This window comes from Callithrix jacchus, chromosome 1, assembly GCF_049354715.1.
Source record: "Callithrix jacchus isolate 240 chromosome 1, calJac240_pri, whole genome shotgun sequence".
In the NCBI taxonomy this organism is placed as follows: domain Eukaryota; kingdom Metazoa; phylum Chordata; class Mammalia; order Primates; family Cebidae; genus Callithrix; species Callithrix jacchus.
The window spans coordinates 66,764,589-67,040,732 of record NC_133502.1 but is presented as its reverse complement, the minus strand read 5'-3'; the positions used below and the strand labels follow the sequence as shown (position 1 = coordinate 67,040,732).

The 276,144-nt window shown below is 37.6% G+C and overlaps 2 protein-coding genes, 1 long non-coding RNA gene, 1 other non-coding gene and 1 pseudogene across 10 annotated transcripts; 3 read left to right on the top strand and 2 right to left on the bottom strand.

Moving 5' to 3' along the window:
• The first annotated feature begins 43,061 nt into the window (after positions 1–43,061).
• On the top strand, positions 43,062–255,192 carry FNDC3A (fibronectin type III domain containing 3A). Of its 6 annotated transcripts, none has more exons than XM_078357623.1 (27): positions 43,062–43,323; positions 78,864–79,001; positions 138,827–138,902; positions 174,478–174,591; positions 178,802–178,878; positions 189,811–190,048; positions 193,542–193,811; positions 195,815–195,873; positions 203,917–204,074; positions 213,064–213,123; positions 214,494–214,632; positions 217,914–217,967; positions 220,299–220,423; positions 221,532–221,706; positions 224,666–224,752; positions 232,163–232,301; positions 233,312–233,380; positions 234,270–234,388; positions 236,396–236,501; positions 236,589–236,764; positions 242,839–242,952; positions 243,690–243,839; positions 243,946–244,229; positions 244,341–244,553; positions 247,408–247,574; positions 248,739–248,866; positions 252,662–255,192. In XM_078357623.1, exons 2-27 carry the CDS (start codon positions 78,903–78,905, stop codon positions 252,974–252,976), a joined length of 3,711 nt encoding a protein of 1,236 aa, XP_078213749.1. In that variant the 5' UTR covers positions 43,062–43,323; positions 78,864–78,902; the 3' UTR covers positions 252,977–255,192. The 6 variants fall into 6 exon arrangements, with proteins under 6 accessions (XP_078213749.1, XP_035153782.1, XP_035153785.1 ...); XM_035297901.3 differs by lacking the exons at positions 43,062–43,323; positions 174,478–174,591 and adding exons at positions 98,045–98,105; positions 109,081–109,139 and having other exon boundaries at positions 78,862–79,001; XM_035297898.3 differs by lacking the exons at positions 43,062–43,323; positions 174,478–174,591 and adding exons at positions 98,042–98,105; positions 109,081–109,139 and having other exon boundaries at positions 78,862–79,001.
• On the top strand, positions 61,595–61,700 carry LOC118148237 (U6 spliceosomal RNA). The gene has a single exon (XR_004735005.1). It is a non-coding gene; the product is annotated as a U6 spliceosomal RNA (small nuclear RNA).
• Positions 121,080–121,950, bottom strand: LOC144580837 (cell cycle checkpoint protein RAD17 pseudogene; annotated as a pseudogene).
• LOC118153483 (uncharacterized) lies at positions 174,434–183,450 on the bottom strand. Of its 2 annotated transcripts, none has more exons than XR_004742697.3 (3): positions 183,255–183,450; positions 176,890–176,969; positions 174,434–174,571 (listed from the first exon to the last, which is right to left on the bottom strand). It is a non-coding gene; the product is annotated as an uncharacterized LOC118153483 (long non-coding RNA). The 2 variants fall into 2 exon arrangements; XR_004742698.3 differs by having other exon boundaries at positions 183,276–183,450.
• Positions 255,193–263,624: 8,432 nt separating the features above from the next.
• MLNR (motilin receptor) lies at positions 263,625–265,946 on the top strand. Its single transcript, XM_035297888.3, has 2 exons — positions 263,625–264,673; positions 265,462–265,946. The coding sequence occupies exons 1-2, from the start codon at positions 263,773–263,775 to the stop codon at positions 265,797–265,799; spliced, it is 1,239 nt and encodes a 412-aa protein (XP_035153779.3). The 5' UTR covers positions 263,625–263,772; the 3' UTR covers positions 265,800–265,946.
• The last annotated feature ends 10,198 nt before the right edge of the window (positions 265,947–276,144 follow it).

Genomic DNA, 276,144 nt, shown 5'->3' with positions numbered 1-276,144 from the left:
TTGGCCATTATTAATACCCATTTTTTTTTTTCAGAATAAAGCAATATTTTCGTTCACCCTCCCTCTTTCTCTTCCTCTTTCTTCCTCTCCTTTACTCATTTTTTTCTTTCCTTCTCTCAAAAAAAGAAAATTGAAGAAAAGAGTCAAAGAGGGGTCCGTGTGATTGTTCCATGGCTCCAAACCCACCCTTCCATTCTCTGCATTGCAGTGCTGATGCCGGGACCCCGCAAACAACATTTTTGCTTTTCCAGCTGCCTCTCTGTCAGATTTTGCCGTAAGATTTTGCACTCGAAGGAGATTGCAAGGCTGAAGATGAAGAAGGGGCTTGCACTTTCTATTCGCTTCTTCCTTGCTTCTTGTTTACTTCCTGTTCCTGTGAGCGTCACTCTAGCACCTTGGCAGCATAGGTCCCTTCTTTTAGCAACAGTTGAACCCAGTTTGCAATTCTTCCAAAATTTGTGGAGCCATCCTCATTATAGCCCCTCAGAGACACTAGTCTTAGTGCCCCTCCTCAGAGGTGTGCTCAACCACACAGAGCTTCTCCTTCAAGTTCAGAGACATCATCATGAGTCAAGCTATGGCCCCATCTCAAAGGACTGAATTCCAGCTCTGGGGGTAAGGGGGCAGGGGGGCTTTTCCTCCAAATTTATGTTTTAATTTGTTTTAATTCCAGCTTCTTCCCTTTGATGCCCTGGCCATAGGGATAGTAGCTGTTGCTGCAATTGGTGCCTTCATGATCGATCGTTTCTTTGTTGTCTCTTCAGTTACCTAATTAGCAATTTAAGACATGGTTAATAATTCTTTCTGTTAAATTCTATCTGTTAAAATAACTGGTGCGACTTCCATTTCCTGAGTGGACACCAACTATATGTGAATTTGTCCCAGGAATAGTTCCAAGAACAAAAAACATTTAAAACTGTGATTTGGAGATTGGTTTTGTTATGTCCTTGGGCTTGAATGCTATGGTAAACTCCCTAACAATGGAGCATGGGGACTAGTGATCCATACACTGGCATTACAATTCATCAAATTACACCTGTGGTTGGTTATAATGACTTTCTTAATGAATTAAGTACTTTGGGGGAAACAAGGGTTGCTTCCCTCAGTTGTTTTTATTTTCATTGTTTAGTTTTCTTTTATTATTTTGGCTTGTCCTATAATCATTGCAGCCAGCTGTCTTTAAAGAAACATCTGTGGTTTACCATTATTATTATTTTTTATTTTTCCATAAGTTATTGGGGCATGGGTCGTATTTGGTTACATGAGTAAGTTCTTTAGTGGTGATTTGTAAGATTTTGGTGCACCCATCAGCCAAGCAGTATACACTGCACCATTTGTAGTCTTTTATCTCTCACCTCCCTTCCCACAAGCCTCCAAAGTCCATTGTATCATTCCTATGCCTTTGTGTCCTCATAGCTTAGCTCTCACATATCAGTGAGAACATATGATGTTTGGTTTTCCATTCCTGAGTTACTTCACTTAGAATAAGTCTCAAATCTCATCCAGATCACTGCAAATTAATTAATTCCTTTTTATGGCTGAGTAGTTTTCCATTGTATAAATATATCAGCTTTTATCCACTCATTGATTGATAGGCATTTGGGTTGGTTCTACGATTTTGCTGCTATAAACATGCATGTGCAAGTATCTTTTTCGTGCAATGACTTCTTTTCCTCTGGGTAATTATCCAGTAGTGAGGAATCTCCACACTATTTTCCATAATGGTTTTACTAGTTTAGATTTCTTCCACCAGCAGTGTAAGTGGTCCCTGTTCATGACATCCATGCCAATATCTACTGATTTTTGATTTTTTTATTATGGCCATTCTTGCAGGAGTAAGGTGGTATTGCATTGTGGTTTTGATTTGCATTTCCCCGATCACTAGTGATGTTGAGCATTTTTTCATATGTTTGTTGACCATCTGTATATCTTCATTGGAGAATTGTCTATGTCCTTAGCCCACTTTTAGATGGGATTTCTGTTTTTTCTTACTGATTCATTTAAGTTCATTGTAGATTCTGGATTTTAGTCCTTTATCTGATGTATAGATTGTGAAGATTTTCTCCTACTCTATGGGTTATCTGTTTACTGTGCTGACTGTTCCTTTTGTGGTTCAAAACTTATTTAGTTTAATTAAGTCCTGACTATTTAAACTTTGTTTTTATTGCATTTGCTTTTGGGATCTTGGTTATGAAATCCTTGCCTAAGCCAATGTCTCGAAGGGTTTTTCCAATGTTATCTTCCAGAATTTTCATAGTTTCAGGTCTTAGATTTAAGTCCTTAATCCATCTTGCGTTAATTTTTTTATTCTTCTACAGCACCATTTGTTGAAAAGGGTGTCCTTTCTCCACTTTATGTTTTTGTTTGCTTTGTTGAAGATCAGTTGGCTGTAAGTATTTGGATTTATTTCTGGGTTCTCTATTCTGTTCCATTGGCCTATGTGCCTATTTTTATATCAGTACCATGCTGATTTGGTGACTATGGCCTTATAGCACAGTTTGAAATCAGGTAGTGTGATACCTCCAGATTTGTTCTTTTTTCTTAGTCTCTCTTCGGCTATGCAGGCTCTTTTCTGGCTTCATACGAATTTTAGAATTTTTTAATTCTGTGAAGAATGTTGGTGATATTTTGACGGGGATTGCATTGAATTTGTAGACTGTTTTTGGAGGTATAGTCATTTTCACAATATTGATTCTACCCATCCATAAGTATGGGATGTGTTTCCATTTGTTTGTGTTGTCTATGATTTCTTTCAGCAGTGTTTTGTAGTTTTCCTTGTAGAGGTCTTTTGCTTCCTTGGTTAGGTATATTCCTAAGTTTTTTTTTTGTTTTTTTGTTTTTGCAGCTATTGTAAAAGGGGTTGAATTCTTGATTTGATTTTTCCACTTGGTTGCTGTTGCTGTATAGAAGAACTATTGATTTGTGTACATTAATCTTGTATCCGGAAACTGCTGGATTCTGTTATTAGTTCTAGGATCTTTCTGGAGAAGTCTTTAGGGTTTTCAAGGAAAACAATCATATCATCAGCAAACAGTGACAGTTTGACTTCCTCTTTACCGATTTGGATGCCCTTTATTTCTTTCTCTTGTCTGATTGCTCTGGCTAGGACTTCCTGTACTATGTTGAAGAGGAGTGGTAAGAGTAGGCATCCTTGTCTTGTTCCAGTTCTCAGAGGCTTCCCTTAACTGTTAATGAAATAATGTTAATTACAAGGACTGTGGCATTGATTAGATTCTTCTGAGTGTACTGGACACTCATAGAATGAAAATTACAAGCTCAGAGCTTTACATGCTGAGCTTAAGCAACAGATTTCAAAGAATTTCTATCATAGCCCTAAGATAATCTCGTATTTCTTACAGCCACAGGACAAATATTGTTGAAAGCCAAACTCAAAATTTAACTGTACAGGCTGCAGAAATACAACATAAATTGAATTCACCTCTCTCTAAGTCTATCAGGTAAATTGGGCCAGTGATTGGATAGGAGTGAGTCTCGAAACTTAGAATAGGAACATCTGCTTGGGTTCAGAAGACCTTGAGAATTTTACACCTTTCCTGCCACCCCTGTCATCATTCTGATATTCTCTTGCCAATGGGAGGAGCTTGCATTCTGCATGTCTAATTAGCCTACATGTTCCTTGCTTAACTACCCTGTAATAATCTCCTCTGAGCCAGTGCCTTATAAGGGGACATTCATTGTCCTGAAGAGTTACCTTAACACTCCTTGTTGCCACCAGGTTCATAATGAAGATCAGATATTATCATGCTTAAAGGGGTAAAGGAAATAGTCTGACCTGAGAGATTTGCTTTTTTTTTTTTTTGAGACAGGATCTCACTCTGTCACCCAGGCTGGAGTACAGTAGCACAGTCATGGCTCACCACAGCCTCAACCTCTTGGGGTCAGGTAATTCTCTGACCTCAGCCTCCTGAGTAGCTGGGACTATTGGCGCCTGCCACCACGCCCAGCTAATATTTGTATTTTTTGTAGGGACAGGGTTTTACCATGTTACCCAGGCTAATCTTGAATTTCTGGGCTCAAGTAATTTGCCCAACTCAGCCTCCCAAAATGCTAGGATTACAGTTGTGACCCACTGTGCCCAGCGAAGACTTGCTAACTGTATTAACATAAACCTGGAGCAAACATGTGAGGATGCAAACTAAAAAATGGAAGATAAGCTCCATGAAATTTCTGATCTAGAACATGCCATCGTCTGAGGAGAAAAACAAGTTGTTGTATCTTTTACCACCTAAACTAAAAATGTGGCATAATACTGGATGTGCCTTTTTTTCAGATTTTTAGAAGGAACTATTTCTCACTTTACAGTGTGCTACTTCAATTCATTTATGAAATACATGTAAGTCTGTCTGCTCTGAGTGGAGAGCAGAGGAGAAAAAGCTCTAAAGCAGATCTGAACTGGCGTGCAAATTGCTCTTCCAGTGGGTTTTGTCACCCAGCATTTACAGCATTGTCTTATATTTCCCCTGCCTGTAGAGTAGTATTCCACTGTACAGGCAGGGGAAATATAAGACAATGAAGTTACAGGCCAATTTTATTCAAGAGCCTGGATGCAGAAATTATAAACAAAATTGAGCAAACTGAACTCAGTATGTGTAAAATGCTACATGTAAGTTCCATGAAGGTAGTGATTTCTAAGCTTATTATTACTGTATCCCAACACCTTAAACACTGCCTGAAACATCATAGGCATCCAATAGTATTATTTGAATGACTGAATGACCAAATTCGATATATCCAGGAATTCAAGGGGGGTTTAACAATAGTAAATCTAAAAATTATTTCACCACCTTAATTGATTAAAGAATACACATATGTATTCTTTATTAATACATTAATAGATGCAGTAAAAGCATTTGACAAAATCCATTACCCATTCACTTAAAAAAATCTTCTTAGCAAACTAGAAAGCAATTCAAAAACAGAAATGACCTACAATGACAAAGAATAAAATATTTAGGAATAAATCTAACAAAAATGTATAAGAATTTTAAGGAGAAAATTGTAACTTATTATTGAAAATAATACAAAAGACCTAAGTAAAGGAAGAAGTAGCTTCTCAAGCACAATCTTAAGACTAAATATGTTGAAGTTTTTCTTCTTCTTCTTCTTCTCCAGCATATATTTTCACCCTGGAGGTCTGCTGACATTCCCATAAACTTGGAGAGGTACAAATGATCCAGTTTTGTAAAAGTGCATTAGCATCTGTAAACAACATTTTACAAGTCCTTACTGCTCTAACCAAGTCTTTGGTAGCCCCTTAAGGAATGTATATTATGCTCTTGCCATAGGAACAGAGATTCTGGGGCCTATGTGGCTTTTGTAATGAGACATATTGGAGGAGCAATTAATATGCATGATGTCCCTTCTCTTTCTTTCTTTGTCCCCTTTGAAGGTAAAAAGATCTCTGAAACAAACAAACAAAACAAAAAAAAAAGTTGGGGGAGGTAATTATTTAAGTAATGATAGTATTAATAAGTTAGAAATTCAATCTGACCCATAAGTACCATACATACTACCTTAATAATAATTGCCAACATTTATTGAGCTCTTACCGTGGGACAGATCTTGTGCTAAGCACTTTACATGTATTATCTCATTGAGTCTTTACAATAACCCTGTAAGTAACAGAGAGTAGAAACGGAGATAGTGAAAGAACTAGTTAATTTGAACAACACAAGGGTTAGGGAAAAATAAAATAAATAAAAATTTAAAAAAGAAAGAGCTAGTTAACTCAAAGTCACACAACTAATGTATTAGTCTCTGAGGGCTATCTTACCACAACCTTGGGAGCTTAAAACAAACAAACAAAAATTTTATTCTCTCACAGTCTTGAAGGTTACAAATCCAGAATCAAAATATTGGCAGATTTGGTTTTCTCTGGAGGGTCTGAGGGTCTGAAGGCCAATCAGCTCCATACCTCTCTTCTAGCTTCTGGCGGCTGCCTGCAGCCCTTGGCTTTTCTTGGCTCGAGGGTATGTAAATCCAGCCTCTGCCTCCACATTCACATGGCTTTGTTCTATGTCTCTGTCTGGCCCTTTTTCGGTCATTTGTACTTGGATTTAGGACCCACCCTAATACAGGATGGTCTTATCTCAAGAGACTGACCTTAGTTACATCTAGAAACACTTATTCCTGATAAGATCACACATTCTGAGGTGTCAGGTGGACATTATCTTTTGGGTGCCACAATTTAACCCACTATAGCTGGTGAGTAGTAGGATCAGGGAAACAAACACATCTGTTTGACTTCCAGATCTCTATCTCATCCATTATTCTAGACTTCTCTTTTTACCAAATCTCATGAATAGTAAATACTCAATAAAAGATTAATGGCTGAATGAGAATTAAAGAGTAAATACAATATTTGGACAATCTCTTGGATTGTGTTATACTGGAATTTATTTTATAGTCACTTCTCAAAACTACTTCTGAGTAATCACACTGTGTATAGTTACTATTCCTTCTACAAAGATGTCACTAACTTGCCACTTCCTCCTTGTCATTATCCTCTTTGATCCCTCACAATCTGTTGTTTTAGCAGCAGAAATCAAAGGCAAATTACAAATTCACTCAGGAAAGAATTAGAGAGAGAGAGCCCCACTAATGATGTGAAATCAGTTAGTACCAGGCTCACTCTCCTTGATCAAAAGGCAAAATTAGCAGTCACAGGCCTCTCTCAGTGTCTCTGTTCTTAAATCTTTAGTAAATCTTAACTGCAATGCTAATCTGCCTCTCATGTTTTCTGAGAACTCTACTTGTAGAATTCCTAGAACAAGAAGATAGCAGGGTCATGAGCTGTTTTTAGTTTTTATGGTTTTTCTTCTTTCTTTTTTTTTTTTTTTTGTCATTTAACATGATTTGAGCTCCAGGATGTTTCTGAGGTGACTAGTCTTTCAAGTCTGTGTCCCAGAAATATAAGGGTATGGAAAAAGAAGGAGAAGGAAAAAACGAGTTTTCCATCTCAAGTATTTTCTTAATTGAAAAATATGGTGATATGAATGGTGAATAAAATATTTGAGATAAGACTTTCAGTAAATGCTATCGGCTCTTTCTTTTAAAAATTATTTCTAAAATCAATGATGAGAGACTTATATACAAAACCATTAATCATGTGAGAATACTTTAGTTTCTATACCTTGATGATGAACAGTGTATTTTCATAGTCAAAAAAGTAAGACCATTTAAAAGTAAATTCAGTGACTATATATTACTGGTAAACTATATAATTGTAAAATGCCAAATACGATCATATTCTTAAATAATGACAACGGAAAAGGATTTTTTCATATATATTGCATGGAATTAAATTCTTAAAAATTGTCTGATTACTCTATTCACTCCCACAAAAGCAGGGCTAGGGAAGGAAGTGGAGGGCAGAGTTAGGTGTGCGTTGATTGGTTTTATCTATTATGTCAAACTTTCCAGAAACCTTTCTATTTCTGATTTTCTCACTGGAAAGTAAATAGTGATATCTAACTTACTGAATGAGAATTAAAGAATAAATACAACATTTGAAAGTCTTTTTACTGGGATTTATTTTATAATCACTCTTTTTTTTTTTTCTTCTTGAGACAGGGTCTTACTCTGTCACCCAGGCTGGAGTGCAGTGGTGTGATCTTGGCTCACTGCAGCTTCAACATCCAGGGCTCAGGTGATCTTCCCACCTCAGCCTCCCAAGTAGCAAGGACTACATACACAAGCCACCATGTCTAGCTAATTTTTAAAAAATATTTTTTGTAGAGATAGGTTTTCACTATGTTTCCCAGGCTGGTCTTGAACTCCTGGACTCAAGCAATCTTCCTGCCTTGCTTCCTAAATGCTAAGATTATAGGTGTTTGCCACTGTGTCCAGCCCATCACTTCTCAGAAGACTACTTCTGAGTAATCACACCGTGTATAGCTACTATTCCTTCTACAAAGATGTCACTAACTTGCCACTTCATGTCTGAAGATGTCAAGACCTACAGGGAAGTCAAGGCCTGTATGATTTTTAGCACTGTGTTCACATTTTTGGATTAGAAAATAAGGTCATTGGCCAGGTGCGGTGGCTCATGCCTGTAATCCCAGTACTTTGGGAAGCTGAGGCGGGTGGATCATAAGGTCAGGAGATGGAGACCATCCTGGCTAACATGGTGAAACCCTGTCTCTACTAAAAATACAAAAAATTAGCTCAGTACGGTGGCACATACTTGTAGTCCCAGCTACTCAGGAGGCTGAGCCAGGAGAATTGCTTGAACCCAGGAGGCTGAGGTTGCAGTGAGCCAAGATCGCACCACTGCATCCTAGCCTGGGCGACAGAGTAAAACTCAACTCAAAAAAAAAAAAAAAGAAAGAAAGAAAGGGAAGAAGGTCATAAATTTCACAATCTCACCACCCCAGAACACAGAAAATTTGCTATCCAGTAATGCTGACACTTTGTGCATTGTGAGCAAGCCCTGGTTCTTATTTAGCCTGAGACCTTCACTTTTCCTCTTCTGGCTCTAATTGCCTTTGAATGGCCTGAATCCTGGGATTGGGCTTCAGTTTAAGTTACCCTAGTTCCAGCTTCCTGTTCATCCTCATCACAAAGTACCATGCATGGTTTTAGGATGGCTGATGTCCAAAGTCACTCAAATTTCAGCTTATCCTACTTCATCTCTCTATAGCTTTTGATAATGATAGATGTACATTGCTACTTTGATTTCTAGTCTTCCAAGTCTGTGTCCCGGAAGTATAAGAGTATTGAAAAAGAAGGGAGAAATCTACACTCTAATTTTCTCCCAACCTCTTTGTCTACGCATTCTCCTTCATTGAATTCTCTTCCCTAGAAAACTCCTTTAGTGCTGATATTCTTCTGGATTCTGTCAGGAGCCCCTGGCTTTCTCAGGCTCCTGTCACAAGCAATCTCATCCAATCCAAAGGCTTAAATCAGGCATTGGTAAAGGATAGCCCCCTGGCCAAATCTGATCCACTCACTGCCTGTTTTTGTAAAGTTTTATTGAAACACAGCTACACTCATTTAGTTACATATTGTCTACAGCTGTTTCTACTACTCATCCACAGTAGAGTTGAGTAGTTAGACAGACCATATGGTCTGCAAAGCCTAGACTACTTACTATCTGGCCCATTATAGAAAACATTTGTTGACCCTTGGCTTAAACAATCACTTCTACATAGATGATTTCAACTTCAATAATTGCACCTAGCTGGATGGGAGACTGGGCAGAAACGAAGGGTAAGATCAAGGTGAAAAATCAATTAGCAGGCAATGAGTTCAGTCCTTGACCTAAAAATCAAGGCTGAGATTGAGCAGCAAGTGCCTATAGCAGGATGCCCCTGGAATTCACTTGGAAGATTCCCAGGTTTCCTTTTGGCCCTGAATGATGAATAATAGTTAACACTAAAGAAAAGAATATAGGTGGGGAAACAATTTTAACAGGAATGCAAGGTAGGAAGAGTAATGCTTGACTTTGGGAATGTTTCCATTGTGGTACCAATGGGACAGCCAATTTATGTCCGGAAAAGAGTCATAGTACAAAGCTGAAACTCAAGAGGAAGGTAAGGATAGAATTTGGGAATCATCACTGTTCCTGTGTTAGCTGAGTCCTAGACTAGGAATGAGAGATCAACCAGTAAGCATGTGTAAAGTATATTTTAGCAACTCCAGGTAAAAGAGGGCAGGGTAAATTAATATCTTCCTGGATGTAACACTAACTCACTAATTTCATAAATATGATACTGCTTAAGAGAAGAGATAAGGTAATCTGCAGAAAAAAACAAGAAAACTGTGCCCTAAGAGCTCAGTGCTGGGGAACAAATGCTAAAAATCTTCTTTGCTGCAGTAGCGGCTGTTGCTTTAGCCAATCAATCTTGTAACTTTAAATGGTTTGATAGAAAGATAAGTAATTCTTTGGTGAATTTAACACATGTGGACCACCAGTTTGATAAGTCTCAACGTTCATTCTCAATAACAAATTCTTTTATCCAAATTACCTGAATAACCATTCTTATCCTCACTACATTTTTTTCACTAAATAATTGTATTTTGGCAAATATTGTTCAATTAAGATGTATTGTTTACATTTATATGTAATTGGTTTATTAAATAAACTAATTTTGGAATAATTTTAGATTTACAGTAAAATTGCAAAGATAGTACAGAGAGTGTCTGCATATCCCTCAGTTTGCACTAATGTTAACAACTTACATTACAGTAGTACATTTGTCAAAATTTAGAAATCAACACTGATGCATTACTATTAACTAACACTCCAGATTTTATTTAGATTTTATCAGGTTTTCCACTAATGACCATTTTCTATTTCAGGATGCCCACCCAAGATACCACCATGCATTTAGTCAGAGTGTCCTTAGTCTCCTCAGTTTCTCAGTCTTTCCTTATTTTTCATAACCTTAATAGTTTTGAAGAGTACTGGTGGGATATTTTGTAGAATATACTTCAATTTAAATTTATATTTTCTCACTCATTATTAAATTGGGATTATGGGTCTTGGGGAAGAACACCACATGGGTCCCTTTTCATCACTTTATATCAAAGGATACACAATATCCATTAAGGAGGGAATTCTTTAGAGGGAATTCTTTAAAGAAGATTTGTGTCTTCTTTTCCTTGTATTTGTTAATTCCATCATTTATCTATATCACTATGGGTCAATATATATTTGTTTTCTGTTTTGAGTTGCAATCTATTACTAGGCTATTTCCTTTGCTGTTCTAATTATTATAGGTTTGACCATTGGTAGTTCTTTCAGTTGCACCGTGTGTGTGTGTGTGTGTGTGTGTGTGTGTGTGTGTGTCTGTGTGTGTGTATTAGAAACATGACAGATGGAAAAACACCTTAATTGAAGTCTAAAATAGAGGATACTAAGCTCTGATTTCAGCTCTGTCAAGAATCCACTCCAGGTTGGAAATGGGGAGTTCAATTATCCCTCCCTCTTTTGAAAACAAGTATACTTTTATATGGCTACTTTTCATGAAAATAATGGTCATAATCACTGCATGAAAAAACATTAGTGCAAACTAAGGGATGTTTTCTTGCTTTCTGGAAAGAAAGCACACACACACACACACACACACACACACACACACACAGAACATGCCTCAAGCATTTCTTACATTTTCTCCCAGGAATTACCCACTTTTTTGCTGTTTAAAATAAAGAAAATGTTAAATGTATAGTTATCATATGACCCAGCAATTCCATTCTCAAAAGAATTGAAAACATACTTCTACACAAAAATTTGTATATGAATGTTCACAGAGGCATGATTATAATAGCCAGAAGTGGAAACAATCCAAATACCCATCAACTACCAAATAAACAAAATGTGGTATACTTATATAATGGAATATTATTTTACCATAAAAAGGAATGAAACACAATACATACCACAACATGTACAAACCTTGAAAACATTATGCTAAGTGAAAGAAGTCTATCATAAAGGTCACATATTGTCTAAATCCATTTATATTAAAAGTCCAGAATAGGCAAATCCATAGATACAGAAAGTAGATTAGTAACTTCTAGGAACTAGGAGAAGGAAAGAGGGAGTGACTGCTAATAGGTACAGAATTTCTTTTGGGGTGATACAAATATTATAAAATTAGATATTAGCACAATTTTGTAAATATAGCACTGCATTGCATACTTTACAAAATGTGAATTATATCTCAATAAAGCTGTTATTTAAAAAAATAATAAAGTATGTTATGTAATTATTCTTTGGATGTCTAAAGGTCTTCATCAATATAGAAATGTTTTGGTTGGGTGCAGTGGCCTTGTCTGTAATCCCAACACTTTGGGAGCCTGAGGTGGATGGGTCACCTGAGGTCAGGAGTTCTAGACCAGCCTGGCCAACATGATGAAACCCCATCTCTACTAAAAATACAAAAATTAGCTGGGCATGATGGTTCATAATGTAATCCCAGTACTCAGGAGGCTGAAGCAGGAGAGTCACTTGAACCTGGGAGGCAGAGATTGCAGTGAGCTGAGATCATGCCACCTTACTCCAGCCTGGGCAACAGAGCAAGACTCCATTTCAAAAAAAAAAAAAAATATATATATATATATACACACACACACACATATGTATATATGTATATATATATATGTACACACACACACATATATATGTATATACATATATATGTTTTTATGGCTGAGCATAGTGGTTCATGCCTGTTATCTCAGAGCTTTGGGAGGCTAGGGCAGCAGGATTGCTTGAGGCCAGGATTTCAAGACCAGCCTAGGCAACAAAGCAAGACCCTATCTCTACAAAAACAAAAAACTAGCTAGGTGTAGTGGTACACAATTGTAGTCCCTGCCAATTGTGACTTAGGAGGCTAAGGCAGGAGACTCACTTGATTCCCAGAAATCTGAGGCTGTAGTGAGCTATGATCTTACCACTGCACTCCAGCCTGGGTGAGAGAGCAACACCCTGTCTCTAAAAAAAATTTTGAAGTTAAAAATGTTTTTGTACTTTCAAGTAGATAAATCATTAAAATATTGAATGAACATGGCAATAATATGGCTGCAATTAATTGAGCATCCACCATATACCAAGCTGTACCACATGAAATTGCTGGTATTTGAACATCTTTAATGTTCAAAATGGCAATTTCATACAGCTTAATCTAACTCAAGATTAAGCGCTTGAATGTATATAATTTAAAACAAAAGAAATGTCCCACCAGCTAGTAGCCAGGCCCAAGAAGATTGAATTGCTTAAGGTTACACAGTGAGTATCTGGTAGAAATGGAATTCAAATCCAAATCTGCCTACTGTAAAGGCTGAGCTCATTCTGTTTGTCCACATGGGTTCCCATAGTAAATGAGGCTCTTGAATTTCTCATGCAGCAATTATGACCATTATTTTCACTGAAAGTATCTATATACAAGTATACTTCCATTCAAAAAGGGAAGGGAGAATTGGACCACCCATTTCCAACCTGAAGTGGATTCTTGGCAGATCAGAGGTTAGTGTCCTCTATTTTAGACTTCAATCAAGATGTTTCTCTGTCTCTTGCGTTGCTAATAGTCCTGTCATCTCTAGGTAGGCGGGACTTCCCATTTATAAATCCTTGCCTGTTTTCCATGACAAGAGAATGAAAGAGGGAGCCCAGGAAGTTTAAAACAGAAACAAACAATCAATGATGCACAAGTTAGCTAAGACTGTTAACTTTGAAATAACAAACTGCTTTTAATCTTACTTGATTTGTTTCTAATTTTATCTCAGGGTTCCTCTACCCTAATCCAGTCTCTCCAAAAATTCTCAGAGTTGGATGTATAAGTGAAAATATTTTAATAACTAGAATTTTTTCTCCTCTGTTCCTTCCCAGTTTCCTCTCTTATTTGATGCTTTCTTATCAATTCTATCCCTGTTTCCTCCAATTTTCTACTTTAAGAGTTAGCACAAGCCTCTTGCTAGTGTTAGTTGCATTAAATGTCACATGAATGCAATGAAAAAATACTACATTCAGACCATATCACCAAATATACATTTATGAGTTGGGGTTTTACTTATTGGGTTTTGCTGAGGTTTTGTTTTGTTTTTACATTTTTTTCAGGGGGAAGAAGGCATGGTCTTACAATGTACAGAGTAAGGACATGTGTGTTTGGGAAAAGGTAGAAAGGAAATTACAGCTTCCTCACCCAGCCCCCACATTTCAACATTTACCCTGTTTTATTCTTCTCTTCAGAACCTGATATCATCTGACATATTTACTTATTTCTTTATTTTCTCTCTCCCCACATTCAAAGGAAAACTTCATGAGGTCAGGATTGTTTGTTCCCTGATGTATCCCCAGTGTTTAGAACACAGCTCGTTCTATAGGAGCCTCTCAATACTTACTCATGTTTGTCAAATAAATGAATGAATGAATAACAATGAAATAAAATAAACAATTATAGGCCATTTTCCTCCAAATTTTTTATTTAAAGTTATTACAATATTGTACTTAACTGCAAACAAAAATCAAAGAAAACAATGCTCCTGATTCCCCCTGAAAATGCTTAATTTGAATGTTGATAACCTTTGTGAGTGTAGCTGACTGGTCTGAAACATGAGAGGAGGGCAGAGATTAAATGATTTCCCTAGGGCAGAGGAGCCGCTATGGGGGCCCCTGGGCAGGATGACTGGTAAAGGGGAGGCCAGAGAAAAAGAAGCTCACTTGCCAAGAGCATGGGATAAATTCTCTTGCTTTTTTTTTTCCCACCTCTCTCTTTTCCTTTGAAGCATAGCTGATTTCTTTGTCTTCAAAGTAATTGTTATAGTCAGAAAAGACATTAATTAAGGACATACTCTGTTTTAAACAGTATGAGTAGATTGCAACCCTGTTTGAAGAAACCTGTGGCCTTTGGCTAGGGGAAGAAGTGATTCTGAATGGCTGAGAAAGTCAGGCCACATGTTCAGAGCCAATTAGATTCACTGAATGTCCAAAATTTAGCAATCTCTAATTAAATAATGCACTTTCCCCCCAATAAACAGCCTCACTGTCAGTTAAAGACAAGCTCCTCACTGTTGTGAGAAATTTTTTTAGTAACTATAATCTGTCATTCACCAAAATGACATCTTAAAAAGTCAATTTCAAGAATCACCTTGGCTGTCACTCAATCTCATAAATCTTTCCAAATCCCTTTAGAGCCAGCCTTAGAGCACAGCCTCACACAATCTAGGATATGTCAGCTACACCTGTTGCCTATAAAATGCAGTTTATTACAACAAACACAATTATAAACCTATATGGCCCAATGCTGCTTTTATGGCAGAAAAGCAAGCACCCCTGACTCTTGTATTTGATTGCTAATGGTTGTCTTGAACAATGCACAACGTTTAATAATTCCCAATTTGGCCACTCTTGATTCTGGATTCTGGTGCTTTTATGAATTATGGCTTCCCTAAGATAAACCATATTACCCATGAAATGATTAAAAACTAAACAAAGCTATGATAACATGATCTCTTTAGAAAGACTTGCATTTTTCTCAAATAAGAACACAGGAGCTCACTGACACAAGTTTCCTGACCAGATTACAAATCTACTCATTATTTCTTGATTTCATAAATCTACCCCTTTTCATTTCAAGTGAATGAATTATATTCATCTCATCTTAAATGCTATGGAGATTTGCACTGCACAGTTACATTGCTGCCATGCTTCTCCCCAGATAGTCACAACGATTTACATTTGTATAACTCCCCACAGTTTGTAAATTCCTTGCACATAAATTTTTAAACTTTAATCCATGATGGAATACCGATAAGCTAGTTATTATTAGTCCCAGTTTTAAGGATGAAAAAATTGAGGTACAGAAGACTTTCTTTTACCCATTTTTGCTTCAGAAAGTGATGAGCTTTTGCCAGTAGCTTCATCCCTGTCAAGTTTCTGACCAAGGTAGACAGTATACATGCATTAGGAACCCCAGGTACACAGTGTACATGCATTAGGGCCTGGGAGTTTGTCTTGCTGCAGACTTGAATTGTTTAGCCCTGGCATTCCGATGCCCTTTGATCTGCTGCTCTTCCTTAACCTCTGCCTCAGCCCTGTCCCAATAACTGGTTTATGTCTTAGTTCTCCCTCTGTCATGGGAGCTGTAGTGACAGCCCAGTTCTGCTTATCTTGGCTTAAGACCTGACAACACACACAGGCCAGGCCAGCTTTATCTCTGTAGGAGCTAAGCCCAGTACTCAAAGTGCTAGCTGGAAACTTGCTCCCTAACCCACAAAATCCCCTTACAATTATGACATGATGAGGCTGACAGTCACCTGCCCAGAGCAAGGCATTCTCTAGAGAATCCTACCAAAGTGCTCCAGATACCATATTAGACCTGGTCCAGATGAAACCTATGGAAAGAGGCCAAACACGTAAATATCTCTCAGAGAGCAAGCTCCTCCTGTACAATGCAGAAGAAGTTGATCTTGTTTTAAAAGTTGATTATCAGCCGGGCGCGGTGGCTTACGCCTATAATCCCAGCACTTTGGGAGACCAAGGCGTGTGGATCACGAGGTCAAGAGATCGAGACCATCCTGCTCAACATGGTGAAACCCCGTCTCTACTAAAAATACAAAAATTAGCTGGGCATGGTGGTGCACGCCTGTAGTCCCAGCTACTCAGGAGGCTGAGGCAGGAGAATTATTTGAACCCAGGAGGCGGAGGTTGTGGTGAGCCGAGATCGCACCATTGCACTCCAGCCTGGGTAACAAGAGGGAAATTGTCTCAAAAAAAAAAAAGAGTTGATTATCAGAATGCAAACTTGCTCTCACTCATTTGATAGGAAAAGAAAAAGCAAGTAAATAACAGAACACCATGTTCTTGAGAGATCACTACCTCTTATTGGGATCCTTCAGACATATATATATATATATATATGTTTTTTTAGAGAAAAGGCCCCGCTCTGTTGCTCAGGCAGGAGTGCAGTGGCACAATCACAGCACACTACAGCCTCAAACTCCTGGCCTCAAGCAATCCTCCCACATCAGCCTAAGGACATGTTGGGATTACAAGAGTGAGGCACCACACCCAGCCAGACATAAATATAGAGAAGAAAAAACTTCCCCGTATCAGTTAGGATTCAGTTCAACTGTGAAATTAGAACACTCAAATTAACAGTGGCCAAAACACAAAATATGTTATTCTGTTAAAAGTTCAGAATTGGTCTTACAGCGCAGGTATGAAATCCCATAAGCAACCTAAACTCTAGTTCCTGGAATCAGAACTTTTGCATGTGCTATTAACTAGACTTCAGTTATTTTTAACATCAACTTTACTGAAGGAAGCATTCATCTATTCACCTACCAACAACTAAATCCAGGTGTAGAAAAGATAATAAGAAGGTGTGAGATAAAATATTATCTGATGATTTCTTTTTAAAAAGTTTAAATTTTGCCTGTAATCCTAGCACTTTCGGAGGCCAAGGCAGGCAGATCACCTGAGGTCAAGAGTTCAAGGTGAGGCTGACCAACATGGAGAAACCCCGTCTTTACTAATAATACAAAATTAGCTAAGCATGGTAGCACATGCCTGTAATCCCAGCTACTTGGGAGACGGAGAATTGCTTGAACCTGAGAGGTAGAGGTTGCAGTGACCCGAGATCGCATCATTGCACTCCAGCTTGGGCAACAAGAGCAAAACTCTGTCTCAAAAAAAAAAAAAAGTCTAAATTTATTCTACCATTTTCAGCATTTCAGAAGCATTTCAGGATATATTATGTTTGAACTTCTCTTTAGTTTTCATTTATTTCTCCTTCTTTACCAGCTTCTCCCCTCTGCCTGTCTGAGTCTACCTATTGCTGAGAAAGAAACTTGTGGTTGTCATAAAAAGTGATGGAAGTGATGCAAAGGTCAGATGGAGAAAAAAATTCAAGTCATGGAAAAGGGGATTCTGTCTACCCAAGCCGGTGTAGCTGTCCCTATGAGGGAGATTGATGCAGTCCTTGTCGGTATATGAAATGACAGGAAAGAGCCAGGCACGGTGGCTTACACCTGTAATCCCAGCACTTTGGGAGGCCGAGGCAGGTGGATTGCCTGAACTCAGGAGTTCGAGACCAGTCTAGGCTACAAGGTGAAACTCCATCTCTACTAAAATACAAAAAATTAGCCAGGTGTGGTGGCACGCGCCTGTAATCCCAGCTACTCAGGAGGCTGAGGCAGTAGAATCATTTGAACCTGGGAGGCAGAGGTTGCAGTGAGCTGAGACTGCACCACTGCACTCCAACCCGGGTGACAAAGGGAGACTCTATCTCCAAAAAAATTTTTTTCAAAAGAAAAGACAGGAAAGTACACCAGGGCAAAGCATTACATCAGGAATTTGGGGCTCTGTTTCTACTTTAAGTGGCAAAAAAGGCATTCTAAGAATATACAGTATGACGGAGGACTGTGTGGGAATAAAAAATATTAGAAAATCTATAATACCTAGCCTTCTGAGCATAGAAAAAATTAGCTTATTCCACCAAACTTTGCTTTTCCCATTAAAAATTTTGGATGGAGATGTTTTGAAATACTTGCCTATCTTATCAATCCCAAATAAAACATTCACTGCAGTCATAACAATTTTTACCTCAGATCCATTTTGAAATGTTTGCTGATGGTGCAAATGTTCCCTCTTGGAACTGTGCTTGCTTTTAAAACAATGCCAAATGAAACTATTTTCTGTGCATATAGAACATTTTATTTTGAAAATACTTGCTGATGTATGCAGAGCCTGTGCAATGTAAAGAAACATATTTAATCAAACATCCCTGGGAGAACAGCTTAGTACCATTAGCCTCATTATACAGATAAGAACACTGAGATCTAAACAGGTTAACTAGAAGTTGCAGACTACTTCCTAAAAACAGACTGCTCTAAAAATATGTGTACAGAAGGAAAAAATATAATCTCTTGTAGGAAAGAGACTAGGGAGAATAGCCCAGAGGCGAGGAGAATTTATATTTTTGTTTTGAAAGCTTTCATGGCTCATGTCAAAGAATACATTGTCCTCCTGAGCCATGTGCAATTTTCTCATCCAATATTTTGGGGAATTATACTACTTCTTCTCCAGAAGTCAAGCAAATTAGATGTATACCCATGGCTTTCCTCTGTGGAGTACAAAGCGCCAAGAAAATTCTGGTCATGTTATTGTTGTCAATACTGTGCATAATCAGCACATTTCTGATGATGCCATATCTCATACAAACCTAATAAATAAATTTCAGGAATGTATCAACTCTGGTTTCGTCATGCAGCAAACATCTATCGAATGATAATTCTGGGTCAGTCAATGTGCTAAGCCTGGAGGTATAATAATAAATAAGATAGTCTCTACCTTCCAATAGTTTAGTATGTAGAAGAGAAAAACAAAGTGCAACCAAATAATTAAAAGATAAAATGATTAATTAAATTAGAAACACATGCAAAGTACCTTGGTAGCACAGAGAAGATTGCAATGTGCTCTGCCTGGAGAAAACAGCCGAATCATTAGATAATGTAAAATCTGAGCAACGTCTTTAAAAAAAACAAGGTGAAATGCATTCCACACAGATAGAGTCATACATCTAAGGGCAGAGAAGTACAAAGAGGATATTACGTGTCCTGGTACATCGAGTACAGATGGGAAATAAAAATGAAAAGACAGAATGAGATGAGCTTATGAAGGGCTACATTCTATCACTAATGAGGAATCAAGGAAGGATCTAAAACAGAGAAGGGACACAGTCACATTTGTGCTTTGAAAAGGCAACTCTGCATAGAGAGTGGGCCAAATGGGGAGGCACCGGAGACAAATGGAACCAGTTAGGAAATTCTGAATCTGTGTAGTCGTCCACAAGAGAGATGGCAAAGACCCGAACCACTGCAATGACAATGAGAGTAGAAACGAGCCAACAGATTTCAAGAGGTGTTTGGGTGGTGGACTCTATAAGAGTTGAAGACCAATACTGGGGGAGGTGACTTGGGTACTACACATGCTATTGTTATCTAAGTTAGAATTATGGGAGAAAGGTCAGGTTTGAGAGAAGATAATGTCTTGGTATTTTACATGTATACGATTTTCTGAGTAAATAGAGTACAGGACATATAACTGATTCTTTTACTGATTGTCTTACAATACCTTACAATTATCATCTTGAGATGAAGAGCTTTCCAATTCCATCAGTAATTTGTAAGTTTATGAGTTCAGTGGTGCTTTTTTTGAGGTTTTCTTTTGCTTGCCTTATGAAAGAGAGGCTTCCCTCTTTATCCTCAAACATCAGCCTTGCAGACTTATTACTTCGTTTTATAAACGCTGCTGGAAGTCAGGGTAGCAAAATGGCACGTAAAATGAGAATTGAAAGAGGCAACTCATGACACACCTTACCATCTTTGTGTTCCCCAGCTTCTTGTATAGGATAGGTATGTACACAGTGCTCATGTTTAATAAGTGAATAAGGTTTAAATCTTATTATAATCTGCAAAGGTGATAATAAGATGTAGCAGGTCATTGTTGATAGTCCTGGTTCTGACCATTAGAAACAGTAGCACAGATTTGGAGATATTATAATTCAGAATATATCTTCAAAAAGAAAGGTCTTGACACACTAACCTTGTGAATAACATTGGCCATGAAAGGGTTTAACCATAGATGTCCCTGGGTACCCACAGTCATGTTTAATAATCTGTCCCAGAAGTTAATGTGGCACCCTTGTTTCTCCCTAATTTTCAATACAGACTCCACTCGAGAAATTATTCCATCTATAAGCACAATTACAGCAGCTGGCCAGAGCAATTAGATTAAAGACAGAAAATGTAGAAAGCCACACAAAGAAGGAAACTATTTCTGGGTAACAACTAATAAATAGTGGAAAGCATTTTATAGATCATACATAAGGAAACCAACTTCTTTTATTTATCGTTGAAATGACTTACTTAAACTCTGAACAATCAGACAAGCAAAAGTTGAGAATTTTGATAAATAATAAGAGTTAAGTTCCAGGATAGAGCCATCTTAATTGCTCATTTGATTAAAAATTTAAAATTAAGTGGCATACATACTGAAGACTTCTGTCACTCAGAACCATTCAAAGCCTGCTCTAATTAATGCACCATCAATACCGACCTACCTGCGTGCTCCAATTATCTTCACAGTTATAATCTCATATGTAAGAATACAAACGCAGTCTCTCCTTTCTTCAAAAATTTCCAAATTTTCAAATTTGGAAATTCTCTGTTCCCTCAAAAATTCAAACCACTCAGTTTGTAAGTCATTCTGTCAAAATCGTAGATCAGCTTCCTTCCCAAACTGCAGACCTGGGCTTCTCAATTCATGATTTTGTTCAAGGAGCAAAAGCATTCAGGTACAATTAGACATTCACTGGTTACTGTCATATTATTTACCTTGTTGTGAAATATGTGAAGAATAGCACAAATTGTATTCCTTTTTGTTGACTTTACTTTGAATAAGCTTGAGAACAAAGGCTGGTTAGGGACAATGAAACATCGACACAATTCATTATTGATCCCCATTTTAATACTACCAGTCAAATTCAAAGTCCCCTCTCAGTTCAGATGAACGTATCCAATTTCTATTTCAGTTATTTGGATGTGTGGCCTCTACTTTCTCTTCTCTCTTATGTTGTAAGACAAAATTATCCTCCACTACTACTAATATTTTTGTTTTGTTTTATTTTATTCTACTTGTTTACATATTTATTTTACTTATATGTTCCAGTATCTATCTTCAGAGAAAAAAGTCTTCATATAAGTCTTTGAAACTAAAATTATCTTTAAAATGTCTTCCAAAAGATAATTGGCTCATATTTTCTAATTCCAAACAAAACATTAATCCATTTAGTAACTTGAATTATATTGTGAGTTCATCAGAAAGCCATTTTGTCTTAAAAAAATATATTCCATGGAAGCGTTATTGAGGTTTTTCTTGGCCAAAATATTTCAGTAATGTTTGATGTGGAAAAACTTAGGGAATTCAATCATTCAGCCATATTTGTTCACGGGCTCAACAGGACTCACTCTTTCTTGAGGAAAATCTTTTTCTCTAGAAATTGCTTTTGATATTAAGTCATTGCCATCCCCAGCTCTTTCTGTAACTTTCCTGTTTTTCCTAATTATGGACTGCAACAAATGCATTTCAGGTTAACTGCTGTTTCTAAGTAATTAAGTTCTTTCTACTGTAAATTATTAATAACTTTCAGCATAGATTCCATTTATTGAATGTGGCTTTACATGCGTCATTTTAAAAATAGCTTGTCCCATTTCAAATGAATAATGTCACAACAGACCACCCTAAGGGCTACAGCAAGACCAAAGCAAGGAGGGAGCTTTGGTTCTTTTGGTCTGAGGAACTTAAATGCTTTAACCTTTTAGAAAGAGATCATTATTTGGTTCAATATTACACCCACTCACATTTACATCTGTTTTGGGTAATCATATGCAAAGGATTACACTCACAGGTTTTACTTTATGAATACATGCAGACTGATTTTAATATTTTTAGTTTGATATTTGATTTGGAGGAAGGAGTAACTGCAGAGTGTTCTTAATAAGCATCAATTAAAAAAGAAATTATCTTTCCTGGAAAAATGCAGTGCGGTAAAAGGGGATGGTTATTATCCTCATTTCAAACTATTCCTAGAAATGTTTTACCTGAATATTTTGGTCAGTGGGATTAAGGGGAAGAAAGGAATGTACTGAGACTTTGTCCAAGAGAAATAGGAGCCTGGTTATTTTATCTGGAAATTGAGTCATTTTACTGCCATTTAGGCCCCTAGACACAAAAGTGTTCTGCAGTCTGCATCTTTGTTCTCAGTGACAGGGCAGAACCCTGTGTTCAGCAGAAGGTGAAGGTGCTTCTGTAACTCGGCTCCCCAGAACAAAAAGAAGTCATTTATGGCTCAGATACATAATGCATGTACCTATGCAGTAGATCTCTTCACTCTCACTGAGCTGTAATATGTACTGAAATTACATGAAGCCCATTATCTCTTATAACAAGATAGTTAGATCACCTGCAATTTAGGATCATAAGTGCCATCTCAAAAATATAATTTGGATTCAGTCAACATCAAAATATATCTATGCATTGATTCTTACAAAAAATATTGTGTTAAATTCACATTTTAGAACCTTTGGATCACTAATGCTTTTATCTTTTCTAACTTGGTATTCCTTCCACATAACATTTATTCATTCATTCATTCAACAAGTACTTATTGAACCCCTATTCCCTGCAGAGTTTTACATTAATACTATAAAACATTCAAAAGAAGTATGAGAAAAGGTATATTCCTATATCCTATCAAATATTTGAATGACACGTGACAAAATAAGATTGGGCACCAAAATGAGTGGGAAAAGTTCAAAAGAGAAATGGATCTGTGTGGGCAGTATGATTTAAAGTAGCTTCATTTTAGAGTCATCTTAAAGCAAAAATTGTCAGTTAGTTCCCTGCCACAGCCTCCTTTTCAGCACCCCTGACTCCAGGTACACACTGTCCTGATGTGATCTTTCTCCCATCCCTCCCTGAGTCACATATAAATAAGGCACCAGGGAACCCCACTATGAACTTCTCTTCCCAATTAGGCCTCATAAAGCCTTTTTCTCTCCTTTCCTTTTTCTATAGCTCATCCAATTTTATCTAGACAGCAGAATAACTTCTATCCAGTTTTCTGCTAGGAAACTTATATATTAATTAAAGGTATAAATTTCTGACATATCATATACTTTCAGGACTAATTCGAAAAGACGGTTTGGTGATGATAATACTGAAAACCCCTTAGGCAGGGTGGTGGTAGTAATATTTTTGACCAGAATTTCAATCTATGAATCCACATGTTCTGCCAATACAACAGGCCAGTGCATGATGACAGCCTCTGTCTTAAATTGGCTTCCCTGAAAATGGGAAGAGATGAGGTGTTGACTGGAATAGATGAGGTGTTGATTGCAAAACATTAACATGGAGAATGCTCTCAGAAGATACACCTGTAAGGAAATGAGGAATGCAGCTGGGAGCAGAGGAGCTGACCCTCAAAGCTGTTGGAATTGAGACCTCATCCAATCCTACAAGGAGCTCTGGGGCTGGGATGACCCCCCAAGAGGCCTCTTATTCCCATACCAGCTGGTCATTGACCATAAGCTGCCTTAGAGGGAGTGGTTCTTTGAACAAGGTGGCTCTCTGCGGCAGCGCGTAATTTCCAGTGAGAAACACTGTGGGCTGAGGAATGGCGGAGGCGTTATTTCAAGAGAAGAGAGAATCTGAAAGTGACCAAAGTACAGGTGAGAGATCAGGAGAGCACCTGTTAATATGAAGGTGAACGTTGAACTCTTGAGTTTCTTTTTTGGTTTTTCTTTTTTTTTTGAGATAGAGTCTTGCTCTGTCACCCAGGCTGGAGTACAGTGTCACGATCTCTTCTCATTGCAACCTCTGTCTTCCAGGTTCAAGCAATTCTCCTGCCTCAGCCTTCCAAGTAGTTGGGATTATAGTTGTGCACAACTATGCCCAGCTAATTTTTGTAATTTTAGTAGAGGCAGGATTTCACCATGTTAGCCAGGCTGGTCTTGAACTCCTGACCTCAAATAATCCACCCACCTCAGCCTCTCAAAGTCCTGAGATTACAGGCATAAGCCACCATGCCTGGCTAAAGTTATTTTTAAGACTAGGCTTCCCACACTGACAGAGAGGACATTGATATTATTCTTTTATATTTAGCTTACATTTATATTCTGTGATTAATAAACTAAGTTCAATTACTCAAGATGATTGTCCCAAACCTCTTAATAGGGCTCCTAGCTGATATTAACATCACACAATGAACTCTCTAGATAGCCCAAATGATGTCATCGAAGTTCTGGATCATCCATCTTGAGGGACATAGAAAACATTTAATTCGAGGCTGCTGTGTTATAACTGCAAGAATATCAACATACAATAAGTTAAGGCTTTTAACTTAAATTTCTGCTTTGTCAGCTCTCATGTGCTCAAAAGGAAATCATATTTTGAACTGAAATTCTACTCTTGTAACGAGGCAAGAAGAAGTTTGGTTTTATGAAATCTATACATTTATACAAATGGAGGGAAAATAGCCCTGTGAATAACCATAATTTTGCAAGCCCTTAATTCCTCAAATGATTGAAGATGGAATCTCATACTTTCAATTTGGTACACAGTCTAAATTTTAATTTATCACACCACATTTCTAAATGAGAATATCATGAAGAGAAAGAATTCTTCATTTTAGAACAGGTAATTTAACATGGTGCTGTTTCATTTGAAATATTAGGACCCTATCTTCCAGCAAAAATAACTGGTGTTGCCTTCAAAACACATCCCACTGAGCCAAAAATTATATCCTCTAATTAGCCAGTCTAAATTTATGGTCATTTCAGTTGAGTCTCTAATCTGCTTAGACATACTCTTTTTTGAATCATTGTACTTTTGACAGTTATTTGAAGTTGCTATTTGGGACTTCAATATCATTTTAAAATTTAACTTGAACCCCTCCAAGTATCAGTTATATCAAATCATGAGCTCTTTGGCCAGCTTAAAGCTGGATGACTTTGGAATTGCAACTCAGAAGGTTGAAAAACTATGGGGGATGGCTGGATCCCCATAAGTATCACACGTGTACCAGTCATAAAAATTGACTTCATGCAAAGGGTATGATCATTCAATTAATTTAACTGGCAATTGTATTAAGACTATTGCCTATTCCCCGAAAAAGAATAAAAAACTTCCCAGTAACTAATCTCTAAAGGTATCTTTGATGACTCTTCCAGGAATGATTATTATACTCACACAAATCTACACTACCATATCATAGTTAAAGGACTTGACAAAATGCTCTGTGAGACCCAAACTGAATGCCACATGTCCTGTATTACCCACCTATTTTGGGGGGCAAGTAGAGCTGCTTATGAGAATATTGCTAAACGTCATTAGCAGAAACTGATCCCTCCAAAGTTGTGCATACAAACAGACATTCAGGAAAAACCTGTAATAAACATTTTTACTAGCACTAAAAGGAAAATTAGAGGTTGGGTGTACATCTCTCTCCTACTGTAGATTGGACTGAAATCAAATCGATGGTGGAGGTGGTGGGGGCATGTAGAAAAGATTAGATGGTTTGAAAATAATTTATTCTTCCCAGTTTAACTTGAAATACTAATAAAGACAGGTCCTTTTGTCTTTCCCTTTGAGCTTTTAAAAGGCAGGATATTCATAACAATGCTTAATACTTAAATAACACGCTTCTTCTTCAAAAAGTTTTAAATACAGTAACTACCTATTAGGATCTGTTCCAAGCAGAGCAGGAGAGCCCCTTAACTCAAATCCAATTAAATTGTTGAATGTCACATGTTACAGTACAGTGACAGTGGAAAATAGAGAGAAAATAATTGATCTACAATCACCCTGAACCATGGACAGTGGTGACTAACTGGTTAAAATCTTGAGCCTTTTTATATCCTTTAAGACCTACTATATTTTTCAATAAAATTTAACATTCTTTCCCCCTTATTACAAAACAAACATATGTCCATTGCAAAAAAAAAAAAAAAAACTCAAAAATGAAGACAAAGAAAACATTTACTGAATTACAAATCAACTTTAAAGGTTGTGACGGTGACCTCATAACTTCTACCAGTTCAACCTCATAACTTTTACCAGTTCAACCTCATAACTTTAATCAGTTCTTTGTTTTTAAAGAGTAAAGTGAGTCACAGCGAAATATTGGAAGTTTAAAAGGCAGTTAACTAGAAAAATGCAGGGAATCTATCAAGAAATGAGAACTGGCAAGGGACATTTAAATTATGCAACTTGCTTTTTAAAAAGTCGAAGTCCTCTATTCATAAACAAGGTAATTTGGTTCCAGTTTTAGCAACCTAAATATTTACTAGAATGTGTTAACCATATTTTGCTATTTCCTTCCTCTGAATCTTCCTTGTTCTTTATTCATGTATTTCTTCATTCAGCAGCTATGAGCTGAGAATATGGTGTGTGAACAGCATTCTGCTGCCCCTAAAGAGGTACCAAAAAAAAAAAAAAAAAAAAGCCTGAGAATCCTGCTCCTATTCCCTGGGTTGGATTCATCTAATTTGTAACATTATAAGAAACTAATACTAATATATGAAAGACTCAAATAAGTACTAAGAAAATAAAAGCTGTTAAGGATCTCATATTTCTCTTGTTTCATTTATAAATGTAACATTTCACAACAGATTCCACATCGAGTTAATTTAAGGATTTGTTTTTCATCCTACTTGAGAGCCTTTCTACTCTCTTGAGAAGCTAGTTATAATACCTCGTATTTAATACTTTGTATAATGTAAGTTTTGCCTCTAAGAGAAAGCGTTTAAATGATTAGGTAGGAAAAAAAATTATTAAAGGGCATAATAGGTAAAGATGTTCTAGTTCAGTGACCCCCTTTGAAACAGGGAAGGCATTTTTCCCTCTTGTGTGCCAGTAAGATCCCTCTTTACCTGCAAGGGTCAAATGGATATCACCCTTTCTAGGAACTTTCTAGGTCATGCTGGTTTACAATGAATCTTTTCCATTTTTTAAACCCTATCGCATTTGTACATGTATTGCATATGAGGCATGCATACGAGACCGAAGTTTTAGGCCAGGCATGGTGGCTCATATCTGTAATCCCAGCACTTTCGGAGGCTGAGGCAGAAGGGTCATTTGAGGTCAGGAGTTTGAGACCAGCCTGGCCAATATGGCGAAACCCCATCTCTACTAAAAATACAAAAATTAGCTGGGTGTGGTGGTGTGTGCCTGTGATCCCAGCTACTCAGGAGGCTGAGGCAAGAGAATCTCTTGAACCCAGGAGGTGGAGGTTGCAGTGAATCAGGATCATGTCACTGCACTCCATCCTGGGGGACAGAGTGAGCCACCATCTCAAAAAAAAAAAAAAGTTTTCTTGGTTATCTTTATCTTGCTGTCTGACTATATTTGCCCTCCCAAGCTAGATTATAAATACTTCAAGGGAAGCCTGTATCCCTTACATTTATTTCGTTGAATTTTCCCAAAATGTCTCCCAAGCCACTTTTGTTATGTAATTTCAGGGAGTTCCATTTCCCTAAAACCCAAAGACATTGTAGTGCAGTAACCCTGCTGATCTTCACAGTGATTACTGTACATTTCAGTACATGTTTTCTTTAGAACTTCATTGTCATTGATTCTTTTAATCAGTGTGCCTTTCTTCTTAAACATATTGATAATGTTGTGGCTTTCTGTGTTTAACAGTAGAAAGGTTTTAAGATGGACCCTTGTAAAACAGATGGAACAAGAGAAAGAAACTCTGCCAGGGAGCCCTCAATTTCAGGCAGGCTCTAGACACCAAGCAAGAGAGATACCCTAAATCTCCAGCCTCTAAATCTCTTCTAACGAGGATACCTGGGTAGATAGAACCACTGGACCAAAACAGGAGAATGATGAGAATTCAAGTCTTTTTACCCTAACGACAATCACTTTATTGCATATCATGAAGTTATATGTCAGGATTTAGGTGGGTCATTCATCTGTTCCATGTAGAGTTAACAGAAATCATTTGGTGGCATTCTGCTGGCCAAGAGGCTGGTTTAGAGTGTCTAAGATGGCTTCCACTACTGACTTGTACTTTGGTGGGGATGGCTGAAAGGCTAGACACAGGTATGGTGAACACCTATATGTGGCCTTCACAGCATCGTGGTCCAGTAAGACTCTACCATGGCAACTTAGAGCTCCCAGGGAGTAGTCCAAGAGCTCAAGTGCTTTCTGATGACTTAAAATCTTGTCCTTTGCTTCATCCTTTCAAAGTGTTATTTAATTAAAATAAGATTCTTAGGTAAAATGTTTTACGTTTAATAAGAATATTCTTACTATACTCTACTTTTGTTAAAAAGAAGTATTGTTTTTATTTTTGGTATTGTAAAGATCATGTAATCACGGTCATTTGGAAATGCAAGCAACACACAAAATTAAATGACATAAAGTAAAAATCATCTTAAATCCTACCACAGTTAGTTTATTGGAGGCTATAGTAAATATTGTTTAGGTAGCTGCATATGTGTATAAATATATATATATCTCATATATATACATACACACATACACATATTAATGACTTTTATAAGTGAGATTAATTTATATGTTATTTTATAACAGTTTTTCACTTAACAATATGTCATGGTGCTCTTTTGGTGCCAATCAACATAGATAAACGGCATTCTTTTTAATATTCATATATTACTATGTAATATATAATAATTTAGCTAATCAATCTCCTATTTGCAGATATAAGACACAATTTCTTTTAATGAAATATTTTTGAGCATCAAGTATTTCAGAGAAAACCCAGTAAAAATACAGCCATTCATTTTATTTTATCAAATAAGTTACATGGCTACAGTGTGAGGAGATTTTAAGTAAGTTTAGGGATGGAGAAGCCAGATAGAATAGTCTCTGTTTTAGTCAAATAGGTAACTAAATAATAGGCAGTTCTTTAGTTTGTTTTCTGCTATACTAACATAGGTTAACTAATACCCTAGACATTGATGAGGCAAAATAACTTTCAGTCAAGATTTGCCCTATAGTGCAGAAACCTGATGGAGGGAATGAGAGGAGGAAGAGGAGGAAGATAATTAGGAGGAGAAGGAGGAAGAGGAGAAAAAGAAAGAAAGGAGGGAGGGAGGAAGAAAGAAAGGAAGATCTGTCAGAAACTGAGTGCTAAATTTTTTTTTAATTAAAAAAAAGAAAGGGTAACTTAACTGAATCAGTGTTTCATTTTCATTTAGTTACAAGAAATAGGGAAATAAAAAAGCCAGGGTTGGCCAGCAACTCACAATACAGTCAGGACCCAGGCTTCTTGTATCTTTTCACTCAGTCATCCTATGATCCATATCACCTTGTGGCCCCAATGTGTCTGCTTCACCTCCCAATATTGTGTTCATGTTCCAGATAGGAAGGGGATGGTGAAAAAGAAAAGGACAAAAAATGTGCAAACCAGCTAAATCAGTACTCCTTCTAAGGGGTCTTTTTGGAAGTCCTATTCAATAATTTCTCTTCCCAGTTCACAGCTGGGTAATATGATTGCAATTATTTGCAAGAAAGACTGGGAAATACAGGTTTTTGGTTTGTTTTGCTTTTATGGCTTGTATGTAAGAAGGGAAAAATGTACATCGGGAGGCAACTACCTCTTCCACAATAATTAATGTAGGGTTTCTTATAATATATAAGTGTATGTACATGTATATATTCCCAAGAAACTTGACCTAAGAGAATAAAAGGTAAAATGAGTAACACTCTTATTTGACTAAGTTTGAATCTACAAGAGATTAATTTTAAAATAAGTCTGTGAGAATTCTCAATGAAAAGAGAATTTCTTTATTTTCTTTTTTTGAGACAGTCTCTCTGTTGCCCAGGCTGGAGTGCAGTGGCATGACCTCGGCTCACCGCAACCTCTGCCTCCCTGGTTCAAGTTATTCTTGTGCCTCAGCCTCCCTAGTAGCTGGGATTACAGACATGTACCACCAGGACCAGCTAATTTTTCTTGTATTTTTAGTAAAGACGGGTTTTGACTATATTGGCCAGGCTGGTCTTGAACTCCTGACCTTGTGATCTGCCCACCTCAACCTCCCAGAGTTCTGGGATTACAGGTGTGAGTCACCAAGCCTGGCAAATTTCTTTAATTTCAATTCAAGTTAAGTACCTAAGATGTAGGTGGGAAGAAAACCACAATGGATATAAATAGCCCCAACCTTGAGGATCTCACTATAGTGACATCAACATTCAAACAAATAATTATAATTTCATACAAAAAAAACCTCTATTGCATTGAGAAATGTATAAAGGACTATGGAAAGAGTGGAAGGCTTTGGGAAGGAATAAATGTGGAGGAGTCTACCTGTGTTCTAGGCTTAACAGATAAGGAAAAATGTACCAAGGGAATGAAATAAGAGAAGGACTTTTCAGAGCAATGGAGCAGTAAAATGCAATCTGGTGCTGACTGGTTCCTTTAAAATGTTGTATAAGAGGTACGTGTGTAGCCCAGGTTTCTCAGAGTCTGGTCTGTGAATCATATACACTACGAATTTGATGCTCCACCCCCAGTGATTCCAAATCAATTGAAGCAATAATACCAAACAAACTGTTCAGAATTGGCATGCACACCAAAGTTTGAGAACTCAGGTTTAACCTGGTGAAAAGAGAAAATGGGTCAAAGAGACTGTATCCAGCACTTTGTCAATACCTTCTTTCATTCCTGTCTCGTGCTAGTCTAACGATACTACTACAAATATGTTCTAACTATATTTCTGAGTTATGTCGAATTTTTTTCCCTCAGACATTCCTCTTGAACACTTCCTCACTGGGGTCCTGGTTCTGATCCATGATCATACCCCTTAATTTAATGCTATCTTAAGGAGCTAACTTGGGCAGAACAATACCAAGATGTTGAGGTCCTAGTTCTAGAGTTATAGACTTCTTTTTTTTAGTATGATAAACCCCTTTAGCTATTCTAGCAAAGCCTATGGACTCCACTTCAAAAAATAATGTTTTTATGTGCATAAAATAAAATACATAAAACAAAATAAAACAATTATATTGAAATACAGTCAACTTTTTTAAAAAAGAAGAAATGTGCTTCTTTACTAATTCTCTACATAGCAAGCAAATACATATAAATTATAGGCAAAGAAATATTAATGTGAGGGTTATTGTTGCTTAACTTGAGTAAGAGTATTAAATAACAGTCTTTGACAAAGTAGCAAGTATGCCATATTGAACACGAAGCCACAAGCTGTTTTTTCTTCCAAGTTCATAGGCCTTCTGAAAGCATATGGGTCTCTGCGGACCCCACATTAAGAACCCCAACAAGAAGATCATTTAATAGAGTGGTCTGCAAATGGGGCAGTGCTGTCCCCTGTGGTGCATTTGAGAAATGCAAGGGGGTAATTTTGATAATCAAAATAACTGAGGAGATGCTATTGGCCATTAGAGGCCATGACGTTTATAGTACCTTTCAAATCCATCAGCTCTGAATTTAATCAGTTTAACTAAATTCTTTGATAAAGTATGAGTTGATGGATGAGATAGATATTTCTTATTATGCTGAATCTATCTCAATCATTCTCTTGTTAAAGAGGAAAGAAGTTACTTGAAAGCATAAAATTAACTGGAAGTCCAGTAAAGTGTTTTATATTATTTTCCTGATCAATAAGCATTTCATTCTCTTGAAAATAGACCATTTCTAATACCAGGCATCATTTATAGGTCTTTGTCTGCAACTTTTCAAGTACTGTTCAGTGGAAAATTACTGAAACATTTTTACAGTTCTATTCTAGAAAAATTTTATCTACAATATCCAAATGTCTTTTTTTTGAGATGAAGTCTTGCTCTGTTGCCCAGTGTGGAGTGCAATGGCACGATCTTGTTCACTGGTTCACTGTAACCTCCACTTCCCAGGTTCAAGCAATTCTCCCACTTCAGCCTCCTAAGTAGCTGGGAATACAGGCATGCGCCATTATGCCCAGCTAATTTTTATATTTTTAGTAGAGATGGGGTTTTGCCATGTTGGCCAGGATGGTCTTGAACTCCTAACCTCAGGTGATCCGCCTGCCTCAGCCTCCCAAAGTGCTGGGGTTACAGGAGTGAGCCACCACTCCTGGCTTCAAATGTCATTATTAAGATGAGTACTAGGCAGTCATTCTAAGGATAATTGACTCAAATATTTACTTTGTGTTACCTTTGCATTGTAGAGACAAACTATATGCAAAAAGAGTATAAACAAATCCTGTCTTCCATTACAAAATGTTATAAATACTTAAATATTTTCTCATTCTTAGAGACAAAATGTTTCTTCTTACAAACAAAACGTTTTCTTTCTTATAATTAATTAGGCCCTTATTGGAAAAAAGTTACCGGATTTGCCTTTTCTTCACATCAGATGGGTTACTTTTTTAAATGCCCCTTTCCCAAATAAGTTATTGGATTGGAAAGAAAGGTACTAACTAGTTTGAAATCCTCTGAGATTCAGTGGAGTTAAAGCCCTAGTTACAATAGACAATCTACATTCAAAGCACAGGCGGTCCCCAAGTTGCAAATGGGTTATATTCTAAAAGTTAATTTGAAAGTCTGCTGTTTAGAACTTGTAGAAGCATTCTGCCATGGAAACAAAGTTATAAATGACAGTTGAATTTCTAGACGAGCCCACAAAAGTCTGTCTAACCTCTAATGTGTCTGAATCCAATTGCTTCAAGGAGAGGTTTGTAATAGAACATAATAGTTCACTGACAGGCTGAGTAGTGTCCCATTTTATCAGTGTTTCTCAATTTAGCATTGTTGGTTTGTTGTTTTACTATTTCTTCATTTTATTCCCTAAAGATATATTAGTCAAATAATAATACCTTTCTTTAAAAAGTACTTATTTCATTTCTCATAGGTATGTAAATTATTTTAGGTCTTTGATTTATCTTAAAGCAAGGAATAAATAAATATCCTTTTTTCCCCTGTGATAAAAATCAATTTCCTGGCTGGGCATAGTGACTCACACCTGTAATCCCAGCACTTTGGGAGTCCAAGGTGGGTGGATCGCCTGAGGTCAAGAGTTCGAGACCAGCCTAGCCAACATGGCGAAACCCTGTCTCTACTAAAAATACAAAAATTAGCCTGGCATGGTGGCGTGTGCCTGTAACCCCAGCTACTCAGGAGGCTGAGGAGGAGAGTCGCTTGAACCCAGGAGGCAGAGGTTGCAGTGAGCCGAGATCACGCCACTGCATTCCAGCCTGGGTGACAGAGTGACTCCATTTCAAAAAAAAAATCAATTTTCTTGTAAGATTTTTGTTTGTTTGATGTCTGGGTTTCTTTTCTTTAACTTATACAAAGTTAAAATTCCTTTTCTAATGGCAGTAATCTATAAAGATTTTTTTTCCTGTTTGTTTTGTTTTAATGTGTTGGTTATTTTAAATGCCTTTGATAACAACCGTGGCTTGACAAGTAATAATGAAAAGGGACATTAAACAACAATATCAAATAGCTTTTTCACTTTTGCCATTTTACTCCTCTAACCCTCGATTAAAAATAAGTAGTTCCTAAATATATCATGTGCCATTCAAACTATTTCTCAATCTAGGCCAAACTTCTTTTTCTGCCCTGTATCTACACATCACAAATGTTTGTCCTGGCTCATTTCTTACCCCCAGGCATATGTGGCATTTTCCCACTTTCATACCTTTGTTAGGTATCCTTCCTACAAGAATGCTGTACTCTGGTCATTCTATTTGAAGCCTAATCTTCAAGGTTCACTTTAAATTTCAACTCTTCTGACCTAACATGAAATAATGGAAAGAGTGTGTTAAGAGTTGTTAAAGAAAAAGGGACTGCTGCAATGGGGTCTTGCAGTGGGGGAGAGAGATAGGGCACAATTCCCAGTAAAGTATGGGCAAGTAAGAATTTGGAGCCAAGGAGCAGTGTGGGGGTCAGCAGGTGTGCCTTGACTTTTAAAAACTTTATGGATAACATCAGGGGTAAAAGTGATTCCTGCTCAACTGACCTAACAGGATTCTTGCTGAAGACAGGCCAGAGTGTTTAGATGTCACCGAAGCGATGGTGGAGGATGAGAAACTTGATCAGATATCAACGATAATCAGCTATTGAGAACAGGAATTCTTGCTAAACTCACTTAGCAAGGTTCTTTGCTAAAATAGAATTTTACAAGGAAATGCCCAGATGGGCCTACCAGAAGATGTAGAAGTCTAAGGCTTGGCCAGCAATGAATCTTTGTCAGAGTCATACAGGCCTAGGTATGAATCCCAGCTCTGTCACTTTCTTAGCTGTACATATGTGTATGTAAATTTAACCACTCACAGCAATGTTTCTTGTCTACAGAGTGAGACTAATAGTACTTTGATCACAATGTTGTTTTGAACATTAAATAAAATAAGTTAAAATTTAAAAGCACAATGCCTATCTTTGATCATCTCATAGCAATTGATTGCTTGTCCTTTTGAGCTCTATAGCAAATGTTAGCTGAGCTATTCATGTCAAATGTTCTCTCTCTGAATATATTTTTGCATGAATGTATTTTGTCTCCATGAATAGGTATTTTAAATCTCTGGTTAAAATATATTAATCAAAGTCCTTGCCAGGACTTCAGAAATTAGAAACCATGTCATATGGTGGTTGTTTATGCTGACAAGGAGCCACAACTGACTGGTCCTGGTAGCCTTGAAGAAATGTGGCACTGTTGGTTTTTTTGTTTTTTGAGAAAGAACAATTTTTTTTTTTTTTAATTTTGTGCCCAGGCTGGAGTGCAGTGGCGCCATCTCGGCTCACCACAACCTCTGCCTCATCCTACTGAGTAGCTGGGATTACAGGCGCCCACCAGCACAGCCCAGCTAACTTTTTTACATTTTTAGTAGAGATGGGGTTTCACCATCTTGGCCAGGCTGGTCTTGAACTCCTAACCTCGTGATCCACTTGCTTCTGCCTCTCAAAGTGCCAGGATTACAGGCATGAGCCACCATGCCTGGCTGGCACTGTTTTTTGCCCTACAATTGGAGCATGTTTCAGCACATCTGTAGAACTGGCAGAGCAGAGGAAGAAAAAAACTTATCCTAAGTGAAGAAAGCTATGAAAAGTTTCCTTCAAGATCAATTGCCCAAGGTTAGAGGAAAGGGCTTCATGGAACATGTTATCTATTCCATGAACTCATGCCTGAGTCCTAGAGCAGCAAACAAATTATATAACTAAATGCTTCACTGTGATGTACCCGGGACTTTTGGAGCTGAAGACAATATCAACAGGAGAAGATGCCTGTGAAAAATTGTATCTTGGCACAGGTATTAGTGCCATTAAAATTAGGAGTTGGTGGCTGGGCACAGTGGCTCATGCCTGTAATCCCAGCACTTTTGGGAGGCCGTGGTGGGTGGATCACCAGTGGTCAGGAGTTCGAGACCAGCCTGGCCAACATAGTGAAACCCCATCTCTACTAAAAATACAAAAGTTAGCCGGGCATGGTGGCAGGCACCTGTAATCTCAGCTACTCGGGAGGCTGAGGCAGGAGAATTGCTAGAACCTGGGAGGTGGAGGTTGCAGTGAGCTGAGATCACGCCATTGCACCAGCCAACCACAGCGAGACTCCAACTCAAAAAAAAAAAAAAAAAATCAGAGGTTGGTAGCCTCAGCACAAACAGCACTGCAGTTGGGGAGCTTTGTTGCCTTTGGAAGCAATAAGAGAAAACAATTCAATGAGCCAGAGGAGGAAGATGGTGAATGAATTAGAGGACTGTTTCTTAAAGTGTTCCCTAAAAGCAAAGGAAATAAGGCATAGAATACCAAGCAAATCCCTTGGAGTTCTTAGGATCTTCTGGAAGAAATCTGAATGCGGATGAGGAAAAGTATCAAAACTCTTTGAGAGTTTTACTACAACCGTATTTTTACTCTTAGTCTTCTGTAGGTTGGGAAGATGGGCTGTATTTGAATTTCTTCTTGTGTTTCTTTTGGGGTTTTTTTCCCTTTATTTCTTTATTTTATTTTTTGTTTTTTGGAGACAAGGTCTCTCTATTACCCAGGCTGAAGTGCAGTGGCATGATCTTGGCTCACTGCAACCTCTGCCTCTTGGGTTCAAGTGATTCTTGTGCCTCAGTTTCCTGAGTAGCTGAGATTACAGGCAGGTACTACCACATCCAGATAGTTTTTGCATTTTTAGTAGAGACAGGGTTTCATCATGTTGGCCGGGCTGGTCTCAAACTCCTGGCCTAAAGTGATCCTCTCGCCTTGGCCTCTCAAAGTGCTGGGATTACAGGCATGAACCACCATGCCTGGCAAATTTCTAATGTTTTAAGCTATTAGCTTCTTGATTTGAATCTGAATATTTATTCAGTAAAGTCTTAGTTCATTATTTTTAAAGAGTCTCTATTTTACCTTCTTTTAGTAATCCTAAGTATTATTAGTAATTAATTTTAGCTTTCATTCTTTTTTGGTATAATTCTGGATTTATGTCATATGTACAGTGTAAAGAAAAAATAAAAGCAAAATACAGATGTGCCTTGATTTTTAAAAACTTTATGGATAAAAATTTGAAATCAGTAAAATTTGTATTTTATTTCATTAAAAGCCTTCAACTTATAAGTGATTTTCCTAGTTTTTCCCATTACTTATGTCATTGTCTTTATTTCAGAGATGGCTGTTTCAATTTTACATAATATTTTTAAATAATAAAGGCAATTTGATCTTTACCTGCCGTGAATAGTTTGTTGTTTTGTCTGGTAGCTTTAAAATGTGATTTGCTTTAAATATTTACCTCTGAAATTTGAGGAAGACCTTTCTCAAGTTTGGTGAATTGTAACTGGATTTAGAAATCTGAATTTTCACTTCCTAACTAATTTAAATTTTATTTTTATTTTTTCCAGATTAAAGTCTTATTGTTATCTTGGTAAAGTAGTGCTCTGGTTTTGAAATTTGATTTTTTGAGGGAAAATAAAAGCCAGGAAGTTGGGGAGAGTTTTAAAAATTCCAAGTCATCCTGTGCCTCATTATTCTTATAGATGCCTATCTCCTTCTTCTGTCTTTAAAATTGATTCATATGTCATCTGGTTATGCTGGATAATGATCGTGGTGTGTTCAACCCCAGGGCTATTATCAAAGCATCCTAAAGTGGTAAAAAAAATCAAAGAGCTGTTGACAGTCCAAAAGACAAATATAGAAACTTTATTTTTTCAGCCTAGATAAAATCCTTATAATCTGTCTATTATTGTATAGCCCCTTCAGATCCGGAAGCTATTCAAGAAGTCCTGGCCAGTAATCAGATAAGTATTTTCCCTTTGGAAGTAACTGTCCCCAAGAGCACTGCTTTGAAACCATATTATTGACATTGACAAATTTGGACTATTAGGATTATCATTTTGTGATTAGGGAATTCCTTCGTCTTTCCTAATTGACTTCTCTATAAAGAATACACAATATAAAAGACATGGACCATAGATGTGCAGTTTTCCTGAACACTTGTATCAACCCTAGTTTAACACTATGTTACAGAGGAAAAACAATTCTTATTTGTGAAAGTTGACTCTTGTTTGAGCTGGTTGCTCTAAGATGCTCAAAATATGGCCTATGGACTGCCCTCGTCAGAGTCTCCCGGAGGGCTTATAAAATGCAGATTCTTGAATCCAAATTTTGGGGTGAGAAGGGAGTATGCAGTGGAACCACTATAGCTTAAACAAGTGCCACAGGTGATTTTTATTCATCGCAAAGTTTAAGAACTACTTCTCAAGGACAGTTACTCTTTAGTTTAGGAAAAACCAATGAAACATGTTGGTTCTGAAATAAAGCTAAGGTTCCAAGGCTATTCTGAATAAAATTGAGAAAACAAAGAGTCAAATTGCTTTGAGTAAGAATAAATTAACAAGAATTTGGGAATTGCCCTTGGTGGTTTTAAAGAGAGGTGGCGTTAGGAGTCCCAGAAATTCAGAAAAAATATAGAGAAGGTTCTTGTTAGAGTGAGGGATCACAGCAATATAGTGGTAGGGTGTGGTCTGAAGAAAATGATGATTAGTGAGAAATTCCCTGTGGTGGAAATGGTCAACATTCAATGTGAAGTTGCTTCCTATTCTGTGCCTTGTTTCCTTTGCTTTTAGGGAAGGAGCTGTTCCATCCACAGGAAAGCACAGCGAGGAATGGAGATGGCAACAGGATCAAGAATTCAGAGCAAGCGTGAAGCTCCTTTCCAAGAATCCGTGGAAATGTGGAGGAAGGTTCTGGATTTTCCAAACCTCACCAAATCACAATTAGCCAGGACATCCTAATCATGTAGTTCACATTTATTTATTGAACATCAAGCATATAATAGGCATCTTTATGCATTATGCAATTTAAACCTGCAAAGTAGGTATTTTATCCTTAGTTTATAGATGAGGAACTGAGGCCAGAAATGTTGGATAACAAGCCCAAGATTGATCAATCAGTTAGTTAGTAATAGAGCTGCAACTGAAGCCCAGATCCACCTGACTCCAAAGCTTGTCTCTCCTGCCCCAACTTATACTCCACCCCTTCTTGGAGATTTAAGAAAAAAAAAAAAAGCACTGGCCACTTTAAGTGGCGTACCTCCAGATCAACCACTTCCACCTCCTTCTCCTCTTTCAAACTTGAATCGGCTCCCTAAATAAAGAAAGGAACAACAGCAATAGTGTTCTGTCTGGCTTTGTTCAGAGTTAAGGCCCCCAATATTGTTCAGAGAATTCAATCAGCACACTCCTCCCACCACAATCTGCTGTACCATCTCTCCTCTTTCATCACCAAACTTTTTTCCAAGCTTTCTAAACAGTCTCCACTTGCTGTTTGACTTCTTCATCTTTGTCTTTCTCTTTGACCCTCTGTACTTTGTCAAGAACTGTGAAGGGTCTGATATTTTATCCTCCTTGCAAGCTGATCATTTTACCTGCTGTAGTTTCATGGAAGCTGACAGAAGATGTGGGATTTGGGGGTGAAAGGGGTGTATTACTCATGGCACAGTAAGCAGCACCAGTGTCATGTTTAGTCAGTTCCCTTGCCCCCAGGTCCCACCTGGAGCTACATGGTGTGGTTCAGGTGAGTGATGCACCTGCAGTGGGTTTGCCTCACAGCTGAGTAACTCTAAGCTTAAGAAATCCCCAATCTTTTTATAATAGGCTGCAAGAAAACCTGCTTGACCCTTCCAAAGACATTAACTTTACTATATTGGATGGTAAACAAATGTGCCCCTGCTCTGGGTGGGGTGAGGGACACTATGTATATTTACCAAGGCTGTTTACCAAAAAAAAAGAAAAAAAATCCTTGAATATATGGTCTAAAACAATTACAAAACAAAACAAAAGGCGTTAGTGCCTCTGCTCACAAGACATACAGAAATACTAGAGTCCCACAGAGAATTGTCTCCCAACACATTTGTGCTTTTCTTCCCAGTAGTCATACAGAAGATCGGTCTCTTGAAAATGATTAGTAATCTAATTTCATGACCCAACAACCTTCTAGAATCCTGGAAAATAAACTCATAGAACAATAATCATTCAAGAAATATGTATTTGGTAGCTCCTATGTGCCAGGCACTGTGCAGGCCCAAATAGACATGGTCTTTGTCCTAATGTGGGGAGCCACAGACATTAACCTAGTAGTTACACATACCAAAATGTAGTTACAAGCTGCAGTAAGTCCTAAGAAGGGAGGGTACATGGTGGTAAGAGAGCTGACATAATAAGGGATCTTGATTGTATCTGGGAGGTCAGAAATGTTTTTTCAAGGATGTCCCTTTCAAGCTGAGAGCTGAAGGATGAGTAAGAGATAGGATAGCTAAAGGAGAGAATGACACGTGCATAGAGCCTTTGGCTGTTGGGATCACAGCATTTTTGAGAAACTGAAAGAAGACCAGGAAGTCTGCCCAGGAAACAAGGTGAAAATGAGACTGGAAAAGGCAGGTAAGGCCACACCTTGCATGGTTTTGTAGGCCACCTTAAGAACTCTAGACTTATCCTAGAGCAAGGAGAAACGGTTTAAGAAGTTTTTTGGAGAAGCGACATAGTCTTATTTGCTTTTAGAAAAGATCATTTTTGCTGCAAAATGGAGACTGACTGGAGGAGCCCACACTGTATACAGTGAGACCAAATTAGATTTGTGGTGATTGGAAAGAAGTGGATCAATTAGATTTTAGAAATAAAATTGCCAGGAGTTAGTGCTGCAACAAGTATGGAGAATGGAAGAATGGAGGTGAGGGAGACATTAGGGATGACTGACTACTAGATGTTTGATTTGAATAACTTGGGGGATAAAGGATAAGGAAAACAGGAGTTCATGAACTCAGTTGGAATAAACTTTGCAACTTTAAGATACTAAGTGACCATGTCAGTGAAGCACTTGGAATTTGGAGGAAGAGTCAACTTTGGATTAGTGGATCAGATTTGGAATTTAGAGGAAAGGTCTGGGCTAGAGGCATATATGTGGAGATCACTGGCATATAGATGATAACTAAAGCCATTGGTGTGGGTGATGTTGCTTAGGCTGAGAGATCATAATGAAAACAGAAAAGAACCTAAAACTGAATTTTAAATTCCTTTTATATTTAATAATTAGGGAGAAGAGCAGGAATCTACAAAGGAATCAGAGAAGCAGTGCCCAGGAAAGTAAGGAAGAAAACCAAGAAAATGCAGTGCCAAAGGAAGAAGAAACATTTTAGACAGAATAGTGGTCTAAGTGTTGAGTATTGTTGACAGCCCAAGAAAGATGAGGACTGAAAATGGCTCTTATTTTATTAATTTAAAAAAAAAAAATGAAGCATTGAGAAGAGAACTTGTTCTAAGCCAATATAAATTCTTGACCCTCTTCTCTGTGTTCCCAGAGAACTCATACTGGTACATATGCTAGGGTCATTTATGTGTGGGTTTTATTCTCTCCAAAGGGCATAATTCCTCAGTCTTCACTTCACTTCACCTTGCTGCATTGCATATTATTGACTACGATCTCTAGGTCTTCACTAACATTCTTAAATTATGTGTTAGTCTCCTTCAGAAACAGCTGGTCTTCTTCACTCCGCTTTTACATGTAGGCATGTCCCAATATCACTTTTAATATAGTTTTTAAAAGTGCCATTTCTTGGCCTCTCCCTGAACAAAGAAATCAGAATCTTGAGGGAGTAATTGCAGGATTCTGTAATTTCAAAAAGCTCCTGAGTAGGAAGCAGAGTAGGAAAATATGAGGTTAGCGATAAGTTTGGAAACCACTAGCTTAGATTCAGATCAAACATAGCTGGGTAGCAATATGGGGAAGCCACCTCATCCACCCACCTCTTATAAAATCCTCATACTTTGAAATAATATACAGTTATACTTCAATTATTCCCAGATCAACTTGCCAGCTGTCTGGAAGAGGGCCAAATCCAAAAGTTAAGAAAAGGAGGCTGGGCGCAGTGGCTCACGCCTGTAATCCCAGCACTTTGGGAGGCCAAGGTGGGCGGATCACCTGAGATTGGGAGTTTGAGACCAGCCTGACCAACATGGTGAAACCCTATCTCTACTAAAAATACAAAAATTAGTTGGACGTGGTGGCGCATGCCTGTCATCCCAGCTATTTGGGAGGCTGAGGTAGGATAATCACTTGAACCCGGTAGGTGGAGGTTGCCGTGAGCAGAGATCACGCCACTGCACTCCAACCTGGGCGACATATGGAGACTCTGCCTCAAAAAAAAAAAAGAAAAAAGAAAAAAAAAGAAAAGAAAGAAAAGGAAACATCTCTCACAGTAGAAGAACTTCTGATAGTGAAGAGCAATGAAAGTATCTCAAGATGCCACTTGATAGAGAGTCACTGCCCTATTTAGAGCCAGAAGAAAAGAAACCTCTCATTAGACCGATGTGGGTATAAACATCCCATCAATCTTCACCTGGAGCAGCGGAGAAAACCAGCCGAGGAGAAAAGAGTAAAAAATAAACAGTAAAGCAGAAAGAATAAAAGGAAGGCTCAGAGTGGATAGAGGCAGATGAGGAGACGAGGAGCAGTGACAGATTTTAGAAGAGGCGATGAGAACATTCCAAAGAGGTAAAAAGGGAAAGCACCGAAGTACGGATTCTATACATCTCAGCAATCCTTTGGGATTTAAACGTATGGCCAGAGTATTGGTTTGAGGGTCAGTCATCAACAAAGGATTTCATTGACCACTGTATTCTTTAAGAATATAGAGAATAAGCACATTTTAAAGAGATCTCTGTGAAAGTTTGTTTTGTTTTTTAATATAGCTATTTTAAAAGATCCCATAATTAATACACTGAAATAAAGCCCAGACATGCAGCTTGGTTACATCCATCACCATTTCTGAAAGGACAGTTCCTGGGGTAGACTCCCCGGTCCAGGGACTGCCTCCTCCCCAGATCTTCCGGTGGCAACCTTAAGTCAGCGCCCTTAGGCCTTATCGCAGTGCCCCCCATTGCTTGAGGTTCCAGGAAGTCGCTGCTGAGCTCACTTGTAAGTCTTCGCACGGTTGTTAAAATTGAGGTCGTGGTTTTCCACGCGATTTGGCTGGCGAAGAGACTACAAAGCCACCCTTCCACGTTTCAACTAAGTAAAGAGCTAAATATTTTTGCTTGCTATCCAGATCCCGGGTTCTAAGTGTCTGGGATTAGAAACCTCTAAGCCCACTGCGGAGGCTTCCTAGTCCTTGAGGGGAGTGTCTTTTAAAGCACCTGCCAGCCTGAAGTTCGGGTGGTTTCGGAAAGGGGCTGACAGGGTGAGTCTCAGGGGAGCCTTTTGAAATGTGAATTGAGAATTGTGTTAGGGGCTCTAGGAACGTCCCTGAACTCCACTTACTGAGTGTGGCTCCGAGCCTGGCCGCGGCGGATGCTACCACGAGCCAGGCGCAGCCGGGCCTCGGGAGAAAGCTGGAAGCCCGAGAGGGTGTGGGTGCTCTGGGAGCCGAACGCGGCCACTTGGCCGCCACCCGCCGGCGGCTCCGCGGGTACTCGTGTTTCAGTGAGGGAGCCCCGGCGTGGCGGGAGCGACGCGGGAGTTCGGGGTCCTGGCCGGCCAAGGGCGCCGTCAGCGGGGTCCGCGCAGCCGCACTCGGCGCGCCGATTTCGGGCTCCTCCTCTCGACTCCGTAGTAAGCATGGCGGCGGCGGCGTTCGTGGTACCTCGGGTGAAACAGAAAGCGGGAGCTACGCGGAGAGGGAGCGAAGAGCGGGGCTGAGGCGGCGCAGTCACTGCCGGGAAACAACCCCAACAGTCGGCGTGCCGGCGGCCCCGAGAGCTGACTCTGCAGCTGAGGTAGAGAGACAAAACGATCGGGAACCCTAAGAAGAGGCGCCAGAGGTGCCGCCTTCTTCTGCCTCAGAACGGCTTGACTCAGAGGTGAGAGCGCGGGCACTCCCTCCGCGCGAAAGGCTGGGGACGCCGAACAGTCTGAACCCTCTCTCGCCCCGCATCAGGCGCCGCGGAAACCGTTAGGTTGGGACTGAGGGCCCGGGCACCCTCCAGGGCTCGGTCCCGTCGAGGGGCCCGGCCCACTCCCTTATGTGGGCGCGCTATTGGGCACAGGGGCACTGGGGCCGGGGACGAGACCCATCAACTTGTCGGGCACCTGCGGGGGCCGAGCCTCGCCGGGACGCGCTTACGGGGGCGCGGCTGGGGGCGCCATCCAGCCCGAAAGGAGGCGGCATCTAGCACGAGGGAGGCGGCGCGGGTGCGCGGGCGCCACTCCTCCGTCCCCCGCCTCCTCCCGGCGGCGAGCCGCGTAGCTCCAGAGGGCTCGGGGGCGGGTGCGGAATCCTCCCGCTAGGATCGCCCAGCACCCGCCGCGCCTTCGGCTTTGGCCGCCCGGCATCGGCCGAAGTTGAATGCTTTTCTGAAGAGAGTTTCCCCCGCTCATCTTGGGGTTAAAACCTCGAAAACCCGCCCTCTGTGTTTGATCCTGCGTGGCTGCTGCCAGTACCTGGCAATTCCTCTCCCCGGGCGAGTTAACCACCTGTTCAGTCGGGAGGTGGACTCCGGGCTGCAGCCCTCGCCCGGTTTAACAGCCTGGATCTTCGAACTTTTGACACGGCTTTGGAAACGACGTCATGTGTTAGGTAAAGGAAAATGAACAGATAATTTCTTTGTCAAATTGCGAGGAGAAGAGGGGCTGTTTTAATGGATGTGGTCGTTAATTGTTCTTTTATTCAACTGTGAGAGTTACAAGCCTTGGGATATTTTAGAGGGGGGAGTGTGATAGTTTGCTGGCGGTGCTAGGGATTGTGAATTCGAGATTTTTTGTGAGATTTTCGGTAAGTTTCTTTGGACACCTTTGTGTCTGACCATCTATTAAATAAGAACCACAGGCTGATGAGATTTTTTTTTTCTTTTTACAATATAATCCTCGTGTTCTCTATGGGTTTTTAAAACTGAACAACGTATTTTGCTTCTTACTGTGGTCTGTCCTTTTAGTTCTTGAAACCAAAGTGTGTGTGTTTCTGTATTGTAGGAACGAAATAACAGTTGAACTCTTGCTGTATTTTATCACCATGCTGTAACCAGCTCCAGTACTAAACATATGCCACTCAGGAGTTTGAGCCATATGTTAGGCAGAAACGAATTGAGTTTTGTGGTTCTGATCTTGCGTTTGGATAAATGCTTAGTTTTTGTGTATTTACTAACTCTGTAATTCCTGTCATCTTGTATCACCTACAAAAATGTTCAAATGAGTTGAATCCCCTGCCTTTTGGTTATTTTCTTGGTTGAATTAATTTTTCTTAAGTAATGAGATAAGGTGCTCACTGAGACAGATGGTGGGCCTAACAGAAAACAGTGATGAAGGATCTTTACTATATCTTTTGTAAAATATAACCTAAAATGTTGCTTTTAGCTTTGTAGCCCACCGATAGTTCTTGCTGTCCAATAACACCAGTTAGTGGGAAAAAGGGATGATGACAGGAGAAACATCTTGTTAAAAATGTTAATATTAAATCTTATATTTAAATTTTTCAGCACTACCACAATTAATTTTACTATATTGTCTTGTTTTATTTCATAGATCATCTGTTAGTTTCTATGTGTAGGTTAACTGGAAATTTTTTTATTCTAGGCTGGCTATCATTAGCCACCTGTATGCTTCTGAATTAACTCCCCCTTTTTCCCTTTTGTCTGAATCCTCCAAATTATTGAATGCTCAGGAAAAATAAAATCCTGGTTCACACGGGTCTCAGTCAAGCATAGTTATAAGGGTGATTAGTGTCTCCCAAATTAATGATAAGCATTAAAAAAAAAACTGATTCTAGGATTATCTTCTTTTGGTGACATCTGTGTCTTCACTTCTCTCTCTGTGTGAGTAATTGAGACCTGATTTATTTTAACACATATTTAATGATTACTCTTTACTAGTCACATTTCTGCAATATAATAAGCATATTTTATTACTAATGTAAAAATTTCTTCTTCTTCTCTGACCAGCCAGTTATAGCTAACGGCTGAGAGATCCTATAAAACCCCATAAAAAAAAGAGGGAATGCATGATTCATATTCTCTTTTTTTATAGTTTTACTTAGGCAAAGAGCATTTAATTTATTCTTTATCCATTTTTAGTAATATTTACTGTTTAAAACATTTGTATTCTTTTTTAATGTTCATAACATCCAATGTTTGTGCATCTTTCAATTTGCTTTTTTTAAAAAATATACAGTTTAATGAAGTAATCAAAAGGGTTTTTTTTTAAACATTCTTAGTGCATGTTTGAATGAAAATGAATGTAGATCGTGTCTTTGAGAATGGTGTAGGGATATGCACATTATTTCCAATTTTATTGGCCAGATAACTGAGTGATTGGTGAATCTCGTTTTTTGTTTTTAAGCAATGGCTAGCAGACTTCAAATAAATTCACAGTATTGTAATTCCAAAGGTTTAGAATATGGTGCATGTTTATTCCATTGAGCCTTTTACTGCTTCAGTTTATCACATTGCAAAACAAGAAATATGGCCCCCATGTGTATTAATGTCAAGAGCTCCTTGTTAAAGGAAAATTAGTGGCCATTAATATTGAAAGGCAAATTTTGTACTTTTATGTGTATTGTGAGCTTTTATAATTTTCTTAATATTTTGGTCTTATTTCCGAGAATTATTCAGTGGTCTCTTTTTGTATTTTTATTCTCACCTTTCTGTCCTCCCACCATCATGATTTTGCTTGTCTTTAATATATACTTTCAAGTTTGCTGTGTAGCCTGTGGTCTTCCATCAGGTTCCTTTCTGGGTGTCATCTTTGGATGTTTCCAATCACTTATCACCCATTACCAGTCCTTGGGCTATTTTTCCTCCAAGGTTGAGAAACGCACCTGGGAGATGGCATGTGTTTACGGGATGATGCGATGTTATTAAAGTGGGGATACAAACATAGTGTGATGTCTTCCTTCCTTCAAGTAGTTTACAAACTAGTTGGGGGTACTAAACTAATAGTATCATTAGCAAAAAATGTAATGTGGTATTGTTAAGTTGTGTGATACCAACTGGAATTTAAAGGGAAGTGAAGCCAGTGAGCCCTAGAACAATCTTGGAAGGCATCTGGAGGAAGTCAGAGGAAACTAGAATGGATTTAGATAACAAAGGGAAAGGCATTCCAAAAGAGATTCACAGGCAGAGTTGGAAGTAGTAGTAGAATAAGTAGTCGGAGAGCATCCAAACTTAGAAATTGGGAGGAAGAAAGAAAGAAAGTTAGGCCGAGATGTTAGCTTAAAGACCAGGGCATCAGAAGAGGAAAATAGGCAGAACTGGACAAGACAGTGTGTATCATTAGGAACCTATCACTAAAAGAACTATACCTCAGCTTTGCCATATTAATAGCTTAAGCTTTATGTATAATGGATAGCTTATATGAGTTTGTTATATGGCTTAGATCAGGGGTCGCCCAGCTTTCTCTGTAGAGGGCTAGATAATTAAATACTTAGGTCTTGCAGGCCATTTACAGTCTCTGTTGAATGTTCTTTTTTGTTTGTTTTTTATCATCTTTTTAAAATGTAAAATTTTACATTGTTAGCTCAAGAGCCAAACAAAAACAAGCCATCTGTGGACTGGATTTGGCCAGGGGGCCTCATATGTTGACTCCTAGGTATAATTGGCAAAGTAATTGTCCATATAAGCACATACTGTGAAATGTCTTCTATCATCTTGTCTATATGGTGCATTGTAGGACTATTGTATATATATTTTTCCTCACGTTATACTAAAAGAAAATATGCAGAAATAAGTGCTGCTGTAATTGTTTTGGGGCCAGACTTCTAATAAGAGCCTAGAATAGGTCTCAGAATTAGGAAGTGAAAGACGAAAAGACTTTGAGTCAGGCCTTTCTACAGTGAAAATAGCTACACAGTGGCTTGATTTAGAATTTGTATAAGGTTAGGAATATCAACTGCCTGTGCTGGTTTTACATTTTTTAAAACACAGCTGGCAGTTTAAAAACTTTGGGTAGGGTGCTGGTGGTCTGTAAGTGACAATAGGGGAGCAAGCCGTAGGGAACGTTGTTTTTAGAAGTAGCCTAGAATGAGTTAATAAAGGGATAAACAGTTGGACATTCTGCACTATTCCAGGAAAAATCACTGTGTTATGGAACAGTCTAATAATTGATATTCACATTGATGAGCTTGAGCCATCAAAAGATTTTATCATATGCACATTAAGGCATGGAAGAAAGACTTAAAAATCTCTGCAAATATTTCAGTTAAGATTATTTTAAGGTAAGCTATGGTGATTTAAAGGATAAGTATGGGCTATTTTGAAAAGTAATTTACATGAAACATCTCTCTGAAGTTTCTGAATATGTAGATATGTATTTCTAAGGCAGTTCTGTTTCCTTCAGTATACTGTTTCATGTGCCATTACCAGGTGAATAGTGATGCCTCAGACTGTGGCTGCACAAATCAATTAGCTGGGGCTACTCTATTTTTCTGGCATCCAGAGAGCAAAAATACCGCATTAGAGTATTTTTTCATTAAGTAGGCATTAGTAAGTATGTTCCATATATCAGGATTAGTATTTGGTGCTGGAAAAAGTACAGATGTATAAGATGGGAAGCTACCTGGATAGAATCAATTATGTTTCTTTCTTCTTGTTAAAAACATTAAGACCAACCAAACAAAATCATGAAACTTAACTTTTGTACTTTTATTTATGATTAGCGTTTTTCATACTTAGTAAGTACATACATTACCATAATTTTTAAGGCAATATAAACCTTTTGAACTAAGTAACAGCCTTTATTAATTGCTAATTAATATAATTTTTACTTTTTAAATTTTATTTTAAGAAGAAATTCATGCTCTCCCTCTGTGTGTGTGTGTGTGTGTGTGTGTGTTTTGTAAGGGCTTGAAACAGCTACACCATTCCAGCTGTTTCCGTTTGCTCAACAAGAGATAAAGTACCTTGGTTGGTGACTCAAAAGTCTAGTGCTTAGTTCCAACTTAACCACTTATTAGCTATATGATTTTGGGTTAGTTTCTTGCAATCTTGGTTTTCTAATCATTAAAATAGAGAATAATACTTACTCTGTTTTCCTCACAGATATTGTGAGGACACACAGAGGTGTTGGAAACCATAAAAGCATTAAAGTACATATCACAAAAGTGCTTACATTAATACTACTGTATTAGAAGCAATGCAGCCTTTTTTTTTTTAAAAAAAGGGGACCAGAGTTCAAGCTTTATCCTCTGAAGTTCTGTAAACATAGTATGTTTCCAGTAAACATTGAATTTACTCAAAAGTTTTAACATCTTTCTTGGCAAAAGAATGCAAATAAAAACTTTCCATTCTTATTAATCTTTCAGTGCAGTCCATATCCAGTGCCTCTGTCCCTTTTTGCAAGGGAAACTGATCTGTTTCAAAGAACTTCAGCTGTTCTTTCCATAGTGGGGCAAAAATATGCAAAAAGTGCATTCCTTATGGTTTTCTTTTTTTCATGGGGAAGACTATTTCTGTATTTATTGTAATAAGATCCACTTGTTGAGCTCATTGAATTTTAGGCCTATATTTGCTTATTTTTAAAATCCTATACAAACCTACCAGATATGTGGCAGTATTATCATTTTACAGATGAACTATATTTCTGATTGACTTCCATTTCGCTTCCTCCCTCACTTCTTGAGATCTCTTACATGCTAGTTGCTAGAAACATAAAGTATAATGTATACTTTGAAGTAAGCTTTGGTGTAAAAAGTTACCTAAGTTTGGTAAATTAGATTGTGTATGTTAATTAGCCTCTATCAGAAATGTTTGGGAAAAAAGTGTTTTATCTGTTTTCTTTCTTCAGAATCCATATTTTAATATATATTTTAACTTTTTAAAAGTTAAATGATTTCTCTTCACTATCTACTTCCTCAGTGAGGGATTACTTTAATTGGTTTACGTATATTGTCTTCTAAACCTACAGACACATAATTTGGGAGGCAAAAAAAATCTTCCTACTTCTCTAGGGGTTCTACACAGATATTTAAGTACATTTTAAATCACAGTTTAGACTTTTATTAGAAAGTAATGACATGCTTTGCTTCATAAAAGCAAATGTCATATACAACAACTACTTTTGTTGACTCATAACTTGAAGATTAGTCATTTCATTTACTTTAAAATCAGTTCTTAAGATTTGCTTAAATAAAAAGTGAAAACAGTTCATAATTTGTAATTTCCTTATGTTTAAATTTTCTAATTTATTTTTGTTTTCTGAAGACAGATATTCTCCATTATATCTTTGTTCTTATGACTTGATTTTTTTCCATGTAATATTTTCATTTGCAATATATACTTAGAAAGACCATTTTAGCATAATACCTTCATAGTTTATGAAGTACCATTTTGTTTCTTTAGTAACTGTTAGGATCAACTTCTCCTGATGCTTCAAATTGGTAGTCCTTAAATGCCATAGTATGTTAGCAAATTTTTTTAAATTACTTGAACCTTACTAAAACTGGCCTAATGCGTGTGACGGAATAGCCTTTGGGAAAATGTGGGGGCAACTGCCCTTCTAACCATCTTTTAGGCTGCTTCCAGGATATTTAAAAAACATGTATTATTCAAATCATTCTTCAGATTCAGAAATTAAAATCACAGCACAATTCCTGCTGCATTAATTATAATCTCCTTTGTCCGTGAGAGTCCATACTCTGTTGATATCCTATTATTGTGTCATCATTTCCTACCTCTTTACAACTTGTGGTATAGTGTAGAAAACATGTTTCATAATAGGCAGCCATAGGATTGTTTCTTGACTTCTGCTCCTACTGGCTGTATAGAAACATGAGTGTGCAACTTTACCTGTATGAGCCTGGGTTCCTTCATTTTACAGTGTAGTAGTAATAGTAGCTGTCTCTTAATATAGGCTGTACAAGAATTAAAAGATAGATCCTATTTATCATAACAAGTAAGATGCTTGCCATAGGACATTTATATCTAGAACTTTGACAGACATGCCTAAGTCACTCATGCGTTCTGTATATCGTTCATTTATTCATGTGTTGGTCATTTGTTGAACATTTAAAATGTCCTACTTAGAATATGAATGTCACACTCCCTTCCCTTTAGAAATTTACAGAATGGGATAAGAGATAATATGTAAATAAATACCTATTTTAAAATAATTAAAATATCACTTGTGTCTTTCCACTTGTATGAGTCCTTCCTGTCTTTTAGTACTTAACTGCCAAATGTTTCCGTAATACCCGCAGAGTATCTGGATTGTATATATCATACTGTAGTGCATCTATGTTTTTTACTTGTCTGAGTCAGCCATTCAACTATGAACTACTTGGGTTTGACCAGTATTGCTGGAGTCAGCAACTTTTTTAATATAGGAGAAGATAGTAAATTATTTTAGGCATTATGGGCCATATGGACTCAGTTGCTGCTTCTTAAACTGTGCTATAGGAGCACAAAAACAGCCATAGATAGATTATAAACAATGGGCATGACCTTGTTCTTATTGAATTTCATTTATGAAAATAGGCAGCAGACCAAATTTGGCCCACAGGCCTTAGTTTGCTGACCTCCACAATGATGCATGCCTACCCCGTGCTTGACAAATAAAAGGCACCCAGTAAATAGTATGATTAATAGATATTAAACACTTTCTATGTTCTGGGTTCTGTTGCAAAAAACTTTAGATGTATCACTTTACTTAAGCCTTACAGCAACTCTTTGTGGTAGATACTATTATCACCAAATGTCATAGAGTAATAGTAGAAGCACCTTCATTAAAAGACAGGAACAGGACATTGGTCCAAAAGTTTAGGCAATACATTAAGAACAAGAAAAATAATTAACATATAAATAAAGGGGGAAAATGTATCATTATTATTATGTAGAGTTAATGTGACTACTTATAAATACAAATAAATACAAATACAAATAACAAAAAAATACAAGATAACGGAAAATGATTTGAGTTAAAAAATTTTCAGTAAGCTGATTAGCTCTAAGATAAACTTGGAAAATTCATCAGCCTTCTTATATATCAACAATAACCAACTATGAAATATAGCAATAAGAAGTAGCAGCCTAAATTATAAAAACTTAAGATTTTAAAATGTGTAATGGCTATGTGAAGTAAACTATAAAAAAATATGAATGGATGGAGGAATATTCCTGAATGTGTCAACTTAATGCTATAAAAATGTCAGCTTTTACTAAATTATTCTATAAAGTCAACATAGTTATAATAAAAAATTCAACACGATTTAAAAAATGGAATTTGATAAACTGATGGTTCAAGTTTTGAGAAGGGAGCATACACAAGAATGGCTAAGTAAATTTCAAAAAGAAGTATAATAAATGGGAATATCCCCATCAAAGATCAAACATTATAAAATGACAATTAAAATAAGAATTTGGAGTAGGAGCAGGCATCCTAATCAAACAGATAGAATAAATTCAGGAGAAGATTCGTGGATAAAGATTTGTAGGATAAATGAGTGATTAATGGAAGTACTAGTCTATAAAGGGTGTGGGACAATTGATTGTCTAATTGAAGTAAAGATAGGTACCCACTTCATGACACTCTCAAAAACTAAGTTCCAGGTGGACTAAATGTCGATAAATAAAAAATTTTTGAGTAGAGAAGGCCTCTTAAGTGAGACGTCAAACTTAGATGCCATTTAAAAAGGAAGGCAAGCAATTGACTGGGATAAAATATTCCATTTGTAATAGACAAAATTAATATTCAAGGTATACAATATGAAAAAGATAACTGATAGAAAATGGGAAAGAATATAAGCAGGAAATTTATAGAAGTAGAAATATCAGTAACCTGTTGAGTTTCGAATAAATATTATTGAACCGAGTATAAATAGTATCATCTTTATAGGAGATAATTTTAGCAGTATCTGTCCATTTTAAATGTACATTCTCCTGAACCAGAAGTCTTATTTCTATATGTCTGTAATACAGATATACTATCATATGTTCACGGAGAGTATTACATGATTATTCCATGGAGAGCTAGGTGTCGTGGCTCATGCCTATAATGCCAGCACTTTGGGAGTCTGAGGCGGGCAAATCACGAGGTCAGGAGTTCAAGACCAGCCTTGCCCACATGAAACCCATCTCTACTAAAAATACAAAAAATATTAGCAGGGTGTGGTAACAGGCGCCTGTAGTCCCAGCTACTTGGGAGGCTGAGGCAGGAGAATTGCTTGAATCTGGGAGCCAGAGGTTGCAGTGACCTGAGATTGCGCCACCACTCTCCAGTCTGGGTGACAGTGAGACTCTGTCTCAAAAAAAAAAAAAGTATTACATGATTATTCCATCCAGAGGAGAAAATGTATGAAGGAAAATGAAGTAATAAGGTCATCATTAGAACAGTTAAACTATGGTGTGCCGTTACACTACAATATTAGATACTTATGAAAAAGCATGTAATAGATATAGATGTACTTCTCAAGATATTTTACATGAAAGGGCAAGATACAGTATAATACATACACAAAGACATAATTCATACACACACATACACACAAATACAATTACACAAAAGCAGTGTATGTAATTTTGTTTATGTAACATCCAATCCCAGAAAACCTAATGAAAAAAACATGAAATAGATATAGGTGTACTTCTCAAGATATTTTACATGAAAGGGCAAGATACAGTATAATACATATACAAAGACACAATTCATACACACACACACACGCACACAAATACAGTACAGAAAACTAGTATATGTAATTTCGTTTATGCACCCAATACCAGAAAACCTAATATACAGGTAAGTGCAGAGAAGAAGACTGGAAGGGTACACCACAGTCATTAGCTATAGAAATAGAAGTTGGATTAGGGATCAGGAAAGAGTTTAAAATAATGTTTGTATGTATATTTTCAGGTATAAGCAAGTACAGCCTTTGTGATATAACAAACATAAAAACACCTGAGGCTTTGTTATGATTGGTCCTGATTAGGACCATTCCTTCTAGGTAGACAGCTTTGATTTATGTCTGTTTTCCCTGTGTAATTTTTAATAGCACTAGCAGAAGCTTCCCAGTTGGTGTCTGAAGTCATTGGTGTTTTTAGAAATAGCAATTTTGGAATAGTATTATATCTGAAGCTGTGTTAAAGTGGGTGAAAAAAGTGAAAATTGTACTAGTGATTTGTAACCTCTATAACCACAACTCAGATAAGACAAAGTGCTTTTTTTTTTTATTGCATTTTAGGTTTTGGGGTACATGTGAAGAACATGCAAGATAGTTGCATAGGTACACACGTGGCAGTGTGATTTGCTACCTTCCTCCCCTTTACCTATATCTGGCATTTCTCCCTATGCTATCTCTCCCCAACTTCCCACCCCCTACTGTCCCTCCCCTATTCCCCCAACCAACCCCTGTGTGTATGTGTTCTCCCCTCCCTGTGTTCTCATTGTTCAACACCTGCCTATGGGTGAGAACATGCGATATTTTATTTTCTGTTCTTGTGTCAGTTTGCTGAGAATGATGTTCTCCAGGTTCATCCATGTCCCTACAAAGCACATGAACTCATCGGTTTTGATTGCTGCATAATATTCCATGGTGTATATATGCCACATTTTCCCTGTCCAGTCAATCATCGATGGGCATTTGAGTTGATTCCAGATCTTTGCTATTGTAAACAGTGCTGCAGTGAACATTCGTGTGCATGTGTCCTTATAGTAGAATGATTTATAGTCCTTTGGATATATACCCAGTATGGGATTGCTGGGTCAAATGGCATTTCTATTTCTAGGTCTTTGAGGAATCACCACACTGTCTTCCACAATGGTTGAACTAATTTACACTCCCACCAGCAGTGTAAAAGTGTTCGTATTTCTCCACATTCTCTCCAGCATCTGTTGTCTCCAGATTTTTTAATGATTGCCATTCTAATTGGCGTGAGATGGTATCTCAATGTAGTTTTGATTTGCATTTCTCTAAGGACCAGTGATGATGAGCATTTTTTCATGTTTGTTGGCCTCATGTATGTCTTCTTTTGTAAAGTGTCTCTTCATATCCTTTGCCCACTTTTGAGTGGGCTTGTTTTTTTCTTGTAAATCTGTTTGAGTTCTTTGTAAATTCTGGATATCAGCCCTTTGTCAGATGGGTAAACTGCAAAAATTTTTTCCCATTCTGTTGGTTGCCAATTCACTCTAGTAACTGTTTCTTTTGCCGTGCAGAAGCTGTGGAGTTTCATTAGGTCTCATTTGTCTATTTTGGCTTTTGTTGCCAATGCTTTTGGTGTTCTGTTCATGAAGTCCTTGCCTACTCCTATGTCCTGAATGGTTTTGCCTAGATTTTCTTCTAGGGTTTTTATGGTGTTAGGTCTTATGTTTAAGCCTTTAATCCATCTGGAGTTAAGTTTAGTGTAAGGTGTCAGGAAGGGGTCCAGTTTCTGCTTTCTGCACATGGCTAACCAGTTTTCCCAACACCATTTATTAAACAGGGAATCCTTTCCCCATTGCTTGTTTTTGTCAGGTTTATCAAATATTGTATGGTTGTAGATATGTTGTGTTGCCTCCAATGCCTCTGTTCTGTTTTATTGGTCTATATCTCTGTTTTGGTACCAGTACCATGCTGTTTTGATTACTGCAGCCTTGTAGTATAGTTTGAAGTTCGGTAGTGTGATGCCTCCCACTTTGTTCTTTTTGCTTAGAATTGACTTGGCTATGCAGGCTCTCTTTTGGTTCCATATGAAGTTTAAGGTGGTTTTTTCCAGTTCTGTGAAGAAAGTCATTGGTAGCTTGATGGGGATAGCATTGAATCTGTAAATTACTTTTGGGCAGTATGGCCATTTTCACAATATTGATTCTTCCTAACCATGAACATGGAATGTTTCTCCATCTGTTTGTGTCCTCTCTGATTTCGTTGAGCAGCGGTTTGTAGTTCTCCTTGAGGAGGTCCTTTATGTTCCTTGTTAGTTGTATTCCTAGGTATTTTATTCTCTTTGTAGCAATTGTGAATGGCTGTTCATTCTTGATTTGGCTCTCTTTAAGTCTGTTATTGGTATATAGGAATGCTTGTGATTTCTGTACATTGATTTTGTATCCTGAGACTTTGCTGAAGTTGCTTATCAGTTTCAGGAGCTTTTGGGCTGAGACAGTGGGGTCTTCTAGATATGCTGTCTGCAAATAAAGACAGTTTGCGTCCTACTTTCCTATTTGAATACCCTTTATTTCTTTTTCTTGCCTGATTGCTTTGGCTAGAACTTCCAATACTAGATTGAATAGGAGTGGTGAGAGAGGGCATCCTTGTCTAGTGCCAGATTTCAAAGGGAATGCTTCCAGTTTTTGCCCATTCAGTATGATATTGGCTGTTGGTTTGTCGTAAATAGCTTTTATTATTTTGAGATATGTTCTGTCAATACCAAGTTTATTGAGGGTTTTTAGCATAAAGAGCTGTTGAATTTTGTCAAAGACCTTCTCTGCGTCAATTGAGAGAATCGTGGTTTTTGTTTTTGGTTCTGTTTATGTGGTTGATTATGTTTATAGACTTGCATATGTTGTACCAGCCTTGCATCCCTGGGATGAATCCTATTTGATCATGGTGGATAAGCTTTTTGATGTGCTGTTGCAATTGGCTTGCCAGTATTTTATTGAAGATTTTTGCATCTATGTTCATCATGGATATTGGCCTGAAGTTTTCTTTTCTTATTGAGTCTCTGCCGGGTTTTGGTAACAGGATGATGTTGGTCTCATAAAATGATTTGGGAAGGATTCCCGCTTTTTGGATTATTTTGAATAGTTTCAAGAGGAATGGTAACAGTTCCTCTTTGCATGTCTGGTAGAATATGGCTGTGAACCCATCTGGACCTGGGCTTTTTTTGTGTGTAGGCTCTGAATTGCTGCCTCAACTTCAGATCTTGTTATTGGTCTATTCATGGTTTCGACTTCCTCCTGGTTTAGGCTTGGGAGAACTCAAGTGTCCAGTAATTTATCCATTTCTTCCAGGTTTACTAGTTTGTGTGCATAGAGTTGTTTGTAATATTCTCTGATGATGGTTTGAATATCTGTGGAATCTGTGGTGATTTCCCCTTTATCATTTTTTATTGCATCCATTTAGTTATTCTCTCTTTTCTTTTTTATTAATCTGGCTAGTTTTCTATTTTGTTGATCTTTTCGAAAAACCAGCTCCTGGATTTATTGATTTTTTGAAGGGTTTTTCGTGTCTCTATCTCCTTCAGTTCTGCTCTGATCTTAGTTACTTCTTGTCTTCTGCTAGGTTTTAAGTTTTTTTGATCTTGCTCCTCTAGCTCTTTCAGTTTTGATGATAGGGTGTCAATTTTGGATCTCTCCACTCTTCTCATGTGGGCATTTATTGCTATATATTTTCCTCTAGAGACTGCTTTAAATGTGTCCCAGAGATTCTGGTATGTTGTGTCTTCATTCTTGTTGGTTTCGAAGAACTTCTTTATTTCTGCCTTCATTTCATTGTTTATCCAGTCAACGTTCAAGAGCCAGTTGTTCAGTTTCCATGAAGCTGTGCGGTTCTGGGTTGGTTTCTGAATTCTGAGTTCTAACTTGATTGCACTGTGGTCTGAGAGACTGTTTGTTATGATTTCTGTTCTTTTGCATTTGCTGAGGAGTGATTTACTTCCAATTATGTGGTCAAGTTTAGAATAGGTGTGATGTGCTGAGAAGAATGTATATCCTGTGGATTTGGGGTGGAGAGTTCTGTAAATGTCTCTCAGGTTTGCTTGCTCCAGGTCTGAGTTCAAGTCCTGGATATCCTTGTTAATTTTCTGTCTGGTTGATCTGTCTGATATTGACAATGGAGTGTTAAAGTCTCCCAGTATTATTGTGTGGAGTCTAAGTCTCTTTGTAAGTCATTAAGAACTTGCCTTATGTATCTGGGTGCTCCTGTGTTGGGTGCGTATATATTTAGGATTGTTAGCTCTTGTTGTATTGATCCTTTTACTATTATGTAATGTCCTTCTTTGTCTCTTTTAATCTTTGTTGTTTTAAAGTGTATTTTATCAGAGGCGAGAATTGTAACTCATGCTTTTTTTTTTGCTCTCCATTTGCTTGGTAAATCTTCCTCCATCCCTTTATTTTGAGCCTTTGTGTATCCTTGCATGTGAGATGGGTTTCCTGGATACAGCACACCGATGGGTTTTGGCTTTTTATCCAATTTGCCAGTCTGTGTCTTTTGATTGGTGCATTTAGCCCATTTACATTTAGGGTTAATATTGTTATGTGTGAATTTTGATACTGCCATTTTGATGCTAGCTGGCTTTTTTGCCCGTTAGTTGATTCAGATTCTTCATTTTGTTGATGCTCTTTAGCATTTGGTATGTTTTTGGTATGGCTGGTACTGGTTGTTTCTTTCTATGTGTAGTGCCTCTTTCAGGAGCTCTTGTAAAGCAGGCCTGGTGGTGACAGAATCTCTGAGTACTTGCTTGTTCGCCAAGGATTTTATTTTTCCTTCACTTATGAAGCTCAGTTTGGCTGGATATGAAATTCTGGGTTGAAAGTTCTTTTCTTTAGGGATGTTGAATATTGGCCCCCACTCTCTTCTGGCTTGTAGTGTTTCTGCCGAGAGATCTGCTGTGAGTCTGATGGGCTTCCCTTTGTGGGTGACCCGACCTTTTTCTCTGGCTCCCCTTAGCATTTTCTCCTTCATTTCAACCCTGGTGAATCTGATGATTATGTGCCTTGGGGTTGCTCTTGTTGAGGAATATCTTTGTGGTGTTCTCTGTATTTCCTGGACTTGAATATTGGCTTGTTTTGCTAGGTTGGGGAAGTTTTCCTGGGTAATATCCTGAAGAGTATTTTCCAGCTTGGATTCATTCTCTTCGTCATATTCAGGTACACCTATCAAACGTAGATTAGTTCTCTTCACATGGTCCCACATTTCCTAGAGACTTTGTTCATTCCTTTTTGAGCTTTTTTCTCTAACCTTGCCTTCTTGTTTCATTTCATTGAGTTGATCTGCAACCTCTGATATACTTTCTTCTGCTTGGTCAATTTGGCTGTTGAAACTTGGACATGCTTTGCGAAATTCTCGTGTGGTGTTTTTTAACTTCTTTAATTCATTCATATTTCTCTCTAAGTTGTACATTCTTGTTATCATTTCGTCAAATCTTTTTTCAAGGTTCTTAGTTTCTTTGCATTGAGTTAGAACATGTTCTTTTAGCTCACAGAATTTTCTCATTACCCACCTTCTGAAGTCTGATTCTGTCATTTCTTCACACTCATTCTCCATCCATTCTTCCCTTGCTGGTGAGGAGTTGTAATCCCTTGTAGGAGGAGAGGTGTTCTGGTTTCGGGTGTTTTCCTCCTTTTTGCGCTGGTTTCTTCCCATCTTTGTGGATTTATCCACCTGTCGTCTGTATAGTTGCTGATTTTCAGATTGGGTCTCTGAGTGGACGTCCAGATTGTTGATGAAGTTATTTCTGTTTCTTAGTTTTCCTTCTAACAGTCTGGCCCCTCTGCTGTAGGATCATTGAGATCCGCTCCAGGCCCTGCTTGCCTGGGGATCACCTGCAGCAGCGGCAGAACAGTAAGGGTTGCTACCAGTTTCTTCTTCTGCTATCTTTGTCCCAGAATGATGCCCGCCAAATGTCTGTCTGATCAGTCCTTTTTGAGGTGACTCTTTGGAATATTCGGGTGTCAGGGAGCTGCTTGAGGAGACAGTGTGTTCTTTATAAGAGCTCAAGTGCTGAGCTGTGAGCTCCGTTGTTCATTCAGAGCTGCTAGGCAGGTACGTTTAAGTCTGCTGCAGCAGAACTCATAAATCCCCTTTTTTTTCCCCAGGTGCTCTGTCCTGGGGAGTTAGGGCTTTATTTATGAGTATCCATTGTGCTTTTGCTTTTTTTTTTCAGGGCTGCCCTGCCCAGCAGGAGGCAGCCTAGTCACTGTCTGCCTGCAGAGGCTTTGCTGAGCTGGTGTGGGCTCCGCCCTGCTGCCATGTGAGCTTCCCTGGAGTCCTCTTTATATGGGTGTGGTTAGAACTCCCTTGGCAATGGTGGCCCACCTCTGTAATGGGGGACTCTCTCTGTTATGGCAGGTTGCCTCAGCAACAGCGGGCTGCCTCAGCAATGGCGTACTACCTCCGTAGGGGTGGAATGCTTCAGTAATGGTGGACGCTCCTCTCCCACTGAGCAGCACTGTCCTGGGTTCAGCTGTGCTTGCCGTGAAACTCTCAACCCCAAGCATTTCCAATTGCTGTTTTTTTGTTTTGTTTTTGTGAGGGTGGGACCTGCCGAACCTGATCACCTGGCTCCCTGCCTCAGAGCCTTTTTTTAATCAAAGTTGAATGGTTGACTCTCTCCCAGGTGTTCCAGTCACCTGCTGAAAGGGTGCAGGGATCTGTGTGATTTCCCATGTGGTGACCCACGCACCAGCTGAAACAATGGCGCTGCCCGGGAATCTCCTGGCCTGTCTCTCTGTTTCAGTCCCATTTAATCAGATGCCTTCCCAGAGTTCCAGTTGCCAGCTTAAAAGGGCAGCCAGACCAATGAATTTTGTACAGAGAGCCGCCGCGCCAGGGCACCGGCAAATCAGCTGCACTGGCCAAAACAGCCGCGCCTGCCAAAACAGCCGTGCTGGCGACCCATGGGGCTCTTCCACCTGGGAACCTCCTGGTCTGTGGGCAATAAAGATCTGTCTGGAAATGCGGCGTCCACTCACCCTCTGCGCTTTCATTGGGAACTGGAATCCTGAGCTGCTCCTAAATTTAGGCCATCTTGGATTTCTCTCGACAAAGTGCTTTTTGTTTTCAGAGTTTCTGTTATAAAAACCCTTTTCAAGTTATATCGAATATAATTGTTTTCAAGACCCATATGTCTGGATATTTTTTATCCTAACCTTTAATATTAGAACTTAATGTTTTAAGACAGTTAATGATAGAGGTCAAGAGAGAAATCAGAAGCTTGAGAGGAAAATAAAGAGAAGGAAGTTTTTTTTTTTTTTAAAGAAGATGAGGGAAGATGAGTATGTTTACAGGCTTTCTGTTGTGAATTTAGTTGCCAGTGTGTTACTGTGGCCAGAAAAAATACAGAAACTGCAGATTTAGTCTTCAGTCCAAATTCACACTGGTAGATATAACCAAGAATTTGAAGTTCTGCAAGAACAAAGTTAATCTCTAATAAAAAAACTAAAGTTTTAATACTTCTTTAAAAAAACTGTAAAATATTTGGAGGTGAGAATAGGATTGTCCCAGGTGTAGTTGCCTTTTGGCTCTAAAGGGTAGCCTGTGTGCTCCACAGATAGTAGACACCTAAAGCTATATGTGGAACTTAAGAAGATGTTACTTAAAAAGAAAAGGCTGGCTTATGCTGGTAATCCAGCACTTTGGGAGGCTGAGGCAGGCGGATCACCTGAGGTTGGGAGTTAAGACCAGCCTGACCAATATGGAGAAACCCCGTCTCTACTAAAAATACAATATTAGCCAGGCATGGTGGCGGGTGCCTGTAATCCCAGCTACTCAAGAGGCTGAGGTCAGAGAATTGCTTGAACTTGGGAGGCAGAGGTTGCAATGAGCCAAGATCTTGTCATTGCACTCCAGCCTGGGCAACAGGAGGGAAACTGTCTCAAAAAAACAAAAAGAAAGAGAAAAGTTGATCTATGTGCACACTATCAGTCCTTTAATGGATTGGGGTTGGTTTTTCGGAAGCAATTCTTTCTTTTTTCCATAGTTTCCTGACTGGAAGTATCTTCTTGATCAAGATTTCTTTTGAAGTCTATTTTAACAAGCTTTTCATGTTAGTATTAAGGTGTAATTTGTTAGTGGGAGAATGGGAACTGTATCTCCTAAATGCTGAATTAAATTTAAATTTAGTATATCTGACTAAGAGGGGTAAGGACAGTGGCTCTGAATGCTCCCTTCCCTTTTAAATCTTTTTTCACTTAGTGGGGGCATAAAAGAGTGAGGCCCATCCATCCTACCCACACTACCCTTTCCTCCTTTCCAGTGGATGTGGGATTGGAGAAGAATAAGATAAATAAATTATAGTAAATTTGTTGCTAACAGTCTGTGTAAATTATCGATTTCTGTTAGTGTATGAATACTTTCATTAGGTTAAATTGTTGCTATTTTAAAGGTTTTTACCTCAGTGGCAATTTCATATGGTTTGACCTATTACACTACAAAACTATGGCTATAATCTCTGCCCTATATATAAACATGTTATTGAACTTACACGAAAATACACTGTAACATTTAAATAGCATAAATTTGTGCTTGTTTTGGCAACACATATGCTAAAATTGGAATGATGCAGGAAGATTAGCGTGGCCCCTGCACAAAGATGACACGTAAAGTCATGAAGAGTTCCACAATTTTTCAGACTTTAAACCAACAAAGATGAAAAAAGGCAAAGAAGGGCATTACATAATGGTAAAGGGATCAATGCAATAAGAAGAGCTAACTTCATAAAACAAGAGCACCCAGATTCATAAAACAAGTTCTTACAGACCTACAAAGAAACTTAGACTCCCACACAATAGTAGTGGGAGACTTTAACACCCACTGTCAATATTAGATCAACGAGATAGAAAATTAACAAGGATATTAAGGACTTGAACTTAGCTCTGGATCAAGTGGACTTAATAGACATTTACAGAACTCTCCACCCCAAAGCATAAATTCATTAACAGTACATCACTGATGAAATGTACAACATCCAAGCAAAATTGGAATGTTTATGAATACCTTTACAACAGTTAAAGCCAAAAATATTGTTATTGCAGGTATGCATAATTATACACTAAAGGGTTAAACAACCTTCTTCAGAAACTAAGTTGCATATGAGAATGATAAAAACCAGAAAGTAGTAATTTGTAATTTAAAAGCTTGTAGTATGGCTAGGTGCTGTGTGGCTCCCACCTAATAATCCCAGGACTTTGGGCGACTGAGGTGGGAAGATTGCTTGATCTCAGGAATTTGAGACTAGCCTGGGTGACATAGCAAGAACTTGTTTTTACTAGATAATAAGTAAGTAAGCAAGCAAGCCACGCGTGGTGACACATAGCTGTAGTCCCAGCTACTTTGGAGGCTGAGGTGGGAGAATCACTTAAGCCCAGGAGCCTGCAGTGGGCCATGATTGTGCCACTGCACTCCAGTCTAGGTGAGTGAGTAATTTATAACTTAAAGCTGCTGAAAACCCTAAGTGTTCAGCAAAGTACTGATAAACATATACATTTAAAGAAAGTACCCAGGGCTGGGAAAGAGCCAACTAAAAAGATTGTATAGTACAGGATCCAAGCTCACACAGGGCCAGAGGAACCTGTTTCCACCACCTAGTACAGAAAGCCTGATAATTTACAAGGCATTCAGTAGAGTACTCTGGAAGGTTTTATATTAGTAGTGGATAATAGTTACAGATTAAATGCAACTCTCTTCTTGCCTAACCACGTTAAAACCAAGTCCCAAAGGATCAAATTATGTCCTAGTCCCTTAGCCACATTTTAGAACAAATCTTGAGATTTATAGGAATAAAAAAATACTCAATAGCCAAAAAGATAAAATTCACAGTATCTTACAGTCAGTTCAAATTACTGAATCTGCAACGAAGCAAGAAAATACAAACCATATTGAGAAAAATTAGTCACTTCAAATTGCCCTTTAAATGATACTGATGATAATAATAATTAAAACAGTTACGACTGTTGGAGAAACTAACAAAAAGATTGAATATGTTAAGTAGAGATACTGTCTAGATTCAAATTATGTGTCAAAGATATGCTACATGGTATTAATGACATGTTAGACTTTGTCAAAGGAAAGATTAGTGTACATGAAGATAGAGCAATAGAAACTATCCAAAATAATGCACAGAAGAAACAGAAGAGAATTTGGAGAACTGAAAAAGCATTTGAAATAATGGTCATTTTCCAAAGTAGATAAAAACTATAAACCAATAAGCACAATAACCATAAGAAAGATGAATATAACTCTATTAAGACACATCATAATTAAGTCACTTAAAATAAATAATAAAGAGAAATCTTAAAAGTAGCCAAAAAAAAAAAGAACAAAGATAAGGGTGACATCAGATCTCTCATTAGAAACAATGTAAGCTAGAAGACAATGAAGCAATATCTTTAAAACATTTTTATATAAAAACTGTCAACCTAGGACTTTTTACCCAGTCAAACTATCTTTCAGAAGAGAGGCAAAATAAAGATTTCAAATTTACAAAAGCTGAAAGAATTTATCACTTTCAGTCCTGAACTAAAAGATGATAAATAGAGTCCTTCAAGCAGGAGGAAAATTAAACCACATGAAAGCTTGGTCACAAGGAATTCAAAGTACTAGAGATGGTAACTACCTGGGCAAATATATAAGATTTAGAAAAAAATTATTATATAAATATTTTTAAAAGACAAATGACTATTTAACATAAAAATGATAACAGTTGCCACGTTTGGTAGCCTGTAATCCCAGCACTTTGGGAAGCCAAGGCAGGCAGATTGCTTGAGCTCAGGAGTTTGAGACCAGCCTGGGCAACATGGTAAAACCCGGTCTCTCCAAAAAACAAACGAACGAACGAACAAAAATTAGCCAGGCGTGGTGGTGCGTGCTTATAGTCACAGCTGCTTAGGAGGCTGAGTTGGGAGGATCATTTGAACCCAGGAGGCAGAGATTACAGTGAGCTGAGATCACCCCACTGTATTCCAGCCTGGGCAATAGAGACCCTGTCCTCCCCTCCAACCCTCTAAAAAGTGATGGCAATTATTGTGAGGTTTAAAACATGTAAAGGTAAAATATACTATAATAATAGCAAAAATCCCAGAGATATTGCAGATTTATTGTTAAAAGGTTCTGATACATATTCCTAAAATAGTATATCACTTGAAGGTAGACAATAATAGGAAAATACACATATTGTAAACTCTAAAGAAATGACTCAAGTAACAGAGAGTTGTAGCCTGTAAATCAACAAGAGAGAGGAGATGGTATAGTAGGAAATAATTCAAAATGAAGCAGATAAAGAGGAAAAAGGGGACAAAGAACATTTCAAACATATAGCAAGATAGTGATGTAAATCCAGTCATATCAACAATCACATTAACATAAATGGCCTAAACACCACAGTTAAAAGTCAGGGATTGCTGGATTCAATTTTTTAAAATTAAGACCTAAATATATCACATCTACAAGAAATCCAATTTAAGTAAGTTAAAAGAAAGGAAAAAGATAATACCATGCTGACACTATCCAAAATAAAACTGAGATCACCAAGTAAAACCAGAAGTTAGCTTACAGAACAAATAATTATTACCAAGGATAAAGAGGATTATTTTATAATAACAAAGGGATGAATTAAGAGGACATACAATTCTAAATATTTATACATCTAATATAGGAACTTGCCTGGGCACAGTGTCTCATGCCTGTAATATCAGCTCTTTGGAGGCTGAGGGGATGAATCACTTGAGTCCGCGAGTTCAAGACCAGCCTGGGCAATGTGGTGAAACTCTGTCTCTACAAAAAAATAAAAAAGTTAGCTGGATGTGGTGGCACACACCTGTAGTTCCAGCTACTAGGAAGGGTGATGTGGGAGGATTCCTTGAACCTGGGAGGCTGAGACTGCAGTGAGCTATGCTCACACCACTGCACTCAAGCTTAGTGACACAGCAAGACCCTGTCTCAAGAAAAAAAGAAGAGAGTATTTCTTAATGTATGCTAGAACTTTAAAGAAAAATACAGATGCTCTTTAATTCATGATGGAGTTATGTCTCGATAAACCCATAGTAAGTTAATAATATGTCTTGCGAGGCCGAGGCGGGTGGATCACAAGGTCAAGAGATCGAGACCATCCTGGTCAACGTGGTGAAACCCCGTCTCTACTAAAAATACAAAAAATTAGCTGGGCATGGTGGCGCGTGCCTGTAATCCCAGCTACTCCAGAGGCTGAGGCAGGAGAATTGCCTGAACCCAGGAGGCAGAGGTTGCGGTGAGCTGAAATCACGTCATTGCATGCCAGCCTGGGTAACAAGAGCGAAACTCCGTCTCAAAAAAAAAAAAAAAAAAAATATATATATATATATATATATGTCAAAAATGCATTTAATTCACCTAACCTACTGAACATTGTAGCTTAGCCTAGGCTATCTTAAATGTGCTCAGAACATTTACATTATTATCGTATGGTTGATGAACAAAATCATCTAACACAAAGCCTATTTTATAATAAAGTGTTGAATGTCTCATGTAATTTATCGAACTCTACTGAAAGTGGAAAACTGAGTGGTTGTATGGATACTTGATATATGGTTTCTACTGAATGTGTATCTCTTTTGCTTCATAGTAAAGTCCAAAAATTCTAAGTTGAACCATCGTAAGTTGGGGATTGTCTGTACACAAGTGTGTAATTTTAGCAGAGATTTTAGTACCCTTCTCAATAATTAGTAAAACAAGTAGAGAGAATGTAAAGCCTAAAATGTTGAAATTTGTTAAATAAAACGCAGGAGAAAATCTCTCTAACCTTTCATTAGGTGAAGATTTCTTAGGTACAGCATTGAAAGTACCATTCACAAAATGACAAATTTGTAAATTGTGCTTAATCATAATTTAAAACTTCTCTTGGAAAGACATTGGTAAGAGAATATAAAAGCAAGCCACAGGCTGGGAGAAAAATATTTATAAATCACTTTTCTGGTAAAGGACTGTTTCCCAGAATATATAAAGCACGATCAAAATGCAATAATAAGAAAACAGTCTAGTAACTAAATGGGCAAAATAATCCAACAGATATTCAAACAAAAATATACCTGGTTGGCAAATCAGCACATGAAAACAACATCATTAGTCATGGAAATGCAAAGGCTCCAGTTTATAAATGGTTAGTAGGAAAATTTAAGGGATGATGGGTAAGTTCATTATCTTGATTATGGTTATAGTTTCACAAGTGCATTTACATGTCAAAAATTATCAAATTGTACACTTTAAACATGTGCAATTTGATATATGTCAGTTATACCTCAGTAAAGCTATTTCAAAAACCAAGAGTAGTTGACATATTGTATTAGGTTGGTGCAAAAGTAATTGTGGTTTTTGCCATTGCTTTCAATTAAAAGTACCATTTGCACCATTAAAAGTAATGGCAAAAACTGCAGTTACTTTGGCACCAACCAAGTATTTATGATAACTACTTGATGCATGTTTGTTTAATAGCTTTAACTCATTACTCTGGGATTTCCCAAGAGTATTTGACAGTTTCAACTTTTTTTAATCTATAGGAAATAGCAATTTCAATCTGAGAATAGTATATCATACTCTCCTAGTATATTGATTTGACAGTAATATCCAAAAGCAATTAAAAATTCTTCATTAAACTTGATTCTTTTACAAATACTTTTATCCTTAGGTCAGTATTTTTATCTGTTTCTGGTTCAAGGATAAGAATGTATTCACATCTGGGATGAGACCTTCAAGAATGAGGTATATACCTTACATTGTTATCAACTAAATCCTTATTATCAGTTAGTACTTAACGTAAAAATTTGTGTAGTCTTAGATTTGTATGGTCCAGAGACTAGCCACATCAGCCTAACATGGAAACTTATTAGAAATGTGATTTACTGGGCCCCACCACACACCTATTGAATTGAATTCCTGGGTGTGTGGCCCAGGAATCTGTTTTAATAATCCTTGCAGGTGATTCTGATACATACCAGGATTTGAAAGTGGTGGTCTTAAGCAACAATAGGACTTTAGATTTTTAGATACTTATAGTAGTTTCATTTTTAAAAATCTCATATGATAGCAAACTTAAGATTTGTACATTTCTGGTAAAAGGAATTCAACAAAAAGAATTTTTTAATGAAGATTTGTACATTTCATCATCTGTGAACTTTTTTTTAAAGAACTAAAATATTGAGTGCTAGTTGTACGTGCCAGAAGTGTTTAAGGTGAAGTAATACTGATGTCTGCAACTTTGAAGTGCATTAAGAAAAGATCACTAGAGAATTAAATGCAATTAAAACGTGTCAATTTTAGATCCTAGGTGACAAATATATGGGTGTTTACTGTTCAGTTATTTCAGCTTTTCTGTAGATTAAAAAAATTATCATACTATAAAATCCTTCCATTATCCCTTTTTATATTTTTGATCAAGAGTGAAATATGCTCAGAATGTGCTCTTAGACAAAATAACCATAGATGGTAATGAAGTTTTAGTATTTTAACAGCAATTATGAGTAAAAATATAGAAAACTGTGTTTCATTAGATGGATAATACATTTATTCATCTTAGAAATTGGGTAGTTGAGATTTTTCTAATCAAATTAAAATTAGATATTAAAGTGTGATCTTGTTAATGTTCTTGACCTCCATTGATTGTCTCTTCATATACCCAGATGAAAAGATTAATCAGTTATATATGATCTAGTTAAAGTCAGTTTTAAGAACAGATACAAATTACTGATTTTTTTCAGAAATAAAAAAAAGACTAATGTGGTCTTCAGAAATAAAATCACTTCTTTTAAAACATTATTAAAGGCATGACAATCAAATGGATAGTACTTAGATTAAAAGAGATTTTTAAAGACATGACAAATAGTAGTGTGCGCATCTAATATGAATCCTGATTCAAACAAATTTTAATAAAAATTAAGACAGTGCAAAATTTGAATACTGACTACATATTTGATGATTTAAGGATTTATTAAAGTTTGTGTATGATAATGGTTTGTAATTATGTTTTAAAAAGGAGTTCTTTCAGAGATACATATTGAAATATTTGCAAATGAAGTTTTGGAATATCCTAGATGTGTTCACAATACTACGTGACAGGAAGTGGGGAATAGATGAAACTAGACTGATCATGAGTGGAAGCTGGGTGATGACTACATGGGGTTCATTATATACATTATGTTTACATTGGTGTATGTTTAGAATTTTCCACAGTAAAAGGTTTTAAGAAAGATAAAGGTTAATTTAACTCTTACAGTATGATCTGAGCACTAAATCATCACTTATTACAGTTTTCAGGGGAAAATATTTTCCAATTATATCTGACTTCAAAACAAGTAATAATAAGGTCTTAGTATGTTGCCCAGGCGGGTCTCAAACTCCTGGGCTCAAGTGGTCCTCTCCTGCTCCAGCTTCTCAAAGTGCTGGGATTATAGTCATGAGCCACTGGCAAGGATCAAAGGCCTTTATACTTATTTCTTTTTTTAAACTTTCAGATATATCTGAATTCTAAAAAAAATACTGCAAAGCAGCCTATTTCTTAATTGAGGACTGATTTTTTTTTTTTTTTGCGTAACACTCTTAGTTGCAGCCTGTTTTTGTACCAAATCTTACACTGTTTCTTTTCTACTTCCAATATCCAAAGAAATGAAAAAAGTGAGCATGGGGGAGAGAAAGAAAAGGAACTGGATTAAGCATAAATGTTTTGAATTATAAAAAGTTTTTTTAAAATTTAATATCTGTCATTGAAAATGATTTATAGCACTGTCTTCTTCCCATCCTTCCCCCTTCTTACTTTCTCTACCAATAAACATTTCTTTTATAAATGTAGAAGAAAAAACCAAGACTGCCTATTATGACTTCATAAAATTTCACATTAACATATGGAAATTTAAGGTTAAACTGAAATAATGCATATAGTTATATTTTTAAGAGCCATTTTTCAGTAGTACAGTTGATATCAAAGAGGGTAATTCAAAGAATTAGTCTTGGCAAAAATATAAAATAACCTAATATCCTGTTCTTATTGTTAAATATAATCTATGAAATACTTGTTTTAGGTTTCTGATAAGAAATAACAGGATAATTTCACAGAGGGATTCCCATGACTTTCATCTCAGGAAATTTCACCACAAATTATTTCAAATACCTTTTTTTAGTCTAATATAGTCAAGTTTAGAAGATAAAAAAATCCAAGAGTTAAAAATGAAATAGAAATCTAAATTGGAAAAGTACATTTTAGGATATCAGTTCATGAAATAAATTAGTGATTTGGATAATGTCCAAGTTCAAGCAAAATTTATTTAAATTCTTCTGAAAGGGTACTTAGATGGTTGAGAAGCCAAATATGTGTGATTGCTTGTGGCTCTTCAAGACTATTAATTATTTTTTTTTTGAGACGGAGTTTCACTCTTGTTACCCAGTCTGGAGTGCAATGGCGCGATCTCGGCTCACTGCAACCTCTGCCTCCTGGGTTCAGGCAATTCTCCTGTGTCAGCCTCCTGAGTAGCTGGGATTACAGGCATGCGCCACCATGCCCAGCTAATTTTTTTTTTTTATTTTTAGTAGAGACGGGGTTTCACCATGTTGACCAGGATGGTCTCCATCTCTTGACCTTGTGATCCACCTGCCTCGGCCTCCCAAAGTGCTGAGATTACAGGCGTGAGCCACTGTGCCCGGCCAAGACTATTAATTTTTAAATCAAAATTTTGATGGTGGTAAATGCCCATCAATGATAGACTGGACAGGGAAAATGTGGCACATATACGCCATGGAATACCATGCAGCCGTAGAAAACGATGAGTTTGTGTCCTTTGTAGGGACGTGGATGAACCTGGAAACCATCATTCTCAGCAAACTGGCACAAGAACAGAAAATCAAACACCACATGTTCTCACTCATAGGCAGGTGTTGAACAAGGAGAACACATGGACACAGGGAGGGGAGCATCACACACTGGGGTCTGTGGGGGCGAACTAGAAGAGGACAGCTGGGAGTGGGGAGTTGGGGAGGGATAACATGGGGAGAAATGCCACATATAGGTGATGGGGAGGAAGGCAGCAAACTACATTGCCATGTATGTACCTATGCAGCAATCTTGCATGTTCTTCGCATGTACCCCAAAACCTAAAACGCAGTAAAATATATATTTAAAAAATAAAAAAATTGATGGTAGTATAAATCATATCCATATTACCTTGAGAAAGAGAAAATTGGTTACCATAATCTCACCATCTTCTTACAATTGAAAAAAATCGGATTGTTTCATCTGTACTAAATATGTACAGACCTTTTCTTGTCATTCCCTAAACAATACAGTAACACTATTTACATAGCATTTATATTGTATTAGGTATTATAAGTCATGTAGAAGAGATGATTTAAATTATACAGGAGAATGTACAGAGGTTATATGCAAATACTATGCCATTTATATAAGGAGCTTAAAGTTTTATGGATTTTGGCATCTTTGGGGATCCTGGAAACAATCCCCTGTAGAAACCAAGAAACAACTGCATGTGATAGGCTTGTGGCTTCAGATATGGCTCTGGAGACCTATAGTTTGAATAGACACATCAATAAAACCGCATCAAAAGACACTGGATTTCAGCTGGGCAGCAGTGGCTCACACCTGTAATCCCAGCACTTTGGGAGGCCTAGGTGGGTGGATCACTTGAGGCCAGGAGTTCCAGACCAGCCTGGCCAATATGGCAAAACCCCATCTCTACTAAAAATCCAAAAAATTAGCCTGGTGTGGTGGCAGGTGACTATAATTCCATCTACTGAGGAGGCTGAGACAGGAGAATTGCTTGAAGCCAAGGGGCAGAGGTTGCACTGAGCCGAGATCATGCCATTGCACTCCAGCCTGGGCAACAAGAGTGAGACTCTGTCTCAAAAAAAAAAAAAGAAAAAAGACATTGGATTTTCAATCTAAATGTGCAAATTTTTCCTGTCAGTACTTCAGTTATGCTATTGCTGTAATCCAAAATGTAATACTGCTTTGCATTTTCCTTCATGTGTTTTAGACAAAAATAGCTGAAGTTTCAAACCCCAGGCCAAGCTTATTCTCATGAGCTATTTATTTTCTAGGTCTAAGCTATTGTCTTCACATGTATAACAAATCTAGGTAGAATTGAAGGATATGAATAATAAGGAAGAAACTTAGCAGAATACATGTGTAAGGAAACAAGAACAGATTAAGAATTATGGCAGCAACTGAATGAGAAAGCACCTAATAGTGTTATGAACTGAATGTTTGTGTACCCCTCAAAATTCATATGTTGAGCCCTAACCATCAATATGACAGTATTTGGAGGTGGACCCTTTGGAGATAATTTGACTTAGATGAGGTCCTGAGGGTGGGGTCCCCATGATTGGATTAGTGTGCTTGTAAGAAGAATAAGAGACCCAAGCTCGAATGCTCTCTGCCTTATGGATAGGAGGAGAATGTAGCCATCTGAGAGCCAGAAAAAGGGCTCTCATGAAAAAGTCAACCATGTTAGCATGCTGATCTTGGACATCTTGGCCTCCATAACTTAAAAATCATGTCTCTTGTTTAAAGCACCCAGACTATAGTATTTTGCTGTAGTAGCCTAAGTTGAGTAAGACAGTAATTGCTACTGAGAAATGGGGAACTGCATAATGGGTAGAGGCTGGAAAAGTTTTCACGTGCATCCATTAAAAAAAAAAAAGTGCCAAGATTGCTGCAACCAGACTGCCAAGGGCAGTTCCAGTGAGGACTCAGAGAGAAAAGAGGAGAGCTGGAGAGAAAGCCTCCATCTTCAAGGAGGACACATAAAAATAATCATGAACAGAATGTTGTTTGAAACATCGGTGATAGGCCATTTTGATGAGGTCTCAGATGGAAATGGGGAGCATGTTTTGGACGATGGAGAAAAGGCAGTCCTTGTAATAAAGTGGCAAAGAATTTGACTGAATTATGTTTATGTTCCAATGTTTTCTTGAAGACAGAACTTGTGAATTATTAAATTGGGTATTTAGGTAAAGAGATTTCTAAGCCAAGTGCTGAAGGAGCAATTTGATTTATCTTCTCTGCTTATGCAGCTTCAGCATCACTAATTAAAAAATCTGAAGCCTAAAAAGCTCCAAAATCTGAAACAGAATTCTGAGTTTTGACATGATGCCACAAGTGGACAATTCCATAATGTGACGGATTGCAGTTAAAATAGTCAAAACTTTGTTTCATGCACAAAATTATTTAAAATATTATGTAAAATTACCTTCTGAATATATAAGATGTATATAAAACATAAATGAATTTCATGTTTAAACTTGAGTTTCATTCCTAAAATATTGCATTATGAGAAGGCAAATATACCAAAATCTGAAAAAATGTGAAATCTTAAACACTTTTGGTCCCAAGCATTTTGGATAAGGGATACTCAACCTATAGTAAAATGTAAGAAGAGAGAAATGATTTTAAAAAAGAATTATTAAGCAAAAAGTCACCAGAACTTAAAGATTTGGAAAATTCTAAGCATGTCCATATTGTAGAAATGAGAAAGAACATTTGGAAGAGAACATCAAAGGTGTGACTGGCTGACCATTTGCTAAGGAGATTAGTGTGTGTGTGAACCATGGACCTAATCAGCCATCTCAACTGAAGCCAGGAATAGAGACGGATTATATTTGCAGAAAAACTGCCAGCTGAGATGAAAGGAAATAGAGAACACAGGATGGAATGAATGAAGGCTGTGATCCCGCAGAATCATTTCAGAAAAGGGAGGACTCCAAAGGCAATTCAGAGGTCATCAGGGCTGCTCCTTCCACAACAGATCCAAAGTACATGGGCTCAGAAGGCAAGGCTGCTTCCATCTCAGTTTTAAAGGGCAGGACTGCCCTGCAGCAGAGCTTCATGAGAAGGTCCCTATGAGAGCACTGCATGGGCAGGGCCACCAAGCAGAAGGTGTCTGGAAGGCAGGACCATCACCCCAGTGGATATGGAAGGCAAAACATCGCATCAAAGATGGTGATCTCAAGCCTTAAGATCTAACAGCATTTGCCTTGGTAGGTTTCAGACTTGTTTCAGATATGTCACCCCTTTTTTTTCTTCTGATTTCTCCCTTTTGGAGTGTGAATGTCTGTCCTGTGTCTGTTCCACCATTGCCTTTTGCAAACACTTAACATTACTGGTTTCACAGAAGCTGGAGAGGAATTTTGCCTCAGGATGAATCATACCTCTGCCTTCACCCATATCTGATTTAGTTGATATTTAGATGAGACTTAGGACTTTAGAGTTGATACTTCATTGAGTTAAGACTTTGGGAATTGTTGGGATAGAATGCAAAGGACATGAATTTTGGAAAGTCAGAGGAAGAATATTATAGACTGAATATTTGTGTCTCTCCAGAATTCATATGTTGAACCCGTAATCCCCAAAATGATAGTATTAAGAGGTGGAGACTTTAGGAGATAATTGTTGAAAATAGGCTTAGAAGAGATCATTAGGGTGGAGCTCCCATGATATGATTAGTGTTCTTATATAAGAAGAGTAAGAGACATAGAGCTTCCTCTCTTCCTCATGTGAGGCAACAGCAAGAAGATAGCCATCTGAAAAGCCAGGAAGAGGATCCTTACCAAAAACCAAATCTGCCAGCACCTAGATCTTAAACTTCCCAGCTTCCAGAACTGTGACAAATAAATGTCTGTTGTTTCAGTTACACGCTCTGTGTTTCTTTTTTAAATAGCAGACCAAGCTAAGACAGTTTGTAAATGTTTTCTCCCATTCCGTAGATTGCTTCTTTACTCTGTCGATAGTGTCTTCTGATGCACAAAAGTTTCTTAAGTTTGATTAAGTCCCTTTTGTCTCTTTTTGCCTTTGCCATGTGTGTTTTTGCTGTCGTATCCAAGAAGTCATTGCCAAATCCAAAGTCATGAAGCTTTTCCTATGTTTTCTTCTAGAAGTTCTACAGTTTGGTTCTTAACATTTGGATCTTTAATTCATTTTGAGTTAATTTTTGTATATAGTGTAAGATAGTCCAAATTCATTCTTTTGCATGTAGCTATCTAGTTTTTCATACATCATTTGTTGAAGAGACTGTTCTTTCCTCGTTGAATGATATTGGCACCCTTGTTGAATATTTGTTTCTAGGCTCTCTATTTCACTAGTTTGTTGTCTTCCTTTGTGACAGTACCACATGGTTTTGATTCCTGTGGCTTTGTAATATGTTTTGAAATTAGGAATTATGCGTCCTTCAACTTTGTTTTCTTTCAAAATTGTTTTGGCTCTTTGGGGCTCCCTGAGATACTAGAATTTTAGAATGGATTTTTCTTTCCCTGCAAAATAAACTATTGGGATTTTGATAGGGATTGCATTGAATCTGCAGATTGCTTTGGATAGTATGGACATCTTAACAATATGAAATCTTTTACTTCATGAACATAGGGTGTTTCTGAATTTATTTGTGTCTTTAATTTCTTTCAGTGGTGTTTTGTAATTCAGTGAATGGCTTTCACCTCCTTGATTAGGTTTATTTCTAAGTATTTTATTCTTTTGGTTGCTATTGTAAATTGAATTTTTTAGATTTCTTTTTCAAATTGTTCAGTGTTATATATAGAAACAATGGATTTTTATGTGCTGATTTTGTATTCTGCAACTTTGCTGAATTCACTTATTCTAACAATTTTGTGTGTGTGTGTGTGCGTGCACACGCGCGCATGCACTACCTATAAGATTATAGTATCTGTGAACAGAGGTAAATATTATAGGGTTTTCTACATATAAGATTATATTATCTGTGAACAGAGGTAATTTTAATTCTTCCTGTCCAGTTTAGATGCCTTTTCTTTCTTTTTCTTGCTCAGTTGCTCTGGGTAGAACTTCCAGTACCGTGTTGAATAGAAGTAGCAAAAGTGAGCATCCTTACCTTTTCCTGATCTTAAAGGAAGAGTATTCAGTCTTCCACCATCGAGTGTGATCTTTCCTGTAGGTTTTCCTTACATGGTCTTTATCATGTTGAGGTAGATTTCTTCTAGTACTAGTTTATTGAGTGTTTTTTATTATGAAAGGGTGTTGAATTTGTCAAACACTTTTTCTGCATCAATTGAGATGATCATGTGGTAACTTTAACTTTTAAAAATAATTTTTTGAAGGATAATATACATAAAGAAGTGCATACATCAACAGTATACAGCTTAGTGAATAACTGAATGGTAATCATGACATAATAGCCCCCCAGGTCAAGACATAGAACAGTACCATCACCCCAGGAGATGCCTTCATGCTTTGCCCATGTTCTCATTCTTTCTTTCTTTTCAGAGGCAACCACTATCCTGACTTTAACATGATAAATTGGTTTTACCTGTTTTTGAACCTCCTGTAAGCAAAATTATGCAGTGTGTATTCTTCTGTGTGTTTTTCACTTACATTGTGTTTGTAAGATTTATCCATGTTGTTTCCTGTATCACTAGTTCATTAATATTCTTTGCTGTATATAGTCCATTGAATGAAACAACCACAGTTTATTTACAAAGGACATTTATGGCTGTTAAGAAGTAATGGCTTCTATGAGCCTTCTTGTATCTATCAGGAATCTAATAGCTGTATCATAACTAAATAATAGAAGAGGCATATGTTCAACTTTGGTAGATAATGTCAAACTTTTCCTAAGTGATGTTTATGAATTTTCATTTCTGTTCCAAATGAGTTTGCCTCCACAGCCTCATTACCACTTGGTATTGTCAGTCTTTTTCATTTCCTTTTGTTGATCTCTTGCATTTCCACTTTTTTTTTTTTTTTGCAATTGGGTCTTACTCTGTCGCCCAGGTTGGAGTGCAGTGGCGTGATCTCAGCTCACTGCAACCTCAACCTCCAAGGTTCAAGTGATTCTCCTGCCTCAGCCTCACAAGTAGCTGAGATTACAGGTGCCTGCCACCACATTCAGCTAATTTTTATACATTTATTAGAGACAGTTTCGCCACGTTGGCCATGCTGGTCTTGATCTTCTGACCTCAAGTGATCTGGCTGCCTTGGCCCCCCAAAGTGCATGAACCAGTGCACCTGGCCACATTTCTACTTTTGTGAAAAATACATTTAAGTCTCTTGTCATTTTCTACTGTTTTTTTAAAAATCAATTTGTAGGAGGCTGCTATCTATTAAAAATATGTGCTCTTTGTTAGTTGTATATGTTCTAAGTATCTATTTTCAGTTTGTGACTTACCTTTTCATTCTCTTAAAGCTTTTTAAAATAAATTATAGTCCTTAATTCTAATGAAGTTCAGTATATTGGTTTTTTCCTTTATGTTTTAGGAAATATATTTTATATCCCATATAAGAAATCTTTCTCTGTCCCAAGGATATGAAGAGATTCCTCTGCATTATCTTTTAGAACCTTTTCTTTGGTTTAACCTTTTATAGTCAGATCTGCAACCTCTCTGACATTTTAAAACAACATTGTTTAATTTGATGGTAATTAAAATATCAGATTTAGAAAAAAAGTTGCAAAAATAGTACAAAGGTATCCAGGTTTTTTTCACCCAGAGTCTGCAAATGTTTATTTATTTTGCAAGCTTCCACATGCAGCACTGATCCAAACATTAATATTTCACATTATTACTATATATAAATAAATGTTGATATATCAACAGTGATATGCTGGAACTAGACTTGTGTACAAAAGTTTGTTACTAAAATTCAGGAATTTGCAGGTCAATTTCTAAATGATTGGTAGTTTGAAGTGGGCTGTGACAGGGAAGTATTTACTCTGCAGACATTAACACATGCTGTAAGTTATTCTTTTAAAAACACATCAAATACTACATTATAAAAATAAAAATACGTGTATAACTAAGAGGCTATTTGCGGTCACAAGATAAGACTAGAATTTAGAAAGTGAGTAGTAACAAAATTAGAAGTAATTTATTGAAGGAAGAGGCTGACAGTATTCTCTACACAAGGAATGAAAGGAATGTCTGGGTTTCTAAATGCCAGCATTTCAGTTGCAGGGTAAAAGTTTTGAATTTGCAAGCTTAAATAAAACCAACTACTTTGCATATAGTGTGATAGATATGGCCATTGAATAAACCAATTTATAAATGAAACTTTAGTGTATTCTAGTTTTAAAAAGACTACAATTAAAGATAATACCTTAGGCAAATTGACCAATGGGTTATAAATTTTAAAAAGGTAATACCTTAAGTCAAATGGTAATATTGAAATATAGCATATAGTTCTATACCCAATCTCTGATAGCACTAGCATTGGAATTAACTTGAAGATTCGGAAGAAAATCTGTATTTCTGTTTGTAAAGCTACCAGTACATCTCTTGAAACCAAACTGTGGTTGTATCGTCATTGTTACATTTTTAAGTTTAAAGGATAATGGTGGCCTGCAGTTTTAGCTAGACACAGTATATAGAATATTGCAATTAGAATAAAATGACAAAATTTAAATGGCTCAGTGGTGTTTTTAAAAATTTATTAAGAAAATTGAATTACATACAAAATCTCTCTTATTAATCCAAAATTAGTTTCCTAGAAATGATTCTTACACTAACTGTTGTGATATGCAAGTGGGAGAACTAATACATTCACTCTTTCTCCTAATTGTGTATTCCATGGAGCAACATTATTTGACAAGACTTAAAGTACTTAGTGATTTTATTGGACTCTAAGTAATATAGCAATACAGGTTATGCCAGAGTTAGATTTGCATTAGTTTATATATAAACATTATGTTTAAAGAATGTGCATTTTCTGTCTCATTTTTTATTATCATGGTCTTAATTATGAAATCTTCAAGTAGATACCAAACTGAATAATTTTTAAAACCTTATAGTAGTTGTTATATACCTACATGAAAAATCATTTTCAAGCTAAATCAAGTTGTGAGTTTCTGCAAAGATTCAAGACTTTAAAATATATATGAATTTAATCTCTTACAAAAGTTAACCCTCTTTACACTACTGAATTGTAGAATGTTGTAAACATTCCAAAATGTTTATTTTACTTTTCAATATAGATTCGATTAATTTATTATACTCAATTTTCTCATTTTGAAATGTAGTTTGCTGATGTTTTGTTGATTAACATTGTATATGATAGACTAATATTGCTCACATTGTCTATTTTTATTTTTTTGTCTTCTTGTATGTGATACTGTGTCTACAGTTAAAGATTTCTAAATGTATATTTTTTTTCACTGAAATTATTGATTTGTTGTAAAACAGGGTCACTTAGAAAAGAGAAATAAAACCAGAATAAATAAGTAATATAAGAGCTTGAAACTTCACACTTGAAGGTTCTTATCCTAATCCTGAGCAAATTTTTCTGCCATTGTATTTTGTCTGAGGAATCAGTGATTCTAATTATTGTTATTCTTGTGGTTTATAATTATTCTTGTGGAGTTCCTATTGACAGATTGGGTCTTCATAATTACCTTGTCTGCCCATAGAAAAAAATTAGTGACAGTTGCCTCACTCAGCCCTGTATTTTAGTGCCTATCCCAGTGTTTAGATTCAGTAGTGGTGGTTAAATTAAATAAAATATTATATAGAGGTGGAAGGGGTAGAGATAAACAGACATGGAATTTAAATAGAGCCTGCTGATATTTGCTTTAATATATCATGTAAACTGACTACTTTGACAAACAAAATAATTTGAACTGTAAGAAATGTATTTCCTTAACTGGCCTATTGATTGCGAAAAAAATAAGTAGTCAACTGAGTATTCTAGAATTTCTTTTGACAAGAATATCTTTTTAGGTTAAAGAATGAGACATCTTGAATGTACAGTGTTTTACTATATTTTAAGGATGTATGTACGAATGACTATGTATGTTTGTTTTTCAGAGTTGGAGCGTTATTCAGTATATTAATGTCCTATTGATAATGGCAGAACATCCACCACTACTGGATTCAACTCAGATCTTAAGTAGTGATATTTCTCTTTTGTCTGCCCCTATTGTAAGTGCAGATGGAACACAACAGGTAAGAAAACTCAAATGTTTCTTTATGTCTAATACACATATATTTATGCAAAATTTAAAATCACAATAGTGAGTTCCTGTTAATTCATGTTTTAAATTCCCATTCAAAATGTTGTTTCAGTTTTATGAGATGATAAAAATAATGAGACTGTACTTGAAGTCTCTTCTAAAATGTCTTGCTAATTAGTGGTCAAATTTCTTATGTGTATATTTAGTTGCCATTCAAGTTGTTTTTGTTTTCATTTAGACAAATAATGTGCTAGTTCCTGAGTGTTAACTAAGTTTAGACTTGTACCATAATGATTATTATAAATCATTTCAAATCATTACGGAATTATTATTTTTGCCTGTATTATATAATAATAAAACATCGTCTTCTTTTTCTTCCCATTCTCCTCTCCTCACCAGACCCTCCCAAAAGTAAATACACAATTCCTGAAAAGCTGATAGATTGTTTTTCCCCAGCCCAGGGCTTTATTTAAAATGTGGTTACACTGATTCACTATTCCCCCAGTAATCCTAAAAGGGATAGGAATAATAAGCTTTCACAAGTACTTATTATGTGCCAGGCAATATGCTTAATTCTCACAACTATCTTATATGGTATATTTTAACAGTAAGTGAGAAAACAAAGAGTAAGAACATAATAAATGATAATGAGGAGGAGAAGGAACAGTTTAAGTGCCCATTATGTAATAAACATTATGCTAAGAGCTTTATGATCTCATTTAATGCTTTCAGCAATTCCATGAGGCAAGGTACATCGCCTTCATTTTGCAGATGAAGCAAAATGAGTTTCAGAAAGGTTTAAATGACTTGTTCATCATCACACAAAGTTTGTGCTCCTAACCGTTACTTAGACGACCTCCCTGGGAAAAAGAAAGATTTTCTTAACTTTTTAAACTTGGTGTCTATAGTAGGCAATTATGATTTGCTTACAAGATAAAGGGCTACTATTGAAAAATTAGTAGCAATTGGCTTAGGTTCTAAATTTTTCTGCTTTGTGTAAATATGGCAAAAAGTATTGTGTCCTGGTTTTAATTTTTATGCATGCTCTGATCCCAGCAATTTAATTCCACAAACTTACTTTTAATGGTGAGATTGAAGTCTGTTAAGATTTTTTGTTTACAAAAATAATAGGTGTCGCAGGTTTTCATTTACTTATGAAGTTCTTTGAATCTCAGACCAGTCACTGGTTTCAAGGTGCTGATAATCTAATGTATAAAAGAATCTATTAAGCTGTTAATTGCAGTACATTGATATAGTTGCTATAGTTGTATATTCTGTTAAGGGGAAGACACACGCTGAAATAACACCATGATGTCATCCCAGGACTTTATTCTCCTTCCCCTAGAAGGAAATCTGATTAGCAGAATTTTCTTGAAATCTTGAAGGCACCGTGGCTGTCATGTAACAGTAATGGTGTCGATGGCTATAGAGAAAGGATCTGGTAATAGAAGAAACTACTAGCAAGATTTAAAGGAGCAGGTGGAGTTAGGAGGTCTAGGATCAGGTTTTTTTGTGGAGTTAAAAAAAAATCAAACAGATTTCAGGAATTGTAGAGTAAAGCTTTGAATTCTAACTATCAGGTTGCCATGTAGTTCAGTAGGGAGAGAGCTAAACACAAGTGGAAAACACACTGGACTGGCATGATAGATTTGGATTTGATCTTGGTTGCCAAAGACAAGTTATTTAACTTCTCTGAGTATGTTTGCTTCTCTAGAAAATGGAGGTAATAACATCTTAGAGTAGTTGTAGCTATGAGGCTGAAATGAGCCTGAAGGAGCCCAGTAAATGTTTGCTGAATCCTAAGTAAAGCACTCACTAAGTGTTTAAAAGACTGAAGAAACTTTAGATATACCAGTCAGGATTTAAATCAATAGAGATAGTTATAATAAGCAGTGGATCAGAATATGTGGATATAGTTATGAAGGATGCATATGAAATATAAAGAGTGAACCAATAGCTATGGTAGAATGTAAGGGGCTACATACAAAGTAGATAATAATTAGAGGTGAGAGGGCAGTAAGCTTGACAGCAGGCATTTCTTTGTCTCAACACAAGAACTTATTGATATACCAAGTTACAGCTTATCTATGGAGTCGTGGCACAACCTGGTTGATGCCTGTTTAGCCACAGACTAAAAGACTGTTCCTGGCAGATGGAAGTGTCATGCACAAGCATGATGTTAAAAATTCAAGGTGACATTTTTTTGGCCCTTACCTTGACTTTTCTTCAGAATATTATACGATATGAAATGATTTCTCTTCTTCTCTTCTACCTCTTGGTAGTTTTTTCCTGTAGTTGGCTATTAAGATTATCTGTCTCCTCAATATTTTCTGGTTTAATACAGTAAACATATTTCCTACTATATCATATTACACTCAGTGGGTCTTTTGGCTTATGAATTATACCAAAGGGAATCTCTCCTGACATCACTGCTAGTGCTGCCTTTAGGAAGGCTGTAAGAGGCATTTATTATTAATCTTGACAAGAAGCTTATGACCCTTTTTTTGTGGTTATGGAATCTGCCTCCCCTTTTCATTATTATAATAGACTTTATTTTTAGAGAAGTTTTAGGTTTATAAGAAAAAGGACAAAGCTCTCATATACCACCTCTTTTCCACAGTTTCCTCATTAACATCTTATAGTAGTGTGATATATTTGTTACAACTAATGAACCAGTATTGATGCATTATTAAGTAAGGTCCATAGGGACTCTTGGTGTTGTACAAGAGTTCTTCAGGTCTTAACAAATGGGTAATGTCATGTATCATCGTTACAGTATCATACAGAATAGTTTCACTGACCTAAAAATCCCATGCCTCACCTTTTCATTCTTCTTTTACTCCCCACAAATCCTTGGCAATCACTGATCTTTTACTATCTCTCTGTAGTTTTGTGTGTTTTTTAGAATGCAATACAGTATGTAGCCTTTTCAAACTGGCTTCTCCCACTTAGCAGTATGGTCTAAATAATTTCTTTTCACGGTTTAGTTACTCATTTCTTTTTTATTATTGAATAATACTTCATTGTGTAAATGGACCAGTTTGTTTATTCATTCATCTGTTGAAGGAAATCTTGGTCACTTCCAGCTTTAGGCTGTATAAAGCTGCTTTAAACATTCATGTGCAGATTTTTAAATGTACGTAAGTTTTAACTCATGTGGATAAGTACCTAGGAACATGATTGCTGGATTGTGTGGTAGGACTGTGTTTAGCTTTGTAAGAAACTACCAAATTGTCTTCTAAGGTGGCTGTCCCATTGTACATTCTTTATCATATGATTGACTTGAGATATCTTTTCCTGATAGCAGAAGAAAAAAAGCCTTTATGAATGTTTGTGCCCTGTTAAAACCTCCAAATCAGTTTTACAGAACATGAGTTTCAGGTACAAGTGGAATGCTCAGTTCTATTCTCTATTGACACCATCAGAAGAACATTTCAGATGTTTTAGTTTCTTGTGTGGTTCAGCATTTTACTAATTTGTCTTCTCTTAATTTCTGCTTATTTAATTTCCAAAAGGAATGCATTTAAAGTTTTTCTTAAGATCTTTAAAAACTTAGCCTATTGTGCTTCTTTATCAGTATCTTCTCCATTGCATTAATCTTTTAAAATTATTTTTGTAACTTGCCCTCTCTCATTTTTACTCATGTGATTTTAACGTAAGGAAGTAAGTTAAGAGATGGCATAGAGAGGCTAATGCCATTGTAAGAAGATTTTTATTACTGCGGTTTCCCAAAGAAGGCAACATGTCATATCACACAGGCTGGGCCAAAGGAGAAGCATCACATTTTGGTCAGGAGGCAGAAGAAGATGTGAGAAGAAAGCCTGGACCTAATGCTTTGTTGGGGTTTCCACAGGAAAGGCAAGGCAAAATAAATAGTGTTGGATTGGATAGTTTTAATAATTCTAACAGTCTTTGGGCTGTAAGGGTTATCTCTAGTTGCCCAGTACCTGGCCCTGGGATGATGTAGGGTAGGGTAAATATTGCCTTGGTGTGTAAAAGTTAGATAAGGTGGATAGCGCTATAGACTTGGGATTGGACGGTTTGCATATAGGAAGTATGCCCCAGCCAAGCCTTTTGTTATCTGTAAGAATTGGTTATCCATACGAGGAGCCATCTCTCCCTGCAAGTGAGGCCACAGGTGCCAGAACATCAAGAATATAGAAAATAAGAAAATAAGGTTAATATAATTGGCCCCGTGATGAATAGCTGCCAATGGACAAATAAAGAATCTAAGAAAACACAGAACATACCCTCACCTTTTAAAAACTTGTTTTAAATAATGAAGTGTAACATATATTTATAGAAAAGTATATAAAATAAGCATGAAGTATAGCATATGATTGTAAAGCATAAATCTTATAACTACAAGCCAAGCCAAGAGATTTAATTCTGCCAGTACCCTAGAAATTGCTTGTGTGTTTGTTCCATATCACAACACCCTGTCTTCTTCAAGGTTACCAATACCTGACTTGTATGGTAATTGCTTACTGACTTTTCTTTACAGTTTTATCATATATACTTCACTATACAATAATAGTGTAGTTTTGCCAATTCTTGATATTTACATAAACTTTATTCTTTTGTGACTTGCTGATCTTATTCAATATTTTTTTAAAGATTCCTTTTTACTGTTGTTGAAATTTGTTCTTTATATTTTGCTGTGTAAGATTGTATTATATATGAGTATAACTCAATGTATTCATTTATCTGTTCTCTTCTTGGTTTCTGTCTCAGGGGGTTTCTAGTTTGGGATTATTATGAACAATGGTATATTTTTCTTTGATTTATCAAACTGTTAATATATATTCTGGCCACAAATTCTTTGTCAGTCATAAATGTAGTGAATATTCTCTCCTTTTCTCCTGTTCTGATTGTCTTTTCACTCTCTTTGATGTCTTTTTTTTTTTTTTTTAATTTTTTGTTGGATTTTAGGTTTTGGGGTACATGAGCAGAGCATGTAAGACAGTTGCGTAGGAACACACATGGCAGTGTGCTTTTCTTTCCTTCTCCCCTTCACCCACATTTGGCATTTCTCCCCAGGCTATCCCTCCCCACCTCCCCCTCCCACTGGCCCTCCCCTTTTCCCCCCAATAGACCCCAGTGTTTAGTACTCCCCTTTCTGTGTCCATGTGTTCTCATTTTTCATCACCCACCTATGAGTGAGAATATGCGGTGTTTCATTTTCTGTTCTTGTGTCAGTTTGCTGAGGATGACGTTCTCCAGATTCATCAATGTCCCTACAAACGACACAAACTCATCATTTCTGATTGCTGCATAATATTCCATGGTGTATATGTGCCACATTTTTCCAATCCAGTCTATTATCAATGGGCATTTGGGTTGATTCCAGGTCTTTGCTATTGTAAACAGTGCTGCAATGAACATTCGTGTACATGTGTCCTTATAGTAGAACGATTTATAGTCTTTTGGATATATACCCAGTAATGGGATTGCTGGGTCAAATGGAATTTCTATTTCTAAGGCCTTGAGGAATCGCCACACTGTCTTCCACAATGGTTGAACTAATTTACACTCCCACCAACAGTGTAAAAGTGTTCCTTTTTCTCCACATCCTCTCCAGCATCTGTTGTCTCCAGATTTTTTAATGATCGCCATTCTAACTGGCGTGAGATGGTATCTCAATGTGGTTTTGATTTGCATCTCTCTGATGACCAGTGACGATGAGCATTTTTTCATATGATTGTTGACCTCATATATGTCTTCTTTCGTAAAGTGTCTGTTCATATCCTTTGCCCACTTTTGAATGGGCTTGTTTGTTTTTTTCCTATAAATCCGTTTGAGTTCTTTGTAAATTCTGGATATCAGCCCTTTGTCAGATGGGTAAACTGCAAAAATGTTTTCCCATTCTGTTGATTGCCGATCCACTCTAGTGACTGTTTCTTTTGCCGTGCAGAAGCTGTGGAGTTTGATTAGGTCCCATTTGTCTATTTTGGCTTTTGTTGCCAATGCTTTTGGTGTTTTGTTCATGAAGTCCTTGCCTACTCCTATGTCCTGGATAGTTTTGCCTAGATTTCCTTCTAGGGTTTTTATGGTGCCAGGTCTTATGTTTAAGTCTTTAATCCATCTGGAGTTAATTTTAGTGTAAGGTGTCAGGAAGGGGTCCAGTTTCTGCTTTCTGCACATGGCTAGCCAGTTTTCCCAACACCATTTGATAAACATGGAATCCTTTCCCCCTTGCTTGTTTTTGTCGGGTTTATCAAAGATTGTATAGTTGTAGATATGTTGTGTTGCCTCTGGTGCCTCTGTTTTGTTCCATTGGTCTATATCTCTGTTTTGGTACCAGTACCATGCTGTTTTGATTACTGTAGCCTTGTAGTATAGTTTGAAATCCGGTAGTGTGATGCCCCCCGCTGTGTTCTTTTTGCTTAGAATTGACTTGGCTATGCGGGCTCTCTTTTGGTTCCACATGAAGTTCATGGTGGTTTTTTCCAGTTCTGTGAAGAAAGTCAATGGTAGCTTGATGGGGATAGCGTTGATTCTGTAAATTACTTTGGGCAGTATAGCCATTTTCACGAAATTAATTCTTCCTAACCATGAACATGGAATGTTTCTCCATCTGTTTGTGTCCTCTCTGATTTCGTTGAGCAGTGGTTTGTAGTTCTCCTTGAAGAGGTCCCTTACGTTCCTTGTGAGTTGTATTCCAAGGTATTTTATTCTTTTTGTAGCAATTGTGAATGGCAGTTCGTTCTTGATTTGGCTTTCTTTAAGTCTGTTATTGGTGTAGACGAATGCTTGTGATTTTTGCACATTGATTTTATATCCTGAGACTTTGCTGAAGTTGCTTATCAGTTTCAGGAGTTTTCGGGCTGAGGCGATTGGGTCTTCTAGGTATACTATCATGTCGTCTGCAAATAGAGACAATTTGGCTTCCACCTTTCCTATTTGAATACCCTTTATTTCTTTTTCTTGCCTGATTGCTCTGGCTAGAACTTCCAGAACTATATTGAATAGGAGTGGTGAAAGAGGGCGTCCTTGTCTAGTGCCAGATTTCAAAGGGAATGCTTCCAGTTTTTGCCCATTCAGTATGATATTGGCTGTTGGTTTGTCATAAATAGCTTTTATTACTTTGAGATACGTTCCATCGATACCGAGTTTATTGAGGGTTTTTAGCATAAAGGGCTGTTGAATTTTGTCGCTGTACGACTGCTGAGGTCCGCTCCAGACCCTGCTTGTCTGGGGTGCACCTCTAGCAGCTGTGGCACAGTGAGGGATGCTACCCGTTTCTTTTTCTGCTATCTTTGTCCCAGGATGATGCCTGCCAAATGTCAGTCTTTTGGATATAGAGGGGTCAGGGAGCTGCTTGAGGAGACAGTCTGTACTTTTTTGGAGCTCAATTGCTGAGCTGTGAGCTCTGTTGTTCATTCAGGGCTGTTAGGCTGCTATGTTTGATTCTGCTGCAACAGAGCTCATTAACAAAAACCCTTTTTTTCTCAAATGCTCTGTGTTGGGGGGTTTGGGCTTTATTTTTGGATGTCCGATGAGGTGTCCTGCCCAGCTAGAAGGCAGACTAGCCACTGTTTGGCTGCCGAGGCTCCACCCTGCTGTTGTGTGATTCGCCCTGTTCCTGCAGGCTCTGCTGTGGTCTCTGCCACACCCTGCGGCGGAGTCTCTTCGTTGTAGCGTGTTGCCTCAGCAACGGCTGGCTGCGTCAGCAGTGGGCGTGTATCTCAGTAGGGACGGGTTGCCTCGGCAACGGCTGGCTGCCTCAGCAGTGGGCGTGTATCTCAGTTGGGGCGGGTTGCCTCGGTAGTGGTGGACGCCCCTCCCCCACAGAGCATCTCGGACCGTCTGCTCGGGATAGTTTGAAATCGCGGTTTTGTTCGTCCCACTGGGTGTCCCAAACGATCTGTCCCTGCAATCCCCTGGGCTGGCCTACTGTCCAAGTCTCGTTCAGTCTCAAGTCCAGCCCTCTCAAGTCTCAGGTTGCCGGTTCAACAGGGCACCCGGACAAGCGCACCCTGTGGGGATTGCTGGGTAGGGCCGGCCGCCGCCGCCCCGGCTGCCGGCTTCGCCAGGCAGACCTACTGCCTGCCGTCCCGTGTCTTTTTTATACTTGGGAGTTTCCCCGTTCTGTGGGCAACAGAGATCAGTCTGGAAATGCAGCTCCGACTCACCGTTTGCGGATTCAGCGAGAGCTCCAATCCTGGGTTGTTCTCACAGCGCCATCTTGAGTCCTCCGGTGTCTTTTTTTTTTTTTTTTTTTAAGACAGAGTTTGCTCTGTTACCCAAGCTGGAGTGCAGTGGCATAATCTCAGCTCACTGCAACCTCTGCCTCCTAGGTTCAAGCAATTCTCCTGCCTCAGCCTCCAAAATAGCTGTGATTACAGGCATGCATCACCTCGCCAGGCTTTTTTTTTGTGTGTATTTTAGTAGAGACAGGGTTTCACCATGTTGGCCAAGCTGATCTCAAACTCCTTACCTCAAGTGATTTACCTGCCTCAGTCTCCCAAAGTGTTGGGATTACAAGTGTGAGCTACCAGTGGCTGACCTCTTTGGTGTCTTTTGATGAACTGTCTTTAATTTTAATGTGGTCATATTTACCAAATATTTTTTCTAGGGGTAGTGTTGTGTTTCTTCTTTCTCTACAAAAAATTTTAAAATTTAGCTGTGTCTGGTAGTGTATGCCTATAGTCTCAGCTACTCAGGAGGCTGAGGTGGGAGAATCACTTAAGCCCAGGAGGTTGGGACTGCAGCAAGCGATGGTTATGCCACTGTACTTGGCTGGGGTAACAGAGCAAGACCTTGTCTCAAACAAAAAAAATTTAAGTTATTTATGAACAGGACTTCCCTATACTAAGGCAATGAAAATATCTCTAAAAACATATTCTAAAATTATTCTAAAAATCTGTTCTTTTCCTTTGAACATTTTATCCTAAAATCCACTGGAGTAGATTTTTGTAAATTGTATCAAGCATGGGTCCAATTTGACTATTTTAAAAATATATGTGTATACCCAATTATTTCAGCACTGTTTATTTAAAAGACTATTATTTTCCTGTTGCTCCACAATGATACTTTCGTCATGTATCTATGATACATTGTTACAGATGCATTTGTCATACATTTGTCAATGTATCCATGATACATTGTTACAGATACGATCAAATATCTGTCACCATATATTTTAGGGTTGTTTCTGGACTTTTAATTCTTTCATTGATCTGTTTTATTATCCCTGTGCCAAGAATACACCAAGTCTTGGTATCTGCTAAGCAAACCATCCCACCTTATTCTTTGAGAAGGTCTTGGTATTCTTGGGCCTTTATATTTACATATAAATGTTAGAATTAGCTTATAGATAGAGACACACAACACCTGCTGAGATTTTGATTTAGATTGCCTTGAATCTATAGATTGATTTAGGGAAGAACTGACATCTTTACAATATTGAATTTTTCATTTGTTGAAGTTGGTGTATTCATCCATTTATTTAGGTCATAATGAAGTTTCATAATTTTTCCCACAAAGGTCTTGAATATCTTTTGTTATATTTATTCCTGGGCACTTGGGTTTTTATATGTTATTATACATTGTGTGTATAATAGCATATAAAATAGCATTGTGTGTGTATGTGTGTGTGAATCATTTTCTGTTGTGAGTTAGAAATACAGTTTATTTTCGTATATTGCTTCAATATCCAGCAACCTTGCTATACTCTTACTCATTTTGAGACTTGTTCTTAGTCTCAAAGAGAATGTTTTCCGCATATTATTAAACATGATGTTTATTATATATTTTTATAGATAATTTATAAGATCTAAAAGGGTAAGCCAAGTGCAGTGACTGATGCCAGTAATTAAAAGGGTAAGCCAGGTGCAGCGGCTGATGCCAGTGATCCCAGCATTTTGGGAGGCTGGGGCAGATCACTTCAACCCAGGAGGTGGAGACCAGCCTGTGCAACATAACATAGTAAGACCTCGTTTATACTAAAAATAAAATTAGCTGGGTGTGGTAGCACACACACCTGTAGTACCAGCTACTCAGGAGGCTGAGATGGAAGGATCCCTTGAGCCTGGGAGGCTGCAGTAAGCTGTGATTGTGCCGATGGGCTGGCTCCAGTTTGGGCAGTAGAGCGAGACCCTGTTTCGTATTTTCTACATTTCTAATAAGATAATGATATTTTTTTCTTCAAATTTTGATATAATAACTTACATTGATCTTTGAATGTTTAACTGATTGTATATTTCTGGCTATACCTAACTTCATTGTGATATGTTGTTATTTTAATATATTGCTGGATTGGAGTATGCTAATATTTTTTCTAGGATTTTATTTTTAGTCTATGTTCATGAGTGAGATTGTCCTATAATAGGCTTTTCCCTAGTATCCTGAGTTGGTCTCAAAGATGTACTAACTTTATAAACCAAACTGTGGAGGTTGCCCTTTTGTTTCTTATTCTTTGGTTAAATTTGTATCTGTTTAAAATTGTTTCTTCCTTATTTGGTATAACTCATTCAGTAAAATCTTCTGACCCTAAGTTTCCTTAATTGAAGTATAGAAATGAAGAAACAAATCAGATGTATACTCTGAATGCTTTCATCCTAAGTTTGGAAGTACATTTTTATAATACTGAGGTAATCTGTGTAATTTTGTTATATAAGTGGTATGAAAATGATTAAGAAAATTTGAGTTTTTAAATACATTTAATAATAACTATTTAAGCACTTGTGACCAGGCATTTAATGCATTTAAAATAAAATTTATTCATGTAACTAATGCAGATTGAAATGTTTAAGAAGAGTGAAGCCAGGGAAAAAAAAATATAATAGATAAAAAAACCTGAATTAAAGTCATATTACTGATACATAATTTAAGAAATATTAAGGAGGTAAAATTGGCAAACAAGTCGCAAAACAAAACTAAGAGAGAGGATAAAAATTTCTCCAGGCTTGTTTTGAAAATGTGAGTGGATAGCAAGACAATTTACTAAGATAAGTCTTATCGGTCAGAATAGGCAAGATTATTTTATGGTAACAACCTCTTAATCTAAGTAGTTTACCAAAAGGTTTATTGCTCATGCTGCATGTCTGTCACAGATTAGTTGTGGCTGTGTGTCACATCATTTTCACTTGAGACCCAGCCTCTATATAGAATGTTGCTGGTGTCCTGGTTGCTGGTATACATGCTGATCTCCATTCCATTTTATTGACCAACACAAGGCATATGGCCAAACTTGCCATCAGTGTTGGGGGTTTATAAGAGCAGCTGCTGTTTGAGCCCTTACCATGTGCTCGGACACTGAGGCAAGTCATCCATTATTTCATTTAATCATCATAACAGTCCTTAGAAGTAGCTTTAATATTTTCATTGTATAGAAACTAAGAATCAGAAAGTTGTTAATTTGTTCCTAGGTTAAGTAACATACCTTCTGAAGGGCATAAAACAATGATTCAAAACTAAGTCTTTAAAATTTCTAATCATTAATTTTGGTCTTAATCACTATAACAATAGCAAATTAATGGATTAAATTTCAGGAAAAAGAAGTGATTTGAACCAGGCATACAGAAATTATCAGAATAGTAGGGGTAGTAATAATGAGTTTATTCATACCGAGGGAATTTTGATTTGATGTGGGGGGAAAAGTGTTAGTAATTTCTGATATAACTAATAGTGAGTAGGCGTATACTGCCAAAATCAAAGAAGGTTTATATAATACTACACCTTAACTTGAACACACTAGAGCTTTTCAAAGTCCCCCCGCCCCATGAACATCTTATTCGGCAGCCTTTCCTTTCCAAGTTTTTGGTTAGCTTCTTGTTTTCCCAATTGTTATCATCACCACAAGCAACTGTGATGTTAACCAAGTGCCACTGATTGTTTTAGATATGCTCCCCAGGGGGAAAACTATTTGTGATAAGGGAGCTCTGAGTTAGGACAAATCAAGACAAGCCCTGGGACTGGGTGTTTCCAGGGAACTGCCAGATAGGTCAAATATGACAGTTTTGTGGAGGTGAGACTTTTATGGTGTTCCAAACCATTCTTTCCCTTCCAGTGGCTGCTAGTATGCTGGCTTTCACTGCTGCTGTTATTCTGAGACTTGCCTGAGACTTTCCAAACTTCTGTGAAGCTGGAGAGGCAGAGTAGGGAATAGAGCAAATTAAAATGACACAAAGTTCACTGTCCATAACATGATCTAGCTGTTTTCCCTGAAAATACTGTTGCAAGCTTTTGGTTAATTTCTAGAGTCCTGAAAAAAAGTTAGTTTTGACAGTCTGTGCCTGTGTTCTCACCGCTGTTATGGAAGAGTGGATTTTTGGAGGTTAACACTGTGTCATTCTTAATGATATCATCCAAAATGGAGTTTTTTTTTTTTTTTTTATTTTTTTGAGACGGAGTTTCGCTCTTGTTACCCAGGCTGGAGTGCAATGGCGTGATCTAGGCTCACCGCAACCTCCGCCTCCTGGGTTCAGGCAATTCTCCTGCCTCAGCCTCCTGAGTAGCTGGGATTACAGGCATGCGCCACCATGCCCAGCTAGTTTTTGTATTTTTAGTAGAGACGGGGTTTCACCATGTTGACCAGGATGGTCTTGATCTCTTGACCTTATGATCCACCCGCCTCGGCCTCCCAAAGCAAAATGGAGTTTTTATGGAATAAAAATGCACTATGATCAGAGCAAGGCCAATTCTCTATGTAATACAACATTTTTCTAGTGTCATTTTATATTTCTATATTGGCATCTAAGCTTTGGAAAACAGTGTTTATTATTTACCAACAGGTACAATGAAATAATTTCTTCATCATATGACTGTATGTATAGAATAAAACTATGTTAAAAGCCTGCTGGGTGAATAATTGTAAAAAGAAGGTTTTTTTTAAATGTGACTCAGATCCTTACTTCAGAAATTTGCAATGAATAAACCATTTCACAGGTCAATACGTTTCCTTAGTTGAGGGCCCTCATCATTTTTGTTGATACATGTTAAGCTTTCATGCATAGAAGGCTGTTTAGTTGGACCCTTGATAGAGAGTTGTCTCAAAAACATTCAGAACCTTTTGTCCAGAGGAAACTATAGAGACAAACCAAAAAAAGCACTTGTCCCTTTCTACTCTACCTAAAACAAACCTAAAACACAAAGCTCTAAATGTCTGTTTCTGAGATTTGCTTTTACAAATGTTACTTTGGATTAAACTTTATCTCCATGGAAGTTGCATTTGGCTTAAATGGAAATAAGAAGGAAAAACATTCACTAATAACCAGAAACCAAATATAAAAACTTTAAAAAGTGATCACATTTTTAAGTTTCAAAAGTTATAAATTTAATATATGCATTTAAAAATCTGATAGCTTATACGCTAAGCTATATCTTAGCAATGAGATTACTGAGACTGAAATAACGCTTATACTTTTGTGACAATAATTTTGTGCCTCAGAATTCTAATCCAAACCCTCAGTCATAGATGTTATAGCCCAAATTGCTGCTTTGTCTAGCAAATAAATGGTGGTTTGCTAAATTTCATTCTTAGAAGCTTTAGAAAAGCTAAAATTTAAACATTAAACGACTCTCTCTTCTTACAATTAGCTTTTTTCTCTCACATGCCTGCACCATGCCACTTTCTGTAACATTTCATTAGAAAATCAAATACTTTTGAAAAATTCTAGTGCTATTACCCATTAATTTTTCTTTTGTTTTTTTTTTTTTTGAGGCGGAGTTTCGCTCTTGTTACCCAGGCTGGAGTGCAATGGCGCGATCTTGGCTCACTGCAACCTCCGCCTCCTGGGTTCAGGCAATTCTCCTGCCTCAGCCTCCTGAGTAGCTGGAATTACAGGCACGCGCCACCATGCCCAGCTAATTTTTTGTATTTTTAGTAGAGACGGGGTTTCACCATGTTGACCAGGATGGTCTCGATCTCTTGACCTCGTGATCCACCCGCCTCGGCCTCCCAAAGTGCTGGGATTACAGGCTTGAGCCACCGCGCCCGGCCTTCTAACTTTTCTTTAGATATAAAAAGGCTTATGCTCAAAATTCAGATCTGAAAATATGCTTATTTATCACATTTTTATAAGCACATATTTATTAAAATTGATGATAAAGATTCAACTAGGCTGTCCTGGAAAAAAGTTAACTTCAGGTTCTGTCTGTGTTTAAAATATTGCACTGGTTCTTGTTCTAAGAGATGATAAAAAATTAGACCTACAAATTGAATGTAAACATCAAGACAGTCTAAAGGGAAAAAAAGGTTTGTAAAACACCAATCAGGAACAGAGTTACAAAGAAGGGAAACTAGAATTTAGTTTTTATATTTTGCACAAAATAATAATATTATATTCTTATTGAATGATTTGAGACCAAGACCATTTTGGTTGCTTGTTGTTAAACTATATATGTTTCTAAGAAAATTAAAATTGGCATCTGGACGTGGTAGCTCACACCTGTAATCCCCGCACTTTGGGAGGCTGAGGCAGGTAGATCACTTGAGGTTGGAAGTTTGAGAGCAGCCTGACCAACGTGGAGACCCCATTGCTACTAAAAATGCAAAATTAGCTGGGCATGGTGGCACATGCCTATAATCCCAGCTACTCAGGAGGCTGAGATAGGAGAATCACTTGAACCTGGGAGGTGGAGGTTGCTGTGAGCCGAGATCATGCCATTGCACTCCATCCTGGGCAACAAGAGTGAAACTCAGAGTCAAAAAAAAAAATTGGCAAATTATTTTATTTAGTTGAAAAATTATTTCATTTGAAAAGTGGACCATGAAATACTTTCATGTAATTCAAGCTAATATGAAACTGAAATATTTTGTAGCATTTTAATAACTTTTAATATATATTTTTATATATTTAACATGTTTTTAAAACTGTTATGGGCCAGGCATGGTGGCTCAAGCCTGTAATCCCAGCACTTTGGGAGGCCGAGGTCGGTGGATCATGAGGTCAAGAGATCGAGACCATCCTGGTCAACATGGTGAAACCCCGTCTCTACTAAAAATACAAAAAAAATTAGCTGGGCATGGTGGTGCGTGCCTGTAATCCCAGCTACTCGGGAGGCTGAGGCAGAAGAATTGCCTGAACCTAGGAGGCGGAGGTTGCAGTGAGCTGAGATCGCACCATTGCACTCCAGCCTGGGTAACAAGAGCGAAACTCCATCTCAAAAAAAAAAAAAAAAAAAACTGTTATGAAAGAAAATCATCAAACTCTAAAGTAAACATCTTAAAGAAGTGAAACTTAATGGTCCTGGAATTTTGATGGATTCCATGTCTAAAAGCGTTGATGTTCTATTAAACTTCTACATATTCTTCAGTTAAATTTCAAACTCTCTGATTAAGAGACTCAAGAGTTAGTCAGCTCCTGTGCCCCAGAATCCTGTAGCAATTGTTGACTTTTAAGTAATACAGTTTGGGCTAAAGTGAGGTGAAAATAAAGAATGATTTGAAAGTAGCACTGTATAAACATGGAAATGGATTCAACTGAAAAACAAAGATAATATTTCCTACTTTTGCATGTGTTGTTACATTAGATTAATATAAAGCAAGATGATTTTTGTCCAAATTGTAAAGATGTTGAAATAGAAATTGAGTTCTGCTTTTTCAGCTTATAACATTCTCCTTTCATATGAAAATACAAAAGATTATCAAAACCAAAAGTGCGTTTCTTGAAAAGATAAATGAAATTGACTAGCCATTAGCTAGGCTAAGAAGAAAAAGAAATAGATAGATAAAAAGGAGAAATCACCGTGGGTACCACAGAAATACATAGGATTATTAGAGACTACTGTGAACAACTATATGTCAACAAATTTGAAAACCTAGAGGAAATGGATAAATTACTGGACACATTCAACCAACCAAAATTGGAACAAGAAGAAAGAGAAAACCTAAACAACCGAATACCAAGTAATGAGATTGAATTAGTATTAAAATGTCTCCCAAGAAAGAAAAGTCCAGAACCATATGGCCTAACTGCTGAATTCTACTGAACCTTTAAAGAAGAATTAATACCAGTTTCCCTCAAACTATTCCAAAATGTTAAACCAGAGGGAACTCTTCTAACCAATTCTACCAGGCCATCATAACTCTGATATCAAAACAGAACAAGGACACAGCAGAAGCAGAAAACTAAAGACCGACATATCTGATGAACATAGACACAAAAATCTTCAGCAAAATACCATATAGCAAACTGAATACAACAATTAATCAAGAAGATGATACACCATGATAAAATGAGATTTATCACAGGAATGTAGGAATAGTTCAACATACATAATTCAGTAAACATGATGCATCACACTAACGTAATGAAGGACAAAAACCATAAAACCTATCAGTAGATGAAGAAAAAGCATTTGATAAATTCAGCATCCCTTCGTGATTTAAAACCCTCAATAAATTTGTTACAGAAGAAAAGTACCTCAATGCAATAAAGGCCATGTATGACAAACCCACAACTAATATTATACTGAATGGGGAAAAGCTGAAAGCTGTTTTCTCTAGGAACTGAAAAATAACTGGTTTTGATGAGTCCCAAGTTAGCCAACCCACTTATACTGTTGTTTTGTCTTTCAGTGATCATTTTAATTAGTAGTAGTTCATGTTTTTTCCATTTTTCTCTTTGCTTTTAAATGTGATTACAAAAAATATTTTGTTGTCACTACTGATATTTTCTTCAGTGTCTTAAATGGTCTCCTAAATAGCTTTCATGTACTTGCTCCACATAGATAGATAAAGAAATTATGGCTGTGGGACAAATCATAAATCATTAGATTTAAAATTGGTTAGTTTTCAAATAGTGCTTTTTTGGAATTGAAATACAATTCCACTTCATAAGCATTTACCAAGGTAACCACTGTTAGATATAATTTATGTTCCTGAAGATTTGTAATTTAGCATATGAGTGTGCTTGTGCACACTGGTTTATGACTTTATAAATCAATATATGGAAATTTGAACAAAAGTGATTTAGATAGCTTTTCTCATCACTATTGCCTTGGTAATACTTGAATATACTTGAAAAATAGATATTCTAATGCTTTCTTTTTTCAAGATTTCAGCATGGCTTTAAATAATCTATTACATTCTAAAGTAACCCTTTAAAATGTCTGAATAATTTGAGTAATCTGTTACTGAAATAAAATACCTGTTCTTTAGTAAGCATAGTAAGCATCAACTTCAGTGTCTTATATGTGTCTGCAAACATGTTATTGACCACTTAATAGTCTGTATACCTATATAATACAGAAACTGGCATTTACAGCTAAAACATCTGGTAAACTTAACTGATACATTAATAAGGGTCAACTGTTTAAGGAAAGAATTTAACATTAGCCACAAAATTGGCCACAAAGTGCCTGTATATGAAATACTCTATCTTGAGGTGATTAATTGGACTTACCAAAAGTTTGGGGGAAGAAAGGAGATTGGAGTTAGGTTCTAAAGGAGAAAAATGCAAATTAAGACCTTAATGAGGTTGTAGATGTTAAGAAACCTGACAGTATAGTAAGGCTTATGGAGCAATAGGATCCCTCAGACACTGATGGCACAGTCATTTTGAAGAGCAATATAGCAGTATTTAATAAAGCTGAAAAAGTATATACCCCAAATCTAACATAAATACCTCTAAATATTTATCTTCCAAATATCTTATACATATATACAAGGGCACATGTGCAAAACTGTTCTCTGCATCATTTTGTAATAATGATAGAACTAGAAATAATATAAATGTTTACTAGTAGGGAAATGGAGAAGATTTGAGAGGATTTATATAATGGAATACTAGAATACTGTATATATACCAGTATTTTATTGTATGAATCTATACTATGGGTAAATCTCAAAAATACAACATTGAGTAAAATAGCAGATTAGAAAGGGATTTGTAAGATGTGATGTCACTGATATAAATGAATAAAAATAGAAATTTCAAAAATGGCAGTATATACAAATACTGGATGTATACAGCATGCATATGAAAAATAATAAAACAATGATGAGAATGATGCACTCCAAGTTAAGAAAAATGATCTGTAAAATTATTTTTCTTTTTCAAAAGAGCATTTGAGAAAAATTCATCAACAGAATTCTAGTTGATTCTGGAAAGTAATGGATACAATACTGTCTACTTTTCTGTGTGTTTGAACTATTTTATAATAAGAAAATTAAAGACATAAGATTAGGCATTATAGATAGGGTAGTTGCTAAGAAGTTTTGTTTTATTTTGTTTTGTTCTGTTGTTTTTTTAGACAGAACTATGCCAGGGTGCAGTGGTATGATCATGGCTCACTGCAGCCTTAGTCTTCTGGGCTCAAGTGAGCCTCCTGCCTTGCTAGAACTACAGTCATATGCTACCACACTCAGCTAATTCTGTTATTTTTTGTAGAAACAGAGTCTCACTATATTACCCAGGATGGCCTTGAACTCCTGGGGTCAAGTGATCTTCCTGCCTTGATAGAAGGTTTTGAATGTTATATCTAAGTTTTAGATTTGAGGTAGTAAGATATAGGTAGTAAATAAAGTTTCAAAAGTAGATCAATGAAAAGATGAGAAAAACCCTTGAGGACAATTATTTGGTTAACTGTGTAGTTAAATGCAATGGAGTGGGGCGACAACAGAGGAAGGAATGATTGGCTTATATATCCACCTTACCAAGCATAACGTAATGTAGGTCTAGAGGATACTAACTGTGAAATTTAAAATAAAGGGGGAAACCTAATTATGTTTTATTTTCAGAAAAAGAATGAGTATGATGAAATTTTGGAAATTCAAAACTGAAAGCATGTACAGAAAAAAAATAGTCCAATTCACATTTTTACAGATGGACAAACTAAAGTCTCATAGTTAACTAGCTTACACACTGAGTGGCAGATTTGACACTAGACTCAATATCTTCTGATCCCTCAATCTCAGTCACTTTGGAGTAAGAGGACATTGAGTTTAAATTCAAAATTTGAAAACACTTGGTTCTAGGTAAGTAATGATCCAGTTGATACTAATAAAACAGTTCAGAAATGGTAGTACCTGACTGATAGGAGTGGTTAGTGAATGCTTCTCCAACACTGTCTCCTTACATCCAGTAGGAATGCTCACAAGACAGTTGAATAGATACGAAGAAATAAAGAGGACCAGTAAACTAACCAGGTAAATATAAAAGACAGTGTAAATGTATTAAAATTTTTTTCTGTCTGATTTAATTTGCAGGAAGCAATAATTGTGCACTGTTGATTGGCTTATAAGGTATAAAAATGTAATGTTATAGCACAGAGGATGGGAGAGGGAACTGAGGTTTAGAGGAGTGGTGGTTTTTTACATACAATTGAAATTAATTGGATCAACATTATGAGTTAGTTACAATCCCCAGGGCATCTACTAAGAAAAAAAAACTAGAAAGAATGTAGTGAAAGAAACAACAGAAGAATTAAAATAGAACATCAGAATATGTTTAACATAAAAAGGGCAAAAATGGAGGAATTGAGGAACAAAAAAGTTACAGTATCATACAGAAAACAGCAAAGTAGCAAACTGATAAGGTAAATCCTACCTTATGATTAAGTACATTGCATCTAAATGGATCAAACATGACAGTGAAAAGACAGTTTGACAGAATGGATAAAAATTCAGGCTGGGCATGGTGGCTCACACCTGTAATTCCAGCAGTTTGGAAGGCCAAGGCGGGTGGATCACCTGGGGTCTGGAGTTTGAGACCAGCCTAGCTAACATGGTGAAACCTCATCTCTACTAAAAATACAAAAATTAGCCAGGTGTAGTGTCATGAGCCTGTAGTCCCAGCAACTCGGGAGGCTGAGGTGGGAGAATTGTGTGAATCCAGGAGGTGGAGATTGCAGCCAGCCAAGATCACGCCAGTGTACTCCAGTCTGGGTAACAGAGTGAGATTCCATCTTAAAAAAAAATTCATGATGCAACTATGTGCAGTCTGTAAGAGACACTCCTTTTATTTTTTAAGAGACAGGGTCTTGCTCTGTTTTCAGGCTGAAGTACAGTGTTGCCATCATAGCCCTGAGCTCAAGTGATTCTTCTGCCTCAGCCTCCTAAGTTGCTGGGACTCCAGCTGTATCCAACTACACCAAGCTAATTTTTAAAATTTCTTGTAGAAACTGAGTCTCGCTTGTTGCCCAGGCTGGACTCAAACTCCTGACTTCAAGCTGTCCTCCGGCCTCATCTTCCCAAATGCAAGATTACAGAAATGAGCCACATATGCCCAGCCCAGGACACTGTTTAAATCAAAGACATAAATAGGTTGAAATTTAAAAGATAAGAGTAAGACAAATTGTAACCCAAACAGAAATGAAATGACCATACCAATAATTGACTTTAAGTCAGAAAAATGTTACTAGAGACAAAGAAGGGGATGTCTTATAATGATAAAAGGGTCAATCTGCTTCTAACAGTCGAGCCCCCAAATATCTGAAATAAAGATTGATGGAATTGATGGGAGAAATAAACAGTTGAACAATGATAGTTGGAGACATCAATAAGTAGAATATTAACAAGGAAATAGAAGGTATGAAGGACCCTTTAAACCTAATAAATAGCTGTAGAACATTCCACCCAACAACAGCAGCATGTATAATCTTTTCAAATGTACATGGATCATTGTCCATTATAGGTTATATACTAGGTCATAAACCTTAACTTCCCAAATACCACAGATGTGTACCATGGTGCGACGCTAAATTTTTTTTTTTTTTTTTTTTTTTTTTTTAGAGCCAGGTTCTCCCTGTGTTGCCCAGGCTTCAGTAAATTTAAAGAGTTAGAAATAATATGAAGTATTTTCTTCAAACACAATGAAATGAAATTAGAACTCAATAACACAGGGAAATTTAGGAAAATCACAAATATGTGTAAAGAATATATTTTTACAAAGCCAATAGGCCAAAGAATAAATCATTAAGGAAATTAGAAAATACATTGGTATGAATGCAACCAATGATACAACATACTAAAATTTATGGTATACTTCTAAAGTAAGGGTTAAAGGAATATGTATACCCTTAAAACCCTGTGTTTAAAAACAAAGCTCTGAAATCAATTATCTAACCTTTTATTTTAGAAAGCTATAAAAGATCAAACTAAACCTAGAGATAGCAGAAAGAAGAAAATAGTAAAGCTTAGGGTAGAAATAAATGAAATAGAGAACAGAAAAAAATAGAAAATCAAAAATACAAAAAGTTGGCTCTTTAGAAAGATTAGCCAAATTGCCAACCCTTTTAAGCAGACAGATCAAGAAATAAAGTAGTATAGTGGTGAGCATAGCTGCTTTTCAGGAAAAAAAGATTCAAATGACTAAAATCAAAAATGATCAAGAATGAGAGAGTAGACATTACTACAGATCTTACAGAAAAGAGGATCATTAACAAATACTATGAACAGTTGTATTCCAACAAGTAGATAGTCTAAGTAAACTAGAAAGATATCTAGAAAGCATAACCAACCAAAACTGAATCAAAAAAATATATAATATCTGAATAGAGGTATAAGAAATAAAGAGATTAAATTTGTACTAGAAAGAAAAACTCTCCCCAAAGTAAAGCTGAGACCCACATGGCTTTTTTAGTGAATTCCACCAAATGTTTAAGGGAGAATTAACACCAAATCTAAATATAAACCAGACAGAGATGTCATAAGAAAACTACAGACCAATATCCCTTATGAATATAGATATAAAATCCTCAACAAAATACTAGCAAATAAAGTCCATCAATATATAAAATTATATTTTGTCCATCAACTAAGTGGGGTTTATACTAGGAATGTGAAGTTGGTTCAACATACATAAAACAATCGTTGTAATAACCACATGGTCATCTCAGTAGACTCAAAAGAAGCACTTGTCGAAATTCAACACCCTTTCTTAATAAAAACACTCAGTATACAAGCATTAGAAAGTAACTTCCTCAACCTCATAAAAGGCATCTGCAAAAAAACCCACAGTTAGCATTGTATGGAATGGTAAAATACTGTATGCTTTTCCTCTGAGATGAAAAACAAGATACGGGTGTCTTGCTCTCACCACTTGTATTCAACATTGTACTGGACATTCTAGCCAAGGCAAATAAATAACTAAAGGAATTAAAGACCTCCAGGTTGGAAAAGGAATAAAACTCTATTCAAAGAGAATATGATCTTGTAAAAAGAAAATCTTAAAGAATTCATTAAAAAGCTATGGAATTACTAAGTTCAGCAAGGTTGTGGGATTCAATATAGAGCACAATATACTGAATACAATATAGAATATTTTGAACACAATATGTATTCTATGTGAACACAATATATATTCTGTGTACAGTAGGCTTCCTGTTGAACATGACTGTATCCAGTCACCATAGCAAGCAAATCAACAAAGAACTGCAGTAGCAATTGCTTCTAGATAATCCAATACATAGAATATATATCGTGTTCAATAGAGAATAATAAATTGTATTTCTATATACTACCAATGAACAATCTGAAAATGAAATTAAGAAAACTTTTCCATTTATAACAGCATAAAAAAGAATAAAATACCTAGGAATAAGTTTAATGAAGTATGAGATGTATACACTGAAAACCATAAAACTCATTGAAAGAAATTAAGGAGACTTAAACAAGTGGAAAAAACATCTTATGATCATAGATCAGAAGACTTAGTTAAGGTGCAATACTGCCAAGTTATACATATCCAATACATTGCCTACCAAATTCCCAGCTGGAATATCCACATGTAAAAGTATGAAATTGGACCTATACTTCATACCATCTGCAAAGTTAATTCAAAATCAATTAAAAATCCTAAAATAAGAGCTAAATTTTAAGACTGTTAGAATAAAACATACACGTAAATCTCCATGATCTTGAATTATGGAATGATTTCCTAGATAAAAAACTTAAAAAGCACACAAAAGAGAAGAAAAATGACATGTAGTATACTTGATCAAAATTGAATAATTTCATATTACAAATTTTGTGTTACTATCAAGAAACAAAAAAAATCAACAAAATTGTATGTGTTTATATAATTTAAATGTGATTGTTAATAATCCAGAAACAAGTTATTATTGTAAGACTAAGTATTATCAATCTTTCTTTGATAAATGGGTTAAGTTTGTGGAGTCAGTTTTAGAATTAAAGCATTAATAGGGGGGAGGACTTAAGATGGCGCTGTGAGAACAACCCAGGATTGGAGCTCGCGTTGAATCCACAAACGGTGAGTCAGAGCTGCATTTCCAGACTGATCTTTGTTGCCCACAGAACGGGGAAACTCCCAAGTATAAAAAAGACACGGGACGCCAGGAAGTAGGTCTGCCTGGCGAAGCCGGCAGCCGGGGCGGCGGTGGCCGGCCCTACCCAGCAATCCCCACAGGCGCGCTTGTCCGGGTGCCCTGTTGAACCGGCAACCTGAGACTTGAGAGGGCTGGACTTGAGACTGAACGAGACTTGGACAGTAGGCCAGCCCAGGGGATTGCAGGAATAGATTGTTTGGGATACCCAGTGGGACGAACAAAACCGCGATTTCAAACTATCCCGAGCAGACGGTCCGAGACGCTCTGTGGGGGAGGGGCGTCCACCACTATCGAGGCAACCCGCCCCAACTGAGATACACGCCCACTGCTGACGCAGCCAGCCGTGGCCGAGGCAACCTGCCCCAACTGAGATACACGCCCACTGCTGACGCAGCCAGCCGTTGCCGAGGCAACCCGTCCCTACTGAGATATACGCCCACTGCTGACGCAGCCTGCCGTTGCTGAGGCAACACGCTACAACGAAGAGATTCCGCCGCAGGGCGTGGCGGAGACCACAGCAGAGCCTGCAGGAACAGGGCGAATCACACAACAGCAGGGCGGAGCCTTGACAGCCAAACAGTGGCTAGTCTGCCTTCTAGCTGGGCAGGACACCTCATCGGACATCCAAAAATAAAGCCCAAACCCCTCAACACAGAGCATTTGAGAAAAAAAAAAAAGGGTTTTTTAATGAGCTCTGTTGCAGCAGAATCAAACATAGCAGCCTAATAGCCCTGAATGAACAACAGAGCGCACAGCTCAGCAATTAAGCCCCTATAAAGTACAAACTGTCTCCTCAAGCAGCTCCCTGACCCCTCTATATCCAAAAGACTGACATTAGGCAGGCATCATCCTGGGACAAAGATAGCAGAAAAAGAAACTGGTAGCATCCCACGCTGTACCACAGATGCTAGAGGTGCACCCCAGACAAGCAGGGCCTGGAGCGGACCTCAGCAGTCGTACAGCGAAGGAGCTAGACTGGTAGAAGGAAAACCAAGCAAAAGAAATACTTCATCATCAACACTCTGGGTGTCCACTCAGAGACCCAATCGAAAAGTCAGCAACTACGCAGACGACCAGCGGACAAATCCACAAAGATGGGAAGAAACCAGCGCAAAAAGGAGGAAAACACCTGAAACCAGAACACCTCGCCTCCTAGAAAGGACCAAAACTCCTCACCAGCAAGGGAACAAAGCTGGACGGAGAATGACTGTGACGAAATGACGGAATTAGACTTCAGAAGATGGATAATGAGAAACTTTTGTGAGCTAAAAGATCATGTATTAAATCAATGCAAAGAAACTAAGAACCTTGAAAAAAGATTTGAAAAAAGATTCGAGGAAATGATAACAAGAATGGATACCTTAGAGAGGAATATGAATGAATTAAAGGAGCTGAAAAACACAATACGAGAACTTCGTGAAGCAAACACAAGTTTCAATAGCCGAATGGACCAAGCAGAAGAAAGAATATCTGAAGTCGAAGACCAACTCAATGAAATAAAACAAGAAACCAAGATCAGAGAAAAAAGCGCAAAAAGGAATGAACAAAGTCTCCAAGAAATGTGGGACTATGTGAAAAGACCTAACCTACGTTTGATAGGTGTACCAGAAGGGGACGAAGAGAATGAATCCAAGCTGGAAAATACTCTTCAGGACATCATCCAGGAAAATTTCCCCCACCTAGCAAGACAGGCCAACACTCAATTGCAGGAAATACAGAGAACACCACAAAGATATTCCGCAAGAAGAGCAACCGCAAGGCACATAATCGTCAGATTCAACAGGGTTGAAATAAAGGAGAGAATACTAAGGGCAGCCAGAGAGAAAGGTCGGGTCACCCACAAAGGGAAGCCCATCAGACTCACAGCAGATCTCTCGGCAGAAACACTACAAGCCAGAAGAGAGTGGGGGCCAATATTCAACATCCTTAAAGAAAAGAACTTTCAACCCAGAATTTCATATCCAGCCAAACTGAGCTTCAGAAGTGAAGGAAAAATAAAATCCTTTGCGAACAAGCAAGTACTCAGAGATTTTGTCACCACCAGGCCTGCTTTACAAGAGCTCCTAAAAGAGGCACTGCACATAGAAAGGATCAACCAGTACAAGCCATTCCAAAATCACACTGAATGCTAAAGAGCTTCAACATAATGAAGAATCTACAACAACTAACAGGCAAAACAGCCACTTAACATCAAAATGGCAGTATCAAATTCGCACATAACAATATTAACCCTAAATGTAAATGGACTAAATGCACCAATCAAAAGACACAGACTGGCAAATTGGATAAAAATCCAAAACCCATCAGTGTGCTGTATCCAGGAAACCCATCTCACATGCAAGGATACACAAAGGCTCAAAATAAAGGGATGGAGGAAGATTTACCAAGCTAATGGAAAGCAAAAAAAAGCAGGAGTTGCAATTCTCATCTCTGATAAAATAGACTTTAAAGCAACAAAGATCAAAAGAGACAAAGAAGGCCATTACATAATGGTAAAAGGATCGATACAACAAGAAGAGCTAACGATCCTAAACATATATGGACCCAATGCAGGAGCACCCAGATACATAAGGCAAGTTCTTAATGACTTACAAAAGGACTTAGACTTCCACACAATAATAGTGGGAGACTTTAACACTCCACTGTCAATACTAGAAAGATCAACCAGACAGAAAATCAACAGGGATATCCAGGGCTTGAACTCAGACCTGGAGCAAGCAAACCTGATAGACATTTACAGAACTCTCCACCCCAAATCCACAGAATACACATTCTTCTCAGCACCACATCACACCTACTCTAAAATTGACCACATAATTGGAAGTAAAGCACTGCTCAACAAATGCAAAACAACTGAAATCATAACAAACAGCCTCTCAGACCATAGTGCAATCAAGTTAGAACTGAGAATTCAGAAACCCACCCAGAACTGCACAGCTTCATGGAAACTGAACAACTGGCTCTTGAATGTTGACTGGGTAAACAACGAAATGAAGGCAGAAATAAAGAAGTTCTTCGAAACCAATGAGAATGAACACACAACGTGCCAGAACCTCTGGGACACATTTAAAGCAGACTCTAGAGGAAAGTATATAGCAATAAGTGCCCATATGAGGAGAATGGAGAGATCCAAAATTGACACCCTATCGTCAAAATTGAAAGAGCTAGAGGAGCAAGATCAAAAAAACTCAAAACCCAGCAGAAGACAAGAAATAACTAAGATCAGAGCTGAGCTGAAGGAGATTGAGACACGAAAAATCCTTCAAAAAATCAATAAATCCAAGAGCTGGTTTTTTTAACAGATCAACAAAATAGACAGACCACTAGCCAGATTGATTAAAAAGAAAAGAGAGAACAACCAAATAGATGCAATAAAAAATGATAAAGGGGAAATCACCACAGATTCCACAGAAATTCAAACCATCATCAGAGAATATTATGAACAACTCTATGCACATAAACTAGTAAACCTGGAAGAAATGGATAAATTCCTGGACTCCTGTGTCCTCCCAAGCCTAAACCAGGAGGAAGCTGAAACTATGAATAGACCAATAACAAGGTCTGAAGTTGAGGCAGGAATTAAGAGCCTACCACACAAAAAAAGCCCAGGTCCAGACGGGTTCACAGCCGAATTCTACCAGACACACAAGGAGGAGCTGGTACCATTCCTTCTAAAACTATTTCAAACAATCCAAAAAGAGGGAATCCTTCCCAAATCATTTTATGAGACCAACATCATCCTGATACCAAAACTCGGCAGAGACCCAACGAGAAAAGAAAACTTCAGGCCAATATCCATGATGAACATAGATGCAAAAATCTTCAATAAAATATTGGCAAGTCGATTGCAACAGCAAATCAAAAAACTTATTCATCATGATCAAGTAGGATTCATCCCAGGGATGCAAGGCTGGTTCAACATACGCAAGTCTATCAACGTAATTCACCAGATAAACAGAACCAAAAACAAAAACCACATGATTATCTCAATTGACGCAGAGAAGGCATTTGGCAAAATTCAACAGCCTTTTATGCTAAAAACCCTCAATAAACTCGGTATCGATGGAACGTATCTCAAAGTAATAAAAGCTATTTATGACAAACCAACAGCCAATATCATACTGAATGGGCAAAAACTGGAAGCATTCCCTTTAAAATCTGGCACTAGACAAGGATGCCCTCTCTCACCACTCCTATTCAATATAGTACTGGAAGTTCTAGCCAGAGCAATCAGGCAAGAAAAAGAAATAAAGGGTATTCAAATAGGAAAGGTGGAAGCCAAATTGTCTCTATTTGCAGACGACATGATAGTATACCTAGAAGACCCCATCGCCTCAGCCCAAAAACTCCTGAAACTGATAAACAACTTCAGCAAAGTCTCAGGATATAAAATCAATGTGCAAAAATCACAAGCATTCGTCTACACCAATAACAGACTTAAAGAAAGCCAAATCAAGAACGAACTGCCATTCACAATTGCTACAAAAAAAATAAAATACCTTGGAATACAACTCACAAGGAACGTAAGAGACCTCTTCAAGGAGAACTACAAACCACTGCTCAACGAAATCAGAGAGGACACAAACAGATGGAGAAGCATTCCATGTTCATGGTTAGGAAGAATTAATATCGTGAAAATGGCTATACTGCCCAAAGTAATTTACAGAATCAACGCTATCCCCATCAAGCTACCATCGACTTTCTTCACAGAACTGGAAAAAACCACCATGAACTTCATATGGAACCAAAAGAGAGCCCGCATAGCCAAGTCAATTCTAAGCAAAAAGAACACAGCGGGGGGCATCACACTACCGGATTTCAAACTATACTACAAGGCTACAGTAATCAAAACAGCATGGTACTGGTACCAAAACAGAGATATAGACCAATGGAACAAAACAGAGGCACCGGAGGCAACACAACATACATACAACTATACAATCTTTGATAAACCTGACAAAAACAAGCAATGGGGAAAGGATTCCATGTTTAACAAATGGTGTTGGGAAAACTGGCTAGCCATGTGCAGAAAGCAGAAACTGGACCCCTTCCTGACACCTTACACTAAAATTAACTCCAGATGGATTAAAGACTTAAACATAAGATCTGGCACCATAAAAACCCTAGAAGGAAATCTAGGCAAAACTATCCCGGACATAGGAGTAGGCAAGGACTTCATGAACAAAACACCAAGAGCATTGGCAACAAAAGCCAAAATAGACAAATGGGACCTAATGAAACTCCACAGCTTCTGCATGGCAAAAGCAACAGTCACTAGAGCAGATCGGCAACCAACAGAATGGGAACAAATTTTCGCGGTCTACCCATCTGACAAAGGGCTGATATCCAGAATTTACAAAGAACTCAAACAGATTTACAGGAAAAAAACAAACAAGCCCATTCAACAGTGGGCAAAGGATATGAACAGATACTTTACGAAAGAAGACATATATGAGGCCAACAATCATATGAAAAAATGCTCATCGTCACTGGTCATCAGAGAGATGCAAATCAAAACCACATTGAGGTACCATCTCACGCCAGTTAGAATGGCGATCATTAAAAAATCTGGAGACAACAGATGCTGGAGAGGATGTGGAGAAAAAGGAACACTTTTACACTGTTGGTGGGAGTGTAAATTAGTTCAACCATTGTGGAAGACAGTGTGGCGATTCCTCAAGGCCTTAGAAATAGAAATTCCATTTGACCCAGCAATCCCATTACTGGGTATATATCCAAAAGACTTTAAATCGTTCTACTATAAGGACACATGTACACGAATGTTCATTGCAGCACTGTTTACAATAGCAAAGACCTGGAATCAACCCAAATGCCCATTGATAATAGACTGGATTGGAAAAATGTGGCACATATACACCATGGAATATTATGCAGCAATCAGAAATGATGAGTTTGTGTCGTTTGTAGGGACATTGATGAATCTGGAGAACGTCATCCTCAGCAAACTGACACAAGAACAGAAAATGAAACACCGCATATTCTCACTCATAGGTGGGTGATGAAAAATGAGAACACATGGACACAGAAAGGGGAGTACTAAACACTGGGGTCTATTGGGGGGAAAGGGGGAGGGCCAGTGGGAGGGGGAGGTGGGGAGGGATAGCCTGGGGAGAAATGCCAAATATGGGTGAAGGGGAGAAGAAAAGTAAAGCACACTGCCATGAGTGTACCTACGCAACTGTCTTTCATGTTCTGCTCATGTACCCCAAAACCTATAATCCAATAAAAAATTAAAAAAAATAAATAAATAAAGCATTAATAGATTATTTCTGGGTGGATGGTGTTAGTTTTCACACTGATGCTTGTTTCTTTTATATATATATATATAAACTACAAATATACTGACATATTCCAAGATCAGAGCAAAAACAAAATAACTAAAAATATAGCTTTAAAATAAAACATATTTGTAAGCAGTATACTCTTAAATTCTAACTTGTTAACTGACATTGGATTATCTAGAAGCAGATGCTACTGTATTTTTTTGTTGATTTGTTTGCTGTGGTGACTGGATACAGTCATGTACAACAGGAAGCATACTGTACATTGAATAATTTGATAGAAAATGAGGTTTGAGGTAAGTTTTGATGAGTATACTGGTAATCAGTTGTACCTTTAATATCCTGTGTCTACGTATATTTTCACTGGGCCAAGTGTAAAATGACATAAGAAGCCACCAGAATGGAGTTTGTAAAGGGTGACTTGTCAGACTAAGGACAATATGAGGTCAAACTTCCCAGTGAAAATTACCTTAGTATTCAGTGAATTGAAACAAATTGGAACAGATTGCTGGAGCAGAAACTTTAATCTTACAGCAGCTGTTGATACCTGTAGAAGCAGCAGTTGAATGAAAAAAATCAGAATGCAACCAACAGTAAGTAAAGTGGGTTTTAGAAGTGGCTTTACTAGATAAGTAAGTTTATGATTTAATACTTCAATGAAATTTTATAATTTATACTTAAATCGTGTGTATTTATGGGTCAAGGAGGGAGATCATGTTACTGTTTTTTAATATAAGTGCTGTTAGAGATAGGAGCTACAGATTTACCAGTTGTAGGGTGAACTTAAAACTATTAACCTTTTACCGTAGAATAATTGTATTAAATCAATAGTTATAGATTAATTTTTAGAAAATACTGTGATTTAAATGAAAAAAAAATCATAAAAACCACTTTGTAGTTAAAACTATTAGGATACTAATACTTTAAGTATGTAAATTATTTATAAATGAAGTTATTTATAATATCAGTTATAGCTTACATTTACTGCTAAAATAATTATATTTTAGCATATTACCATGAAGTTAAAATTTGTGGAGTCTTTAATATGCTGTGTTTTTTTTTAGTATATTTAGAGTTTTTATAATTTGAATATAGAATTTCAGAGTTTATGAATCTATTAAGAACGATTAGTCCAGCTGCATTCTTTGTGAAATTATAAATGTGGAAATTTTTAGAAGCTGTATTACGAATGAAGCTATTGCAGACTGCTGTAAGACACCTGAAAGAAACATAACTCTTTTACAGACACTAATTATCATTCACCTTTAAAGAATGCTATTTTATTTAATTTGTTAATATGGTTGAAATTACTATTTCATATAGGTACACACACTTGTCATTTGGGTAATTTGTTGCAGAGTTCAAAATAACTATTTGTTATCCATATAACTTTCATCACAAAACTTCGGAAATTTAGAATTACTTTAGTAACTTATTTTGACTTGATCCTATTACGTTGTAAGATACTATCATTGTTTTAATTCTAAATTGCAATATAAAAACTTGTTTTTGCGTATTAATGAGCATAATGAATTGCTTTTGATATAGCAATGCAGTTTATATAAGAACACTTATTCTTCTGTGAAGAGGACTATCAGCATTTCAGATAAAACTTTTACTTTATTAAGATAAGGCAGAACTTTTATTAAAAAGATAAATTTATTTTCAAATGCAGGCAGTTTATACTGGAAGCATTACATGTTAAAGGTGTACATGTTATTGCTCAAATATAAGCTGTGTGAACAGTGAATTCATATTTTAAACTCAAACTTAAGTCCTAAAATGAAAAAAGTAAATGAGTGTGAAAGTGCTTTGTTAGCAATAAATAAAACACTATTTTAAGCTGGTGATACTGTAATTATCCACTTGGGTAATCTTGATACGCTGGACTTATTTTGAGTATCAGTTTTTAAAGAATAGTAAAACGGTTAAAAAACATGCAAATCCAAATGACACCTGAAACTTGGAATTGATGCTGATATTCTAATTACTGTAAAGTCCTTGTATTTTTTTTTTTAATTTTGAGTGGAAAATATTTTAAGTCTAACTTTTTAATAGAACTGGCTTTAGAAAGATAGATTTAATTGTTGACAACTGACACATGTATATATGTTCAATAAGATACGTGGCACACGTGCAGATAATAACACTTCTTAGTAGGATTAGTAAGAATGAAAAACAGATCTACTTATAAGCCATTCTGCAATAAATGACAACAGAAATCTTTAGTTGCATATTTACATACTGTATATGCATTTATGCAGACATTGTCTATAAATGTGTATGTATGGGATAATACCTCATTATAATATTTTAAGAGTCTCCTGTATGTCACGCAGTATGCTGACATACAGAATATACAGAATTTTCCTTTTTAGAAAAGACACTAAAGTTCACAATTAAGTTAAAAGCTGCATACCTATTAAAAGTTATAGAGTAGAATTTGAATATAGAATAGTCTGACTCAAAATTCATTTATCTTTTCTATCAAAATGACTTTGTTACTATTTTCTATAGAAACAATTATGAAGACAAATGAGCCTAAACAGGAAAAAGCTTTCTAATTACTACATATTATATACCCTGTATTCTGCTTAGTATTGTATTGCTGTAACTATCTCCCTTACTGATTCATCCTTGTATCCCCACCTCCTCAAAGAGTGCCTAACATATAGTAGTTGCCCATTCATTGTTTGCTAAATAAATGAATTAAATGGGCGATTGGTTGACTGTTCTCAATTGTTTGTCTATATGCTGGTATCAAGCATATATTCTTACTTAGATTTAGTTATTATTCATCATGGAACTAAAATCCAAATTCAAATTTATTAGTTTGATAATTTTCTTATCTTTTATTTGCAAATCTTAATCTTTGTCTCTGTAGCTGAAATACGTTTTATCAGCCAGTCAGTCTACAGATTGACAAGATCTAGCCAAGTATAGATAAAGCTTAATTCAAAGTTTATGTGATCAAGTTAATTTAATCGCACTTTAATATATAAATAGACATATTTATAAATTGATAGCTTCAAATGAAATAAACTTCCTAGCCTAATTCCTCAGGAAACTCAGATAATTAATTCAGATTTAGACATAGTGAGATGGAGGCACCTGCAGTTTAGCAAGGTGAATAAATTCAGAAAACATTTGAAAATGGAATTTTAAAGCTTGGGGCATCCCAAGATACATTGTCTAATATAGTAGCCATTAACAACATGTGGCTATTTCAACTATTAGAGTTAAATAAAATTACAGATTCAGTTTCTCATCCTTACTAGTCACTTTTCAAATGCTCAATAGCCACATACTACTAGAGGCTATTATATCAGACAGCCCAAATACTTTAGAACATTTCTGTCATCACAGAAAGTGAAGCTGAAGAAAAAGATTTAGGAGTCTTTGGAGATGGACAGTAGTTAATTCAGCAAACATCTATTCAACTTATGTTTTTGTGAATGTACCACTGTAGTCTCTGTAACTATAAAAATAGATTGAGGTCTAAATATACCACTCTAGTCTCTGTAACTGTAAAAATAGATTGAAGTCTTATGAAAGACTTGTGTTATAGTGGAGGTGACATCATGTAAGCAACTAAATACAATTTAGTGCTAAATGTAATAATAGAAGGATGTACAGAGTACTTTGAACCTTAGAATGGGAATAATCTAACTTTGCTTTAGGATGTCAGAATTTTGAAGGATGAGTAAAATTTTCTGAAGAAGAGATTCTATGTTAACAGTCATAGTGGTTGAGAAGCCCTGTTTAGGAAAATATTAGCAGAAATCCAGTCCTAACTAATTGTTATGCTGGAGAATATTAAGTCAGTCACAGACCAGAAAATGAAGGTGAAGCAGTTGACCTTTAGAACACTAGATTGAAAGGAGTAGAACAGATGGATATCTGGAAAGCTAAAGGATCAGTTTGGGAAGATATGAAAAGTAAGGAGCATGCAGATCCTGGACTAGTTCAAGAGAAATCTCATAAACATTGTGTTCCAAGTATATTCTCTTTCATGTGTGTCTACTTGGCTAGGCTAGAGGCAAGTCCTTAAATTGAAAGATCTATATTGATAAAAAAATAATAATACTAAGGGCTACTCATATAGCACTTACAATAACAACTAACATGTGCATAGATAGTGCTTACTATATGCCAGTTACTGTCATATGCATTACTGTAATGTTAACTCATTTAATCATCACAACAACCCCATGAGTGCTGAAGTAATTTGAAGGCCTTCAACCATGGATTGGAGGAATGAATGGTTTGGCTTGGCTAACCATTGCTAAATGTGTGTTATTCCCCACCCCCCACCCCCAGACGGAGTTTCGCTCCTGTTAACCAGGCTGGAGTGCAATGGCGCTTTCTCGGCTCACTGCAACCTCCGCCTCCTGGGTTCAGGCAATTCTCCTGCTTCAGCCTCCTGAGTAGCTGGGATTACAGGCACGCGCCACCATGCCCAGCTAATTTTTTGTATTTTTAGTAGAGACGGGGTTTCACCATGTTGACCAAGATGGTCTCGATCTCTTGACCTCGTGATCCACCCGCCTCGGCCTCCCAAAGTGCTGGGATTACAGGTGTGAGCCACCGTGCCCAGCCAACGTGTGTTATTAACCGTCATTCAAGGATGCAGGTGCAGAGGATTTTCTCCTTTATTATTACTATCAACTACCAGCAAACATAAAGGAGCAGCTGGATAAGGAGGAGGTAAAAGGATTAGGCATTCCAAATGTTTATGTGCTTTCTGTAACTTGGGGATTGTTATGGGCAGAATTGTCATGTTTTCCCCCCACCAACCCAAAACTGATGTAAGTAGTCCTCATAGGATCTTTTAAAAGTTAAAATGAGGTCCTTTGTGAGACGGGAGAGTTCCCTGGTCTGCCCCTTACAGGACATGCAATGGGGTGTGCCTGTCTGTTCAGCCACTGAGAGCTCAAACCCCTTAGGGGAGGAGGGGGAGCACCCAGATGGGCAGGTGCAGGAGCCAGGGCAAGCACGTTGGGCTGTGGTCCCATGGTAATGGGACCTGGGTGGGTGCCTATGACTCCCAAAGCCCAAGTGTGCATGCTTTGGTGTGCTCTTTTAGCTTGGCCGTCCACAGATGGCTTAAGTACCTTCTTGGCACCCAGGTTCTTGTGTGAAGTCCGGGAAGAATGAGGACTTGAAGACTGAATGTGGGGATTTTATTGAGTGGTGGAGGTTGCTCTCAGCAGGATGGATGGGAAGCTGGAAGGGGGACAGAATGGGAAGAGTATCTTTTCCTAGAGTTTGGCCATCCAGCGGCCAATCTCTTCTTTGATTGTCCCCAGCTGAACTCTTGGTGTTCAGGGGCTCCCTCTCTTCTCTCCTTCTCTGCCACACCATTCAGCCTTTTGCCTGCTCATCTACTGGAGGCTGGGGTTTGGGGGTTTGTATGGGTACAGGATAGGGAGTGTGGTGGGTCAAAAGACAACTTTTTGGCCATGAAAACAGAAATCCTGTTCTCACTTAGGGCCACAGGGATTCAGGCTAGAGGGTGGGGCCTTCTCCAGGAAACTGCCCTCTCCTACCTAGTATCTCCCTGTCTCCTGTTCATGTCATTTTCCCCCTGTAAAGAAAGGGTGAGCCCTAATCCAATATGACTGGTTTCCTTATAAGAACAGGAAATTAGGACATAGACACATATAGAAGGAAGACCATGGGAAGACACAGAGAGAAGATGCTATCTACAAATCAAGGAGAAAGACCACAGAAGAAACCAATCTTGCCAACACCTTGATCTGAGACTTTTAGCCTTCAAAATTGGGAGAAAATAAATTTCTGTGGTTCTTTTTTATGGCAACCCTAGCAAATTAATATGGTAGCCAAGATAATTTATTTGTAAATATTGGAAACATGAATATTCTGGGTTGACTTTTTTTTTTTTCCCACTGTATCTACTAAACCCTTTACCAAGTTTCAGAAATAGAGATGTGAGGTCTTCACTTCGTTGTCCTCAGGCCTAACAACGTTTGTGAAGAATGCAAGCCATGTTTGTTTTGGGATGAGGAGAGAAAGTTAACTTTTATCTGTAAAACTGATGATATTTATATATATTTTTCTTTAATTTGTTTTCTGTAATTTGGTTTTATGGATTTTTTGGGGGCAAAAGTATAGGCAAACAAGAAGTTACGGGGAAAATACACTCTTCACCCCCCAGAGAGGGACCTAAATACATATACATATTTTGAAAAAGTCCCAGGATGATTCTAAGACATAATTTCTTCCCTCTGGTGCACATCTTCTCATCTGATAGATTTTGATGGTGCTGTGGGTCAAATGTAAGATTGTTATTTTTCTTATTCTCTTTTATATGTAAGAAACTTAGACTGGCAGAAACTAAGTAAAATTGAATTAGGGGACCAAGAAATGATATATTACCATTGGAATGTAAAAGAATATTTTTCAAAGTTAGATAGTGAGGTATAATTTATACATAGGTGTAATCTTTTGTATAATACCAATCTTTTGAATAATACCAATGATTATCTGTTTGTTTTTTTAAAAATCTGGATTGGACTAAATGATATCTTAGACCTCACTTAGCTCTAACTTTTCCCAAGCTGTATGCTCTGTTTGTTTAGAGGTTTCTATCAGCTTACTGATCTCTGGTATCCATACCCCCTTGTCCTTCCTCACTCCAGAGACATGTTTTTTGAAACTTAGTTTTCTCCCCCAAGTAAGTAATTTTATATATGAACCTCTTAAATCTTACCTATCCTCTTCTGTAACTTCTCCAAGCCATTGTTTCTCTTTTATTAAGAACTGTAGTAAGCATTAAATTTTAGTCATATTTTTTATATTTTTGTAGTCTTCACTAACATATATACTGGGCATATTTATAACTTTAATCAGTGACATTTTTATTATCATACTCTTTCTGTTATTTATTTATTTTTGAGATGGAGTTTCACTCTTTCTGCTGAGGCTGGGGTGTAATGGTTCAATCTCGGCTCACTGTAACCTCCACCTCCTGGGTTCAAGCAATTCTCCTGCCTTAGCCTCATATGTAGCTGGGTGTATGCTACCATGCCTGGCTAATTTTATATTTTTAGTAGAGATGGGGTTTCATCATGTTGGCCAGGCTGCTCTTAAACTTTTGACCTCAGGTGATCTGCCTGCCTCGGCCTCCAAAAATGCTGGGATTACAGGTGTGAGCCACCATGCCTGGCTCTGTTATTTTTTAATGTAACAGTGTTGCATACATGTTTTCATTTATCATCATAGCATACTTGTAAGAAAAACTTAAAATTAAGTCTACATGGTATGGCATTATTTACAGTCATGACAAATTCTTATCTTCCCTTTGGTGGTAGCTGCCCTGCCAGAAAATGTTTTAAGCATATGTTTATCTGTTATTCAAGAAGTAATATAAATATTAGTAGTACTGAATAACTAAATTCAGGATACACTAAAAATGCTCACTGATTCTGCATATCTCTGTTCAAGATGCTTAAAGTTGGACTTTTGGCATATATTCAGCCAATAACTATTATCAATTGCCTAATTACTCATTATTGACACTAATAACCCAGATATTAGAAGTTCCCACCATTTGCACTGTGAATGGCAAAGGAAAACTGCTGGGCTGAAGAATCACACCAGTAGAACAAGGTTTTGAAAATGCCACTAAATCTGTTGCTAGAAATGAAAGAAGTGAAAGAAACTGAAGACAGAAACATACTGCAGAATTTTTACAAATGGTGTAATGAAACTGTCAGATCTGAACTCTGATTCTTTAAAATGGTTGGGAGTTAGAAGATCAGGAGTGCCTTTGAGATAAGTGCAAACTTAAGACTATGGTTATTTGTTTCTATGAATAAGATACTGAAGGATTTAGTTTTTTAAAAATCTAATAAAGTACTTCATAATCATTTTTTGATATTATATTTGGAAAATGTGCTCTATAATATACCCCTGTGCAAATAGAGACATCAATGAATCACAGAATGATGGATAATATACCAGGGTTCCTCACCTGTCACACTTCTCAGAGTCACTTGATTTACAGGATTTTTGCAGTCATTTCATTTTATGATTATGCTGGAAACAGTTGTTTGGGCATATTTTATCTCAGGTAAAATAACTAGTTTATAAGTTGTAGTTCTCTCTTTTCTCTGCTCATCACGTTTTACTATTATAATGAGATTATGGAAAAATTTCACTGCATTTGTGGCAGATGAATTTAAAATAGCATAGAAATCCAGAGAATTTGAAGATACATGAGTCCTGCATTTTGGAGCTGGCCAAAAGTTTGACAGAATCCTGTGAGTGGGCTTAGCATTTAGACAGGTACCTTTATTCCAAAGTAGCCGTGGTTTAATCTGGGATGTTGCTAACAGTGCATACTACACATATGTATATGTATGTTAATTTCTTCTAATCACATATTTTCAATTTAGTCTTTTAAAAATAACTATTTCAGCTGGTATTACTCAGTGGCATAACTTGAATCCTATGACTCTTTCTCTGCCATGCCATGAAGGCAATTAGTTTTGTGTTTTGCTTACTACCCTATCCCTGTTACCTAGCACAAAACCTTAGTAATTGATTGTTGAATGAATTAATCAATTCCACACACCTCCTAGTCCTTACTCTTCAGTTGTTTATTCATTAAACAAAAGTTTATTGAAAACCTATTATTGGCTGGGCACTGTGGCTCACACCTGTAATCCCAGCCCTTTGGGAGGTTGAGGCAGGCAGATCACCTGAGGTCAGGAGTTTGAGAACAGCCTGGCCAATGTGGCAAAACCCCACCTCTACAAAAACTACAAAAATTAGCTGCATGTGGTGGTAGGCACCTGTAATCCCAGCTACTTGGGAGGCTAAGGCAGGAGAATTGCTTGAACCCGGGAGGCGAAGGTTGCAGTAAGCCAAGATCACACCACTGATTACCCACTCCAGCCTGGGCAACAGAGTGAGACTATGTCTCAAAAAAAAAAAGGAAACCTATTATCAGCCAGGCTCTAGGGTATGAAATTTTATAAGACAAGACGAAATGTTTGCCTTCATAGTGAGCTTTATTATAGTGGAATGGAAACCACTCAATATAAAACTAACCAAATAATTGCACAAAATAATTTCAGCTAGTGGTAAGTACTAGTTAAAAAATAAAATATGTGTGAGGGGTGTATATACCCTAAAATTTGGTCATCAGGGAGCGTCTTTCTGAGGAAATGACATTAGATACTGAGTAATGAGGAACCAGCCTTATGAAGATCTTGGAAGGGGAGCCATAATTTTAATATTCCCCTAAATAAAACTTACATATTAATAGAAATATATTTATAAAATCCATTGTAAAGCTATCTGCTTGCATAAAAATCCTCCAAGATTTGAGTATCTCTTTGCGTGGGGGAGAAAACCCAGGCTGGAAAAGGTGACTACTTTTTTTTCTTGTATTTTTTTCTCCTAGTTATCTTCGATTACTCTTTGTTATCTTTGGTGATTCTAATTACTCTTACAACTATTTTATCATCTTCCAGCATTTCTTTGTTTTCTTATTTGCTATATCTGCTCATATTTTTGTTTCCTTTTTTTATTTTCTTTGGATTAGCTATGCCTTTTCTCACTGCGTTGGACATTAAACATACTAATTTTCAGCTGAGTACCGTGGCTCACACCTGTAATCCCAGCATTTTGGGAGGCCAAAATGAGAAGATCACTAGAGCTCAGAAGTTTAAGACCAGCCTAAGCAACAAGAAAAAATTAATGAGGTGTGGTGCCACATGCCTGTAGTCCCCACTGTAATACTTGGGTGCTGAGGTGGGAGGATTGCTTGTGCCAGTGAAGTTGAGACTACAGTACGCTGTGATTGTGCCATTGTACTCTAGCCTGGGCAACAGAGTGAGACCCTGTCTCAAAGAAAACAAAACATTAATTTTTTGTTGTATTTAGAAGTCTGTATTTTTTGATAAATACAATGTTGTCTGCATCCCAAGGTTTTATTGCACAATGTTTGGTTACAGTTTATGTCTGTTCCTTTTCCGTTTTTCATTATAATTTCTTCCTTGACCTATGAATTATTGAAACTTTTACCAACAGTTTTTGTTTTTGTTTTTTGAGAGCTATGATCTCACTCTGTCACTCACGCTGGAATGCAGTGGTGCAATCAAGGCTGACTGCAGCCTTGACCTCCTGGGCTCAAAGAATCCTCCCATATCAGCCTCCTAAGTAGTCAGGACTACAGTTGCGTGCCACCACACTCAGCCCATTTTTTTTTTTTTAATGTTTTGTAGAGATAGGGTCTTACTGTGTTGCTTAGGCTGGTCTTGCACTCCTGGGCTCAAAGTATCCTCCCACCTTGGCTCCCAAAGTGTTGGGAATTATAGGCGTGAGCCACTGCATCCAGCCTGTAAACATGTAGCTTTTAAAAAATTATTTTAATTGTGCACTTTGAAGATATTTAATACTAACTTCTTTGTAATTTGTGAAACTTGATTTATGGTGTTCTATGTGGCCCATGCTTAAAATTTTTTGCTTTACTTCTTTAGGTGCTTAAAATGAAAGTGTATATTTTAATTGTTAGGTACAGTGTTCTTTCCAAGACCATTTAGGTCAAGCTAATTGATAATGTTGTTCTGATACTCGTATCCTTGGTAATGTTTTGTCTGCTTGTTCTGTTAATCACTGAGTATGAGTCTTAAAGCAGCCTATCATAATAGTGTGATTGGAATGTGATATCCTTGTAATTTTTTGAATTCAATTTGATTCTTTTTTTTTAAGTAAGCAAAACTTTGGCCATTTATTTTTCTAAGTCATAAGGTTTATTTATACTCGCGATTGCATTCTAAAATTCATTATAATTTATATTTACAACCCCCTGTAAGATTTTTATATTCTGGATTATTCATTCACATTTTATGATATTTGATATAATGATCAACCATACTTCATATACATTGCCCTCTTCTCTTTAACTCAAAAGAGTAAATAAATACTGTAAAAAAAATGAAGAGGTTACCTGAAGACTTGATTATCTACTTTAAGATGGCACTAGAGTCAGTTCTTTGTAATGAAATACTATAAGAGTGAATAATTAATAAATTGTATGTAGTTTACCAGAAAAGCATATCAACTCTTTTTGAGAACCACCAAATAAAAGTAAATGAATCCTTTTAAGTAGCATTCTGATTAGCAGCAGACTGGTTTCTGTATCCCATCATTCTCATAGTCTTCTGTTGTCATGTCTTCTTCCATGTCTTCTTGGAATGAAAAGGGCTGAAGCTGATTGGCAGGTAGTTCATTCCCACTATTCTGATTCAGAGATAACAGTTTTCGGGTTCAGTGGTTTCAGTGAGTTCATCCAGAGCTTCCTCTACAAGCTGTCCTCCATTAAGATGTGCTTCCTCATCCTGGTCAACAAGGTGAAACCCCGTTTCTACTACAAATACAAAAAATTAGCTGGGCATGGTGGCGCATGCCTGTAATCCCAGCTACTTGGGAGACTGAGGCAGGAGAATTGCCTGAACCCAGGAGGCAGAGGTTCCGGTGAGCCAAGATCGTGCCATTGCACTCCAGCCTGGGTAACGAGCGAAACTCTGTCTCAAGAAAAAAAAAAAAATGTGCTTCCTCTCTGCTGTCAGAATCTATTATTTTGTGCTTACCATCAGGTAGGGCTTCCATTTTCAATTTTCCAAATTGTTGCTTCAGAGGACGCTTTCCAATTTCTTGGATAAAGAATATCTGAGCTTGATTTCTCATTGGAATGGTTAACAGAGCAAGGTAAAGCAGTTGCTAAGTTTGGAGGCATAAAGCTGGTAGGCAGAAGTCAGGGAAAAAGTGCTTTTGTTGCCAGGCAATTTTTTCAGTACTTTTTATGTATTACAAACCACTGGGATTTGTGCAAGGTTCAAAAACTTGATCCTTTTCCTTGGCAATGAGCAAATCCTTAAGATTTGTCAGAATGTATCATCTCTTTCATCTTTCATAGCTGTAGATGTACCATATTCCCTGAGTAAAGAGCATGTATTCCTGTCACAAATGAGGGTATCTGCAAAACTCAGAAATTCACTGGCTCTGGCTCTCACAAGATTCCCTTCCTTCCTTCCTTCCTTCCTTCCTTCCTTCCTTCCTTCCTTCCTTCCTTCCTTCCTTCCTTCCTTCCTTCCTTCCTTCCTTCCCCTCTCCTCTCCTCTCCTCCCCTCCCCTCCCCTCCCCTCCCCTCCCCTCCCCTCCCCTCCCCTCCCCTCCCCTCCCCCTCTTCTCTTTCTTTTCTTTTCTTTTCTTTTCTTCTGAGTCTTGCTCTGTCACCCATGCTGGAGTGTAGTGGTGCTATCTCAGCTAACTATGTCCTCTGTCTCCCAGGTTCAAGCAGTTCTCCTGCCTCAGCCTCCCAAGGAGCTGGGACTACAGGTACGCACCACCATGCCTGGCTAATTTTTGTAGTTTTAGTAGAGATGGGTTTCACCATGTTGGCATGTTGGTCTCAAACTCCTGACCTCAAGGATCTACCCACCTTAGCCTCCTGAATTGCAGGTGTGAGCCACCACGCCCAGCCAAGATATCTACTTTCATTAAAAAAAATCTACGTAGTTTTGGTGAAGATATAAATTAAACACATAAATTAAACAAATAACCCTCCTGGCATGTGTGACATTTCTACTACTTACTCTGATTGAACAAGTAATATATCCCATACCATACTCTGTTAAATGAGAAAGCAACCAAGGTGAGTCTAGTTCTGTTAAGGATGCTCTTTTTACAATACAGAGTTTTTCCCAAAGCTCTGAAGAGAAACAGAGAAACAACTTTGCCACCAGTAGCTTGGACCTCTTGATTTTCAAAAACCCTGACAGGATATTTTCTTTGTTTTGATTTTGATAGCACAGCATCTGATTTTAATGACAGTCCTTTTTTTTCATTGGCAAATAAATTGTTCTTTTCTTTTGCAGGACAAAACTGGAGGTTGTTTATTATACTTTAGGTATCGCCAGAACATACTTGACAGAGCAATTCTAGAGAAGTTTTATCGGGGACAGTACTTTTTTCTTCATTCTTGTTAACCATCTAAAGTCAGTATTCAATTAAGAAGTTTCATCATAATTGTTGTTGCCACAGGGTTGGAGCTAATATTTGAGATAGAACACTCAAATTACTCTGGGAAATAGTAACCTTTGATTATTTCTGTTGAGATTGTCAGAGATTATAAATGTAAGAGGACATTGGCCAGTCTGCACATACTTCCTTAGAACTTCATGTAAAGTATGAGAATCTCAACAGAACTGGTGAGGTAAATCATCAGCCAAAATTATGTTTTTATCGTTTCTCAGATCATCTCCAAGCATTTGTAGCTTGCAGTACTTTGTTGCCGTTGGTAGCAACTCTGCAAACTGTGATCTAAGACTGATAGGGAAATATAAATCAGCTTGATTCAGGATTAAACATTTTGAGACAATCTTTTTGGAAGTCTGTTAAAACTGGATCAATCTGCTCTTGTACTTGAATACCATGCTTCTTTGACAGTATTTTTATAGTAATTGTTTTTCCACATCCAGGAGGACTTGTTATGAATAAAATCGATAGACCCTGTTTGGGTTGCCTTTCTAAGACTTGAACTTTTATCCAGGTTTCAACTTCAGTTATCTTCTTATGCACATCAAATTCATGCAGAGTTTCTGGTTTTTATTTATCCATTGTTCATTTTCAGACAGATATTCTTTTAAATTTTTCCAAGTATAAATCTGTTCTAAGGAAGATAACTTTTTTCCTACGTGGAAATCTGTTACTTTCTAACTTTTCTTATATAATTTGAGTGATTCACACCTAATGATGTGGTAGTAATAGTGTTCTCTCTGTTCTTTGAAAAATCATCACATGATGAATCTACCCAGTCTTCCATCTTTATGGAATGAAAAACAAAAAGTATCTGAGACAAGTCTCTTTTTAAAAATGTATTTAATTTTGTTTTATTTCAATAAGTTTTTGGGAAACAGGTGCTATTTGGTTACATGAATACGTTCTTTAATGGTAATTTATGAGATTTGGGTGCAGTATACACCTGAGCAGTGTATACTATACCCAATGTGTAGTCTTTTATCTCTCACCTCCTCTCACCCATTCCCCTGAGTCCCCAAAATCTAATGTATTGTTCTTATGCCTTAAACTGAACATACATTTGGTTTTCCATTCCTGAGTTACTTCACTTAGAATAATAGCCTCCAGTTCCATCCATGTTGCTGCAAATGCCATTATTTAATTTTTTTAATAGCTGAGTAGTATTCCATGGTGTTATATATACCACATTTTCTCTAACCACTTGTTGATTGATAGACATTTGGGATGGTTACATATTTTTGCAATTGCAAATTGTGCTGCTATAAATGTGTGTGTGCAGGTATCTTTTTCATATAATGACTTACTTTTCTCTGAGTAGATACCTAGTGGAGTTGGTAAATCAAACAGCAGATTTACTTTTCGTTCTTGAAGGAATCTCTACACTGTTTTCTATACTATAGTGGTAGTACTAGTTTACATTCCCACCAACAGCATAAAAGTGTTCCCTTTTCACCACATCCATGCTAACATCTATTTTTTAAAAATTTTTTTATTATGGCCATTCTTGCAGGAGTCACTTGGTATCACATGGTGGTTTTGATTTGCATTTCTTGGATCATTAGTGATGTTGAGCATTTTTCCATAGGCTTCTTGGCCATTTGTATATCTTGGAGAATTGTCTATTCATGTCCTTAGCTCACTTTTTTCATGTTTTTTTCTTGCTGATTTGTTTGAGTTCTTTGTAGATTCTGGGTATTAGTCTTTTGTCAGATGTATAGATTGTGAAGATTTTTCTCCCACTTTGTGGGTTGTTTGTTAACTCTGCTGATTATTCCTTTTGCTGTGCAAAAGCTTTTTAGTTTAATTAAGTCCCATCTATTAGCCTTTGTTTTTGTTGCATTTGATTTTGGGTTCTTGGTCATGAAGTCTTGGCTTAAGCCAGTGTCTAGAAGGGTTTTTCCCCAGTATTATCTGCTAGAAGTTTATGGTTTCAAGTCTTAGATTTAACTCTCTGATTTATCTTGAGTTGATTTCTATATAAAGTGAGAGATGAGGATCCAATTCCATTCTTCTACATTACTTGCCAATTACTCCAACACCGTTTGTTGAGTAGGGTGTCCTTTCCCCACTTTGTTTTTCTTTGCTTTGTCGAAGATCAGTTGGCTGTAAGTATTTGGCGTTATTTCTGGGTTTTCTATTCTACTCCAGTGGTCTATGTCCCTATTTTTATACTAGTACCGTGCTGTTTCTGTGACCTTATAGTATAGCTTAAAGTTGGATAATATGATGTTTCCAGATTTGTTCTTTTTGTATAGTCTTGCTTTGGCTATGCAGGCTCTCTTTTGGTTCCATGTGAATTTTAGGATTTTTTTTAAGTTCTGTGAAGAATGATGGTGATATTTTGATGGGAATTGCATTGAATTTGTAGATTGCTATTGGCAGTATGATCATTTTCACAATATTAATTTCTACCCAATATTAATATTAATTCATGAGCATGGGATGTGTTTCCATCTGTATTGGCTGTGATTTCTTTCAGCAGTGTTTTGTAGCTTTTCTTATAGAGGTCTTTTACCTCCTTGGTTGAGTATACTCAAGCTTTTTTTTTTTTTTTTTTTGCAGCTGTTGTGAAAGAAGTTGAGTTCTTGATTTGATTCTCTGCTTGGTTGCTGTTGGTGTATACAGTAACCTTGGTTGCTGTTGGTGTATATGTAGTATACCTGCTGATCTGTGTATACTAATTTTGTATCCTCAAATTTTGCTGAATTTATCTACCAGTCCTGGGAGCTTTTTGGATGAGTCTTTAGAGTTTTCTAGGTATATGATCATATCAGCAAACAACAACAGTTTGATTTCCTCTTCACCGATTTGGGTGCTCTTTATTTCTTTATCTTGTCTGATTGCTCTGGCTAGGATTTAATACTATGTTGAATAAAAGTGGTAAAAGTGGGCATTCTTGTCTCATTCCAGTTCTCAGGGGGAATGCTTTGAATTTTTTCCTGCTCAGTATAATGTTGGCTGTTGGTTTGTCATAGATGGCTTTTATTACCTTAAGGTATGTCCCCTCTATGCTGATTTTGCTGTCTTAATTATAAAGGGATGCTGGATTTTTTTCAAATGCTTTTTTCTTGCATCTTTTGAGCTATGATCATGTGATTTTTTAAAAATTCTGTTTATGCAGTGTATCACATTTATTGACTTACATATGTTAAAACATCCCTGCATCCCTGATATGACACCCCGTTCACCATGGTAGACTGTCTTTTTAATATGCTGTTAAATTTGATTAGCTATTATTTTGTTGAGGATTTTTGCATCTGTGTTCATCAGGGATATTGGTCTGTAGTTTTCTTTTTTTGTTTTGTCCTTTGCTGGTTTTGATATTAGGGTGATACTGACTTCATAGAACAATTTCAGGAGGATTCCCCTTTTCTCTTTCTTTTGGAGTAGTGTCAATAGGATTGGTACCAGTCCTTCTTTGAATGTCTGATAGAATTCAGCTGTGAATCCATCTGGTCCTGGCCTTTTTTTGTTGTTGGTAATTTTTTTTATTACCAGTTCAGCCTCTCTGCCTGTTATTGATCTGTTCAGAGGTTCTTCATCTTCCTGGTTTAATCTAGGAGGTTGTATATTTCCAGGAATTTATTCATCTCCTCTAATTTATACACATAAAGGTGTTCATAGTAGCCTTGAATAATCTTTTATACAAAAGATTATTGGTATCAATAATTATAGCTCCCGTTTTGTTCCTAATTGACCTTATTTAGATCTTCTCTCTTCTTTTCTTTTACTTTTTTTTTTTTTTTTTTTTTTTTGAGACAGAGTCTCCCTCTGTTGCCCAGGCTGGAGTAGAGTGGCATGATCTCGGCTCACTGCAACTTCTGCCTCCTGGGTTCAAGCAATTCTCCTGCTTCAGCTTCATGAGCCCTATCTTTAAAGGCATGTGCCACCATGCCTGGCAAATTTTTGTGTTTTTAGTAGAGATGGGGTTTCACCATGTTGGCCAGGCTGGTCATGAACTCCTGACCTCAGGTGATCTGCCCACCTTGGCCTCCTAAAGTGCTGGTATTACAGACGAGAGCCACCACAGCTGACCTTCTCTCTTCTTTTCTTGGTTGATCTTGCTAATGGTCTATCAGTTTTATTTAGCTTTTCAAAGAATCAGCTTTTTGTTTCATTTATGTTTTGTATTTTTTTTTTTCAATTTCATTTAGTTCCACTCTGATGTTCATTATTTCTTTTCTTCTGCTGGGTTTGTTCTTGTTTTTCTAGTTTCATGAGCTTAATAATCTACCTTCTGAATTCTTTTTCTGGCAATTCAGAGATTTTGTCTTGGTTTGGATCCATTGCTAGTGAGCTTGTATGATCTTTTGGGGAATGTTAAAGAATCTTGTTTTGTCATATTACCTGAATTTTTTTTCTGGTTCCTTCTTATTTGGATAGACTATGTCAGAGGGATGATCGGATTCAAGGGCTGCTGTTCAGATTCTTTTGTCCCATGGGGTGGTCCCTTTGATATGATATTCTCCTCATTCTCCTAGGAATGGGGCTTCCTGGGAGCTGAACAATAGTAACTGTTTTTTATTTTCTGCGTCTAGCCACCCAGTGGAGCTACTGGGCTCCAGACTGGTACTGGGGAGTGTCTGCAAAGAGTCCTATGATGTGATCCATCTTCAGGTCTTGCAGCCATGGATACCAGCACCTGCTTCAGTGGAGGTAGCAGGGAAGTAGAGTGGACTCTGAGGGTCCTTGGTTGTGTTTTTGTTTAATGTGCTGGTTTTGTGTTGGTTGGCCTACAGCCAGGAGGTGACACTTCCAAGAGTGCATCAGCTGTGGTGCTATAGGGAGGATGCAAACTTGCCCTACTGACAACTGGTTCAGTATTCTGGTTTCTCAGGCAGTGAGCAGGGCCATAGAGCTCCCAAGAAATTATGATCTTTGTCTTCAGCTACCAGGGCAGGTGGAGAAAGACCGCCAGGTAGAAGCAGGGATAGGCATGTCTGAGCTCAGCCTCTCCTTGGGTGGGGCTTGCTGTGGCTGTTGTGGGGATAGGGATGTGGTTCCGTCTAATGGAGTTATATTTCCAGGGGTTTTAGGGCTGCCTCTTCTGAGTCATACAGGTCACCAGGGAAGTGGGGGAAAGCTGGCACTCACAGGCCTCACCCCGCTCCCGCTCAGCCATAGTCCTGAAGGATCAGTCTCACTCTAACTGTAACCCCCCAACAGTACCAAGTCTATTTCCAGGCACTGCTGACTAGGGCTGAGTACTTGCCCCAGATCACAAGCCTCCCCTTTGAGAAAGCAAGCAGACTCACAGTTTTTTGGCATCTCAGGGAGCCTGCAGTGGTGATACAGTTCCTTCAGAGGGTCTGTGGATTCTCTTGGCTTTCTCGATATGTTCCTGTGTTAGTTCTTGGAGCAAAAGTTTATGACGTGAGTCTCCGCAAGTTGCCCTGTCTGAGTGGGAGCTACAAGCTAGTACTGCCTCCTATCTGCCATCTTAATCCTGAGACAAGTCTCAATCAGTTTAAAAGTTTATTTCATTAGGGTTACAGATCATGACTCATGACAGCCTCAGGATGTCCCGTGAACAAGTGCCCAGGGTGGTTTGGTTATAGTGTGGTTTGATATGTTTTAGGGAGATAGAAGACATCAGCCAGTACATGTGAAGCATATGTTGGTTTGGTCTGGAAAGGTGGAATAACTCAAGGGGTATTGGTGGGTGGCTTATAGTCATAGGTGGATTCAAATATTTTCTTATTGGTTGAAAGAGTTATTATAAGACCTGGAATCAATAGAAAGGAGTGTCTGGGTTAAGATAAGGGGTTGTAGAGACCAACATTCTTATTATGTAGATGACGTCTCATACATAGCTATGCCCAGAGGCAACAGATGGCAGACATTCCCTGTTCAGACCCTTAATAGGTGCTAGACCCTCAACCAGTCTTTACAGAGTCAGAAAAAGTCCTGGAAGGGGAAGAAGATTCTCTAGAATGTAAATTACCTCCACAACAGACAGCTTTGCAGGGCATTGCAAAATATGTCAAAGAAATAAACTTTGAGACTTTGGTTTCTTTCAGGGCTCTGCTTTCTGTCATGTCATGCTATATTAGAGTCAGGTTGGAATTTGGTATCTTACTTCTGCAAAGAGTCTGTTCTTTCAGTCTTAGGATCTCTATTTTAATGTTAATCCTGGTCAGTTGTGTGCCTGAACTCCAAAGGAGGAGAGTATAATGAGGTATGTCTAGCTACTCCTTTCCAGCCTGGTCTGAACTAGTTTTTCAGGTTTAGTTTGGTCCCCTTGACCTAAAAGAGGGTCCTTAGTGAGGTAGGACACTTAGAATTTTATTTTTAGTTAACAGAAAGATGCCTTTGTCTAAGAAAGTTTTGACATTATAAACTTTAATAGTTCATCTGCAGTGTATATTAAAGTATAATTCACCTCCATTAAAAAGCATGTAATGGTTAACGCCAGATTCCTGAAAGGAGACTTCAGTGGTAGAAGATATATTCAGGACTATTCCTGTCAGACCCACTACCACCCCACGTATTGCACAGAGTATATTAAACTCAAACTTCATTCAGCATAATCTTGTAATCAGTATTGAGCCATACTGAGCATGCGTGTTCCTGCTCCAGCCTGTGACCAAACAACCTTGGGTACATGTTCTCATAGTGCATGTTTCTGTACTCTCACCTTTCTTATCCCCAGATGGAATGGGCAGGCTGGGAGGAAGAACAATAAAAGCCCAGGAAGACATGAAGGCAGAGATGGACTCACATCTCTGTGACGTATATGCAACATAGACATGGTCAAGGTAGCCTTATTTTCCCATAGCAGCATCTACTTATGGGTAGAGAGTACCTCAAGCCCTGCTTCAGATGGAAGGGCAGCTACCAAGGCTCAATACTTAGCCCCTCGGAGGTCCTGCTTCCCATGGACCCTATTTATATTTTATATGAATATTTGGATTTATTTCTAGCTTTATTTTTTCTATTCACTCTACTTTTCTGTCCTAGATTTTTCTCTTTTTCTACTTCATTTGAGGTGAGGGTCTTTTAGTGCTAAACATCTTAATTTTTACCTGAGATACCTTTATTTCATTTTCTTATTGAATTATAGTTTGGAAATATGATTAATTTCCAATTTAATATGATCTTCCCAGGTTGATAGTTTTCTTAAAACTGAATATGCTCGTTCATTGTATTTCACTGTTGCAGTTGAGAAATTTGCTGTTCTTCTTTACTTTTTTCTTTTTTAGAGACAGTCTCACTCTGTTGCCCAGGCTGGAGTGCAGTGGCGTATTCATGACTCACTGCAGCCTTGGCCTCCGGGGCCAAGGAATCCTCTTGCCTCAGCCTCCCAAGTAGCTGGGAATACAATACACCCAGCTAATTTTATTTCTTTGTAGAGATGGGAGACTCTACAAAGAAAAAACTCCTGGGCTGAAGCAATTCTCCCGCCTCAGCCTTCTAAAGTGCTAAGATTACAGGCGTGAGCCACCTGGCCAGAAATTTGCTGTTCTAATTGTTATTCCTTTATAAGTAACATGTATTTTTTCTGCCCAGAAGCTTTTTTTTTTGGAGATAGAGTTTTGCTCTTCTAACCCAGACTGGAGTATAATGGTGTGATCTCGGCTCACTGAAGTCTGCCTCCTGGGTTTAAGCGATTCTCCTGCCTCAGCCTCCTGAGTAACTGGGATTACAGGCATGCACCACCACACCCACCTAATTTTATATTTTTAGTAGAGATAGGCTTTCTCCATGTTGGTTAGGGTGGTGTTGAACTCCCTACCTCAGGTAATTCACCTGCCTCAGTCTCCCAAAGTGCTGGGATTACAGGTGTGAGCCACTGTGCCTGGCCTGGAAGCTTTTAAGATCTCTTTGTTTTTGGTGTTGTACTATAGTATGTCTAGAAGTGGATTTTGATTCATTATTCATCTAGAGGCTTGTGCTTCCTGATTTTGAGAATTTATATCACTAGTCACTGTGGAAAAATTCTTGGCTACTTTGTCTTTAAATGTCATTTCCTCATTCTCTGTTCTTCTCCTGCAACTCCTATTTTAAAATGTATTTTTGGCTTTCTCATTTTATCTCCTGTATTTCAACTTCCTTTCTGTATTTTACATATTTTGTTTTTCCAGTTCACCTATATTCTTCTAGGATTCAATATACTGTAACTATTTCATTGTTTTGTGTCTTTTAGCATCAGTGACCACATTTTCAAATATCAAGCAGTTCTTATTGTTCTTCTTAACTCTGCAGTCTTTTTATAGTTCATGGTTATATTTAAAATTTTTTTTATGTCTTCAGATATTTAAACATTTTAATGTTGTCTCTTTCCTGAAACCTTGTTATCTGATTTCAGGAGGTCAAAACCTACAGTTTATTTTGTCTTTTATTGATTTACAGTGGACTAATTCTTCATGATTTGTATTTTGGATCACATGTATTCATCATCATGTGATCTCTTTGTGTAGGAATTCTCAATAACTTGGCTTAAGGATGTATTTTCAAAGACATTTGTGTTGGATTTTTCCAAGTACACAGGCTTGATGAACCAGAAACTAACTTGGGGGTTAATTTATATCTGGGGTTTTCTAGATTATGTAGCTAATATAGATTTAGTTCCCAGATTTATTCGAAGGTAAATCAGTGATCTTGAATTCCTGGAAGAAACTTTTGCCCATGGTATGGCATAGGTGTTTTTTTGCCCACGGTATGGCATAGGCGTTTTCTTATGTTCTGCTGAAGGTAGAAGGGTTCTAATTATTCTTTTACTGAATATGTAGTCTTTAGGGGAGCTGGGTTTACACAGAACATATTAATGTAAACTCACTGCTTTGTTTTGAACTACTGGCTTTATCTCCTGTTTCTTAACAGGTTTTGAAACGCGTCCATTTAGTTACCAAAGCCATCAGCCACCCCTCTTATGCCAGATAAACTCTCAACGTCTACTTGCTGCTCAGATTTTTCATTTCCTCTTTGTTCTTAGCTCTTTTTTTTACAAATTTATAAGTTTGTTATCTTATACCTTGCATTTTTGGTTGTCTTGTGAGGGATAATTTTTAGGATATCCAATATTCATGTTGCCATTAATAGAAGTTCCCCAAAAGCACACTAACATGTTCTAACATATTTTTAATGGATTAGTTTCTACCTTATTTAATATACTAATAATAGGATTTTTCTTTTTTTCTTTTGTTTTTCTTTGAGACAGAGTTTCGCTCTTGTTACCCAGGCTGGAGTGCAATGGCGCAATCTCGCCTCACCGCAACCTCTGCCTCCTGGCTTCAGGCAATTCTCCTGCCTCAGCCTCTGAGTAGCTGGGATTACAGACACGCGCCACCATGCCCAGCTAATTTTTGTATTTTTAGTAGAGACGGGGTTTCACCATGTTGACCAGGATGGTCTCAATCTCTTGACCTCGTGATCCACCCGCCTTGGCCTCCCAAAGTGCTGGGATTACAGGCTTGAGCCACCGCACCCGGCCCAATAATAGGATTTTAAATAGAATTTTTGCTCTTAACCAATATCAAACTAAGCATATATGGTATCTTGGGTTTAAGAATTAGAACTACTTATTGAAAATCTGGTGACTGGTCAATTCCATTTTGTTTTAGTTAACTAGTACACTTTATGATTAAGCAGTTCTCTCCATTTTCTGCAAAATAAAAAGAAACATAGGATTTTGGTAAAATAATATTTTTCCTAAACACAAGTACTATGGACTGAATTGTATCCCCCCAAAATTTATATGTTGAATTCCTAACCCTAGTACCTGAGACTGTGCCTATGTTTAGAGATTAGATCTTTAGAGAAGTAATTAAGGTAAAATTAGGTCATATGGGTGGGTTATAATGTAATCTAACTAATATCCTTGTAAGAAGAGGAAATTTGGACACACAAAGAGACACTAGGGATTCCTGCACAAGGGAAATATTCAGGTAAGGACACAGCAAGATGGCAGTCTTCCATAAGCCAAAGAGAAAGAACCCAGAAGAAACCAAACCTGGTGACACCTTGATCCTGGATTTCTAACATTCAGAACTATGAGAAAACGAATTTATGTTGTTCAAGTCACTTAACCTCTGGTATTTTGTTACGTCATCCCTAGCAAACCAGTTTAACGAGTAATCTTTTAGTATATTGTCTATGGCTTTACCCTTTTCCTCAAGCTAATACTTATTTCATACCATTCAGATTAACAGTCTTGTAATTGCTAGCTTTGCTTTTGAAATGGTCACTCTTCATTTTTGCAGTACTGCTGTCAGGGCCATCTTTCAAAAATGAAATTTGCACCTTGCTTTCAGTTCCCGGTTTCTAAATACTGTGCCCCATAATGGGACCCAAGGTAAGCTACAAAGTGAGCTCAGAACAATTTGTCATGTCAGAAAGTAAAAAGTACTCACAAACTGATAGATACCTGTTAGGATACAAGTGCCTGTAGATGATTCCATGGAAAAAGAATCATCTTCAAGAAATGATGATACAGGACAACTGGATATCCACATGAAAAAGAATGAAGTTGAGTCTCTACCTCATATTATATACAAAAAAATTAACTGAAATGGATCAGCAACCTAAAAATAAAACCTAAACCTATAGAATTCTTAGAAGACAACATAGGGGTACAACATTATGACCTTAGATTTGACAGTGGATTCTTAAATATGACACCAAAAGCTCAAAAAACAAAATTAGACAAATTGGAAATTTTTATGCATCAAAGAACATTGTCAAAGATGTGAGAGACAGTCTAGAGAATGCTAGAAACCATTTTGTTATTGCTTGTTTATTTGTTTGTTTTGAGATGGAGCTCTAGCTTTGTTGCTCAGGCTGGAGTGCAGTGGTGTGATCATGGCTCACTGCAACCTCTGTCTCCTGGGTTCAAGTGCTTCTTCTGCCTCAGCCTCCTGAGCAGCTGGGATTACAGGTACCTGCCACCGTGCCCAGCTGATTTTTGTATTTTTAGTAGAGAAAGGATTTCACCATGTTGGCCAGGCTGGTCTCGAACTCCTGACCTCAAGTTATCCTCCTACCTCAGCCTCCCAAAGTGCTGGAATTACGAGCATGAACTACCATACTGGCTGATAGAAACCATTTTGAATCATGTATCTCTTAAGGGTCTAGTATCCACAATATATAAAGAACTGTTATTCAGAAAAAGTGAGTCCAATCAAAATTGGGCAAATGACTTGAAAAAAACTTTTCTCCAAAGAAGATGGAATGGCCAGCAAACACATGAAAAGATGCTCGACCTCATTAGTCATTAGGGAAATGCAAATCAAAACCAAATGATACTTTATACCCACTAGGATAGATATAATTAAAAAGTGGAATAACAAACTGGGAAGAATGCAGAAAAAGTAGAATCCTTGTAAGGATTACAAACCACAAAGTTTGGTGGTTCTTCAGAAAGTTAAACATTAGATTACCATGAGACCCAGCTCTTCCACTGCTACGTGTATATCCAAAAGACTTGAAAACAAGACATATTTTTGTGCATGAATGTTTATCGCAGCACTGTTCTAAATAATCAAAAGGTGGAAATAGCCTAGATGTCCGTCATCATTTGCATGTATAAATTGTGGCATATTCATACAATAGAATGTTATTTACCCATAAAAAGGAAGTGCTGAGGCTAGGCATGGTGGCTCAGGCCTGTAATCTCAGCACTTTGGAAGACTGAGGTGGGCGCATCACCTGAGGTCTAGAGTTTCAGACCAGGCTGGCCAACGTGGTGAAACCCCATATCCATTAAAAATACAAAAATTAGGCTGGGCGTGGTGGCTCAGCCTGTAATCCCGCACTTTGGGAGGCCAAAGTAGATCAGGAGTCTGAGACTAGCCTGGTCAACATGGCAAAACCAAAAATTAGCCCGATGTGGTGGCACAAGCCTGTTACCTCAGCTACTCCGGAGGCTGAGACAGGAGAATCATTTGAACTTAGGAGGTGGAGGTTACAGTGAGCCAAGATCGCACCATTGCAGTCCAGCCTGGGCTGGAGAAGAATACTGATTAATATGTGTAGAATTATTTTTTTAAGTCACCATTTACAGTCACAATAGTAATAACTGATTTAGTAATTGCTGAAATTGTGTGAAGGGTTGCCAGGGATGAGAATATTCACAAAGCCTGAAGGTATCACCATATGGATTATTACTATCAAAGGGAAACTGTGCCTTTCTAATAGAGACAATCTGACAGATACTATCTTAACCAAGTGATCAAACCTTATACCACCCAGGTGTACTCTAAAACCATTTAGCAAAAAGAGTGAGAGTGAGCAAATGTGGCAATGTTAATTGGTGAATCTAGGCGAAGCTAACATGGGTGTTCATTGAGCTATTCTTGCAATTTTTCTGTAGGTTTAAAATTTCTAAAAGTAAGTTAGGGTAAAGATGAAATTTGGATATGACCCTTTCCTGTTTAATAGCCTTGCCTGAAAGTTAACAATTGAATTCCTTAGCCTACTAGTTAAGGATCTTTATGATTCAGCCCTTTATCTTTCTAACCTTATCTTCTCCCATCACATTTCTCAAACTAATTTATTTGTCAGCTATGCCACACTACTTCCTCTTATTCAGATTGTTCAGGTTGTCTTTCACCCTCCATACACACTATGTGTGGCCTCTCCTTGAAGTTTCCTTTTCCTGTCTTTATCTTGTAAACTTCTGTTTGTCCTTCTGAATTCTGTGTAGTTTATCATCTCCTGCAGGAATCTTCCCTGATCATCCTAGGTTGAGTGGATGCTTATAATGCATTGCTCATATTCCTATTATAACACTTGTTACACTTTAAGTTAATTGGCTAAGTACTTGTCTGTTTTCTCCCTAGACTGGGAACTCCTTAAGGCCTTGGACTGTGATATATTTTTCTTCTTTTGGTGTCCACAGTACCTGCAAGAGTGTGTACCACACCACACAGTAACTATTTAATAAATTTTTACATAAAAGAATAAAGTTCACCTCCTACTATTTCCCTGTACATTTTAACTTAAAGTAGGTCTGTTTGTCTTCACTTTTACTTAATATCAGTTTTAAATATGTCGTATTTGGTTTTCTTAGTTTTATTTCTTTTTCACAATTTTATATAGTGAATGATTTTGTTACAGGAATTATTAGTATTTTATGGAATTCCACAGTAGAACTAGTACATGAAAGGATTTGATCTGGTAAATATTAACATTTCTTGCCTAACTATACTACATTGCTAAACACTGTGGGAGAATATAATGGATGTGAAATTCTGGCAATTTAGACAATGAGGTCATGTTTTCTAACATTAAAGCCAAATCCAAAACTCATTTTTATACATACAAAACTTCTGGATTTAGCAGAGATGTAATATGTTTTTAAAAGGAAACAAACTCTAAATGTTTTTAAAAATAATTATGTAATATAAAGTCCTTTACAGTGTTGACCTAAAAGGAAGAAGCTGAGGCAAAATTCATGTAAGTAGAGCTTATTTGGGCTAGGATCGAGGATTGTAACCCAAGAGCATGATGAATTCTAGTTACCCTGGCTGTAGACTCCAATTAGCAGCAGTTACAAGTACGTTTTGAAAGGAAGAGAAGCAATTCCTAAATTGTTTCCAAGAAATTACATTAATATAACATAAGCTATTGATTGGGTATGCATTATTCCTTGTATCACAGATTCCAGGAAAATGAAGATAATGGGTGAGTCAGTTAGTCAGGAACAAAGTATCTTTAAACAATTTCCCCTGGGCATGGGTGCATAGCGTGTGACTGAAGTCCCATATTCACATCTCTCTGGGCCTGATAAATTTTACATGCCTCGCATAGCTCAGACTGCTCTGAGCTGTTTTTCTTTTCGTAGCAGCATAAAATGAAACCCAGAAGCTATAAAGGAAAACATATCGATAAAATAATTATTCTGCATAGAAGTATAAAACTCTAGTATAGCAAAACAGATTTTTCTATTTGAAAAACTGGAGAAAATATCTGTGTTATTATGGCAAAGGGCCCATTTCCTTGACATACAAAAGACTCTTGCAAATCAGTGGAAGAAATTCAAACAACCCAATTGAAAAACTGGTAAAGAACATGAATAAATAGTTTGTGGAAAAAGAAGTTAGGATTGCTGACAAATATAGAAATATTGCCACCACCACGCCCAAAAATAATTAGGGGTTTGTTGACCTAGCAAGCAACAAACAAGTGTCCACAAAAACACAGGTTTTGATCAATAGAAGTTGTATTATCTATCATAAGGAAAGAGAACACTGAATAGTGTTCAAAGCAGTGTCTTCCTGAGGGAAAGTGACAGGAAGGTCAGTGGAGAAGGGAGAAGATACATCATCACATGTAGAGGAGGGGTCCCAGTGTTGCCGACACAGTCAGTCATTATGCCAGCATATAGGTTGCATGTAATGATGATGAAGCTATAGCTCCTCCGGGAGTGGAGACTTCATAGCATGGTGATGTGGAAAGTTCACTTAGGTTCATCTATATAAGTTGCTGGGGTCTGTCAGTGGCTGATTCCAGCTGTCGAGATGATCACATAACATACAGGGTTCAGGAAAAAACAGGTTGCAAGGCAGGAGGCTATGAAGCATGCTGACTGTTCATGTTGATAGTCCTGTGGAGATCTTCTGCATCAGCTTACAATATAATGAAGGAGTACATCTATATACTGCTGTGGAAAGTTTTTCTGAGTGAAAAAATTCATCTTACTTTTCAATTCCTGATTCAAGTTATTTATTGTTCTGTAACAAACCAACTCAAAACTTAGTGCCTCAAATCAACAACCATTTCTTTGCTCTATTTCTGCTCTCTGGGCAGAGCTCAACTGGGCAATCTTTCCAATGGTCTTGCCTAGAATCATTCACCTACTTAAAGACATACAGAGTAAACTGGAGCTGGAAACCTGCAATGGGCTGGTCAGGCAGCTCTCCCCATCTTTGTGGGCAGAGGATCTGGACCTTTTTTACATGGTAGCTCAGGAACCCAAGAGGACACTTTCCAAGAGTCACAGGGACCAGTATCTGAGGGCTTAAGAAAATCAAATCACATGGCCAAGCCCAGAGTTAGTATTGAGGACTATGCAATATGTAATACCAGGAGGTGTGATTCACTGGGGACCACCAGTGTAATCACACTTCCTAATTTATGTTACATACCTATTTATCTGTTTATTGCCACTTTTCCATTAAAATGTATCATCTACAAGGGGATAGGTTCTGCCTATCTTGTTCACTTATATCAACCTAGAACAAGATATACTACATTGTTGGATTTCAGTAAATTCTTGCTGAATATGTATGGCCAGTAAGATCTTGTGTTTAAAGAAAATGGTGTGTATAAAAATGAGCCAGGTGTGGTGGCATGTGCTTGTAGTCCCAGCTACTCGGGATGCTGAAGCAGGAGACTCGCTTGAACCTGGGAAGCGGGAGGCAGAGGTTGCAGTGAGCTAAGAGCTCACCATTGCACTCTAGGCTGGGCAACAAGAGCAACATGCTGTCTCAAAAAAAAAAAAAGAAAAGATAAGAAAATGGTGTTTATTAGGGGAGGGAGGTATTTCTGCCTACATAATAAGCTTCTGGAAAGATAAACATAATGATTTTATGTTTAAATATGATGGTTTCTGAACTTGAAAAGGAATGGGGGGCAGAGGGGACCTTTTACTCTGTGTATTTCATTTACATTGTGTATTTCCATGACTATCTCAGTTTTATAACTTAAAAAATACATAACATAAAAAAATTTATTTTCTCAGACATTTATAAGAAATACTACAATTAGAGTACAAGGCCAAGCAGCTTGTAAAAATGTTATAAAGTTGTCTGGCCAGTATGATAGCGTTCTTAAGAACATTCAAGTTTATGCTAAATGAATGTTACTTACTATTCTCCTACTCAACAAAGATTTATTGAGTATATAATAAGTACTACAATATATTGTTTTGGGTATCTCAGTGACAAGATTCTTTGTTCTTTCAAGAGTTCTATTAGTTCCATTGGCAGACCTAGTTGGATGAGTAGAAAAATGCCAAATTATAAATACCTTTGAAAATTCTAAGAAAAGATACTGTTTACCAGTATTCATCTTGGTTATTAAAACAGTCATTTGGAGCCAAGCCTAGCAGATAAGATTTTGAGTCAGAGACAAAAGAATAAAACAGACTTTTTCGTTTGTGACTTCTGAACTAACTCTCAAGGCAATCTGGAAAAAAGTTGTTTTAGTTCTTCTGAGTTCTCTAGAGTAGATGTCTCATACATTTAGTTTATTGTTAGATAATATAAAGAGTATCTGACATTTATGATGCCCAAGAAACACTTATTGAAAAAATATATAATAGGCTTCACTTATTGCTGCTTACTGTGTATATACATATATGTTATCTGTTAATCCTTCAACAGCCCTGCCATATAATTATTATAGATCTCAGTTTTCAGACTAGGCAACAAAGACTTAAGTAGCTCTTAAGTAGTGAAGCAGATTGAAAGCCAAGATCAGAGCTACTTCAAAGCTTATATTCTTTCTTTAAAACTTTTAAAAAATATATACTTGAAGTTCTGGGATACATGTGCAGAACATGCAGGTTTGTTAAATAGGTATACATGTGCCATGGTGGTTTGCTGCACCCATCAACCCATCATCTACATTAGGTATTTCTCCTAATGCTATCCCTCCCTTTGCCCCCCACCACCCTCAAAGCTTATATTCTTAACGACTATTTCTTTTTGCCTTTCTACCAAACCCATTCATATGAGAATAGCATTGTTTTACATCTGTATTTCTTGCATGTTTATCCAAAAAACAGTGTCACTATTTTTTAATAACCTCAGTGATGACTTTATCGGCAAAAGTGTAGAGGCAGGAAGGTATGTTTGGCTGGACTAGAGTAGCTTATAACAGACATGATGAAATGGGTAAAGATGTAATAAATTGTAGGCCGGGCACAGTGGCTTATGATACTTATCAACTGATTAAATTTGCTTAGATGATCCAAATATTCTGTGGTTTGACTCTATCTTGTTTCAGAGTGAAATTTGTTGACTTTTCTTTCCAATGAAAGTGTGTCACTTTGTTTTTTTGTTCCCTTGACTTTTGGCTTAAGTCTAACCTCCAGAAAAGTGATACAATATTTTTTTAGCAAACCCACATCATAAATGTGTAGTCCCCATTTTCCTTCCCAGTTTGATAAGATTAAATAGCTCAGATCTGGTCTGTTACTATTTTTAGATTCTGATTTGCTTTCTTTTTGTTTTGATTAATACTTCTTTCCCTCATTTTTAAGGTTATTCTGGTACAAGTTAATCCGGGGGAAGCATTTACAATAAGAAGAGAAGATGGACAGTTTCAGTGCATTACAGGTAAGAATGGTAATTGAGAATAATCATTTGAGACCAAAAACCACAAAAATTTATGATACATAATAGTGTATATGCCTATGGTTTCTTCCTTCTTTCTATCACCACACAAAAGCACAAACTCTAGGATATCTTAGCATTTAAGTATTGTAGTATCATTCTTATTAGTCTGTTTGCCCTGGTTTTCTGATTATATTGATTATTCTTGATATATTATGTTGTTCATGTCTCTTCCCTTTTCAGAATCTTTATCAAGTCTAGGCCAGTCTCCTTAGTTTTTCAAAATGATTATTTCAGCTTTTCAGTCTTGTTCCCACTTCCCCTTCAAATTGCTTTTCCTCAGTTTTTCTGAGGCTTATTCACTGTCTTTTGCATCTCTTATGCTGTGTGTTTTTTCCCTTATTTAGAGTTCACCCTTTTCCTGCACCCCCAGCCTATCCTGATCCTACCAGTGCTTCAAGACTGAGCTCTAGTCCTACCTTTAACAGGTTTTTTGTAAAGTCTTTGTTTAGTGAGTGTCTCCTTAGTACTGTTGACTTTTGGGTCAGGCAGTTCTTTGGTCAAAGGGACTGTTTTGGGAATTGTAGGATGTTTAGTGGAATTCCTGGCCTCTACCCGTTAGCCCTTACCTTCACTCATTTATTTATGACAAATAGAAAAGTCTCTAGGTATCCCCATTATTCCCTGAGGGGCAAAATTGCCCCCAGTTGAGAACCACCTTTTTATGTGAAGATAAGAGCAATAAAAAGGTGATGGCTTTAGAATTAGAGAAAGAACCTAGGCTTAAATCCCAGCTCTGCTGCTTACTAGCTACCTCACCTTGTACATGTTACTTAACCTCTGTAAGTACTATTTTTTTTTTTTTTTTTGTGATAGAGTCTTACTCTGTCATGCAGGCTGGAATGCAGTGCTCAATCTCAGCTCATTGCCTCCTGGGTTCAAGCATTTCTCCTGCCTCAGCCTCCCGAGTATGTGGGATTACAGGCGCCCACCACCACACCTGGCTAATTTTTTCACTTTTAGTAGAGTTAGGGTTTCACCATGTTGGCCAGGCTGGTCTTGAACTCCTAACCTTCGATGATCTTCCCACCTCAGCCTCCCAAAATGCTGTGATCACAGGCATGAGCCACTGTACCTAGCTCTCTGTAAGTACGTTTCTCATCAGTAAAATTCTCATCCCTTTCAATAATACACCTTATAGGATAATTGTGAGGGTTCCTAATATGCATGTAATGTACTCTAAACCATCCTGGCACATATAAGTCACTCAATAAATGGGGTGAGTGCTGTAGTGTTATTGTTAATACAAAGTGATCCCCATCACTTGTGAAACCCCATCATACCAATTATTACACTATTCATTTACCAGATAACTATGCCATCTTGTAATACTTCTTTTAGTTGTATTTTTAAAGTTATTTAAATTTTGTATTGCTTAACATAAAATGTTTATTCAGTCTCTCCAAGTAAGGTCTAAGCACTTTGAGGACACATATCATTTCTTACATTTCTTTGTATCCCCTTTAATTCTTGGCCTTCTACATATTCGGTACCTAATTGATAGTTACTGCTTTATTTTAAAAAGGGAAGACAAGGTGCAGTGGGTCATGCTTGTAATCCCAGTGCTTTGAGAGAATAAAGCAGAAGGACCTCTTGATGCCAGTAATATGAGACTAGCCTGGGTAGCAGAACAAGACCCTGTCTCTACCAAAAATTTAAAAATTAGGCATACTGGCACATGCCTGCTGTCCTAGCTACTCAAGAGACTTAAGGTTGGAGGATTGCTTGAGCCCAAGAATCTGAGGCTGCAATGAGCTATGGTCATACCAGTGCACTCCAGCCTGGGTGACAAAGTGAGACCCTGTCTCAAAATAAAATTAAATTTAAAAAGAGCATTAGAGGTGAGGTGTTCATATACTTTGTCATCTTTCAAACTGGAATACTTTTAAGAGTGAAAGGACTCTAGCACTTATTTCAGGACAACTGATGTAAAGCAAGACTGTCTAGGCCAGGCAAACCTCCTGTCTTTCCCCCATTTTACCTAGGCTGTCCAATCTGTTTAATCAAAGAAGAAATAGATCTTACTTTTTTCAGAAAAGTAATTAGTTCAGTAATTAAAATTAATTTTTCCCCTCTTTTTTTAAAATTATACTTTTAAGTTCTGGGATACATTTGCAGAACGTGCAAGTTTGTTACATAGGTATACATGTGCCATGGTGGTTTGCTGCATCCATCAACCCATCATCTATATTAGGTATTTCTCCTAATGCTGTCCCTCCCCTTGCCCCCCACCACCCTCAAAGCTTATATTCTTAATGACTATTCCTTTTTGCCTTTCCACCAAACCCATTCATATGAGAATAGCATTGTTTTGTATCTGTGTATTCTTGCATGTTTATCAAAAAAACATTTATTAAATAGGGAATCCTTTCCCCATTGCTTGTTTTTGTCAGATGGTTTGATCAGATGGTTGTAAATGTGTAGACTACAGGTGCATGCCACCATGCCTGGCTAATTTTTCATAGAGTTGAGGTCTCACTATGTTACCCAAGACACTCTCAAACTCCTGGACTAAGCAGTCCTCCCATCTCAGCCTCCCAAAGCACTGTGATTACAGGGATGGACAATTGCACCTGGCCCAATATTTGTTTCAAAAAATACAGTTTTCAGATTTTTAATGAAAAGAAGTAAAAATACTTTTACTTCTTTTGATTTAATTATTTTTTAGTTGCCCCATATCATTCTCTCTGAGTCCTCTTCAGAATTTGATGTCTGTGTGCCCTTAGTTCTTTACCTTATTTCATGTCCTTTTGGATAATGCACCACTCTTAAATATCTAAAAGTGTGTAGTCTTCTGTTTTGCTACTTTTCCATTCTGGTCATTGGTTAGGTCTGTTTATATTGCCTGGTATGAACCCATACCTCATTTTTTTTTCTTCTTTAACCAGTATTCACTGGCTTTAACTTAAATAGTTGATTACTTTTGAAATGAGAGTACTATCTTGAGTCTGCCTCAGGTTTTCTCTGTTGAGAGGTGTTTTGAAATGATCTACCTTGTTATAGTTTTACAGTGAAGTGCTTTGATAGCATATCAACAGATTGTCTTGTATGATGAGAGAGTCTATGAAAATTAAGTATTTTTGCCTAGTTACTTGTATGCATAAATGTAAAAATTTATTGAGTAGGGAAAATTCTAGGTTTTATATTAATAGATCTTTGTAGCATGTACTAAAGACTACCTTTCTTAGTTTTATTTTGTGGAGAGTTATGAAAAATAGGGAATTAGGTAAGTTTCTAAATTTGGGTTACTGGGAAGGTCATAGAAGCATATTTCATAGAGCATATGTGGTAAACACTAAGAATCCTATGTAGAGCTAGCTTTCCTGATGATAAATTGATATCCTCCTTTAGATATCATCTGTTCTGTGAAGCCCTTGCTTCAGTTTCTCTTCTCTTTTAGCCATAGGCACACATACAGAAACCATTGAAGGCAGATATTTTTTACATATGTTTGTAGCCCTAACGCTTTGCATAGCACCCAGCACATAGAGACTCTCAATAAATGTTTAAGGTGAGTGAAGAAGAGAAAAAAACATGTTTCTTGAGCATTTCTATTTGTCAAGCAAGTAGATCTGTTATAGACAACAGTTGTAGCTAAAAACCCTCCTTAAAAGAGGCAGATATGGCTTTTTCTCTTTTCTTCTGTAATGCCTCAAAATGAATAAATGGGGCTAACAAGTAAGAATTTATTAGCTATCTAGGCATTTTGCATTGTTTTGGCACTTCTTTGGTGTGATTCCATTCCACAACATGTAAGAGAGAAAATTATAAAAAGCGAAAAATATACAGACCATTTATGCTTAAATAATTTTTCTATGCTCTGGTCCCTTCAAATACTATGTTTTAGAAAGACAAGCAAAAATATTGTTGATTAATTAATGCTTTTAATCTAATAGGGCTGTAGTTAAGCACAAGGGTACTTGGGTTTAAGTTCAGACTTTGCCAGTTACTATTCTATCAGCCAGATTATGTTCACTATATATCGTGTCTTATGCTTGTTTATGTAAATAGTGTATGTGTGTATACACATCATGTAAGACTTAGAACATAATTTTGTCATAGAGATTATTATTAGGCTGTACCTTTTTAGATATACTATTTCCATCTGTGAAACCATAGAACCCAAGGCCCGCATCAGATATACAGTCTCTAATTACACTGACGATGGTTTAACCACATCTACGTTATAATTTTTCTGCAATATGGCTTCTACAGTTGCATTTCAGCAAAAACAAAGTCCTTATAGTCTTAATCCATTACTTACTTAATCCATTCACTGAACTCAGTATTCAGTGAAGGGCAAAAATAAATAAACAAGCACCCTTTGTTTCCTCACACTTATTTATCAGACTTTCTTATATACCTTTATGGGGAGATGAAATAAAATTAGGTCATCAGACTCTTGCCACTCTACAACTTTGTCTCATGTTGTGTTATTCAGGATTTTGTTCTCTAGGGCTTTCTTTCTGAGCATTTTAAATCAGTACCTCTTTTGTTAAAACAAAAATAAATAACCTGTTTATGAAATGCTTAAGTGTCAGACAGTTGTTAATGTTGATAAATGTCAACATTTATCAACATTTTGACCTATCAAAAAAAATGATAGGTCAGAAACAAAGGATAGGCCCAGCATGGGGGCTCACTCCTGTAATTCCAGCATTTTGGGAGGCAGGTGGGTGGAACACCTGAGGTCAGGAGTTTGAGACCAACCTGACCAACATGATGAAGCCCTGTCTGTACTAAAGCTACAAAAATTAGCTGGGCATGGTGGAGCATTTCCATGTGTCAAGCAAGTAGATCTGTTATAGACAACAGTTGTAGCTAAAAACCCTCCTTATAGAGGCAGATGCGACTCTTTCTCTTTTCTTCTGTAATGCCTATGTGTCAAGCAGTGGCTATGTGTCAAGCAAGTAGATCTGTTATAGACAACAGAAATGATCTGTTGTCTATAACAGATCTACTTGCTTGACACGTAAAAATCCCAGCTACTCAGGAGGCTGAGGCAGGAGAATTGCTTGAACCCGGGATGGAGGTTGTAGTGAGCTGAGATCATACCACTGCACTCCAGCCTGGGTGACAGAAGCAGACTCCATCTCAAAAAAAAAACCCGATAGGATAAAATTTAATAGGAGTAAATATTAAGTTCTACATCTTGATTTTTAAAATTAACTGCATAGGTACTGTAATACTGTGTATATGTTGGGGTTCCTTTTTTGAAACTTAATCTTGTCTATAAAACACCAAAGAGCTTAAGATGATGTTGAGACTCCTGTCCCCGTTTCTTTTCCTTCCTAATAGCTCAGTCCTGAAGCTGTTAGGTAAGGCAGAACAATTTAGACAATGCACTAGTGGGACTGGGAGAGGTGAGCTGCAGTTCCCCAGAGTAAGATGTCAGAGCCCTAATTGAGTAAGGACCATATCATATCAGAGACTAGCCTAGTGTAGGGAGTTAGAGCCCAAGCAGCATGAAAAGAGAATTCACACAAGAAGGCAGCCTGGTATAGGGAGTCAGCGTATAAAGCTGAGGAGGGTATCCTCAAGAAGGCCTACAGCGTGGCATAGAAGAACTTGAGCAGGAGGCGGCAGTCATTGATACAATGCTTGGGGATCCAGCATGAGGAATCAGAGCTCAAATAAGAGTGAGGAGGCCATCTATGTGGAGTGGTAGCTTGACCTGGGTTGTAGGATCCCCAGCATGGTCAGACAGTATACAATCTGGGGATGTATTAGAGTGAAAAGTCAGAGCCTAACTAGGGTAAAAAGGGCATCCACATAGAGTTGGTCTAATTAGGAAGTCATCATCAATGCCATGATTGTACCCCTGCCCCTTCTCCACTAAGAACTCAGTGTTACTTGCTTCTGGCACAGATACTACTTCTGCAGTAGGAATGGTGTAGCTACCCCCTGCTGCCTGCCGAACTATCAGCACCTGTAGGAGTGATGCTCTTTACCTCATACCAAGGAGACTCCTCAAACACACAAAGGAGCATCAGATTCTATGCACTAAAACAAATGACAGTGTCTACTGCAGTGCAAGAGAAGACAACTTTATGAATAGTACTTGCTTATTTTAGCAGAACTAGAACTGGAACTAAATATGAGTCATCTATTGAACCACATTTGCAAAGAGAAAACAAATGAAATCTTGGACTACAAAAATAGAAATGCAAGTTTGAAAAGGATGGTGATATATGCTGGTTTAGATAGTATCCTTTTAACATGTTTATTTATTGTTGTTGGTGGTGGTGGTGGTTGTTTTTGAGATAGAGTTTTGCTCTTGTTGCCCAGGCTGGAAGGCAATGATGCTATCTCAGCTCACCTCAACTCTGCCTCCCAGGTTCAAGCAATTCTCCTGCCTCAGCCTCCCGAGTAGCTGGTATTACAGACACGTTACCACCATACTTGGGCAATTTTGTATTTTTAGTAGAGATGGGGTTTCTCCACGTTGGTCAGGCTTGTCTCAAAATCCTGACCTCAGGTGATCCACTTGTCTCGGCCTCCCAAGTGCTGGGATTACAGGCGTGAGCCACCATGCCCACCTTTAACATGTTTTAAAGAAGTATGACAAATTGGGATTGTCCCAAGAAAGATAGCCAGGAGATAGAAGCATGAAATCATCTTTGTAAAACACTATAGAAATGCTTGACAGATGTTTCACATAGAAAAGAGGGCAGTGACTTGAAATATGATATTCTCTGCACCTTAGAGAGCAGAATTTAGATATAAAGAGGTGAGAGTTATGAGGCAGATTTTTTTTTTTTTTTTTTTTAGATGGAGTCTCACTCCCAGGCTGGAGTGCAGTGGCACGATCTCAGCTCATTTCAACCTCTGCCTCCCAAGTTCAAGTGATTCTTCTGCCTTAGCCTCCTGAGTAGCTGGGACTCAGGCGCACACCACCACACCCAGATAATTTTCATATTTTTAGTAGAGATAGGGTTTTGCCATATTGGCCAGGCAGGTCTCAAACTCCTAATCTCGTGATCCACCCACCTTGGCCTCCCAAAGTGCTGGGATTACAGACACGTGCACCACCCCACCCCACCAAGGAAGCAGATTTTGACACAGGGAAGAACAGCTATGGCTGTATAAAAATGGAGTTGTTTGTTATACCAGCATCCCATCTTTATATGTGTTCATACACTGGTTGAATGATATTATAAAAGTAATTCCAGCATAGAAAGATAATTTTGATTAGATGAATTCCAACAGTTACTGTAACAAAAGACACTTTGATTCCAGAATAATCTGTTAATTAAATTGAGTTCTCTTTAGTTAATTCTGGGAATGAGGACTCTGAATGAGAATCTTAAATTTAACAAGTCTGTCTGTGCACAGGCACATTTCATAAAATAATTGAGCTAGTAAATGGTTATTGCTCATAGTAGACCTAGTAATAGTATACCAACTAGTTAATTTATTAATACCCACTACTGATGAAATATATACTTGAGAGAGAAATTTCCACTACTCTTCTGAATCTTATAGGGGCAGGAATAATGATGCTGTCTTTATTTTGATACAAAAACCGTATTTAAGTGGAGTGGAATATTATCTTCCATCTTGTTTCTTTAACAACAGAAATTTTCTCTTTCATCTCTGATCATCTGTACTAAAATAATGCCTTTTGCTTAGTGGGTATTCTGTCAATATGTTAAAATGAACTGTTAAAATATTTTTATTTGTGTATAGTACTTGCTTACTTGGCAACTGTTATATACCAAAAACACACTTTTCATACTCGGGGATATTTTAGTGGCTCAGAGTCTTCAAATATGAGCACTATTTAAGATTATGTAATTATATGAAAATATTGATTTAAATATATAAATGGTGAGCCACAGATATCACCTGGCTGATGATCATTTGACCAAAAATTCTGGGTTTATGCTTATTTTTTTTTTATTTGACTTTTAGGTGTAGAAAAAGTATCAAGGTGAATTCAAGTTTTCTGAGAGGTGTCACCTATCTTTTGTCATACCTCACCCTACTTAGGGAAGATGAGAACCTAATTAACAATACTACAGTGTGTTGATTGTGAACCTCTTCACCTACTAGAGTTAGTTTGATCAGGTTCCACCTAGAAGTCCTATTGCTAACCTTTTGGTTTCAAGTGGCTCAGACCAGCTTCTCAGAAGTTATCAATGTTTTCTCCTCATTGTTGTTGCTGGTATGGCTGTTTCTGCCAGAAGGGTTTATTTATCCTTTCTTGTTTCTAATGTCCCCTCATTCAAGAAGTAACCATCATTGTTGCTTCTGGGCAGTATTGTCAGCTCCTTTATCCCATTTTTCTTTTCATTGCTGCTGCTGTTCATTGCTTTGCTGCTCTCACCTGGTCTCAAGAACCTGATCCTAATTCTTCCTGCCATTACAGGGCTTTTTGAACATAAGGGAAGGTATGTCCCAAGGAATAAGTAACCATTTTCTCCATTTCTGTGCTATGGTGATTATAACCACACAATCCTCAATCCTGCAGTTAGTCAACTTTTTCAAATACTTGTCACCTCCTTTGCAGAGCATTTTTTAGCAAGTCCCTAGATTTGTTTTGTTAAGTAGTTTTGAGCCAGTGTTTTGTTAAGTAGTTATAACCCCTGAGCTTCTATCCCATGAATCACAATTCTGTTACCTCATAGTAAGTTATTTGCCCTACAAAAGTTGGAGCTCCTGGCCTTGTCCTTCTTGCATGTTCTAGTGTAAATACTTATGCCCATAAGACATAAGCAAAGCCCTCTTCTCTCAGAATGTCTTTTTTGGGGAGGTGAGAAGAATGTAGAGTCCTTGTGCAAGTAAGACTCCTAGTAACCTGCTCTGATATCTTGGAATCTCTGAGACACCTCAACCTTATGACTCTTGATACTTCAGGGCTTTGATATTAGAAATGCTTCTGAAATTTATCAGAAGTTGTATCTATTGCTTTGTATGTTATAATCACTACAACTTTTGCTGCAGTTACTATAACAATAGGCATGAGCTATTTACACATATACCATTTCTTCCTAAATTCACAATAAAACTTTAAAGAAAAAATAGACTATGTGACAGAATTAGTGGTGCATTGTTAAAGGCACAGGTCTGGGAGTAAATTGACCTGGGTTCTAGAACCAGTGGGTGGAAATTAAAAGAAGACAGTTTAGCTTAGCATGAAGAACAACTTTGTAATAGAGATGTCAAAGGAGGGTTAGGAGTGATGAATTTCCCATCCATCCTTTCTTTTTTTTTTTTTTTGAGATGAAGTCTCACTCTGTCACCTAGTTTGGATTGCAATGGTCCAGTCTTGGCCCACTGTAGCCTCCAGCTCCCTGTTTCAAGCAATTCTGCCTCAGCCTCCCAAGTAGCTGGGATTACAGGCACTCGCCATCATGCCTGGCTAATTTCTGTATTTTTGTAGAGATGAGATTTTACCGTATTGGCCCATCTGGTCTTGAACTCCTGATCTCAGGTGATCCGCTTGCCTCAGCCTCCCAAAATGCTGGGATTACAGGTGTGAGCCGCTACACCCAGCCTCTCCCATCAACCTTTGTACGTGGTAATGTATCTGCTGGCTCTTCACTTAATGGTGGTGTTATAGAATGTGGTTCATTTCTCTTGAGGGGATTAAGTTCATGCCTTTTAAGGTTCATCACAAGCCTAAAATGCTATTAATTTATTGCCTTAGGTAGTTTACTTAAATTCTGGCTGATGATGTGCACATGCTGAAATGAGGGTGGGCTAGGGCAGTTTAGATTCTACAAGTTCCTACCAGCTCTCAAGGAGTTACATATTCATAACTATATTAATTATATGCCATACCTTAATTATTTTAATAATACAAAAATTGATGTAAGAATTTTTTACAATACTACTAGTTATCTTTTGCCCACTGACTTTGCATTACAGCAAATCAGACTGAACTGAGTTCTACTGAAATTATAAGTAACTCAAGTCAAAACCATATGTGATCGATTTTTATTTCCATGACGATTTACTTTTTTCTTAATTAGCAAACTAAACCTTGGAGAAGTTTGTCCTTTATACATTATTTAAACAACCTTAACTTCTGTTAGAAATTTTTTTAAAGCATAGGTAACTATTTTTCATACTGGTAGAAATCGTGATGTTATTTAAAAATTTCCTCTTTATACTTCCCCTTTTAATATGAAAACATCAGTTTCATTAGAGTCACTCAAAACACTAGCTTTGAAACATTAATGAGTCATGTTTATAAAAGTGAATTGTAACAGATCATCCATTCATAAATTCGGCCCATTTCAATTTAAGTGAATTACTGTGATTCATTCTGAGTACAGTGTGTAATAGTCCCAGGCTGTCCCAGAAAGCTATTAAAGGTTACTTTTCAAGAGAAAATATGTTATTTAAAACTTAGTTAAGAGAAAACTACAATATTTATGTTTGAAAGGAAAATATAGGGAAATTGAATTGTCAATTCTTCATGTTTCTAATAAATAAATATCACTGTTACAGTTATTCTCTTGGAAGTATAAAATCTAAGCCTGTTTAGTGAATGCTATTACAATAAGCAACAAAAATCTTGAATAAAATTTCTTTTTAATGACTGATGACAAAAGGAAATTAAGATCCAAAAAGATGAGTGTGTAAAATGTCTTATATTAGCTTTTCAATAAATGTTCACAAACCTTTTGCATTCTGGAATTTTGATATCATTTAGTGACTAAAATGCACATAAAAGGATCTAAGCCTTCTTTTGAACTGGCCTCACAAAATGCTATTTTATTACATAGGTAGAAATATGAATATAAAATGTTTACTTTTTGTGCTATTCTTTCTTCCTTTTGAATTTTCCCTTTTAGAAAAAAGCCACTTACTAAAATTAGATAAAAGCAAGAAATGAGGAGGCTAGAAAAGCAAATTGACTTGAAATAGGTAAAAAATTGAAAGATTAGATAATTTTAAAGACAAGAAATATGAATTTGGATGTTTTACAAGAGTCAAAAGTTTACAGTCAAAAGAGCTACACAAGATTTTTATTTTAAGCAGATTTTAAGCTAATTCTTAAGAACTGTGTATCTCAGGCAGTTTCCACTTAGTTTGATTTTAGAAGTTGCCCTTTGAATATCTAATACTAAGCCATTGTAAAATAAATATGAGTAAGTAGAATAAGATGGCAACTTTTTTGTTGTTGTTTGTTTCTTCCTCACTCCATTCTTAACCCCATTGCTCTCCTGCATCTTTGATCCTTAATAACTGTACCTCTGCTTTTCTAAACATAGCTTTAACCTGCAGCTGTCTGTACCTAGGCTGAACCTAGCTAGGCTGAACCTAGCCTCTCCCACTCTGACTGAACTGAGCAGTTAGTTCCATTGAACAATCATTTCAACTTACTTTTCAAAAATCAGTTGCACTAGTTCTTCCATTTAGTGGATTGACTTGTCTTGGTAATTACTGAGCAAATTTTTTTAAAACTTTTTTTAATTGTACTTTTAAGTTCTGGGATACATGTGCAGGACATACAGGCTTGTTACATAGGTATACACATGCCATAGTGGTTGGCTGCATCCATCACCCTGTCAACTACATTAGATATTTCTCCTAATGCTGTTCCTTCCCTAGCACCCCCACCCCCCAACAGGCCCCAGTGTATGATGTTCCCCTCCCTGTGTCCATGTGTTCTCATTGTTCAACTCCTACTTATGAGTGAGAACATGTGGTGTTTGGTTTTCTGTTCTTGTGTCAGTTTGCTGACAATGATGGTTTTCAGCATCATCCATGTCCCTACAAAGGACATGAACTCACCCCATTTTATGGCTGCATAGTATTCCATGGTGTATATGTACTACATTTTCTTTATCTAGTTTATCATTGATGGTCGTTTGGGTTGGTTCCAAGTCTTTGCTATTGTGAACAGTGCTACAATAAACATATGTGCATGTGTCTTTATAATAGAATGATTTGTAATTCTTTGGGCATATACCCAGTAATGGGGTTGCTGGGTCAAATGCATTTCTAGTTCTAGACCCTTGAGGAATTGCCACACTGTCTTCCACAATGTTTTAACTAATTTACAGTCCCACCAACAGTGTAAAAGCATTCCTATTTCTCCACATCCTCTCCAGGATCCGTGGCAACATGTTTTTTATGAGGGGGGACATTGGTTGGTTTTATTAATTAGATGACCATATATGTGGTCAATTATCTTTATGTAAAAGTAGTTGTTATATTCTAGGTAATAGATGATAATTTAGAAAGCTATTTTTCTGTAGACAAAGGTGTTGCTATCTGCTCTTGATTTCTCAGACATTTTCTTCTCCTTAGAATGCTGTGATCAGATTTTTATTAGAATCAAATATTCTAAAGGCGTTGATTGGAGTTAGTTTCATTGCTTATTTGCTTAGGTTAAGATTAGCCCAATAGACATACTATGTTTATGGACCACTGCAAATTTTTCTAATATCTAAACATTTTTAGCCTATATATGTGAACAATTAAGGAAACATTCAATTATAATAGAATTTATTCCTGGCACTGTGTAGGCAGTTAATAAATATTTGATAATTGAATAAATGATCTCAGTAGATACAGGGAATGTCTTATTTTTTCTACTACCTGTGTTTTTTTCTCAAAATATTTTTTAAGTTCCACCTCATCATAAAATTACTTGGAAACTGCCATCAAAGAAATCATGTTTGGTCACAGTTTTATTTCACTCAGCTTCACTCCAGAATTCCCATACTATGGGAAAATAATTCATAACAGTAGTAACTGTTGTGATCATATACTAGTAGTACTTGTAGATTGAATGGTTGTTACACTATTGTCAAGGTCACCAGTAACCTCTCTCTGGCCAGAATGAGTGGTCAGTTCTCACTTCTCAGCATGCTTGACCTCAGTGTATTATTTGAACCAGCAGCATTCGACCCAGTATATTTAACCCGGTATATTTAACCCAATGTCTATTTCCTCCTTCTTGGACACTGTTCTCTTGACTGTCCTTCTACAGTTTATGTAGTCTCCTGGCTTTTTTCCTACCACACTAGCACCTCCTTCTCAGTCTTTTTTTCTTCTTTTTTTTTTTTTCTTTTCTTTTTTAAGTAAAGACCAGGTCTCACTATGTTGCCCAGGCTGGTCTTGAACTCCTGGCCTTGAGCAGATCTCCTGCCATGGCCTCCCAAAGTGCTAGAATTACAGGCATGAGGCACTGCACACAGTAGTATTTTTTTCATGTGTATTAATATTTAAGTTCAAAAGTGTGTAGCAGTTAAGTGAAATAAATAAATCAGTCACAAAAGATAAATATTGTATAATTTCACTTATACAAGGCATCTAAAATAGTCAAATTCATAGAGACAGAAAATAGAATAGCAAGGGACTAGATGGAGGGAAAAGTGGGGAGTTATTATTTAATGGGTACAGAATTTTAGTTTTGGAAGATGAAAAATGTTCTGGAGTTAGATAGTGGTGATAGTTGTACAACAATGTAAATGTACCTAATATTGAATCAATCACTTAAAAAGTGTTAAAATGGTAAGTTTTATCTGTATTTTACCACAATTAAAAAGATTAATTTAGTAAATTTTTATATTTATCAAAAAACATTTTTAAAGCAGCAGAGACCTAAATCCAGAACTTAAATAATGTAGTGGGAGAATTCTAGGATGGCCCCCACAATCATTGCCTTCTGTTATACATAATCTACATAATTTCCAGGACAGTGAATATGATGAATTTTACTGTCATGATTGGATTATATTTTTGATTTTCTATTTTTCTAGGTAGAGGTAGCTCTCATGGCTTCAATTTGGCCTTTCCCACCATAATAGCCCTCACCTTACCAGCCAATGTGGGGGTTCTGCCAGCTGCTAAGTATGTCTATACCAATTATGCATTCTGGCATTGGGGAAATGACCACAGGATGAGTCTGGGGACTCACTGGAGCCACTATAAGTCAGACCTGAACTAAAACTCCATTAATTACTTGACCTCCATAAGCCCCTACTTTAACTGAAGGACCACAATGACGTTTTGGGTACCCTGGAATCAGTGTCAAGCTCAGAGCTAGTATCCGGTAGTCCCTGAAATATCTGATAATTTGCCTTTCCCCAATGCAGTTACCCCAGTAAAAGCCAAAGTCTCGTTGGGAAAGGATGGGAGGAAGACTTACTACATAATTTGCTGGCTCCAATGCACAGTTACCCTGGTAAAAAGCCAGAGGTCTCCTGGGAGAAAGATTTACTGTGCATAAGTTGTCGGTAATGTAGTGGGGTCCTTCCTCCAGGGGACCCAGCCTCCTCTTCGTTCAAGGGGTTCTGGGTCTGTAAACTGGCTCAAGTTAGGAAATTGATTGAGGGGCCATGATTCTCTGTTTTTATCATTTAAATTAGTTTGTTGTCTATATGACCTAGAAGTTTTCTGTAAATTAAGTAGAATGCAGTAGGCTTCCTATCATTTTCATTTCTAGGAACACCATAATTAATTAGCCAGTGCCAGAGCTCTATACAAGTCAGACTGTTCTGATTGCCGCTTTGCCTGTACTGTCTATTACACTCTTGATGCCCACCTTGCCCCGATGGTTGAGTGATGCCACTTGGCCCCTGCCACCTTGGGCTCCAATTATTCCCATTGTATGTAGAGTTTGTAGTTGAGTGACTGTGGTTTCCACTAACATACAGGGAAGAGCAATTAAGGGGCTCTTCCAAGATGCAGGTGCTGCCCTCACAAATCTGTTTCAGAAGGCATTGGTCAAGGATATGTCTTCTGGACCCTCCCAGCTGGGATGCCTAGGTCTAAAGTAACTAATCCACTCCAGCATTTCAGTCTCCCTAAGCCTTTGGATCCCTTCCTCTACATTAAACCAAGGGAGATCAGACATTTCCAGCTCACTCACAGTGGGCCATCTTTTAATCAGTATTTCAGCCACGCAGGCAAATGAACTATTAGAACCTTTTTTAACTCCCCAAGCTGCAACACTAAATGCAGAGTCCCTACTTAGTGGCCCCAAATCAATAAATTCAGCCTGATCAAACTCTATGTTCCTTCTACCATTATCCCACACCCTTAATATCCAGTCTTGCCTGTTCTCCAGGTTTCTGTTTATATAAATTAGAAAACTCAAGCAGTTCTTTCTGAGTGTAGTGCAGCTCGTCATGGGTCACACTCTCTAACCTCTAGGGTCCTGCGGGGAGTTTAGTTACAGGACTAGAAGCAAACAGGGGTGTTGGGGGTGGCCCCTGAGGAGAATCAACATTATCTTACCTGTCAACTGCCTCAGGGGAGGCCATCACTGTTGCCTCAGGCAGCCCAGGGTTTATCTCCTCAGACAAAGGTGGAGAAAGGCTGATGTCAGGGAGGGGATATTGCCACTACTGGGGATGGGGAAATTGTTTATTCTGTTCATCAGTTTACACAAGTCGCAGGGACCCATTCTTCTCCATTCAGTGCCCTCACTTTAACAGTAGATACTTGCTGAGACTCTGCATGCACCTTTCATTGCAGGTCAGCCACTGGCATGATAAGAGCTTGTCTGTTTTTCCACAATTTCAGCTCTCTCTACAGAAAATAAGACTCTCATTCAGGGCAATTTTAGCAAATTAGAGGCTTAGTATCTGCTTCTGAAGCCAGGAGACAACAGAATCCCTTTCATCACTTTGTCTACTGAACTTAGGAGCAACCAGTCAGCTTCATTATGTTCCTTGGTTCTGCACATACTGTCAAAGGAATTATGTATAGAGTCACTAAACTCTTTGCTTCTCATGAGCAATAAATCAGGAGTGTGAAATGTATTTATTCTGTATAACTCTTAAACAGTTTATGCTAAGGACTATCAGTGTTCTCCATACTATTCGAAGTAGAGTCTTTAGCATTTCCGGTGTAATCGTATTAAGCAGCTAATTCCAAAAACCCCAAAACCAATGAAAGAACTCCATCCTTAATATCCTGTTCCTCTAGAACCACACCTGATACTAAAATCTATATTAGTCAGGGTTCTCTAGAGGGACAGAACTATTGGAATAGATATATGTATAAAGGGGAGTTTATTAAGTATTAACTCACTTGATCAAAAGGTCCCACAATAGGCCATCTGTAGGCTGAGGAGCAAGAAGAGCCAGTTCAAGTTCCAAAACTGAAGAACTTGGGAGTCCAATGTTCGAGGGCAGGAAGCATCCAGTGTGGGAAAAAGATGTAGATTGGGAGGCTAAGCCAGTCTGTCTTTTTCCATTTTTCTGCCTTCTTATATTCTAGCCATACTGGCAGCTGATTCAATTGTGCCCATCCAGATTTAGGTTGGGTCTGCCTTTCCCAGCCCACTGACTCAAATGTTAATCTCCTGCCCTCACAGACATGCAAGGATCAATACTTTGTATCCTTCAATCCAGTCAACTTGATACTCCATATTACCCATCACACCTGCTTTATACCTTTGTTCACTTTGCTTCTTCTTACAAAAATCACACTGGAGCATGCACACATACGGGTGAGAGCTCTCTGAGTCTTTCCAGTCATTCAAAACCCAATATTAGTTACATTTATTTTGAGACTCTTTCTGACCACTCCAATGTCTAAAAAAAAAAAATTCTCCTTAATTTCCTGTTATATATATTGTCAGGCCTATATCTCTAATCTGGCATGTTATTTATTGGTCTATATTGTTATTTGCCTTTTTTTTTCTGTCTTAGAGTCCATCTTTAATAATGTAATTATGTGCTCATTGTCTGCCAAGATGTGTTGTATGCATTGATTGCATTAATCAACTTTAAATCTTAAGAGAGGAACCTGAGATTCATAAAAAGCCTCATATCTAGTTATTGGTGGATCTAGGACTCAAATGAAAGTCTTTTTGATTTCTAAAAAATAATTTTTACCTGCGCTAAGATATCTTAAAGTCAATAGGGGAGTTTAAACATATAGATGTCTAGGCCCACATCAGCTTTTCTCAGCTGATTATGATACAAAATCATGATACAATGGTAGTAGACTCTTTGTAGGGTACATTCCCCTCCACTCTCAACACGTAGAACTACCCCTTACATATAGAAATTCATTAAATATTAATTTACTTACTTTAGGCATGTGACAATAGAATTGTCTTCATTTTGGCACTTAGTCATTTTTAGTTGTGAAGATACTGCCTTATAGATCCTCAAGTCATGAAGAAAGGGAGAAAAAGTGACTGTTATTTAATTAGCATATATATTAGCTAATGGTTATTGAGCAATTCCTGTACTAGTTTGTGTGGTAAACACTCTAAATGTAATTAACCTATTTAATCCTCCCAGAAACTCTCAGTTAGCTATTATCTTCATTTTGTATACTAAGAAATTGAGACACAGGTTAATAATTTGCCTTTAGTTACCACTTACTGAATGACTCAGCTGAGACCTGAACTCAGGCAGTCTGGCTGCAGATTGCATACTTTTAACCATTACCTTACAGTGACTTCTCAAACATAAAGTACCCAAGATGGTATTCTACTCATAGTTCAACAATCATTAGTTCCTCTAAACCATGTACTTGCTTTCTGAAATATTTAATATACTTATCACAAAGCCATTTAAAATTGAATGCTGAAACTAATGTCTTAACTTCTAAAGAGCTGAAACCAAATTACTATACCAAGAACTCTACTCATAAATTTATCACTGAACCTCAAGACTATCCCTAACAAAAAGTGCCATTTAGCTTTACATGATTTATATTGCATGATGCTGGGGCAAACAGAATCTCTTTTGCTTTTGATTCAGATGTTATTTTTCCTCAGAGCATTGGGATAACATGTTTTATTTCTCTTTATTATTTTTTTTTGAGGAGTGATTCCACTAAAAGAATTGTGAGGAGTGAATTATACCAGATTTTATGTTTTTAAAACACACTGAATATGAGAGTTTGAAAAAGGCTCTTTCTTCATTTATACTTAAGAAATACCTTAATTTTATTACCCTAAATGGTTTTTGGAAAGAAATCTTCATCAACTAGTTTTAAGATATTTTTGCTAAAGATGATAGTATTAGAGTTAATAACTATAGGCATAAAAACTGTGTGCTTTAAACCTTCACCTAAGCATGAGTGTCTTTATAAAATACCTTTCTGATTAACTGAAAACCAGAAGCCCTTTTCCAGCTTATTTTACTGAAAATATTTACAGAATAAGAAATTCAGCCATGGTAAGCAGAATATACTGAAAATAATTCAGTCTTTCAGGGCCCTAAATCATTAAGTATTACTAATACTGATTGTACTATATAGTTGAAGATTATGTAGAAGATAGAGTTGAATCTAGATTAGAATATGGCCTGGGGTTACTTTTTAGACCAATTACTTTATGTAAATAATTCTTAACCTAATAAGTGCAATCACTATTTCAAAACACTGGAGATTTAGTGGTAAGCAACATAGACTGTATCCCTGACCTCCATGAAGTTTACAGTCTCCTAGGAAAGATAGAAGATTAAGGAATTCAGTGAAGTGAGAGAAGTGTTGTGATTTAGAAAGAAAAAGAAAAGGCACTATGGAAGCATATATCAGGAGCATCCAAACCAATCCAGGTACTGAAAAATACTTCTAAGAGGGCACTTAGAGGGTGAGACTGCTCTATTCTTTTTCTCTCAAAAATGGAAGATTAAAAAGTTTTTTAAATTAGGGGTTTGGTTTAATCTGGACCATTTATTTGATTATATATTATTAAGGATATCAATAGAATTAACTATTTTGTAATAAGAAAAAAACATTACTTTGCATGGACAATAGAAAATAATTTTGGCACATTGCCTCCAAGTGTATGGTAGGATTATAAGAGGTTTTTCTTTATACTTTCCATATAATTTGATAATGTCAACATAAATTTCATAACTAATTATGTAAGTGATGTTTCAACCCCTTTTAAATTGTTTAATCCAACTTTCTAAAATGTATAGGTTTTTTTTTTTTTTTAATTAAGACCCTAAGCTCATTCAGGAAAATGATATACCATAATGCTTTTGGTGCAGATAAATGGATTCTCCCTCCCTCACCCCAGGCTCAGGAAAATGATATACCATAATGTTTTCGGTGCAGATAAGTGGATTCTCCCTCCCCCACCCCAGACGAAGTCTCGCTCTGTCGGCCAGGCTACAGTGCGATGGCATGATCTCGGCTCACTGCAACTTCCAGCTCCCGGGTTCAGGTGATTCTCCTCCCTCAGCCTCCTGAGTAGCTGGGATTACAGGCTCCTGCCACCTCACCCAGCTAATTTTTGTATTTTTAGTAGATACTGGGTTTCACCGTTTTGGCCAGACTGGTCTCGAACTCATGACCTCATGATCCCTGCCTCAGCCTCCCAAAGTGCTGGGATTACAGGCCTGAGCCACCATGCCTGGCCAATAAGTGGATTTTTAAAGTAGTAAAAACCAAACAATCAGACATACTGTAATGATATATTGATACCAAGCTTCTCAGTACATCATTATAGTCCATCAGTTTTCTGAAAATCAAGGGAGTGGAAGAAAAGAAATATCTAAATTTAATATCATAAACATAGAACTAGCTTAAAGAATTCTGACCCTCGGGATAGATAAGAAACCCGGTGGTCCAAATGCAGTGGTGTTTACAACTAATGGATCACACCCAGTTACAGATTTCTTTGTTTCCTTTCCACTCCCACTGCTTCACTTGACTAGCCTAAGAAAATAAAATAAAATATAAAAGAAACTCAGGCAGAGAATCTTTATTCCTTGAGGATTTATTTTATTAACACTGTGAAAGAATGTCTAGAAAGGACACCTTCCTTATTAAAAATAAAAACCAGACTCTCCAAAGTTAGCTTCATTAGAAGGGTATTTGGTGAGAAGGACAACTGAATTACAGACACAGAGATTTACCTTAGTTTAGCCTTGTAGTAACTTCTGCCTATTTTTTGATTCAGGGAAGTATGAATTAAGCATTCTAACCCAGGGGCAAACCTTTGTAATTTTTTTCCGGAAGCATAGCTGGGATGAGGCTAGGATGTCCAGAGAATACTTACGTAACATTATAAACTGCCATGAATTTATATAATCTCATTTACATGCTTTTGTATCATCTGCAGTGAATGTTCTAGGAAACAGAAAAGATCTTTCCTGGGTCCTTTGTTTGTTTGACAACATGTTGGATGTGATTTTTAGACACTACCTAGATATATAGAGCTAGAAAAAGGATTCTTCTGCAACTTATCTAGGATTCATTCTCAAAGTTTTTCTCCATTATGGCAACAAGCACTAAGCATAATTTCATTTTTCAGAAAGTTTCTTCCTATATCTAGAGAAGTGTGACTTGTACTCCTGACTGTGGTTATGGTCTTTGATTAGAGTGCATCCAAATATGTCACTATTACCCATAAGAATCACAAAATAATATAATGGTTGCAGGACGGGATTTCTTTACAGGTATGTTATTTTCTCTATGACTCCAGAGGTTGAAAGTATGACTCTACTAGAGTCATAATTTTAGCATCGGACTCTTTGATCCCAAAACCCATGTGATACCATTATTTGAAGATGTTCCTTCACTTTTAAAGAATGAATTTTAATCAAATCCAGTTTCCACTCTTTGTGGTTTAACAGAGTTCTTTCTTTGACATCTCTTTCTACTTTCTCATGTAATCCTTCAATATTTTTGGAAAATTATTTCATCATTACAGTAAATAGCATCATATTTCAACATTTTAATATTATTTTTAGTCTTAATGTCCTAAAATTTCTTGCTTCTTTATGCCTAGTTTTCTATGTTCAGCCGCTTGCTAGAACACAGAAAACACAGCCACTGAATGTATGTATGCTCTTTTCCCTGGAGAAAGCATTGATTCTAAATGCCTTTTCCTGTCCTGAGGGACAACTAATTCTTGACAGTTACTTGAACGATTTAGGCCTTGCCTCACAGCCTGGTAGGACAGATGGAAAAGTAACCCACAGATAAAACAAAGAAGGCAATGCTAAGTGCTATGATGGAATTTATGTGGGAGGCCCAAGTAGGAGTACCTGAGCAAGCATAGGGAAGTCATTAAGTGCTTAGGAAAAGATGATGTTTGAAGAAGTAGAAGTTAGCCAGAAGGAAAAAAAAAATTAGAAAAACTGTCTTCAAGACAGAAGGAACAACATGTGCAAAGCCCAAGCACAGAGAGATTAGAGGAAATAGAAAAGCTGTGATGAGAGAGGTAGCTTGGTGAAGCTCCTCTTTCATGTACTCACCTCCCATGTACTCACATGGGAGAGTGTCTGAAAATGAGACTAAAAATACATGCTACTTTACAAATACCATTATGTGCCACACTAAAGATTTCACATTTTATCTTGAAAGGAACAGGGAACCACTGAAGGACTGTAAGCAGGATAACCAAAACTGTAGTAATAAGAATGAGGCTTGGGGACTCAGTGTGGAGGGGAAAAGAAACTAGGATGATTTACAAATTTCACATTCAAAAAGAACTGTGAGAACAACTGTCTCAGCAGTTTTTGTATTTTCCAGATACTTTTTAGTTGGTTAGCAATTAAAAAAAACAAAGAATGAGGGAAAGCCCTTGCTTTTTCACAATTTTTCTAAACAGTTTTTCTTAAGAAACAACATTGGTTGAGAAAACACCACCAAAGCAAGAGCCTGAGGGTATGGGAAAAGGCCCTTGGCATGTTTTTGTGTTAGTCTGTGTCAGAGTAATGATGATAGAATGAGAGATACCTCCAGCTTTGATCTCCCATTGGCTTTCCAGTTCCCCTGGGAAGTGCCAGTCTTAGAACACCACTAACAGGAAGGGTAATGCTTTAAGTGTACAGGCCTAGTTTCTTTTCAGGAGAAACTACAGCAGAATGTGAACATTCTGTGTCAAGCCTCCAGGAGTAAGTTCTGTTCCTGTTACAGTAAAAAAGATTTCCAACTAGGTGTGGGTATGTTTAAGTCAAAGATATTATATTTTGAAACCTTATACATATGCTTACTCATAAGGCATCTTCTCTAATCCAGCTGTAATCATTAAAAAAATCAATATTTTGATGCCCCAAAATACTAATGCAATTTAAAAAATTACAGGCCCAAAGAAGAAATGACAGTGGGAAGAAGACCCTGAAATTGCAGTGAATTGTAAGGCCATAGTGTAGTGCTCCAAATCTGAATCAAAATGATATTTTATAATGCACAGCATATTATATAAAATGCTTAATAAATGACAACATATTTGGCAGAAGATAGTCTAAAAATCCTAGATACAGAAGCCATTTTATAGATAATTCATATGGCCAGTAGAACCTTAAGACATGTTTCTAAGGGTTCAGATCTTAAACCACAGAGGCTGTGAGGAAACTTAAATATAGAGTCTCTCATAGGGCAATCTATAATTTAAAAAGTTTTAGCTATTATATAAAAAGAGAAGCTAGTGCAGCTCTTTTTGACATTAGCAGTACTGATTTAATGCAGTTTACATGACAGATGACTAGCTTGCTTTGTCACTTGAGCACTTTTTTTCAATCTCTGTGGCCTTAATGTTTGATCCTGACAGGATTTGCGTCACTGATCCGTATCACTGCCTGTGTGATGTCAAAGTGTGGATGTTCAGTTATTGAGACATAGTTAACCTAATGTGCTGCAGTAAATCCTAAGTACTCTTTCCCACTTGAATAACAAAGAATGATTCATCATTGTTCACATTAGGCTGATACTAAAAATAGTAATGTTCACAACCTGCTGCATGCATGCACATTAATATCACAGCCTTTGCAGCGTTCTAAACAAGTGCACTAAAAATAATTTGTTTAGAAACAGGTGCTTGGTAAACACATCTTCAAGTTTTCTATTTATATGCAGTTCAATTTATTGCTAAAGGTAGATTCTAACCATAAGTCATTCTTCAAACTTACTCTACTTAGTGTTTATCACTAATACATCTAATTATGCTGCAAATCTAATCAGAAATCTTCAGTTACCTATACACAGATAAATGAAGTTATCCACAATTCTGAATCATACTTAGGCCCCTAATTTAAGCATTCTTCTTACTCCAAACTTTAAAAAGAATAATTTCCAAGGAAAAGGAAGATCTGTAAAACATCTAAGCATGAATAATCACCTTGATCTTTTTTCTTTGTTCTGTAACTTGCCTTATTCTTTTCCCAAGTTCTGGCTCACCAGCTTGGTGAGTTTCTAGATCAACACCTACACTGACTGCCTGCCTCATATGAATAAATGTGCCAGGTGTTTGATAGCCTTAATAAATAAGCACCCCTGTTAGTAGGGAGACCGTATGTCCCAAATGGTCTAAATAGTTCTGGTCTTTGCCTCTCATCTTGATATCTAACTGGTTTAACTTTTGTCTAAGATTTATCACTTTTAAAACAATATTATTAGTAGTTCATAAAAATAAGTTGTGATAATTTGGTTGACCATCATTTTGAATTTCCAGCTTATGCCTTGATCTCTAGTAAGTAGTTCATCCATCTTGAGTTTTCACTTTAACTTTTGGTTAAATCTTAGACAACCAAAATAAATCATTCTCTCTTCTTGACCCTTGACAGAAGCAAGTCTTAATAGTGAGCCAGGTGTGGTGGCTCACGCCTGTAATCCCAGCACTTTGGGAGGCTGAGGCAGGTGGATCACAAGGTCAGGAGTTCGAGACCAGCCTGGCCAACATGGCGAAACCCCGTCTCTACTAAAAATACAAAAATTAGCTGGGCATGGTGGTGCATGCCTGTAATCCCAGCTACTCAGGAGGCTGAGGCAGGAGAATCGCTTGAACCCAGGAGGCGGAGGTTGCAGTGAGCCAGGATCACACCACTGCTCTCCAGCCTGGGTAATAGAGTGGGACTCTTTCTCAAAAAAAAAAAAAAAATCAGTGAAAGTGTGCTTCGATTTAGAGGACTGGGGACTAATTACTTTAAGTTTCCTGGTGGTAGTGGCAGAAGTATTTGATGCTGCTGTCTTTGCTGGCCACTTGATGTCACCAGGGCACCAATTGGAAGGACCAGTGGGAAGCATATAAGTTACATAAATAAATATGCTGCATATTAAATCTAAATATTTCTGCTACTGAATATATAAAAAAAATAGTTGAAATGATTTTTATCATTTATTGTAGTGTATAAATCTATAACTTTTTTGGTAATCCTTTTTTATTTTGCAGTAAACAGACCCTTTCAGCAATAAATGAGCTCAAAAACAAGGTCTAAATTTGGTGAAACATGCAAAAGAAAAATAAAGACAATGCAGTGAGATTTGTAAAAATATTTAAAGTTTTTATAGTACTTAATATTGTAAAAATATTTGAAGTATTTATACATTTCAATAAGAAACAAAGTAGAACTGAATATCCTCCACTTAGTAGATATGCGCCCAGCTTACCAGATAGCACCTAAAAAACCCACTTAGCAAATATGCTCCCAGCTTACCAGATAGTACCTTAGGAACAGTTTTTCTTAATATAGATATTGTAGTCTTAAAATATTGCAGAAAAGAGTCAATTGATGGTATCAGCAGCCTTAAGTTTATAAACCATAAAATACAACATTATAAGCAATTTTATTTTAAAATATTAAGATTATTTGAAAGAAGAAATTTTTCAATTAAATACCAGTGATAAGGAATTAAAGACAAATATAGCTAAGAAGTTAAAATACATATGTACTAAGAATAATTTTTCTGTTTATATTACTCAAATATTCAGATGCTCAATATAAATAATACCTTTAAATACTCTTTAATGTGTACTTGCATATGTGTTTTTTAATAAAACATTTTATTTTTAGATAGATTTTGTTACTTTATCTCCCTCAATTTAATTAAAATATATCAGTCAATAAAGAAATATACCAAATTATGGATGATGATAATATAATTATCCTGCCTCTGCTCTGTTTCCTCCTCCTTCCCATCACCAGAGCTCAGCCAGCATGAGATGTAAATCCCTGTCCCTCTTACCACTAAGAGTTATTCCCAAACCCTTATCCCTAGATGTAGGGAAATTTCATCAGTCTAGGAAGTGGGAATAATAAAGACAATGTAGTGATTTTTCATTGTTAAATTTATTGACTTAAGACTTTTTTTAAATTCTGAAAATCTTTTATAATATGTTTGAAGTTACAGTATCCTCTCTTTATGAATTGATATGACAACATAGGATAGACTTTATTCTGTCTGTTCCTAATTTGTTCTTAACTTTTAATGTCTTTACTTGTCCTAGTGAAAAGTTGGTTAATGAATCCCCAGAATTTGTTTTGAAATTTTGCTGGCACATAAATCTAAATGTTTGGGAAATACTAACTTAGAACACAGGTAACTGTCTGTATTGATCATTTTCTGGTTAATATCTAGCCTCCCAACCTTATCCAGGCATCCTCACCCCTAATATCAATCCAAAACATATTTGGCCTTAGAATGATCCTCACATTGCTTTCCTATTAGCAAGTATAATATAAAGTAAGACTTTTGTTAAATCCATAAGTAAAGGGGAAAATTATGGAGAAAAAAGTGGTGACTATGTGGTGAGATATGCAGGCTAAGGTCCCTGAAAGGGAAAAGAGGAAAAACCTGGGTGAGCAAATGAGAAAGAGTTAAAAGGAGAAGAAACAAGGCTTGATTTGTGCTCAAGAGCAAAATTATAGTTTCTAATTATTCACTCCCCTTATCTTCCCTAAGATTATTTGCACATTTCATTGTCAGTCACTCCCCAGCAATAGACTCCCTCTCATGGGGCACCTGGTTAGTTGCAGATTTCATTGATCTTTCCTTGGTTCTTTGACTCTATAGACATGTGTCAATTAAGCTCCAAGCTGTATGAGTTTAACATACATTATTTAGATCCTTATTCAGAACCTGCACCTTAATACTGCCATAAGAATCAGCCATGGTCAGAGTTGGGGTTAGTCAGTCTTTTGAAGTACTACATAAAAATATGTTGAAGAGTACAAGTATGCGCTTCACATCCCATCCATTTAAGTCTTAGTGATCTGAAACCACTCTTTGTTTAGCTGAATGAGTCTGCCTTTTAAATTTTTGAACATGCAAATAACTCTGACATTATTATAATCTAACAGCAGCCTTAATAAACAGCTGATCCAGTTTACTTATTGCCAGGAAAAAATAAATCAAAATCAACTCTTTTTACTTTTAATTTGCCTTATAGCGAACAATCCCTTTCTGCAAATCAACTGATTCATCTGTCGTAGCTGTTTATTTTGCAGCTATTTTGGAGGACATGTTGCTAAAAGTTAGACATTTATGGAAGTCGTCTTGGACTATACTTGTTTTAGATTTTTTTTTTTAAGTCAAATCATTGGAATCATGTTGTAAGGCAGTGTGAGCCATACTTAAGTATGAGTGTTAAGCTCATACTTAAACAGCAAAAAGGAAGAACTAACTTAACCAACTTGACAGTGTGGTCCTTGGTGTCTAATTTTAAACATGTTTCAGCTTACACAAAGCAGAGAGCTTTTATGGCCCATCCTCTAGTAAGAGCATAAGACTAGCCTCCCTCCTCTTAAAATTTTTATTTATTTATTTATTTAGAGACAAAATCTCAATATTTTGCCCACACTGGTCTCTAACTCTTGGGCTCAAGGAATCCTCTCACCTCAGCCTCCCAGAATGCCGGGATTACAGGCATGATGGAAGCCCAGCTTTTTTTTTTTTTTTTAAGTTCAATCCTTACTTATATTGTTTTTTCTATATTAATTTTCCTTTTTCCTCAATTTGTCATGGATTGTGTTTGGTTTTGGTGCTATGTATATGTTAAATTACCTTAAATTGTCTTTTGGAATAGATTTAGCTACTAAGTAATTCACTGATTGTTTTCCACATAATATCCCTTCTTACAAGAAACAGTTTAGGATCTTTATTTTCAACAGTTTCAGTGAGTTAAATTTAGGTACATTTTGCTTTGTTATATGTAACTAGCTGATATTTAGGGCCTATCGTGTTGGGTTTTCCATCCAAATGTCAGTGCTTTTTGTGTGCTTTAGGCCATATTGACTCCTACCTTCAATATCCTTCTAACAAAACTTAACAAGACTTAACTTCATACCCCTACTATTCTCCCAGTTGCAACAGAGTTCTTATGCTCAGTGTTAGTGATGTGGTCACTACATTCAAGGACTTTTTGGTTATAGTGAGAAAAAAACCCCAGGGTGCATTAGTGACATGGTCACTACATTCAAGGATATTTCGATTATAGTGAGGAAAAAACAAGGTTACTAAAAACCTTGTTAATTTGAGTATATACATCAGTCAAATAATTTTTCTACAGGAATAAACACAGAGGATGCATTGAGAAGATTACAGTTTATAGGAATGTATTATGCAGTGGCCAGCATATTTTTCATTTCCCCATTCTTGTCTAATTATATGACCGTTTTAGCAAACTTAGAAATATACCTGCTTATTTTTATAATATTGTCTTAAGTATTTTGCAGAGAGTTATCTTAAATTGATAGTATGGCATGTCATAGCAATTGCTTGGATTTCTTCATAACGTTGTAACAAATTACCATTTCTGAACCACTGATTTTCAGGTAGGCTTGTCAATACAGGCACTAGGACTGTGCTTAGGTGACACTGCTTAAGCACTTACTGTATACCAAACACTCTTCTAAGTGCTGTACAAATATGAACTCATTTAATCTGCATAATATCTCTATGAAGTAGAATAATTATTTCTATTTTGCATGTGAGAAAACTAAGATACAAAGAGGTTAAGTAACTTGCAAGTTCTCATACCTGTCATTAGAATTAGATGGGCTAGCTCAGAGTTCATGTTCTTCATCACAACCTTATGCTGCCTTATGTTTAGGATATGACAAATTATAATAAAATGAATGATAAAATAGCCCAATAATAACAAAATTCTGCTTGAAGACATTTTGATCCCAGTGAAAACAAATGTGGTTCACACAGAATTGACAAGGATACACTGATATTTTACCTGCATGAGTGGCATCACCCAGTTCATGCGGAAGCATGGTAGGCCACAGTATAGAATTTGGACTTTATCTCATAGGCAATAAAGAATTGTCTGTGGGTTATTAGCAGAGGAAGATACAATGAAATTTGTTTTTTTAGATCAGTTTAGCATTAGTGTGAGCGATGTATTGATTGCTAGGGACTGGGGGGGAAGGAGACCCATTAGGAGAATACGGAATAGTTCTAGAAAGAACCTAGTGCTGGTAAGGCAATAGCAATGGATTTGAGAGATATTTAGGAGATAAAACTGTCAGAACTTCCAAATAGATGATGTGGAAGTTGAGATGAAGGGGAAAATAGAGTCTAGGATTATGCTCACATTTCTGTCTTGAGATTAACTTATCATGAGAAACACAGAGGCAGAGTGACTACATAAAAAAAAATTGGTTTTGAGTTTTATGTAAATTAAGTATTATAGATCTAGAGCTCAAGAAAAAGGTCTGGATGAGCTACAGAATTGAGGGAAGGTGTTCTCTTTCCGGGTCCACAAGGGAGCGTAGTTTTAAGGGCAAGAACTTCCCAGTGCCATGCCCCCTCTCCCATCTCTCTCCATCTGGGAGATTTAATAGTCTCTGTTTTAATTTTCAAAGGCATGGGAAGAAACAAAAAGTCAGTTACTCCAGTGGAAGTTCTGAGGAACTCCTTTTGTTGGCCAGAGGTCTTGGAGAAGGTGGAGATTCCTCCCAGGTCCCCTTCTTCCACACCCCTTTGGACTCCATGTTTGGGTCCCCTTCCACAAACACTTCCTTTGTGGAAGTTGTCTTTCTGTCTCTTGGATTTCCTCACTGGAGTCCCCTTCCACACTCCCGTGAAAGCCTTTCTTCCCCTCCTAAATTCCATCTCTCTCTCTATTCCCTTCTACTCAGTGTGGAAGCTGCTTACCTCTCCTGGATTCCACCTGTCTGGATTCTCTCACTCAGTGTGAGAGTTAACTGTTTCTTACTCTCTCCTTCTCCTTTTTCTGTCTCTACCTAAATAAATCACTTTCTACAAACACTTTTGAGTCCAGCATTTACTGCGCAGTGTGCCATGGTCTCCTCTCCCACTTTTTGGGAGTGATAGACCAAGAACCTAGAGAAATGTCGTCTCATGGGAACTGAATCCCAACATTGCAGAATGATACTCTTTCATGAGAGTAAATAAGATCATCTTGAGAGATATGTAGAATAAGAGAAGTGGACCAAGAGCAAAACTCCCAGGAAAACAAACACTTAAGGAAGATCAGAAGACAAGAAGCCATTAAAGAAATTGAAAAAGTGTGACTGGGGGTACAAAGGAAAATAGGAGAAACTAGTATTTCAGATGTGAAAGAAGAATATTTAAGAGTTGTCAGCAGTGTTGAATTTGGTAAGTAAGAGTTTGATCTCAGTGACTTTTGTGCCAGTGCAGCCTCAGTAGAGTGGCCCAGAAAAAAGCCTGATTATAGTAGGTTGAAATGTGATTTTGGAGACTTACATTTGATAGAATGGATGCTCTGGGGACCATCCTCTTATTTAAAAAAAAAAAAAAAGATCTTCTACAAGACAATTTTAATTGCATTGTCCTGCCCACAAAAAGTAAGAGACATGTCCTAGGGAGCAAGAAACAGTTGCTAGGATGTTGGTTATCCATTTCAATTAAAATGGAATCGGATCCTTTCCTTATACCTCACCCCAAAATTAATGCTTAAAGACTTATGTGAAAGGATAAACATAATCTCTTAAAAATAATAATAAAGAGAGAGTATCTTCATGACTACAGAGTAGAGAAAGATATCTTAGGATACAAACACACAAAATGCTAACTATCAAAAAATGAGTAAATTTGACTCCACTACAGTTAAGAACTTTGGTGTATCATAAAATATATGAAAAATAAGTCATAAACTAGGAAGAGGATATTTGTAACCAACACAACCTTAAAGAATTAGTATCCAGAATACCCAAAAACTCCTCCAAATCTATTTTTTTAAAAAAGACTACCCAGGAGAAGAATATGTGGAAAACATGGACTGGGTAAGGCAAAATAATATCAAAGTAAGATTGGCAAAAATTTTAAAATCCAAATACCAAGTAATGGTGAGAATGTGAATCAGTGGAACCTCTTATACATGCCTGGCTGAAAGGAATATAAATTAATATAACCGGGAAAACAATGTGGCACTGTCCTATAAAAATTAACATTCACAAAATCCTAAGACCTAGCATTGCTTCTCTTAGGTATATACCATAAATAAACATTTACACATGTGGGCTGAGAGACATACAGATAGCAGCAGCATTCTGATCCATTCTCCTATCTAAAGCATTAGATTGTCTTCTTTATCTACTTTAATTCCTTTGCTGATGTCATCCAGTCTCATGGATTTAAAGCCTATCTACCAAAGACTCTGGAATTTATATCTCTGGACTAGGTAGGTATTTCCTTGAACTCCAGAATAATAAAGTGAATTGCTTGCTAGGTGAAATCTCCATTTGGATGACTAATAGACATTTAAAATGTAACATGTCCAAATTTGAATACCTAATCATCTCCAAATATGCTTCATCTACTTTTGTGCTATTAAAATTAATACTGCTATGAATGTTTTAAATTATATCCTTTGGTTGGTGTTATATGTAAACATTTCCATTGCCTATACACTTAAAAGTAAAATTACTAGATCAGAGTATGCATATGTTCAACTTTAGTAGATATTGACAGTTTTGTAAAATGGTTGTACTTTGTTCTTACCAGAAATATATTTAAGATGATGAATTTTTAAAATATAATTTAGATCTTTTTTTTTTTTTTTTTTTTGAGACTGAGTCTTGCTCTGTTGCCAGGCTGAAGTGCAGTGGTGTGATCTTGGCTCACTGCAACCTTGGCCTCCCAGTTACAAGCAATTCTCCTGATTCTGCCTTCCGAGTAGCTGGGACTACAAGTGCACACCATCATGCCCAGCTAATTTTTGTATTTTTAGTAGAGACCGGATTTTACCATGTTGGCCGGGGATGGTCTCGATCTCTTGACCTCGTGATCTACCTGCCTCAGCCTCCCAAAGTGCTGGGATTACAGGCGTGAGCCACTGTGCCTGGCCTAGATCATGTTTTAAAATCCAGCAATGGCTCCTATTTTACTCAAAGTAAAAGCATACAGTGACCTATGAGGCCCCCAAAAATATAACTCATTTTCCTCTTAACCACTGTAACCTCACTCCTTTTCTCCCCCTTCACTTGTGCTGCTCTGCGGACAGTGGTGACCTTGTTAAGTCTTAAACATGCCAGTCGTGTTCCCCCTTAGGGCCTTTACACTATAGTTGCTCCTTCTCTTGTCAAATGTTCTTCTCTCAGATATCCATATGGCCCACTCCTACACTTCTTTCAAGTCTTTGTTCAAATGTCACCTTCCCAGTGAAACCTAAACTGATCTCTGTATTTTAAATTGCAAACTTCAGTCTCCTCCCTTAAAATCCTTTTTACCCCACTGTGTTTTATTTGTTTTGGGAAGGTGTCTCACTCTGTCATCCAGGCTGGAGTACAGTGGCAGGATCACAGCTTGCTGTTTCTCAGCTTTCTAGGCTCAAGCAAGCTTCCTGCCTCAACCTCCTGAATAGCTGGGACCACAGGCATGTGTCACCATACCCAACTCAGTTTTTGAGATTTTTTTGTGGAAACAGGTTCACTATGTTGCCAGGTCTAGTCTTGAACTCCTGGGCCCAAGTGATTCACTTCGGCCTCCCAAAGTGCTGGCATTACAGGCATGAAGAAGCCCACCCAGCCTGTTTTTTATTTTATAGCATTTATTGCTTTCAGACCTACTTTGTGATTTACTTGAATACGATTTACTTATTTACCATGTCGTTATTTTCTTCCTCTAGTGTCCAGAACAGTATCTGGCACATTGTAGATAATCAATATATGTTTGTTAAGTGAATGAAAGCAAAAACAAACAAACAACAACAGAAACTCAAAAGAACCTAAAAGATAATGACAGAATAAACAAATTGTAGTTATTTACACAAAAGCATAAATGAAAATGAGGAAATTACAGCTATATGAAACTACATAGGTAAGTCCTATAAATAATATTACACAAGGCAAGTTACTGAAAACTATACACTTCATAATTTTTATAAAACTCAAGTAAGCAAATCAGTATCGTTTAGGGATATATGTGATTTTTTGTAGGAAATTATTTTTAAAAGAAACGTAACAATAAACTTAAAATTCAGATAATGGAGACAGCATGAGTGGCACAAAGTGATGAATTAGGTGGTGAAGGAGCACATGGATGCAACAGTGTTGGTATGGCCTGTTTCTTGGCTTTGATAGTGGGTTTGAAGTAGTTGCTTTAATGACTTGCACTGTTTTTTTTGTATTTATCAAATACTACATAATCAAAATTTTATTTAAAATGTGAAAGTGAATGTAAGGTCAGAAAATAGAGTCTGTTAGTATTAATTTTTAGAAGTTTGGCTGAGAAAAGAGTGGTAGCTAGATGGTATGAGGCAGAAAAAAGGTGTTAGAGATTAATGGAATGTGTGGTTTATATGTGAAACTGTACCATGTTTATGGGCACAGATGGAATGGTTCAAAGAGGTTGAACAAAGGCAAAGATAAAAATACCACACAGGACAGAAATGACCAGTGAAGCCAACTCCAAGTGGAAGATCAGATCAAGAGTAAAATAGGAAAGATACCTTTGATCTAGTGAAGGAATAATGCTGCTTCTGCAAATAGAGGAAAGGAATGAGAAAAGTTTGTGACATTGAGTTCAATTTCATAACTTCAAAAGTTCAGTTCCATGTTAAATAACATTCAGAGTAGAATTTCAAGATATGGTTGAAGGTTGAGGAGGGCTCTTGAAGGGTAATGAGAATCTTTTATAATCACCTTAGAAAACAGGATAGGCAATTGACCAGGGATAGATTCATGAGCAGTGCTGACAGCTGAGTTAAGATTGTGAAGATACTAAATTTATAAACATGCGAGTCTGAGTACCGCTTGATTTCTACAGACAGGTGGAAGAGAAGATTAATTGAAATTGGAGATTTTCAGGGGATGGGGAAGTCAAAGGAAGACATGATGGGAAAGGAAATAAGGCTATGAAGGCAATGTTGGATCAGGAGAAAAGGGAGATCACTATGAAGAACAAATGTAGAAAAAAGAAAACTGGAGAGATGAAAGAAGGATATGGTGGCCACATGAAAGTTTGAGATTTCAAAGATGAGATAGTGGAGTTTTAAGTAGTAAGTTCCAGGATGTATCTCTGAACATGGGTTACTAAAAACAGAATGAAAGACACAGGTTCAAGGAACTTTAAGCCTAGATTTTGGACATTAAAGTCATGCTGATGGGAAAGAGTTGGGATAGAGAACAAAACTGAACACAACGCCAGAGTTCTTAGTAAATGAGGATTCAGCCTTACAGCATTGAGAAGGGATAGAGGATTGTGTGAACATATGCTGTGATCTCAAGAAAGAAGAAACTTTAGCATGAAACAGGAACAACAGTGGTGATGGGAAGCAGCCTTGGAGTATATGGAGACTACCAACACTGCTTCAAGAGAGGACAGGAATTCTCTGCTCATGGGGCCTGCTGGGGAAACTGCTGTAAAGGACATCCAGGCTTCATTTCAAGGCAACACAAGAAAAAGTAAAAAGGTTGAGGATATAGGGGAATTTATTTACACTGGAAAAAACTTTCTAATGAGCACAATTGAAAGGATTGAAAAGAGATGATAAGTTAAATAATCAGTCAAGAAATGGAAATACAGCTGTGTACTCTACTGCAAATGTGAGCCAAAATGAGGTGGGCTACAGAGGCTTGCTTTTTGTTTAGAGGCTGAAGATCAGAGGCATGGTTGGATTTACAGAGGGGCTGGGTCTAGCATCTATGAGTAGGTTCTGTTGAGAGCAGGAAACTCTTTGCTCTTTGGTCTTGTTTTTCAGGGCAACCCTGCCTTTTCATAGGAATTTTGAAGTTAACAATTACCCTTCCCCATTTGTAAGAATAGGCCCTTACTGTCTTATCTCCTCTGGGGTGTCTTACATGTATTTATTAAGATCTATTTCTCTAGGTTATTATTTGCCAGTTCTTTTCCACCTTTGTTTGAGACGGGGCCTTTGAACATAGTTTACGCTTTTTGAAAAGTATAGCCTTATTATTAAATAATCCTGCTTTTGCCTCACTGTGTGCCCTTGGCAAGTTACTCTGCTTCAGTTTTCTTACCTGGAAATGATGCCCACTTCACTTACTAGGGATTAGGAGAGTTAATCCAAGTAAAACACTGCAAATGATGCCTAGTACATACTCTGCACTATGTGATTATTTTTTGAAAACTTACACTGATCATATTTTTACATATTATAACCATTATTTACTGAGTATCATCAACAAGTATACTTGGTACTTTAAATTTATTTGATTTCATTCTTATAACAATGCTATGATTTTGATTAACCTTGTCATGGAAAGGAGAAGAGCAGTACTTTAAATTTATTTGATTTCATTCTCATAACAATGCTATGATTTTGATTAACCTTGTCATGGAAAGGAGAAGAGCAGTAAATTGCCTTGCTAATAAATATTGAAGCTGTTATTATATCTTTTAATACCAAAATTAACTTTTTTGCCACTGTACAACTTGTTACAAACCACTATCATTATCATTAGCTGTATTTTTGTGTTAGCTGTTGATAAATTTCCTCTGAAGTTACATAGCTCCATAAAGTAATGAAAGATCTCCAGAAATTCTTATTCTTCTTTCCGTGTTGTAACTGGACATCTCTGGCCACTTTTCTGGTCTCTACTTGTTTTTGGATAAAGAACTCTGAACCTGCACCTGGGGCTGTCTTTGCAGATTCATGGATATGAGTAAGAATGCCGTCTACTCAGGAGAATTTCTTAAACCTGGGAGGTGGAGGTTGCAGTAAGCCGAGATCACGCCACTGCACTCCAGCCTGGGTGACAAAGTGAGACTCTGTCTCAAAAAAAAAAAAAGAAAAAAAAGAATGCCATCTGCTGAGCACATGCACTGTTAAATGTTTAATGTTCAGGTTAAATCTTAAAATCAGAAAGAAAACCAACAGTGAAAGTGGTAGCCTTTATTCTGTTGAGAGGCAAATAGCCTGAAACATAAATCCCACCCTTGAGACACATGGCTATCACACCTATATTCTGTACACAATTATTTGTGTATTGTGGATATTCCTTAAGGATAGAGTATGGAGAATTATGTTATATACAATTGTCTCTGACATTTATACATATCTCTGACATTTCAGACTGAATCTTTTAAATTAATAAATATTATTCTCAAATTTTCTAAATGAAAATTAGCAGTAGGCTGCATGAATAAAAAATTAGAAGAAAGCATTTGTGGTGTTATTGAAGTAAAGGGAACACAAAGAATCATTTTACATCAAATACATATTTCTGAAAGGTATACCTTGATGAACTTTTGAATTGGTTCATAAGGAAGTCTGAAAGATGGTCAAATTCGGGGCAGCAGCAGTAGAAATTATTTATTATTATTTTTTTTTCTGTATCAGAAACGCTGCAAGCGGGAATGTTTGCTTTCTTTTCCTCTTCCCCTTTTCCCGGGTCACTGCAGGTCACGTGATGACTATCACGTGACTCGGTCAAAGGATCTTTTCCTCTTACAGCTTTGCGGAAAAAAAAAAAGACCGTTCTCCAATTAAAGCTGTTAACGTGTAACTACGCTGTTTCCTTGTTGGATTTTCTTGTTCTCTGCTGCTACTGTAAAAACAAAATGAGTGGTAAGATTTGCTGTTTTTGAACATTGTTTTTATTTTAAGACAGCATTGTATTACTTTAAAGTCATGCCGTGTGTTTTTTAAAATAGATGCCAAATATAATCGCAATAAAATATTTTAAATTGTTGCCATGTACTTACAGAAAGGATAGACTATGTAGAGTTACTTTTTAATTTTATATTCCACAGAATATTCCATTCTAGGATCTTTATTTTACTAGGTTTTTCTTTTAGAGCTAAAATCTGAAAATTGGCATCAGATTATTTGGAAGCCATTGTGAAAGCTGGCTTATAAAGAGAATGTGTAGTACAGCAGGAGCATGTTGCATTTTAAGAATTAAAACTCCTGGATACATTTGTAATTTTATTTTTTTAAAAAACTTAAATATGAATATATATTAACAAGGAAAAATAAAGAAGAATTTAACTTATACTAGATGAAATATCTATTTTAAGTCAGTGATGGCACTTTTTAAGTAGCTGGGGTGGGGAGCTTCTCTAATTTCTTAAGACAATTGGTTAGAATTGTTTACTCTTCTGCAGGTTTTTGAAATAGGAAATGTACCCTTAATAGCTCCATGATTGACGTAAATCATGCTCAAATCACGTAGATTATAAAGGAGCTTCTAGGCTGCTAGGTGTATCCACAGTTGTTCAGGTATTGCTACTCTTGTGCCAGGTATACATTTGACAATATGATCTGAAACATACTTAGTTTCTTCCTTGGGACAAAATCTCCCTCATTGCATAAAAATTTAAGTCAGTTTGTAGTTAATCTTGTTACTTCCTAAATTAAACAGTATTGTTGGAACTGAGGAGCTAATGAAACATTCGCATCATTAAATATGCAAGGCTTTAAGGTTTTGCTGCGATTGACCCAGGAATAACAACAGACATGAGATGCTGTAAATACTGTAATTCTAAACATTGATACTTGTAATTATTATGTTTATACATTAGGAGTTTGCGTTCAGTGTTGTCACTTCACAACAATATTTTAGGCATTAAATATGGTACCAATAGTCTTTAAAAAAAAAAAAATCTGGCTGGGCATGTTGGCTCATGCCTGTAATCCTAGCAATTTGGGAGGCCGAGGCAGGTGGATCACCTGAGGTCAGGAGTTCAAACCAGGCTGGCCAACATAGCAAACCCGTCTCTACTGAAAATACAAAAATTAGCTGGACGTGGTGGTACATGTCTGTAATCCCAGCTACTCGGGAGGCCAAGGCAGGAGAATCCCTTGAACCCAGGAGGAAAAGGTTGCAGTGAGCCGAGATTGCGCCACTGCACTTCAGCCTGGGTGACAGTGAAACTCCATCCCCCCCCCCAAAAAAAAAAAAAAAATTAACCATGTACCATTTCTGCCTCAGGATTAAAAAAAAAATGTACTTGCTAGAGTGAAATGATTACTTCATAAAGAAGTAAGTTTATAAGTGTTTTTTCCTAGACTACACCTATATTTGCTGATACTTTAGGTTACATTTGTTTTGTTTTCAGCATCACACTTAGATGTAATTAAAGAATAAAGTAGAATTTTGATTTGCCAAATTATGAACTATTGTAGCAGCTATCAAAGTATAATATAATATATATATAATATAGTTTGAATTCTGACTACATACATATTTATATTTCTGATAAAAGGAGGACAACTCGAAGCAAATCAGTTTTACTATTTTAAATGTAATTAGCAGTAACTTATTACTCTGATGGCAAAATAAAAACACCTATTCTAATGATTTGATTTAAGGATTAAATTTGACAGCTTATGAAGGGACCCACAGTAAAAGTGCAATGTTAATGTCCTTTATTAAGATTACAAATGTGATTTTCAATGAATTCTCTGTCAAGTTCTCAGCTGAATTTCACATATTATAAATAATATCTAAGCCACCTGTAAGGATTTAGGAAGTTAGTTTACTGTAGGTTTATATAAATTAGCTAATTAAGGTAAAGCAGCATTAGTTTAAAACAGTTTTCATTTCTCTTGAGTCTAAAATATAGAAGCAAAAAGGCAAGTTTTACATGAAGCTTTACTGCCTAGAGTTATAAAGCAGGTCACAAGTTTTATTCAGTAAATTCATAGGTAATGTTTGCTTAAACTTAAGAAAATTTTATTCTTTCTCTCATGTTATAAGGATGTTAAGACAACAAAGGCCTTAATTTTTCTTAGATGCTTTAGAGCATAGTTCTTAAGCCTCAAATTACATCAGTTGCCAATAATACGTAGTGTTATCATGTTTACTAACAATGTGGTAAGGATATATTCTTAGAAATAAAGCTACATGGCTTCGAATCCCACCTCTGCCACTTGGGGAGTTGAACCTCTCTGTGCTTCAATTTCCACATCTAGAAAATGGAGATGATGATGATAATATTTGCCTGTTAGAGTGATTATGAGGAGAAAAAATATGTCAGAGGCCTGGCACATAGTAAGTTAGTATTAGCTATACATAATTAAGATAATATTCTGGACAACTTCATGTATTTGGTGGGCTTGTTTTGGATGGGAAGAGTATCTTGTTGAAAGTTCTTTTCACAGCCAGATATTAAATAGTGTAACTTAGTAGTCTACACAAACACTTCTTACTTTCTCTCAACCACTTCAGTAGTCTTATCCCTACTTTATTTTCCCCTCTCCACCTCTTCAGTTTTTTCTCTCCCCTCCGCCTTTCTCCCATTTCTCCACACTGTTCATCCTCCCCCTTATCCTCTGTTTTCTCTTCCTCTCTCTTTTCTTGCCTTCCTCTTCACTCTCTCCTTTACTGCCTCTTGTCTCCTTCCTTATCCTTGCCTTTTCCTCTCTTACCTCTCGCCTCTCCCCTTCTCCCTCCTCTTGCCTTTCTCCTCTCTGTGCTTCCCCCTTTTTTTCTCCATTTTTCCCACTTTATTTACCACTGTTTAGTATTTTCCCTCTTACACCCCCTTTTTAAAAATATTCTCTTTTCTTTTCCCTAGCTCTCTCATCTCCCTGGCCCTAATTCCATCACCACTGTATGGTTCTGCCCTCACCCCTTGCTTTCCCTAGAAAGGGCAGAATGGCTGTAATCTGGATTTGCTGTGACCTCCATGCCCTTTATTCTGGTTTTCTGAAGTATGTATCGTAACAACGTTAACTGTTTTCTACCCTACAATTACGTTTTTTCCTCCTTCATTCTTTTATAGCTGAGAGTCATTATATAATGGTAGATTATAATTCTGCTTATAAAAGAGATCCTTCCCCCTTTACATTCCTTATCAGACTTTTGTACTATATTCTTTTAGAAATAAGTAATTTCTTTGAAAAGGTTTCATTTCAAGTTATTAAAAACCAGTGGGCATGAGAGGGGATACTGCAGTGTAAAGTTACAGGAAGAAAGGAACTGAAGGGGGTAAGAGACTTTTTTTTTTAAGTTATATAAAGCAACTAAGATTTTAGTTCCTAGAAAGAATAAAACACCTTCTCCAAGTGCTTCTTTTGTTCCCAGAAAGGTTAAAAGAGAAGGTAAACTAGAGATAATAGTTACAAAAGTTAATTGGAAAACCTAACACCATAAAAGTGAAAGGAAGTATAGAATGAAAGAAGCCGAATTTTCTTTTTTTAGAACTTTTTAGTGGGAGAAACAAAAAAAATTTTTTTCCTTTGGATAAATACACATGTGGCATTTCTCTTTGTTCTTAAGCCCCCATAGACGTGACACACACTTACACAAGTATTTTAACCCTAACAAAGCAAGTTCCAAATTTCTAACTATTGTTCCTCTTGCTGCTTCTAACTCTTGCTTTTATATTATGTCCCTATTACTTTGAAATTTTTGCCCTTCGTATTTTTCGTTGATTTCGTATGTAGAGTTTAGTTTGATTTTTCTCCAGTCAATGTTTCTAAACTTAAAACTATCATAAGAGTCACCTGGGATATTTGTAAAGTGAATATAATGATTCAAGACCCCATTGACTAAATAAGAATCTCTAGGAGAGACTGTTAATCTTTTTAAAAGCCCCTCAGCAACTATTATTATTATTACCTGGCAAGTTTAAGAAACACAAATGTAGGTAAAGGGTAATTTGTGCCCTTTACAAGGCAAATTTTTATAACAGGTCAATCATCTGAATTTTTTTAAATAAAAATGTTACTTTTGGCTTGAGTGTTTAGATGAAGTATTCAAAGTGTAATTGAAATTGTTTTTAACTTTAGCTCGATAAGCAATAATAAATCATTTCTGTGACCCATTCAGGTCCTGCTCAGGTTCCAATGATGTCTCCAAATGGTTCTGTGCCTCCTATCTATGTGCCTCCTGGATATGCCCCACAGGTATGTTTTTATGTTATTTTTCTTTTCATATTTATATAATAGTGATAATGTTATTCTCTTTGACTTTGATTTTGGTGAAAAATACCATTTAATTACTGAGGCTTACTCAGTGTTGTGTATCTATGATAAATTTATTTATTTCAATTATTTTAGTACATTTGGAAAGGAAGAAAAATTTATATTGGCAACACTTCCATCATTTGGCCTTGTCTTTGGGTATTAAGTCACAAAAGAGAATTTATTCTAGAGTTTTATCTCCCTAAATATATGACTAAATAAAAATAATATTTAAGTTGTAAAGGTGCCTACACTAACATTTTTTAATTTAGTCATTTGCTTAGATGTAACCCAAGACAATGCTTCCAACTTTATTCATACCATGAATCTCAGACACTGATGATAATTGTATGGCATACTGTGTTCAATAGAAAAGAGTTTAGATCTGCAACCCTAAGGGATGAGGGATCAGTGTCTCCATACACCTGTAACCTTTTATGCACAATGGCTGGGAAGCTCTGAGCTAAAAGTATAGCTAATTAATGTACACAGGCAAATTGAATTATACTGTGAAATCTGCAGGTGTTCAGTATCTTCCACTACTGAGATTCTATATAGTCTGTACTCATTGCCTCAGTCTGTTTTGGGAAATAATCAATTTCTCTCCCTAGCATAGAATTTACACTTGAAGTTTTCTTCAGGCCCTCTCTTACTTCCTCCTTAATTATGCCAGAGTAGTGGTGGTGGGATATTGGGGTGGATTTTCTGTCCACTCTATGAAGTATACCATCACATGAAAGACAGCAAAAGAAGAGCATGCTGGGAAGGAGAGAATGGAATGAGATTTAGAGTCAAAAAGCTGAGTCCATATCTTATTTCAAACATTTGCTGTCTATATGGTCTTGGGCAAATCAACTTCCTTAAGTCTCAGTGCCTTCATTATGAGATGAGATCATGTATTGAAATTACTTTGTAAGCTTTTCAGAGTGATCTCTACTAACTATCTCTGCTTTTGTTTAGCATACTGACTCCTTGATATAGTCTGCATTCTGCTTGTATTATTCTACTAAAACTGCTCTCCACTGTGTACCCAATCCAAAGGCCTGCTTTCTAGCCTAGTCTTCTTTGACCTCTAAAAATTTGGCACCACTGATAAGATTTACTGCAGATTTCCTTGACATCATGCTGCCCTGAATTTTTTTCCTACTTCTCTGTTCCACCTTTTCAGTCTTTCTTCTCTTATGTGAAGACTGTTCTCTATCATAGTTCAGTTCATCATTTATTCAGTGTTACTGTGTACTAAGCTCTGTACTGAGAGCTAGTGATATAAAGATGATTAAGACATGTTCTTTCAGTGCATTTACAGGTTTTCTGCTGTTCTTTCATCTTACAGTACCGTTGCTTTTTATTTTTTGTGGCAAACTCCTACCCTTTTCATTTCACTTCATCGTGAGCTTCTGGTAGCAGTTTTCCCTGAGCCTTTCCAGGTGCTTTTCCCTTTGGTCTTTCATGGCATATTATTAATACATATGTTCCTCTTTTCATAAACTTGTTAAACTGTTTGTTAATTCTCTTTCCTGAGAAGATTATGAATTCTTATAGTTCCTATATTCAAAAGTGTTCCACAAATATATATTGAGTGTTTACATATGTCAGGTAGTCTGGAGTGCTTCAAATATGTCCATGACTGAAAGAAGCAAAGGCTCATGTCCCTCTGTGGCTCATATTCTTATTGGGAGAGGCAAATAAAAAGTGGAAAAACTCAATAATGTTTGCCAGGCACAGTGGCTCATGCCTGTAATCCCAGCACTTTGGGACACCAAGGTGAGTGGATCACCTGAGGTCAGGAGGTATATATATGTATATACAGCCATTATCATACTGAATGGGCAAAAGCTGAAAGCATTCCCTTTGAAAACTGGCACAAGACAAGGATGCCCTCTCTTACCACTCCTATTCAACATAGTATTGGAAGTTCTGGCCAGGGCAGTCAGGCCAGAGAAAGGAATTAAGCATATTCCAATAGGAAGAGAAGAAGTCAAATTGTCTCTGTTTGCAGATGACATGATTGTAATTTAGAAAACCCCATCATCTCAGCCCAAAATCTCCTTAAGCGGATAAGCAACTTCAGCAAAGTCTCAAGATACAAAATCAGTGTGCAAAAATCACAAGCATTTCTATACACCAATAATAGAGAACCAAATTATGAATAAACTCCCATTGACAATTGCTACAAAGAGAATAAAATACCTAGGAATACAACTTACAAGGGATGTGAAGGACCTCTTCAAGGAGAGCTGCAAACCACTGCTCAAGGAAATAATAGAGAACACAAACAAATGGAAAGATATTCCATGTTCATGGATAGGAAGAATCAATATTGTGAAAATGTTCATACTGCCCAAAGTAATGTATAGATTCAGTGCTATCTCCATCAACCTACCATTGACTTTGTTCACAGAATTAGAAAAAAACTACTTTAAATTTCATATGGAGCCAAAAAAGAGCCTTTATAACCAAGGCAATCCTAAGCAAAAAGGAAAAGCTGGCAGCATCACACTACCTGGCTTCAAACTATACTTCAAAGCTACAGTAACCAAAACAGCTTGATACTGATACCAAAACAGATATGTAGACCAATGGAACAGAACAGAGGCCTCAGAAATAACACCATACATCTACAACCATCAGATCTTTGACAAACCAGACAAAAAAAAGCAATGGGGGAAAGGATTCCCTATTTAATAAATGGTGTTGGGATAACTGGCTAGCCATATGCGGAAAACTGAAATTGGATCCCTTCCTTACATCTTATACAAAAATTAAGATGGATTAAAGACTTAAACGTAAGACCTAAAACCATAAAAACCCTAGAAGAAAACCTAGGAAATACCATTCAGGACATAGGCATGGGCAAAGACTTCATGACTAAAACACCAAAAGCAATGGCAACAAAAGCAAAAATTGGCACATGGGATCTAATTAAACTTAAGAGCTTCTGCACAGTAAAAGAAACTATCATCAGAGTGAACAGGCAGCCTACAGAATGGGAGAAAATTTTTGCAATCTACCAATCTGACAAAGGGCCAGTGTCCAGAATCTACAAGGAATTTAAATTTACATGAAAAAAAAAAAACCATCAAAAAGTGGGCAAAGGATATGAACAGATGCTTCTCAAAAGAAGATATTTAGGTGGCCAAGAAACATACAAAAAAAACTCATCATCACTGGTCGTTAGAGAAATGCAAATTAAAACCACAATGAGATACTCTCTCACTAGTTAACAATGACAATTATTAAAAAGTCAGGAAACAACAGATGCTGGAGAGGATGTGCAGAAATAGGAACACTTTTGCACTATTGGTGGGAGTGTAGATTAGTTTAACCATTGTGGAAGATAGTATGGCAAATCCTCAAGGGTCTAGAATCAGAAATACCATTGACCTAGCAATCCCATTACTGGGTATATACCCAAAGGATTATAAATCATTCTACTTTCAAGACACGTGCACATATATTTACTGCAGCACTGTTCACAACAGCAAAGACTTGGAACCAACCCAAATGCCCATCAATGATAGACGGAATAAAGAAAATGTGGCACATATACACCATGGAATACTATGCAGCCATAAAAAAGGATGAGTTCATGTCCTTTGCAGGGACATGGATATAGCTGGAAACCGTCATTCTCAGCAAACTAACACAGAAACAGAAAACCAAACACCGCATGTTCTCATAAGTGGGAGTGGAACAGTGAGAACACATGGACACAGGGAGAGGGGAACATCTCACACCATAGCCTGTCAGGTGGCTGGGGGATAGGGGAGGGATAGCGTTAGGAGAAATACCTAATGTAGATGACAGGTTGTTGGGTGCAGCAAACCACCGTGGCGCATGGTATATTTATGTAACAAACCTGCACATTCTGCACTTGTATTCCAGACTGTAGTTTTTAAAAAAATACAGAAAAAAAGCTTCAGAAGCAGCAAACTGTTTGAAAAGATGATACATAGTTTACACACCAAGATTATGTACTTTACACATAAATAAGCTTCATAGCCATTTCTGGGGCCTGTTTGGTCCTTAATTTAGGCAGAACCTTAATGAGCTTTATTATTGCAGTTTATCAAATAAGGAAAGTTTTAAGAAATTGACATACTGCACAGAGGCAGAAATATGTGCCAGTGGAACTAAGTTATCAAATGACGAAATGAAAAAAAAAAACAACTGTAAATCTTAAACACAAAGCAAGTGCTGCCAGGCATATAAGGAACTTAATTCACTGGCAAATCATACTGCCTTAGAGTCCCTAAGAGCACTGTATTGCAGGTTAGGATAACACTTCTGATATTTCAGTGATGAAGTTAATAACTTACCAATAGAAGTTTATACGCTACCTGAATGGGATTCCTTAAAGGCAACATCAGATATTCTTCTGCCTTTCTTGTAATGGCTCCAACTGTTTTTTATAGAATGTGGGCTGTTATGTTAATGAAAGAGTGCCTAACAGGGAAGGAATTATAGATCACATAACATGGGGAAGGAACCTGCGTTGAATTCAGAAAAAGTTTCAGGTTACTCCTTTGAGCTGTGCTTGCTGTTTCATTTTGCCTTTATGATGGCACACAGCAGTGAGGTCAGTGTGTTTCTCAAAGATTCTGCAAATCAGTCTGGTCTCAGTCTTCTTGCTCTCTCTCTCTCTCCTGGGGAAAACAGCCAAAAGGGATGGGCAGGGGAGTGTGGGAAAATATAAACTGGGGAGACCTATGAGATTTATATGAGAATGAAGAGAGATAGTAAGAACTGGAGAGAAAGGAGAGATTATGGACACATACTGATGTGTATGTTTGTAGATACATAAATGTCCGTTGATTGAATGGTCTTGTTATTGTTTAAGAACTCAGAGTTGTTCAGAGCTCAAAGTTAAGCTGTATTATTGTTTAAGAGCTTAAAGTTGGAATAGTTCTGGGTTCAAGGCGAGCCCATAGAAGTAGATTGCAAAAAGTAGAGAGGAAGCAAAGGTTGTAGGAATTGAGAGAGTCACAGAACCCTAATAGCTTGGTGGTGTTAAGAGAGGGAGAAAGAAATGTAGCATTCTGTTAGAGCTAAAAGAACACATATATTTCTGATCATATCATTCATTTAACAAATACTTTTAGAACATCAACCTATGTGCCAGATAGTATTCCATCTCCTTGGGGAAGAAAACAGTAAATAAAACATTTATTATGGGCTTTATATTCTGGAAAGGAAGATACATAATATAAAATGTCAGATAATATACACAGTTTTCTTTCTCTAAAGCCCTTCTCAATTATGTCTCTGTTCAATATAGGAAAAAAAAAAGCAAACATGTCTTTGCCTACTTAGAAATTAGGTGGCATCTGTGGTTAAGTGGTCAGACTATGCTAATACCTCATTTAATTACATTTTATTGCCTTGTATTTTAATCTTTATTAATACTGACAAATTTGAATTATATTTTATCTTTTTTTTTCCTTTTCATCTCTTACTGATTTTATTGTACATCACAATCAGTATACCCTGTTGGTACGAAATCTGATATCTAAGTGGTGGCGGTTTCTTAGCACCTAAGCCTCTGGAGACTTAGCAAATAGTTTTGAAGTCTGTTGCCTTCCTCTGAAGTTACTGGCTGCTTGAAGTAGTGGAGTTCACCATGCTCTCTTGGTTCTTGTCTGGCTTTTTATTTTCCCCTCCTCTGTCTATATCTTAGGTTTAGAGTTGTTATTGTTTTTTTTTTATTTTTAATTGTGGTAAAACACATATAACATAAAATTACCATCTTACCCGTTCTTAAGTGTACAGTTTAATGGCATCAGGTGCATTTACAGCATTGTACAACCATCACCACCCTCCCTCCACAGAATTCATTATCTTGCTGAAAACTGGAGCTCTGAACCTGTTAAACAATAGCTCTTCATTCTCCTCTCCCCTAAACTTATCTTTGAATTTTAAAGGTTCTTTCTGAGAAGAAAAGTGGTTTTAATTTCATAAATAATTTAGCCATTTATTTTTAATCAAATAAATCTCTTATTGTAAACAACAAAAAGACACTAGATCTATGGATTCTATGCCCACGTAATAAATAAGAACATGGAATCTGAAGCCAAGTTGCCTGAGTTCAAGTACTAGCTCCTCCTTCACTTTCTACCTATATGACCCTGGGCAAGTTATTTAACATCTCTATGCCTTAGTTTCTCCATCTGAAAAATTGAGATAATAATAGTATATACTTGTATCATTGTTCCAAGGATCAAATAGTTCATATATGTCCCTTGAGAAATTTAACAGTTAAACTTTAAAATAAGACATATTTCATCTGGAAAATTAACATTTCAGTGTTAGAAATATCAAACAAGTGATACAAAATAAATGCAATAGAAATAGGAGAAAAAGATCACTGAGATTGTAGTACCTAGGCAAGAGTTCATGGAGGAGCAGTCAGGTGGTACCTTTCACAGACTCTTAACCCCACACCTCCACCAGCATTTGCACATCTGCAGTTGTGCTCTGCCTTCTCATCCATGCCCACAAACTCTGCTTCTTCATCTGTAACACAGACAGACTTCCCTGCTCTTGTCCATAACCGGTTCCCCCACCAAGATACTGGAACCCATCCCTTTTTGCCTGTGTAAAGACATTACTCTGGCATTTTTCTTTTCTCTCTTCTGCATTATCAATTTCTTATTCTCTGCTGGATTATTTTTGTGCGTATTTTGAGCTTTTTGTAATTTCGCTCACTAAAAAACAACAAAGCAAGAGAGTTTCTTGACTTCACTACTACTATGAGCCACCACTCTATTTTTGTAATCCCCTTTGCAGCAAAACTTTTTAAAATTGTGCAATTAGCTCTAATTCTTCTCCTTACTTTCTCTCTTAAGCCCACTGCAGTTGGGCCTTGACCCTGTGACTATAAAAACTGCTCTCATCAAGGTCACAGTAATGCCTACATGGTTAAATCCAGCAGTCTGATTCCTAGTCTTCCTCTAAACTGGACCTATCAGCAGCATTTGACACAGTTAGTCCTTCCTCTTTGATACACTTCACCAAACTTCCAGACTAAATTCTTAGTTTTCCTTCTGCCTCATTTGGTCATCTCTTCCCACTCTTTACAGAATTGCAGACTAGTATATTTTAACAGTCTACTCAACATTTCCACTAAGTTGTCTTACAAATTCTTCAAACTCACAAGTGCAAAACTGGGAACTCCAAATCTCTTCCCCTAAAAAAAAACTTGTTCTACTCCGCAGTCTTCCTCATCACATTGACAGAAGTTTATTCTTCCCTGACTTCTTTTTCTCACTTCCACATGGAATCATCAGCTAATCTTTTTCTATGTTTTTGTTGTTGTTGTTGTTTTGTTTTGTTTTTGTTTTGAGACAGAGTCTTGCTCTGTCACCCAGGCTGGAGTGCAGTGGTATGATTTTGGCTCACTGCAACCTCCACCTCCCACGTTCAAGCAAGTCTCCTGCTTCAGCCTCCCAAGCAGCTGGGACTATGGGAGCACACCACCCTCATCCAGCTAACTATTGTATTTTTAGTAGAGATGGGGTTTCACCATATTGGCCAGCCTGGTCTCGAACTCCTGACCTCATGATCCACCCACCTCGGCCTCTGTGAGGTGGGTAGATCACGAGGTCAGGAGTTCGAGACCAGTTGTGAGCCACTGTGCCCAGCCTCTGCTTTTAAATATGCAGAATGTGAGTCACTTATCATCTCCACTGCCGCCTCCCTGGTCTTAGCCATGATCGTCTCTTGCCTAAATTACTGTAGTAGCTTTCTGAATGGTTTCCTTGCTATTGTCTTTGCCTCCCTACAATCTGCTCTCAACTCAGCAGCCAGAATAATTCTGTCAAATAACAAGGTTACATCAGGAATTCTCAACCATAGTACTAACATTTGAGATAAGATGATGTTTTCGTTGTCCTCTGTGCTGCAGAGTATTTAGCATTTCTGGTCTCTCTACCCTCTAGATACTATTAAGTACCCCCCTGAGTTGTGACAACTGTAAATGTCTAGACCCTACCAAATGTCCTCTAAGAGTCAGAAACACTAGATTTTATCACTCTTCTGCCCAGAACTCTAATGATTTCCCATTCCACTAAGAGTAAATGATGAGCTCCAACTCCTTAATTGTAGCCTATGTTGTGGTGCCTGACCCGACCACCCTATCACCCCTTCATTTCTTTGACTTCATCTGCTTCCAGCTTTTCTCCTTTACACTAATGCTGTCACACCGCTTCCTTTCATTCCTTGGGTATAATCAGCCTTAGTTCTACCTTAGGGGCTTTATTCTAACTGTTTCCTCTGCCTAGATCAAATCTTATAGATTTCTACAGGGTTAATTCCTCCACTTCCTTCAAGTTTCTGTTTAAACTATGCTTTGCCAGTAAGGCCTACTCTGATCACTATATTTATTCTGTAACTTTATCCCTTCTCGTAACATTTCTGAAAGCCCTTACTGGCTCTGCTTTTTCCGTAGTATTTATTACCATGCAACATGCTAAATAATTAACTTGTGTTTGTCTGCCCCTGTTAGTATGGGTTCCCCACAAATATTTACTGTATCATTCTAAGGTTTTTCTTCTCTTTAAATTATCAGTTTGTTTTGCTGAAAAATATTGTTTTAAATGAGTGGAGGAGGGAAAGTTAGAGCTAGAATTGGAAGGATAGGATTATTATAGATTAAAGGGAAGCAAAGTGAAGAAGAAAAATTTCATAAACCAAAGTACAGGGTATAGAAATGTATAGTCACTGTGAAGACAGGTTTTTTTTTTTATTATACCAGCCTGACTGCAGTTAGTGGTTCAGGATTTGTTGAAGAAGAACGATACAACTCAGAAGAGAGGTTGGAACCAGGTTGAATGCATATGAAGTACAAGCCTATTGGAAATGGGAGAGTTTTTTTAAGATTTGTGAATTGGAGAGTGATAAAGGTGAAAGGGGTATTGTGACAGATACTGTGATTTGGCTCACTTAAAATCCATTTCAAAGTTCTTCTAATGTTCCTTCCTATAGAGGAGAGGCTAAAAAGCTATCAGCATCTCCCAGATTCCCTTCAGGTAGAGTTCTAGATATTATTTAGTTCCCATCAATCATATGTGTTTGCTTGAGATTTAAATTGAGAACTGAGTTAAATAGGGAGAAAGGGGTGTGAGGCATCCAATTTGCTGAAAACAAGACATTATGGTTCTAGATCCAGCATATTAAAAACAGTTAATTCATTTGGTCTTCTAGTTCCCTGTTAGACGAGTCATGTCACACTCCAGTAGGTAAAGATAGTTTAATAATCTATTTAATGTTTGTAGTTTAGGCTTATCTATACCAAAATAAGTGTGTTTTCTAGGATACTTATACCCAGCAAGCGCATATATATTTATAAAATAATTTGCTATACTTAAGCATAAGAAAATTTTGCCTTCCTGAAAATCAGGATTTGCCTTTAAATTAGCATTTAACATTATGATCATTTTTGTTTCCTTAAGAAGATATTAGCCATTTGTTATACCTTAATAGTTACCATTTAAATCTAAAAGAATAAAGGCGTATTTTAGTGGAGGGATTTCTAATTTTTGAGATAAAGTCCTTTAAGTTTTTAGGGTTTCTTGTATGTCTTTGCAGCTCTAGTAAGATTCAAAGGGAGTCTTATCATTTAAAAAAAATTTATCCCCACAGTGTAATTCCTGTTTGTTTGTTTGTTTGTTTTTTAGTTTGTAATTTTTTTTTTTTTTTTTGAGATGGAATCTTATTCTGTCACCCAGGCTGGCATGCAGTGGCTCAATCTCGGCTCACTGCAACCTCCCTCTCCTTGGTTCAAGTGATTCTCCTGCCTCAGCCTCCTAAGTAGCTGGGATTACAGGTGCGCACCACCACACCTGGCTAATTTTTTATTTTTAGTAGAGATGGGGTTTCACCATGTTGGCCAGGCTGGTCGCTAACTCCTGACCTCAGGTGATCTGCCCACCTCCACCTCCCAAAGTACTGGATTACAGGAGTGAGCCACTGCGTCTGGCCTAGTTTGTAATTTCTAAGCCTCAAAGCCACAGATATTTTCCTAACTGGGAGTAAATATAATATTTGATATTTGTGTCCCTTGAAATGATCAACTGTTAAAATTGTCCTTGTCATGGTCAGAAGAATTTTGCATCTCAATTTTAACATGTCGTTGGTTGTCCGATTGAGTCTGGATCCAGTTGTTTTGTTTTCCATTTGGTCTTTATGCAATTTGTTTTCTCCCACTCCCAGACATAACATAGAAAAGGAAATTGATTCCTGACTCTCCTTAATGTAAACCAAAATTACTTCATCAGGAAATGTACATAATACATAGGATAAATACCTACTGCAGATCTTACTGTGTTACTATAAATAGTCTTGTCTGATCAGTGTTTTAAGATTTATATTGAATTGTATAACAAAAACGAATTCTTCATTTTGTTTAATGCTGATTGATAATTAGCAGTATATCTAATAAGTTTTCATGTTGATTCTCTAAAATTTTTAAATTTCTAATGGTGTAAAAATTTTTACACTAACATTTTTATTATTATTATTATTTTGAGACAGAGTCTTATTCTGTCACCCAGGCTGGACTGCAATGGTGCTTTCTCAGCTTATTGCGGCCTCCACCTCTTAGGTTCAGGCAGTTCTCTTGCCTTAGCCTCCCGAGTAACTGGGACTACAGGCATGGGCCACCATGCCCAGCTACGTTTTGTGTTTTTAGTAGAGATAGGGTTTTGCCATGTGGCCAGGCTCGTCTCAAACTCCTGACCTCAGGTGATCCACCTGCCTTGGCCTCCCAAAGTGCTGGGGTTACAGGTATGAGCCACCATGCCCAGCCTACTCTTAACATTTTTAAAAGAATGGCTTATATTCTGTGGATGAAATTTTAATCTAATGTTCATTTTGTAGGTTATTGAAGACAATGGTGTTCGAAGAGTTGTTGTAGTTCCTCAGGCACCAGAGTTTCACCCTGGTGGTCACACAGTTCTCCACCGTTCTCCGCATCCTCCTCTGCCTGGTTTTATTCCTGTCCCAACCATGATGCCCCCTCCACCACGTCATATGTACTCACCAGTGACTGGAGCTGGAGACATGACAACACAGTATATGCCACAGTATCAGTCTTCACAAGTCTATGGAGATGTAGGTAAGATATCTAAAAATATTTCACTTTTATTGAATTGGATATTCTTTGCTTGGATATAATAGATGCCATTATCGTATCACATAAAAGAAACAGCAAATTGTAATGATATAACAGGCATTTTTCTGTTACCAAGTACTACATTAGGTACTTCATCCTCATGATCACCCTTGAAGGCAGATAAGTAAACAGAAAATCAAAGAGGGGAAGTAATTTATATCATGCAGCACTATTTAGTGGTGCCACATTCAAACAGGGCATCTTTTCCTCTGGCCTGCAATCTAGGCTGTGAGAAAATTTTCAGCCAGGAATAACCATGTCATTGTTAAATCCTATGAGCTGCGATGCCACTACACAAAGTTACTAGGCTCTGTGAGGTGTTAAAAAACAGGATAAGCCATAACCTCTGTCCCCAGGGAGTTAATTAATTTGAGGAAATAGTAGGCTACCACACATAAACACAAAATAATATCTTATTATTTCTCATAGCTTTCAACACTGCCTATATACTGACAGCTCTCACATTTATGTCTTTAGCCCAAACCTCTCCTCTAAGCCTCAGACTTATTTCTCTCTTCTCGATAACTCCACATGGAAGTCTCATGCATTTCAGAACATTTCTAAACAGAAATGTCAATTGTGGACCCCCACAATTTGCTTTTTTTCCTGTCTCTTCATCTCAGTAGGTGGTCCACTAGCCACTCAGTTTGGTCAAATGAAAGCCAGAGGGTCAAATTTGATTTCTCCTTTTTTAACCCTTACATCAATTGATCAGTTTTATTTTCAGAAGTTTCTGCTTTTTTTCTACTACTTCCCCACTGGTACTCAGATTCAATCAACCATCAGCTCTTGCCAGGACTACGGCAACAGTGGCCTTCCAGTTGGTTTTGTTTCCTTTCTTGCCCCCAATAATCAATTCCCAGCCACAGTAATCATTTTTAAATATTAATCAGACTGTTTAAACTATTTCAGTGACTTTCCAGTGTAATTAGAATAAAATCCTAAACCTTTCCCCTAGACTAAGTTTTCTCAAACATGCCGCTATTGATGCTTTAGGATGGATAAGTCTGTTGTAGGGGACAAAACTCTGCATTGTAGGATGTTTAATGGCATTCCTGGACTCTACCCACTAACTGCCAGTGTGTAGCACAGTCGGAACACACAACTCCAGTATGACATTTTAAATATTCTGAAATCTAACAATATCTCCAGGCATTTCCAAATGATCTCTAGGAGCCAGAATTGGCTCTGGTTACAGACTGCCCTTGCAGTGTTCTACCCAGTTGCCCCTGACTTCCTTGTCCCACTACTTCCCCTTAGTCCCCCTATTTCTTCAGTTTCTCAAAACCTCCAGGTTCTTTCTTGGCTTGGTCCCTCTGTATATGGTGTTCTCTCTGCCAGGAATGTTCTCTCTTTTCTGTAGATTTCCTTTTTCTATTAGATTTCAGCTTTCAGAGAGATCTTCCTGATCTTACCTTGTCAGTCTCTAACACTGAACCTTGTTTGTATCTTCCACAGAACTTAATTCAGTTACTTTTTTTGTCATTGTTTATTTGTATTTCTATCTCCCGTTTTTGACTATAAACTCCCTTAAGAACTGACTCTGTTTTAATCACTATTGTTTCCCTGCACTTAGCAGTGCCTGTCACTTAAGCTCAGTAGATTTGCAGAAGAAATAACTTCAAATACAAAATTGAAACTACACAGCATAAGTAGTGGATATATTGTACATGTCATATATATTTGTCAAACTTATTTCTGTTGCCCAAGTAATGCAAATTGGTTCAGTAGCTCTGGGTAGTGTTTGAGATTCTGCATTTCTAACAAGCTTCTAGGAGATGTTCATGATGTGCTCCAAGGAATGCACTTTTGAGTACCAAAAGTTTATACTGCAGATTAATCTCATCCTGTTTTTGTTTACTGCTAATTATGACTTAGTTTTTGTAATACTAGTTTTTTCTTATAATTTTCTGAGATTATAAGAAAAACTAGTATTATAATTACTACTATTTTACATTGTTTAAACCTCTTATTATTCTGTAGGGATGTATATTAGAATACGTGGATATGATCTACATATATTTTCTTTGGAGAAATATCTATTTGAATTCTTCACCCATTTTTACAATTGGGTTATTTGTCTTTTTATTGTTGAATGGTAAGAGTGTGTATATTCTGGATACAAGTTCTGGATATAAGTTCTTTATCAGATACATGATTTTCTCCCTTGTTGTCTTTTCACCTTACTTGTACCCTTTGATACAGAAAAGTTTTTTAATTCTGATGAAATCTAATTTTTTCTTTGATTGCTTATGCTTTTTGGTGTCTTGTCTAAGAAATAACTGCCTAATTCAAGGGCATACAGACATACAGATGTGTTTTCTTCTAAGAGTTCTATAGTTTAAGCTCTTACATTTGGGTCTTTAATTCATTTGAATTAGTTTTTGTATATGGTGTGAGGTAGAGGTCCACATTATTTTAATGTTATTGTACATATTCTTATAATACTCATTTCACCTCAGGTGATCCACCTGCCTTGGCCTCCCAACGTGCTGGGATTACAGGCATGAGCCACTGTACCTGGCCTATTCATATATTTTCTTAAAGCACTGCTTAAAACAGGTTCTAGATACAAATTCCTTTATCAGATATATGATTTCCTCCCATATTGTTTTTCACTTTACTTGTAGTATTCTTTGATGCAGAAAAGTTTTAGATTCTGATGAAATCTAATATTTTTTTTGATTGCTCTTGTGCTTTTGGTGTCTCGTTTAGGAAACTGTTGCCTAATCCAGGGTCATATAGATGTGTTTTCTTCTAAGACTTCTATGGTTTAAGCTCTCATATTTGGGTCTTTGATTGATTTGAATTAGTTTTTGTATATGGTGTGAGGTAGAGGTCCACATTCATTCTACTGTTATTGTGCATATCCTTATAATACTCATTTCAAAAATACTGTACTAATTTTCTTAAAGCATTGCTTAATTAAAACTTTACTGAGGCTTTAAAAAATATTTTTGTCACGAATTTTAAATTTAAAAAGCTCTGGGGACAGTTGATTTAATATTTATTGAGCGTATTGACTTAATTATGTTTTTGTGTGACTTTTATTAGAATGAGTAGATTCTTCTAAATCACAACCTTGAGTTTATAGTATCTGAAGATACATTACATGTAGATCGTTATTGTTAGTCTAACTCATTTTTTTTGCTAACTTTCTTTTTAATGGAGGTTAATAATTATCTGAGAAAAGAAGGAAAGAAATATGTCTGTAAATTTACTTGAGATATACATATATCTATATACACACACACATATATATAATTATAATAAATTACAAAGCTTGGTTCTGATAGTTTATGGAGACACAAAGGTTGCTTTGTTGTACAAAATTCTAAAGTTTTATATGATAGATTTATTTTTTGTTCTTTTTTCATGGCATAAACTTATGTAGAGAAAGTGATCTTTTTAACATTTGGTTTTTATTTCCTCCTAGATGCTCACTCTACACATGGAAGGTCCAACTTTAGAGATGAAAGATCTAGTAAAACATATGAACGTTTGCAAAAGAAATTGAAGGATCGCCAAGGAACACAGAAAGATAAAATGAGCAGTCCACCATCATCACCCCAGAAATGCCCTTCTCCCATTAATGAACATAATGGACTTATAAAAGGACAAAATGCTAGTGGTATAAACACAGGATCAGCAAAAAACAGGTCTGGGAAGGGGAAAGGTGGTGCACAAGTTGATATAGAAATCGAAGGTAACTGTTTGAAGTACTGAACTCTTCTCATTGATGCTATTCATCATGATTTAACCTACTAAAAGTATATTCTAACCTTTCAGTCATTTTGTCATGGTTCAAGTAAACTGTTACAGGCTACTGCTTTTGACAATTTGGAAAAACTCAATTAGTAATTTCATCTATATCATAAATTTTACTGACTGAAATTTCTATTTGATAGGAAAACTCGGATAACATTAATCCAGATTCCTTTCTTCTGATTCTGGAAACTACAGACATGCACCACCACCCCCAGCTAATTTTTTAAGTTTTGCTAGAGACGGGGGCTGGCTGTTTTGCCCATGCTGGTATTAAACTCCTGGGCTCAAGCTATCCTCCCATCTTGGCCTCTCAAAGTGCTGAGATTACAGGCCTGTGCCACCGTCCCCAGCCTAGCAAAACTTTATTTCTCCCACATTCTTTTTGAATGCAACTGGTTTTATCATTCACCAGTCTCTGTATATACTCTATAATCAGGATAAAGTATTTTCCATTTCTTTCTTCAAAAGTTCTATTCTCTTAAACTCTCCTTATTACTCTTGGATCCTTCCCCTAACCTCTGACTTCTACTATATGAACTTTGTTTTATTGTTTTTTGTTTGTTTGAGACCAAGTCTTGCTCTGTCGCCCAGGCTGGAGTGCAGTGGTGCAATCTCAGCTCACTGCAACCTCCACCTTCCGTGTTCAAACCGTTCTTGTGCAGCTTCCTGAGTAGCTAGGACTAGGGGCATGCACCACCACGCCCAACTAATTTTTGTATTTTTAGTAGAGATGGGGTTTCACCATGTTGGCCAAGCTGGTCTCCAACTCCTAGACTCAAGTGATCCACCCATCTCAACCTTCAGTATGCTGAGATTACAGGCGTGAGCCTACTATATGAACTTTGAGCACTACTATGAGTATATATTTGAGTCAATCTCTGTAAGGTAAAATATAGCTGGTTTAACAGCCTGTCTTTCATAATGCCTACACTGTGGAGTTAGTAGCCAGTACTTTTGATTATAATGTTAAGCTTCTAACTGCTGCTTACTTTGACTAATGTTGTTTCTTTATGTATGTTCTTTTAGGTTTCCTTAGTATTGACTATTATAGTTGACATAAATATGCATATGTAGAAATACATAGATATGCATGGTAGACCATGTCAGGTTCTAAAGGTTTCATCAGAAATGACTATGTTTCAGAAATGACTAATATGTTTCACAAACACCAATACCCACAACTCTATTGGTCCTTGAATATGCTTATCTAAATTGATTTTTATTATTAAATAGTGTAGGCAATTAATATATGAGTAGGAACTAAAATGCTTCCAACTTTGAGGGAAATATCAAAATGTAAGCCATGTTAACTCTTTCTACCTTCCTTTTCCTTAAAATTTGTATTCCCCACCAACAAATTTCAAATAATGCCTTCACTGTTCATGACTTGTATATTAGCAACATTTACATAAATATTCTCCCCTATATTTGAGACCTCCTGATTATCCTTTTTAGCACTGATGTTTCAGAAGAATCAAAGTTAAGTTTTTTGCCTATCAGTGTGGCTATAAGTTACAGTCAAGCCAATCATATTTCTATTTTGTGAAACCATAACTAAGGCATGAAAAAATACTCAGTTAACTTTCAGAGGTGTGAGATTGACAAATGAGAACTTCCCAGAGAGAATATTTTTATACCCATCAGTAAAAATATACTTTCTATAAGAAAAATTTGGTTCAGATAGATATAGCTATGTCTGAATACATATAGATATGTCTATATATAGTGGTATTATAATTAGTAGTCACAGTTACGATAGAAATAAAAACTGAAGCAGATGAATGCTGAAGGGCCACAAACTACTGAGTATGAACAAAGGAATAAAAGCTAGAAAATAAAAGTCTCAAATACCAACCTAGTTTCAGAAGACATATTTAGGGAGAAGAAGGTATTGTATCTAAGTTCTTTTTTTTAATATTCAGATTTTTTATTTTTCTTTAGAAAAAGATGAAGAAACTAAAGCATTTGAAGCACTTCTTTCCAACATCGTCAAACCAGTAGTAAGTATCTTATGTATTTTCTTGACATTTATATTTAGTATATTCATATAAGATGTTCATCTATCAAAATGTAGTTTTTTTCTTTTAACTTTTTATGAAAATAGAATCATACTGTATTCTGTGGCAAGCTTTTTTCACTCAGTATGGTATGCGTTAGCAGTCTGTCTTTGTCATTACATGATTCTTTGAAGAGCTACATAGTTTTGTCATTCATTCAGCAGATATTTATTGAGCCCTTACTGTAATGCCAATAAATAAAAAACAATGCACAAACAGAATTCTGTGTGATAGTAAAGATTGCTATTGTAGAAATAGGAATGATATGTTGAGACTACTAGGAGTGGTTGTTAGGTTAAATAGAGCAATGAGGGAAGCTTTCTCTGAGGAGTGAGAAAAAGTACAAAAGTGGAAGGAATGGGAGAGGGAAAACAGGTGTAAGTAAGCATGGGGAGTTGGACAGACAGAAAGAACCATTATCACTGGAGTATAGCAAAGGAAATAAAGATGTGGTAAAAGAAGTAGGCCATAGGGCTTTTTCAGCCAGAATAAGGGAATTTAAGATTGGTAAGAATATACTTTGGTTCATAAAACAAACAGCTCCCTCCCTAACTCTCAGAAGCATCCACGGTAAAATGTTTTATACTAAGTAACCCCCAAAATATTTTCTTTAAGAAAACAAATTAGAAAAGTTTTTATTCTTAATACCATCTCCACAAAGGCTTTTTAAGCTTATCTTGTGATATTTCAGGAAGTTTGAGTAAGCCAGTTCCTCTTCTGATAGGCCACTATGGTCCTGTTTTTTTTCTGATGACTCCCAAATAATAGATCTGGTTGCTCTAGCTTTCTTTATTCTAATTTGTTTTCTTTTAAGAATAGAGCATATATATGTAAATAAATGTAAATGTACACAGAATTATTTCATAGTAATGGCTAACACAAATTGATTAGCATCAGTCTCTGTTCAGAGTGCTTGGAATGCACATGTGCATTTTTAATACCTGTAACAACCATATATGTACGATTTTCCCTATTTTACAAATGAGAAAACTAGAGCAACAGTGAGTTTCAATTAGTAGTAGTAGTAGTAGAGCTACAACTGAAATTCAGGCAGTATCTTTCCAAGAGCTCTCTGTGTCCAAGTGTGTATCACTAGGTTTACTAGAAAAGAATTTAGTAGCCTTAAAATACTATATTCAACGTATACTTTTCAGGACAGGTGCAGTGGTTCCCACTTTCCCAGTCCTTTGGAAAACCAAGACAGGTGGATCACTTGAGGCCAGGAGTTTGAGACCAACCTGAGCAATATAATGAGACCTTGTCTCAACAAAAAACAAATACAGATACTACAGACGTGGGGGCAAACACCTGTAATCACAGCTACTTGGGAGGCTGAGGTGGGAGGATCCCTTGAGCCTAGGAGTTCATTGCTACTATAGTGAACTAAGATTGTGCCTTTTCACTCCAGCCTGGGTGACAGAGCAAGAAACTGACTCAAAAATAAATAAATAAATAAATGGAAGTATAATTTACATACAAAAAAAGTCAATCTTGAAGCAATTCAAATAATTTCTTGCTCAACATTAGGAAAAACATATAATTTGGTAAGATAGTAAAAGTTAAAGCAATTCTAATGGTTTTGTTTGCTTTGTTTTGGTTTATGTTTATAGCTTGAATGCCTATTCCTCTTTGATTAAATTATTTGTGAACTGCAAAGTGCAGGTTGCTTGTTTTGTTTGCCTGTTTTTGTGTGTTTGGTTGTTTTTGCATGCTCTAGTTCATTTAGAGCATTAAATTAAATGTGTTCATTCACTTTTTCATTCCATAAATATTGGACCACTTACAAAGTGACAGATGCTGTGCTAAAGCTGGAGATAGAATGGAAAGCAAAGGATACACATGGGCTGTCTGCCCCAAAGCTTAGTTTAATAAACTAAGCATCACACAATGAATGTTTTGTTTCTTTTTTTATTTCATTTTTTATCTTTTATATTTTTTTAAGACAGAGTTTCACTCTTGTTGCGCAGGCTGGAGTGCAGTGGCGCAATCTCAGCTCACCTCAACCTTCGCCTCCTGAGATCAAGCTATTCTCCTGCCTCATCTTCCTGAATAGCTGGGATTATAGGCCTGTGCCACCACACTCGGCTAATTTTGTACTTTTTAGTAAAGATGGATTTCTCCATGTTGGTCAAGCTGTTCTCGAACTCCCGACCTCGGGTGATCCCCCACCTCAGCCTCCCAAAGTGCTGGGATTACAGGCATGAGCCACCATGCCCAGCCCTCTGAATGTTAAATTGTAACTGTGAAGTGCCAGAACAAAAAGATAGAGAGCAGTCAGTGTATAATAGGAGATCTAAACCTTGACATGGAATCTGGGAAATTTTTCTAAGGAAGGATTATTGTACTGATATTTGAAAGAAAAGTAGTGGTTTGGCATTATGGACAGGGGAAGAAAGTATGGGAATAGTAGTGCAAAGAGAGCAGCATTTGAAAAGTACTGGACATGGCACATTTGAGGGGGAAAAAAAAGGAAAGAAAAAGAAAAAAGCTAACTCATGTGACCAGAGAGCATTGTGTAGGGAAGAATGTGGTACATGCACTAGTCTCACAGTCTCAGCTATGTACTTAAGAGTTGAGTGACCCATGACAAGTCATCTGACCTTTCTGAATGTTTCTTCTATCAAAAAATGGAGAATAATATTATTGTATACCCTCACATGCATGAAATAATTATGTTGAAAGTGTTGTCTTTTTATTTGTACTTTTTTGAAATTGTTCTTAGTCTCATTTCTGTGAAAATCTGATATTTGTTTCAGTACTGCTTGAAATTAAATTTGTCATGCCTTTTACTCGTTACCTTCTTTCTTTCAGAATCATGACCACTTCCCTTTACCTTTTATGGTTACTAGAAGTACAGTCTAACTCCAGGTTCCTTAGGCTCAGCCTTTGAGTTATCTTCAGAGTTATTCTCTCACCTCCTGATCCCCATATCTAGATAAGGATCAAACATTGATATTTATTCTGCTTTCGTATTTCTGGAAATCCAGAAATTAGATACTCTCATTTCTTCTGCAGTCTTTTTCAAAATTCATACAACCATATATGGCTTTGAATTCTTTTAAAAGTTTAGCTTCCTAGATATATACTTAATTTAACCAAATGGACAGTTTTTCTCAAGGGTAGTTTTGATCATTTCCCGACAAAGATCACAGTCTGCCTCAGAAATTAAAATATATTGTATATAATTCAGTCACTTCCTAAAACAGCTTTTTTTATTTTTTCCTATTACCATCTTTATCAATTCTTAGACCTATTTTTACACAATCATATCTATTTTCAGCTACCACCTAAAAGTGGATTCAGGGTGGGATCATTGGGTAGTAGGAAAAGAACTGAGCAATTCAGATCCTAGTCAGTGGTTCTGTGACCTCAGACAAGTTGCTTAACCCTTCTGAATATACTCCTTTCATAAAATGAAGATAGTTTAGCCTGTTTTGCCTACTTTAGGTAGTAGTTGTAAGAATCAAGTGAGATGGATATAAAGGCGAATTTTACTTTTAAAGTTTGCATACAAATAGAAGACAGAGTTCAGATTATTTCCAAATCTGTATTTTTAATCCTAATTACTCATCTGTTCCTGTAGAACTATAACCCCTGAGACATGCTAAGGAATACCCAAGTTTGGGCTGGGCATGGTGGCCGACGCTTGTAATCCTAGCACTTTGGGAGGCCAAGGCGGATGGATTGCTTGAGCTCAGGAGTTCAAGACCAGCCTGGGCAACACGGTGAAACCCTGTCTCTACTAAAATACAAAATATTAGCCCAGCAGGCTGTATGCACCTGTTGTCCCAGCTACTCGGGAGGCTGAGGCAGGAGAATTGCTTCAACCCGGGAGGCAGAGGTTGCAGTGAACAGAGATTGTGCCACTGCACTCCACCCTGGTAGAACAGAGCAAGGCTCTGTCTTGAAAAAAACAATACCCAAGTTTGAATGTATCATTAGCAACTTTAGAAAACCAAATTCCTGATCTTCTTGTCTATACTTTTATCATGTTCTTCATTCCTCTAGAATGAAGAAGGAATTGGGTTAGATCTCTTTTATTTCTATTTCCTTTCAGTTGTTTCCATCAGTAAATACTTATCCACCCAGGTTTTCCTGGGTTACACAGTATCATTTTTATTTTTTCTTTACCTTTCATTCTCCCCATACCAGATTAATACTGCAAGCTTTATTATTTCACTGTACATTTATAGGATCCACTCTTCCCACTCTCCCTTACCACTCCACATCCACACACAATTACTATTTCAGTCTTCACACAGGAATTTTATGGTATCTATATGGAAGTCCACCTCTTTTTCTTCTATGCAACTCTTTATAATTCACCTGAAACCCACAACAGAAAACAGCATTTTTAGAAGATTTTTAAAATACGTATGCACATGCCTTGGACTACCAGATTTCAGTTATAAGCCTGGCAATATAAATTACTCCCAGGAAAATAAATAAATTCCTGTATTAATAACCTACCTCTTTCTACCAAATTTTATCTCATCTAAGTCCTTTAAAAGTTCAATTCAGCATTCACATGAAGTTTTCCACATCTTACCCCAATGTAATCACTCTTTTTGTTGTGTCTTAACATTTATGTGCAAGTAATAATATCTTTTTTTTTACTTGAGACAGAGTCTTGCTGTTTGCTGGAGTGCATTGGTGCCTTATCGGCTCACCACAACCTCTGCCTCCTGGGTTCAAGTGATTCTCTGATCTCAGTCTCCTGAATAGCTGGTATTATAGGCATGTACCACCACGCCCAGCTAATTTTTGTATTTTTAGTAAAGATGGGATTCCACCATGTTGGACAGGCTGGTCTTAAACTCCTGACATTAAGTGATCTGCCTGCCTCAGTCTCCCAGAGTGCTGCAGTTGCAGGCGTGAGCCCCTGCACCTGGCCATAAAATATCTTTTTAATAGAATAAGTTAGGACGAAAAGATTTTCTGGAAAAGCAAATTGAAAAAGTTGAAATTGGCCCAGTGCAGTGGCTTATGCCTGTAATCCCAATTCTTTTTTTTTTTTTTTTTTTTGAGACAGAGTTTCGCGCTTGTTACCCAGGCTGGAGTGCAATGGCGTGATCACTGCTCACGGCAACCTCCACCTCCTGGGTTCAGGCAATTCTCCTGCCTCAGCCTCCTGAGTAGCTGGGATTACAGGCACGCGCCACCATGCCCAGCCAATTTTCTGTATATTTTTTAGTAGAGACGGGGTTTCACCATGTTGACCAGGATGGTCTCGATCTCCTGACCTCGTGATCCACCCGCCTCGGCCTCCCAAAGTGCTGGGACTACAGGCTTGAGCCACTGCGCCCGGCCAATCCCAATTCTTTAAGAGGCTGAGGCAGGAGGATTGCTTGTGCCTGGGAGTTCACAACCAGCCTAGGCAACAATAGTAAGACCCATTTCAATAAAAAATTAATAATAACTTTTTAAAATTGAAATTAGCATTTAAAATGTTTTTAAATTTATTTTTGAAACTATGTGTGCTAAATTCAACATACTATCCTGGAAGTCTGTTTAGTTAATAATTAAAAGTATAGTCTTGTTCAAAGCTTAGTTAACAGTATTTACCAATATTAATTTCTTAATTTTGACAAAAGTACATGGTTATATAAGATGTTAACATTAGGGGAAGCTAGGTAAAGGATAGACAGGGATTCCATACTGTCTTCCCAACTTTTCTTTAAATCTAAATTTATTTCCAAATAAAAGGCTTTTAAAAATACCTTATTTGTGTAACTCTGGTAAATAGTTTTTCTCACTCAGCCGCTTAATCCTAGAAGGTTGAGAATCACCAGGCAAATTAGTGACAAGCCTCCCTATTTAATATTTTCTCTACTGCTTATACTCCCCACAAATTCTGATAAAGTAAGCTTTATAAAGTAGGTGCCAGGCTGGGCATAGTGACTCATACCTGTAATTCCAACCCTTTGGGAGGCTGAGGCAGGAAGATTACTTGAGGCCAGGAGCTCGAGACCATCTGGGGCAACATAGAAGACCCCATCTTTACTACTGCTAATAATAAAGTAGATGCCAGTTAATGCTGTTCACTGACCCACCTTCATAGTCCACAACTTCATGTTGTCAAAGTTTAACACAACTATTATCATCCCATAAAATCAAGAGACACTTAAGGTATGCGTACACATAGAGTAACTGTTTTAAAAAAAGAAAAAAAAACTTGTTCAGTTTCAGGTTAATAGCCAGCTATATACTGGATAATGCAAGGAATTATTTTTAAGTCCACTGTAAATGAAACACCCAGTACCAAGACTTTAAGACGATATTACAGTGTATACAATATTACATTTCCTATGACTTCACAGAAGCAAAATAAATAACAGTAATTTTTTTTTTTTTTTTTTTTTTTTTTGAGACAGAGTCTTGCTCTGTTGCCACGTGCCAGGCTGGAGTGTAGTGGCGCGATCTCAGCTCACTGCAACCTCTGCCTCCCGGTTTCAAGCAATTCTTCTGCCTCAGCCTCCCGAGTAGCTGGGATCACAGGCATGTGCCACCATGCCCAGCTAATTTTTGTATTTTTTAGTAGAGACAGGGTTTTACCATGGTCTCAATCTCTTGACCTCATGATCCACCTGCCTCGGCCTCCCAAAGTGCTGGGATTACAGGCATGAGCCACCGTACCTGGCCTACAGTAATAGTTTTTTAAATTTATTCAGACTAAGAACTTTCAGAAGGATAGAATGTTATGATTGTATGGCGATTACTTATTTTACTTTAATTCAAGATAGGAGTAATTATCATCCTAGTGGTTATTGGTTTGGTTTTAGAAATACTGAGGTAGTCATCAAACGTGTATGATTTTAAAGCAAGCTTTTATATAAATGCCTACATATAATCTTGTACCTTTCTTAACAATCTTTAAACATTATCTAATCTCTAGATTTTTTTTTTTTGCTTTATTAGGCTTGTCTTATAAAAGTAACATGTACTCATAAAATTATTCCAGTAATATAAAAATACACAAACCATAATCAAAACCACCTGTTTTTTTCTGTCACAACTTTCTGTGCATCTCACCACACATACACAAAATCCCCAAAATTAACAATTGGTACATTTGTACAGTACATGTTCAGACATTTTTGTGCAGTTTTATAAAAGTTAACTGCAATCATAATATATGTATTGCTTTCCAGCTTCACTTTTTTCTCCTATTACATAGCACCTGTATATTGAGGAAATCTTCAGATCTTAGCACATGTATGTCCACCTCATTCTTTTTTGAACACTTGCATAATAATGTGTTCAGAGGCTGTATTATGTACCACCATTTTGGTAGTCAGTGCCCTATAGTTCTTGTTTTTTGCCATTAATAATGCTGCAATGAACATTAGGTGCATATATTTGTATGCATATGTTAAGTTTATAGGATATTATCCTGAAAAAAGAAATCCTGGATATAGAATTTTTCAATCAAAAAGTAAACATGTCTTACACTTTATAATGATTCTCTAATTGCTGTACACAAGGATTAAACTTATATATACTGGTACCACACTTAGAGAGTGCCATTTCTCCAAGTTTTTAACATTAGATATTATTAGCTTTTTAATCTTCTTCTATCCAATAGATGAAAAGTGGGATTTTGTTTTAATTTACATATATTTATGAATGCAGTTTCACATATACATCATTTTATACGTTGTCCATTTATATTTATGGTTTCTTTGGATGTTGATGTTCTTTGCTCATTTTTCTCTTGAGGTTTTGTCATCTTCCTGTTATAAAAACATTTTCTGAGCTGGGGAAATGAATCCTTTTAAATATGTTACAATGGTCTTTTTAATCCTGTTGTTTTTTTTTTTTATTTTGACTATATATGGTTTCTATACTAATACTTTTGAATGGCCTGAACTGGTTTTTAAACTTTTGTGAAACCTAGTTTCAAGATTAAGTAAAATTAGGTAGTTCACTGCTCATTGTATACATTACAGTTGTTTCAAAGAACTTTTAAATATTCTATTTTTACAGGCCTCTGACATCCAGGCAAGGACGGTAGTACTTACCTGGTCACCACCTTCCAGCCTCATTAATGGTGAAACAGATGAAAGTACTGTACCAGAGATCTACGGTTATGAAGTTCTGATCTCAAGTACTGGAAAAGATGGGAAATACAAAAGTGTATATGTGTAGGTATTTGTTGTTTTGCTTTCTCCCACTATGTAAATTAATGGTTTATCATAAAGAGCTTATTACTAATTTTGCTCTATTTTTCCTTCTTCATGATTTTATTCTCAATCTTTAAGTTGGCTAATAATAGTGATTTCAATATAAATGGTCTAGATGTAGCTTGGTGCACTTTCTGTCTCCCCTCCTTCAAAATAATCACTTTCATTGGCCACATTCAGCTTTTTTTTCCCCAGTAGGCTCCCTAATACATGGTTCAGTATTCATGTAATTTTAATCATATTTTGAAAACTTATCATAGTTCTTTGCTTGATTTAAAAGTATATTACACATGGCCACCCACAGTGGCTCACACCTATAATCTTAGCACATTGGGAGGCCGAGACAGATATATATCACCTGAGGTCAGGAGTTCGAGACCAGCCTGGCCATGATGAAACCCTGTCTCTACTAAAAATACAAAAATTAGCCAGGTGTGGTTGCACATGCCTGTAGTCCCAGCTATTTAGGAGACTAAGGCAGGAGAATTGCTTGAACCTGGGAGGTGGCAGTTGCAGTGAGCCAAGATCGCACCGTTGCACTCCAACATGAGTAACAGAGCAAGACTCCGTCTTGGGAAAAGAAAAAAGAAAAAAAAGTATATTACATACCACGAAGCCTTAGAAAGATTCAGTAGCTAAAATTGTGACATTTATTATTGACAGTTTTGAAATAAATTATTTTTCAGTCCATATTTATATAAAAGTTAATTATTCTAATGAAAAAGGGTAATGTTGCTGATTAGTTATTTAATCACCAAGAATACTGTAAAGGTGATGGTTAATTATTTGAATGATTATAATTAGCACAGAACACTGGCTCCATCAGTCTTAATGCTTTTTTCAAAACCTAGCTGGTAAGGAGAAGAAAGGAAAGTGAAACTGCCCCAGTGCCTCTCACCTAGTCACATAAGGTTATAAAAATGTTCTGTTTCCTCTCTATTGAGATTTCCTTGTGTTCTATTCATTTTTCTTGAGAGAGACAAGTAAAACTACTTAAGGGGTAAGTAGGGGATAAAGGACTATCAACCTAAAGGTTTCTAGTTAGATATGGCTGCTTACTAAGAGGAATGATTTATTTCCATTTGGAGCCTAACCAGGGAGCACAAGGTGGGCATTAGTCATCTCCTGTAAGATCTATCTCTAAGGATGCTGCTGCAACTGCCCAGTTCATTACATGTACTTTTATGCTTGAAACATATTTATTTCTCATACTTACTGGCCTCCATTTGAGAAACAGAATAGCTGGGAGGTAAAGGGTGGGGAGCAGAAAGAAGTCCATAAAGTAGAGAGAAGAGAGACTTGGTGGAAGTAAATTAAATAGGGAATTGTGATTTTAAGTTTAAAAAAAAAAGTAGAGAATAATATTCTGTTGTGTATATATACCACATTTTCTTTATCCATTCATCCATTGATGGACACTTAGGTTGATCTATATTTTTATTATTGTAAATAGTGCTACAGTAAATGTGGGAAAAGCACATCTCTTCAATATACTGATTTTTCTTTTGTTTGGAAAAACATCAAGTAGTGGGATTGCTCATTTGTATGATATTTCTATTTTTAGTTTTTTGAGAAATTTCCACATGGTTATCCATAGTGGATATGCTAATTAACATTTCCACCAACAGTGTATAAGGGCTTTTTTTTTCTCTGTATCCTCACCAGCATCATTTTTTTTTTTGTCTTTTTAATAATAGCCATTCAAACTAGGGTAAAATGATCTCATTGTAATTTGGATTTGGATTTCCCTAATGATATAGAGCATTTTTTCATATACCTGTTGGCCATTTCTGTTTCTTCTTTTGAGAAATATCTATTCATGTCCTTTGTCCACTTTTAATGGGATTGTTTGTTTTTTTACTGTTGAGTTATTTGAGTTCCTTGTATATTCTGGATATTAGTCTTTAGTCAGATGAATAGTTTGAAAATATTTTCTCCCTTTCTGAGGGTTGACTGTTCACTGTGTAGGTTGTTTCCTCAACTGTGCAGAAGGTTTTTAGTTTATTTCTCTATTTTTTGTTGTTGCCTCTGCTTTCTGGGTCTTAGCATAAAATATTTGCCTAGACCAGTGTCCTCAAGTATTTCTTCTGTATTTTCTTCCAGTAGTTTCATAGTTTCCGGTTGTAAACATTGAAGTCTTTAAGCCATCTCTAGTTTATTTTAATAAAAGATGAGAGATACAGTCCAGTTTCATTCTTCTGCATGTGGATATCCAGTTTTCCTAGCAGCATTTATCGAAAAGGGTGTCTTTTCCCCAAATGTATGTTCTTGGCACCATTTTTAAAAAATCATTTGGCCGTAAATTTACTTCTGGTTTCTCTATTGTGTTTCTTAGGTCTAGTGTCTGTTTTTATACCAATACCTTGCTGTTTTGGTTACTATAGTCTTGCAGTATATTTTGAAGTCAGATTGTGTGATGACTCCAGCTTTGTTCTTTCCACTTAGGATTGCTTTGGCTGTGCAGGCTATTTTCTGGTTCCATATAAAGTTTTGGATCACTTTCGCTATTTCTGTGAAAACTGACATCAGTATTTTGATAGGTATTGCATTGAATATAAATTGTTTTGGACAGTCTGTTCATTTTAATGGTATTTTCTGACTGCATGAGCATTGAATGTCTTTTCATTTGTTCGTGTTTTCTTCAATTTCTTTCATCAGTGCTTTGTAGTTTTATCTTACAGAGCTCTTTTGTCTGTTACGTTAGATTTATTCCTAGGGTTTTTTTTTTCTTTTGTAGCTATTGTAAATGTGATTGCCTTTTGAGCTTCTTTCTCAGCTAGTTCATTATTAGTACATAGAAGTGATGTTGATTTTTGTACATTGATTTTGTATCCTGCAACTTACTGAATTTATTTATCAGATCCAAGAGTTTTCTGGTGGAGTCTTTAGATTTTCCTACATATGTAAGATCATGTCATCTGCAAAGAGGGACAATTTGACTTTGTTTTTGTTTTGTTTTGGTTTGGTTTTTTCTAATTTGAATACCTTTTATTTCTTGATCTGGCTAGGATTTCCAGGACCATATTGAATAGGAGCGGTGAAAGTAGGCATGCCTATTAGTTCAAGTTCTTAGAGGAAAGGTTTTCAGACTTTTCCCTTTATGCCTGATGTTAGCTGTGGGTCTGTCATAGGTGGTCTTTATTATGTTGAGGTATGTTCCTTTAGTGCCTAGTTTGTTGAAAGTTTTGATCATGAAGGGATACTGAATTTAAAAAAAAAAATTTCTGCATGTATTGAGATGATCATATGGTTTTTATGTTAGTATGGTGTATCACATTTATTGATTTGTCTGTGTTGAACCATCCTTGTATTCCTGGTATAAATCCCACTTGATCATGGTGTATTGTCTTGCATTCCTGGTATAAATCCCACTTGGTCATGCTGTAAATTGAATTCAGTTTGCTAGTACTTTGATGAGGATTTTTGCATCTGTGTTGATCAGGGATTGATCTGTAGTTTTCTTTTTTTTTGTTGTGTCCTTACCTGATTTTGGTACCAGAGTGATGCTGTCCTTGTAAAATGAGTTAGAGTTCTCTCCTCTTCAATGTTTTTGGAATAGTTTGAGGAGAATTGGTGTTCCTTGAAAGTTTGGTAGAATTTGTCAGGGAAGCCATTGGTCCTGGACTTTTCTTTGTTTGAAGACTCTTCATTACTAATTCAATCTTTTTACTCACTGTTGGTCTGTTCATGTTTTCTGGTTCTTCCTGATTCAATCTTGGTAGGTGGTATGTATCCAGGAATTTATCCACTTCCTCAGATTTTTCAGTTTGTTACTGTAGATTGTCCACAGTAGTTTCTGATGATCTTTGTAACTGTGGTTTCAGTTGTAGTATCTCCTTTTTTACTTCTGATTTTGTTTATTTGGGTCTCCTTTCTACTTCTCTTGATTAGGTGGTGGTTTCATTCTATTCTGATCTTCTGTTTTTTTAGTAATGGAGTCTTGCAATGTTGTCCAAGCTGGACTCAAACTCCTTGGCTCAAGTGATTCTCCCACTTCAGCCTCCCAAGGAACTAGGACTATAGGTGTGCACCACTGCACCTGGCTGCCTGCTCTGATCTTTATTATTTCTTCCACTAATTTTGGATTTGATTTGTTCTTGATTTTGTAGTTCTTTGAGATATGCTTTGCTAGATTATTTAGAGTCTTTCAGCTTTTTTAATGTAGACATTTATTGCTTTAAATTTCCGTCTTGATACTGCTTTAAATTTCCGTCTTGGCACTGCTTTTGCTGTATCCCGTAGGTTTTAGTATTTTGTGTTTCCATTTTAATTTGTTTCAAAAATTTTTTTTATTTCCTCCTTAATTTGTCCTTCTACCAGTGGTCATTCAGGAGCATGTTGTTTAGTTTCCAGGTATTGGCAGTTTCGAAAGTTCATCTTGTTATTGCTTTCTGGTTTTATTCTATTGTGTTATTAGGAAATAAATGGTATAATTTTCGTTTTTAAAAATTTGTTGAGATCTGTATTGTATGCTGACGTATGGTCTACCCTAAAGAAGGTTTCATGTTTCATTTGTTGATAAGAAGAATGTGTTTTCTGTAGCTGTTGGATGAAATGTATTACAAAGGTTTGTTATGTCCATTTGGTGTAATGTGTCATTTAAATCCAGTATTTCTTTGTTAATTTTCTGTCTAGATGTTCTGTCTAATGCTGACAGTGCGGTGTTGAAGTGCCAGGTATTATTTTCTTGGAGTCTATCTCCCCCTCCCCAATTTTAGATCTAACAATAATTCCTTTATATTTCTGGGTGCTCGAGTGTTGGGTACATATGTATTTAGAATTGTTTTATCATCTTGCTGAGTTGATCCCTTAATCGTTATATAATGACTATGTCTCTTTTTATTGTTTTTGACTTAAAATCTGTTTTATCTGAGTATAGCTACTCCTGCTCACTTTAGGCTTCTGTTTGCATGGATTATCATTTTCCATTCCTTTACTTTCAGTCTGTATGTGTCTTTACAGTGAGATGACTTTCTTGTAGACAGCATATAATTGGGTCACATTTTTTAATTCATTCAGTGAGTTTGTGTCTTTAAGTAGAAAGTTTAATCCATTTACATTAAATTTACTGTTCATATGTGAGGGTGTATTTCTGTCATTTTATTAATTGCCATCTAGGTGTTTTGATGTTCTTTGTTTTATTCTTTCTTATTGTCTATCCTTGTGGTTTAGTGGCTTTCTGTAATGATAGTATTTGAGTTCTTTTTCTTCCTCATTTGTGTGTTTGCTCTATCAGTAAGTTTTATGCTTTCATGTGTTTTCATGACAGCAGCTATTATCCCTTTTTTCTAGGTGTAGGACTCCCTTAAGCATTTCTTGTAGAACTGGTCTAGTGGTGATACATTCCTTCAGCTTTTGCTTTTCTGGAAAATACCTTATTTCTCCTTCCTTTATGAAACATAACTTTGTTAGGTATAGTATCCTTGGCTGACAGTTGGTTTTCTTTCAGCACTTTGAATATATCATCCCATTCTCTGCTGGTTTGTAAGATTTCTGCTGAGAAATCCCATTAGTCTGATACTACTTCCCTTATAGGTGACTAGATGCTTTTCTCTTACTATCTTTAGAATTTTCTTTGTTTTTTACTTTTAACAGTTTGACTATAATTTCGTGCAGAAGACCTTTTTGTGTATTGTGTCCATTTTGTATCTATATCAGTTTTATCTCTGGCTGTCTGAGCTTCCTGTGTCTGGATATCTAAATCTCTTGCTAGACTTGGAAAGTTTTCAGCTATTATTTTGTTCAATATGTTTTCTAACCCTTTTATTTTTAAACTTCACCATTTAGGATACCAAAAATTCAAATATCTGGTTGCTTTATTGTGTCCCATATGTTACATAGGCTTTGTTCTCTCTGTTTCTTCTTTCCTTTCCTTTCCTTTCCTTTCCTTTCCTTTCCTTTCCTTTCCTTTCCTTTCCTTTTTTTCTTTCCTTTTTCCTTTCCTTTTTCCTTTCCTTTTTCCTTTCCTTTTTCCTTTCCTTTTTCCTTTCCTTTTTCCTTTCCTTTTTCCTTTCCTTTTTCCTTTCCTTTTTCCTTTCCCTTTTCCTTTCCTTTTTCCTTTCCTTTCCTTTTCCTTTTCCTTTCCTTTTCCTTTTCCCTTTCCCTTTCCCTTTCCCTTTCCCTTTCCCTTTCCCTTTCCCTTTCCCTTTCCCTTTCCCTTTCCCTTTCCCTTTCCCTTTCCCTTTCCCTTTCCCTTTCCCTTTCCCTTTCCCTTTCCCTTTCCCTTTCCCTTTCCCTTTCCCTTTCCCTTTCCCTTTCCCTTTCCCTTTCCTTTCCCTTTCCTTTCCTTTCCTTTCCTTTCGTCTCTCTCTCTCTCTCTCTTTCTCTTTCTTTCTTTGTTTCAATATGGAGTTTCACTTTTGTCCCCCAGGCTGGAGTGCAGTGGCACAATCTTGGCTTACTGCAACCTCTGCCTCCCAGGTTCAAGTGATTCTCCTGCCTGAGCCTCCCAAGTAGCTGGGATTACAGGCGCCCACCACCATGCCCAGCTAATTTTTTGCATTTTTAGTAGAGACAGGGTTTCACCATGTTGGGCAGGCTGGTCTTGAACCCCTGACCTCAGGTGATCTGCCCACCTCAGTTGCCCAAAGTTTATCTTTGTTTCACTGGGTTATTTCAAAAGACCTGTCTTCACGTTCTGAAATTCTTTTTTCAGCTATATCTAGCCTCCTGTTGATGCTTTCAAATGTGTTTTGTGTTTCATTTAATGAATTCTTCAGTTCCAGAATTTTTGTTTGTTTCTTTCTTATGATTATATGTTTCTTTGGGATATTTCTTATTCATATTCTAAATTGTTTTTTGGATTTATTTGTATTGCTTTTCTGTTTTTTCTTATATTTCAGCTGAGCTTCTTTAGTATCTTTATTCAAATTTATTATCTGGAATTTCATAAATTTTTCTTTTTTATTGGAATATGTTGCTGGAATGTTATTGTGGTTTTTTTTGGAGGTATCATATTGCCTTGCTTTTTCATATTTCTTGTGTCCTTTTGTCATTATTCATGCATCTGGCATAACAGTCACTTCTTTCCATTTTTTGAGTTTGCTTTCATAGGGGAGGATTTTTTCCTGAAGATGCATCTATAGTTGGTTGGGTAGAGCACTTTGGCTTTGATTCAGGATGCATGCAGGAGTTTAGTCATCATATAACTCCTTCTGCTATAAGCAGTGTTATTGGTGTCTGTGATTTCCACAGTGGCTTAAGGTGCAGTTGTTAGTGGAGGCTGTAGTGAAGTTTTGCTGGAGATGAGTATATGAGGTAGGCCTGTCCTTGGGCCTCAGGGGTGGCAGGAGCAGGCCCAAGCGTGCCTGCCATTGGGCCCCCAAATGGTGTACATGAGCACCAGTGTTAGCAGATTCAGGCAGGCTGATTCTTGGGCCTCCAGGCAGCTTGCTCAGGTGCTAGTAGTGGCACCTGTGAGTCAGGCAGGTGGGTTCTCAGGCCTCTGAGAAGCAGATATGGCTTGAGTAATGGCATTAGCCATGGCAGGACTAACCTCTGGGTTCCAAGCAGCCCATGCTGATGTTGGTGGTGACTATGACGGGCTGGACAAGCCAGTCCCAAGGCCCACAGGTGGATGGATACAGATGGGTGCCTGCTATGGTGGTTAAAGGCAGGTTGGGTGGGCTTAATCTCAGGCCATCAGGAGTAGTGCTTAGGTGGCACAGATGATGGACTGGATTGGGTAGTCCCCAGATCTCCCAGATAGTGTGCTCAAACATGGGGGTGGGGTACAGAGCCAGGACCTCTCTTCAGGCCCTCCAGTGGTGTTTGTAGGTGCTAACTGTGTTGGCAGGGTAGGTATGACCCCCAGGCCCAAGAAAGAGTGCTCGGGTGGAGCCACAGTGGCTCTGCTGCAGACCTGCTACCAGGGAGGGCTTTTAGTAGCAGCAGCTGTATGCAGGCAGCTAGGGAATACCCACTTTCGTGCTTTAACCACAGCTGCAGTTGCTACAGGCAGGAAGTTTGTTCTTGGAGTGCATGAAGATGTGCAGCAGCTTCTCTACTAGGAGCACCAGGATCTTTGCCAGTGGCTCAAGCTTTAGTCCTAAAAGCAGCAGCCAGTCACAGTGGTGGTCTGTGGGTAGGAAATGTCAGTGGGGCTCCAGAGAAGTGGAGATGTGGGGACTGTAGGGCCTGTGGTCAGGATGCAGTATGTTGGGGGTTGTGCTCTCAATTAAGATACCTTCCTCTAGCTGCTTAGGGCTTGAGAGGTTTATAGGACCCAACGTGAGCTCCCTCTCTTGAGCAATGCCTTGTACAAATCCGTGAAGCTCCCTATGTTAGCTGCAGCCCACAAGGGTCTAGGGTGTTTCCCATGACTAGAATACAGGTGGGAATGTGGACCACTGGGGGTCACTCACTTACCCTTTCCCCACACTGGAGAACCTTTCTAGGCTCCCAGATGACCATAGCCAAATAGGTTTACTTCCCTCTCCTTCCTTGTTTTTCATGTTGTCAGTCATTCCTGTTAATTCCAGTGTTCTCTCATAGGTGATCTGTTCAGAGTGTAACATTTTAAATGAAGTTCCACATTATTTTCTAATAAAATAACATAGTGGCAAACTCTTTATAAAAATTTGGCAATTTTGCTTTTGGCAATACATGTTTTATTATTTTAACCATGTGCAAAATGTATTTTTAAATAATTGATAATAGTTTTGTTTCTTCAGTAAGTTAAATGCCTTCCTTAACTGCACTCCAAAAAAAAAAAAAAGAGTCTGGTTTACACAGCTGATTCACTTAACACCTGTTTTAAAGTAGTATGCAGGTATACACGTAAGTCTGGCACATATCCTAACTGCCAAACCCCATATTAGTGGAATCTGAATATGGTTACAGTTGGTAAAGAAAGAAGTAGTTTCATAAAATACTTTATAGTTTATATAATGTACGTCTTTTGAAAACGCTTTATTTACCAGACATTGAAATATTACCCTTTTTTCCCCAGAGGAGAAGAAACAAATATCACTTTAAATGATCTCAAGCCAGCCACGGATTACCATGCAAAGTAAGGAATTCCTATAGATTGCTTTTCCATGATACAGCATAGGGTTTTTTTTTTTTAATAATTATTTTCTTAAAAATCTAGAATATAATTTAAACACTGATTTCAGATTAAAAACAGAGTTTGTAGGCTGGGCGCAGTGGCTCATACCTGTAATCCCAGCACTTTAGGTGGCCAAGACAGGAGGATTTCTTGAGCCTGGGAGTTATAAACCAGCCTGAGCAACATAGTGAGACTCCATCTCTACAAAAAATCCAAAATGTAGCCAGGCATGGTGGTGCAGGCCTGTGGAATCAGCTACTCGGAAGGGTGATGTAGGAGGATTGCTTGAGCCCAGGAAGTTAAGACTGCAGTGAGCCATGATCATGCCATTATATTCCATCCTGGCTGCAGAGTGAGCCCTTGTATCAAAAAACAAAAAAAACTGCAGACTTCAATTTTTCTATTGGTAAAATTATCAAAATTTTTCAAAAAACAAAAACATTTAATTCATGTTATAGTGAAGGGCTAATCATCCTGTTTATAGACTTTTGAGTTTGGAATGAATCTGTTGAATATGTCTGTAGAATCTAGTTTGGCACTGGAAACTTGTCCCAGCTTTTGGAATTTTTATAAAATAATTATAAATAATATTTGGTGTACACATTTATTTTTACTACATCCTGTTTTAAGAAGAGTTCAGGATATTACGACTCTAGAATTTCACAATATTTGATAAGGAAGAACTTAGATAATGTTTTACTCTATGCAGTTTTTCTAGTGTAATTTACTAAAATTTCATACATTCTAGGGCTTATCCAGCTGAAGCCTAATATAACACATTTAGTTAATTACCCCCATTTTTAAAAAAAGCATATGTGGTTGGGATTATTTCTGTTAAACTACTAAGCATTCAAGTGTACTTCCTGTGGATAAACTCAAAGTTTTGTCTAACCTAATCTTTTTCAGACTGTAGATTGCAGTCATATTGAATTATTAATTTAATTCTGTGGGTTATATTCAGCATTGCTTTTTAAAAAAAAGAAATAGAATCAAATAGGATAGAAAGCATCCATGTATTCCCCATAGTTGAGAATGTTGTTTCAGGAAACTTGTTTCAGGACATTTTTTTGCATGTGTGTATAAATACATATATGCACACTCACATACCACAATTTTTAACTATTTCTTTGGCTTGCAGCAAAAAAAAAAAAAAAACACTAGTCTATCCTTTCTTTTTTTTTTTAAGGGTCACCTTTTACTTCTAATAGTCGTATTTTCTTGATAGAACTTTTAGTGGACACCTTCCTAATTTGCAAGTACTTAAAGGTGATACTTTTGAAAATAGGATACAGTGATTCTGAAAGTTAAAATTATTCATTTTATCACCATAGAGTCCAGGCAGAATATAATTCTATAAAGGGAACTCCTTCAGAAGCTGAAATCTTTACCACCTTGAGCTGTGAACCTGATATACCTAATCCACCAAGGATAGCCAATCGGACCAAAAATTCCCTCACTTTGCAGTGGAAGGTAAGAATATTTTGTAGGGTATTTCCAACTGGACGTGTGTTTCTTTGTATCCCCTAGTAGTATTAAGTTTCAGTTGTTTCTGGTGACAGAGAGCTCTAATTTGTTCCTCCTCTTTACGTATAAGACACAAATGCCTATTTAATGTAGATTAAAATAACACTTAGTGTTTTTTTCTTACTAAATGTAAATATAGTAAAAAAGGATGGATTTATAATTAACATTTTTTATTACATTGCATGTGTGATGATACTGAGATTCACCACAGTAATTTTTAACCCATTTGTCCTTTTTGTAAGATTTTGTCATGATGCCTTTATATTCTGAGTTTTATTCTAAAATCAGATTTATAAGAACTAGACTCATAAACCAATATGCGGCCTAAAAGGAGGAATCAAGTTATTCTCAATAGAAAGTATATATTTCAATTCATAAATGTTTAGTCCCAGCTACACAAGAAGATACAATGAAGTAGACAGATATCGTATATAGAATTAGTATGGTTGTCAAATACCACAGAGTTGTCAGATACCACAGACAACTTTGTCATTATGTGATTTTCTGAAGTAGTGTGGTCTTGGTGAATTTCTGAAAAAATTAAATGCAGTCTTTCCCAAATTGCAGTTACTGCATTTTGAGAAACTCAGTGTCTGTTAAAACCATACAAAAAATACTTTATAAAGTGGGATTTGGTTTTTCAACTCTGATGAACATTCAAAAGTCCTAGAGGAAGAAAACAATTCCTCATTGTACTGATTGTCCCTATGCTACAGGGCTATTAGTGCCCTTGATCTTCACCCCATAACCACCAGACCCTCCCCCCTCCTGCATTATTGTGATTAGATCAGAAATAAACCCCACAAAATTTCAAAACATCCCCTAGAATGGGGTACCATTTCTGTTAGCTTTGGATTTTAGTGAGATGTAACTCTTCCCCCTTGATTTAATTATCTGTCCTTGCTTCCAGAGCAAGCTCAGGGCTAGCTTTACTTCTGAAAGCTTTTAAAAATGTAAGACCTACTACTTGCTCTGTAGCTTGTTAGTTTCTAGTTCTGGTGGGGATATTGGATACTTTTGTAGTCAAAAAGTACTATTAACACATGTAAGTCAAAAAGCTTTGTATATATACATACATTCATATGTGATAAAGTATGACTAATTTTATTTTATGTCACTTACAGTAGTATTTTATTTGTGAATATGCTCAGACCCTTTCCTTTGGTAGCACAGTCAGGGTAGCAGCCCATTCTTCTTTATATAGGTTAGGATTTCTAAAATAATACAATTTTGAAATGTCTACCTTTAATAATATTCTAACATCCCTATACAAGATGTAGGCAGTGGTACCTCAGATTACCCACACAGGTTGCCCAGGCTTGAACCTTTCTAGAAATGGCCCTGTATACACACACAATAATCAATAGGGTTGGAAAAAGATATCATTGTCACTGCTTTTGACGGATAGTTTTATGTACCTCAGAGTCGAAAGGATTAAACAGGTAACATCTGAATAGCTCATAGTATAATGCCTGGAAAATAATAAGCATAATAACTATTGTTATTTAATATTAAAAATGAAGAAAAGTCACTAAGAGTAGTATAGTGACTTGAATATTGGTTTTTTGACTGCTACCTCACCTAATCTATAAAAGCATTTCTATGGGGGTTAACGTGGGAGGTAGCAGTTGAGAGAGGTCTCTTATTAACTGACATCATTTAGAATTGCCAGTGCATAGTGATGACAAAAAGCTAACTAAAATTTGTCTTTTTCTGTCTTATTGCCAGTCCCCAGACAGACAATCTGAGCCCCTATAATACTGCTGGGTAGGAACACTGATTTTGCGGATGGATAGAATGAATTCAGTTCTGCTCTACTTTTAATGACTGTGTGATCTAGGATGATTTAGCCCGCATTTCCTCTTTTGTAAAGTTCAGATAATAGTACTTCATAGAGTTGATCTGAGGACTAAATGAGATAAGGTAAAACACTTTACACTTAATAGTTTCCCCTCTAACTTGGAAAAAAGCTGGAGGATAACTCTCAGGTTAAGATAGACATTTTAATAACCTCACTAGTAAAAAAAGAAAAGAAAAATTAAGTAAATGTGAGAAACTTAGCAACTAGACTAGAGCAATCGGGAGTCATTAATACTTGGAAAATATCTTTTTATACCCCTCACTTCCTGCCGAGACTTTTGAACTCTCTTTTTGCTTTGGATTCTCTTCCTCTACAGCATAAGAGTTGGAGTTTCTCAAAGATTCTCTTCCCCCTTTGCATTATATTTATTTTAACTGCCATTGCTTTCCCAATCAGTGAGATATTACTCTACCTTACAAGCAAATTCTGGCCATGCTAACCAGTTTAAGATTATGATTTAAAAAAAAAAAGTTAATGCAAGATCTGTATTAGTGTTTAACAAATAATTTAGACCCCCGTGTTCCTCTGTATTAAAAACTTAATGATCCTTGATTGCCATTTACATAATTAACAATATTATATAAAAACTGGATAGAGTACAAAAAATATCATTTCAAGAATTAAAATTGTTTAATTTTGACTAGAGGAGTCTTAAAGTCAATTGTCTGCAAATCTATGGAGCTATAATAAGAATGGGGTAATCATTTGTTCTGCAAAGAGGAAATGGGCTGAAATTGTAGAAGGAAAATTCAGGTGGAAGTAAGGTTGAAATTTTTTACTTTTAGAGTGATTAAATACTGAAATAAAATGCCAAGGGAGACTGTATTCTTTGATACCTAAAATATTAACAGATTGCTGAGCCAGCAGTCTCAGGTACCAGCACAATGAGTCTAGAAACAAGGACCCAGACTGCCCTCCCAGAGCTCCTTTCAGCACCCTGGTTCTTCACTCCACCTTGGTTGTATTGATATTTTATACAATATTCCATTTATTTATTTTGTAAGGTGAGTTTTAATAAAAATGATAGGCTCAATCCTACCAACTTAAAGCTGATAAACCTTCTGGAAGAAAAGCAAAATGGCTTTTTAAAAGACTTCTTAAAGTCAAGATATTAATGGTTCTTGCTAGAGGGGATTGTTCAGTGTTCAGAAAGACTTAAGTAGCTTCTTTGTTTTCTTTCCTTAAGTTTGAAAAGATTATGGGGTACATAATACATATATTTTTGTATTTTTTCATGAACATTTTCCCAGGACCAAGTCACGGAGAACATCTGCCACATAAACTAGATCCTTAGATTAGATCATCACAGTATTATTTATGAATGTACTAATTTGTTTTCATTTTGTTTTTTTGGTGTTGGTTTTAGGCACCTAGTGACAATGGTTCTAAAATCCAAAACTTTGTATTAGAATGGGATGAAGTAAGTAAAATTTAATCTTTTTAAATGGTTAACATTATGTGCATATCTTCAGGCAGAAGTAACATTTGTTTGTTTTAATCATTAAGTATATTCTTCTTTGTTTTAATCATTAAGTATATGAATGATTTTGTGTGGTGCATGAGTGGATTGATGGTGTTTTTAGAAAACATTTCTAACTTAACTTCCCTATTTTCAACTGAATCACCATCAAAACTATTACTTAGGTAACTACCTTGATGAAGAAACTTTTTTTTTCACATCAGCCTTAAAGGCAAGTGTATTCTTTTCCTATGGCTGCTGTAGCAAATTACCCCAATCCTGATATTAAAATACACATTATTCTTTTACTGTTCTTGAGGCACAAAATCCAAAATGAGTTTCTCTGGGACAAAATGAAGGTGTCAGCATGGCCAGGCTTTCTCTAGGGAAACAGGAGAATCTGTTTCCTTGCCTTGACCAGCTTCTGTAGGCTGTTCTCATTATTTGGTTTGTGGCTATATCACATTGCCTTTTCTCCCCTTGCTTCCATCATCATATCACCTTTTTCCTCCTCTGTCTTCAAATCTCCCTTTGTCTTCCTTTTCTAAGAACACTTATGATTCCATTTGGGTTCTATTCATATAATCCAGGATAATCTCCCATTTCAAGATTCTTGGTCACATTGTACAGCCTCTTCTACTATAAAAGGTCATATTCATAGGTTCAGGGGACTAGGACCTTGGTATCCTTAGGGGCCATTCTTCAGCCAACCACAGCAAGCATGCTGGGCTTCATTATTTAGTACAATCTTTTGGCTTCTTTAGGCCACACAAAATACTAGATTTGTGCAAAAGTAGTTGCTGTATTTGCCTTTGAAAGTAATGGCAAAAACAGCAGTTATTTTTGCACCAACTAACACTAACAGACAATAGCTAATAAGCTTTTTAAAAATCGCAAAAATATCTCATAATGTTTTAAGAAAGTTAACAAATTTGTGTTGGGCCACATTCAAAGCTGTTTTGGACCACATGTTGGACAAGCTTGACCTAGTACATTGTTTTTATAATCAGTTACCATGGTCTCTCTTGCCCTATGGCTTGTACCAAGCTAAGAAGAGGGGCCGGAGGGAGTGGAAGAAATTCCACTGATAAGTTTGGAATTCAGCAGTATATTAAAAGAATAATAAAGCACAACCAAGTAGATTTCATTCCAGAAATTCTAAGATAATTTAGAATTAGAAAATCTATTAACATATCATATTAATTTAGAAGAAAAACTATAATATCTTGGTAAATTACGGGAGGGTGTTTGATAAAAATTAGCATTCAGTTTAGTTAAAACTCAAAGTAGATTAGGAATAGAAAGGTAATTTATTTGAAAGTTATTTTTGTACCATCACTAAACAAATGAAGGCATTTCTATGCAAAGCTGAAATAAGGTAAGATTGCCTATTATCCCTGCCTTTATTTAACATTATTTCAGAAGTTACACTTAAGGCAGTATGACTTGAAACCAAAGCAAAAAGTACAGTCATGGTGTCTGGGCTGGGGGGCAAAACCGTCATTATTTAGAGATGATATGATTTTCTATTTAGACAACTCAGTAGAATCAACTAAACGGCATTAGAACTGAAAAGAGCATTCAGTAAAGCAGTCAAGTACCATCTACGGTTTTCATTGAAGCAGAAGTCACCCTAATCACCCTTTATCTCTAGCAACACAATAAAGAAAAATGGGTGGCGAATGAGAAACTTATCTATTTTATTTAGCACCATAAATTTCTAAAACTTTTTAGCTCTCCTAACTTTTCTCTCTCCTTCTTACTGCCTGTAATTGGGCTGTGCTCTCTACTAGAACTTTTTCAGTGTTAATCTAAGCAGTAGAAGCTCTAACTGTTTTATTTTAAAGAAGCTTATCATCTATCTAGTTGGAAGTTTGGGCATGGGTAGGGACCTTGTCTTAAAATCATTTGCTTAGAGCTTTCCATAGGTTCAACAAAGCTGCCAGTCAACCCTATCAAAGATCATCACCCCATTTCTACCACTGGTAGTCTTCCATGGAGATTATAGAATCCATACCTGCAGAGTTTCCTTTATTAAAGCCAGAGATTTAACATTGGCTAAAAGATGTTACTTAATTCAAGAAGCTATACAGAGATACTTGCTCTCTGGTGTTTGAATTCTGCATTTGACGAACTGTAGTATATAAAAGATGTGCCGTATCTCAGCCTTCTCTTGAGATCCATGACCTTCAGTACACACTTGCTAATATGTAACTATCCAGAAGGAATTGATGTGAATTTATTTTTTTACAGTAAAGTACATGATATATAATAATCAGCCATTTCTTATAGGGAAAAGGAAATGGAGAATTTTATCAGTGTTACATGGGCTCACAGAAACAATTTAAAATTACTAAACTGTCACCAGCAATGGGCTGTAAATTCAGACTATCGGCCAGAAATGACTATGGTACAAGGTAAGGTGTATTTTATAAAAGAATGTAAATACTTTTAGATTATCAAGTCAACTTCAATTGTATAACTATTCACTGTCCAAATTATCTTTTAAAAATTCTGCTTAGTTTATATCTTTGTTGATATAGTTAAGATGTGTTACCAGTCTAGCAAAAGCTGTAAGAGAATAACTTACATAGGAACTATAGGAAAGATTAAACTTACAACTTTACCAAGATTTTTAAATATATGTTAGATTTTTATATATGACCAAGAGATTTTTTTTTTTTTTTGCTCCTCAGCATATGTGATTTCAATATTTTGTTTAAAGTCAGGTGAATTTTAAGAACATCTAAAATACCTAATTTAAATAGAAAGCCAAGTGTCTTTCAAGAGTCATATTGAAATTATTTTTGTTCTAGAGATAGCTCTGCTTACCTTTATAGGGGCAGGTTGGTTTAATTATGCAACTAAGAACTTACATTTTCTATTTTATATAAATGGCATTATTTGAAAGTGTGTTTAAAAGTTAAAACATTTACACACCAATACAAGAGTGTTATTCTTTCCATAAGGTAATATATATATTTTTTCATTGACTGGATAAATTATGATATAAAGCCTTAAAAATCTGAACAAAACTGCCTTTTTTTTTTTTTTAAGACAGCCTCACTCTGTCACACAGGCTAGTGGGTGGTGTTGCAGTCTCAGCTAACTGCAGTCTTCGCCTCCCAGGTCAAGTGATTCTCCTGTCTCACTCTCCTAAGTAGCTGGGACTATAGGCACCTGCCACCACGCCCAGCTAATTTTTGTATTTTTAGTGAGGACAGGGTTTTACCATGTTGGCCACGATGGTCTCAATCTCTTGACCTCGTGATCCGCCCACCTCGGCCTCCCAGAGTGCTGGGATTACAGACATGAGCCAACGCACCCAAAACTGCATTTTAAAAAGAACACTAATTCACTGTTTGGTATCTTTCATAAAGAGATCAAACCCAAGATATATTATTTGTATTATAATTTGTTATCAAAAATTGTCGTTTTCAAAAAAAAATTACATCTGTCACAAACTTATTCATTCACTGTAAAAATAACTTTTTCATACCTTTAAAAAACCATTTGTTTCAACAGTGGTTTTAGTGAAGAAGTCTTATATTACACCTCAGGCTGTGCTCCTTCTATGCCAGCAAGTCCTGTATTAACTAAGGCTGGAGTTACTTGGTTATCCTTACATTGGAGTAAACCCTCAGGAACACCATCAGATGAAGGAATTTCTTACATTTTAGAGATGGAGGAAGAAACTTCAGTAAGTACAAATACAGATTTTAAATAGTGTATTTAAAACATTTTCAGCTTAAGGAGATTTGGGACTGAGATTATGAGGTTTTCTAAATATACAATCATGTCATCTGTAAACAGAGACAATTTGACTTCCTCTCTTCCTATTTGATTACCCTTTATTTATTTCTCTTGCCTGATTGCCCTGGCCAGAACTTGTCTTGTACCAAGGGCATCCTTGTCTTGTAACAATTTTCAAAGGGAATGCTTCCAGCTTTTGGCCATTCAGTATGATTTTGGCTGTGGATTCATCAAAAAGAGCTCTTACTATTTTGAGATACATTTCACCAATAACTAGTTTTAGAGTTTCTAGCATGAAGGGGTGTTGAATTTTATCAAAGGCCTTGCCTGCATCTATTGAGATAATCGTGGTTTTTATCACTGATTCTGTTTATGTGATGGATTATGTTTATTGATTTGCACATGTTGAACCAGCCTTGCATCCCAGGGATGAAGCCAACTTGATCTTGGTGGATAAGCTCTTTGATGTGCTGCTGGATTCAGTTTGCCAGTATTTTATTGAGGATTTTCACATTGATGTTCATCAGGGATATTGGCCTGAAATTCTTTTTTTGTTGTGTCTCTGCCAGATTTTGGTATCAGGATGATGCTAGCCTCATAAAATGAGTTAGGGAGGAGTCCCTCTTTTTCTGTTGTTTGGAATAGTTTCAGAAGAAGTGGTACCAGCTCCTCTTTGTACCTCTGGTATTATTCGGCTGTGAATCTGTCTGATCCTGGGCTTTTCTTGGTTGGTAGGTTATACTGGAAACCATCATTCTCAGCAAACTAACACAGGAACAGAAAATGAAACACCACATGTTCTCACTCATAAGTGGGAATTGAACAATGAGAACACATGGTCACAAAGAAGGGAACATCACACACTGGGGCCTGTTGAGGGTGGGGTAGGGGAGGGATAGCATTAGGAAAAATACCTAATGTAGATGGTGGGTTGATGGGTGCAGCAAACCACCATGGCACGTGTATACCTATGTAACAAACCTGCACGTTCTTCATAATGTATCCCAGAACTTGAAGTATAATTTTTTTTAAATCAGAAAAATAACATTTTAGTGTGGCATTAATTCTAATACAATAAACATTGCCACAGTAGTTAGCTCATTTCCCAGTCCTTTGAAGCCTTGGTTTGTTATTGTTTGGGAGAGGTTGGGCATGATGGAGAACGCAGTCTTTTTTTTTGACAGGGTCTTGCTCTGTAGCCCAGGCTGGAGTGCAGTGGCACAATCTTGTTTCACTTCAGCCTTGAACTCCTTGGCTCAGGCAATCCTTTCACCTCAGCCTCCCAAGTAGCTGGTACTACAGGCACGTGCCACCATGCCTGACTAATTTTATTTTTTATAGAGACAGAGTTTCGCTATGTTGCCTAGGCTGGTCTCAAACTCCTGGACTCAAGTGGTCCTCCCACCTCAGCCTCCAAAAGTGCTGAGATTACTAACATAAGCCACTGTGCCCAGCCTGAAAACTCAGTCTTTTGTTTTGATGTGAAAGGGGTTTTGTTTTGTTTGTGTGTATGTAAATGTATGTCTGTCTGTGCTTTGGAAACACATAGGCTACACTTTAACTGAATCTGTTTTAGGGGAACTAGGGAGAGGGGAAGATCACCACAGCCTTCTTGACTAAGAAGCTTTAAAAGATGAGAAAATATTCTGTCTGCCTTTCTCAAACTGTATTTACACACTGCTTCCCAAAGTGTCACAGAAGATTTTTTTAAGAAGTCTCCCGTGTAGTGCAGCCTGAATCTAGTTACCCATCACTCACATCCTGTTTGCTAGAGCCTAGCTGACTAGGAGTTAAGGTGTATTCTATTATTAGATCTATATATAGTTCATAGATTTTCAGTGCTACTTTGAAGGAATAGGGTCAAAAATAGCATCGGTTCACCCCCTAAGTGTATACCTAAGAGAATTGAAAGCACATGTTCATACAAAAATTGCACACAAATGTGCATAGTAGCCTTAATCATAATAGTCTAAAAGTGGAAACAACCCAAATGTCCATCAGCAGCAGATAGATGGAAAAACAAAATGTGGTATATCCATACAATGGAATATTTTTCAGCCATAAAAAGAGTACCAGTATATGCCACAACATGAGTCAGCCTTGAAAACATTATGCTAAATAAAGAACCCAGTTATAAAAGACCACATATTATATGATTCCATTTATGTGGATATAGGCAAATCCATAGAGACAGGAAGTATGTTAGTAGATAGAAGGAGGTGGGATATGAATGCTACCCAAAAAAGGACAGGCTTTTTCTGAAACTAGAAATTAGGTGAGGATTGCACAACTTTGTGAATATACTGTAAGCAATTAGATTTTATACTTTGAAATGGTGAATTTTACATTATATGAATTGTATCTCAATTTTTTTAATTTAAGTAATGATTACATTCGGGAAGTTTGTAAAGCGTTGTCACTGGTGCTGGAAATTGCAATCCCAAACCTAAGTGACACATCCTCACCTGCCAGCACAACTAACCCTTCACTTATTTACTTAAACAACTATGTGTTTTGGTCAAGTTAAATATGTTAACTACTTACAGTTCTGTTCAGCTCTTGCACAGTATCTCTGGGAAATCTCTGTTCTTGGGATAGCTTATTTGATGGTAAAGTTACCATTGGCTTCAACTCTGACATCTCTTCCCTCAACACAAAGATCTTCTCTTGGCTACTATATTTACTGAGACTAAGTGGTTTGCTTCGTCTTCTACCAAATGATCAATAAGCATTTCCAGGTCTACCCACTGAATACAGATGTGTCAAGGTGAGGATTCCACTCAACAGAGCATTAGTCTTATTGCACATAATAGAAGACGAGGAGAAACCTGGGTCTTTTCACCTATCATTATTGCCCATATTTCTATTATTAGATGTCAAATGAAGACTTTGTTTTCTTTTTCCAGGGATACGGTTTTAAACCTAAATATGATGGAGAAGATCTTGCTTACACAGTGAAAAATCTCAAACGTAGTACTAAGTATAAATTTAAGGTAAGCTTTGAAAACCCTTAAAAGATTTGTTCCTTGTTCCTATTCTTACTGATGTGGTTGGGTTTTTTGTTTTCTGTTTGTTATTTGTTGTTGGTTTGTTTTTTGAGACAGGGTCTTACTCTGTCACCCAGGCTGCTGCTATGGCATGATCACGACTCACTGCAGCCATGACCTCCTGGGCTCAAGTCATCTTCCTGCCTCAGCTGCTGAAGCAGCTGGGACCAGAGGTGTGTGCCACCACACCTGGCTAACTTATTTTGTAGAGACAAGGTTTTACCATGTTGCCCAGGCTGGTCTCAGACTCCTGGGATCAAGCAATCTTCCTGCCTCCCAGAGTTCTGGGATTACAGAAATGTGCCACTGCACCCAGCCTCTAGCCTCTATTCTTACTGTTTTAAAGCCAAGTATATACTTCACTCCTTTGGATTTACATCTTAAATAACATTGACCTTTTCTAGTGAGCTTTTTTGTTTCACTTTCTTATTATATAGCGGTACTTCTCAAACTTTATATATTTAAAATAAAAATTAATTTATATGACTTTTATTTGCATAATGTGAACAAACTTCTTTTAAAATATGAATGTTAGAACACACTAAATATATGCTTTGTTGGCAGGGATATCACAGAGAATAATGCATTTTTCTCACTGTATCATATCAAGTGGTATATAATTTCAATTTGTCTTATTACTGGTAGTCATTTGATAAAGCCTGTATCTACCATATTCTTCTCATATTTATAGTAACTGTAAAGTTATTCTTTTTTCTTTGTAATATAGTATTTTGTAAATACTATGTACTCTATGAGTATCTTGTTCCTCATCAAATTTTATCCATAGTTTTAACACCCATTAATGATTCTTGCCTAAATCAATTATTACTATGATTGATGATGCCAAGCGGTGATTTTTAAAATTTTGTCATTTTTTTTACATTCATAAGTTTGCATTATACTGTAAGGAAAGAAGGACTTTCTTCTTCCCATTTATATCAGTAGGTACTCATGGAAGTCTATTCAATAGGTTATATTTTGTTACATTGATTATTGTGAGGCTTAAATTGTCCCAGATTTGCAATCCCCTGCATGCTGGCTTCTGAATCCTTTTGACATATCTCTCATCATTCTTTGAGCTCTTCCTTTCTGGCACAAGATATTCTAGTCTCATCTTAAACTTTACGTTCTTCAACTCTGGAATCAGCCATTTCTCAAAGCACCAGGATCCTTTTAATGGACAATGATATTTAGAAATCAAGATCTAGATACTAAGTATACTTAATTGTTATACAGGTTTTTACTGCTCCTGGGAGCCCTCCCAATGGATAGAGCTAGGAACTATATGTGTGTATATGTTTAGTTTATATATAAATATTTATATAGATATGTATATACGTACATATATATACAGTTACAACACAGGTACGTATCTATGTTTCTGTATCTCTGTATTTTTTTTTACATCATGAGTTCACACCAGATACCTTCAATTCTAATCCAATGCCACAGGTTAATTTTAGTTTTCCCCCATTCTGTATTTCTAACTTCCTTCATCATCGGTGAGAAACCTTGACCCAGTTCAGTATATTTACTTATTGAGTCAAACCCCTCCTTCATCCCCCCTGCTCTTTCCTAAAGTCCTATTGAGGAATAGGGTGCTTGAGTCCCTACTGGGTACATGCTGCTGCCTCTACCCAACACATCCCTGTCCCCAGCACAAAGGCTTGCCTTATTCAGCTCACCTATTGGCCCTTGGACTGAATTATTTCACAAGGAGGATGGGGAGACAACATGTCATTCTTGCTCACTTGAGGCAAGCTTTGAAGATTGTTCTAGTGTGGAGACTCCTGAAATTCTTACTTTTCCTAGTATAGCATTATTCTAGGATACATTTTTGCTCTTTGAGTTGGTCATTATTTACATTGCTATTTCTTGGCAGACAGTGCTTGAATTAGTTAATATACCAGTTAATATAAGCCAGACTGTATTTGCACAGAAGTTTTCCCAAGAATATAACAGGATGCTCACTGGTTGATAAATTCAACATTTAAATTTTCCTGCCAGTGTTTATCAAATCATTTCAAATTAATGATAAGAGCCACTGTAAATCGTTTTCACTATTAAAAAGCAAAGATAGATTTTATTACTCCTTGAGAACCTTAAATCTTTAACAATAGGAAATTTGATTATATAGTATATAATTATTATGCTTTATTTTATGCTATTAGCTTCATTTTAAAAACTTATAATAATGCTAGGTCATTTTAATTTCTAAATATGGTTTTCATATTTACAAGATTAATAAAATACCTGAGAAATAGGAAGATCCATCCCAGTTTTGTGATGATATTGGATTGTATTTTTGCTTCATAAATGAAGCATTCCAACAGGTCCTCTAAAGAGGAAGTTTTTAATGTCTTAGTAATTTAAGTTTATGAAAATCCTAGAATTCTACTACCATGTAACATCATGGTAATATAGGGGCTGAAATGCACACAAGTATACATATGTGTTAAATTCCTTAGCATTCTACTGTATACAAATCAAATTTCTATTTAGGCCAGGCATGGTAGCTCACGCCTATAATCCCAACTACTCTGGAGGCTGAGGCACAAGAACTGCTTGAACCTGGGAGGCAGAGGTTGCAGTGAGCCAAGATTATGCCATTGCACACCAGACTGGGCAATAGAGTGAGACTCGCTTCTCAAAAAAAAAAACCATCCAGGCATGGTAGCTCACACTTGTAATAATCCCAACACTTCGGGAGGCTGAGGCAGGAGGATCACTTGAGCCCAGGAGTTCAAGGCTGTAGTGAGCTATGATCGTGCTACTGTATCCCAGCCTAGGAAGCAGAGCAAGACTCCATCTCTTAAAAATATTAACTAATTAATTAAACTGTGTTTCACTATGGTAGTCACTTTCAAATTTCAGGGGAGGGAGAAATATACAGTCAGAATCTTCAAGGAGACAGTAGGCTGTTGCACAAAATACTCCCCAATGATAAGGTTGGGGATGGGAAAACAATATGTCTAAAAGCCACCTCTTTACACATCACTGGATAATAGGAAAAGGGCTATATTCTGGCTTATTAAGATTTAGAGCAGTAGTTCTCAAAGTGGTCAGCAGGCCATTTTGTCACTAACACCTGAGAACTTGTTAGAAATATAAGTTATCTGGCCCTGCCCCTACCTACCCCCATCTACTAAATCAGAAACTTGGGGGGCTGAGGCCTAGCAATTTGTTGTGGTATACTTCAAAGTAATTCTGATGCTTGCCAAAATTTGTAAACAACTGATCTAGAGGAGGGATTAAAAAAAAAACAGGAAGTAGAAAATGATGCCTGCGTGAAGTTCTAGGAGCTCAGACACTTGTTTTAAATCTGCAGTATGCTGGGAACCCAGCTGAGGGCATTTTGAATCATTAAATTCTATTGTTATGTCTCACTCTGTCTTTTCTAGCAGACTCTTTAAAACAAGTAGCATATTATTATTCTGAAGAAACAATAAAAATACTAACATAAAATGAACTACTAATATGACCAAGTTTACCAAATACTAGGGTCTACACTGAGGACAGTTCTGGGATAATCAAAATACTAAAACAAAATTAGAACAGAGAAAAAAAATTAGATGATAAAGAAGAATGGAAATAAATTTACTTATTTTGAGACAGGGACTCACACCACCACCCAGGCTGGAGTGCATTGGCACAGTCATAGTTCATTTCAGCCTCTAACTCCTGGGCTGAAGGGATCCTCCCACCTCAGCCTCCTATCTGGGACTACACTACAGGCATGTGCCACTACACCTGGCTTTTTTTTTTATTTTTATTTTTTTATGGAAATAGGGTCTTCTATGTTGCCTATGATGATCTTGAATTCCTGGGCTCAATCCTTTCATCTCAGCCTCCCAAAGTACTGGGATTACAGGCATTAGTCACCATGCTCAAAAATAAAATTTTAATGCATAGCAAAGCAGTCAGGATTATTTAAAATTATTTAAAATTAAGAGTGATAGGCCAGACGCAGTGGCTCACACCTGTAATCCCAGCCCTGTGGGAGGCTAGGGCAGGCAGATCATGAGATTAGGAGTTCAAGACCAGCCTGGTGAACATGGTGAAACTCCGTCTCTGCTACAAATACAAAAATTAGCCAGGCATGGTGGTGGGCACCTGTTAATCCCAGCTACTCAGGACGATGAGGCAGGAGAATCACTGAAACCCAGGAAGCGGAGGTTGCAGTGAGCCAAGATCATACCATTGCAGTCTAGCCTGGGGCAACAGAGCAAAACTCCGGCTCAAAAAAAAAAAGTGATAAGCAATTCTAATTTCATCAAATGGTTCACTGAAGGCTGGGCTAGGACCTCGTGTCTAATTTTTTTTTAAAGGATCAAAGGCATCAGAGCCTAGTTGTCAGTCCTATAACCCTAGGCCACTAGAAAACAAAAAAAGTTTTTCAAGCAGCAAACCTTCTGGGATTTTTTTTTCTTTTTCTTTTTTTCTTTCCAATCTCCACTTTGGATATAGCAAGGCTTCTAAATAAAGGTCAAGTTATGAGAATGTTGAGCCAAGAACCTTTAGATACTTTCACTTTTAGCTTATTCCTTGTTTTTGAGGTCTTTTGATAGGTAAAGAGAAACCAAAACAGCTTGTATCTGGCTCCATCAACTACTTTTATGTTCCATCTTTGAAATTCACTTATGTCAGCATCTATTACACTACATAGTATGTAGTCATGTTTTCTTCCTCTCATCTTGTCTGGTGTCATTTTATGATCTATCTTTTCTGCCCTAAGTGTGCCCTAGCTAAGTTCTTAGGTCTTCTTGGTGTATCCCTTTTTAGCTTGGATATACCGTCTTTTTGCCGTGTGTTAGCTGCCATTCTGTCTTGAAGAATACTAAATCTCCAAACATGTTCTTCATATAACTGCGTTCAGGCTCTTTTTTCACCTTCCAATCCAAGTTCTCTTCTATACTTAGATTAATCTTTCTGAAAAACAGCTTTCCCTCTTAGAAACAATTTCCTTAGTTGATGTAAGTTTCTTTATATTTCCTTTCAGTTTTTAAAATATGCTACCTTCCAGTCCATACTTGAACCAGTTACCTCACCAGATTAACTACTCATCTTTCCCTGAGCAGAGCTCACTGTTTACTATTCACTCCTGCTCTTATGTGCAAGACTTTCTGTTTTTTCTCTTACCCAAGCCTCCCTTTTCATTGCTGTTACCGGGGAAAGACTACACAACACTTCCATTTCCCTTTTCAAAGCCTTCCTGAACCATTTTAGGCCTTAGTAATCTTTCTTCTCCTGCCCAATTCTTTTAATAATGCATATTGCTTATCTTCTGCATGAAGATTTTAAACTCCTTGAAGGTAATGACTGCTTACACCTAGGGTTCCTAGCACAGTGCTCCTTGTATGATAGGCACTAAATGAGCATTGTGATTATTTACAAAATTTGGGTGGGGAGAGATTACGTTTATGACTAGAAAGTGGTTTACAGTAGACAGTGTTGAAATACAGAGCCTTAAAAACATAATTAAGTGAATCTTCATAGTTTTTAGGGAGACTACTCTTCTGGTTAAAACGTTTAAGTAGATTTTGTGCACAACATTAAGAAGTGTTTTAAACCAATTTGTAGTCTCATTTGTAAAGCAGCAGAGTAAAAAAACATCTTGGAAATTCATGTGACTGTGTGAGAGGACTGAGGAAGCCTGAGCAAAATTGAACAATTGGGCTAAATTTTACTGAGTTCTAATGGGCTGTATGAGTTTTTTGGGTTAGTAGATTTACTCAGATCCTTGTGTATGGTGTTACATCACATCATAGTCCCCATCTATGAGTCATTCTTTAAGCCGATAATTGTTATGCATCTACTCTCTGCTAAGCACTGTTATAAACACTAAGACTACAGCAGTGATTAAAACAGCTGATATTCTGATGAGGGGAATGGACAATAAATAACCGAACAAAGAGACTGTGGTTAAGTGCAGTGCAGGTTATTTAAAATAGAATGGGTAAGAGAGATTGACTGGGTAGTTAAGGAAATTTTCTTGGAAATAGCATTTAAACAGATCTGAGTAACAAGGAGATAGCATGTCAAAATCAGAAAAACATTCCAAGCGTAGGAAATAACTGCTAGTACAAAGACCCTACAGTGGAGTTTCAAGAGGTAGTTAAGGATTAAATCACATAGGGCCTTGTAAGCATGCTATGGAATTTAGATTTTGAGGAAGATGGGAAGCCATTAGAGGGTTCTGAGCTGAGCAGTAACAATAAAGTCCCTTTGGCTGCGGTGTAGAAAGTAGGTGGGGTCAAGGGCAGGAATACCTGGAAACTAGTTAGTGGTGTAATTACAGTCACCCAGAAAAGATAGGAAAAAGGAGGCTTTCACTAAGGTTGACATTGTTGTAAAGAACAGTGAAGTGGAGGTAGAGTTAATGGGATATAGTAAGAGATTTGATGTGGCAGTTCAGAGAATAATCAAGGATGTCTCCTTTTGGCTTGAGCAACTAGGTAGATGGTAGAGCTTTTTACTATGGGGAGAGAAAAGAGGGGCAGGTTTAAAGAGGAAAAAATTATGATTTGATACTGGACTTGAGGATCTTTAAGTTCGGTAGAGGAGACAAGGTAAAAATATAGGTATAAATTTCTATAATAGAATAATACCTACATTGGAATTATATTTCTCTATTACTTTATAACAAAGTATCCCAAAATTTAGCAGTTTGAATAAACAAACTTATAGTTTCTGTGGGTCAGCAATTGAGAACCAGCTTAACTGGGTAATTCTGATGTAGATTCTCTATGAGGTTGTAATCAAGATGTCAACTGGAGTTGCAGTCATCTCAAGGCTCTACTGGGACTGGAGTCTGCTTTCAAATTCACTCACACAGTTGTCACCAGGAACACTTAGTTCCTCACCACATGAGTTTTTGCATAGGGAAGTTACACACACCATCATTTCTGCTATATTGTTTGTTAGGGTGAGTCATTAAGTATGACACAGAAGGGAAGGGGGAGTAGACTTCACCTTTTGAAAAAAGGAGATTCAAAGAATGTACAGACATCTTTCTAAACTCACAAAGAATATTAAAAGAATAAACAAAGCAAGCCTAAAGCCCATCAAGAATCACCAGATTATAGCTTGTTCGTTTGATTCCTATTTATTATCAAAATGTTAGGTTTTACACTTATATTCCCAGGACTGATTCTAAAAGGGGAAGTACAGTTGGATACTCTTCATATATGCCAAGTCTCTATTGAAGACAAGCAATTCTCAAAGAACAAGCCATTCCAAGCTAAAAAATGTATTTTATCATTTGATTGAAGCTGTTTGTTCCTATCACTTTGTTCATTAAACCAATATTATTAGGTTTCAAATGTATTATTTCATGTCTTTGTGCTCTCATCACAGGTTATTGCTTACAACTCAGAAGGTAAAAGTAATCCAAGTGAAGTAGTAGAATTTACTACTTGCCCTGATAAACCAGGCATACCGGCAAAGCCTTCAGTGAAAGGAAAGATACATTCACACAGTTTTAAAATAACTTGGGGTAAGATATTATGCATATTTATACATGATTACTTTTGTGTTTGATTAATTTGAATATGAAGATCATTTTTAAGATATTTGAGTAAATTTATCTCAAGCCAGTCCAAAAAAAATGGGCGCATCATTCATTAGAGAGCTTTTTTTTGTAGAAAACCTTATACTCGTACAGAGGAACTTGCGATCCACTGTAAGATTATGAGCAGAGGTAGCACTGTGAAATGAAGATTACTAAACTTGCAACTAAAGTAACCTGGGTCAACTGGCTCTTGTGAGAAATGAAAACCATTCATTTAAAGCAAACATTTATCAAGCACCTGAATACATACATAATGGAAAAACAAAGATCCTGTAAACTTGATCCTTGCCTGAAAAATTCAAACCAATAAAAATACTTCAGTGATATTTCTAATATTAAAAATTTCAAACAACCTTAATATCTAAAGTAAATGGAGGCCTAGCATGGTGGTCCACACCTGTAATCCCAACACTTTGGGAGACCAAGGCAGGCAGATCATCTGAGGTCAGGAGTTTGAGACCAGCCTGGCCAACATGATGAAACCCTGACTCTATTAAAAATACAAAAAGTGTCTGGGCGTGGTGGTACTTGCCTGTAATCCCAACTACTCGGGAGGCTAAGGCAGGAGAATCACTTGAAACCAGGAGGCAGAGTTTGCAGTGAGTCGAGATCACACCATTACATTTCATCAAGCCCAGGCAACACAGCAAGTCTCCATCTCAAAAAAATAAAAATAAATAAAGTAGATGGAATATCATGCACCCATTAAAAATTGTTGTAGAGAGCCATATTTTAAATATGGAAAAAAATGGTAAATTAAGTGAAAAGCAGATGACAAGAGCATGGAGTAATTGGGTATTGGTGTTAAGTCATTGCAGGTGATTCTCTTTTAAAAAAAAAAGCAGTCCTAATTTGGTCCTCTGTTTATTAGGATTTTTTAATCATTTTGATGTTGTTATATACCTTGCCTAAAACCACTTTGCTTCTTCGGATAGATCCACCAAAAGACAATGGCGGAGCAGCCATCAATAAATATATAGTGGAGATGGCAGAAGGTTCTAACGGTATGAATGATATTAAACACTGATAGATTTATTCCAGCTAGTCTCCTTCTATTCTTTATGGCTTTATATTTTATGTCATATCTTCTCTTTCTTCTTGCTTTTCATAAGGTACTGTAAAAAAGATGTTTACTTCACTTTTTTTTTGTTGTTTGTAGCACTCAGGATTTTGCCTTTTATGACCCACTTTAAATTGTAATTTCCAGAAATACAGTCAGTCAAATGTAAGAGTGCTGTACATCCATCGCATTACATTTACATGTTCTTTTTGTTCTCATTTGTTTACATTGCTCAGCCTCTGTACACCTAAACCAAGTCATTAGATACCATGAAGTCTTCTGAAGGTTAATGTATTCAGTTAGATTTATATACAGATATATTAGAGAAAGGTTAACTTCCAAAATTTAGCTCACATCATACTAGTTTTAGTAGTAGGTTTTATGACTAGGGAACTTTATTCTTGAATCACACGTTTAGCAGTTTTTATTTCTATGAAAGGACCTATTTCCTGGGGAAAAAAAAAAAGGATGTCTTTTAATTAGGACTAGACTTCCTGTGATACTGGTTTTTTGTACTCTTTGTGTGCTATAATGTTATTACTGGACCAGTAAACACATTTAAAATGCTTAATTAAAAGTAAATTATCAATCTAGGCCAAAGTCTGTGCAGAGTTATAGAGATATTTCAATTCCACAAAGCCATGAAGACTTGTCTAGGAAGCTGCACACATAAAGAAAATTAGATCATTTCCAGGAAACTGAAAGAAGCCTAAATGTTGCTGACAAATTACATAAATGCTTACTTTGTGAAACTAGGATACGTGATGTGTCCATGATACCAAAATGTTAAACATTACCTAGTATCTGATTGAACACAATTCCTCACCTTACAGGAAACAAATGGGATATGATATACAGTGGCGCTACCAGGGAACATCTTTGTGATCGACTAAATCCAGGCTCTTTCTATCGTTTACGAGTTTACTGCATCAATGATGGAGGACAGAGTGCGGTAATGCTTATATGTAGATTCTTTTTTGTTGTTTTTTAAGTTTGGCCAAATGGACTAGGATCACCAGATGCCACTTCAAATATTGAAACATATCCACAAATGAAGAAAAGTAACTTCTGTAACCAGGGTGGTTAATTTTGTAGTGACCAGAATATTCTAATATGCTACTTAGCTCGCAGTAAGTATTCAGTATATATCTATTGGCTGGTTGGTATTCAGCTTTGGAAAAACAAATATATGAAAACATTGGAGAAAATTTTATAAAGATAAACTTGGGAATGATGCCCGATAATCATACTAAGCAGAAACAGAAATGATTTACTGCTCCATAAATTGTGTATGTGAGGACAAATCATGAAATAGCATTTACTATTTAAATCTAGTTTCTAATATTTACTTGTTTCAAAAAAGTTGGCCATTATTTTATTAGACTCAGTAACCAAAATGAACTTAAAGTATACCATTGATATAAAGACATAATGTTCTAGGGACGTATGTTTATTAATTGCAGTGATTTTTTTTTTTTTTTGAGAAGCAGGCTTACTCTGTTGCCCAGGCTGGAGAGTGCAGTGGCACAGTCTTGGCTCACTGCAACCTCCACCTCCCAGGTTCAAGCAGTTCTCTTGCCTGAGCCTCCCGAGTAGCTGGGACTACAGGCACCTGGCTAATTTTTGTATTTTTGGTAGAGACAGGGTTTCAGCATATTGGCCAGGCTGGTCTCGAACTCCTGACCTTGTGATCCTCCCATCTTGGCCTCCTAAAGTGCTGGGATTACAGGCTTGAGGCACTGTACCCGACCAAGTGATTTTGTTTTTAATGAATTAAATCAAGAATGCTTTCTTGGATCATTCATAATTGCTATTCTTTTTCAAAATGGAATTTAATGCAATGAAAGTATTCTTTTTTAAAAATGAAATATAGGCATTTTGTTGAAAATACAAGTAATGTGAAACTGAGTGTGAGTCCTGCCCAACTGACTTGTGCTCTAATTGCTTCATTTTTATCCAGTAAGAAAATCTCCCTGGATTTAAGAAAAACAGCCACACATACACATGCACGCAATCCTGTTCTACTACAGCATTTTACAGCATTTTTTGTAGGATAGCTTTCTGATAAAAAGATGATCAAATATTTTGTATTTCAAAAGAATGTAATACATTGCAAATAGGGAATATGGCACTGAGTTTGTGGCATTGTTTTTAACAGAGTGTCTTTGAAAATAAAACAAAGGTTTTTTAAAATATAAATATAGCATAGAAACTAAAAGCAATACCAAATACCTAGAAAGATGCCAAATACCTGGAAAATCTTACTGATTTTAGAATTATTTTTAAGTGGAAAGGATGAAGGAAAGATAATTTTTAGTATATAAATTAAGCCTGGTGCAGTGATGAATGTGAACGGTCTTAGCTACTCTGGAAGTGGAAGGACTGCTTGAGCCCAAGAATTTGAGGCTGTAATACCTGTGAATAGCCACTGCATTCCAGTTCAGGCAACATAACAAGACATCATCTCTAAAAATAAATAAATAAATCACTATTTAGGTTAAAAATACAGTCTACTGTAGTAAAGTAGCCAAAATATTCTAAACCTCCTGACAACAAGACAAACAGCATATACAGTATATTAAAACATCCCTCCTTAGAAGAAATTTATGGATCCCTTGGAGAAGGTCAAAAATATTGCCCATTAAGTTGTGCTGGAAGTTGTTTTTTTCTTTAGTTATGGAAATAAAAGGAAGGGTCTATTGAAGTTCTTTTTCAATAACTTGCTTTGCATATAGTAGTTGCACAGTACATGTCATTCTTTGTCTATGAAAAAATTTTGAGTTTTTATTTAATTGGATTTTGATTTTTTTCACAACTTTATACCTTTTTAGTTGATAATCTAGTACAGGTTCAAATTATTGGTGCAATATTTGTGTTTATGTTATTTTTCTTTACCACAAGCAATCTGATTATTTGGTTTTGGGGCATTTTTGTTTTCTTTTTGCTTTTGTTTTGGCAGGTCTCTGAATCTTTACTTGTGCAGACTCCAGCTGTGCCTCCTGGCCCATGCCTCCCTCCCAGATTACAGGGTAGACCCAAAGCAAAAGAAATACAGTTGCGATGGGGTAATTTCCATTTTGGTAATAAATTATAATTAAGTTAGAACGAAAAGTATTTGCCTTGTTAAAGTGCATAAATCTTTCCACCTTTAGGACCTCCTCTGGTTGATGGTGGATCACCCATTTCCTGTTACAGTGTGGAAATGTCTCCTATAGAAAAAGATGAACCTAGAGAAGTTTACCAAGGTTTTGAAGTAGAATGTACAGTGAGCAGCCTTCTTCCTGGAAAGACATACAGTTTCAGACTGCGTGCAGCTAACAAAATGGGGGTAAGAAGACTGTGCTAGTAGAATCATAATCACAGTGGTGATTTATGTTTCATTTTAACATATATCATCATATCTATTATTTGGCCATTTAGCTTTCAACATAATGATTCCAGATTTTACAATTTTTAATAAGTCTACATTGATAATATAAGAAAATTCAGTATATTCTATAACTTAACTGTTAGGAAATATCAGTATTTTTAGATCCCACTTACAGTTAGTGACACTTTGGACTTCAGCTGGGCTAGAGTTTACCTTTCAGGCAGTGTTAATAGAGTTTACTTAGTCAATTTAAGAGTAGAAGTAAGATCATAAGTACTGAAGTTTTTTGAGGCTGATTGAAGTTTTTGAGTTTTTTGAGGCTGATTGAAGTTTTTTAAGGCTAAAGTAGATTTACTTTCAGTTGGCAACTAATTATGATTCATTTTTTGCCCAAACGAAAAAAAAACTTATGCTTTAAACTATTCTGGTTTTGAATGTATTGTTTGAGATATTATTTATGTATTTAATATATAACTCCAAAAAATGGACAAAGTAGGTAATATCTCCATTTCACAACTAAGGAAACTAGGGCTCAGGAAAGCTAAATATTTTGCCCACAGTCACACAAAACTAATAATTGATAGAGGTAAGCTACAAATCTGAGTTTGTCAGACTCCAGACCCAAAGCTCTTTTCACTCAGCTATGTATGACACCTCTCATCTCTCTGCAGTAAAGCAGGTTTCCTGAGGACAAAGCAGTAATTTCCTACCTCAGCTAATCAGTTTCTTTGGATTATTCTATAATTAAAATTTTATAAAATTAAACTGACAGTCTCATTTACCCTTATTTTAGTGAACTATGCTATAGTTCATATCTTGTCCAACAGTTTTATATTTACATCTGTAAACTTATTTTTAAATTTATTTCTGTTTGTCTTTTTGAAACAGGGTCTCATCCTGTCACGTAGGGTGGAATGCAGTGATGTGATCTTGGCTGCAACCTCTGCCTCCTAGGCTCAGGTGACCTTCCCACCTCAGCCTCCCAAGTAGCTGGGACCACAGGTGTTCACCACACCTGGCTAATTTTTTTATATTTTTAGTAGAAAGGGCGGTTTTATCATGTTGCCCATGTTGGTCTAAAACTCCTGGGCTCAAGAGATCCTTCCACCTTGGCCTCCCAAAGTGGTGGGATTATAGGCGTGAGCCACTATGCCCAGCCTAAATTTCTTGTATGTCAAATTTATATACTTTGGCAGCTCTTACACAAGTCATTCCTTTCTGTTAGAAGCCATCTTGTCAGCCTCACAAGGCTGCAACACACTAGATCACATATTTAATACTTATGTCTTAATTTATATTTTCAGGTTTGTGATAATTTGTCAAAATCACCTTAAATAAGTATTTGCTTTCCATATTTCCAGAAAATATACATTTTAGACCTTTCTAAAGCTATTCCAGATTTTAAGATGATAAAGCAGTAGCTCATGCCTGTAATCTCAGCACTTTGGGAGGGCAAGGCAGGCAGATCACCTAAGGTCAGGAATTTGAGACTAGCCTGGCTAACATGGTGAAACTGTCTCTACTAAAAATACAAAAAGTAGCTGGGTATGGTGGCAGCGCCTATAATTCCAGCATTGGGAGGCTGAGGCAGGAGAATCGCTTGAACCTGGGAGATGGAGGTTGCAGTGAGCCGAGGTCATGCCACTGCACTCCAGCCTGGGTGACAGAGTGAGATTCCTTTTCAAAAGAAAAAACATTATGCCTCTCAGGGAGCAGTACTGATAAATAATGTACTGTAAATACATTATTTGCAGTTTTATTTTAAATAAAAGCCATTCAGCATGCTAGAATGGTGAAACTTTGTCATTATTTTGTTGTTGACATGAATTGACCTTGCTCAAAAAAGGGGGCCAAAAAAATGACATACATCATGAAAAACTTTTTTTAATCCCTATAGGACTTGAGGAACAGAATCCTTCCAGTTATTATAAACAGTTATGCTAAATCTCAAATGTCTATCATCTAGTTGTTCCATGTGCTCCATGAATTAAACTGAATTATCTGTGTGACTGACATGTTTTATTAGGTCACCTTATAACATGTATAACAGTACTCTTTATTTGTAGATACCTTTGTGTGTATGTGTATATAGAGAGAGATAGACAGATTTTTTTTTTTTGAGACAGGGTCTCTGTCATACAGGCTGGAGTGCAGTGGTGTATGATCATAGCTCACTGCAACCTCAACCTCCCAGACTTAAGTGATCCTCCTGCCTCAGCCTCCCAAGAAGCAGGGACTATAGGTGTACCACCACTATATCAGGATTGTTTTGTTGTTTTTTTTTTTTTTTTTTTTTTGAGACGGAGTTTCGCTCTCGTTATCCAGGCTGGAGTGCAATGGCGCAATCTTGGCTCACCGCTACCTCCGCCTCCTGGGTTCAGGCAATTCTTCTGCCTCAGCCTCCTGAGTAGCTGGGATTACAGGTGCGCGCCACAACGCCCAGCTAATTTTTTTTGTATTTTTTTTTTAGTAGAGACGGGGTTTCACTATGTTGACCAGATGGTCTCGATCTCTTGACCTCGTGATCCACCCACCTCGGCCTCCCAAAGTGCTGGGATTACAGGCTTGAGCCACCGCGCCCGGCCACCAGGATTGTTTTTTACTTTCTTGTAGAGACAGGGTCCCCTTATGTTTCCCAGGTTGGTGTTACACTCTTGAGCTCAAGTGATTCCCCCACTTTGGCTTCCCAAAGTGGTAGGATTACAGACATGAGCCTCTGCACCTAGCCTTTTGTATTACTTATTATTGTAAATCATTTGCTGCCACTGGCAGTCTGTAAGTCTAAACTATTAAATGACATATTGACCAGACATGGTGGCTCACGCCTGTAATCCCAGCACTTTGGGAGGCCGAGGCAGGTGGGTCACTTGAGGTTAGGAGTTTGAGACCAGCCTGGCCAACATGGTTAAACCCCGTCTCTACTAAAAATACAAAAATCAGCTGGGCATGATGGCACATGCCTGTAATCCCAGCTGCTCTGGAGGCTGAGGCAGGAAAATCTCTTAAACCTGAGAGGCAGAGGTTACAGTGAGCTGAGATCCTGCCACTGTATCCAGCTTGGGTGGCACAATGAGACTCTGTCTCAAAAAATAATAATTAATAAACTATTAAGTGACACATTTATGTTTGGAATTATGGCCGGGCATAGTAGCTCATGCCTATAATCCCAACACTTTGAGAGGCCGAAGCTGGCACATCACTTCAGGCCGGGAGTTCAAGACAAGCCTGGCCAACATGGGGAAACTCTATCTCTACTAAAAATTCAAAAATTAGCTGGGTTTGGTGGTGCCTAAGCCTGTAGTCCCAGCTACTCAGGAGGTGGAGGTTGCAGTGAGCTGAGATAGTGACACTGAACTCCAGCCTAGGCAACAGGCTCTTTCTCAAAAAATAATAACAACATATTTGGAATTTTAATTTTTAACTAATTGATCAGGTTTTCAAATTTATTGTTTTAAATTAGCAACTTTTGAACTACTAATAAAACTGTCTTCCATAGTTCACTGATTTTTACGTGAAATAGTTATTTTCAAGATGATCTTAAGATTACTTTTAACAAAGCAGGTACCTTATATCACCATCTGCTCTGCTTTGAAAATTTGCCATCTAGGATTTTTGGGTGGTATTTATGTGAGATTAAAGCATATTCTCTAGTAGTTTCTTTTATAACTAGAGGTTTTTGTTTTGTTTTCTTTTGTTTTTTGCCATTGCTTCTATCAAGATATAGTTATTATGAGTCCATTAAATATAATGGAAATGTGAATAAAGAATTTACTACATGGAAGACTTTAAACGTTTGATTTTAAAGAAAAATGTGAATATGATAGAAACCAGTAGTGTTCAGCAGTGCAAATATTTGAAGTGGTGATTTGTGAAATGGCCCATTATTGCCTTAAATAAAATCACAGTCCACCTTGTTTTATACATGTGATAGTATAAAAGGTTTCTTTTTTTCTTTTCCTTTTTCTGAGATTTATAGATTAGTGTATAGCTTTAAATTATATAAAGTATTATGGTAATATTTTTTTACATGTTATTAATAAAAATTTTAAAGTTGATATAATTAAAGTAAACCTATCTTATGTTTATAAAATGCAAGATTCCTTTACATTTATAATTATGTAGATGAAATAGTTTCTGTAAGGAAGTTGGTGTTTTGATTTTACCCTTTATAGATGTTAGATTGTGCAGATTTGTCTGTATTTTCTCACCATATTCAGTGATACTTTTTTCATAAGATTGGTCTTCAAGAGCAGTATTATTTGTTATAACTGATTAGTATATAGTTTAATTTTATTCACCGTATTTATACTGTGGATTTATGGCCAGAGGTTGAGGTTATTTCAGGAGAGTTGACCTTCATTTAAAGTCTAGCTAAAATCAATGCTGTAAACAAAAGGAAACATCTGCATTTGTTTCTGTTTGATGTGTATTTTGTTTGCCTTGATTTTTTACTTTGTTGTAAAAAAGTTACAATCTTAGCCTGAGTTATTAATGACTTGTGATGATACAAAATGGTGTATATTCCCTGTGCAATCAGATTTGGAGGAAAAAATGAAGCACTTAACATTAACCAAAGTCACTAATACTCTGAATAAGTATGGTCAAGTGGTGAACTATTTTTTTTTGGAAAAACTTTTTAAAATTTTATTTTTAAAGTATTATACTGCTATTTTTAGGGCTAATGGTTACATTGAATAGTTGGTTTCACCTCCTTAAGGTTTGTTACCAATATGCATGAAACTTGACACATTAAAATTCCTCCTGTTTGGTAAATCTACTGTTACTTATTAAAATAAACATTTTTATGGGTGATTAATACATGTTTTTTTCTCTATTAAAAACGATGTAAATAACTTGGAATAATTTAATGTTAAGTTTTTGTTAACAACTGAATGTTTCCATAGAATTTTCTTAGAAGATGAGTTTCTTAGAGTTTTCTTAGCTGGCTGGGCGTAGTGGCTCATGCCTATAATCCTAGCACTTTGGCTCAAGCAGTCCTCTCTCTGAGAAAAGAGGACAACTTGTGTCCAGGAGTCTGAGACCAGCCTCCTGGTCTCAGACACAAGTAAAAAATTGTTTCTATTTTTTACAGGGTTTCACCAGTCTCTGTAAAAAATAGAAAAATTAGCCCAGCATGGTGGTGCACACCTGTAGTCCCCAGCTACTTGGGAGGCTGAGATGGGAGGATGGCTTGAGCCTGGGAAGTTGAGGCTACAGAGGGCCATGATTGCACCACTGCACTCCTGCAGCCTGGGTAACAGAGCCAGACCTTGTCTCAAAAAAAAAAGTTGACCTAGTTCAAACTGCCTGAACTTGTACAGTGACAAGTAGGTTTATTTCTGATCATTATAATGATGCACCCCTGTTAAGTGAAAGTACCAGCGTATTATGGCTTTTCTTTTGCTAATGAGCTTTAAAAAACTAATGACTAGAAATTTCTGTAATTTTTCTCCTGTGTATCGGGGGAGGAATTTGCCAATACTGAATAAAATTTTTTATATTCCAGGTAATGTATGTTAAAAGTAATTATGAGAGAGTGAGCTTTTTAGCATGGAACAGAAAAAATCTAATTATAGTATAAAATCAATTTATAGAACAGTATGTTGGTAAATTTGATATGGAATATAATGCCTAAGAAAGATTCATGAAGTATTAAAAATTAAAAATAATATTTTACACCTACCATCTCCCATGCCTTTAATTAGTATCAGTTTCTTCACTCCTTATATTTCTTCTGAATTATTCCACCCACCTAATTCCCTAATGCCTGCCCTTCTTACAAAAACCAGTTCCTGAAGAAATAAGGGCAGAATAAAGTATAGGTAAATGAAACTTTAAATTTAATTTCTCACAGCTTTACTTTCATGATTATTAAGTCTTTTTAGTTTATGTGAATATAGAATTATGACCAAATTCATCTTGAAACATAGGGAAAAAGACTTTAATTATTAATGAATCTTTATGCAGTTCTGTACAATCAGTGGGAATTTAAGGGTGAAAAATAAAAACACTAGTTACATTTGTTTTTCTAGTTTGGACCTTTTTCAGAAAAATGTGATGTTACAACAGCCCCTGGGCCACCAGATCAGTGCAAGCCCCCTCAAGTGACATGCAGATCTGCAACTTCGGCACAAGTGAATTGGGAGGTATTATAATTTCCATTGACTTATGTCTACTTTCTTAAGTGATTAGAATAGTTAATATGAAAGAATAAAGATACTGTTCATTTTTACCTCCTGTATTATACAGAGTAAGTCCTAGTTTAATTCACATGAGAAACGGAGACTTATTTTTCCTCTTTGAAGAATTTGAGTAAGGTATATTTGCATTACAAATATTTAGATTCCTGTTCATTATGTGCTTTGTATTTTTATGAAAGACTTTGTCTCAGTACTGAGATTTTCAGCCACTGGTAAGTTTAATGTTCAGTACAGACATATATAGGAATTAGTAAATACTGTTTCTCTTATGTTTATCCAGTACACATCTCCAGTGTACTTATTGTGGATAGTAATAATCAGTAATGATAACTGAATTTTCAGTTTCCCTTGAAATTTAACAGTGAACATGTCTGTATGGTTTTAACATTCATATTACTTAATAGAATTATTTTGAAGTGTATTTACCTTAAAACACTCTTTCTAAGTGACTTAGTCATATTTATACTTCTAATTCAAAACACTTACATTTTCAACCAATCTTAAATTCAGATAGTCTTAATGAATAAAAAATGTAAAATTGAACAATTTTGATTGTGGTTAAATGTTTTAAAGAAATTCAGAAACAATCTAGTTTTACATGTGCTCAGGTAAAGAACATTTTTGACTCAAAGCTATTTAATCAACATCAAGACTAAGACCTTTATTCTTTTCTGAATTTAAAGGTTCCTTTGAGTAATGGAACAGATGTCACTGAATATCGATTAGAGTGGGGAGGAGTTGAAGGAAGTATGCAGATATGTTACTGTGGACCTGGTCTCAATTATGAAATAAAAGGACTTTCACCAGCAACTACCTATTATTGCAGAGTCCAGGTAAAGGTGTTCAGTACCTTGTTACTTACTCAATCCAGAGTTTTATATTTCATTGGCATATTTATGGTCATGACTTTGTTAACTTGGAGCCTCTGTTAATTTATAGGCTCTGAGTATTATGGGTGCAGGTCCTTTCAGTGAAGTAGTAGCCTGTGTGACTCCACCATCAGTTCCTGGCATTGTGACCTGTCTTCACGAAATAAGTGATGATGAGATAGAAAATCCCCATTATTCACCTTCTACATGCCTTGCAATAAGCTGGGAAAAGCCTTGTGATCATGGTTCAGAAATCCTTGCCTACAGCATAGACTTTGGAGATAAGCAATCTTTAACAGTGGGAAAGGTTACAAACTATATTATCAACAATTTGCAGCCAGATACAACATACAGGTATACTCTAAAAATTATGTTGTTGTTGTTGTTGTTGTTTTTGCCTAGACCAGAGAGACACTTTAAATACAAAACAATCATAAACCAAACTTTTTTTTATGTGGCACTTAGGATACGAATTCAAGCCTTGAATAGCCTTGGAGCTGGTCCTTTCAGCCATATGATAAAATTAAAAACTAAGCCTCTCCCTCCTGATCCACCTCGTCTGGAATGTGTTGCCTTTAGCCACCAAAACCTTAAGCTGAAATGGGGAGAAGGAACTCCAAAGACATTGTCAACTGATTCTATTCAGTACCACCTTCAGATGGAGGATAAGAATGGACGGTAGGTTCTTTAATTGCTTCTTTATATAGTTTGTTAGGTCTTAAGTATATAATTTCTATAACTGTTATAAGTAGACCAGATGTGGTAGCTCATACCTGTAATCCCACCACTTTGGGAGGCTGAGGTGGGCAAATTGCTTAAGCCCAGGAGTGCAAGACCAGCTTGGGCAACATAGTGAGACCTTGTCTTGAAAAAAAAATTTTTTTAATAAAGTAAGTTTTCAAAAACAAAATCAATATTGTCATACAAAAGTGTGCTGTTTTTAAAATATGAGAAAACACAATGTAGATTTCCTGTTTATAATTTGTGAGTAGAATACTAAGAGAAAAAAATTAAGTGGTTGTTTAACCTGTTTACTGTCTTCATGATAGTAAAAGACACCTAATCTTGGATACAAAATAAATTCTTCAATGTTTATTTCTAGCAGGACACAATTTTTTTTTTTTTTTTTTTGAGACAAGGTGTCACTCTGTCACCCAGGTTGGAGTGCATGGCACTATCTTGGCTCACTGCAGCCTCTACCTCCAGGGCTCAAGCCATTCTCCCACCTCAGCCTCCCAAGTAGCTGTGACCACAGGTGTGTGCCATCACACCTGGCTAATTTTTGTATTTTGTAGAGATGGGGTTTCATCATGTTGCCCAGACTGGTCTTGAACTCCTGGGCTCAAGTGGTCCTCCCACCTCAGCCTCACAGAGTGCTGGGATTGTAGGCATGAGCCACCATGCCTAACTAACACAATTTTATAGTAAATGATTGTGATTGGTTTCAGACCTCTGAGATCCTTGAGGGCAGAGATTTTGTTTCAGTCTTTTCCACACCCCTGACATGGGGCCTGCACACTAATTGAATACAGTTCAGTTTTTCACTATGTGATCTCAGATTCTATGAGTCCCTTTGCTAATCTCTGTCTCATTCAGATTCTTTTCTGTGCCTCTTTTACATCTTCATGTACATGTTGTACTATTTCCTATATAATGTGCCATATACTGCTGCGCTAAATCATGTATTTGAGTTACAGTGTTAACTCTCAATATTTGTAACATTATTCAAATGCCAGCTAGGGGCTGTTTGTCACATTATATTCCATATAAACAATGCCACATACCTTACGCAGCTGTTAATCTTTTAAGAATTTTGTATTTTGCTTTTCTACTTTTCACTGAATATGTTAGAAACAATTTCCATATCTGATGGACTCAGAATACTAGAACTAGTACAGAATACTAATACTCAGAATACTGGCCAAGATTTACTTTTCTGTGCTGTTTGTATCTTAGCCAGGTATTCAACAGTGGAATATTCATGGTGCTTGTACATAAGTGCTCTGTATCAGAAATACTTAAAACATTTAAAGTAACATATGGAATAATTTTATATACTGTATTACCGGTAAGAACATTACACAGAACAAACACTAACGATTATTTCCTAAAATCTATGTATCGATGAATGTTAGCCTTTGTTCTTGGCAGAATTTTATGTAGTCTTTGTAGCCTTATTGCTACAAAGAGATTATTTGCCTTGTAAAAAGCTTTGGTATAGCCATTTATCTTTAATATATGTTATTATTACTGGGCACATTAATTGTTTAAATTATTTTCCTCCCCATTCTATCATACATTTCGGGTAGTGCAAGAAGGCTTACTGGAAACAGGTCTAATTACTGTTTGGTTGAAAGATAATAAAGATTCTATTAACTATAAATTATATTCTGTTATAGAGCTTCCAACTTAATTATTCGGCTAGCATCTAAAGAATTGTTACACGACATGAGTATGGCTCATGGCCTTTGGTAGTGGAAAATAAATTAAAACCTTTTATGATACTGTTAAGTTTAATGCACACATTTCAGAAATTAATTTAATATCTTTGATTACTTTCCTTACCGTTGATTTTCACAACTATATACACTTGCTGTGGGATAGTATCATAATGATACTTTAGCTGTTCCTTGATCCAGATTTTGTCATTGTTCAGCTTTTTTAAACAGCAGTTTTACCACTATTTTTTTCCTATCATTAAAAAAAATTAGAGATTGAAAAGACAAGATTTATCCAATTACTGCTTCTTGGAAGTATTGTTTCTTCCTGTCATTAAATATTTCTTTATTTTTAACTTGACTACAGTTTCAGGCTGTTAGCATTGAATAAACATTTATTATTCATTCTCTGATTTCCAAAAATTTTAGAAACGTCCAATCAAAAATACTGGGATGCTTTCACCTTACAGATAACACGTTAGGAGACATGTATATGGTATTCAACTTCACTGAACAGTTCAAGTGGATAATGTATTGGAAATTATATATTATCATACTGCCTTTGTAAATCTCTAGAAAAACATCACCAAGTCAACTAAAATTATGCCTGAGAATTGAGAATTCTCTTTTTTCCAGATACAGACAAGAAAGATTAAAATAGAAACAATCTCATAGCTCAGGTCAGTGTCAATATACTTGACAAATTATATCAATATGACTTTACTTAGAAATAATTCATAATGAAAATTGTGATGTTCTTAGCATCTTTTAAAATGTACATTTAAAAAAACAGTTTTCAGAAACAAAGCTAAACCAGAAGCCTGAAAAGAAACAGTTATGATGGTTGGACACAGAATTTAGCAACAGACTTTCAGTAAATCATGTCAAATTGGGAAATTTACCAAATAACTTGTTTTTCTTTATCTGATGAAAAACAGAGATTTATTTGAAGTGACAAAGAGTTCCTGGCATCAAACGTTTGGGGAAACTCCTAATACTCCTAAATAATGTCCCTAACTGTGTTTTTATACTAGTTTTTAAAACATTTTTCCCAAGGTAGTATCAGATTTATCTCATAGTTATTTCTGTTTTAGGTTTGTATCCCTATACAGAGGGCCATGTCATACATACAAAGTCCAAAGACTTAATGAGTCAACATCCTATAAATTCTGTATTCAAGCTTGTAATGAAGCTGGGGAAGGTCCCCTATCCCAAGAATATATTTTCACTACTCCAAAATCTGTCCCATCTGCCTTGAAAGGTAAGTTACACATCCTGAAGTTATTTTCTTTTATAATAAATTACTTTTTAGTGTATTTTCATAAATGCTTTGTTTACTGATACTAAAATTTAGCATCCAGTATATGTCCAACAGTTACACAAAGTCATGTAGGCAAATCCAACTCTACTGAGAGTTGCACTCAATAATAAAAGCTGTTTTATCTGGCACATTCATATTCAGACAAGTACTGGCTTTGTCACTGATACTTTTAATAATCTAACACAAAAATACTGAATTGAGTAGGTAAGCTGGTTTTTTCATAAGGTCATTTGCTTAAAGAAAAAAAATCAAAAAAATTCTGTTGTTTAAATGTTTTGAGTTGTTGATATTACATTAATTTGAATTTTGGAAGGAAAGCCTGGTCATCTGTTAGGCGAAACAAAGTCTTCATTAATGTGAATTTTTCAATCAAATTTACACGCAGGTACACATATTTACACACATATGTATATATATTTATCTTTTAATTTTAGAGGGGTTCTTATTTTAAAATGACTCTGGCAAGGGCTGTACTCTATTTTTAGCTGAAAAGTCTATAAAGTTCATTCCTCTGAGGACTAATCAGAGACTTTTAGAGCCGTATCCTGGATCATATACCTAAACATATTTGCTAAGCAGCAGAACTCTTCTTGAATAATCTAATAATATTGAGAGTTTGACTGAGTCATTTTTCTGTTTCCTCATCAAGTTTAGTGTCTCTTAGCTTTAAGAAGAATGCTGAGTGTAGGCAGGGCCACACCTGTAATCCCACTGCTTTGGGAGAATGAAGTGGGACACTTACTTAAGGCCAGGAGTATTCAGACCAACTGGGGCAACATAGTGAGACCTGCCTCTCTACAAAAAAATTTTTTTAATTAGCTGGTCATTGGTAGCATGTGCCTGTATTTATAGCTACACAGGCGGCTGAGGCTGCAGTGAGCTATGATTGCACCACTGTACTCCAGGCTGGGTAACAGAGTCAGATCCCATCTCTTAGAATGCAAGAGTGCTGTATCTGTGTGCAAATTTCAAAAATTCATTGATATTTATTTAAAGTTTACAAGTGGATTTTAAAGATTTGTTGATTTTGATTAAAACAAGTGTCTGCATAAAGTACCAAGTTAAAAATCAAGTAGAACATTTGTTTACATTTGTTTCCTACAGCTCCCAAAATAGAGAAAGTAAATGATCACATTTGTGAAATTACATGGGAGTGTTTACAGCCAATGAAAGGTGATCCAGTTATTTACAGTCTTCAAGTTATGGTAGGAAAAGATTCAGAATTCAAACAGGTATGTACCAAGATAATCTGTAGATGCATATTTTTACCCTTTTTAAATTTTTATGTGTTTTCAATGTAAGATTTGGCCATCTTTCCCTTTCCAATTCAAAAACATTTATTCAATATATATTATATTCCAGAGATCTCAAGATTCCAGATCTTTTCAGTGTGAACTACACTTGAACAGATTATTCATTTAAGTATTCATTGAACTCTGTGCCAGGCACTCAGGATACAGCACTGAACAAAAAGTCTTTGCCTCCACGGAGCTTACATTCTGTTGGAAAAGGAGACACTATAAGCAAATAAACATGTCAATATATTGTCAGATATAAGTGCAAAGGAGAAAAAACAAAATTGGATAAAAGGAATAAGGAGTAGTAGAAGGGAGGGGCGCTGAGTGTTATTTCATTTGGGGCAGTTAGCTGACATTTCAGTGCTTCCCAAAGGAGATGACTGTGGGCAGAAGAGTGTTCTAAGATGTGCTGTCGCAGGAGCATGCCTGTTAAATCTGATGAACGTGAAGGAGCCAATATGACTGGGGTGGACAGAGCAAAGGGAAGAGTTGATAAGGTCGGGTAGTTAATGCTAAGGGGCCTATAGGTGGTATGGAGTGATGTAGGGCATAATAGGCCATATTGTGGCTTTTACTCCATGTATAATGTGAAGCCAATGAAGGATTTTGGCCAGGGAATTCATGTGATCAAACATAAAGTTATATTGACTATAGTGTTGAAACTACAGTTGTACAAGGGCAGAACCAGAAAGACTAATAAGGAGGCTTTTACAATAATAGTATTAATAATAGTCATAATGCAGTGCTGTAAATATGACATTAGGCATGAAGTTATCATGGTAACCTAGAGGAAGTGTCACCTTCCTACCCAAGAGGTTTCAAAGATAGCTTTCTGGTAGAGCAAGAATAGCAGTCAGATAGAGTAGAGAGTTGCCAATGTTTGTTATAACTTTTATAATGAATAAGCTTTTATACCACTGCAAAGACTAATACCTATACATTTCATCTGATTTTCCCTTTTGGCTGTAATCTTAATTTTGAAGGCTTGTAAGCTGGGTGGTTTTTGTTGTGTCTTATATTTTCCTCTTCCACTAAAAAATTGATCATTCGTTTGTTTTATTCCAGTGTTGTGCTATTATAACTATTCTGTGTAATATCTTAACTGAAATTACAAAAGATCCAAAGAGTCAGATTAAATTTGGCATGTATTGTTTTTCTTTATTAAGCCATCTGCAAATTGGCATGATAATTAGATTTGAAATGTAATTTACAGATAAGTAGGTTTCCTTCTAAGGAGGAAGCAAAATTAATATTAAAGAAAATATAATTGTATTACATATTTAAAGGAAATAGGGATTTCACTTGTGAGTAGTACATGAATAAGCTTGAGGCTTGTTTGAATGACTTTTCTTGGGTATATAAACCTTCTTAAATTAGCTTGAAGAGGTTAATCTTTTTTCGTCAGTCCTGTATCTACAGCTACCTATGTCTCTTCCTAATTAGATGTCCTCCCACATCTGAAATATAAAATTGAAAACTTGATCCCATCATCTTCCCTCCCAATCTCTCCTCTCCATCATCTTTACTTCATCAGTGTCATGGACACCAATATCATCTTGATCTTCAAGCTTTGAATTCTTCAATGATTTTTTTTTTCCTGACAACTCTTAATCAGAAGTTGTTCCTAAATCCATAAAAACTACATCAGGGCTTCATCGACTTTTCACATGTACATCAAGAGTCCCTGTCCTGCTTAGCTCACTTCAGTCCTTCACACAGCCTCAGGATTAGGATTCTGTAAACACTGTTTTAATGTCACACACCTACAGTGGCCCCTTTTGAATTAATGTAAATTTTCAACTAGTGTAATTAATGTATTCTTCATCTCTGTACCAGATCTTTTCATTTATCACCCTCATGCCATTTGTTGAGGTTTTTCTTCCTTAACCTAATACTGCCATCCTCATGGAATGGTATATGAAGACACATGGAAAATATTAAGACAAAAATCATCCATTATATCCATAAGACAAATACATATTTTAATTTTTACTAAATTTACTTCAGTGTATGTATACAGTTTTAAACTACTGTCTCATACAGCATTCTGTTTTAAGTGAATTGTTTTACAAGTTGAAGCTTTCCAAATCAAAAAGTCCAAAATTCAAAATGTTCTACCCAAAATCTGAAACTTTTTGAGGATCGACATGACACTCAAAGGAAATGCTCATTGGAGCGTTTCAGATTTCAGATTTTGGGGTTCGGGATGTTCAACTAGTAAATATGCGAATATTCCAAAAATCAAAAAAATTGTAATGCTTCTGGCTCCAAGCATTTCACAGAAGGGATACCCAAGCTCTACTATCTCCCAAACATGGATCATTTCTACATTCTACTCCCTGAAACATTATACATCCTTAGAACTAATGCATAGTCACCATTTTCTTTCAGATTTATCTTAAAGCTTCTTTCAATAAATTCCTTTATATATTGTATCAGCATCCACATTTTTATTTATTGTCAACAATTCCCTAATTTAATGGCCTTTTATTAAGTACCTACTGTATACTGGATTCTGGAGATAGAAAAATGAGACAGAGATCTTACTTTGCTTCTTTGAGAGCAAAGAAATATGTAAAAATTTAGATTGACAACACAGGTATGATTGAGGCATCTAAAAGTACTTAAAAGCTCCCAAGTGCTGGTTCATCTGACTTGTAGCCCAACAAATAGCTGGAGGAACTCAACTGACAAGTCATTTAACCCTGTGAGCCTTGGTTTTCTCACTTACAGAATGAGTGGCGGGGGCTGCTCATTATTGGAAACGATAGCTTCTACAGATTGAGCAGTAACTGCATGCTGAGCACTGTGCTAAGTGCTTTAACAAGCATTAGTTCACTTCATTCTCATAATTATCATATATGTTAACTACTAATATGCCTATTAAGGTAGTTGGTCTAAAATCAAATCTGGAGTATGAAGTGGTAGAGAAGAACTTGGATGCCAGGGGTGAACAGTTCCAGTATATGTCTTCTTAAGCCATTTAGTGTTCCATTATTGGCACGCTAAGCTTGTGGGAGTCATTTATTACCCAGCTCCTCAGGGTTATCGGCAAGGTCTTATTTTTCACACAGAAAAAGAATTTGCAACCTCTGGCACAAATGGGTTAATTACTAGCATGTTCCTCTGAAAATCCGTGGAATTTCATTCTTTTTATTCCCCTTGTAAGGCATGGCATAGGAGGTCCTATTCTCTGATTCTAAGTGATCTCCCCTCTCTGGAGTTTATACAGTGATTTTCCATAGGCACCTATAGAAAGCTCGCCTTACTCATTTGCCATTTTATTCAACAGATATGTTTGAAATTGTATGGAAAATTATCAGTTATACAAAGACATAATGGGGGAAGCAAAAGTAGACACTATCCCTTTTTGATGGAATGATTTCATTTAAAAATGATTTCTTACATTTGAGGAAAACAGGAAAATGCTTAAGGACTGATTTTGCTTGTTCTCTAGCTGCCCTCGGGCACATGTGCACTCCTTAACTCAGCTGTGAATCCTATAAAGGTCGATCTCACGTCCTCACTTTTCAGATTTCTCCTGCCCCTATGCAACAGACGGTTAAGTACTTTAATGGATAGGTATTTTTAATATGTCATTTGAAAGATAAAATCAGTGACATTCACCGGCTTTCACATCAAAAACAATTCTAACACTAGCCAGTTTTAACACATTTTCTGTCCAGCCTTCTTCACACATAATTCTTCCTTCTAATATTTTATTAACAGATTTACAAAGGTCCCGACCCTTACTTCCGGTATTCCAGCCTTCAGCTGAACTGTGAATATCGTTTCCGTGTATGTGCCATTCGCCAGTGCCAAGACTCTCTGGGACACCAGGACCTTGTAGGTCCCTACAGCACCACAGTGCTCTTCATCTCTCAGAGGACTGAACCACCAGCCAGCACCAACAGAGACACTGTGGAAAGCACAAGGACCCGACGGGCACTGAGTGACGAGCAGTGTGCTGCTGTCATCCTTGTGCTGTTTGCTTTCTTTTCCATTTTGATTGCCTTTATCATTCAGTACTTTGTAATCAAGTGAAAATATAACTTTATTTTTTAACTCTATTACATTTTATTTTGTCATGTACTAAAATTATTTCTGTATTGCTTTTATAAAAAACAGTGGCATTTAGCACTGGCATTGAGACTATAGCACATCATTTTTGCCATTTTCAGTGCTTATATTGTTAGGTAGAGGCTGGCACTTTATTAGAATGCAAGCCACAAAAATATCAATTTTTGTTTTTTTGTTAGGGTGGGTCTTTTCCTTTTCTTTTTTCCTTTCTGTCTCTCTCTTTTTTTTTTTTTAACATGCCTTCTATAGAAAAACTTTCTAAGAGGCAACAATTTAGGAATGGATATTTTGACCAATCGGCATGAGTGTAACAGTGATAACCTGATCTGTTTGTTTTAAAGATTATTACCAAGTGAAAAATTCAGAATGAATAGAATTTACACTAACATCCTATATAAAATGTTAAAGTCTGATGCTGTGAAAGCAATCTAGTGCTATATTTCTACCTCCTCATTTGTCTTAATTATTTGGTAAGTGGGATTATGATGAGTAGCTGGAGGGGCTTAGAAACAAAAACTGGGTGAAAGAGTATGCATGAAGAAAAGCTTTGATAAATGTGGAGTTCTTCATTATAAATATATATTCAGAATTCACAGATAAGTACTTAAAGAAAGCACAGACAGTTTACTTGGCCTAAAAATATTTTGATGTTTACTCAGAAAGTTCCTCTTCAGGTCTTGAGAACATGGAAAAGAACCGAGGGCTTTTAAATACTTTTTTAAAAGTAATCGTAAAAGTAAACTGAATTTCAAACCTATCTGGCTCTGTTTTGTGAACCATTGCACTATATGTACATGTATAAGGGTATACACGTGCATATATGGCACATATATATATATACACACACACACACACATACCAAGTATAGAGATTCATATTACACACATACACTCACTTCGTCTGGTATAGGCTAATTTTGAAGAACTCCCATAAGTTTTTGCTGCTTCTCCCATAACTGCTGCCACCACCATCAGAATTCATAATCAAACCTAACCTTTTTGTTTGGGGCACCAAATCTGAAGACAACATTCATTTGCACCAGTAAACTTCAAGCTGCTTTCTTTCTTGAAAACTAACGTTTAATGTATAATGTCTGTTTGGATACTGTTCCAAATTGTTGGTTGCATGTGGTTAATGTTGCATTAGAGCACTTTGCAATTGCATAATTCATTAATGTTTTGTGAGCTTGCATTTGTGAGCTTTTGGATGATCAGACTGAATTTTGTCAAGTGTCACATTGTACATCTTGCCTAGATGTCCATGACTGCCAGTAATAATACAGTTTATAATGCAACTATCTACAATTCTTTGTTTTAGCACATCTGTTATCTGTAAAACACCTGTGTAACTAGCTTTTTTAATTTATTATTTGAATTTTAGGATAGTGAATCACTAATTTTTAGTTGCTGAAGTTGGCATTTTAGTGATTATTAAGCACTTCTGTCAGTCCTTGAAAAAAGAACGTATGTTTTGTGATTTGAAGATCTCTGAAGAATTTCTTTTATAATAGAATGGGCATGTATTGTAACTGTTTTATGTCAAATGATCTGTGCTGTAGAAAAACATTAACCCTTGTTCAAAAAAGAAATGGATAAACTTGGCCTTTCTAAGTGGTAAGAATGACCTGTCACTATAATATTCTGTATGTTTACATTTTATTTAAATTTAATCTCTTATGTATAGGGTGATAACCTTCCCCCAAAACATCAGTGATTGCGATTGTTTTCTAGAAACTTCTTTAAATTGCCACATTTGGCAGTACAAATGAGTCTGAGTATAATAGCCCAGAGATTTATATATAGTTGAATGTCTAAAACGGTAAAATGTGCCACTGTGTCAAGTTACAGTGGCTTATGTTTTTCATAGTAATTCAAATGAACTTCCTATTTTTGATAGTAAATGTCATTTAATAGTATACTTGCCATTTGAGCCTCACTGCAAAATTAGTGCAGAGGAGAAAACAATTTTTAATGTAATCTTGATTTTACCTCATATACTGTACATTCCAAAAACTCCAAACTTTTTAAAGATTATAGATACACTACCAAACATATCACCTTAAAATTGTGTAAGGCTGAACTTCATACAAATGAAAAAAAATCTCATAAAAATACATAAACTGTGTAGTAAAAGCATCTTTAAAATCCATGGAAAATAAAAGTTGTATCATTCTTTTTTGAGATATGTTTATTGTATTCATATACATTCATTATTTACTGCCTGTTTAAGAAAATGAAATGTTACAGTCCCCCCTCTTTCAGTGAGCTTAAAGCATTTTCCCCAACAGTATACAAATCTTCAACATGAGAGGATGCATATTTATTATATTAAGTCCAGAAAAGAATGAAATTAGAAGTTTTATCCTAGTGACTTGATTTTTATGCAGCTCATGAAAATTTCCATCCCAAGGACTTCCTCCTCAGGACAGGGACTCTGCCTTTTTTTTTTTTTTTTTTTTTTTAATAGGTAAGCTAGCAAATTTGATGTTACACATATTTTACTGCAATAAAAAAAAGATCATTGAAAAATTTACTGCAGAAGCCAATATGGAAGAAGAACTCAATGTTTAAAAAAGCCAACTTTTTTTTAAATCAAGAAATAAGTACACAGCTTCAAACTCAGGGTCTAGGTTGAGGACAATCATATGAGTCCTATTAAAGGATAACCAGTTTTAAGAACACTGTCAGGCAGGCTACCATGAAGCTCTCCTTTACTCCATGCTTAGCTCTTGCAGCCTTCCCAGTAGTGATGAAGGATCACATTTTTGTTCAGCTTTGCCCATTGCTGTCATTCATAACAGATGAATGAAAAGTCCCAGAAGCCTGTTACATTTGGGAAGGTTTTCTTCTGTTTCAGCCTTCAGTGGTTAATTTGCTTGACAAATGTTCAGACAGGACTTCAGAAACCTGGTGAAAGCACACTGCAGATACTTCAGAGAAAACCAGTTTGTTCTACGAAGCGATAAGAGACTTGACAGTCTGCTTCAGCTGAAAGTGTTCATCAGTGTTGTACTGGTCCAGGGTACGCCCCCAGGCTCCTGTTCCAGGAATGAACCAGGTACAGGATAAAGGCAATCCAGCACCCTTCCAGCTCATCATCATGGCACAGCAGGGCATCGATGAGTTCATATTTGGCACAGGACACATCAATGGTTGATTCCAAGTAAATTTTAGAAATAACAGAAAGCCAGGACTGGAAATCTTCAAACAGAATTTTCCTTAAAGCAGAGATATGAGGCCCTCTTCTGCTGTAACTTACATAAATCATTATACTTCTCATGGAAGTCCCAAGTTCATAAGTTTCTTCTGAAGCCCTTCCAAGAAGTAGGCTTTAGATGAAGTTTGGGATCACGCAGTGAAGAAGGGTCCATCTCTATGACAATGACTGAACGGTGTCCTGCAGCTCCAGGCCTCAGCCACCTGCTTTTTCAATGTTTCCTCCATGACAGCATCCAAAAACTCTACCATCACCTCCTTGCCCTTTTTCCCCGCCCCGGGCCGGGCAATGCTGGCCATTTCCCATTCATCTCCTCACAAGGTACAGAGCCACATCAACTCATAGATTTCTTAATTGCCACAGCTGCGAGTACTATAATAGAGTTTAAAATGTTGGGCTAGGGAAGCAGAGTCTGGAAACAGGAACTTCACAGAAGCAGCTAAGTATGGGTCCAGCCTTGAGTAGGGTATAATACTGATCAACAATATTATTGTATGTCACCTCTTTTTTCTGTAGACTGGAAATAGGAGTTTTAGGCATCATGTTTGAGCGTTCCACGGGTTGGTTTCCAACACAAATCCCTTGCTTCTCCCCATTACAAGATTATTTCTGCAGGAAGATCCCATCCCAAAGTGGCTCAAGGAGGCAAACAGGCTTTAAAAGAAAATAGTTCCCCCGAACATAAAATGAGCAGTGATTCTGTAACCTAACTCCAATCATCAAAAAAGATAATGCCTCATGTTTTTAGAGAGTTTGTAAGTGTTCTATTTACATATATATTTTGTAAGTATATGCTCTTGAGAATATGTATCCCTTTTGTTATCATTTTCTCTCTGATGCTCCTAAAAAAGAGAAAAAACTTGGAGAAAAAAAAGAAAATCAACAAAAGAACCAAGATTTCAATAAGGTGGTCATCAAATTCTGTGTCCAGAGTGGTGCCTTAAAATGTTTAGATGCTGTAATGGCTATTTTTTGTCTCCTAAACAAGGTGATTGTGCTGTTTCTACTTACTATGGGAAGTCTGGCAAGAGAAAAGGGTCTCAAAACAACAGATTTTGAAGCCACGTGGCCCATTCAAATCATTATGGCTAGGATCTGTTGACCACTTAATGTGCCCTAAGCAATATGTTCAGTTCTTCTCATACATTCCTCTTAATTGCTCTAGTAAGCATTACCTGCAGCACACAGAAGTCGAGCTCTTTGCCACAGGTCTCGTGGCTAATAAATGATGAAGCTGGGGTTTGATCCAGGTGATTGGTCTGGTGCTCCCACACTTGACCGCTATTTTCTGCTGTCTGCCCTAAAATTTGTAAACTCCAGGAAATCAAAATTTATATTAATTGACTTTAATAGTACATTTATGATAGCATTTATTGAGTACCACCTGTTTGCTAGACATTGTGCTAAGCACTTCCTCATATGCAAAACAAACCACAGCCCTCTAAGGATTGAACAGAAAGAAATCAGATGAGAAGAATCTGGTACAAGGATAACAGACTAAATAAGAAATCCTAATTTCTTCCCTCTTGAATTTCATCCCCTGATACTTTTACCACCATTTTGAGCCCACACTCAGTCCCTAAGGATAACCCATCTTAAATATTCATCCAAGAATGAAAATGCCCTTTTTTGCCACTTACCACAACTGAGATGTGCTGACATGTTCAAAAATGAATATTGCTACCATGTGGACCAACCTCAAAAACATGCTACGATCAAGGAAGCCAGACACAAAAGGTCACATATTGTACGATTCCATTTGTATTAAATATCCAGAATGAGTAAATTTATAGCAACAAATTAGTGGAGGCCAGGGCTGGAGGGAGGAGGAAATGGGGAGGAACTGCTCAGTGGGTACTGAGGTGATGGAAATGCTTAGGAGCTAGAGATAGTGGTTTCACAATACCGAGGGCACTAAATGCCAATAGGTTCTTCACTTCAGAATGGTTAATTTTATGTGGATTTAAGTTCCTTTTGCTAAGGACACAGGCCAACTTCTCTATTCCTTCTCAGATGCTACCTCTCCTTTCAGCCTGTGGCATGTGCCTGGTTTACAACGGAATATTTTATGGGTGTCCTTGAGAGCGATTAACCAGTTTGGCCTGCCTAGTCCCAAGTTATCAGCTCTATCTCATTCTTAATCCTTCTAGGGTGACACAGAGGGCTTACAGAAGAAATTACCTTTTCACAGTTTACTAATGGCAGCCACTGTGTAGTAAGAATGTGTGTATGTAGTAGTATAAGGCCTGTATCCTCTTCCCACCCACCCTCCCAAGGGCTGCTCCCTCTCCACCATTCCCCTTGGTAATCATTGCCACACTGAGCCTGTCTGTCTCTCAGGAGAAACTGGGACCAACAGAAAACTGCTAAAGCAACAGCCACAGAGTAATAGGAATCTGCACTCCACAAAAGTCTTGCCTAAATTTGCGTGTCCTTGCTGTGTAAAGAGAAAACCTAGGAAAGTCTGAGCCCCTGGTCAATGTGGTGGTCAGGTCCTGGACAGAAATAGCTGGTCTTGATCTTCTCTGCCAGGGGCTCCCCTTCCAGGGCCAGTTTGCCATTTCTTCATTTTACTAAAGAAGATACCATTTCCTGGCATCTGGGGTCTAGAGGAGCCTAGTGGGTCATGTGAATGAGGAAGGGGCTGAGTGTGAAGCCACAGATACCTTGCGTGTGGCAACAGCTGTGGGGTGCCTGCAGAGCGGCACCAGCTTACAGGCTGCAGGTGGCAGCCTTTGGGGAACATGAGCCCAGAGCTGTCACAGCTTCCAGTTTTGCAAGACAATGCTTCCTTCTCAAGCTCCCACACCTCCCTGGATGTTACCATTCCTTTCAGCCTGCAGCATGTGCCTGGTTTACAGCAATATTTTATGGCTATCCATGAGAGCTACTAAAGAATTTGGTCTGCCTGGGCCCAGGTTGTCAATCTGGAACTTTACATGAATTTTCCCAATTGTAAAAGTTTGGTTCAAAACATTATGAAATGGTGAGGCTCAGTGGCTCACACCTGTGAGTACTTTGGGAGGCCTAGGAGGGCAGATCACAGGAGTTCATGAGCAGTCTGGGCAATCTAGGGAGACCCTGTCTCTACAAACTTCATGCCCTGCTCTTATGTGGGGAAAAGAGTGTAAAGCCTGTGGAGTGTTTACAAGTTTCCACAAGTATTATACAAGTTATGGATCTATTCTAAGCTCCTCACAACTTTCCAGATTCTTTCCAGATACCATGTGCCCATAAAATCTGGTTTCTGGAATACAAACTGGAAGGCACTTTCTTAGCAGAATCCAGATCATAACCTACCAGTCTCTGTAGCTGGTGGTGCTGTGGTTTATATAGCAAGAGGCCACCCAGCACAGTGGTTACGCCTGTGGACTCTGGAAGTGGACAGCACCGCCCTTACTGGCTACCCCAGTGACCTGGGGTCATTTCTCTGTGCTTTGCTCTTCTCATCTCTAACATAGGGATACTAAAGGGACCTGCTGCCTTGGACTGCTGGTTAAATGCATTCAGATATGTAACTACTTGGAACAGTGCTTTGCACACAGCAAGCATTAGCTTTATGTTGGCCTCCAGCCAGGGACCAAGAGCCTATTGATGACACCAAACTCTTGCCTCTGGGGATACAGGCCATAGATGGGCCAAACTTAGACCCACTCATGCCCCACATGAGTTACACAGGCAGAATAGAGAAGAGAGATGTCCATGCTCCTGGTCTCCTGAGAACTTTCTCTTCCTCTCATTAGATGAACTATGAAGTCAGGAAGCTGGCAAATGTCTACAGAAACACAAAGTAAAAAACAGATTTGGTCCATTCCTTCCTAAAACATTGAATGCCAATTCATCATAAGGGCTCAGATACGTTCTAAGGGCCAGGTTACATTTGAACCTCAGCTTAGCAATGTTATCAAAAAAGCCCGCTGGGTCTCCACCTCTCCATATCAGTATTCTCTCTTAAGCTGGAGTATCAGTGAATACACTGAACACCCACTACAATCAGAGCACTGTTCTTAACTGCTAGGAATTGTAAAGAAAACAATGGTACCTGGTTCTGCAGAAGCTTATTCATTCTCCGAGTTAACAAATATTTATTAAATTCTCACTTTGTGCCAGACACTAAGGAAAGAGCAATGAACACAGTAGATTAAAGCCCTGCCTTCTGGTGCACATAATGTGGGGAGGCAGAGATAGACAATAAAAAAAATAGCTAAGTAAATTAAATAGTAGGTCAGTTGATAGTAACCAATATGGAGAAAATACACTAGAGAGAGGAAGTGCCTGAATGGAGGTAATTCACAACAGCCAGGACGCTGACAGCAGATGCGGTGAGCCTGCCTCAGTGCCACCATAGTGGGTGGGTCAAGGAGTAAGGGAACCTTTAGCAGAGGCTGGGGTAGCCCATCAGGCCATGAGCAAATGGGAAAAATGAAAGAGACTCAGGGATCTGCAGCCTATGAGAGCCATGGGGAAGATGTCAAGTGCTCCTGGGAGCATCATCCGAGTCAACGAAAGCAGCCACCTCTTCACCAGCCACATGCCTCTGCCTCCAAGGCTAGCAGAGCCACTGGTGACCAGGCAGGAAGGGGACATGGAAATGGAGTCTAGTGAATGTTGGCCCCAGGCACCCCAGGAGCCTGCATGAAGCTTCATAAGGACTGCTCCCTCTAGCTTTAAGCCACTGACCCCTCTCCCCATACACCTGGGCCACCCTGGGGAAAGGCATGATGTCTTAGAGAACTGAACACTGCCCAGAAGGGCCAGTTAACTGATTCGCCTGGACCATGCCTTATCCCGGCTAGAGCATCCATTTCTCTTGTTGAGAGCACAGGGGAAAATCAGATCAACTATAAATGAAGACATTACATTTTCTCTGCCTAGGGGGAGGAGACAGGGAGGAAGAAAAAGTGGAAACAGTGGGCACAGCAACTATTTTGAAGAGTTTTGCATGAAAATGATCCAGAAGAGAAAAACCGATGGAGAGAGAGAGAATTGATACAGTGATGCCTGGAGGAGGAGAAAGTAGGCTTGAGGGACACAGCCAACTCAGCTGCAACTTCCACCAACTGTCCCTGGGGAGCATGAGCGGAGGTGTGGCAGTTATCTTCAAACTGCTGCTTTTTTTTTTTTTTTTTTTTTTTTTTTCAGAGAAACGGGGTGCAAGGTCACCAGCTGAAAAGCAGGGGGTGGAGGTTGAGTCTAAGAAGAGAGGAGAAGGTATAAAGCAGTAGCCTGGGGGTGGGGGAGTGAATGAGGTCAGATAAGAGTCGGGAGGGCCGGAGGAACCAAGCACCCCGCTAGTGGTGGTGCTTTCAAGTGAAACAGTGCGATTTGAGAACGCGCAAGGAGTAGGAGGGAATTCGGCTTCACCAGGGCTGTGGTGCTGTTGGCGGATGGACGAGGCTGACGATGGAGAAAAGAGCAAGGGAAGCGAGGACGTCTGTGTGGGAGTGATGGCGACTGCTCGCAGGCAAGGGACCTCCATGGATGGAGGTCGCAGTCGGTTGAAGGATTTACCGGAACGGAGGTGCTAGGGGAAATGAGCTAAAAAGAGAGCGGGCTAAAAAGAAACCTAAAAAGAGTTCAGAAAGGGGGCTGACCGAAGTGGAGGTGGAGGAAGGCCGGCAGGCCCTGGCGACTGTGAGGCGTAAGGTCCAGTCCACAGGCGCATCTGAGATCGGGTGGAGTGCAAGGTGATAGGTAGAAAGGAGGTCAACAAACGGAGAGGCCAAGGCATTGCAAGACTCACTATGAATGTGAACCATCGCAGATGCAGTGCTTGAAAGAGAGCGCAGGCCCCTAGTCCTCAGGGACCGCGGGTGACCCTGGGGGAAGGCACTGGAGAGGGCGGGGTCCGATGAAGTCACATTCAAAGCTAAATTTTGGGACCGCTGGAAACAGCAGCGATGAGGGAGGTGACAGGTGTCGCTTCTCCAAGTCCACAGCCTGCAAGTGAGAGAGAACTGCAGGAGACGCTTGTCCCTAGGCAAAGCCAGGTGCCAGGTCCAGAAACGAGGTTCGAAAGAAGAGGTTAAGGATTTAAGCCACTGAGCCGGTGGAGCTGTGCAGTGAGTGGGACGTCAGGCTTGCAAGATCCGGGATTAGGCCGACCAGAGCCCACATCCCAGTCCCGCCTCTTATTACCCGTTTGATCTCAAGTGAGATCGCTTTGTTCAGGGGCGAAAGGAGCGCCCCAGGCCATGAGGATTAAATGGAGAGCACAGGGCCAGATCCATCTAGATTCTCGGTAACTGTTAGCTATTGTTATTAAGATCACACTGTACAGACGCTTGCATTTGTTTTAGCCCTTTTCCCCAATTTTGGTTCTGGTGTTGACAAATAGTCTAGTTTTTTACGTGTATAAAATATGTTGTACATAAGAACACCATATCACATGTGAAAGTACTTATACTGTCCACGTAAATGTTTGTCTTTTACTTTATAATGAGTAAACATGCTCACGGATCCTTGAAATTATTTGGTCACGGCGGGCACAATGACTCACGCCTGTAATCGCAGCACTTTGGGAGGCCGAGGCAGGTGGATCACATGAGCTCAGGAGTTCGAGACCAGCCTGGCCAACATGGGGAAACCCCCGACTCCACAAAAAAAATACAAAAATTAGCAGACCGCGGGCTCTCCTGTGCTCGCAGCTACTCAGAAGGCTGAGATGGGAGGATTGTTTGAACCTGGGAGGTCGAGGCTGCAGTAAGCTGTGATCGTGTTACTCACACTATAGCCTGGATGACAATGAGACCCTGTCTCAAGAAGAAGAAAAAGAAAGAGAAAGAGAGAGAGAGAGAAGAAAGAAAGAAAAAGAAAGAAAGAAAGAGAAAGAAAGAAAGAAAGAAAGAAAGAAAGAAGAAAGAAAGAGAGAAAGAAAGAAGAAAGAAAGAGAAAAATTATTTGGTCAATTATGTGGTCAGCTCCCTCCGCCACTCGCCAATTTACAGAAGAGGACAACTGGGCTGGGGAAGCACAGGACTGGCCCAAGATTACACAGTTACTCGGTTGTAGAGCCAGGGTTAGACAGAAGAGGCTCTAGATTCTGGTCCAGACTCCCCTCCTACTATTTAGCATTATGGCTTTCTGGGGATTACCGTAATCCCTCCTCCACCATCATGAGGCAGCACCCAGCCCACATCCCTTCGAAGGTCTTCTGTGTACCGGACGAACAAAAGCGCCCGCACAGTGCTGGGTCCAGTAACCAACGCTCTCTAGGGTGCAGACATCCCTCACCGGCCGGGGCAGGGCTCGTGCGCTACGGGCGCCGGGTATTCCAGTTGGTGAAGGAGGAAATGCACGGACCCGGGAAAGGACGCGGGAGCAGGGCTGGGGCGGGCCGTGGCCGTGGGAGGAGACTGCGCGCAGCTAGCTCGGTAGCTCCTCGGAGCCCACCAGCAGAGCTGATTCCCGCGCTCCGCAGCGCAGCGTTCGGCAGTCTGACCCGACGCGCCTGCAGCGCGCGGGCTGGGAAAGGAGGCGCTCACCGAGCTGCACCACGCGCCAGACTCCCAGCCCGACCTGGGGCGCGGCCGCGCGGGGAACCTATGGGCAGCCCCTGGAATGGCAGCGACGGCACGGAGGGTATGCGGGAGCCGCCGTGGGCCCCGCTGCCGCCTTGCGACGAGCGCCGCTGCTCGCCCTATCCCCTGGGGGCGCTGGTGCCGGTGACCGCCGTGTGCCTGGGCCTCTTCGCCGTCGGGGTGAGCGGCAACGTGGTGACAGTGCTGCTGATCGGGCGCTACCGGGACATGCGGACCACCACCAACTTGTACCTGGGCAGTATGGCCGTGTCTGACCTACTCATACTGCTCGGGCTGCCCTTCGACCTGTACCGCCTCTGGCACTCGCGGCCCTGGGTGTTCGGGCCGCTGCTCTGCCGCCTGTCGCTCTACGTGGGCGAGGGCTGCACCTACGCCACGCTGCTGCACATGACGGCACTCAGCGTAGAGCGCTACCTGGCCATCTGCCGCCCGCTCCGAGCCCGCGTCCTGGTCACCCGGCGCCGGGTTCGCGCGCTCATCACCTTGCTCTGGGCCGTGGCGCTGCTCTCCGCCGGGCCCTTCTTCTTCCTGGTGGGCGTCGAGCAGGACCCCGGCATCTCCGTGGTTCCCGGCCTCAATGGCACCGTACGGCTCACCCCCTTGCCTCCCGCCTCGTCGCCGCCCCACTGGCCCTCACGGGTGCCACCGCTTTCCCCGCTGTCGCGGCCCGAGGACGCAGAGGCCGCAGCGCTATTCAGCCGCGAGTGCCGACCGAACCCAGCGCAGCTGGGCGCGCTACGTGTGATGCTGTGGGTCACCACTGCCTACTTCTTCCTGCCCTTTCTGTGCCTGAGCATCCTCTACGGGCTCATCGGGCGGGAGCTGTGGAGCAGCCAGGGGCCGCTACGAGGCCCAGCCGCCTCAGGGAGGGAGCGAGGCCACCGGCAGACCATCCGCATCCTACGTAAGTGGTGCCACCTCGGTTCCAAAGACGCCTGCCCGCGGTCGGCATGGCCGCGGACCACGCAAACGCTGGGTCCTCTTCCTCTGCTCGCCCAGCTCTGGGCGCCGCTTCCAGCTCCCTTTCCTATTTCAACTCCAGCCTCCACCCGCCTGCACTTTCTGTCTCCCCATAAAAACTATCTCCTGTCGCCCAGACTCCAGGGCGCTTCAAGGGTGGGATTCCCGGATCGGATTCAGTTGCTAGCAATGCTTTTCCAAAGCCTCTGAGACCAGGAGGGGGAGTTGGCAATGCTTAATCCAACCACCTGTTAGATGCCACAGATGAGGAGTCCTCACAGTGCCCTTGAGAAGACGAAGGAGACTTCATGAAGCTAAAATTCTTATTGAATGTTAAGTGATGCTGAAGGCTAAGTAAAGCGTGCTCATATCAAAAAGTAAAGATTGTGCAGACCTGTTGTAGAATTCTTTTCAACAGAAAACTTGTCTCTGAAGTGGGTTTGTGGAAGGGAGCCTGCCAAGGCGGCTTGTTTAGAGAAATTGCTCCTTCTGGTTTATGTCCAGCCTTGATAACACATATACGAGCCTATTATGCCGTTTTAAAGCAAATATCCATGCAGCCTACAACCAGGTGGTTTGTTCTGGGGTGAGGATCCGGCTAGGCAGAAGTTTTCTCTAATTTATTAGGCTGTTACTTATTATTGCAGATGGTTCCTTGGGGCGGGGGGAGGGGGCGCCCTTATTTGCTGCCCAGTGCTTTTGTTAATCCCGGTGCTGTGTCTTATGTTGCAGTGGTGGTGGTTCTGGCATTTATAGTTTGCTGGTTGCCTTTCCACGTTGGCAGAATCATTTACATAAACACGAAAGATTCGCGGATGATGTACTTCTCTCAGTACTTTAACATCGTCGCTCTGCAACTTTTCTATCTGAGCGCATCTATCAACCCAATCCTCTACAACCTCATTTCAAAGAAGTACAGAGCGGCGGCCTGTAAACTGCTGCTCCCAAGGCAGTCCAGGCAGAGAGGCTTCCACAGAAGCAGGAACACTGCCGGCGAAGTTGCAGGGGACACTGGAGGAGACACGGCAGGCTACACGGAGACAAGCGCTAACCTGAAGATGATGGGGTAACCAGCACGGCCAAGCCAGGCTCCTCCCGTAGTTCTAAGACTTCGGGGGAAACAGGCGTGCAGAGAAGTAAAGACTGAAAGTGAGGAACAGATGCTGAGAGGAAGAATGGAAGGGGGTTGCATTTGTGCCAGTTGGTTAAGAGAGAGACTGCAGGATTTATTTAACCAGGGTATGAAATGTAACTGTGCCAACCTTTCTAGTTTCCTTCCCACATACCTCCTAAGGGATGTCCATTTTACCACCATGAAATCCCACATCTCAAAGTGTCCTCTGTGTGCTGGTTCAGTGAAGTCCTCATTCTCCTACTCTTTAGAAAGATTGTTCATTTTACAGTTAAGTGATACAGAGAGATGCTGCCCCAAAACTGCCACCTCTGAGATCAGGAGCATATTTTGCTTTTATATTTTGGATGTCAATGTAACAGTGCATCTACAAGCAACCAGGATAATGACAGTTTGATCCAAGAAATTATTAAATACCTGTATATGGCTGCAAAACCTTTTAGAAGTAAAATGAATTCTGGGTAGACTCCAGTGTTCAGGGGTCCCACCTCTCCAGATCAGAGCAAATCATAAAGTTTAGGCACAAGAATACCCTCTTTCCCAAGTACCCAGCAACTGTGTTGCAACCCACTTCTCCTTGAGACTGACTGCCCATGGATTTTCCCAGTGCCACTGGCCATGGGGTAGCAAACTTTGGGCATCAACATTTGAGAGTAGAGCTCAGCAGGATGTGGCTTTCTCTGGTGACTACAAATGACATTTGTAAAGAGCTATTTAATATGCTTTATCTCGGCCGGGCACAGTGGCTTACGCCTGTAATGCCAGCACTTTGGGAGGCTGAGGCGGGTGGATCATGAGGTCAGTAGATCAAGACCATCTTGGCCAACATGGTGAAACCTCGTCTCTACTAAAAATACAAAAATATCAGCTAGGCATGGTGGGGCACACCTATAGTACCAGCTACTCAGGAGGCCGAGGCAGGAGAACTGATTGAACCCAGGAGGTGGAGATTGCAGTGAGCCGAGATTGCGCCACTGCACTACAACCTGAGTGACAGTGCGAGACTCCGTCTCAAACAATACATATGCTTTATCTCACCTCAGCTTCGTGGGGTGAGTGCTGTCGTCAACATTCCTGTTTTACTAGTGATGGAAATGAGTCTGGGATTGCCCAAACAGGAACAGGTGAGCCAAAGTCTGAATCCAGTGTTTAAGATGCTCACCTACTCCCACGCCAAGATGCTGTCCTTACTGAAAAACACTGGTCAATGGATTCACTCAAGAGTGAAAAAGAACTTGCTGGACATTCTGATCAACATCTCTGTAACTTTGTTTTGTTTTTTACAGCTTAAAACACAAATATTTTTAGAGGGCTGCTGCTGTCACTCAGCTCCAGAGGGCTTCTCTCACACCCCTTCTGTATGAATGGCACCCCCCAAATGTGGGCAGGGTACAACTTTCACAGTTGTCCTTGGGACCTTTTTGGGTGCTTTCAGATTAATAAATTCAAACCTAAATTACAATAGAATCTTGATTTTTATGAGAAACTTGTCCTGAGACCTTCATGAATCTTCAAATCTATAAACAGCAGAAAAGTGACAAATGCTATAACTTCAGAGTTATAATGAAAAACAGACATAAAGTCACATTGAGACTTGGAGGCTGGAGAGGCAGCTCCATTGATTCACTGATTTCATGTCTCTGCTTCACAGCCCACAGTTTTAGTGGCCTTGGTGAGTGTCTAAATTACTTCACACCACAGGCCACCATAGTCTCTTTTGAATAGTTAAAACCACAAAAGACGAATACATAAGTAGCAAGGGTATGCCCGAAAATGCAGTCAAAGTTCTGTTGCATTCTCATTTTCTTAGCCAAAGCCCTAGCTCTGTCCTCAGCCCCATCCACAATTTGCGGAGGCATAAAGTCTCTCATTTGCTTTTTCTCCCAGCTAGTGGAAGAAGCAGATTGTAGTCACTTAAAGAAGCATTCCCTAAACTGTGTTCTGCAGATTTACAGGGATTATTGGAACAAATGGCTCTGGGGTTAAATGTGGCAGGAAAATAACACATTGTGTTCCCCCCACCACACCCTCAACATTTAATACACATAACATAGCATGTCAGAGGCTCTGAGAAGTTGTCTTGACCAACATTTCATTGACCTATTTAATCACAGAGCCAACTCCCCATCTTCCCTCCCTAAGAACACTTAGTAAAATCTCATGGAGTGAGGAATACTTTGGGGAGCTCTGATAGAGGGTTTCTGACAGTGGAGATGCCAGCCTTGGGCGTCTGTACCTCTCTGCTTGGTAGCACTGAGTACAGCAGCTGCCGCAGTCCTTCTGCTCACGGGAGCTCCTCTCTGGAGCAGTCAAGAGCGGCCACCTCTCTAGGGAAGTTCACAGCAAAGAACCTTATTGAGATGTATATAATATTTTATTTCATTTTTTTTAGAGTCAGGATCTCATCCTGTTGCCCCAGCTGGAGTGCAGTGGCACAATCATAGCCCACTGTAAACTTAAAGTCCTGCGTTTGAACCATCCTCCCACCTCAGCCTCCCTGGTAGGCAGGACTACAGGCATGCACCACCATGACTGGCTAATTTTTCGTAAAGATGAGGTCTTGCTGTGTTGCCCAGGCTGATCTCAAACTCCTGGCCTCAAGGAACCTCCTACCTCAGCCTCCCAAAGTGCTGGGATTACAGGCACGAGCCACCACACCTGGCTCATGTATAATATTCTAAATGTAGAAGCAAAGACCTCTCCTTTGAGCTTCCTTATTCAGACTAGAAAACAAGGATTTACATGACACTTTGCTGGGACTTAAGCATGTTTCCAGGTGTTGGCATGGGGAGGATCGCCCTTCCCTTTCCAGATGGTCTCTGAGATGGAAGGCCTGAAGGCCATCCCTTTCCACAGGATTCTTGTGTGGTCTCAGCCCACTAGTGGACTGTGAATCAGTGAGTGTGTCACATTTTTCTTTAATGGAACAGCACGGAGAAGAACAGAGTCCATGGTGCATCACATGTAGTAAGGTAACTGTTGTGCTGTGAAGCTTGTGTTCCAATTATGTTTTGGTTGGTGTCTTTCCTGGTTCACAAAATAAAATGTATTCTTGCTGAGGGTCATGGTGGAAAATGTTTAAAAAGTTGTTCTAAGATCTAAAGTTTTTGTCTACCCCAGCAGACAGCAGCCTATTCTTACACTGACAACTGGCTACGAAAAGCGGGGGCCAAGTCAGCGAATCACTGGAGCAGGAGAATCACTGAGCTCTGGTTTCCAGTCCTGGGCTCCCTCCCCACCTGACCCAGGGTGGGAATCGTGGAGGCTGTGGGCCAGCCACGCCCTCCACCCTAATAGAGCCCTGTGCTGGCATTCTAGCCACTTCTCTATGAGCCGCCTTTCCCTTCTGCAGGCGGAACCACTTTTGTGAGGTGAGCTGCCAGCCTTGGGGGAGGGTTTGTATTTCATTCATTCCCATGGCAAACATTTACCAAGCAACTGCTAAGTGTGACGGATATAACAAAATACACTAGAAAAATTAGTCCATGTGACGATGTCAAAATCAAACAACTTTCTACTGGCATTCTCTGTTTGAAATGTGTATTGTGTCTTCCAGACTAACGGATTCACCATTTAGATCAGACGGAAGTGCAGAACACCTGTCTGGATGTTCCTTCTCTTTTTTATGTGAGACATTTCCACTTCTGAAGGAAATGTTCAAAGAGCTATTGCACAACATCCTCTAGGATCCAAGAGTTCCCTGTGCCAGGTTCTCAAAGAGACAGACAGGCAACGTGCTAATGGTGTTTAAAATTCAAACATGCCCTCTCCTGACCCTTTCTACTCATGTCATAATGACATTTACCAGTATATGGCAGCAAATTTCAGTGGTTGCACTGGTCTAGTGTTTTGTGTTTTGTTGTTTTTTAGAGACAGGGTCTCCCTCTGTCACCCAGGCTGGAGTGCGGTGGCTTGATCTTAGCTCACTTCAGCCTTGACCTGCTGGGCTCAAGCAGTCCTCCCACCTCAATCTCCCAAGTAGCTGGGACTACAGACACACATCATCATCACACTAGCTAACCTTTTTATTTTTTATTTTTACAGATGGGGTCTTATTATGTTGCCCAGGCTGGTTTCCAACTCCTAACCTCAATTGATCCTCCCACCTCAGCCTTCCAGGGTATTGGGATTACAAACATGAGCCACCATGTGCAGCCTAGGTTTAAAACTGGCATTATTTAAACATAGATGGGATGCAATATTTAATTATGAGCCCACTTTCTAAGAATTCCAAACTCTATTACAGAGCTCCTAGTCTTCTGTTAAGGAGCCTTCAAAATAAGTGTTTTCTCTTTTGAGCGCACGGGGCATGCACGGGCTCCACAGGAATGCTCTATGGTGATCACTCAACCTGTCCCTTCCTGGTGTATGCTAGAGGAGGGGAGAGAGGCTGGCTCAACTGTCTGCCTTCTTAGGAAAACACCACACACACATTTGAAATAGTGCACACCTGTGTACTAAGGGCTAAAGGACTTTTTATTCCCCATGCTAATTCTCTGGCCCAGTGGTTCTCAAACTTCAGCCTGCACCAGAATCACCTGGAGGATGTGTTAAGACACAGATTGCTGGGCCCTTCCCAGAGAGTTTTAGATTTAGTAGGTCTGGGGTGGGGCCCAAGAATCTGTATTTCTATCAAATTCTCAGGTGATGCTGGTTTATTTCCCAGGTGGGACAGAGCAGGATGGCATAAGATTTCATCACACTACTCAGGACATGCTCAACTGAAAACCTAACAACTGTTTATTTCTAGAATTTTCCATTTAATATTTTTGGACCACGGTTGACCACAGGTAACTGAGCCCTCAGAAAGTGAAACTACGGATAAGGGGGAGTACTGTACTTTGTGGTTCCAAAGAAGCCATCCAGCTGGAAAGGTTCTGTTGTTGCGCTTTCCACAGGCTCCTGCAAACAGGTCCCGATGGTCAAATACTCTTTTTTTTGGTGTTGTTGAGACTGGGTCTCACTCTGTCATCCAGGTTGCAGTGCAATGGCCCAATCATGGCTCACTGCAGCCTCAACCTCCAAGACTCAAGTGATCCTCTCACCTCAGCTTCCTGAGTAGCTGGGACTACAGGTGCACACCACCACACCTGGATAGTTTCTGAATTTTGTGTAGTGAAATTTGTAAGTTTTGCCATGTTGCCCAGGCTGGCCTCAAGCTCCTAGGCTCAAGCAATCTGCCCTCCTTGGTTTCCCAAAATGTTGGGGTTATAGGCATAAGCCACTGCACCCAGCCACTCAAATACTTTTAAGAAATGTCGCAATACTATATAAACTCTTTTTGACTATACAGTTTTTTCCCCTCTCATATATTAACATTGCCCAAACGACTACTCCTTGAAATTCTAGAGAGATGTTTGGGTATGAAGTCAGGGCTCGCCATAAAGATATGGGCACGGAAATGATCATTTTATCCAGTGGCTCAAAAACTTTCACTTGCATCAGAAACACCAGAGGGCTTCTTAAAAAACAGATTTCTGGGCCCACTCCAGAAGTTCTGATTCTGTAGGTCCAGGTTGGGGCCTGAGAATTTGCATTTCTGTGTAGTTTGCAGGTGGTGCTGCTGCTGCTACAACTCCAGGATCACACTTTGAGAACCACTGATTTAAGTTATAGAAATAGATGGCCCCGACAAGGAGAAAGCTTACCGAGATCAAAGCAGAGGCAGAGGGATGCACTCTAATGATCCTGCCCTGCCTGGAAGTCACCAAAGCAGGTAGAAGAGCAGAAAAGGAAAAGCACACGATGCATGTGATACAACCCAAAGGAAGAGTGTTTCACGGAAAGTTGGAGGCCATGGGGTCACACACCATGAAGAACACAAAGAGAAGTAGTGTTGCCAGATGAAATTCAGAGCTGAAACTAAATTTGAATTTCTGATAAACGACATATATTTTCTGTATAAGTTTAGATAGTATTAGCAGGACACACTAAGGTCCATGTGTGGTGGCAAACACCTGGAGTCCCAGCACCTTCAGAGGCCGAGGCAGGAGGATTACTTGAGACCAAGAATTCAAGACCAGCCTGGCGATATAGCAAAACCTCATTTCCATACACACACAAAAAATGTTTTTCTTCATTAGCTGGGCATTGTGGTGCGCACCTGTAGTCCTAGTCACTCAAAAGGCTGAGGTGGGAGGATTGCTTGAGCTCAGGAGTTTGAGGCTGTAGTGAGCTCTTGATCACACTACTACACCTAAAAAGTACGGCATACTTATTTCTTATGTTTTTAAATTATTTATTATTTATCTGAAATCCACATTTAGATGGGTATTCTTTTTTTTTTTTTTAATCTGGTAACCCTAGAACACAGACAATGGAAATACCACAGGGTTTGGCAAAAGGAACCTAGCAAGTTCCTTTCAAGAGAGCGCTGGGCCAGGAGCCGGAAGATGGTAAATTGAAAGGAAATGGCCACTGAACAATGGCGGACTAGATGGTCCCAGCCTTGGGGGCCTCCTTGTGCAGGGAGCTCAGCAGCTAGGTAAGGTACTTTGCCACTAGTCCTGTCCTGTACTGACTTTTACCCCTGCCCAAGAGCCAGCATCTCCTGCTGTGGCTTGTGTCCCAGCTCCCTAGTTAGGAAAGCACCTACCATCCCGTGCTAGCATCTACATTGTACAGTGGGTAATTATTTGGATTTAAAAAAAAAATCACAAAACTGAAGAAGTGTCTGATTCAGAACTTCCTGGAATATAATGTGTCATGAAAATCTGTCAAACTGAGTAAGTTTCATTTGTATCTAACCGGTTCCTGGGTGTACATGTACACTGAGGCAATTTTTAAAAACTTTATTTTCTCTTTCTGCAAAAGGGTTCGAATGAAACAACATTTTGTTCAATAACTAATTAATTCACAATGAGGGGATGGTTCTTTTTTTCCTTTATTAAGACAGGGTCTCACTCTGTTGCCCAGGCTGGACAGCAGTGTGCTATCACAGCTCACTTGCAGCTTCCACCTCCCAGGGTCATGCGATCCTCCCACCTCAGCCTCCCAAGTAGCTTGAACTATAGGCACCCACCACTACACCCAACTAATTTTTTAATTTGTTTTTTTTTCAAGATGGAGTCTTGCTCTGTTGCCCAGACTAGAGTGCAGTGGCATGATCTCAGCTCATCACAACCTCTGCCTCCTGGGTTCAAGCAATTCTCTTGCCTCAGCCTTCTAAGTAGCTGGGATTACAGGTGCCCGCCACTGCGCTAGGCTAATTTTTGTATTTTTAGTAGAGACAGGGTTTCACCATATTGGCCAGGTTGATCTTGAACTCCTGACATTGTGATCCACTGCCTCGGCCTCCCAAAGTGCTGGGATTACAGGTGTGAGCCACCATGCCCAGCCTAATTTTTAAATTTTTTTGTAGAGACCAAGTCTCACCATGTTGCCCAGGCTAGTCTTGAGCTTCTGGGCTCAAGTAAATGCCTGCCTTGGCCTCCTAAAGTGCTGGGATTATAGGCATGAGCCACTGCTCCTGGCTGGGTGGTTCTTATTCTTAAAAAAAGTAACTCTATGTAATGACTGAGACCATGAAAGATAATGAAGTAATATTTAAATCTGTGTAAAGCAACTAGCATTGTGCCTGGTATTAATAGATTTGATAAATACTACTTAAATGTAAATGGAGGATATAGCAACATTTTAGACAGGGAAAAAGACTGATTTCTTAAAAACTAAGTTCACTGCAGTATTATAATGTATTATAGTGTAGTGTTTAGTTATATAACTATTGCAATGTATGTATAACATAGAATAATACAAGGTACTTACTACACCATCTGGCATGCAGTAACCCTCAATAAATGTGAACTAGCATTTTTGTCCTCAGTTCATATCGTATTAACTATCACTTGTTAGGTCCTTTTGTTTGTTTTGTTTTTAAAAACACGAAACAAAAGTACTGAACATTTATTTTCTAAAAATCCAACAACTCATAAGAGGCGTGTACACTTCATTACTTAGCTTAAGGGATGTCATTGGCATTTGACTCCCAAAGGATGCTTTCTTTCACCAAATGTCTTCAGCTATTTTTTTGTATTTATAATAAGCACATTCATATGATTCTGAGTTCTCCTCCAGCATGCATTTTTATAAACTGGATTCTGTGACTAATGCAAGCGTCTGACTTCCTTAAATGAAGATGAAAATGGCCAGGTGCACTGGCTCGAGCCTTGTAGTCCCAGGTACTCAAGAGGCTGAGGTGGGGGCTACTTTCTTAAGCCCAGGGGTTCAACCTGCAGTGAGTTATGATCCAACCACTGCACTCCAGCCTGGGCAACAGAGCAAGACCCCCACCTCTAAAAATAAATAAATAAAAGGAAAATGCATATCATAAACATATTTCCAAGTAGCAATTCCTAAGTCAAATTCTTTACATGTTCATTTACTAATTTACATACATATTTTGATTTCCTGTGACAAGGAAAAGATACAAAGCCTATTTGGTGTTTAAGTTGTTGGGCTATGTATAAAAATGAATAGGCCTATAATCCCAGCACTTTGGGAGGCCGAGGTGGGTGGATCACTTGAGGTCAGGAGTTCGAGAACAGCCTGGCCAACATGGTAAAACCCTGTCTCTACTAAAAATACCAAAAAAAAAAAAAAAAAAAGCTAGCCAGGTATGGTGGCACATCCCTGTAATCCCAGCTACTTGGGAGGCTGAGGCATGAGAATCACTTGAACCCAGGAGGTGGAGGCTGCAGTGAGCCTCTGAGATTGTGACATTGCACTCCAGCCTGGGCAACAGAGTAAGATTGTCTTAAAAATAAATAAATAAAATAAAAATAATAGGACCAGGACCCTTAACCTCAAGATTCTGTAACTTTTCAGGATGTAAAAAAAATGTATGTAAATAAGTATAGATGTGATTTAATAAAGAGCAGGGGAATTTAGAGAAACTGTACCAAGCATTAGATGTATTATTTTTAGTAACAAGAAATTCCTTCTATGGACGAATTAAGATTTTATAGTGTTTGGGAGGCCAAGGCAGGAAGACCACTTGAAGCCAAGAGTTCAAGGGCAGCCTGGTCAACATAGCAAGACCCTGTCTCTACAAAAAAACTAAAAAATTGGCCAAGTGTGGTGGTGTACACCTGCAATCCCAAGCTGCTAGAGAGGCTGAGACAGGAGAATCACTTGAGACCAGGAGTTCAAGGCTGCAGTGAGCTATGCTTGCACCACTGCACTCCAGCCTGGGTGACAAAGTAAGACCTTGTCTCAAAAAAATAGTAAAATAAAGATGTTACAGTGATTCTTGGCTCAAACCATGCAAACTCTGGCTGAACATAGTTTATAAACAGTAACTCTCCAGCCAGGTACGGTGGCTCACGCCTGTAATTCCAAGCACTTTGGGAGGCCAAGGCGGGTGAATCACCTGAGGTCAGGAGTTTGAAACCAGCCTGGAGAAACACTACCTCTAGTAAAAAATACAAAATTAGCTTGGCATGGTGGCAGATGCCTGTAATCCCAGCTACTCAGAAGGCTGAAATAGGAGAATCACTTGAACCCAGGCGGCAGAGGTTGTGGTGAGCCGAGATCACACCTTAGCCTCTGGAGTGGCTGTTACTACAGGTGCACATTACCACAACTGGCTAATTTAAAAAAATATTTTGTAGAGATGAAGTGTCGCTATGTTGCCTAGGCTGGTCTTGAACTCCTGGCCTTAAGTGATTCTCTGGCTTCAGCCTCCCAAAGGGATGGGACTATCAACATGAGCCACTGTACCCAGCCCTCCTTCTGTTGATTTCTAATGTGTCTAATTAGAGAACCTCCACAGGGATGTTGATTCTGAAATATCCGAACCCTGATGGCCCTACCTTACAGTCCAGAGGTGCCACACCAACAGAGACCCAAAATGAGCTAGCACATTGACTGTGCTGCCCAGGCCCCTCTGCCCACCTCCTCTCAGCCAGCCTTTTGGTAGAGAGCTTGGGAGAACAAGGGAAAGTGGGCTTGCTAGTTCTTCCCACCTCATGGGAGCACAATTTCCACGGCTGCCTGAACATTCTTACTCCATAGCACATTAATCTCCATGACACCAAGTTTACTTTTCTAAGAAGACCATTTGGGACAATATATGGAAAACCTGAGAAGTCATTTCTCTCTGGCAGCACTGCCTCCCATAATGAAGCACATGTTCCTGAAGGGCATCTGGATTTTGTTTCGGGTTTCTCTTTGCTTCCTCAAGGTTTAAGTGATGCTAGGAATGGCCTTCTGAGAACTGTTTAGGAAACCTTAATTTCCGGACTCAGGATGGTGATAATAATCACATTTTTGCCCAAAATGACCAA

Excerpts from the sequence above, each read along its gene's own strand:
- MLNR (XM_035297888.3), top strand. The coding sequence starts at position 263,773 with ATGGGCAGCCCCTGGAATGGCAGCGACGGCACGGAGGGTATGCGGGAG. Across the intron at positions 264,674-265,461 it reads GCAGACCATCCGCATCCTAC|TGGTGGTGGTTCTGGCATTT; the intron begins GTAAGTGGTGCC and ends CTTATGTTGCAG.
- FNDC3A (XM_078357623.1), top strand. The coding sequence starts at position 78,903 with ATGGCAGAACATCCACCACTACTGGATTCAACTCAGATCTTAAGTAGT. Across the intron at positions 220,424-221,531 it reads AGAAATGACTATGGTACAAG|TGGTTTTAGTGAAGAAGTCT; the intron begins GTAAGGTGTATT and ends TTGTTTCAACAG. Across the intron at positions 244,230-244,340 it reads CAGCCAGATACAACATACAG|GATACGAATTCAAGCCTTGA; the intron begins GTATACTCTAAA and ends TGTGGCACTTAG.